This window comes from Podarcis pityusensis (genome assembly GCF_964106645.2).
Source record: "Podarcis pityusensis genome assembly, chromosome: 7".
NCBI classification, from domain to species: domain Eukaryota; kingdom Metazoa; phylum Chordata; class Lepidosauria; order Squamata; family Lacertidae; genus Podarcis; species Podarcis pityusensis.
Genome location: NC_138031.1, coordinates 9,291,071 through 9,579,428, shown reverse-complemented (window position 1 = coordinate 9,579,428; position 288,358 = coordinate 9,291,071). Strand labels below are relative to the sequence as shown.

At 44.8% G+C, this 288,358-nt stretch overlaps 1 protein-coding gene and 1 long non-coding RNA gene across 6 annotated transcripts; both read left to right on the top strand.

Annotated features, from left to right (window-relative positions):
• The first annotated feature begins 30,758 nt into the window (after positions 1-30,758).
• LOC308480949 lies at positions 30,759-58,608 on the top strand. 4 transcript variants are annotated; one of them, XR_013988345.1, is made up of 7 exons: positions 30,759-30,839; positions 32,911-33,929; positions 38,481-38,749; positions 40,885-41,000; positions 42,295-42,527; positions 53,952-53,978; positions 58,158-58,608. It is a non-coding gene; the product is annotated as an uncharacterized lncRNA (long non-coding RNA). The 4 variants fall into 4 exon arrangements; XR_013988343.1 differs by lacking the exon at positions 40,885-41,000; XR_013988344.1 differs by lacking the exon at positions 53,952-53,978.
• A 109,049-nt stretch (positions 58,609-167,657) lies between these two features.
• On the top strand, positions 167,658-287,291 carry KHDRBS3 (KH RNA binding domain containing, signal transduction associated 3). 2 transcript variants are annotated; one of them, XM_081012755.1, is made up of 11 exons: positions 167,658-168,197; positions 215,224-215,345; positions 225,467-225,583; positions 231,214-231,360; positions 234,399-234,538; positions 251,236-251,428; positions 254,360-254,442; positions 273,772-273,830; positions 280,732-280,881; positions 282,420-282,479; positions 287,055-287,291. In XM_081012755.1, exons 1-9 carry the CDS (start codon positions 168,110-168,112, stop codon positions 280,821-280,823), a joined length of 1,041 nt encoding a protein of 346 aa, XP_080868881.1. In that variant the 5' UTR covers positions 167,658-168,109; the 3' UTR covers positions 280,824-280,881; positions 282,420-282,479; positions 287,055-287,291. The 2 variants fall into 2 exon arrangements, with proteins under 2 accessions (XP_080868881.1, XP_080868882.1); XM_081012756.1 differs by having other exon boundaries at positions 280,732-281,973.
• Positions 287,292-288,358: the final 1,067 nt, after the last annotated feature.

The following is a 288,358-nucleotide window of genomic DNA, read 5'->3' as shown; positions in this document are numbered from 1 at the left end:
CCCCTAAATGTGAATAGGTGTGAACTTTCTCTGTGGTTTATTACTGTAGATTATCTTCTGAGGCCCTTCTTTGTGTGCCTCTTCCCTCAGAGGTCTGGTGGGTGGCAACATGAGAACGGGCCTTCTCTGCAGTGGCTCCCCGTTTGTGGAATGCTCTCCCCAGGTAGGTTCGCCTGGCACCTTCCTTATATGCTTTTAGGCACCAGGCAAAAATGTTCCTCATTAACCAGGCCTTTGGCTGAGAGACATCAAATACCCTTCCAAAATGTGCTGGGGACGGGGACGGGGGTTATTGGGTTATGCTGGTCTTTATTTTTATTATGTATTTTGTTTTTCTATATTGTGATTTTATGTTGTAACTGCCTTGAGACCTGCGGGTATAGGGCGGTATACAAATTTAATTTTTAATAATAATAATAATAATAATAATAATAATAATAATAATAATATAATAGGTTGGCTTGCTGGAGCATACAGCATACAATTCATACAGGGTGGTAGTCAGGGTAGGATGGCTGGGTTCCACTGGGACCCCAAAGGGGTGGAAATATTCCATAGAATGCACTGCCCATTTCAGGGAGCAGCTGGCAGCGTTGAGCAACCTCTCTTTCAAGGAATTGACTGCTGCTGTTCATTTCTCATTGAGGAACTCCTTGGAAGTTTCCAAGAACTCAGAGGGTCCTTTAGAACACAACTGAACAGCCACTCACACAGAGACTGGAGTTCTGTTTTGGGTTGTTGTTTTTGTCGAGAACTGTCTTGATTTCTGCTTCTACTCTTTGTGCAATCTGGCCATACGGTGCTGAGAATTTTCTTTCTTTCTGAAATCTTTTCAATTTCTCTTTGGTAAATGGAGAACAAGAGTCATTCCCTCTCTTCCAGAAGTGTTTTTGACTCTGACAAGCATGTCCAAATACCACTCTAATGGAGGCGATGCAGGAGTCAGAACTTAGGCAGTAATTGGCATTGCTTGCCTGACTTGCTTGGGGAGGGGGGGCAAGAAAACAGCACAGTATTAATCTTGGCACTTTCCACTGGAGGTGGAGGTGGGAAGGGGAAAAAAAGAAAGAGTTTACTGGAAGGAAGAAGACAAGTCCAAAACACAAATCCAAAACTGCACATCGGGTTGAGGTGATGCGTGGCTTTTGATTGTTGTTTGTGACAACATTTGTCCTGACAGGAGCTCTGGGGCTGAATCTGTAACCCTGTATTCTGTGCACCTGCTGAGTCAAGTGGAGATTCAGCCAACTGAGCTATCATGGAACATAGGAAGCATTCTTAGCTCAGTCTTGTTGGCAAAATGCCCTGGGGTTCCCTGCAAGCCCCCAAAACTCTGAGCGTCCTCTGGTACGCGCAGTTCTGGAAAAGGCATTTTCCCTCTTCTCCAGTGCACTCAGTGACATATACCAGCTGGTATATGCACACTAATCTTCTGGCAGTACACGGCAAGAAGAGAGAGACATCGTATATCTAATCTACTACAGTCATACCTTGGGTTACAGACGCTTCAGGTTGCGCGTTTTCGGGTTGCACACCACTCCAAACCTGGAAGTACCAGAACGGGTTACTTCCAGGTTTCGGCACTCATGCATGCGCAGAAGTGTTAAATCACTCTTTGTGCATGTGCAGAAGCGCCGACTCGTTACCCACGCATACACAGATGTGGTGCTGTGGGTTGTGAACGTGCCTACTGCACGGATCACATTCACAACCCAAGCGTCCACTGTATTTATTTACACACTATGTATAGACAAAGGCATAATGGTGTCTGTTCTCTCCAGCTCCAAGAGAACAAACAGAAATAAATAAAAGCGAAAGTACAGTGTAATAGTACCTACAGCAGAAGAGATAAGACATTCTTCCTTTCCCAGACTTGTCCCAGACAGGCATGTGATTTACAACAATCTCATCTGCAGCATCGGAGGAGTGAAATTACTAACAAGTCGAGACTTCCGGGTTGGCGCCACCGGCAATGGCGGAATTCCTCTGATCGGGAGGAATTTGCCTCGTGGAAATTCGGGTCTGGCAGCCACGGCGAAGGTGGGGACCCACTAAAAATCACAGGAGGTTGAAGCCTGTGAACGTGGGATTTGGCGGGCACCTTTTGCGCCTCCCCTACTCACGGGGAAACCCGGTTTCGGAGATCCGGAGCGATGTGGGGTGAGCGGCGCGGTGCTTTGGATCAACTGCTTCTTCCACGAAGCGAAGCCGCATAGCTGTTGCCGGAGAGACTTTTTCCTGTGGACAATTTGATCTTAAAGCAACTACCCGTGAGTAGAGTGAAGAATTGGATTTTTAAACGTTTTAATTTGGCACCGAAACGGGGAGGTTCAAAACAGGAAGTCCACCTCCCCTTTTTGTAAATAAGACTGAGGCAAAGAGGCTGCAAGCTAAAGTCTTGGAAAGCCCATTGTAAAGGACTAAATTCTCATCAGTAAAAAATATTAAACCCCCCTTGGAAGCAGGAGAAGAGAGGGGGAGGCTTTGGATTGTATATTCCTGCAGGAGTGAGTGAGGAAGTTAAAATACCACCATTCCGAATCTGGAAACGGGCTGCCAGCAAAACCCACGTGCCTTGGAAGGTTCATTGACAGTGAATAGAACGTTCGGTGACAGCTAGCATAAGAGAGATACATTGTTTTCACTGTCTTCGTCTGCACTTAAAAAGGAGTAAAGTAATGGAAAATTGAAACAATCTTACTGAACTTTATTAAAAAAGGAGGAAAGTAACTGAAAATTGAAACTAATTTTGGATTATTGAAACTGTGTTTAAAAGAGGACATACTGATAGATACAAATACAACTCACTTTCCCCTAGTGGAAGCTTTTGAAATTGGTTACTTGATAGGAGCTGGGCTGGGGGATTTTCCAGCTGCAAGATAAGAAAGTGTGAGACTTTGGAATTGACCTTGAATCTTTTAAGTGTTATGGCAAACGGAAAGGAAAAAACAGACGGGATGTCGACAGAGGAGGCCTTAGTGGCTGCATTATTGAAAATAAACGATTCGCTGGAACAACTCCACAAGAAAATAGATGCGAGAAATGTGAAATTGGATGTTCATGACGAACATAAGTTGACATTCATTATGATTGAATTTAAAGAAGAACGGATGAATTTGAGGACCAGAGCCCTATCTGAATTGGAAAAGGAAAGCTTGACAGAGTTTCAGGAGGCGATACTAACATTGGTTGAGAAAGAGAGGTATTTGGGGGTTGATATGACTGCCAAAAATGTGAATCTGCTTAAGGATAACTGTGAAGGATGTTGGATTGAAGAGAAGGGAGATATGGACAAATCAGAAGTTGTTACTGTTGGGCCGAGTTATTGTGGTGGGGATGAGTGTTAGGATATTTCCGTTCCACCTTAAAAGGGAGCAGGCTATGAGTCACAGAGTCTGCGTATTTCCTGTTCACAGGATGTTTATGTTTTCTGTTGCTTTCGTTTTCTCTCTGTGTCGCAGACACTAAAAGCAGGCAGTCATGTTTTTCTGTGTTCTGATCAACGCTGAATAAACTTGTAAATAATGCTCTCCTGAGTGCAACTTTTGGCTGTGCTTTATCTGCTGATAGTGTGCATGAGCTCTGGAATGTGGCAAGATATTTTCTAGAAACTCATGTCGCTGCGTGCCTACGGGAGGTCGATGGATTGTCCGGCAGACGGCTTGGGGGCCTTGATGGACTTTATCTCCCTGGCAGTATCCCAACAACAGATTATGGGCCCAGATTCACAGCACTTACAGGAGAGTAAGACTGCGACAGACTGCTGAAAGGTATGTGGAGGAAAAGCGAAAGTAAGGCTTTTCTGTTTGCCGTGGCAAGGGCCTTTGATGTCCGTCAGGACTAATGGATCTGGAAGCCGCGCCAAAGGCTTCGTGATTAATGAGCTGCCGAGATAAGAACTTTTTAAAGGCTCAAGACTCAAGTAAAAAGCTGGAATGGAGTTTTTCCAGGCTTCTGAGGCTGCTGAGTGCCCAAAGTTAAATCGGCACAACCACCAGACCTGGGCAAAATGGTGTGAGAGTTTGCTGCATCAGTTTGGAGTGTGGCATACTGTGTGTGAGGCCCCTCCAGTTCCTCTGACAGATAGATGGAAAGCCGAAAATTCGAAGGCGATAGACATAATAGTCTTGTCTGTCTCTCTGGAGGAAATTAAAACGCTTGCTGGAAACTCCACTGCACGTAAGATGTGGCATGCTTTGAAGATAGCCCATCTGCCAGTCATCCCAGCCCAGAGTTTGACTGCATCGGAGGTCCTGGCTGTTTCCCAGAATGCGAGTGAATGCAGGGATGCCGAGGGCACCGGTTGCAAGCTGCAGGGGGAGCTGACTGTCACGTCATCCCAGGCAGCATTCCAGCCTCCAGGGGGAGCCAAGGAGTCGGCAGCTGAGAGCTCTGTTTCTCATGGGAGCCAAGGTCATCGCCTTTGCAGAGGCCAGAAGGGCAAAGGTAAACAGAGGCAGACGCCTGCAGATGGCCAGAAGCAGAGGGAGGGTGAAGAGCCCACGCCAGAGAAAAACAAGGCATTGTTTGCTGGCACAGCTTCACCAAAGGCTAAAGGCAAGTCTAATGGCCAGGAGCAGGGGGGCAAGCTGCAAAAGCCCACGCCAGTGGAAAACAAGGTTTTGTTTGCTGGCACAGCTTCACCAAAGGCTAAAGGCAAGTCTGATGGCCAGGAGCAGGGGGGCAAGCTGCAAAAGCCCAAGCTGGTGGAAAACAAGGTTTTGCTTGCTGCAAAGGCTGCTCCAAAGGCCAAGGCCAGGTTTGTTATTGATTCAGGCTGTACCCGCCATGTGTCGAAAGACCACCATCTATTTATCTCCTTCAAACCTCAAGAAGGTGAGATCCACCTGGCTGATGGAAAGATGTTGCGAATCGCAGGAGAAGGGACTGTGAAACTGGGAAGTCTGCACACGACCATCAAAGATGTACTGTATGTTCCAGGCGCTGCAGACAATTTGCTCAGTGTCCCACAGCTGACTGGGCGTGGTTTTGAGATTTCCTTCAAGAGGAGTGTCTGTGTCATCAGAAAAGGCAAAGAGGACATTTTGCATGCAAACTTTATGGATGGCTTGTTCTGTATAACTTATGATGACATTGGTGCTGTTGTGTCTAATGTTGATTCTTGTTGTGTTGCACAAACTAACAAAGTTCTTCATGCAGGATGCATTCACGATGCACACCGGAGGTTTTGCCACCTCTCTTGGAAGGCACTGGCCAAGATGCCAGAGATGGTTGAGGGTTTGAACATCAAACCCTGTAAGTTTCACATGAAATGTGTATCTTGTGCAGAGAACAAGGTGAAGGTTGCTCCAAAAGGCAAGGAGTCTAGCAGGCAGGCTTCCAAACCCTACCAGCTAGTGCACGCAGACCTGGTTGGTCCACTTGCGCCCTCTTTGGGTGGAGCAAGGTACTTCATGGTTCTAATTGATTCTTTTTCCAGGTACATTCATGTGTTTATGCTCGAGCAGAAATCGCAAGCGTTTCCGAAGTTCAAGGCATTCTGTGCTTGGTTGGAGAATGTTCACGGTAAACGTATTGGCTGTCTCTTTACTGATCGGGGCGGGGAGTTCACTTCTCAGCAGTTTGAAGCTTTCCTGACTGAGAAGGGAATCCAGCATGACTTGTCAACGCCTAGATCGCCATGGATGAATGGGCTTGCGGAGCGAGCAAATCAAACATTGCTGCAAGGAATGAAAACATTGTTGCATGATGCCAATCTCCCTGATAAGTATTGGGGGGAGGCTCTGTCGAATTTTGTTTACACTTTTAATCGCAGATTGTCATCACCTATTGGTTGTACCCCCTATGAGAAGATGTTTGGTAAGAAACCCAACATCAAACACATGAGAATCTTTGGTTCTGACATGTGGGTACACACCCCACAGAGCAACAAGCTTGGGAAGCGTGGGGCACATGGTTTGTTCATGGGGTACAAAAAAGGTGCATACAGGGTGTGGATGACCAACTCTAAGTCCATTAAGTTCACAAAGAGTGTTGAGTACAATCCTAAGTGGGGGGGAAATGTGGGAATTTTCCAGAGTTACCCAGAGGAGGATGAAGGTGATGTCAAAGAAGCAGCTAAAGCTGAGGAAGCTGCTGAGGAGGAGGAGGATGATGATGATCAGAGTTCGGATTCCAGTTCAGTGGGTGGCGCTGCTGCTGGTGTCAGTGACAGTGATGACACAGCAGACTACAAGAGCGCAAAGGCCTCAGTCAGACCATCTGATGCGTCTGACAATGAACTGGAACAACCACTGTTCACCATTGGTCACTTTTCTCCTAAGAAGGAGGAGATGAGTCCAGAAGACTTGCGTCTAGTACGCAGATCTGAGAGAGCGACCAAGGGCAGACCTCCAAAGAGATTTGCTGATGAGTTTGCTAAGACAGCAACTGCTGTTCTTAGTAGCTCAGAGAAGGTGTGGGAACCTTCAAGCTTCAAAGAGGTTCAGGAGTTAACCTCTAGAGATGCTGAGCCTTGGCTTAATGCCAAGAAGGCTGAAGTTGATTCCTTGAATAGGAACCAAACTTGGGAGTTGGTACCGGTAGTCCCAGGGATGAGACTGGTTGGCAGCAAATGGGTCTTCAAGGCCAAGACAGACCAGAATAGCAAGGTTGTCAGACACAAAGCCAGATTGGTTGCCAGAGGTTTTTCACAGGTACCAGGACAGGATTACCACGAGACTTACTCACCCACCGTCAAATATGAGAGCATTCGGCTGATGCTCAAGATAGCTGCGGAGGAGAAACTGCATGTTTCCCATCATGACATTAATACAGCTTTTTTGTACAGGATTTTGGAAGAGGAGCTGTTTATGCTTCCACCTGACGGAATGCAGATACAGAAGGGAATGGTCTGTAAACTGCGGAAATCCTTATATGGTCTCAAGCAGAGTGCCAGGTGTTGGAACACAAAGCTCACTGAGACATTGCTTTCTCTAGGTTTTCACCAGGGCAAGGCTGATCCATGTGTGTTTGTCAAGGAGGAGGGGCAAAACAAACTGTATTGTTTATGTTTTGTTGATGATCTTCTGATGTTTTGGAAGAATCAGGCTTTGTACCAAAGCACCCTAGCTCAACTGAAGGAGCACTTTGACATGAAGGATCTTGGTGAGGTATCCAACTATCTTTCTCTGCAGGTGGAGAGGGACCAAGCAGGTAATTTTCTGGTACACCAAACACAGAAAATTGCTGATGTATTAACCAGGTTGAATTTGGTTGATGCAAACCCAGCAGACACACCGATGGTGACAGGTTACCAGGTAGACAGTACTGCTGAAGCGTTTTCTGACACTACGCTGTACAGATGCATTCTAGGCAAGTTGAATTTCATTGCTAGATGCTCAAGACCTGACATAGCTGTAAGCACTAACCTGCTTAGCAGACATGCTAACAATCCTACTGTTCAGAATTGGAAAGCTCTGAAGCGCATAGCTCGCTATCTGAAAGGGACTATGCACTACAGGCTGAGGTTCACCAGTCAGAAGACTGGAGGTCTTGAAATCTTTGCAGATGCAAGTTTTGGAAGTGATACCACGGATGGTACAAGCACTTCTGGAGTATGCTACATGTACAACCACTGCCTGTTTGACTGGTTGTGCAAAAAGCAGACGACAGTGAGCCTAAGTTCCTGTGAAGCAGAACTCAATGCTCTGTCATTTTCACTCATGGATTGTGAATGGTTGATGCAACTGTTTAAGGACATCAGAGTTTCTGTGAAATGTCCTGTACAAGTGTATCAAGACAATAGATCGTGTTTGGCTTTGCTGAACTCAGAGAGTTGCAAGCAAAGGACCAAGTACTTGCAGATTAAGCTACATCGTGCAAGAGAGTGTATTCAGAAAGGACTCATTCAGGTGTCCTACATGCCAGGAAATGAAATTCCTGCTGATCTGTTGTCTAAGGTTGTTAACAGAGAACAACTTAAGGTTTATGTACAAAGGTTGCAATTGGGTTGAACCACAGGTACTACAGGTTACACGGAAAGGGGGAGGATGTTAGGATATTTCCGTTCCACCTTAAAAGGGAGCAGGCTATGAGTCACAGAGTCTGCGTATTTCCTGTTCACAGGATGTTTATGTTTTCTGTTGCTTTCGTTTTCTCTCTGTGTCGCAGACACTAAAAGCAGGCAGTCATGTTTTTCTGTGTTCTGATCAACGCTGAATAAACTTGTAAATAATGCTCTCCTGAGTGCAACTTTTGGCTGTGCTTTATCTGCTGATAGTGTGCATGAGCTCTGGAATGTGGCAAGATATTTTCTAGAAACTCATGTCGCTGCGTGCCTACGGGAGGTCGATGGATTGTCCGGCAGACGGCTTGGGGGCCTTGATGGACTTTATCTCCCTGGCTGCTGTGTTGTTGGGGATGTTGCTTTTGTTTCAAACACTGCAAGCTTTGGATGGGATGGAGGGTTTCAGGAGGTGGCAGAGGGATGCTCCTAGAGTTGTTTGGCAAGGCAGGAAGCCTCGAGTAAAACTTAAGATATTGATGGATGCCAAAGAAGGAGGAGGACCTGCCCTGCCAGACCTTTAAATTTTGCTGTGAACCATCTGCTTTTTGCTGGTTGAGAGAATGGTTGCTTTTTGAAAACATTGAAGCGTTGGACAATGGCAGATGAAATTGATGGACTATATGGAATTGGCAGAAATGACTGGCAAGATCCAAGACCAGGGTGAAGAGTCGGTGGAAGAAGATTGGAAAAAATTTAATGACCATTTATAGAGATATTGTAAAATTAAGGAATGTTAGAAAAATGTTGGAATGAAATTATATGGCTTTAGCAGAAATGTCATAAGGAATTAGGTATAAATAGATTAATAGAAAATTAAAGGAAAAGTACAGCAAGAATGTGTTAAGATAATTATAGAACAGAAAACAGAGTAAGATGGAAAGGAATTGCTGAAAGAAATAATAGAAGTGGAATACAAAAAGGGAGGTGGGAGGAGGTCGCTGGAAATAAGTGACTGAAATATAAGATATTGAAAATGTTTGAGGTGATTTTAAACTGTTTTTGCTTGTTTTTATTTGGTTTTTTTCAGTCCATGTAGCGTTTTTGTATTGTATTTGCATTGTTTTTTCCTTTTTCCTTTTTCCTTTTTTTGTTTGTGTTGGAAATGTTAAAAAAGTAATAAATATCTTTTTTTTTAAAAAAAGAAATTGCTAACAAGTCTATGCCAGGGAGAGGGACGCGGGTGGCGCTGTGGGTTAAACCACAGAGGCTAGGACTTGCTGATCAGAAGGTTGGCGGTTCGAATCCCCACGACGGGGTGAGCTCCCATTGCTTGGTCCCTGCTCCTGCCAACCTAGCAGTTCGAAAGCACGTCAAAGTGCAAGTAGATGAATAGGTACCGCTCCAGCGGGAAGGTAAACGGCGTTTCCGTGCGCTGCTCTGTTTCGCCATGCTGGCCACATGACCCGGAAGCTGTATGCCGGCTCCCTCGGCCAATAAAGCGAGATGAGCGCCACAACCCCAGAGTCGGCCATGACTGGACCTAATGGTCAGGGGTCCCTTTACCTTTACTTTACTATGCCAGGGAATGGGGAATCTCCAGCCCATGACCATCATTAGGGACTCCTAATTTGGCCCATGACATTGTTTTCCCCCAGACCAAGCCCCACTTCCCCACACCTTACATTGTCTCTGGCATCCAGTACGTGGCAGATAAATACATGGCTGCAAAGAGGAGATTGAAGGGTGTCTCTGATTGTTTAGTAGGGCTTCCTCTCAGTGCCAAACAGCTGATTGGTGCTGAAAGGGAGCCTCACTGGGATTGGTTACAATGGGGAGCTTCCCATCAGAAACTCCCTAGTGCAGCCTAATGAGGCTTCAGTGCTGATCAGCTGATAGGCACTGAGACCATTTACTTTGCAGCCCACTTCCAAGAGGTTTGAATATGAGCAGCTTGCAAATTGACACAGACCCTCCAAGTGTCTCTATTTTCCAGGGGCAGTCCCAGATTTACAGAAGCCATCCCTGTTTCTGCTTTGATCCCAGAATGTCCTGCTTTTCCTTAGGATGTCCCTATTTTCATGGGATAAATTTTGGAGGGTATGGAGTTATGTGACCCACCGAGTCATCTGTATGGGGAAGGTTTTTTTCACCATGTTTAATGTTTTATTATGTGACTGATGCGACCCAGTCAGATGGGTGGGGTATTAATAGTAAAATGATGGTGATGGAATAGGATGTCCCTATTTCCGTTGGAGAAATGTTGGAGGGTATGGGGTGGTTCTTAGTACCCATTTCTTAAGAGTGGTTTAAGAGTTGAAAGCTCTTCTCAGGGAACTCTGTGTTATGATCTCTGGCAGGCAAGCAAGTCCCTGATAAGAAGTAATGACTCTCCAGCAGTATTATGTACGTTTACAGTGGTACCTCAAGTTAAGAACTTAATTCGTTCTGGAGGTCCGTTCTTAAACTGAAACTGTTCTTAACCTGAGGTACCACTTTAGCTAATGGGGCCTCCCGCTGCCACCGTTCCACCGTTGCACAATTTCTGTTCCCATCCTGAAGCAAAGTTCTTAATCCGAGGTACTAGAAGAGTTTGGATGTGACATCCCGCTTTATCACTACCCAAAGGAGTCTCAAAGCGGCTAACATTCTCCTTTCCCTTCCTCCCCCACAACAAACACTCTGTGAGGTGAATGGGGCTGAGAGACTTCAGAGAAGTGTGACTGGCCCAAGGTCACCCAGCAGCTGCATGTGGAGGAGCGGAAACGCGAACCCGGTTCCCCAGATTACGAATCTATTGCTCTTAACCACTACACCACTGGGTTAGCGGAGTCTGTAACCTGAAGAGTCTGTAACCTGAAGTGTCTGTAACCCGAGGTACCACTGTATTTACAAAAAGATAGATTCAGAGCACGGCTTCTCACCTGCTCGCATTTACGGTAGTTGGTCAGTCTGAATTTTTGCCTCTCCCACAACAGGAAGGATGCCAAACTCCCGCCTTTCACCTCTTGCCCTTCCGCTGCCATTTGATCTTATCCAGACGCCTAGAACGGGGACTGAGAAGATGGCCTGCCTCCTCCCCACTTCTACTCGACACAGACTCATACCTCTGCTTATCTGATGATTGCCTAGCAATGCTCTGGCTATCCTCCAACTCTTCCTCTTCTTGAGAGCTAACAGGGTCTTCCCCAGAAAGGGGGGGGGGTCGAACTGCCCTTTCTCACTCTGTCAGCCAGCTCTCATCTGCAGAGTCAGCCCCTTGTTCACTTCGTTCGATTTCTGAGTCTAACTCTTCCCCTGCACTCTGTGGGGCCACATTCCTGACACTCTGGGAACTGGGAACTCTGTGAGGGGGATGAGAGGGGTCTCCTAGCACCTCTTAGCACCATTAGCAAATTACACTTTCCAGGATTCTTTGGAGGAAGCTATTACTGTTCAAAGTGGTATGATATGGCTTTATATGTGTAGTGCACCTGGGGCCTTATTTCATCACTCTTCCTTACCTTTTCTCGCTTCAGGTGGAATCTCTGAGTTCTGTGCAACGGTTTTCCCAGAAGCCGCCGCTATTGACTCTGCTCAAGGACACAACCTTCAGACATTGGGCTTGTCTACGTGTGGATAAAATGCCGCAAGAGCACTGGCTGTGTATCCAACTAAAATAAACAGAAATTAGGGATGCTGAAACCCTTATTAAGTCCCTGTAATGCTCCTGGGCTCTCAAGCCAGAAGAAGGCAAACAGTATTGAGGGGCTGGGGAAGATGCAGTCATCTGTGAGGCTGATGCTGGCAACAGTGGGTAAAAAGAGGGAAACCTGGGCCAAAAGAGAAAAGTGGAGGGAAGAGAAATCCAGCTAATTCAGCAGCCACATCTGTGTGATCTCCTGACTGCCATTTGGCTTCGTGCAAAAGAGGCAGGAGCCAGCTGCGTCTAGAAAGCAGAGTGTGGAGAGGAAATGACAGGTACTATGTGCTTCCCATCCTCCATCCCATAAAGAGTTTGGAGCTGATCCCAGAGGGACTGCCCACAGATACTGCTTTAGGCAATATGAAAGGACCAATCATTTCTCCTGGGTCTTGCAGTGCTGCTCATCACTGTTGTCAGTATGTAGTGGTCTAGGTGTTGGACTCAGGCTTTGGAGTTGCTGTTGTTTAGGCATTTAGTCGTGCCCGACTCTTCGTGACCCTGTGGACCAGAGCACGCCAGGCACTCCTGTCTTCCACTGCCTCCTGCAGTTTGGTCAAACTCATGCTGGTAGCTTTGAGAACACTGTCCAACCATCTCGTCTTCTGTAGTCCCCTTCTCCTTGTACCCTCCATCTTTCCCAACATCAGGGTCTTTTCCAGGGAGTCTTCTCTTCTCACGAGGTGGCCAAAGTATTGGAGCCTCAGCTTCAGGATCTGTCCTTCAGGGAGCACTCAGGGCTGATTTCCTTCAGAATGGATAGGTTTGATCTTCTTGCAGTCCATGGGACTCTCAAGAGTCTCCTCCAGCACCATAATTCAAAAGCATCAATTCTTCGGTGATCAGCCTTCTTTATGGTCCCGCTCTCACTTCCATACATCACTACTGGGAAAACCATAGCTTTAACTATACGGACCTTTGTTGGCAAGGTGATGTCTCTTTGGAGACCAGGGCTCAAATCTCCACTCATTGAGCGACCTGGGACCAGTTATTGTTTCTCATCCTATGTGGTGGATTTCTACAATAAACACACCATTGTGATGTTGGAGAGAACGTCACTTCGTCACTTAGTCAGAACAAAAATAGCCACTTGGGATATTACTACTACTACTACTATTACCCCGCCCATCTGGCTGGGTTTCCCCAGCCACTTTTGGGAGCTCACAAAAGTGGAGTCCACAGGTTTATGAGTTATGAGTTATGCCTTAGCTTCACACATATGTAGAAATTAAGTCATGTTCTCAGAGGAAAGGCAAGATTAGACTTGGCTGCCTAATTCTGCCAGAACAGGGAGAACAGGGTACCTACTCTCTATCAGACTAGCTTAAGGCTGAGATTTTCCTGCACAGACATTCTTAATACAGTCTGAGTAAGCAGATTCTCCTAATATTATCCTTTCACAGTTTCTCATTTACACTTCTTACATATTTTCTCATGTAGGCTATCAAAGCATATGCAGGTGTTCCTCCTACGTAAGAAGAAGAAGAAGAGTTTGGATTTGATATCCCACTTTATCACTACCTGAAGGAATCTCAAAGCGGCTAACATTCTCCTTTCCCTTCCTCCCCCACAATAAACACTCTGTGAGGTGAGTGGGGCTGAGAGACTTCAGAGAAGTGTGACTAGCCCAAGGTCACCCAGCAGCTGCATGTGGAGGAGCGGGGAAGCGAACCCGGTTCACCAGATTACCGTTCTTAACCACTACACCAAACAGGCTCTTAAATGAGGGTCACTTTCCACACACACCCCACGCCCTCTCTGCTACTCTCTCTTCAATCCATACCAAAAAATACTGTATCCAGAAATATCCACAACCTGAACTGTGGCAGGAGGCTGGTGGATGTGCAGGAAAGTGGCAGCAGCTGCTGTGCTGCCCCACGAGTCAGCTGTTAGGCAGGGAGGCTGAGCAGCCTAAACAAAACTCCTCTGTGCCTCAAGTCTCTTCTCTGCTTTCAATGCTGTCCTTTTCAGGCTTCGGAGAGGGCCTCCTTGCAAACCACAAGGACTCTACTGGAGCCACACATATACGCGACTGTGCGCAAGTCAATCACACGTAAGCAGGGGGACGCCTGTACTATAATTTCCACACCCTCTTCACAAGGTTGATGTGAGGATACCACAACTGCCTTGAGATGGAGCCTGGTGCATGGAGATCCCACAGGTGCCAATCCAAACTTTGAGGTAGAATTGTTGGCCAGAGACACAGGCTGAGTCATTGCCCAGATAAGGCACATCTCTGGCTGTTAGCCTTTGTGTGTGTGTGTGTTTAAATGGGGCACTTTAATTGCATCCCCACAATTAACATCCAATTTAATTCTCTTCTACCTCCCTCCAGTCCAAAATGTCTGAGGTATTTTCAGCCAAAATTGGGTGAGAGCAGAAGATGGAATAAATCTGAAGGTGTTTTTTTCTTCCCTAAGGTGGAAAATCTGAATGATTTCGAGGAAAACCAAAGAATGGCAAGCCAGCTCAGAAAATGCCTCTGGGGATTGTGTGTTTACATGCCTCTTTAGGTTGTCACTGGATTTCTCTCATGTGCAAATTGCAAAGCTTATTTGGTGGTTCCTCCTCGGCCAAAATGTCTGAGGAATTTTGATGTGAGCAAAGTAAGAAGTTCAATGAGACTAGAAGAAATTTCTCAGAGGGGGCTTCACTCCTATACATCTGGATTCCCAAGCCCTGAGAGATGTTAATTCAGAACAACAAACCCCATTGAGGCAGCCTATGAACTGAAGGGTACCATCCAGCCAAAGAGAAATATTTTCCATTCTCTTTGATTTCAGTGAGATTTACAAAGGGCCTCGTTGGATCAGACCTAAGGCTTATTGACTCCAGCATCCTCTTTCCCACAGTGGCCAATTAGATACTTAGGGCAACTGTTAAAGCAGAACATGAGGGAAATAACTTAGGTCCGGCATACCTTAAGGACAATCTTAACCTGTACACCTCAAATCGATCACTAGGATCAACAAGGGGAGTAATATTAGTGGTTCCCTATGGGTGAGAAGCACAGCTCATGTCAATGAAAAGTTGTCTCTTTGGTGGGGCCAACTCTATGGAACTTCCTCCCTCAACAAGTTAGACAGGCACATCCCTCCTGAGTCTCAGATGCCTGGCCAAAAATTTTGTTTAGGAGACCTTTGTACCCTGAATGCTTCTTCTGTGTTTTTTCCTTGTTTTCGTTTTTCTTTTTCTTTTGAGACTTTTAAATTCTTGAGGTTTAAAATTTTGTACACTACACTGATGTAAGTTGCTTTGAGACCTACATGGTGAAAACCTGTGTGTGTGTGTGTGTGAATAAATAGATCTCTCATTCTGTTGTTCAGAGGGATGCAGAGTTTAAAACACCATCTCTTGCAACATTTACGTGGAAACTTTGGGACTAGGCTGTGTAGCCTTATTTCAATATACCCAGGCTGTGTATTCAATATACCCAGACTGGATTTTCCCCTTTCCCCTCTTCATTAAAATAATCACACAACAGACTGTAGATTAAGCATAAAAATAGTGTTTACTTACATAAAGTATTGCACTTGATTCCAGCAGTAACAGTAACAAAAACAAGGCAGGAAAATTCTACTTCCAGATTACAAAATACATAGGTAGGGATAAAATAGGGTCTCCAATGTTAAGTTCAGCCAGCATTGCTATTGGAAGTAAAGAAACATAGGGCCAAATATTACATACTATTTTATATTTCTTTCTTTTTTGGAATAATTTTTATTGGTTCTACAAAATAAATCCCCCCACCCTGTTTTATTTATGCTTTGTTGTAAACACCAGCAAAAATCAAAGAAAACCATACATCTACAAAATAAATCTCACAATTGACACAATTAAATTTTAAAATAAAACAAGATTCTTCCAAATCTTAGAACTTCCCTCCTCCCTTCTGTGGGTCCTTTAAATATCTTAATCATCCAAATTGTAGTCCTTCAATATCCAAAGTCTTTGTAACATTGCAAGATTTGTTCAAAGCCTGCCCAAGAGTTCAAGTGATTACACTGTTCTTTTAAATACAGTCTATATTTGCCCGCAAGAGACGTGGGTGGCGCTGTGGTCTAAACCACAGAGCCAAGGGCTTGCCAATCAGAAGGTTGGCAGTTCAAATCCCCACGATGGGGGTGAGCTCCCATTGCTCGGTCCCAGCTCCTGCCAACCTAGCAGTTTGAAAGCACGTCAAAGTGCAAGTAGATAAATAGGTACCACTCCGGTGGGAAGGTAAACGGTGTTTTCGTGTGCTGCTCTGGTTCGCCAGAAGCGGCTTAGTCATGCTGGCCACATGACCCGGAAGCTGTCTGCAGACAAACACCCGCTCCCTTGCCTATAGAACAAGAGGAGCGCGCAACCCCATGACTGGACCTAACGGTCAGGGGTACCTTTACCTTTACCTTATATTTGCCCCATTCTCTATTGAAGTTTTTTTTTGGGGGGGAAACATATTACTTTATCTTTATCTGCTTGGTGGCAGAGTCTTCAAGAGGGAAATAGTTGGGTGGCAAATGTATAATATTTGATACATACTTTCCTTGCATTCTTGGCTCATAAAGGAAGGCAGAATTCCTTGCAATGGACTAGATGCTGGCTCTGTAACAGGAAAATAAAATTAAAGTTGAAAGCAATTTGAAAGCAACAGCACCACACAATGATTTTTTTAAAGGTGTTAGCGAAGACGATGAGAGAACAATCAGAATTGGGCTTAATTGTCTTCTGCCAACCTGTTGCTGAAGCTGCCTCAGCACAATTTGGCTGGATGATCTTTGTGCAGCCTGTGGAACAGCAAGGTAGCTTGCCAAAGCGCTCTCGAGCAAAGCGGGTCTGGGGTCATTTGTATATCTTCCCAATTATAGAAGGGATGTTAAACCCAGATAATGCACGAAATAAAGTTAAGGGTGTGTGTGTGTGGATTTTGCCGGAATCATAATTAGGTGCAAAGACATTACATGGGGTTAATGGCTTAGAGTTATATTTAGCTTGCAGGGTAATAAATTGACCATCCTTATCTGGATCTCTCCCTCTCTCTTTTAAAAAGCTTAATTGGAAATTTTCTTCTCCAGCAATTAAGACTGAAACCTTTCACTGTCCCCCTGAGCTAAGTGCTTAAAACTGAGACTACACAAGACAGCACATTTTGTGATAGTGTGCTGATACCCAACAGCAACAAAAAAAAAAACCCCTAAAAGGTAAAGGACCCTTGACAGTTAAGTCCAGTCACAGACAACTCTGGGATTGCGGCGCTCATCTCGCTTTATTGGCTGAGGGAGCCAACATTTGTCCGCAGACAGTTTTTCCGGATCACGTGGCCATCATGACTGAGCCACTTCTGGGGAAGCCAGAGCAGCGCACAGAAATGCCATTTACCTTCCCGCCGGAGTGATACCTATTTATCTACTTGCACTGGTGTGCTTTCGAACTGCTAGGTTGGCAGGAGCAACGGGAGCTCACCCCGTCGTGGGGATTCGAACCGCCAACCTTCTGATCTGCAAGCCCAAGAGGCTCACTGGCTTAGATAATGCCAGAATTTCTGTGCATTAGTGTAGGCAACAACCTGGGGCTGTATCCTGATGGCAGAACACTTGCTTTCCACAGAAAAGGTCTCACATGCTGCCCTCGACATTCAGTGTTGCCAGACGGAAGAAAGAGGCAGGTAGTGGAAGGCTGTACTGCCAGGAAACCTTGAGTAAAAAGAGGCAGCCTCGGTTTTGCATCTGGGGAATGGGAATTAGAATAAGAGCACACCAGAAGAACCCAGCTGGAGCAGACCAAAGGCCCATCATCAGTTCCCGCATCCTGTTCCCACAATGGCCTACCTCATGCCAACAGGAAAACCACAATTAGAACCTGAACACAATGGCTTGTCTCACTTGAGGTGTAGTCAGAGTGCCACATAGGTCTGGGTCAATACAACTGAGATTAAGACTTACTTATTATTATTATTATTATTATTATTATTGACTTAAGAAAATTATACAGACAGCAAAACAAAGAAGCCTAAATTAACATTGCCTTCTACCGATAATAATAACTATTACAATAATGAAAATACTATGAAATTAAGAAAGAGAACCAGACCTTATTCCAGTACGCAACAACAGCTGCTAGAATTTTAATCGCCCAAAATTGGAAATCAAACAATATCCCAACAGTAAGAGATTGGCAAAGTAAATTATTTGAATATTCAGAATTGGCAAAATTAACACAAAAAATTAGAGACCAGAAAGAAACAAAGTTTATTAAAGAATGAAATAAATTCATAACCTATATTGAAGTAGATTTTAAAAATCCAAAGATCACAGTAGGCTTAATATAACCCTTCGACATACAAAAGTTTTAAAGAAAAACTGTGGGGAAAAATGTATTACATAACCCAAAACTGAGGTGGAGGGAAGTCAATAATTTACATGTTTGTCTTTGTTTTTTTTTTCTTATAATTAAGTTATGTTGTTCTTATTATTGTTTTTTTTTGTGAAGAATTTATTTTCTGTACATATGTATGTATATGTGTGTATGAAAATTAATAAAGAGAAATTTAAAAAAATATGAAAATACTAAAAATACATTTACTTCCCCTTTTGAACTTCTATTCTGGTTACAATTTCTTAATATTCTATAAGAATCTATTATATCCTTTGCTGTCCCATATATTATTTTATATTATTATAAAATAATATTATATATTATTTTATTTCCCAAAATCAACCTAATCCTCCCCATTGCTTCCCTTCACCTGTGTGAGATCTTCCCATCATAATATTTTTTCTAGTTGCTTTAATAAAATAGAATAACATGAAAATTATAATTACTTCTTTTGTCCTTACACGCTTAACAATTGCATATTAAGAGTACTGTTTTAAACCATATTTCTTCATGTATTCCCCCTATGCATTCCCATTCTGTATAGAATTTTTGATTGGAGCAGCCCCGATTGATACAGTCATTTTTGCCATTAAGACTTACTTGAGGTAATAATATTTAGAACGTACTGGACCCCATTACGTTTGTTTAAAAAAGGGCTATCTAAGGTACCTAACTGTTGGAGATGCAATAGGGATAATGCTTCTCTAAAACATACGTTTTTTTCATTGTCCTATATTGAAAGATTTTTGGCAGAAGATAACAGAAACCATCAACAGAACTGTACGGAACACGCTTACATTTACAGAGCAAAGTATCCTCCTGAATTATATACCCAGCATGTGGAACCTTACGAAAGGACCATACGAGTGGACTCTCCATGCCCTTACTGTTGCAAAAAGACTGATAGTGATGAACTGGAAAAATAAAAATGCGGTTCCCTTCTATGACTGGATTGAAGACTTATACAAACTCACAACATATGAACAACTTGCATATAAACACAGACTTGCCATGGACAAATTCAATGATATTTGGAATCCATTCCTACAAATACTGTAATAGGTTAAGATACATATTTGTGAAGTATATATATAGTTTTGGGTTCCCCCCACTCCACCCTGTATTTTCCCTTCTATGCAAGTTCTGTTTCTCTTTCTCTTTTTCTTTCTTTTATTTGTGTCTTACAATGTTCGTATGTGATAGACAAGGCAATGATATGTACAATTTTGCAACATGCAGAGAATAATATGTATAAACAAATCAGAGAGGGGAGCTGAGGGAAGTCTCTGGAGGGTGGGGGAGGGAGGGGGAAATGTAATTGGTTATATTGATTTATAAATTGATTTGTTAAAAGTGATTAATAAAACATTTTTTTTAAAAAGGATAAATTATATTGTAAAATATATAGTTTTGGGTTCCCCCCTTTCCCCGTTATTTTCCCTTCTACGCGAGTTCTGTTTCTCTTTCTTTTTTTCTTTCTTTTATTTGTGTCTCACAATGTTTAGTGCACATATAATTATGTACTTTTTGAACTTTCAATAAAGATTTTGTAAAAATAATAATAATATTTTTTAGTATAAAAAAGACTTACCTGTGGATAGAGGGAAGTTTCAGTATTTGTGCACTGTTTTTTTTTTTATTTTGGATAACCAGGTGCTGATTTTCTCCACCCTTCTTTTATATGCTGCCTCTCCTTTTAGACTCTGCAATTTATTATGTATCACTTATTTTAAGAATTGTATTTATACAATCATTCTGACCTTTCTATTGTAAAGGTATAATGTTGTGTATTGACATTTGTGGTGTGTGCTGTAATCTGCCCTGTGGTCTTTTGACAGAGGACGGTATATACAGCACATTTAAATACGAATGCTAATAATATGAACGTTTCCTATGGCAGTTGGTTTGGGCTCAGGACCCCCAAATCACCTCATAAAAATCATAGAATCGTACAGTTGGAAAGGACCACTTGGGTCATCTAGTCCAACCCCCTGCCTTGCAGGAATCTTTTGCCCAGTGTGGGGCTCAAACCCACAACCCTGAGATTAAGAGTCTCATGCTATATTGACTGAGCTATCCCACAGGCATCTGATATGATCATATGAGCCTACCCTTAGATCTTCTGCCAAGGCCCAGGGGCAAATGAAGGTGTCGTGACACCCAGGGTGGGGCGTCGCTACATAGGGCGCATGTGCAGTGTCGCTACGTACGACGCATGCGCTGTACGTAGCGACGCTGCACATGCGCTGTACATAGCGGTTTGCTGGCGGCGCCGCTCCAGCGCCGTACAGACGGTGCCGGGATCCTCTGCTCGTGGCTGCAGCCGCGAACGGAGGATCCTCTGTTTGCAGCTGTAGTGGCAACAGAGGGATCCCACCGCAGTCCATACGACGCTTGAGTGGCGCCGGCGACAAACCGCTATGTATAGCATTGTTACGTACAGCGCATGCATGTGACGCTGCACATGCACTGTACATAGCAGTTTGCAACCAGCGCCAGGATCCTCTACTTGCAGTTGCAGCCACAAACGGAGGATCCTCCACATCTTGCCTTCTTGTCACCCTCCCAGATGTGGAACCCGGTGCGCACCGCCCCCACCCCACCCCCGTTGCGATGCCACTGCTAAGGCCCTTTTCCAGACCCTCAGAGGGTTGTAACAAGGGAGAGAGCCTTTTCAATTGGGGTTCTCCATCTATGGAATGCTCTCCCCAGTGAGACCCACCTGGCACCTTCACTGACATCTTTCAGTAGCAGGGAAACAGTTACATTTTCTTCTATACTTTTGATAGATTTGTATGGTGGTGTTTGGTTACTAGCGTGTGGCCAAAGCTTCTTGTGATGTTATGGGGAAGTCTCTATCTCTACCTCTGTAGTTACATCCCCGCCAACATTTCTCCATTAAAAATAGGGACGCCCCATTCCATAATGATAATTTTACTATTTATACCCCACATATCATACTGGGTTGACCCAGCCACTCTGGGCAGCTTCTAACATATATAAAAACTTTTTTAAAAAACACAAAAAAAACACTTCCCTATACAGGATTGCTTTCAGATGTCTCAGGGATCAGATAACTCCATACCCTCCAACATTTCTCCAATGAAAACAGGGACGTCCTAAGGAAAAGTGGGACAATTCGGACTCAAATCAGAAACCGGGACAGCATCTTTAAATCAGGGACACCCCTGGAAAATAGAGACACTTGGAGGGTTTATAGCTATAGCTATATAGCCAAATAAATGGTAGATGTTTCTATGGATTCTTTTAATGGTATAACGTATTTATGTTTTTAAATGTGTTGTGATTTGCTTGGAGACCTTTCGGTAGCAAGGAACTATCACAAGTCGAATAAATCGTCATCATCACCATCATCTTATTTGAGAGGTGATGCTTTTGAAAAGAAAATGATAAACCTTCTTGCACTTTGCAGGCACTGCTGCTTGAGAGGCAGTAGAGTGCAGTGGTTAGAGTGTTAGACATAAGTGGGAGAGACATGGTTTCTAATTGCTCTTCAGCTGTCAATTTAACAGAGTGCCCTGTTCTCGTCTCTCAGCAGGGTTGCCATGAGGATTAAGTAAAATAAACCCAATGTATACCATCTTGAGCAACACGGCAGAAAGGTGGGAAATAAATTAAATGTGATATGATGGAGACATAATTATATGTGATGCTCACACTTATTTTCCCTTACTTAAAATATTTCTAGCCTGCTTCTCAGTATGAAAGCATATACACTTCCAGAGCAGCTAACAGCAAAATTGAAATAGCCAATTAAAATGTAAAATAAAGAACAAAAACCAGGAAGCAGGTTTTAAAAAAATATTTTTTAAAGGAAACTGGTCATAAAAGAATGAACAGCCATAGATGGATAGTCAGAACTAGTGAGCACAGCACTGAAATCATCCATTAAAAACTCATGAGTATCAAATCGTCTTCAGCTAATAGTCTAAAAATGAGTGCCCCCGAGAAGGATCTGCTGCAATGGTGATTCATCTGAGGCAGGCATAGGCAAGCTTGGCCCTCCAGATGTTTTGAGACTACGATTCCCATCCTCCCTGACCACTGGTCCTGTTAGCTAGGGATGATGGGAGTTGTAGTCCCAAAACAACTGGAGGGCCAAGTTTGCCTATGCCTGATCTGGGGCTTTCCAGATGTTGCTCAGTTAAAACTCTCATCAACCTGAGCTGGTATGGTCAATGAATGGTCAGGAATGAAGCAAGTTGCAGCCAAACAACATTGGGAGGCCCATAGGTTAATCACTTCCAATCTGTTGCAGTTAGGGTGCCACCACTGAGAAGGCCAAGCTTTGGTCAACACCATCCTAGCTTCTGAAGTTGAGAGGGGGCAATCTCAAGGCACTCCGCCCCCTCCTTGTCGGGATCTCTGCTCAGGCAAGCTAATAAAGCTCATCTTCCGGAATCGCCTCCCAATGTGATTAACTACCTGAGCCTTTGATGAGGCCTCAGGCACATTCCCACCCACCAGAGAATCAAAGCATCATGCGGAAGTGATGAGATTTATGGCTACATGGCTAAAAGGTTTTATTTCTCGCTACGCAGACAGCAAAGAAAAATACATCCTCTCTCTATGAAAACAGAGAGCAACTAAAACAAAGGAACAAAGGAACAGGAAACCACTAATGTCACATCCGTCTCTTGTCTCCCTTGAGACTTCCAACAGCTGGATTGTCTCTGAAATGTAAACAGAGTCCTGTGACTCCAAGCAGCTGCACAGTGGCAAAACAGAAACTAACACTCCTCACCTACACTGTTAACACACCCAGTACCCATCGGCTAGAATAAAGGATGCAAAGATAGGTATCTCCAGGGATTGGCACAGTGCCACTCAGTGGGGCATGGTCCTCAGCAGATACCTGGTGATGCTGACGGTTTTTTCTGGTCCAGCAGGTTTGTGCGTAGGGCTTCCATACACAAAAGTGGGACAAGAGGAATACAATCCTGCTACACAGGCATTAAAAAAGCAACCTCTCATCACTCCAACTTTTATTCTATTGGAATAAATATATATATCTCAGTCTTCAGCTTTGGAGTCTTAAAGAACTTTTCTTAAAACTGCAAGTTTCTTTTTCCCACAAGGAAGAAAGAACCCCCTGCCACAAACCACAAACACTCCGAGGCCCCCTCTGGACCGTTTTTGAGCTGGAAATTTTATTTATTAATTTCCATCTACACTCTCCCACCCCCCTCCCCAAATCAACCTCACCCTCCATCAGCCATCAAAATGCTTTTTAGACATGACAGGTCTACTTCTCTCTCCCCCAAGCCTATCAATCTCCATTTTAGACAATGTTACTTGGGGGGGAAAGAAAAAAAGATTTATGCTTCCTCTCCAGCGATATTTCAAAGGGGAATTACTAAATCATAACCGCTCTTGTCTCCCTGCGTACTGACAGGCTTGCGGCTTCTCAGTTAAATCAAGTAAATGGGTTTCTTCTACTTTTAAAATTTTATTTCTTAGATTAAAGGGACTGCTTTGAATCTTCCTTAGTTTAATGTGGGGCAGAAGGCCCACTTTGCTGAACCATTGATTTGACCAAGAGTCGCATGACACATTAGGAACTGGGGAAATTAAAATTGGATTTCTTGGCTCCCCTCTCTTGAGCTGAGCTGTTTTGGTGTCAGGAGGATTGTTAATATTTCACTTGTAATGCGACTTTCATGCTGTTAGTATTACGGGAGAGGGGGAGAGATCTAGGAATGGGGTTCATCCTGAATTAGGGTTGGTGACGGTGTTGATGGTGGGGACAGATCAGTGATTAATATCAAGCCACAGTTTAAATCATACTTCATTCAGCACATGTTGATCTCTCTCTCTCTCTCTCTCTCTCTCTCTCTCTCTCTCTCTCTCTCTCTGGGTAACTGGAACATTTATTTATAGAATGAAAAATTCTCCCCCAATGGCCAACCCTCCGTCATTCTCTTATGTCCGGAATACCAATGCAAGCACTAAACGAGTGTTTCCTATTTGTTTGACACTCCTACGTAACCATCAGACTAACTTCTCCTTGGCTGCACTTGAACGCTTGAAGGTGCCTTTTGCAGAGTCAAACCCAGGGGCCAGTACCAGTGGTTGGCATCGGCGGGCACTTGCCAAGGTCTGCATCCCAACAGGCCCCCCACAGTTGGTTGCTGATGGAGTTTGATTACGTGGGTGTCCTTCCTGTTTGCTGTTGCTGTCTTTTCACCTGACTTTATCTGGACAAATGAGTGGAGTAGAGAAGGATCAGTAACCTGAACATACCTCATCTCCTTTCTCTGGGAGGTGCTGTTGTTTGGGATTAGATAGAGGGGGGGGGGATCATGGTGTTTACTCAGATGTTTAAAACCCAAAGCAGCTTGGGTCCCAGTACATTTCCGAGCACAATTCAAAGTGTTGGTGCTGACCTTTAAAGCCCTAAACGGCCTTGGTCCAGTATACCTGAAGGAGTGTCTCTACTCCCATCGTTCTACCCAGGCACTGAGGTCCAGCTCCGAGGGCCTTCTGGCCGTTCCCTCACTGCGAGAAGTGAGGTTACAGGGAACTTCTCGGTAGTGGCACCCTCCCTGTGGAACGCCCTCCCATCAGATGTCAAGCAAATAAACAACTATCTGACTTTTAGAAGACATCTGAAGGCAGCCCTGTTTAGGGAAGTTTTTAATGTTTGATGGACTTATCGTGTTTTTAATATTCTATTTGGAGTGGTTGGGGAAACCCAGGCAGATGGGTGGGGTATTATTAATAATAATGATGATGATGATGATGACCCAATTATTATTATTATGACCCAAAATGTCTGCAAGAACACCTCCTCCCATATCAACTGTGCTTTGAAATCAGCAGATGAGGCCCTCCTGGTGGTCTTTATGCAATATGAGGTACATCGCAAACTGGAAATGTGAAGGTCTGAACAGGTCTGAGTTCAGGAAAATGAGAAGCTGAGAGACACTGAACTTGACCAGTGCTCCTATTCTTGGTCTCAGTAATGCCAGTGGCCCAATGTATTGTGAAGGGCAGGCCATTGATTTGGCCTTTATACCACATCAAGAAATGAGTGGTTTAGAAGTGGCTGTGCCATGGTCAGACAAACTGAGTGAGGTTTGGACTAATGATTGCCCCCCCCCCCAAATTCAGGGGTAGTAGAGGATCCATTAAGGTGGTCTGCCCCAGCAGACTTACCGAGTCCAGTTCATTCCTGAATAGTCTGGGGAAATTTCTGGACAAAATGACTAGTGACCCTTTGGAAGCCCTAGTGAAAAGATACCTTCTATGTCAGTGGTAACCAAACTTGGTCTTCAAGCTGTTTTGGGACTACAATTCCCATCAGCCCTGGCCACTGGTCCTATTAGCTAGGGATGATGGGAGTTGTAGTCCAAAAACAGCTGGAGGGCCAAGTTTGGCCACCACTGTTTTATGGCGTGGCTCTGGAGTCAGCTTTGCCTGCTGAACAGCAGGCAGAAGGTAGAGGAGGCGGAAGGACTCCACCTTCAGCTGATCAGCCTTCACAGAGGAGAAGGCACTGAGGAGAACCAGCTGGCTTCAGCCTGTCACGGCTAAAATGGCCGCTATTTCTTTAATGCGAATAAAGCTGGGTCAGCATGACTCAGCGGTCTGCAGCAGGTTGTATATATAAAGTGAGAAATGTTAGTTTGTGCTGAGGCTGGTGTTTGGGTTGGTTGGTGCTGGTGTGTATAGTTATTCAGTCGTGTTTTGCACAAAGACTTTTAAGAATAAAACTCTGCAAGGATATTCTCGTGGACTCTTTTTGTGCCGACAAGGGTCCGAGGACCAGGCTGAGGAGACAAAGGGAGGTCAGAACCCTTTCCTTCTTTTTTTTTGCTTTTTACAAACACTGACAGGTTATGGGCCCAGTGTTTCTGAGCATGTACAGAGTGCAAAATGACTGACAGCATCTCAGCAGGGAGCTGGTGAGTCCTGGTGGTGCCTGGAGCCAGTGGCTGTGCGTTGGAGCAGTTGGTGGCAAGCTGTAACTGTCTGCAGGGACGCTGGAGCGGCTAGGATCTGAGGATCAGGAAAGCACTCAGCGTCGGCTACTGGAACAGTTTGAACTGCTGGAGGACCACAGTAGGCGACTCACATAGCGGCTACACCAGTTGCAGAGCCAGGCAGGACCTGAGGGTCAACAGAGGCAGCAGCTAGAAGCCGGTGAGTGCCAGCCAGGACCATCCAGTTGGACTCTAAAGAGAGAGTCCGGAGAGATTGCTGGAGACCCCACAGAAGGGGCTCAGCAAGCACCAGCAGAGATGGCAGATTTCCAGTCTTCCCAAGTTGTAAATATTGGGGGAGGCATCCCTTTTGAACTTCTCTCAGAAAGCAACTGGCTGAGTTGGTGAATTAAAATGCAGCAGTTGTTAAGGAGAGATGGACTATGGGACTGTATTGAAACTGAGGTTTTGAGACGGGACTCTGCTGAGAAAAAACGGCTGGATGAAAGGGCCTGTGCCCAAATTATGCTGTGTTTGAGCAACTCTCAGTTATTGCATGTAGCAAATGCCAGCACAGCGTTTGAGTGCTGGAATTTATTAAGGGCAATGCATGTCAGAGAAACTGCTGGAACTATAATTTCTCTGACCAGAAGGCTGTTCAGGACTGTTATGAAAGAAGGTGAGAGTTTGGCAACTCATCTTCAAACGCTGAAATCTCTGTTTCTTCAACTACAGCAGAGAGGTAAGCGTTATGATGAAACTGACCAAACATACATTATCCTTTCAAGTTTGCCTGAAAGCTGGTTGCCTGTGATTAACAGCATGGAGAGTATGCGTCCCTGAGATCTGACCCTTGAGTATGTGGTTGGAAGATTGACCAAAGAAGCAGAAAGAAGGTCAGATAGACAGGCTGAACTCCAAGAACGGAGGAGTTACAGCCGAGGGGGCCAGCAGCAGAATCTGCCAATGGAGCAACGCCAAGGCTTGGACTTGGCCATGGCGGTGAGGAGATGCTATAGATGCAACCAACCCGGGCATCTCCAACGTCAATGCAGGGCAAGACTTCCAGGAGACGACGTGGAGCAGAGACAGCAATCGATGCAGAAACGTAAGCAGAAGGGGTTTTCTTCAGAGAAGAAGAACACGCATTCTGCTCATTTTGTGTCTGCATTTTCTCGGGAGGAGAGGAAGATACCTCGTGGAACATGGTTGCTGGACTCTGGCAGCAGCAGGATTATCTGCAATAGTAGGGAGGACTTTAAGACCCTGGGGAAGCCAGCTGATGGAAAAGACTCAATCTATCTTGCTGATGGTCGTAGAAGCAAGATTGATGGCCAGGGAACATGTTTCCTGCAGTGCTTGAACGCTACTCTACCAGAGACTCTGTTTGTTAGCAGTTTGGACTATTGTTTACTGTCTGTAAGCTGTTTGATTAATGCAGGGTATAGTGTTAAGTTCACGCAGGATGGCTGTCTGATAAAGAATGGAACTCAGGTATGTGGCCATGCAAAGTTGGAAAATGGGTTATATGTAATGCAGGACAAGCCTGTTAAAGCAGCCCAGGTGGTTCAGGATAATTTGCCAGTTCATAAGGCGTGTGTACATGAATTGCACAGAAAACTGGGTCACACCAATTTCCGTGTGCTTTCAGAGATGCAAAAGGTGTGCAAGAACCTAAAAGTAAATAGCTGTAACTGTTTCCTAGATTGCAATGTATGTAAAATGGCCAAATCTAAGAGGAAGCCTATGGCTTCTAAAAGTGACAGAGTATCTAAAGAGGTTTTAGAACTTGTCCATTGTGATGTGATAGGTCCTTTTCCACAGAAGACTGAAGGGGGCGCCAGATATGCTTTTCTGGTAATAGATGATAAATCACGTTTCAGTTGGTTGTTTTTGTTAAAGCAGAAATCTGAGTGTTTCCCCACATTCAGAGAATGGGTTGCCCAAGCTGAAAAGCTCTTCGCTCACCCTGTTGTGCAGTTGCAAACAGATAGGGGCGGAGAATTTCTGAACAAACAATTTGGGACATGGTTGCAACATAAGGGGATCACTCATCGCTTGACTAACCCTTATAGCCCTGCTGAAAATGGTCTGTGTGAAAGACATGGGGCTGTAATACAGTCAGTAAAGGACTGCCTGCTAGTGGATGCAGGATTGGGTCACAACCATAGGCTGTGGGGCGAGGCTCTTCTTACAGCGAACTTTTTGATTAATAGAACCTGGTCTAGCTCTATAAAAGATATTCCTTATCGTTTTTTGTTTGGAAAAGAACCAGAGTGGACAATGCTCCATAATTGGGGTGCTTGGGCACATGTAAATATCCCGCTCAGCGCCAGAAAGGGGGCACTAGAGGGCAGAAACTGCGGTTTGTGGGATATCAGTCCTATGGCAAAGGGTGGTGTTTCAATTTACGCCCAGGACGCGTGGTTCTGTCACGAAGTGCAGACTTTGCTGACCAGGACAGATGGACTGTGATCCATGCCAACCCTGATTGCCTACTGCCCCTGCAAGTAAGAGAAGAGGCTTCTTCTCAGCCATTGGCAACACAGGAGCAGGATGAGGAAGAGGCACAGATTTCCCCAAAAGATGTGGCAATAGATAATACTTCTTCTCTAGAGGAAGAGGAAGAAGAGCCAGAAATAAGGGGGGAAGAAGAAGTAGTTGTGCCTAGGCGCTCCCAGCGTTCAAACAAGGGTGTACCTCCTCAACGTTTGACTCTAGGAGGAGTAAGAGTATGCAGTGTGAGTTGTGTGGAACCACAAAGTTATAATGAAGTCTTAGACTTACCCCCTGGGGAATGTGCTTTGTGGGAACAAGCTATGAAAGAAGAAATGGACTCTTTTAAACGTAACAAAGTGTTTGAGGTCATAATGCCGCCACCTGGTGGCAGAGTGGTGTCATGCAAGTGGGTTTACAAAAGGAAAACCCTTGCATCTGGGAAACCACGTTTTCGAGCCAGATTAGTAGCCAGAGGGTTCACTCAAATTAAAGGGGAGAGTTATGATGAAGTGTTTTCTCCCACTGTAAAGAGTGAGACTTTTCGTTTAATGCTTTCCATTGCTGCTGTAAGACAACTAGCAGTGCACCATTTTGATGTTGATGCTGCATATCTGCATGCAAATTTAGACCATGAAGTGTTAATGAGACAACCTCCTGGGTTTGAAGAGGGGAATGGTGCAGTCTGGCGTTTGAGAAAGGCTGTTTACGGTCTCAAACAAAGTGGAAGGTGTTGGAACCAGTGTTTAAATGAAGCCCTTGTAAAACTTGGTTTTAAAAGGAGTGTGGCTGATCCATGCCTGTACACAAAGGGGACAGGCAACAAATATCTAATGCTCTTAGTCTTTGTTGATGATTTGCTTGTGGCAGGGAGTTCCACAGATGAGATCCAGAAGCTCACAAGCCAACTGGAAAAGAGGTTTAAGCTTAAAGCCTTGGGGCCTGTAAGCAATTACTTGGGAGTAGAAGTAAGGCAGGAAGCTGGTGGAAGCTTCCTATTGAGCCAGAAAGAGAAAATTATTCATTTGATAGAGCAGTTTGGCATGGAAAACTGCAAGCCAGTTCAGACTCCCATGACACCAGATTTCCCAAAGACAGTGTGTGATGATGAATTTGATCAGCCTGAGTTGTATCACTCAAAAATAGGATCACTGTTGTATTTAAGCCAGTGGTCAAGGCCAGACATTGCATGTGCTACAAATGTTCTGAGCCAACGTGTATCTAAACCCAGTACTGCCGATTGGTGTGCTTTGAAAAGGCTTATCAGATATCTAAAGGGGACATTAAATGTATGTTTGAAGATATGTAGTACACAAGACGAAAAACTAGAAGTATTTGTTGATGCGGACTGGGGAAGCTGTGTAGCTACCAGAAAATCTACAAGTGGAATGGTTATGATGTTTGCCAATTTCATAATTGGATGGAGGTCAAAGAAACAAGGATTTGTTGCGACCTCATCCTGTGAGGCAGAATATGGGAGCCTGTCACTAGCATGCAATGAAATCTTGTGGTTTATACAGATACTAAAAGATCTAGATTGTAAAGTAGATTTGCCTATCCAAGTGTATGAAGATAGCAAATCGTGCATTGCATTAGCGGGCTCGGAAATAATGAAATCCGCATCAAAACATATTGCTATCCGTCATGCGAATGTTAGAGATTGTGTACAGAATGGGGTAATCAAACTGGAGTATTGTCAATCACAAGATAATATTGCTGATTTGTTTACCAAGCCTTTGCCAGCAACATGCCATAATGAATTGATGACAAAACTGGGTTTATGTATATAATCTATGTATGTATTGTTTCTGTTGGGGTTTTTCACATTTAAGAAACAGAAGGGGTGTCACGGCTAAAATGGCCGCTGTTTCTTTAATGCAAATAAAGCTGGGTCAGCATGACTCAGCGGCCTGCAGCAGGTTGTATATATAAAGTGAGAAATGTTAGTTAGTGCTGAGGCTGGTGTTTGGGTTGGTTGGTGCTGGTGTGTATAGTTATTCAGTCGTGTTTTGCACAAAGACTTTTAAGAATAAAACTCTGCAAGGATATTCTCGTGGACTCTTTTTGTGCCGACAAGGGTCCGAGGACCAGGCTGAGGAGACAAAGGGAGGTCAGAACCCTTTCCTTCTTTTTTTTGCTTTTTACAAACACTGACACAGCCTTCTTAAACAGAGCTCTCAGCAGCAGTTAGATGCTGGAAACAATCTGTGTCGTTTCAGACCCTTGGTGTTTCCTGTGTTCCATCTGAACCCTTGGCTCTGTGACCATCTAGAATCCCTGACCTTTGGACTGTATATGGATTCTGTTCTCTGGTAAGAGTTCATTGGAGATCCCTAGCCCCTGCTTGCTTGGCAACGAGACTCAGAGCTACAACACCATGAAACACGCCCATGGAAAGGAGGAGGCAATTTTGGTAATCCAGCCTTCCACAAGCAGCCCTTTGTACCTTCCAGAAATGTTCTCTAGAGCAGTGATGGCTAAACGTGGCCCTCCAGCTGTTTTGGGACTACAACTCCCATCATTCCTATCTAACAGGACCAGAGGTCAGGGATGATGGGAACTGTAGTCCCAAAACAGCTGGAGAGCCAGGTTTGGCCATCACTGCTCTAGAGGGTTGAGGAAGCATCTGGAGTAGTGTGGGAGGTGGTTTGGGGTAGGGGACATTGATCAAAATCTCTACCCCCATTCAAAGAAGGGCAAGTCCGGATCCAACCTGCTAACTGTCCCCCATTCTCCCCAATGTAAACACTACTTTGGGTTTTGCAACACGTTCTGATAGAGGGAATTGTTTTTGCTGAATGTGGATGGTGATCTTGTCTTAATACATCTTTTATTTTTTATAAACACTGCAATACACGCACGTAAACACACGCAATCTACCTGACATTTTGGGGAAAGGTTGGAGGGGAGCAACATTCCAGCATCCTTAACTTGGTGCTCAGCTGACAGAGAGCTGATATTTAAAAATTAATTGAGCTGAATATATTCCCTCTGTTTGTTTCAATAAGAGAGCATTTTTCAGCTTGTGATGATAATCACTTCCCTTATGTTTAGCTCTCTTTGTTGACTGAGATTTTGGAGTGGGGCGTGTGTTGTGGGGGGGATTTAATATGCTGAGATTTAAGACATTCAAAACTTCACTAAAGGTGGCCATTAGGATAAAGTCTATTATATTCCCTGCAATGAATTCCATTCTGATAAGGGCACCGCATGCAGCCTTCATGAAAAAGCTGTGTAAAATGAGTGTTGGGACTAGATAACATAGTTTAAACAAATCCTGATTGCTTTAGAAAACTGGCCAGCCAGAAAGGTTGTAATAGGGGTTTTTTCTCTCCCCCCTAACTAAGGGGTGTCTGAAGTTGATGATGGGTACTGAGATTTCATTTTATTATGTGCCAGCCAGCCAGACTTCTTGGGTGGGATTCTGCAAACTTCGTCTGATACAGTGGAACCTTGGTTCTCGAACATAATCCATTCCAGAAGTCTGTTCGATTCCTGAAACGGTTCGAAAACCAAGGCACAGCTTCCAATTGGCTGCAGGAGCTTTCTGCACTCAAGCGGAAGCCACTTCTGAAAAACGTTAGAAAACCAGAACACTTATTTCCGGGTTTTCGGCATTCGGGAGCCAATTTGTTCGACAACTAAGCCATTCAAGAATCAAGGTTCCACTGTACATATTTCTGGTAGCCTCCTTGGGTCAAGCCATTGATTCATCTAGCCCAGGCCTCTCCACTTTGATTGACTCTTCCTCCTCACCAGCTATACAAAATATTATTGATAGGAGAAGGGACGTAGCTCAGGGACAGAGCATCTGTTTTGAGTGCAGAAGGTTCCAGGTTCAATCTCTGGTTTCTCCAGGTTGGGCTGTGAAAGGCCGCTGGTCTGAAATCCTGCTTCCTGTCTGTGTACCATAGTTAGCACCCATCTGTCTTGAGAGACAGTGAAGCATGCCTCCAGGAGTGAAGTCAAACTGCTTTATTAGCAGCACTGAAGTGACCTCCTGATGGTGCAAGCCTACGAATGTGCATCGAGGTCCTGGACTGCCTAGATGACAAGACCCCACCTCTCAGCCTCACTGATGTTGTCCAAAGGAAAGGAAAGCAATAGCTTTGGCACCAGCTTAGCTGCAGGAGTTGCTGGAAGGAGAGGAGGCAACTGTGGTGTAGTGTAGTGAGCCAGTGTGGTGTAGTGGATAAGACTCGTAATCTGGTGAACAGGGTTCGCGTCTCTGCTCCTCCACCTGCAGCTGCTGGGTGACCTTGGGCTAGTCACACTTCTTTGGAGTCTCTCAGCCTCACTCACCTCACAGAGTGCTTGTTGTGGGGGAGGAAGGGAAAGGAGATTGTTAGCTGCTTTGAGACTCCTTTGGGTAGTGATAAAGCAGGATATCAAATCCAAACTACTACTCCTCCTCCTCCTCCTCCTCCTCCTCCTCCTTCTTCTTCTTCTTCTTCTTCTTCTTCTTCTTCTTCTTCTTCTACCAGAGCCTGTCTTCACATGCAGGGGAAGAGTCTCTAACTCACGGAGGGTTTGAGACCCATCAGCTACCCTCACCTAGACTACTATACGCCTACTACTGATGCAGGTTAAAGACAACTTCTCTGAACCACCAATGCTGTGCTATAGACAATATTGAACTTGAGTCTGATCTGAGATAAGAAGAAGAAGAAGAATTTGGATTTGATATCCTGCTTTATCACTACCCGAAGGAGTCTCAAAGCGGCTAACATTCTCCTTTCCCTTCCTCCCCGACAACAAACACTCTGAGAGGTGAGTGGGGCTGAGAGACTTCAGAGAAGTGTGACTAGCCCAAGGTCACCCAGCAGCTGCATGTGGAGGAGCGGGGAAGCGAACCCGGTTCCCCAGATTACGAGTCTACTGCACCACACTGGAAAGCAGCTTTGAGCTGGGGGAGGCATCAACTTTTGGCTTTGCACAGGGTACCATATTACCAAGGTCTGCCACTGCTCACAGGATCATCATGGGGATTAAATGAGGGGGGGGGGGAACCACCTTGAACTCCTTGGAGAAAAAGGTGCCACATAATAAATGCAACAAGTATGTGTACAGCAAAACACATAAATGGCCCTTGTGATACGTCCAAAGGAATCCATGCAGATATGCAGCCCCAGTGCAGCATTTTACCCATGCATCCTGTTAAACTTAAGTAATTTCCCCCCTCCCCCCCAAAAACCCCCACACAATTCTGCTTCGGAATTGCATCAGGAGTTGAGGAGGAGCAAGAGAACAGATTCAGGTGACATCTTCCCAAGCCCACCAACTTAGTGCATTATCATTCATGCTCCTTATGCATTTCGTTTTTAATTTCCGATGGCCTAATGAACGAGGAGGCAATCATTCCATCCGACTAATCACAAAGCATGCATACGACTCTGCTCAAAGAACCTGGTGAGTCCGCTAAGCCGAGCCACACAAAGAAGTGTGCTGTGCAAAGAACTGCATGAGTAATATGTCTTGAGGGGCCGGCACAGTTAACTGCACAGTAAGTAAGGTCAAATTATGTGTGAAGCAAAGACATTTAGCATAAAAACAATATTAATAATTCAGCGGGCGAGCAGGAGTGTGGAATGATAAGATACAGAGATGGAATAATGCAGCCAGCAAACAAGGGGGACGCGAGGAGCTGGGGCGAGGGCACAGGGCAGAAATGCCAGTTGAGACCCCTCTGATCACGGGGCCACGCGGCACTGGGCTTGCAACAGCCTGCAATGTCGCCGTTCCATTCAGCTAACGGTTATCTCTGGCTAAGGGAATCAGGAGTCCAAACTTGATCTCATCTGCCGAAAATGCAGAACAGAACTCTGTGGGTAGTCTCTCCGTTGGACACTAGCTTCAAAAGCAGGGCTTTTAGACAGCCCCCTCCGAATCATGATTGTAATAATAATGGAATAAACATTTTGCTTTTGGTGTGCTTGTTTGTGGCTGTTTCGATCCAGTCCAGCGACCTTTCGTTCTCCTGCTTCTGCTTCTTCTTCGCACTGTAAGAGCCAGGGTGTCTAGCAGGTGTCCCGGCTCCTAAGGCTGGAGGTGTCTTTTGCCCCCTCCATGATGACGGCATGGAGGCGGCCAAGCGCACAGCCAAGCATGCCACAGTTCAGTGGTTGGTTCCTCCTGAGAACAAGAGAGGAAGCCAAAATGGGGTGGGCTCTGTGCTTGGCCGCCTCCCAACAATGCGATGTCACACACGCATGACGTCACGCATGCACCATGTGCAATGGGCCTCCTCAATCTTGGACACAAGACAGAACTGTTAGAATTCCTGCTCCATGATTGCAGTCATGGGGTTTTTGTCTATCATATGATGGTGTATGTTTTGACTCCACAGAGTGGGAAGTGACGGAGACAGGATGTTTGCGTTACTGTGTTCCATGAAGTGTGACTATTGTCCTTTGTTCTTTTTCTCTTTGCTGTCTGATGCTAGAGAGAGAGGGAGCCATGTTGCGGTGCTGCGTGTGTGTTTATATGTAAATAAAGTAGATTAGCCAAAATGCTTAGTTGCTGAGGTCTGTTACGCAAGCTGCAAAGACTCTGCGGATCCCTAAGTGTGCTGGTGTCTGTTGGCATCAGTCGCTGTGATGTTCGGGCTGAAGAAAGCTTTTGAAGCTCCCGAACGATCGACCAGGAGGGAGGGAACATGCCAGTCGGGCATGTATCTCTGCCAGGGTCCTACTCGAGAGTAGGACGAGCTCCTCTGGTCCACAACCTCCCGGGGGAGTCTGTTCCACTCTCAAACAGCTCTTACTGTCAGAAAGTTCTTCCAGATGTTTCGTTGGAATCTCCTTTCTTGTAACTCTGATCCATTGATTCAATTCCTACCCTCCAGATCAGGAGAATAGACTCCCTCAAGAGGTCATGGACTCCCCTTCCTTGAAAGTTTCCAAGCAGAGGTTGGGTGGCCATCTGTCATGGATACTTTAGTTGAGATTCCTTCATCACCAGGGGTTGGACTTGATGACCCTTGGAGTCCCTTCCAACTCTACAATTCTATGATTCTGTGACTCATGGCAGAGAATCCCATGCTGTGGTTCCTGTCTGTGGCAGCACTATGTAAGTTTTCCAGAAGGAAGAAGTAAACTCTGCTGTGGGGGAGAGCAGGAGGGCAAACTTTTGCGGCTCTTGACGTTGCCTTTGGTTCATGGCTGTCAGGTGTGTGTGCAGGAGCCAGGCCCTGTGACCAATAGGACTCTGCAGGACTGGGGCCTTCCTAAGTTTGTTCTGGAGAGGCAAGGCACGGCCACACAGGTGAGGCCGATTGGTAACTCACAGCACCTGGTGGCAAGAGCCGGGAAGGGATATAAGGTCAGCATTTTCCCTTCGGCTCTTTGCCACAGCAACATGTTCCCTGCCTTGCTGCTTTTGACTCCTTGCTTCTTGATCCTCAGACCCCTGACTTCGTGACTCCTTGCTTCTTGGTCCTCGGACCCCTGACTTCGTGACTCCCTGCTTCTTGATCCTCAAACCCCTGACTTCATGACTCCTTGCTTCTTGATCCTCGGACCCCTGACTTCATGACTCCTTGCTTCTTGATCCTCAGACCCTTGACTTCATGACCCCTTGCTTCTTGATCCTCGGATCCCTGACTTTGTGACTCCCTGCATCTTGATCCTTGGATCCCTGACTTCGTGATTCCTTGCTTCTTGATCCTTGGACCCTTGACTTTGTGATTCCTTGCTTCTTGATCCTTGGACCCTTGACTTTGTGATTCCTTGCTTCTTGATCCTTGGACCCTTGACTTTGTGACTCCTTGCTTCTTGATCCTTGGACCCTTGACTTCGTGACCCCTTGCTTCGTGACCCTCAGACCCCATACTTCGTGACTCCTTGCTTCCTGACCCTCAGACTTTTGGCTTTCTGACTCCTGGCTTCTGGACTCCCGTTACTGCTCCCACCCTGCCATTTTGCCCCTGGTCCCGACGTCCCCAGCCAGGACTTCGATCACCCATGAACTGGACCATGACAATGGCTGTGCTGCAATGACCCCCCCCCCTTGACAATGAGCATAGCTTGTGGTATGGGCTCAACTGCACTTGGAACAAAGTGTGGAGGTTGCTGTGCCAGTTTTTTCTGGGCCAAAATATTGGAGGGATTTTGAGAGAACCAAAAAACAGACACAATAACAACAGAAATCAATACCCGCTTTTCAGCTGGACTTGCAAAAGGTCTGAAGGGAGTTCCGCAATCTGTAGTTGTGTACTCTATGGGGCAATTTATGCTCATGTTTTCCTGCATGAAGGGCCTTCTGTGCTAGACTTGTTTGCTTTCCGCCCACATTTCTGCAAGTTAAGGGCAACTCAACTGCAGCCTCTTTCCATTCAACACCAGCTTCTCCTTCTAACACAGGGCAATCAAATTCACAATATTTGAATCATATCCAGTATCTATTGATATTGGAAAATAGCCTTGTGGCACTGAGTGTGGGTGGACCAAAGTCTACCAATAGGCTTAATATGCGCTGTTTCAAAGAGGCCTGGCCCCATCTGTTACTATTCTTATATTACAATTATGATGATTGTGAGGAGGCAGTTGAGGCAGTTGCTCCTGGCCTCTGTGTTGTCCTGTTTTTGCCCTGGCCAGATTGAATACGTGCAAGCCACACGTGGAATACAGTGCTGGGTGTGGGCTTAGGGATGCAGGCCATGGACTGGCTGTGCCAGGACAATGCAGATGGAAGGTTAAGGACCCAAGAAGGGGCCACGAGTGGGGGAAGTTTGCTATCAATGATTTTGGGGGGCAGGCTTCCTCAGCTTGTTCTCTTGCCTCATCCATCCCCATGATGGGAGCTGCAAGCTCGACCCTTCTCTCTGCCCCCCCCCCTTGCTATCCAGGCTTTCCTGGCTTGGCAGAGTCACTCCCTGACATGTCTGCCTTCACACTGTCAGATACTGGGAGTAGCTCTCTTCCCAGAAGGAGACACCTCCCTTGTCACACTGGTCTAGGAGGAGTCTACTGACAAGGGGGCACAGGGTATTTTGATGACAACAATGCCATCTTCATGCTGCAAGAAGCTTACATGCATGAGGAACATGCATCCCATAATAGACATTTGTCCAGAAGCACCCTAAGAAGTTCAGCCAAAAGCTTCATGGAAAATGTGGGTTTTGTGGTGGGATATGGATTTTGAGTGATGTTCTAGGGTGGACCATGCATAAGAAAGGAAGAGTGGATAATGGGTGGAGTCATTCAAGTGATCAGGAGAACTTTGGGTGGCCGAGAATGGTAGAGCAGAAGAAGTGAAGGCCACAGGAATATATGCTCAGGATAGTAGGCCAGAGATGTTCTAACACAGGCGTAGTGAATTTTTGGCTTTCCAGATGTCATTGGACTGCAACTCCCATCAACCCAGCAAGCGTGGCCAATGGCCAGGGGTGATGGGAGTTGTAGTTCAGCAACAACTAGAAGGCCAGGTGCTCTTCATACCTGATCTCGAGTATTTGGAAGAGGCAACTGTTTCTTCACCTAACTCTTTGTATATTGCTGTAGGCTGTGTACATCTGGTTTAGCAAGTGAGCTAATCACTGCTTCTTCAAAGCTGCTGTTAAGGGGATTATCTAAATTATCAGAGTTTTTTAGCAAGCAGGTTTGTGAGGGCAGCAGGAACGATAATGGGATTAGCGGTCACCTTAGCAGTGCCCTATAAACATGTTAGCTTCCTTGATGAGCATGGAAGAAAATGACATTCAAGAATATGTGTTCAGATGTTTCCCTGTGCATCTGTTGATGGTGATTAAAACACAGCAGAGGGATTTTTTCCACTATGCCACTCATTTTATTTTATTTTTAAAAAACCCCAAGTCAGGGTGTATGAACACACACCTCGTATTATATACAGTTCCTGCCCACCCATAAGGCGGGGTGAAGCAGCTGCCTCAGGCAGCAGCCCCACCCCATCCACTGCCAGATAAGGGAGATGTCAGTTGTGGCAGAGCAGGACAGGTTCCCCATCCCATAATAATGCTGAAGACATTCCCACTGGAGCTTATTCTTTGTAGGGATGCTTATGATCACAGCTACAGTCTTGCAACCCCTTTTCCTAGCTGTCATGGGCCAGGAGTCAGCTTCACCGGCTGAACAGCTGCCTGAAGGGGGAGAAGGCAGAAGGACTCCACCTGCAGATGATCAGCCTTCAGGGACAGAAGAAGGCACTGATGAGAACCAGCTGGCTCTGGCTTCTTAAACAGAGTCAGCAGTCAGATGCTGGAAAAAATGCCTGCGGTTCCCGGTCCTATCTTGCTGCTCTCCATCTGGCCCTTTTGCTCTGTGATCATCTGGATTTTCTGCCTTCGGATGTGGAGCCTGCTCTCAGGTAAGTGTTCCTTGGCAATTCTTAGCCCCTGTTTGTTCGGCAACAGGACTCTGACAGGGCTGTGGCACTAGTCCAGAGAAATGTGTTGAGATGCTGCTGTTACATTCTCAGTTTGCATTAGCAGTATAGTCATACCTCGGGTTGCAGATGCTTCAGGTTGCATTTTTTCAGGTTACGGATGCACAGAAACCAGGAAGTACTGGAGCAAATTACTTCCGGGTTTTGGTGGTCACACATGTGCAGAAGCGCCAAATCACAACCCACGCGTGCGCAGATGTGGTGCTGTGGGTTGCGAACATGCCTCCTGCACGGATCACATTCACAACCTGAGTGTCCACTGTATATGTCAGAAGAGTCACAGCAAACAACAAAGGTATATTTGAAATTTGAAGAGAAGGGGGTAGTTGTAAACATGCCCTCCTAGTTTAAAAGCACCGTATCCCATTTTGAATTTGGTTCAAACTCCTTGGAAGTTAGGGACCAATTCAGAATATTACCAGGACTCCCTGAGGCTAACATCCCTCCTTCCGTCCTTTCCTACACGCATCTACCTGCAAGAGGGGAAGAGGAAGATTCTTGACAAGTCTTCAGTGTTACTCTGTTACATTAACACAGCGGTGTCCTGGGTACCTGGGGAAATGTAGCATCGGTTTATCTCACATGGGCATCCTGATCAAATTTGCAGATGACACCAAACTGGGAGGGGTGGCTAACACCCCAGAGGACAGAATCACACTTCAAAACGACCTTGACAGATTAGAGAACTGGGCCAAAACAAACAAGATGAATTTTAACAGGGAGAAATGTAAAGTATTGCACTTGGGCAAAAAAAAATGAGAGGCACAAATACAAGATGGGTGACACCTGGCTTGAGAGCAGTACATGTGAAAAGGATCTAGGAGTCTTGGTTGACCACAAACTTGACATGAGCCAACAGTGTGACGCGGCAGCTAAAAAAGCCAATGCAATTCTGGGCCGCATCAATAGGAGTATAGCATCTAGATCAAGGGAAGTAATAGTGCCACTGTATTCTGCTCTGGTCAGACCTCACCTGGAGTACTGTGTCCAGTTCTGGGCACCGCAGTTCAAGAAGGACACTGACAAACTGGAACGGGTCCAGAGGAGGGCAAACAAAATGGTCAAAGGCCTGGAAACGATGCCTTATGAGGAACGGCTAAGGGAGCTGGGCATGTTTAGCTTGGAGAAGAGGAGGTTAAGGGGTGATATGATAGCCATGTTCAAATATATAAAAGGATGTCACATAGAGGAGGGAGAAAGGTTGTTTTCTGCTGCTCCAGAGAAGCGGACACGGAGCAATGGATCCAAACTACAAGAAAGAAGATTCCACCTAAACATTAGGAAGAACTTCCTGACAGTAAGAGCTGTTCGACAGTGGAATTTGCTGCCAAGGAGTGTGGTGGAGTCTCCTTCTTTGGAGGTCTTTAAGCAGAGGCTTGACAGCCATATGTCGGGAGTGTTCTGATGGTGTTTCCTGCTTGGCAGGGGGTTGGACTCGATGGCCCTTGTGGTCTCTTCCAACTCTATGATTCTATGAATAAAGGTAGAGATGGGAATCTCCAGCCCATGGACTAAATCCAGGCCGAACGACTTCTCATTTTGGCCGCTCCAGTACCCTCTACAGGCTGATTTCCCAAGAATCCTGGCCAACAACAGATCCCTCAAGTGTCCTGATTTAATCGAGACATCCCAAATTTATAGAAGCTGCCCTGGCTCCTGAACTCAATCCAGGATGCCAGGCCATGCTGCGTCTACTGACTTGGCGAGGGCCGGGGTGATCTTCCCAGGGCCGCTCTAGGGCTTGCAGCGTCTCGAGACACAACGTCTCATGAGCAGGAGGCTGAAGATGAGGAGGGGAAGAGCAGGTGGTCGAGGAAGGGTTCAGCGGCAGGGAGAGGGCAAGTGACAGAGCTGAGGGATCATGGGGAGGACCCCGGTAGAAAACAATATACTGCTTTGTAGCATTCTGGGACACAACAGAGGTCCCATTGCAAGTCCTTCCCATTGTACAAGATGCATGTCCATTGCAACCTCAATATGAGTTCTCATTTCAGGGTGATGTGGTGTTTGTGCTTGGTTTTTATGGCACTCCTACAATATCATGTGGTCTATGACAGGAATGAGCTTCATAATGGCCTCAGAATAAAAATGATGGTTTTCCTTTGGTGTGGGGATGAATAATTTTACCTAATCCCATTCTGAAGTGCAGGAAGAAGTTCACCCACCACTACAGGTATTTGGAAGACAAGTCAAACATATTCTTGCATGATTAATAACCTGAGATTTCCAAGATTTCCCCACTTGACCTTCACCCGTCTGTTCATATTTAATGCTAAGATATCAGATGTTTCCCAATTAACCTTCTAACCAGAGACTTTGCTAAATATGCTAGATAACAAGAGTGGTTCTTGCAAAGATCTTGGAACTCATTCAGTCTGTCGTCATTGCACAACAATACTATAAATGCTCTAGCTATGTCATCCATTTAGTCAAATTGTTGTTGATTTTGAACCCCCAGATGATGAAAACCGTCTCTTTCACCCAAAAGTTTCAATATGCCCTCCTTAACACTTGATAATCCAAAAGCAGCTTGCAACGAGATATTCTCCAATGAGATGACTCCTATACCATTAAAGGTAAAGGTACCCCTGACAGTTAGGTCCAGTTGCGGACGACTCTGGGGTTGCGTGCTGATCTCTCTCTATAGGCCGAAGGAGCCGGTGTTTGTCCGCAGACAGCTCATGTGGCCAGCATGACTAAGCTGCTTCTGGCGAAACCAGAGCAGCGCATGGAAACACTGTTTACCTTCCCGCCGGAGCGGTACCTATTTATCTACTTGCACTTGATGTGCTTTCAAACTGGTAGGTGGGCAGAAGCTGGGACCGAGCAACGGGAGCTCACCCCATTGCAGGGATTCGAACCGCCGACTTTCTGATCGTCAAGCCCTAGGCTGTGTGGTTTAAGCCACAGTGCCACCCGTGTCCCTTATTTCTTTATTATTTCTCCTTATTTAGTGCAATGCTATGCATGTCTTGGGGGACACGCGTGGTGCTGTGGGTTAAACCACAGAGCCTAGGTCTTGCTGATCAGAAGGTCGGCGGTTCGAATCCCCACGACGGGGTGAGCTCCCGTTGCTCAGTCCCTGCTCCTGCCAACCTAGCAGTTTGAAAGCACGTCAAAGTGCAAGTAGATAAATAGGTACCACTCCGGCAGGAAGGTAAACGGCGTTTCCGTGTGCTGCTCTGGTTCGCCAGAAGCGGCTTAGTCATGCTGGCCACATGACCCGGAAGCTGTATGCCGGCTCCCTCGGCCAATAAAGCGAGATGAGCGCCGCAACCCCAAAGTCGGCGACGACTGGACCTAATGGTCAGGGGTCTATTTACCTTTACCTTTATGCTTGTCTATTCAGAACCACAAGTTCAATTGGTCTTACTCCCGAGGAAGCAGATATAGAAATGCAGCTTTATTCTCTGGTGCTCATCACTGGTCTTACCTCCTATATTCCTGGGTTTATTTTTGAGCAACAGTTGCATCTGCCCAAAACAACAAAGCAGCTCGAAAGAAGGTGACAACCTTTCATATGCAATTGAATGAAATCCGCAGTCATCCAACTGGAGAAAACCAGCAGCCGGCAGTGACAAGCATTCATTGTGTCTGCCTTTCAAACAATCAAGAGGACAATAAGGGTTGAGCAATCAGTCAATCAAGAAGACAATTGGAGAAAACCAGTGTCTGGAAATCTCAACATGCGTATTGAAAGGTGGGTTTTGTGTGTGAAAGTATGGAGGGGTGAGAAATGCAAATGTTGGATCCAAAACCAAATATTTGAGTGGGCAACTCTTAACCAAATTCTGCAGTGAAGAGACAGTTTGTCCCTGCCCCAACTTCTCTGAATAGCAAGAAGTTTCAGAGGTGACCTATTTGAAGAGAGCAGTGATTTATAGTGGATTTTAGATACCTATTTATAAAAGTAAAGTCAGGCTGCTGAGTGCCAATCCATTTGGAAAAAAGGATTCCCTGGAAACAAGGTAGAATTTTCCTGTATGCTTGATGGACTCCTAGATATTTAGAAATTCAACCTTTGGAAATTATGGATGGTATTTTAACTGCTTTGGTTCAGCTGTATTTTTGCATTGTTTTATCTTGTTAGCTGTCAAGGGTTTATATCTATGAATGGCAGCTTAGAAACGTCTTAGAGGTGGCTAGATAGTGGGGGCACACCTGGAATAGAGACCAGGGAAGGACATCATCTCTCTGTGTATCCATTGTCTCATCTGCCTTGGTACCAAATTCTGCTAAGGAAGAGCAATTCTTCATTGTTCTTTCCCATTTGCATTTAGGGCATTTAGGGGCAGGTTTGAATATATTTTGGGGGTTTCAGCATGATGCGAGACGGTAGCAATTTAGAGAGAGAATCTCTTACGTATGTTGGTTTCCAGGCTGTGGAGTGTCAAATTAATCCTGACTTGGGGAGAATACGGTGACAGGAATTCCCCCCTTGACGTTCTGCTTTGTCTCCAGTCAGCCTAGTAAATAGTTTCCAGCGGATGCATTTGCATGGAAGTGGTTGGGTCTGATAAATCAGGCAGGCTGGAGTCAGATTTGCTTCCCGGCTTCCCTCCCCTTCCCTCCCTCCTTGTGTTTCTATTTCCCTCCATCCAGTACATTAATATTGATTACTTGGAAGTAATTCCATCTCTGAGTGTGAAGGGTTACACCTCATTGGCTCCAACAAACCTTTAATCTCTGTTAAGATAGTGTATGGTAAATTGTGTGTGTAGACATCATAGAGATTTGGCAATGTGCCATTTGTGGGCATCCTTGTAAGAACATGAAAAGAAAACTTTCTGAATCAGGCCAAAGGCTCATCTAGTCCAGTATCCTGTTCTCACAGTGACCAACTAGATGCTTATTTTTATTTTATTATTACATTTTATTAAGAGAATTTCATTTATAAAAAGAGTAAGGGGGGAATGAAAGAAAAAGAAAGTGAGAAAGAAAAGTAAAAGTACTGTTACATTACCATGCATTAATATAAAGGTAAAGGTAAAGGGACCCCTGACCATTAGGTCCAGTCGTGACCGACTCTGGGGTTGCACACTCATCTCACTCTATAGGCCGAGGGAGCTGGTGTTTGTCCGCAGACAGCTTCTGGGTCATGTGGCCAGCATGACTAAGCCGCTTCTGGCGAACCAGAGCAGCACACAGATACGCCGTTTACCTTCCTGCCGGAGCAGTCCCTATTTATCTACTTGCACTTTGATGTGCTTTCGAACTGCTAGGTTGGCAGGAATGCATTAATATACAGATGTGTATATTATTCTAATGGGACGCGGGTGGCGCTGTGGGTTAAACCACAGAGCCTAGGACTTGCTGATCAGAAGGTCGGCGGTTTGAATCCCCGTGACGGGGTGAGCTACCGTTGCTCGGTCCCTGCTCCTGCCAACCTAGCAGTTCGAGAGCACGTCAAAGTGCAAGTAGATAAATAGGTACCGTTCCAGCGGGAAGGTAAACGGCGTTTCCATGCGCTGCTCTGGTTTGCCAGAAGCGGCTTAGTCATGCTGGCCACATGACCCGGAAGCTGTACGCCGGCTCCCTTGGCCAATAAAGCGAGATGAGCGCCGCAACCCCAGAGTCGGTCACGACTGGACCTAATGGTCAGGGGTCCCTTTACCTTTATATTATTCCAATACACATATAATTGTCAATAACCTAATGTATTCTGTGTAAACTCATTCCAAATACCACTGTGTTTATCCAAAGAAAGTTTGCGTCTATAAGCTGGCAACGTATGGACAGACAATGTTGTCATGTCACCAAGCCATTGATTAAGGCGAATCGTATCTCTATTTTTCCAATTCATCAGTATCAGTTTCTTGGCCACCTTTAGAGCACATAAAATTTATTTTTGTTGTCCTATTGTCAGTATCCATACAATGGGTATGCAGTTCAAGAACATATTCACCTCTGAAAATCTCTTTCCCTCCCCCCTGCCAGGGGGGTTTGCCAGGACCCATTGTAAGAAACTTGTATTTTAGTGTTGTGGCACCTACACTTCAGAAACCCCTGCCTACTGACATCAGGCAAGTTCCCTCACTTTATTCTTTTGATACCTGCTATTAAAAAAAATTCCTTTTAGACAAACCTACCCAGATACCTAGAATCCTGGTGCATATTCAGTTTATTGCTGCTTTTCATTTTTTAAAAATGTCTTCATACTTTTTCCTAATTTTGCTTTACTCTTTTTGTAAACCACTTTGAGGTTTTTCACACTCAAGCAGTATATAGTTTCAATGAAATAAATACATTGCTTAATTTTAAAAGGCTGGTGATACCTGCTATATAATGTAAATGCCTGCACAATTGATAAAGGGCAATAACCTCATAAGACAGATTTATTTAAAACCTCACCAGGCACAGCTTTATTGGAAACAAAACATCCATTTCCCAAAACCCTTTCGGTGTTGGAAGTGGGCAGCCAGGTCGAACCTCTCCATTATGTGGGAGGGATGGTAGTTTTAAAGTGGAATTTAAGAAATGGGAATTCACTCTGTTCCTTTATATTCCAGCTTCCTTGTATCTTTTTAAAGGCAGAATCCCTTCTGAATCATGTCACTAAGGTGAAGCCTCTTACATCAGCCATGATGGACAGTACAATTTTCCCCACAACTCCCCCCAAGTGATATTTTGATTCCGGTTGTTAAAAAAAGAGAGAGATTGCTTTGAAAATATGGGAATGGTTAAGCAGGCCTTTGAAAAAAATGTTGCTGAAGGTCAGGTCTTTCAGTAGGGAAGCAGCTGTGAGAGAAAAGCAAGGGAGTCACCGGGCAATTTTAGCCTCTTTAGGTATTGTAAAGGTAAAGGGACCCCTGACAATTAGGTCCATTTGTGGCCGACTCTGGGGTTGCAGTGCTCATCTCGCTTTACTGGCCGAGGGAGCCGGCGTCATGTGGCCAGCATGACTAAGCTGCTTCTGGCAAACCAGAGCAGCGCATGGAAACGCCGTTTACCTTCCCACTGGAGCGATACCTATTTATCTACTTGCACTTTGACGTGCTTTTGAACTGCTAGGATGGCAGGAGCAGGGAATGAGCAACAGGAGCTCACCCTGTCGCGCGGATTCAAACCGCCAACCTTCTGATTGGCAAGTCCTAGGCTCTGTGGTTTAACCCACAGCGCCACCCGCGTCCCTTTAGGTATTGTAGGAAACAGCTGAAAACCTGACCGGAACAGATTTGAATGTCATTATGTTAGGTCTTCTGGCCATTTGCAGTTTTCTTTAAAAGAAATGGTGTAAAGGGACCTGAGAGAAATCCAGATCCCTTTGTGTGTGTGTGTGTGTGTGTGTGTGTGTGTTTGTATTTGTATGCCACCTTTCTATAATTCAAACCATGCCCAAGGCAGCTTACAGCATGAAAAAATACAAACATAACAAAAGTAGTTACGAACAATAAATAAAACGCCAAAAGTACACAACCAAATTAAACAATTTCCACATAAGATCTGCATTAAAGATAAAAAGCTTAATATTAATAACGGCAACAGCCTCTGCCTGAACCCAACAATGCCCTCTAAACAATTCCCCAACCCAAGGTCTGTTCAGCAGTCTCAGCTTTTGTAGCTGGAGACAGTCCGGGCCAGGTGGAAAAACGCCTGCGAGGCAGAGAGCAGATCTCACAGCCAAGATGGTCTCTGGCCTCTTCAGCGGCCTCAGCTGTTGGATGGAGTCAGTCAGGGCTCCACCCTCCCAGGCCAGGTAGAAAAAGGCCTGGAAAGCAGGGAGCAGGCCTTCCATGACTCACAAACAAGATGGTTTCCACAGATTAAAATTTGGGCTCAGCAGAACCCTATTTCTCCTCTCCCTTACTCAGTCCATATGTTCAGCACCTGCATCTGGTAAATGGGAGGGATATGGATCATGGGAACTGGAGTCCTGGAGAGTGACAGATTCATCACCCCTGCTGTTCTCCATCCATCCATGCTTGTATATTGGACCCATGCAAGAAATTGCTGAAGCAGACCATGCATAATGATGCGAGCAAGCCATTCATTACCTGCTGGCCAATAGCGCGTTCAGCAGAGTCGAATAAGTGTTGGTAGCATATAAGGAAGGCCTGGCAATTAATCTCTATTTAACATTAACATATGCTCATTGACCCTGATACTGATTAAATTAAACATGCTTCTTCCGGCACCTACTTTCCAAATGAAATATTCAGTATCCCAGCCTTGCTACATCTTATTTATTTAAATAGCTGATTAATTAAGTGGTTTTTCCTAAAGATGAAAGAATGGGGGTGGGGTGATGGATAATAATCATGGTGAAACCCGTTGTGTAGGATGAAGGCAACTTTTTAAAATTATTTTTTTGCATAGACTGTAAAATCAAAGTTGAAATTAAATCTGGATCTGTAGGCTGCTGCACACACATGCGTGTGAAGACACACACACACACACACACACACACACACACACACACAACTCTCAGAAACCGACAAGGGCATGATTAATAACTCTGACCTTTTAATGCAACAGGGCTTATTCGTCTAGTCTTTCTGCAGTTCCCTCCTGTCGGGAAAGGAGCTATAGCTCAATGGTAGAGCTCCTGCTCTTTCATGCAGAAGGTCCCAAGTTCAGGTCCTGGAATCTCCAGCTGAAAGGCTAAGCTGGAAAACGGCCATTGCCTAAGATCTTGGCTGCCAGCTGGGGCAGCGAATACTGCCTGGTGCTCCTTGGAACTGGCAGGGTGGAAAATGGGAAGCCCAAGAGCAGGTCAACCAGCGCCATTGATAAGTGGTGCCAACTAAGTCTAGTCTCTGTCCCATCTTCCACCCAGTTCTACAAGGGTGATAGTGAGACTGAGGAGGAAGCTGACTGAGGTTGATGGGGCAGTGCCATGTTTGCCCCAATAGATCAGCCTTTTGTTTTTATCTCATATTTTTATGCTGTGAAAATTATATGTGTATTAGAATAATATACACATCTGTATATCAATGCATGGTCATGTAACAGTATTTTTTTTCTTTTCTTTCTCACTTTCTTCTTCTTCTTTCATTCCCCCTTACTCTTTTTATAAATGAAATTCTCTTAATAAAATGTAATAATAAAATAAAAATAAGCATCTAGCTGGTCACTGTGAGAACAGGATACTGGACTAGATGAGCCATTGGCCTGATTTAGGAAGTTTTTTTCCCCATGTTCTTACAAGGATGCCCACAAATGGCACATTGCCAAATCCCTATGATGTCTACACACACACTTAATTAATTATGGATGAAGGGCAGTACAGTGGTACCTCAGGTTAAGTACTTAATTCATTCAGGAGGTCCGTTCTTAACCTGAAACTGTTCTTAACCTGAAGCACCACTTTAGCTAATGGGGCCTCCTGCTGCTGCCGCGCCGCCAGAGCACAATTTCTGTTCTTACCCTGAAACAAAGTTCTTAACCTGAAGCACTATTTCTGGGTTAGCGGAGTCTGTAACCTGAAGCGTATGTAACCCGAGGTACCACTGTATACAAATTTAACAAATAATAGCTCAGTTGGTTATGATGTGATGCTGCTAACACGAAGGTCTCAGGTGCCCATGAGGGATAGCTGCATATTCCTGCACTGCAGAGAGGTTGGACTCTAGTCTCTAGATGATCCTCGGGGTCCCTTCGAACTCCATGAATCTATGGTAAAAGTAACCTGACTTCTCTGTGGGATGATAGGCCATTCAAGCCATGCAAGGAGGTCAGAGGAGCTGTCCAGCACTGTCAGCAGCCAGGAAGCCTCATACAGAGTAGGAGAGAAATTTTCCTGAAGGTACAGTAACTAGACTACCAGCAGGCTTATGAAGACTGTCACACCAGTAGCTCCCCAACAAAAACTGAATGCTCATCTGGACATCCTCCACTTCCTGGTTTATTAGAGGAACCCTGATCCTTCATATGACCGTGCTTCCTCTAATTATTAGGATTCTGATATAGGATGCTTTGTGCTGCCAGGCAAGGGGTGCACTGGTGGGACTGAGTATTGGCTCAGGCCGATTGCCACCTCCTCCTTCAATATCTAGTGGTGGTTTTGGAGCTCCAGAACAGAGAGATTATGTATCCAGCTGGGTACATAAGTTCTCCTGGTTCTCTGGCTGAAGTGATGTCCTGGAGTACCCCATCTCCTCCTGGATCTGTTTGGTGCTGGGGCCCATAGTGGAGTCCTATTCATAAGGAAATGAGAGCTGGACCATAAAGAAGGCTGATCACCGAAGAATTGATGGTTTTGAATTATGGTGCTGGGGGAGACTCTTGAGAGTCCCATGGACTGCAAGAAGATCAAACCTATCCATTCTGAAGGAAATCAGCCCTGAGTGCTCACTGGAAGGACAGATCCTGAAGCTGAGGCTCCAATACTTTGGCCACTTCATGAGAAGAGAATATTCCCTGGAAAAGACCCTGATGTTGGGAAAGATGGAGGGCACAAGGAGAAGGGGACGACAGAGGACAAGATGGTTGGATAGTGTTCTCGAAGCTACCAGCATGAGTTTGACCAAACTGCAGTAGGCAGTGGAAGACAGGGGTGCCTGGCGTGCTCTGGTCCATGGGGTCACGAAGAGTCGGACACGACTAAACGACTAAACAACAGCAAATTCATAAGGAGGTCTTGCCCAGTTCCAACTCAAGGTCCTGACAACTCCCAGCAGTAGGCTGGTTGCCACACTGCAAAAGGAATAATCAAGATGTGTCTATTAATCTGGGCAGATGAAAGGAACATGGTAAGATTCTTGGGGGGGGGGGGGATGAATGGGAAGACAGCTGAGGGTTAGGGTCACATTGCAACATTTGCTCCTGCAAGTCATCAGGAGACTCATAATTTAATGATGTGTTGACTTGCATTGCAAAGAAACCAGTAATTGGAGCACTAATTAAGGAAGAAAGTGGGATGAGGTACAAAAGGTTTTCACTGACCAATGCTGGGGGGAAATGAAGCTGCTACAGTTAGATGTTTATGCATCCATTGTGCAGACTTAGTTGACCATGGGGCTGAGGGACAGGGTGGATATGGCGTTTGTGCATTTGCAATGCTACTCTTTTGGGTTTTGCAAACTGGATATATTAGACGTGTACAGAGAACTGGATGATAAGGCTATATTCTATTTCAAGTGTCAGAGAAAGTATGTCTCTGAATTCCCATTTCTGGGAATCACAGGTGGGAAAGTGCTGTTCCCCTCAGATAGGCTTGCTAGACTAGATGAGCCTTTGGCCCAATCTAGCAGGGCTCTTTCTTATGAAGTCATGGGAGAAGAACTAACACAGTGAAAATAAGAGTTGGTGGATATGTAGCTTTTGGGCGGGAAAATCGGCATTTTCAAGTCTGGTTTTAAAATTCTTTCTGCATATCTAGCTTGGGCTTAATTGTGTGAGAATCTAAATCCAGTGATTGATGGGGTCCTAAGGTGATTTAGGTTTTTATTTCCTTCCTTCATTTCTAATTACTAGTTTGGATGCAATCCAAACCAAGTGAGTGATGAGATAAATAATCCCATTTATTCTGAAAACATGAAATAGCTTTCATTACACCGTGTGTGTTTCTTTTGCTTTTGTTTGATATTGCAGGTATTGTTAACTCTTGTTCTGGTACTGTACTCATAATTAAAGCAACAATGGGCATTTCCATTAAAAAAACAAAAACCTACAGAATTGTGGAAACAGAAAATTATGTCTTGCTGGGCTGAAATTCTGTGCTCGCTGCATCAGTACGAGAACAAATATTTCCCTGAAGTTGAATGCAGATTACTTTAGAAAAACAAAAAGCATCTGCATCCAGATATTAAAAACAGATTTCTGCAGATGTATCTCCAGTTACAAGCAAGAAGGAACCTGCTGTGTGTTGGGCAAAGCAGTGGCGTAGCGTGGGGGGTGCAGGGGGGGGCCGGCCACACTGGGCGCAACATCTGGGGGGGGCGCTCGCACTCGCAGCTCTCTGCCCCTACCTGGCTCACTCACTCTCTCTCACTGCAGTGCTGGCTGTGCGAATCCGATCCGAGCCGCTGGGTCGCCGCCCACTGTGGAGGGGGTGGGTGCCAGGCGTGCGGTGCGGAGAGAGAGCGAGGGACTATCTAGGGGAGGGACAGTGCAGCGGCCGCCCAGCGCAGCGCTGAGCGCGGGAGAGAACCACACCAGACCAGACCAGTCAGCAGCAAGAAGAAGCTGGCAGCGGCAGGCAGGTTAGGGGTTAGGGGGCGCAAATTACTTGCCTTGCCCCGGGTGCTGACAACCCACGCTACGCCGCTGGGGCAAAGGACTGTATATAGTTATTTGGCAGGGCCTGAATTGCTCCAACGAGATGCGCCGAATTTCTTAATCGAAACATATGGTGCAGCCACATTTACAGAGTACAGTTAAACCAAAGGCTGTCACTCAGTTGGAATATGGTTGGGAAAGGGCAAACTAAAATGATCCAGGGAGCCTCAGGTTGACCCACCCTGGGGATTTTTTGAATGGTTTTTCACCCTGGCTGGCTGTCCTTCCTGCCTAATGTCCAACCCCCTGACAGCCACAGTTTGTGCTAGCACATCGGAGACCCTCTGATTATGTCCACTTTGTTTTGGCCCTCAGATAAATCCAGTGAACAGCCTTAAAATATATATTCGTTAATGCTTCCATTCTCTCTGTCACCTACTATTCTCAAACTAATAAGAGCGATTTCATTACATATTCGAGGAGGAGGGTGAGGGAAGGGAAGAAAGAAGGAGGAAGCCAAGCTTTTGTGTGAAGTTAATAATTCCCACTGATTAATCAAAGGTAATTACATTATGAGAAGTTATGTCTTTGCGTATCCCGAACCATAAAATGAAATTCTCATTAAAATTATATTACATTCATTACCTGTGTATACCCAGATTCCCCGAGATATACATTATATAAGAATCTCCACTCCAATATTGTTCAGAAAAACTCATTACTATGATTCAAGACAAGATCTTGTTTGGAGGAACCACGGAGATTAGTGTAGGTGAAGCCCCCTCGTTGTTCTCCTTTGAATATAATTTCGCAAAGGCCACAAAGTTCCTTCATCTACAAGTCAACGCTTTACAGATTTCTGTCCAGGATTTTTTCCCCTCAGAAGACTGTTATACTTTCACTCACCGAGGAACAGAAGAAGCTGTCCATGCAGAGCCGTTCTTCTTCACCTATGTATTGTATTGCTTTTATACAGCACACCTCTATAGGCGCAACGTTTCAGGAGCCGAGCAAAAACTAAATGGTACATATTTCAGTTTAGGGAGAATGTCCAAAAATGTGTGTGTGTAGGTGTTTCTGTTATTCTTCCGGAGGAGGGTTTAATTCTTTTACGAATTTGTGACATTTGAGTGTGTGGTGTTGATATCCACAGGTAAATATTGGCAATCCCAGTTGAGTTTGTGAATGCCTGGAAACCAGCAAAACCTCCTACTTTTTGAATGCTGCGCTGGCAAATGCTGATAGTTATGAGTAGGTGCAATGCTTTTTTTCCTAGGAGGATGCAGGTGTACGCATACCGCTAAACATTTTGTGAATCTTTGTACTTTTGTCCATTTACTGTATTTATTTTCCCTGATTTGAACTATAAAAACGTGATTTTCTTGAGCCAAAATGAAAATAACATTTGACCCATAACATTTATTTCAAGAAAAAAAGCACTGAGTAGGTGACATGCTCAGCTGTGTCCATCTCATTGAGTTGTCTCCTTAGACTTGTGTTCTTGGTCCCATGGACGGTGTCCACTAATTGAGGAGGCCGTTTTTGCTGATTCCCTGAAAATTGGTTCTTGGAGGTCCCCTAAGCTTTTGGAACTGACTCCTGGGGAGCACTGAGGAGGGAGAGGGAGCTAGCCGGTATCACTACCTCTCCCATTAGTGGGTGCGTCATATCGAAGCAACAGCACTAGGAGGACCATTTTGGCAAATTCACAGAAACATGGGGTTATCAAAAGCTGCCTTATGCAAAATCAAACCCATCGTCCACCTATCAGTGTTGTCAACACTGATAGGTGGCAGCTCTTTGAAGTTGTTGCTGTAAAGAGCAGAGAGTAACTACACACACACACACACACACACACACACACGTATACGTATGTGTGCCCTGAACAGAACTGTGTAGGTAGGTCCCCTTTAAAATGTAAATGGCACCCCTAAAAAAAAATAATAGCTTGACATTAAGGAAAGATAGATCTCGCAAGATATTAATGGTTACAATGAAGTTCTAGAAATATCACGCTTGCTAAAGCCATTATGTTTTTGTCAGAAATTAGCAAAAGAACATTCTGATCTGACATTCTCCTTTTATGCCCCAATCTCTTTGCTGCTAGACACTTGTAACTTTATAGATGATAGCTTATAATTATCCGGTGTGTACCTGTTGGTTTCTTTAAAATATAATTGCCAGGTTAGCACTTTACATTCTCCTTTCTCACTGGATCATTTCACTAATAAAGTCTCAAAGTGTTTTTTTGTGGAGAAGATTGCAAGCACCAGGCTCCTCGTTATTATCTGGATGCCATCTTCCGCAAATACATCTACAGGGGCAGATAAAATTGTTGGGGCGATGTGGGGGGTGGCAAATCTGCTTCCTAGAATGCCAGTTAGCTCTTCAGACTTCAAATAATCTCCCTGGGATTTTGTTGTTGTTGTTCTGTTATTGTTTTTCTTAAATTGTATGGGGAATTCAAATTTCCTTTGCAACTGCTTTATTCTCTGGGAAGAAAGGAGAAATCAGTTTTGAGATGACGTAGCTGAAAGACAGCGAGCAAATGAATGTATGGAATAGATGAGTGTAGCTTAAGAAATCCCAAGAGGACCCACTAATTATACTTCACACAGAATTGTTAAGATTATTGTCCTCCACCATCTCAGCTAGAGAAGCATGCCACAAAATGATTGACGGAGGAGAACCCATTTCTCTGCACCGCAGAGACACAAACAGGCTCCAGAGTTGCTGCTCGATTGCAGAATTTATAGTAGTACCACTCATGCAACACGTTGGCGACTACTATACACACAATAATTACCAAAATAATTATATATTCTTTATCAATCTTCTGAGAAAAATACAAAACCTTGTGCAAAGCCACAGAAACTTGCGAACTACCCAGCCTAAGATGAACTTATGATGTCTGGTTTCAATAGATTTTTCAAATGCTGAACTCAGTCTTTTGTTATCTTTTTAGGTAAGTTCATGAAGATACCAACAAAAGGTAAGTTCGGTGTTGTTCACAATACTGAGGGATGCCAGTGAAGTTGTAAAGGTAAAGGTAAAGGGAACCCTGACCATTAGGTCCAGTCATGGCCGACTCTGGGGTTGCAGCACTCATCTCGCTTTACTGGCCATGGGAGCCGGCGTACAGCTTCCGGGTCATGTGGCTAGCATGACTAAGCTGCTTCTGGCGAACCTGAGCAGTGCACGGAAACGCCATTTCCCTTCCCGCCGGAGTGGTACCTATTTATCTACTTGCACTTTGACGTGCTTTCGAACTGCTAGGTGGGCAGGAGCAGGGACCGAGCAACGGTAGCTTACCCCATCGTCGGGATTCGAACCGCCGACCACCTGATCAGCAAGTCCTAGGCTCTGTGGTTTAACCCACAGCGCCACCCGCGTCCCACTAATGACTATACTTAGGCCCATTACCAAGATGCTGGTCTGGCTACTTTAAGAATTGAATCCTCCATAAGATTTTAACCCTTACTGGATCCAAGGGATTAGAAGGGATTCGGGCATCATAAAACCCAGCCCAGCCCAGCCCCCAAACTCACAACAATATTAAAAGTGAAATATCAGAAATTTATAAGTTTTAACAAAAAAATAATCTGTATGAAACACTGCCCCTCAAAAGACAGTATTGCACCCCTCTGAGGTTCTGCGCCCTGGGTAGTGATAATAAAATGTTACTCATGCTTATAAAAAGTTGCTTCCCTGTTGGCAGCCAGAGCTGGGCCTCTGCAGCAGAAGTTCTTTGAGGTGTTTCCTGGCAGAATGAGACTGAGACAAAGCCTCTGGGAATGTTGTGTTTGTTGTTTGGGCTGAACTTGTACAACCAATAAAGAGAGGTTTCCAGTCTCCTCGGTTGTTAATCTCAGAGCCTGGCACAAACAGCCAGCATTTTTACTGTGCACAAATTCTCTTTCTTCTTTAAAGTCATGTTCGACTTGCTTGAGGTTACTTTTTACGTGCCCCTGGAGTGTGTGGCGGGAGAGGCCTAATGAGTGAGAAGCAATGTGAAACCTTTTTTATTGCTGTGTGTGAAGGCTTACAGACTGACGTGCTGTGGCAGGGGATATGGGACCTGTGGCCCCGCAGACGTTGATGGGTTTCTATTCCCATCAGCTCCAGCTCCCAGCATGGCCAGTGGTCAAGGCTGATGGGAGCCATAGTCTGACAACATCTGATGGGCCTCAGGTCTCCCCACTCCTGTGCTTCAGGAAACATGATCCTGGTGGTGTTTACCTCTGAAATCTCAAATGCCACAAATCTACTGATGGAACTCCAGGTTGGGCTGTGTTACTCACAGATTCTACTTAGACAGCATTAGAAGTCATGTGGCTGCCAATTAAGTGCATGGTCAGGTGACCCAGGGAACCAATAAAGTCCACGGCTATCTGATGCATGGATGAAAACTAGCAAAGATTGGGGAAGGGCCTGACCACAGTGCAGAGGTACCAGCTTGCAAGGGAGATTGTGGGGAGGGGTGCTCCGACCAGGTCGGAGCCATCACTGAAAAGGCCCTGGCCCTGGTGGAGGATAGTCTGACTTCCTTAGGGGCTGGGACCTCTAAACGATGGTTATTCATGGACCTCAAGGTCCTCTGTGAGACAACCAAGAGAATATGTAGCTGTCCCAAAAAGGGATTGAACCTGCAGCCTTGGTGTTATCAGCACCATGCTCTAACCAACTGAGCTATCCAGTATGGCTCCTCTCTGGCACTTGGCCTCTTCCTTCTCCTGCTGCTGTCACCACTGGCCAGGGGCCACTTCCCTTGTCTTTTCCTTACACGGCAGCAGGAGGAGGAGGAGCTGTTGGCCACTGAAGCCATGCTGCTCTCAACTCCATGCTTGCCCTTCTCTGCCCCCTGATTTTATTTTGCTTTTTGCCAATTAATTTTCATTGCTTTTCAAAAACGTTAACCAATTTAACATCACATTAATTCAAACTGAATGCAAATTTAAAAATGACTTCCACCCCGCCATCTTGATGTTTCGATTTCCACCCTTATTAGCTGCTCAATATTACATACCTTTTCAAATGACATTTCAAAAACTTAAAATATTTTAGCATTTTATCTTTGATTTGTTTGATTTTCTTCATCTTCATTTCCCATCAGCTGCTCATTTTCGATTCCTTCTAGACTTAACTATAACATATTACCTAATGTCCCTGTTTTGAACATTGGTGGGGCCTGCCCCCTCCCTCCCAAAAGAGCTGGGCCCCAAGGATTTGGTCCTTATTCCTCAGTGAACAAGCTTATGATTTGCACCCAGAACTTCCTTGTTACCTGCTATCTTAGATCATTTTAATGGGAGATGCCACAGGTGAAACCTATGGCCTTCTGCATGCAGAACATGCACCCAGCCACAGAATCATGCCTTCTCCTAAACTAGCAGACCACTTGGGTCCTAGGGTTTTTAACCAACACTGACAGGGTTTCCAGCTGGCAACTAAAATATTTCCCTCCTCCCATTAGCTTCAAATGTGCTGCTGAATCATGAGATGGGAGCCCTGTAGTTTGCATGGGGAAGAGGTCATAGCTTAGTGGTAGAGCATCTTCTTTGTGTACAGAAGGTCCCAGGTTCAACCCCCACCATGTCCTCGTAGGGCTGGGGAAGATTCCCTGCCTGAAACCCTGGAGAGCAAGATAGATGCACCAATGGCTTGACTTGGTAGAAGACAGCTTCCTATGTCCCTGTGTTCCAGTTGACTTTAAAAGGAACTTAGATTGCTAGAGGATATATGTATCACTAGCTCTTAGTCACAATGACTAAATGATTCAGATTCAGAGGCAGTATTGACACTGAATGGTTGGCTATTGGGGAGAAGTAGAGCGTGCTATGCCACTATGTCTCATTTGAGAGGTTCTCAGATGTTTCTGAGAACATTTGGCCATTGTGGTAAGCGATACAGTGGTGTCTTGGTTCTCAAACTTAATATGTTCCAGAAGTCCGTTCGACTCCCAAAACCATTTGAAAACCAAGGTGCGGCTTCCGATTGGCTGCAGGAGCCTCCTGCACTCAAGCGGAAGCCATGTCAGACATTCGGCTTCCAAAAAAACATTCGGAAACCAGAACACTTACTTCTGGGTTTTGGGTGTTCGGGAGCCAATTTGTTTGTCAACTAAGCCGTTTGAGAACCAAGGTATGACTGTATGTTGGACAAGATGGCTCTCTGGTCTGATCCAGAAGGTTCTTCTCAAGTATTCTTGTACCTTCCTGATGGCTGCACATAGGACTGCCATGGGTGACTAACAGGTATGCAGAGACATCCTGCATGATTTTATCTAAGTTCCCTTTACTCTCACAGGTCATGAAAAGGCTGCCTGTGTCTGACCTTGCAGGTTTGGGGCAGAATCAGTGCAAAGGCAATTTTAGCTGAGAGGTATTCAGCTTCAACATATGCATTTCTGATGTTTGTTTATTTAAAATTTATAGACCATTGCTCTGCTCTATCAAAGCTTCCAATGCACTTCACAGTTCAAACAAAAAACAAATGTGGTATTAAAATCAGTCCTACAATCAAAGCCATGAATACTAAAGCGTTTGGAATTAGATGAACTTCTGAGAGCCAGTGTGGTGTAGTGGTTAAGAGCGGTAGTCTCCTAATCTGGGGAACCGGGTTCGGGTCTCCGCTCCTCCACATGCAGCTGCTGGGTGACCTTGGGCCAGTCACACTTCTTTGAAGTCTCTCAGCCCCACTCACCTCACAGAGTGTTTGTTGTGGGGGAGGAAGGGAAAGGAGAATGTTAGCCGCTTTGAGACTCCTTAAAGGGAGTGAAAGGCGGGATATCAAATCCAAACTCTTCTTCTTCTTCTTCTTCTTATTGTTCTGTTCTCCTAAACGAGTTATTGTTGCATATTGTGTAATGCTACATTTTAATAAGCGCTTGATGGTTCAAGTGTTTATATGAACCTGTAACTTAATTTATTGAGGGGGGTTGTAAATTGACTTAAGGAAAGGCAGGATATCAGCACAGAAAAGTAAAGTAGCAGTCATCACTTGAAGTTATAGTCATCACCTGATAAATATTCTGGTTGAACATATCCTTGTTTTGGACTGAACAACCTGTTTGTTGCAAATTCAGCCATTTGGCCAGCATTTGTATCAACAAAAGCAAAAATGCTGGTATGACTAGCTGGGCCTAATACTGAGTTTTTCCTCTTCCACTTAGGAAACTTCTGCTTGGAGGACCTAACTAAGCCAAGTGGTTTAGGATCCAGGGATCATGTCAGACGGTGCTTGCAAAGAGCAAGGGGAGTACTCACAGGTGATCTTGAAAAGTTTGGTCATCCATTTTTGCTAGAATGTGTTTAAAAATAGGAATGGCCTGATGGATCGATCTGACATCACTGCCTCATCCATCAATTGTTTGTTGACTTAGAAGGAAAGGCAGCAGCGACTGTCATTTATCATTGGAGAGGATCTTTGGCCATAATGAAGGTCAAGGAATAGGAAAATGTGTTTATATGGATCCTATAAATGGGTTTTGAATTGTTAAGTCCTTGGACTTTGCTTGGAACTCAGAGTAATGCATTTGCCCTTTGCAGCCTTTGACTTATTTTCCCATCAGTCCTGTCTAGCTCCCTTCATTGTCTCACAGCTATTTGCTTATTAATTAAAATATTTTTTTAACCACCTGATATCATTCGAGCTTAGGGTAGAATGCAACAGTAAACAGAAAATGTCTTCGAACACCCACAACCATAAAACAGGAGCATCTCGTCCAGTTTCCTGTTCTCACAGTGGCCAGCCAGATGGAAGCTTCTTCCATTCAAACCTTGTCTGAGGAAGCTGCTCTTCCTGAGCTCTGGCCTATTCCTGTATCCTTGGCTATTCCTCAGTCTTGACTTTGTCATCTTCACTTATGATTTGATGCATGCCTAGGACCCTCGTACCTACGGGACCGCCTCTCCCGGTATGCCCCGCGTAGGACCTTAAGGTCCATAAATAGCAAAACCCTAGAGGTCCCGGGCCCTAAGGAAGTCAGATTAGCCTCAGCCAGAACCAGGGCCTTTTCAACACTGGCTCCGGCCTGGTGGAATGCTCTGCCTCATAAGACCAGGGCCCTGCAGGATCTGATTTCTTTCCGCAGGGCCTGTAAGACAGAGTTGTTCCGCCTGGCCTTTGGCTTGGAGCCAATTTGATTCCCTCCCCTCTTTCTTTTTTCTTTTCCTTTCTCCTCCTGCGATGAGGCTACATTTTAATATTTTAATGTTTCAATATTTTAATGTTGTATTTTAATTTTGTTTTTAAGTTGTAATCATTCAACTTATTTTTATTATTGCTTGTTAGCCGCCCTGAGCCCAGCCTTGGCTGGGGAGGGCGGGGTATAAATAAATATTATTATTATTATTATTCTGACTTCTCGCTCGACTCAGACCACAGAGCCTGGCAGGTGCTCATCTAGCAACCCCTCAGCACAATTGCTGAATTCTCCTACCCTTACCTATACTCCTAGACACACAGTAGACAAAGGATAAGAACTTTCCCCCAGCTGAGGGCCATATTCCCTCCTTGACAGCCTTCTGGAAACCAGATACCAGGGATGAGTGCGGCCAAAAGCAAAGCATGAGTAGAACCAGGAATGTGACTCTTATCTTGTACAGTAGGCAACATTCCAGGCATGTGAAATATACTCGGAGTCGAGAGTGGATTTCATGCTCTTTATTCAGCTCATAGTGGTGATGAGGAATGGAAGTTCCCCCAGAATGTCTGCTTTATATACATTATTTACACAATGGGCCCCACGTGATTGGCTAATTCCGGGATTCTTCTGTAGGCCAATCAGGTTGCGGATTCACTTCCACCTGGAGCTGGATTGGGTGGCCCCTGTGGACCAATCAGATGGCTGCATTCTGGATCCTATTGTTCTAGGACCAATCAGATGGCTGCATTCTGGATCCTATTGTTCTAGGACCAATCAGACTGCTGCATTCTGAATCCTATTGTTCTAGGACCAATCAGACTGCTGCATTCTGAATCCTATTGTTCTAGGACCAATCAGACTGCTGCATTTTGGATCCTCTTCAACCCAGTACATAACACCATGCAAATGTCAAAGCTTTCTATGAACACACAGCTATCTTTCCACCCTCTGTCCGGGCAAGCAAGAAGCATTAGTAAGGTTTAAGAACACATTCCAGTCTGGCACAAACACTGAAGATGGTGTGGAGCAAGGACAATGAGGGGCGTGGTCTGGAGAGGAGGTGTGGCCCAGGAGAGTCCCAAGGGCCAGGAAGAGAGGTCTGGAGGGCCGCATGAGCCCCTAGACTGGCGTTTCTCCACCCCTGCTGAATACAGAGTAGAAACAGATGTCCTACGGCCTCGCTAACATTTTGGGAGAGGGTAACATCCTGTCCCAGAGTCTTCTCTTATAGGAACTCTACACCACAGTCACAGCACCTCTCCCCAATTTTGAGACATGGAAAACACAGCAAAGCAGAGGCTCATGTGCAGTAACTGGGAAGCTGTAGATTTAGCGGACGGGTCACATTTTTAACCTCCAAAATAATGTCTTGCAGCACTAGGGAGAATAAGGATCTTGATACATCCCGATTAATGGGTGATAAATGATTTAGAATCCACTGAAAATGTAGCTGCAGGCGATCTTGAAGTCTCTAGAGAGGATTATCCAGCAAAGATATTTCATTTATCACTTCCCCCTCCCATTCCATACAGGACTGAGAATGAATTCTTTTTATAAAGTAAAGCAGCCAAGTTGTTAACTGGGATCTGCTGGGCTGAGCATCAGTGAGCATCTCTGGTCAGTCCTTAAAGATTTCCATTAGCTCCCAGTTTGTTTCCCAGTGAAATTCAAAGAATCTGGGGTCAGGGTATCTGAAGGAGTATCTTGTGGACTTTCCAGTCCACTGAAATTGTCACCAGAAGTCTAATTCTGGGTGCACGCACCTTCCTTGGTAAGATGGGAAGGGGTCATCAGAGACATAGTCTTTTCTGCATCTCAAATGTGGAGCATACATTATTTACTTACTAGATTTAGATCCTGCTTTTCAACCAGATCCCTCAAAATGGCCAAGAACATTTTAAAAACACAACAGATACACCAAGAACCACATGTTCACAAATGTTCCTTCCCATAGGGCAGATTATGTCCACTGGCCTGTGATGGCAAGGAGGGCAGTCTGCTAAACATATTTACTCAGGAGTAAGCCCCATTAAACCCAATGGGTATTTCTGCCAAGTTGACATGCATAGGAATGCACTCTTCGCTTTTGCCAGAACTTCTCCATGATATACTTCAGTCTGATTAGTTTAACTGGGTTTAATTGTTTATTTTGACTGCTTTCTGGAACTGCTGGTTAAACCACTTTGAACTACCTATGGTGGAAAGACAGGGCAGAAAGGTTTTATATTCCATTGACTGTTGGTTAGAGCATGGTGCTGAGAACACCAAAGTCACAGGTTCAATCCCCATACAGGACAGGTGTGTATTCCTGCATTAAAGGACTAGATGATCCTCAGGGTCTCTTCCTGCTCTGCAGTTCTATGATTCTATAGGGTACCACTGCCCATGATGAAGGATGTTGCTTTCTTTTTCTTTTTCTGTATCTGTATCTGTTTGTTTTGTTTTGTTTTGTTTTAAAAAAACAACAACATCAGAAGCTTCCTCTCCACACTGAGAGTCAGTATGATGTAGTGGTTAAGAGTGGTAGACTCGTAATCTGGTGAACTGGGTTCGTGTCTCCACTCCTCCACATGCAGCTGCTGGGTGACCTTGGGCCAGTCACACTTCTCTGAAGTCTCTCAGCCCCACTCACCTCACAGAGTGTTTGTTGTGGGAGAGGAAGGGAAAGGAGAATGTTAGCTGCTTTGTGACTCCTTAAAGGTAAAGGGACCCCTGACCATTAGGTCCAGTCGCAAGCGACTCTGGGGTTGCGGCGCTCATCTCGCTTTACTGGCCGAGGGAGCCGGCGTACAGCTTCCAGGTCATGTGGCCAGCATGACCAAGCCGCTTCTGGTGAAACAGTGCACGGAAACACCATTTACCTTCCCGCCGGAGCAGTACCTATTTATCTTCTTGCACTTTGACGTGCTTTCGAATTGCTAGGTGAGCAGGAGCTGGGACCGAGCAATGGGAGCTCACCCCGTCGCGGGGATTCGAACCGCCGACCTTCTGATCAGCAAGTTCTAGGCTCTGTGGTTTAACCCACAGCACCACCTGGGTCACTTGCGACTCTTTAGGGTAGTGATAAAGTGGGATATCAAATCCAAAGTCATCGTCATCTTCTTCTTCTTATCTCAGATCAGACTCGGGTTCAATGTTGTCTATAGCATAGCATTGGTGGTTCGGAGAAGTTGTCTTTAGCTAGCATCAGTAGTAGGTGTATAGCAGTCTAGGAAACAAACCTGGGGTGCTCTGGATGTTGAATGATATTTCCTATAATCTCTGGCCACTGTCTACGCTCACTGGGGATGGTGGGAGTTGAATCCAGCTACTTCTGGAGGGCCTCCAGTTTTCCAGTCATGGCCTAAAACACTAGCAACATCTCCCCAGGAAGATCTTACCCTGTCCTGCCTGGTTATTCCAAGGTTTGAACCTGGAACCATCACCATATGAACCATGTGCTTCACCACTAAGTTATGCCCAGGATGCTTTTAATGCCATTTTTGTGATTTCCGTGTTGATGAAAATTTCTGCGTTGCCAGAGTGTCAGAAAGAAACACTAAAACCTTTTGTGATGCAATTGTCTTTTGAATACAGTCTTTATGAAAAATTCACAAGGAGTTTATGTTTTGTATGTTTAGTGATGAATCTTGTTTGCAGATCAAGGAAGATTTTAGGGGGTTGGTAGGCAGACAAGATCTTTCTAAAGTGACTATGGATTTGTCTTGTCTGTTCATGTACTGCAATATATATATTTTTTAAAGAAGCCCCATTCCCCCGCCCATTTTTTATTCAGGTTCTCGTTTATGATGAAATATTATTTCGTTTTTAATTTCCTAAATATAATATCACACACACGCACACAATTCTAATCTCTAATGTCATACACAGGAGTATTGGGGGGGGGGGGAAACAAATGTTATGAGCAAAATGAATGCTTTCTTGAGGATTGCCTGTAATATATTATTTAGCTTGATATCTCCCACGATGGCAGAGGGAATATCACGGTACGCTTAATTCCTGAAGACAATTTATACATTAAAAATAAATTGCGAAAACTCCAGTGGCTTCCAGCATGTTGACACATTTTAAATTAAGGATAGTAATGGGAATGACTGCTACCTCTTTAAATGAGAAAAGAGCAATCATTAGCAAGGACTCATTTCGATAGTGCAAGGGGAAGAAACGTCTTTCTAAAAAGTATCCCCTGCAAAAAAATTTTTAAAAATCACCTGTCAAATTACACCACTGCTCTTTTGTCTTTGTAGTGTGGAGTCTTGATGCTGACAACAAATCTCTCAGTTCTTTCTCCTTTTGCTAAAAAATAAATAAAAATGCTATGTCTTCTTTTGACACATAATCAGCACGCCTGCTTCCACATCTTCATAGTTTGATCAGTGGTGATAATAACTGATATAATAACATATCAAAAGCGTACCTGGGCAAGAACAGTGGGCTGCCCAGCTGATAACCCCATCTGTGCCAAAATTATTTGGGAGGAAGTCGTTAAAGTGGTATCATTGCACTTCAGTCGTATGATGTGAAATTTGGCCAAAGAAAAGCTGCACAGGAAAGATCAGGATAACGGAAGGGGGGGGATTGGGGACAAGTAAGCCACTTCCCTCCACCCCCATCTCCACTACCCCTCGGCTGAATTTGACCTGGAGAAATATGCCTTGCAAATCACTCAAAGAGGACAGTGGCCCCACTCCCCCTGGAGTGCTGTGAATTAGACAAGATGAGGACCACGCAGTAGCTGTCACCATCAGCATACCCTGAGGCCTTGTATGCAAACAGAGTTCAGCCAGAGCTCTGCTGGGAGAGACGCAGGTGAGACTCGTCGCTCAATTATTCCTTTTTCCTGGCTTGGAGGCAATAGAGGCAGAGAAAGGTAAGGATGCTTTGCAACAGGAACGGATAACCTTTTCCCTGCCTGTGAGCCTCATTGCCCTCCACGGAGCCCTCTGAGGGCCAGACACCTGCAGCGCACAATGAAGAGTGAGATGAAACCTCTCAGCCGGGTACAGCACGGCAACAGGGAAGGAAATCTCCCCTCTTTACTCATCTGATAAGCAAGGAAGGGGCCATATGCATCCCAATTTGGGCAGATGAGGAATGAGTCCATTGAAAAGGCAACAGCTGGATTTTGTAATTGCCACAAACATCAACACCTCACCCATTTCTATTGCACATGGGCTGTTGGCAAAGTTTATTTGTCTCAGGTGCAAATAATGGTTGGGAGTCCAGAAGTGGTCTACTGACTAGAGCAGGGATCCCCAAACTTTGCCCTCCAGATGTTATGGGACTACAACTCCCATCATCCCTAGCTAACAGGACCAGTGGGCAGGGATGATGAGAATTGTAGTCCCTAAACATCTGGAGGGCCGAGTTTGGGGATGCCTGGACTAGAGGTTCTCCACCTCTCCTTTTCAATCTAACCTCCCTTCCTCCAGGCTTTTTGAAAACTTTCCTTGAAAAAAAAAAGTTTCTGCTAAGGTAAAGACCTTGCCTCACGGCCACCAGCTTCCTCCTCTGCTCCTCAAACCAGCAGGTCTGCTGTACAATGTTTAGCCTTGATGAAGAGGTGCTCGTGGAGATGGTAGCTGTGGTGAGTTGCTTGAGGTGGAAGAAGAGGACAGCTAGGGTTCAGTCAGGATCAGGATTCTTAAAAACAAGGGCAGTCAGAGGCAGGTCTTTCAGGACCCTGGACAGAGCTAGATCAGGCAACCTGTTCCAAAAAAAGAGCCCATTCTCAACTGAACACAGGAAGCTGCCTCATGCCACCTCAGACAGTTAGTCCAACTAGCTTGGTGTTGTAAATATTAACTGGCAGCAGCTCTGTGGAGTTTCAGGCAGGGAGTTTTTCCCAGCCAGGAGATGCTGGGAACTGAATCTGAGAATATCTGCACATTTCTACAGCTGAACAACTTTCCTTCCCCTCAAATACTGTCACTGGTATCCATCTCTCTCAAGAGGAAATGGAATGTGTCTCTGTGGGTGAAGTCAAACCGCAATGTTGGAAGCACCGAAGTGACTTCACCTGGGCAGTGTGTATGGAAGTCGTGGGCTGCCCAGATGAAAATACCCCCTCTCGGCCTCACTGATGTGGTCCAAAGGAAAGCAGAACAATACGTTTGGCACCAGCTTGGCTACTGGAGTTGCAGGAAGGAGCCGTCCAAGGCACCATCCAACCATCTTGGATTTGTGTAGGCCGCTTCCTCCTCACCCTTTTATTCTCCTGCAAGGCAGCAGAGGTTTAGGATCAAAGTTTCCTTTTCCGATCCTAATTGCTAAAAACTGGAAAAAAGAAACTGTGCCAACAAAAAAGGAATGGTAAGACAAACTGTTAGAGTACATCGAACTGGCTAGAATAACAGAGGCAATTAGAGATCACACTAGACAAGAGTTTCAAAAAGCATGGGGAAAATACAGAGAACATTTCACAAAACAGTGCTCTAAAATACATACCTGGACTTGTTTCGATTAATGTCTGCAGAAGACTTTGTGGATATTTAAGTTATAATTAGAAAAATCTTAATAATTATTCACAAAGGAAACAGAAGTAAATAAGGAGGCCAGGTAAAGGAAGTCTTTTATTTGGTTGTTTGTATTGTTCTATGTTATGCTCATTGTATGTTATGTTCACATTTAATGAGGGTGGATTTCTGTATTGGGGGGATGGGGGGTTTATGTTATGTTGTAAATAAAATTTCCAATAAAAATTCAAACAAACAAAGTTTCCTTTCCCTAGATGAGCTACCTTCCCAGGTGGATGAGCCCCATCTGCCTCTCTCTTCCCTCTACAGTGGGCAAAGGCAACCTTGGCCCTCCACATGTTTTGGGACTACAGCTCCCATCATCCCTGACCACTGGGAGCTGTAGTCCCAAAACATCTGGAGGGCCGAGGTTGCCTATTCCTACTCTACAGCATGAGCAGAAACCACCTTCTTGACTGTGGGGCCCCCTATTGGTCTTGTCCATTCATTCTGCCGGAGCCTGTCTCCATATGCAGGGTATGTCCCTAACTCAGAGGGTTTGAGTCCCATTGGCTACCCTCAGCTGGTTTCCCAGGGTCTGGTTGCTGTCACATGTTGACTGCTTCTAGGACCCACAGGTGAGAGCTGAGTGGAGGGTGGGGGCTAAAGGTGCACAAATGGCCCCAGATGGAGCACGGGATGCCCCCACCATACCTAATACCCCATACCCTCCATATATATATATATATATATATATATATATATATATATATATATGAAAAGCCTTTCATTCATAAGACAAATGTGACAACCCCTACACTACAAAAACGTTGTTGTTGTTTAGTCATTTAGTCGTGTCTGACTCTTTGTGACCCCATGGACCAGAGCATGCCAGGCACTCCTATCTTCCACTGCCTCCCACAGTTTGGTCAAACTCATACTGGTAGCTTTGAGAACACTGTCCAGCCATCTCATCCTCTGTCATCCCCTTCTCCTTGTGCCCTCCATCTTTCCCAACATCAGGGTCTTTTCCAGGGAGTCTTCTCTTCTCATGAGGTGGCCAAAGTACTGGAGTCTCAGCTTCATGATCTGTCCTTCTAGTGAGCACTCAGGGCTGATTTCCTTCAGAATGAAAAGCCTTTCATTCATAAGACAAGTATGACAACCCCTCCACTACAAAAACTAGGGAGACCAATAAATCCCAGCACCACCTTCGTTGTCGTAACTGCAGTGCAGTTTTCCCTGCCTTGCATTTCCACAGCTTTGGCCCGGATCCTAGCATGACTGAGGCCATGCGAACTCACAGCCTCCCCTCCCCTCACCTGTGTTCAAGTAATTCAAGGCCTAGAGTCAGAAAACAATAAAATCTCAGGCAGCTGAGTCAGAGCTTTTGCTGTCACACTGAAATCCCCACATCCCTGATGCAAAGTGGAGGCAGAGGAAAGTGTTTCTCAGCAGTATTTGGAAACTTTCAGGGGGTCTCCCCCCCTTCTGGGTCCTGAAAATGCATTTAAGTAATCAGGTTTCTATGTGGGAAAATCCGTTGGGGCTTTTATTTGTCAAATTGCATGTACAATATATATCCCAGTGGACTCCAAGCTTGAATTCCCTCAGGAGTTAGCTTTCAAGTTATTAAGCGGGGAAATCTTGCGCTTTCTGTGTAGCTCTGTGTAATTCAATCTGGGTCTTCGTACGACCTTTTTTCTTTTTCTTTTTACACAAGCACCCCAGGTCACTTAGCTTAGCTTTGTCCGGAGACATTTCTTTGTGGGGTCATTTTCTAAAACTAATTCTGGCCCTTTGCTACATGGAGAGAAAGTTGATCCATCATTTCTCCCTCCTTCCTTTCCCCCTCATCTCCTTCTGTCGCTAAGCTCACGGAAAACATTGTCCCGTGGAATATATTATTCACGAATTACCTGCAGCTCCCTTAAGTTAACAGCGCCGACGCTGCATGCTGCCTCCGTGATTGTCGGACAGGCAGAAAGACCCGAAAATCCCAATACCCATCATCTTTTTAGTTCATCACCATCACCCTTCATCAACTGCTGTGCCACATATCACAATTCTTCCTTCCACCCCAGAGTGCAGGGCTGGTTTTGCTTCATCTTGATCGCACATTGATTTAGGACTAGCAAGAAATAATACTTAACACACTGGGTTGCTGAGTGAGTCATAACTGCACCTGATTGACTGAATAACTTTTGGGTGGACACCTGCAGGGCTTCTCTCTGCAAGGAAATGGAATCCTTCCTCACATCCCAGGTATTTTCAAGCTGCCAGAACAACCATTGTATATTTTATTCTTCTCTTCCTCTCTAGCAATGTTAAAATGAGAGTTGTGCTGAAATTTTTGTTTCAGAATTCTGAGCTTCCAAATGGATAGAATTGGGGATGGCTCCAGGTATTTTGCAGGAGGTAGGGGACTCGAGAAAGAGGCTTTCATTAAAAGGAGTTGGGGAGATAATTGCTCAGTTTGCATTTTAATGAAGATTTACGGTTCCTGAACTACAACGTACAAACCGAAACATAGCTATCCTTCGAAGTCTGTAGTGTGGTTCTCCAACCTGAAATGCAGATATGACCTCGCCCCCCAAAAAGGAAGTAAAGGTAAGGGTAAAGGGACCCCTATGGACGACTCTGGGGTTGCGGTGCTCATCTCACTCTATTGGCTGAGGGAGCCGGCGTACAGCTTCCGGGTCATGTGGCCAGCATGACTAAGCCGCTTCTGGCGAACCAAAGCAGCACACCAATATGCTGTTTACCTTCCCGCTGGAGTGGTACCTATTTATCTACTTGCACTGTGTGCTTTCAAACTGCTAGGTTGGCAGGAGCCAGGGAACGAGGAACAGGAGCTCACCCCATTGCGGAGATTCGAACCACTGACCTTTTGATTGGCAAGCCCTAGGCTCTGTGGTTTAACCCACAGTGCCACCTGCATCCTTAAAGTACTTCGGGGTAAAGAGTGCCATTGATTCCTATGGTGTATAAATTAAAAATTAAAAATAAATACATAATTTACAGTGTGCATATTAGTAAAAATATCACCTGGCGTGCATAATGCTGAGGGGGAAATGCTTGAGGAAATGTGTATATTAGGCAAAGGTTGAGGCACAATTAGGAGAGATATGCACACTGGTGCATGTGAATTCGCATTTGGAGTTGCTTTAAAATAATAATAATCACAAACTGGTGTAGTAATGAGGTGGACTGAGTTTCAGTCTGGAAAATGAGAAACTGATAACAGTTTCTCAAAATAAGCTGTGTGGATATTTGGAATTTGCTAAAATGACAGCGGTAATCAGGCAACAATCAAACAAAAACTTTAAAAAGAGTGGAGAAGTGGGAAAGAATATATGATCAAACATTTTTCCCAAATCAAACCCTTGATATGCATTGACTAAATTTCACAAAGTAAAAATTCAGATAGATAAGTTATTTATTGTGTGTAAATGAGATAACGCGGGTGGTGCTGTGGGTTAAACCACAGAGCCTAGGACTTGCCAATGAGAAGGTCGGCAGTTCGAATCCCTGCGACGGGGTGAGCTCCCGTTGCTCGGTCCCTGCTCCTGCCAACCTAGCAGTTCGAAAGCACGTCAAAGTGCATGTAGATAAATAGGTACCACTCCGGCAGGAAGGTAAACAGTGTTTCTGTGCACTGCTCTGGTTCGCCAGAAGAGGCTTGGTCATGCTGGCCACATGACCCGGAAGCTGTACGCCGGCTCCCTTGGCCAATAAAGCGAGATGAGCACCGCAACCCCAGAGTCGGTCACGACTGGACCTAATGGTCAGGGGTCCCTTTACCTTTAAATGAGATAACAAAGGTAATCAACACAATTGAAAGAAAATAGAAAAGAAGTAGCTGTAATGGGCTGGTGGGAAGTCATGGGCGAAGAAATGCGGATATTTATTATTTAGATTAGTTTTACACTTAACATAAGTTGAAGTATATATGCAATTGTGTAACAACAGAAAATCAAATAAAAAGCATAATGGGGGAGGAACTGCTTTGATCGCTGGAACTGGCAGTTCGATGGGTGCCTCGTTATACCCGCATTACGTTGGTAAGAACTCAATTGTTTAGTGTGGCAGCCCCGACACTTTGGAACTCCCCACCAATTGATATCAGGCAGGCGCCTTCATGGGCAATTTGAGCTCATTCCCAGCATCCTATGAATTGTTGGAATTGGCTTGCCAGATCAGGTCAAAGAAACGCCACCCAATCCGTCATCTGGCACATCTATACTTGTGGCCAGCCATATGCTCCTGGGAATGTCACTGGCAAGCCATGTCACGGGTAACTGATTGCTCCCTGAGCATGGCAGCCCAGGGTTCTGCTGTTGTGAACGCCACATCGCTCTTTCATGCTGCGATAGTCTCTTCTGTTCCCTAGGCTTGCAGCCGTTTGGCTTTTGGCACTACACTCTGAAAGAGCTGTTTGGCAGCTCCTTGTCTGAGTTGCTTTGCAGTCCACCAGAATCACCCGCCTACTTAAAGGGCGCTGGCAATCTGTTTGGGCCTGGTTCTGGGGAAGGCGTGTGAAGGGCATTTGCCAAGAGAGCTGCAGAGAACAATCTGAGTCTGTAGTAACTGGGCTGCAAGCGAAACAAAATAATAATAAAAAATTCCTTCCAGTAGCACCTTAGAGACCAACTCAGTTTGTTATTGGTATGAGCTTTCGTGTGCAGACCAACATGGCTACCTACCTGTAACTGGGCTGCAAGCGTTGCTGAGAGGATGGCCACGTTTTGGGGTGCTGAGATTTCTCTAGAAGCGGTGCAGCTTGCAGTGCGCTTACTTCTGCTGCCCTAAGATCCCATGTACACATTCATTTACAAACACGCCATCTAATAACATGCCTATCCTCCAAGGAGTTTTAGGTGGCATTCCCGGCTCTCTTCCTCACCAATTTACCTTTACAACAACCCTATGAGGTAGATTAGGCTGAGAGGCAGTGAGTGACCCAGAATCACCCAATGGACTCCATGGCGAAGTGGAGATTTGAACCGTGGTCTCCCAGAGTAGGGACGCGGGTGACGCCGTGGTCTAAACCACAGAGCCTAGCACTTGCCGATCAGAAGGTTGGCAGTTCGAATCCCCACGACAGGGTGAGCTCCCGTTGCTCGGTCCCTGCTCCTGCCAACCTAGCAGTTCGAAAGCACGTCAAAAGTGCAAGTAGATAAATAGGTACCGCTCCGGCGGGAAGATAAACTGTGTTTCCGTGTGCTGCTCTGGTTCTCCAGAAGCGGCTTAGTCATGTTGGCCACATGACCCAGAAGCTGTACGCCGGTTCCCTCGGCCAGTAAAGCGAGATGAGCGCCGCAACTCCAGAGTCAGCCACAACTGGACCTAATGGTCAGGGGTCCCTTTACCTTTACCTCCCAGACTTTAGTCCATCCCGCTAACCTCCAAGCTACATCACCCCCTCCAACATTTCTCCAATGAAATAGGGATGTCCTATTCAACAACAACAACAACTTTTATTATTTATACCCCACCCATCTTACTGGGTTGCCCCAGCCACTCTGGGAAGCTTCCAGCATATATATATAAACATAATAAAACATTAAACATTTTTTTAAAAAACTTCCCTATGCAGGGCTGCCTCAGATGTCTTCTAAAGGTTGTATCATTACTTATCTCCTTGGCTCGTGGGTCGCATAACTCCCTACCCTCCACCCTTTCTCTGATGAAAATAGGGACTTCCTATTTATAATAAGGACATTCCAGGATCAAATCATAACCCAGAATGGCTTCTGCAAATCCGGGACTGTCCCTGGAAAATAGGGACACTTGGAGGATCTGCTACATTGGCTTCAAAGAACACACACACATATTACTGATCCATTTTACCTATTACTTGGTAAGAAAGCCCACTGGGGACCCCTTCACAGGTGCCATTTTTCCTGGAGCCTCAAACTTGGCTCTGAAGTTGGCAGTCATCGTGCTGCTTCTAAACATGTTTCCGAAGCAGAAGATCTTTGTGGCCTTGCTATGAGAGAAAACAGGAATGTTGGAGTAGGTTACAGGCAAACTCTCTTCCGTCACCCTTCTAAGATTCCTGAATGAAAAATGTGAATGGCGAGGATTTGAACAAGGAATCTAGGATGATAATTGGAAATGGCTGCTAAGGAGAGCTCTGAGCACATCACCAGACTGCAGCTTAAATTGGTTTCACTCTTGTTTCTGCCTCTGAAGGACCTTGAGAGTTATTGTTCTGGGCTGCGGAGAAATCTGGGGGAAAGTTATTATCATACCGCAAACCCCAGGATAAATTGGGGGAGTGGGCAGAGACGACAGTTAAAGTGCTATGCTGGGTGTAAGTTGGGCTGGAGGGACTTGAGCTTCCTTACTTGTGGGGAATTGGAGTTGGCAGAATACTTTCCTCCTGGCTGTGAGGCGTGTCTGACTCTGTCCCAGGAGGAAATAGAGAAACATCCCCTCACACAACCAGGAAGCAGATAGGCTAGCCTATTCACAGCATATTCCAAGGTGGGGAACTTTGGGCCTATGAATGTAGCCCCCTAGACATCTCTGTGTGGCCCTCAGCACTCTCTCCCTGCCATGCCCCCACCTCAGGTCATGCCCCTCCCTGACCATATCCTGACACTTCCCCAGAGAGCTTTTGACTGACTGGAATGTGGAGCGTCTCCACCCCCATCGCTCAGTCTGGACACTGAGGTCCTCCTCCAAGGGTCTTCTGGTGGTTCCCTCACTGCGAGAAGTGAAGTTACAGTGAACCAGTCCAAGGGCCTTCTTGGGAGTAGCACCCTCTCTATGGAACGCCCTCCCTTCAGATGAGATAAAGGAGATAAAGAAGGACCCAACTTTTAGAAGACACCTGAAGGCAGCCCTGTATTGGGAGGTTTTTTAATGCTTGATGTTTTTATTATGTTTTTAGATATGCTGTAAGCCACCCAGAGTGGCTGGGGAAACCCAGCCAGATGTGAGGGGTATAAATTATTATTATTATTATTATTATTATTATTATTATTATTATTCTGCGATAAAGTCTCTTGCTGGCCTGAATAAGAGTCAATGTTGTTCAGTGGCTAGAGCGAACCTAGGTGAAGAGCCTGCCTCAGGATACAGGATCCACAGGGGCAGCAAATTTGGCCTCCAAGGAAAGCATCACATGCCGCTGCTTCTGCTATGGTGACAACGGCTGTGGCACACACCTTGGAGGCTGGATCTGCTGCTTCCTCAGTATCCCTCCCCCAACACTGCTTCTACAGTGGCCTGTTGTTGAATAGGATGATTTGCTGGTCTCCTTCCTAGGGAGTACATGGTGGGGCCCGTCCTCTGGGTTCTCCTGGTCCCTGCACCTACATGACATGACTCAGAGCAGGGGCATCGCAAGGGGGATGTGGTCTGCCCTGGGTGTCATGCCTGGGGGGTGACAAAATCCCCCCGGGCGGATTGGTGTGGCGGCACTCGCATCCCCAGTGGGTGGATTTTCACGATTGTCACCGTGAAAATCCACCAGTTGATCGCACAAATACCCTCTGTGATCAGCCTGGCACCCCCTGGTGGGCGGCATATCTGTTTCGTGGCCAACCCTCCATAAAAAGGTCAACTTTGGGTGGGCCATGTTCCTAAAAATTGCAATGGGGGGGCAAAAAAAAAAATTGTACCGGGTACCACCTAACCTTGCTACGCCTCTGACTCCTTTCCTCCCTGCACAATGGCCTTTGATTCCCACTTCAACCATCAGGTAAGGTTGATTTGATTCCCCACTTTGTTTCTTTGCTCACTCCTTCTCATAGCTGTCAACTTTCAGATTTGAAAATAAGGGATCAGCAGCCTCACCTGTCCTGGGGACAGTCTATGGGATATCTAACAATCCGGGACAGCAGCGGGAAACAGCGGGAAATGGCGCTGGAATAAGGGAATTTCCCGCAAAAAAAGGGAAGGTTGACAGCTATGCCCCTTCTTCCCTGGCAGGGAGGGAGAGCACCATTTTGTGCCAAAATGTATTGGGACGGCCCTGCCTGGGACCTTCTGCTGCCTTGCCACTCAGCTATGGGTTTTGTTTGAATGCCCCCGCAGTGAAAAATGGAGAGCATCTGCTTCCGAAGGAGAAGCCATGTAGCCACAATTGCCATGGGTAGCTTTAAAAATATGGAAATGGATGCAATACACAGTATGTTCCATGGAAGTTGCTACTTCACATCAACTTGGATATACATTGCCAGCAAAGAAGAAGTGGGGTGGCGGTGGAGAGGGGGGGGGAGAAGAGAAACTAGTGGAAATGTCAGCCATGACCCAAATAAGCTGTGTTTTGCTGAGATGAAAATGAAATATGAATGCAAAGTGGGACCTCCATGTTCATAGCCCTGAGCTCTGCAGAGCCACAAATGGAGGTCGTCACTTTGAATTTCCAAATCAAAGTTGCTCCTTAAAGAGAGCAAAGGAATAATAGGAGCTGAAAAAGTTGCTTCTCTCTTTATGGGGCCTCTCTGCGAGTGAAATGCTTGGGAACGAGGCAGTAAACACCGTACAGCAAAGTTTGAGAGGGAAAGTGGGTGATGAGACGGAAAACATTTCAGAGTCTGCATAGTGTGCGTGTGGGTGGGTGCGGGGAGAGCGACTTTCCTTTCCAATTCCCTTCCTCTGTGTCTGGTGTCTGCTCATTCTAGGAATTAGAACACATCCCAGAGGAAGAAGGAGACTGTACACAACCAGGGATATGGCATGCCCTTTTTGGACCATGCATTATGATTCAGTACAGCGGTACCTCGGGTTACAGATGCTTCAGGTTACAGACACTTCTGATTACAGACTCCGCTAACCCAGAAATAGTACCTCGGCTTAAGAACTTTGCTTCAGGATGAGAACACAAATCGTGCGGCGGTGGCACGGCAGCAGCGGGAGGCCCCATTAGCTAAAGTGGTATCTCAGGTTAAGAACAGTTTCAGGTTAAGAACGGACCTCCAGAACGAATTAAGTTCTTAACCCGAGGTACCACTGTATCTGGGATTGGGGAGTTTAGAAGAGCCTAGCTGTCAGAGAAGTAATGATAGAGGCCGCGCCTCCCCAGCCTGACCCTCCCAGAGAAGAAGACAGTTCAGAATTGCAACAGGGGTTTGAGGGAGGTCACAGCTCAGAGGAAGATGAGGGAAGAAGCTGAGAAATAATGGGAGAGGAGGAGTAGGCAGTATTGGTGTCTTGCAACTTTGACCTGTTGCAGGACCTTAGCCAGACCTTAGCAGATCATACGCAGAGTTCCAGAAAGCAATCAGTTGCAGGCAGGATGGATGAAGCAGGAACCAGAACGCTGTTACTAGTAACCTGGTTACTTAGAGGTGTTTATTATTTACAGCAGGCTCTACAAGTTACTATATACATGAACAGAAACACGGATCTTAACTAGCTCTCTCTTAACAAACTCCAAACGACTCTCAGACTCCACACTATCCAAAAAACACATTCCAGTCAGTAGGTCATAAATCATTATGCCTGTGTGAGACTTCAACCAATGATAAAGCTGTTTCCAGGCTCCCATATCTCTAGGCAGGTAACTCCTCTCTGCTCAGTCATCCTTGGCTGTCAGCCAATTCTTAATTGACTCTGTGTGAAGCTGCACAGAATTGCACGTAATAAAAAATCCCAACAGGCAGGGCCGGAGCAGCTGGCTGACACGTTATCACTAGAAAGCATTCCTGACCCACCATCTCCCAGAACCCGGCGAGCCTTAAAAGTAGGAGAGCAAAGAGCTCAGAAGCAAAGGGCCCTCAGTGCCTCCCATAGAAGGGATGATGAAAGGAGGAAGTGGGAGAGAAGGGGGATGGAATATTTACTCGGGACAATGCCATTATCCCAAGAGGCTGCCTTCCCAAGCTTCTCTCTGTGAATATTGAATAAAAGCAGATGGTAAGGACTTTTGCTTGCCTTATCCGTTCCTGGCAACCTGCCGCGGGGGTTGGTTCACCTGCCACCTGCCACCAGCTAACGATGAATGGGTTCCACCAATTCTGCGTCACTTCTTTTCTGTCATTCTGAAATCACTTGGATCCCAACCTGCCCACCCATGTGAAGGCCGCAACACAAGCAGAATATATTAGTGAAATAGCTATCTCTGGGCATAGTTTTGAAGGAACTGGCACTCAGAGGCATGCGGCTTCTGATACAGGGAGTAGTGCATAGCCACTGTGACTGGCAACCATTGATGGCCACAACCTTCATTGATCTCCTTCGTTGGCCACCAGCACATTATTGTGGCCATGAGTTCCATAAATTAACTTTTTTACTGCATGGCGATATGCTTTTTTTGTCATCTTCTAGCATTCGGGTTAATCCCAGACACCCCCAGTTTCTATCCCCTCCCATCCATAACTTGACACATCTCTATCATGTCCACCTTTGCTTGTTTTAGCTACCCCACAGGATAGGAAACCCCACACATTGTATATTTTCCTCTTAGGGGAATTGCTCCAGCACTCCAATTATTTGGGCTGCCTTTTTCTAAACCCTTTCCACCTTTACAAGATTCTCCCCCACATTATTCTAAATGTGATCACACTGTTAATTTGTGTAAAGGAATTCCAATATTGGCAGTGCTACTTTTGAACACTCTCCTAATGGTCCTTAACATAGAACTGCCAACTCCCTAACCCGTTTTCTGCAACCAAAGCATTCTAGGTCACATTTTTCACTGAACTATCCAGAGAACCCCAAGATTTCTTTCGTAGTAAGTCATCATCACTAGTTGAGACCCCTCCACCCCAACCAGCGTATATATGGTTAGGAATTTTTGCCCATCCATCATATCACACTTACTTAAACTTGATTTGCCCATTCACCCAGTTGCTCACTGCAGAGACTTGAGATGGTTTTACATTTTATTTCCCCCCACCTTCCTGCAGAAACTCAGTTGCAATCTTGGAGACTGGCTTTCTTAACGGAACTGGTCTGCAGAGGGCACTTGTACTCCTGCTGTAAGAAAAAATACCAAAACATTAAAATACTAGGAGTTGGCATTCCTTAATTGCTGAGACAAGGGGGTTTAATTTTCATTTTTTTAATCATCCATCAATTGCACTTTTGCAAGTCTCTGCTTTTCAAGTCCAGCAAGTTTTTGATTTTGTTTTCTGGAAGGGGTTCGAAGCTATAGCTACACAAGGCATATGTTCTAGATATACAGCTCTGGAAGAAACACAGATTTTGATGTGCATTGGTCCCAGTATGGCAGGTATTCCCGGTAAAGCATGAATCACCATGACTGGGGGAGGAATCTGGCAAAGGTGCATCCTATAAGCAGTGATGGGTCAGGAAAAACAACACTGCTTCTGTCCCCAGACTCCATGTGTTCCATAGAGATCACATGTGTTCATTTACACACGTGTGTAGCCTCCTTTTGTGAGCTGGTACTCTGTGCGATACAAGGTACCACATTGTGTCTAAGTTGGCTGGGCCCTGACTGACTCCAGCTACGAAAACTGCTGTTCATGCTGAAGGGGACAGAGACCAAATGACCTGTGAGCCCTGTGAGATCATCAGGGGGTTTGGGCTGGGTGTTCATCAGTATGTGGATTATACCCAGCTCTAACTCTCTTTTAAATCAGAACCAGTGAAGGTGGTGAAGGTCCTGTGTGAGTGTTTGGAGGCTGTTGGAGGATGGATGGTGGCTAACAGATTGAGGTTGAATCCTGACAAGACAGAAGCACTGTTTTGGGGGGACAGGAGGCGGGCAGGTGTGGAGGACTCCCTGGTCCTGAATGGGGTAACTATGGCCCTGAAGAACCAGGTGCACAGCCTGGGAGTCATTTTGGACTCACAGCTGTCCATGGAAGCACAGGTCAATTCTGTGTCTAGGGCAGCTGTCTACCAGCTCCATCTGGTATGCAGGCTGAGACCCTACCTGCCCGCAGACTGTCTTGCCAGAGTGGTGCATGCTCTGGTTATCTCCTGCTTGGACTACTGCAACATGCTCTACGTGGGGCTACTTTTGAAGGTGACCCAGAAACTGCAACTAACCAGAATGTGGCAGGTAGACTGGTGACTGGGAGCAGCTGCTGAGACCATATAACACCAATCCTGAGCGATCTGCATTGGCTCCCAGTACGTTTCTGAGCACAATTTAAAGTGTTGGTGCTGACCTTTAAAGACTTAAGTAGACCTGAAGGAGCGTCTCCACCCCCATCGTTCAGCCCAGACACTGAGGTCCAGCTCCGAGGGTCTTCTGGCGGTTCCCTCACTGCAAGAAGCCAAGTTACAGGGAACCAGGCAGAGGGCCTTCTTGGCAGTGGTGCCTGCCCAGTGGAACGCCCTCCCACCAGATGTCAAGGAAATAAACAACTATCTGACTTTTAGAAAACATCTGAAGGCAGCCCTGTTTAGGGAACTTTTTAATGTTTGATAATTTATTGTGTTTTTAATATTCTGTTGGGAGTCACCCAGAGTGGCTGGGGTATAAGTAATATATGATGATGATGATGATGATGATGATGATGAACCTGCTCCTCGGACTATCAGGCTCTTCAGGAGCTTCTGTTGAATTTTGAAGATGCTGAATTTTTCCTGTTATTGCACTGCGTTTTTTAGACAGTTCTTAGTTCTTTCCTGATGTTTACATGGGGGGCATCAGAAGCACACATGTGTGGAAAGTGGGCAGGGGGGAACCATGATGTTGTCTGATGACATTCATTGTTGTGTCACATCACTTCCACTGGAGTGACTGTAACTTAGTGAGACATGCCGGTAAATTGGTCAAAAACTCTTCAGTTCCACAATACAGCAGGTACTGTAGGCATTATCATCCAATATTCACCAAATCTGAAGACTTGAGGGACTCTGAAATAATCTATTGAGCTGGTACATACTTCGGGGCAATACATCCAGACACCTGACTCCTGAACATGCTGGCTGGGACTGACAAGAGTTGGAGCATCTAGAGCAGGCACCCCAAAACTCAGCCCTCCAGCTGTTTTGGGACTACAATTCCCATCATCCCTGACCACCGGTCCTATTAGCTAGAGATGATGGGAGTTGTAGTCCCAAAACACCTGGAGGGCCGACTTTGGCGATGCCTGATCTAGAGGGCCACAGGGTTAAACTGAAGGATGAGTTGCGGTCAAATCATAAAATTTACCGAAGAACTGAGATATACAGAGGGGGGGGAAAGATAGGTCTCAGGATTTGGTCTGACAAGGTGCTTATGGTTTGGTGAGGCGGGGGGAGGTGAGAAGGAGCAAAGGGAATATCTGCTGCTACAAGACATCCTTATCTCTCTGCTCCCTCTGGACTGGAGTCATGCCATTGGGGACATTTCTTTCCTTTGGCCTTTGATTTCTGCTGCTGTCATATTTTCCCCTGCTGTGCTTTGACGGCATACCGCTGCTGGCACAGCTGATCTCATGCTGAGATGAGATTCCTTACAGTTGGTAGCAGGTAGCTCTGTGAAGGCTGACTTACCCCTGGAGGGGAGCAAGGTGAGGGTTTGTTTTTTTCTCTCTTCTTCTTCTTCTCCTCCTCTCCTATCCCTTTAGAACCGTCTAACTTGGGAGTGCTGCTCTTGACCGCATCAAAACCTTTGATTTCTTTAAATTAATAGCAGACGAGACACGCCAAGCTTCAAAGCCTGGCCCTGATGTTATCTATATATTTAAATGGAGAAGCCAGGTTTTTCAGAGGATGGGATGTTAAGGCACTTCAGGAAGCTCACATAACCAGGGCTGCACACCTTCTGAAAGGCTATGGCAAAATTGCAGTACAACAACCATGTATTGTGACCTGTGTGATGCTTTGAGTCACCAGACTCGGTGTCAAGATTAGGCATCATTGAGCACCTACATGCGGGAGATGCACTGAGGATTAAATTTGCACATTAAAATTTAAACCTTGTATCCCACCTGTGTGGGAGAAATACAAATAGTAAACGGGCTGTGTAGCCTTTTTAAAAGAATAAAACACTTTACATTTTACAGCTCGCTAAAGCTTAGGAATAAAGAAGTACATCATTTTATCCCCTTTATTTGTGGTCTGCTGACCTCCCCCTCTTCCCTCCCGTTGCAGAGAATGAACCACACATTTTTAATAAGTTAAACAAAAAAGGTTTACTTACAATTTCATGCAGGCAGCAAATATAATACAGCTAAGAAAAATTCCCAGGTACAAAATGAAAAAAAGTTGACTTCAACATGCCTGATCAGTTTGAAAGCATGGTGGAAGGTTTTGCCTTGCCTAACCTGGATTTTTCTCTGCAATTGCCACCTATCTGAAAGGGTTGTCCCAGACACCCTTGGCAGCTCCCAACAGAATATTAAAACCACAATAAAACATCAAATATTAAAAAGATCCCGATGCAGGACTGCCTTCAGATGTCTTCTCAAAGTCCTTTAGTTGTTTGTTTCCTTGACATCTGATGAGAAGCCGTTCCACAGGGAGGGCACCACTGCCAAGAAGGCCCTCTGCCTGGTTCACAGTGAGGGAACTGCCAGAAGGCCTTTGGTGCTGGACCTCAGTGTCTGAGCTGAACAATGGGGATGGAGTCGTTCCTTTAGGTATACAGGACCAAGGCCGTTTGGGGCTTTAAAGGTCAGCACCAATGCTTTGAATTGTGCTCTGAAACATACTGGGAGCCAATGTAGGTCTTTCAGGACCGGTGCTATGTGGTCTTGGCGGCCGCTCGCAGTCACCAGTCTAGCTGCCACATTCTGGATTTGTTGTAGTTTCCAAGTCAACTTCTAAGGTAGTCCCATGTTGCAGTAATCCAAGCGAAAAATAACCAGAGCATGTACCACTCTGGTATTGCTTCTTGTATTGTGTTATTGCTTCTTGCTTGCGTGGATGGGAGGACAGAGAGGGGAGTTTGAGTTGGTGTAGAAAATCAGCCTACTGTACAAAGATCCCCTTCATGGATCACTGCCTTGCCATGGCAAAGGGGCTTGAATAACTCAGAGAAGCTATGAGCTATGCCTTGCAGGGCCACCCAAGATGGGCAGGTCATAGTGGAGAGTTTTGACCAAACGTGATCCACCTGGAGCAGGAACCGGCAAGCCACTCCAGTATCCCTGCCAAGAAAACTCCATGGACAAATGCTCACTGGAAGGACAGTGAGGCTGAGGCTCCAATACTTTGGCCACCTCATGAGAAGAGAAGACTCCCTGGAAAAGACCCTGATGTTGGGAAAGGTTGAGGGCACAAGGAGAAGGGGATGACAGAGGACGAGATGGTTGGACAGTGTTCTCGAAGCTACCAGCATGAGTTTGACCAAACTGCAGGAGGCAGTGGAAGACAGGAGTGCCTGGCGTGCTCTGGTCCATGAGGTCACGAAGAGTCGGACACGACTAAACGACTAAACAACAACAACAACAACAAAGATAGAAACAATGCATTCATTGCTCCACCCACTTTTCCTTCTGGCTCCACCCACCACTGGCTTTTGATCCCAGGAAAGTTGCCCAAAGGCATTCCCTGGGCTGGAAAAATGCCCCCGTTGGGCATCTTCAAATGGAATCTGTAATTTAAGACATGTGATGATCAGCATGGAGGAATTTCATCTCTAGTAGAGAACTACTGAAGTTATTTGTTTGTTTGTTTGTTTTCTCCCTTGCTAGTCCTTGGGAATTATCAATAAGTCTCTCTTTGGGGTTAATGGGACATTGGTGTGTGCTTTTGCCCATTCCTGTTGCCAGGAAACCAGGCCATTAAAGACTCAGGAGGAGTTTGGGTGATGAACTGAATAGGGAAGGCACGTCTCAATGTGAAGCCTTGCTTATTTACAGGTACGGCTTCCTGTGCTTTAAATCATATTGACATGCAGGTAACATTTTTTTAAAAAAAACTATTTCTATAAATTAGCCCTGATATGACACCTGCCGACTTCTGCCCCCATTCTGAGCCAAGGCAACAGAACAAAAATACGAGTTAAAATATTAGCCTATCTGCAGACAGCCAAACAGATCAAGGATTTCTGGATTAAAAGGGAGGGAATGCATTTAAATTGGGCAGAATCTCTGATCTTGGCTCCAGCAGGTCCTGATAATAATAATAATAATAATAAATAATAATAATAATAATAATAATAATAATAATAATAATAATAATAATTTATTTGTACCCCACCCATCTGGCTGGGTTTCCCCAGCCGCTCTGGGCGGCTTCCAACAAAGATTAAAAATACATTAAAATGTCACACATTAAAAACTTCTCTTCTTTCCCAGAACAAAGGTGGCAACCCTAGCTTCACAGCAGAATGGGGGATTTAAACTCTGGTCTCCCAGTCTTACGTCTAACCACTACACCACACTGATTCTAGACGCCTGTCATCCTGCCCTCACCATCATTCCCACTCCTCCATCATTCCCACTCCTTCCCCCCACTACACCAGGGTGGTGTAGTGGTTAAGAGCGGTAGTCTCGTAATCTGGGGAACCGGGTTCGCTTCCCCGCTCCTCCACGTGCAGCTGCTGGGTGACCTTGCGCCAGTCACACTTCTCTGAAGTCTTTCAGCCCCACTCACCTCACAGAGTGTTTGTTGTGGGGGAGGAAGGGAAAGGAGAATGTTAGCTGCTTTGAGACTCCTTAAAGGAAGTGAAAGGCGGGATATCAAATCCAAACTCTTCTTCTTCTTCTTCTTCCTCCCCCCTTCCAAAATTTGCCTCATCCCTTGTCCCTCAGAGGTGTGTTTTTCTGGTTCCTTTAAAAGCTGCAATACCACACAAGTATCACCTTGGGGGGGGGGGGACTTAAATATTGAGAGCCAGTTTAACCTGCAGCCTTTACACACGAAGCCATGAATCAGACTTGACTCTTTTTTTTTCTTTTTCCTATGGACCACTAAAATAAACAGACCTTCTGTCTCCAACACAAGATGTCTTCTTTTCAACCCAGCCATGGGTTTGGAAATACGAGACAAAAGTGGAGTGTGCAGAAAGGAAAAGGTGCTGGAATGAATTGCTATGGGCCTGCAAGATCTTCTTTGTATTCATATTTTCACATGATTCGGTCCTTTTGTAAAGTGCCTGAAAGGCTTGACGCCTCATTGCCTCTGCTGAATTCAGGAAGACTCTCTATGCAGACAATAGATTATTGTATGTGTGTGTGTGTGTGTTAAACCAACACGGAAAGAGACAATTACCTTCCAGGTAAATCTAAACAGACAAAATGTGCCTTTCTAGGACAATGGGCACAATAAGTTCCATTAAACTTTAAGGGCAGGGGAAGTTAGAAATATGTTAGGAACTGCATAAAATAGTCTCAGCTGTTTCCCCAACACATCGCTTGTTTGTTGCTTGGTTTTTCATTCTACTGAGATGTATTAATTTTCAACATTGAGGCTGCAATCCTACACCCAGTTTCCTCTGTGTAAACCCCCTTGGACTTTCAGAGACCCTCCAAGTGTCCCTATTTTCCAGGGACATTCTTAATTTAGAGACGGCACCCTGGTTTCTCATCTGATCCCATAACGTCCCGCTTTTCCTTAGGATGTCCCTATTTCCACTGGAGAAATGTTGGCGTGTATGGAGTTATCCAACTCCCGAGCCATTTGAAGGCAATCCTATATAGGGAAGTATTTTACATGTGCAATGTTTTATTATGTTTTTATATATGTTGGAAGCTACCCAGAGTGGTTGGGGCAACCCAATGAGATGTGTGGGGTATAAATAGTAAAATTATCATTATGGAATGGGACGTCCCTATTTCCATTGGAGAAATGTTGGAGGGTATGCTTTCAAAAAGTATATAAGGGAGGCAGGGAACCTGTGGCCAGGCAGAAGTTGTTGGACTCCAACTCCCATCAGCCTCAGCCAGCATGGCTGGTGGCCAGGGATGATGGGAGTTGTAGTCCTGCAACACCCAAACATTAGGTTCAATCCCTGGTATCTCCAGGTAGGGCCAGGAGCATCCCTTATAATAAACCCCCAAGGCAGTAGGCAAGACTACTAATGTAGTCTTGTGAAGTTTGATAGCCTTTCTTCTTCTCCTTGTCCTTGTCCTTCTCCTCCTTCTCCTTCTTCATATGTCACCTATCTGATTGGGTTGCCCCAGCCACGATGGGCGGCCTCCAACAAATTAAACACATTAAGCACAGTAAAACATGAACCATTGAAAACTTCTCTATACTTGGTATCAGGCAGCTTCCTACATTCCATCTCTGAATCTTCATCCCATTTCAAATGTATATTATTATTGTATGTAGTAGGCTTGGTTACGTAACGGACCTCTCTCTATCTCTGGCAAGCCCACCCACAAGGCTAGGTGAGATTACTGCCTCGGGCTGCAGGAACAGCAGATCTGGCCTCCAGGGAATGTATCACCAGCTGCTGCTGTGGTGGTCGCAACAGCTGCAGTGTCCTTCTTAGAGGCTAGATCTTCCACCTCCTTGTCAGCCGTCTGTCATGCTGCTGCTACAGTGGCCTCTCAGAATAGAAGGTGCTGCTGTTCCCCTCCCACCCCTAGGGGGGGAAAGGTGGGGCTGCCCCCTGGGGTCTCCTGAGCTCTGCACCCAAGAGGCATGATTCAGAATGGGCCCTTTTCTTTTACATAACGGTTGTTGATTTCTACTTTAACCACTGGTTTAGGATGATTTGATTCCCCGCTTGGTTCCTGATGTAGATCTTCACTTGCCTCTTCTTCCTTCTAACTCTTCTTCTTTGGTGGGGGAGGGCATTTTTGTCAACATGCAGAGGGCCGGGAGGCCAGCTGGCTAGCCCCGGCTGGGCCGTCTCCTGCCAGCTATCCCGCTAGAAGACCCATCGGCTTCTGCTCCGATGTAAATCAGCAACCCAGACTTCAAAGCCAGGGCATAATATCAGCAGATTGCACAGAGAATAGGCGTGAGGGTTGTGGAAGCATACTACAACTACAGATTTATTAATCATAAATCAGGACAAAGAAACATGTCGTCTCTCTCTGTCATCATCTCAGAGAGAACGGGAAAAGCAAAAGCCATACACAATGGAAGTTCCCAGCAAGCTGTGCTGGAATGTAAACAGACATGTGACACGCAACAGTTCCACACATCTGCTCCTTAAGGTGGAATGGAAATCTCAACAATTTTGTGGTTCCCCTCAGTTGCCCAAATGGCTTGAGCCAGCCCTTCTCCGTCTCAGTCAGTCTGTCTGTCTCCCCCAATGCCATTCTAAATCACCGTTGCATATTTCACAAGCTACTGGCTTTATTGCACAACAACTTCTGCATCTCACGGCACACACTAACAAATCTGCAGCGGGGGAAAAATCACAGGTTATTTGACGGGGGTGGAATGCTTATCTGCAAAAGCAAATATCAGAAGCAGTGTGTGTGTGTGTGTGTGTGTGTGTGTGTGTGGAACTGGCAGATAATCCCGACACCCCTAATTATTAGCAACCGCTGACATGCAGATCGTCGAGCGCCGTCTCCTTCCAGACAATGCAAAGCAGAATGTGTGGAAAAATTTACCTACAGATACGAGACAAAGTAAATGAGCTCCTGCAGATGGAGAAGACTCTTGCAAGTCTATATTTGTACTTGTCTACCAAGACAGGGCAGATAAAGTAGCTTTTTACTAGATCAACAAATACCATAACAGACATTAAAGGTCAAAATGGATAAATATCAAGCTCCACGTATCCCATCCTTAGCTGAAGGCAACCGGAGAGGATGGTGCTATTTTTTTCTATGACAACCCGTATTTTGACGTGCCGTGGCTGCTGTCTCACAAGGAGACTGCAGGAATCCTGTATATCGAAGCCTTATCCCCCAAACTATTAATAAGGCAGCACAAGGAGGATCCCATCAGTGTTTTTCAACCATTCTTCATTCTTTTATTCCTGAGGCCGACTGAATTAAGCTTCTATTGATTTCCCCGTTAGATACAATCTGATCCATTTTTACCGCATTGACCGGGGAATGAAATCGCATGAGGGGACGCATGATGTTTGGAGGCATTTCTAACAAATGGATTGGGCTTGTAGATTTTGTTTATTTAAATTTTATGAGCATTGATTTGACAATTCCTATTTCTGAAAGGAGGTTGCTTTTATGACTCGAAGCAAGAGTGGACAGCACACAGGTGATTTCCTTGTGGTCTGATAGTGACAATATGCCATTGTTTCCATAGTCACCATGGCGTACCTTTCATAGAGGAAGTAAACCTGTGTCTGAGCTTCCCCAATTCAGACTGCAGGAAGGGCTCACATGACATGACTGGATGCTCATGCTCAGTGCTTTTTTTCTCCCTAAAAAAATGTTTAGGGGTACTCTCATTTTGACTCAAGAAAATCACCATGTGATAGTTCAAATCGGGGGAAATAAATACAGTAAATGGACACAAGTATAAAGAACATGCATTACCTCAGATGCCGTCCTTTCAAAAACCATGAATTTACCAACACCGCAGCATTCGAATAATCTCAGTGGTAATTTCAGGAAGGATGTAAAATCTAAGAATGGATTAAAGATTATTAAATTATAATAAAACTTATCTTATGGCAGTGAACAAATAATGAGAATTTGAAGAAAGGAATAGGCGGGAAGTCTGGTCGACAGAAAAAGACCATCTTTATTTTAAGGTTTAGAGATTACTAGTTGATGTATCATTTTTTTTCTTTGTTGTCTTGTGGTGATGGATAATTGTTTTCTTTTTCTGTATGGTGTGTTAAAGTGAATGATAATAATAATAATAAATTATTATTATTTTTAACCAACACCACACATCCACATTCCACACTGCTTCACACATTAAACGCTCGCTACCACCTGAGACTCAGGAAACATTCTGACAGGAAATGATGAAGCCATTGGGGGTAGCAATGGAACTGACGATTCATCGTGTGCTAGAGAAGAAACTAAAAAATCTAAAAATTTTAGTTTCTTCTTCTGTTAGATTCAGAAAATGTTTAGGGGTATGTGTACCCCTGCGTACCCCCAGAAAAAAGCACTGCTCATGCTTATAATAATCCCTTCACAGAGAATCCTAGCATCATTGCAAAGGGCTCTAGTCTCATTTTCCTTGACGTAATAGTTTTCTAGGTGTGGGGATTTTTGTTTTCAAAGGAGCAGTCAATCATGTGAGGCATTTACCTGTAGAATTAAACAGAACCCAAAACTCACATGAGAGCCACCTATTGCTATGAAGATGGGTGAGGCATGAGGGGTTCCCTAAGTTATTTGTGGTATATGCCATGAATGTCACTGACACCCTGAGTAAGACTCTTGTGCTACTTTAACAGCCCTGCAGAGAATCCCAGGAATTGCATTTTCTCTCTCTCCCCCCCCAGAGCGCTTAGTGTTGTTTTTTTGTTTTGATTTGATTTATTACCGTTCTATGCCACTTTTCATTGAAATGCATCCCAAAGCGACTTAAAAACAAAAAAATCAATAACAAAATAAACCCGATGGAACATAGTAGAACATCACAAATACAGCATAAAACATATAGAACAATTAACAAATCATCAGTGAAACAATTACGATCCGCAAAGCACTGTTAACAAAGCAACAACTGAAAAATAAGCAAAAGTCATATTATATGATTAACAAATCAATACAGGATTTTAACCCATAAAACAATATTAACAACATTAACAAAATAGCAACCCAAAAATTAACCATGCCCTGTTAAGTTCATACACACACTCTCTGCACCCCCATGACTCATAATCTTTTATTTCATTCAGTTCATTAAAATACGCATCCATCTAAATGCCTGTGGCAGCAACTCCTGTCTGAAGGTTTCCTGGGCAGCACAGGCGAAACCAACCATCCCCTGCATAAGCAAGTAAACAATAACTGAGGCAGAAGCTGCAACTGTACTCCCCTCCTTACAGTAGCACATCCTAAGTGCCTCTCTCCATCCATATCCATGCGCAGGCATTCAAACTAACAATATCCTTAACATGTCTGTGTAGGAATGTTAAGAACAGTAGGAAAGGATATATTAAATAAGTATTATCCTTCCTTTCACTCACGCTAGCAGAGCAAATTCCCCTCAATATAGCTGAAAGCTAGTTTGCAGATTCATTTGAATCTCTTAGTTAAGGTTATTTCCTGATGTCCCCTTTAATCTCCCTTAAAAGAATAAAGACACAAGAGTCTTTCTGTGTAAAGTAACAAAAAGTTTACTCACCTTTCAGTTCACGATTTGATCCCTGAAAGGCAAGCTTTTCTTAGTAGTTACACAATAAATTGTGAGTTCATCTCATATGGAGATTGAACCAGGAGTGTCTTACCCATAGAGGCCAGTGGCGTGGGGCGCCAGGGCGCCAAGTTCTGGAGGGGGCCAGGGAAGAGGAGAAGGCTGGACGCAGCGCCTCCTGGTGTCAGCTCGCCACCCTCGCCCGCCTCCGCCATGCTGCGCTGAAGCAGCACTGCACCTGGAGCCTCCATCTACCATGGCTACCATAGCACAAAGTGGCCAGCTGAGCCAGGAGGCGCCGCTTCCAGCCTCCGCCTCTTCCCCACCGGAGGAGCCACCCTCCAGCTGCTGCCCACCTTCTCCAGCCCCGCTGGCAGTGCTGTCCTCCCTAAAAAAAACCTCTGGGAAACGGGGGGGGGGCGCCAGAGAATGCTTTGCACCACGGTGCCGTATATGCTTAAGATGGCCCTGGGTTGAACTCGTGCTGCTGGCTGAGAGCCAGCAGACAGCAAAATTACATTTAGACAACAAAATGGCTTCAGGAGAGAGCATGGCAGCAAGAGATCAGCAAGGTAAATGAAGCAAGAAATCAAGACTGAGAAAATGGTTGTGTGACTCGGTTCTTTTATGGAGTCAGCCAGAGCCACGCCCATCTCCCAGGTCACATGCAGGGGGAGGATGCTCCAGACCAGTGGGAAAGGAAGTTACACTGATTGGATGTCTCCCTGGCTGTGTCCACTCTAGGGAAACAAAGAATGTTGCATTTGACTGCACCAGTGGATTACATCCCACAGGCTGATCCCCAGCCAACAATTTGCTGTGAAACAAATGCCTTCCTCTTTCCTCAGAGAATTCTTCTAGAAATCTGGGGGAAGGGGCTGAAACCTAAGGCGTGTATGTGTGTGTGTGTGTGTGTGTGTGTTTAAAAAACATTCTGTAACGTTTTTCCAAATGATTAAATAAAGACTGTGATAGACCAGAGAACAGGTAACAGAATAAATGGACCATCCAGCATCCAACAGAGGTTATTTAATTGTACAGTTTACAGATAGGAGGGGACTGAAATGTGTTGGATTCCAGCAATTTGCTCCCTGCCATCATAGGGGGCGATACTTGAGGTTTGCCCTGGGAAGAGGATTACAGTGGTACCTCGGGTTACATATGCTTCAGCTTACAGACTCTGCTAACCCAGAAATAGTACCTCGGGTTAAGAACTTTGCTTCAGGATGAGAACAGAAATTGTGCTCCAGCGGTGCGGCAGCAGCGGGAGGCCCCATTAGCTAAAGTGGTGCTTCAGGTTAAGAACAGTTTCAGGTTAAGAATGGACGAACAAATTAAGTACTTAACCCGAGGTACCACTGTACTAGAGTCGCTTGCAAGCTGACTCTGTGCTGTGCATCCTGCCTTGAAAACCACATTGTTGTTTCTGAGGCCTTACTAAACTTTTAAATATGGATGAGCACAGTTCATTCATACGTGTCTGCGAAGGAAATCAAAACTGTGTTTCAGCCTCGCAGTCGCCAGGACCCAAAGGTCAGTGACGTTGCGCCTCTTCGCTGGGATGCTCAATCTCCCTGGCTTTTGCCATCTCTGTTCTCGCTTTGTTTAATAAAGCGAGTTTTAAGTGACTCCCTGCCCCCCACACTCTTCTTATAGCCAGATGACCTTTCTTGGCTCCTAAAATTTTGATATCGCATATTTATTATGGGAAGCAATAACTCACAACGCTGTTGTTCGCTGATACATTCCTTTGGCACACCCAGATGCCTCTTAGACTATGGAGGCTAAACTCATCAAATGCAAACACAAGGGCCATTTCATCCAACTGCGGCAGAATCAAGCAGAGGAAAGGTGATTTCCCCCACAATGAAAACTAGGGATAGGTAACCGGTGACCCCAGGGGGCTTGATTTCTCTCCCCACTCCTCACAGTGTCTTCCCATCTAGCCTTCAAAACCAAACCCAGCTTTCTTGTGCACCTTAGGCTGCATTCACACAACTGTTCATTCCATCTTCCTGACGTTCCTCTAGCTGTTAATTTCGACAGTATATTTGAGCTTTCCCAAGGCATAAAATGCTTTTGAATTATGGTGCTGGAGGAGACTCTTGAGAGTCCCATGGACTGCAAGAAGATCAAACCTCTCCATTCTGAAGGAAATCAGCCCTGAGTGCTCACTGGAAGGACAGAGCGTGAAGCTGAGGCTCCAATACTTTGGCCACCTCATGAGGAGAGAAGACTCCCTGGAAAAGACCCTGGTGTTGGGAAAGATGGAGGGCACAAGGAGAAGGGGACGACAGAGGACAAGATGGTTGGATAGTGTTCTCGAAGCTACCAGCATGAGTTTGAGCAAACTGCGGGAGGCAGTGGAAGACAGGAGTGCCTGGCGTGCTCTGGTCCATGGGGTCACGAAGAGTCGGACACGACTAAATGACTAAACAACAACAAATTCATAAGGAGGTCTTGCCCAGTTCCAACTCAAGGTCCTGACAACTCCCAGCAGTAGGCTGGTTGCCACACTGCAAAAGGAATAATCAAGATGTGTCTATTAATCTGGGCAGATGAAAGGAACATGGTAAGATTCTGGGGGGGGGGGGGGATGAATGGGAAGACAGCTGAGGGTTAGGGTCACATTGCAACATTTGCTCCAGCAAGTCATCAGGAGACTCATGAGATGGTTGGACAGTGTTCTCAAAGCTACCAGCATGAGTTTGACCAAACTGCGGCAGGCAGTGGAAGACAGGAGTGCCTGGCGTGCTCTGGTCCATGGGGTCACGAAGAGTCGGACACGACTAAACGACAACAAAGGCATAAAAGCAAGGACCAGCAGATCTCATATTCAGGGACTACGTACATCCAGTTTGTGTTGAACATTTGCAAGCTGAAATCCTACTGCCCTAGTATGTCCATTCAGTTTATACCAACACAGCCTTTGTATAGTTCTATAGTCCTCCCCTTATGTTCTTCATCCGCTCTCTCTCTCTCATTTGTCTGGGTCACGCAGAGGAATTAGCAGCTGACATGCACAGGGACGGATTTGCTACACATCCTCTCTTGCTATTCATATGGAGAGGGAAGTGAATTGGAAAGCTCTTTGCCTGCTTGGAAACATCTTTTATTTCATTTCCTCTCCCCTGGACTGCCCACATTAGGCTGTTTGGAAACTCACTTGTTCACAAACACACTTAGGGGGGGAAATCCTATGGCAAGATCCACCAGGATGAGCAGTTTAAGCCGGTGTTACATTCCCAGCCCCACCTTAGCTGAAGACATGCCAGCACAACTTGTACATCCCAGCTCAGTCTGGGCTGAGCAGAGACTGGTGTAAATCTCCCAAAGTGGGTATTCTGGGGGCAGGCGCAGGCAAGCAGGACTTAAGCTGGATCCAATCTCTGGTAGTTGCATCAGAGGTGCGTTTGGGCAGAAGGACCCGTTCCCCCCCCCCATTGGGTGCCGAGCCAAGGTGTGTGGGGGTGCATCACAGGGTGCTGCAGATACAATGTAGTGCATGCACAGAACAGAAGGCAAGAGGCAGGGGGTACAAATTTTTGGCCTTGCACAGGGCGCCACTGAAATTGAAAGGATCAAAGTCCGCCCCTGATTGTATGGCCAGGAGAAAATGGTAGTGTGAGTCAAACTGTATTTTAAAGGCTTGTTTTCCCACTGACAGACTAAGGATGGCTTGGCAAGCAGTGTCCTGGCTCCAACACACTCTCCAACATCTCTCTGACGAAAATAGGGATGTCCTGTCCCATAATAATGCTGGCTGGCAATAGCGTATTTATTTATTTTGCACTGGTTGCAAAATTTGCCTTGGCTGCAAGTAAGTTGAGTGCTAGGCACCAAGACAAGAATGATAAGGGGGAGTGTGAGATGTGGAGTGCTTAAGTTATACAGGTGTGATTTTTGCATTTTTGTATGTTTGCTTTGCTGCTGTTGTTCAGTTTTAAAACAATTATTTGTATTTTATGCATTGTGACCAGTTGTGATGGCTTATAGCTTTTCGCAATAAAGATTTCATTGATTCATTCATCATCATCATAATTTTATTTTTTTATAATCCACCCAACATAGGTGACTTCCAACATATATAAAAACAAAATAAAACATTAAACATTAAAAAAAACCCTTCCCTATACAGGGCTGCCTTCAGATGTCTTCTAAAGGTTGTATTGTTACTTATCTCCTTGGCTCAGGGGTCGCATAACTCCAACCCTCCGATGAAAATAGGGACATCGTATCATACCCTCCAACATTTATCTGATTAAAATAGGAACGTCCTAAGGAAAAGCGGGACATTTCGGGATCAAATCAATCAATCAATCAATCTTTATTACGGTCCAGAGACCCAACAAATCATTACAAAGCAATGCACAATTCAGACAGCCTACCTTCAGGTTTGGGATGTGGGTGGCGCTGTGGGTTAAACCACTGAGCCTAGGGCTTGCCGATCAGAAGGTCGGTGGTTCGAATCCCCACGATGGGGTGAGCTCCTGTTGCTCAGTCCCTGCTTCTGCCAACCTAGCAGTTCAAAAGCACACCAGTGCAAGTAGATAAATAGGTACCGCTCTGGCGGGAAGGTAAATGGCGTTTCCATGCGCTGCTCTGGTTCACCAGAAGTGGCTTAGTCATGCTGGCCCCATGTACGCCAGCTCCCTTGGCCAATAAGGCGAGATGAGCGGCACAACCCCAAAGTCAGTAACTACTGGTCAGGGATCCCTTTACCTTTACCTTTACCTTTACCTGCAGGTTAAGCAAGCATTTTGTGGATCAAATCAGAAACTGGGATGGCTTCTGTAAATCCTAGACTGTCCCTGGAAAATAGGGGCACTTGAAGGATTTGCTTTGATTTTGCATAACTTTACGCTGGCTTAATTTATGCCAGCTTGCTTCACACCAGCTTTTTGAGTATAGGATTGCTCCCATTTTTGTTTATTTTCTAAGTGACTATATAGCAAATCGGGGGGAGAACTAACCTGTAGCTTTTGACGTGATGTGTTAGGTTTGTGTGTGCGGAGAGCCTCAGCATTTACGCAAGGGAAACAAGCCATCTAATTGTGAAGGCTCTGCCATTGCCTGTCAAATGACCTAAAAAAGCAAGAGAATTGTTCGGAGGCCGACATAAATGTCCTTCTGGCCAAAACTATTCTGCATCTGCCGTCAATAAAAGATTCAGGAGCAGTGAAGGACTTTAAAGCTGGGGAAAGCAAAGCCCAGACTGATCCGTAATGGAATTCGATTCACTGCCACAGAAGGACCATTACTAGTGTCTTATTGTAGCATTGATGGCTTTGGGGTAACCACCATGTGTGCACAGCCCCAGAGGAGAGCAAGTTTTTCCTCCTTGATGAAAAGGACATTCCAGCTAAGGAGTGAAAGGACAGCAAGGGAACGCCATAGCAAGTGGTTCTTTTTATTGCCAGCAGATCAATATGTCATAGTCCGTGGCATTTCTAAAAACAGAGAGCAGGAAAACACCGAGGCAGCAACAAGGAACAGAGGAAGCTGCCTTATCTACTGAGTCTGAGCATCGGTCCATCTATCTCAGTATTGTCTACACTGACTGACAGCAGTTCTCCGGGGTTTCAGGCAAACAGGAGATTGTGGAGAATGAACCAGCTGGGTGGCTCAGCTGGTTAGACCATGGTGCTGATCATGCCAAGGTTGCAGAATCGATCCCTGCATGAGACAGCTGCATATTCCTGCATTGCAGCAGATGATGCTCAGGGTCCTACAAGTCTATGATTCTGTAATTCTAACCTATGGAGTGCAAAGCAGATGCTTTATCACTGAGCTTTGCAACAGAACCATTGAAATAGGAGAGACTTGTAGTTATTTTACTGAGACACAGTTCTCTTCCCCACCCCACCCCACCCCTCCTTGTGTGTGGGTGGCGCTGTGGTCTAAACCACTGAGCCTCTTGGGCTTGCCGATCAGAAGGTTGGCAGTTTGAATCTGTGTGATGGGGTGAGCTCCCGTTGCTCTGTCCCAGCTCCTGCCAACCTAGTCGTTCAAAAGCATACCCGCGTGAGTAGATAAATAGGTACCACTGCGGCGGGAAGGTAAACGACGTTTCCTTGTGCTCTGGTTTTCACAGTGTTCCATTGCGCCAGAAGCAGTTTAGTCATACTGGCCACATGACCCGGAAAGCTATCTGTGGACAAACGCCGGCTCCCTCGGCCTGAAAGTGAGATGAGTGCCACCACCCCATAGTCGCCTTTGACTGGACTTATCCGCCCAGGGGTCCTTTACCTTTTACCTTTTGTTTGTGCATGCAATTGCCAAAAATCGAAAAGGAGTCCAAATAAGGTTTCTCATCACACGTGTTGGACTAGAATTACTGGCCATCATGTTTTTTCCAAACCCCCAATTGATGCTTTTCATGGCAAAACCAGAAGAGAGGTATTTGCAGCAGAGAACCATCAATCAGCTGGAGGGTTACTTGACCCTTCCCTCACTTGTTACCTTAGTCATGCAACTCCCTCCACCCCAACAATCTTTTTTCACTAGGTCAGAGGTGGGGAAAGTACACTGCTCACAGCTAGACTATGACACTCGCTCACACAGGAGGCAGTGACACTCACCAGTGGCAGACCTTGGAGTCTCAAATTTCAGCGGCCCCACACTGCTTCTTGCCTTCCATTCTACATCTCTGTTGGTCACCCTCCCCTAAATCTGCCTCTGCAGCCACTCACTTTCATGGCTTTAAAAGAGGATCGGACCAATTCCTGGAAGATAAGGCCATCAATGGCTGCCAGGCATGATGGCTATGCGTTGCATTCATGGCAGGAAACAGCAATACTTCTGAATACCAGTTGCCAGAAGCTGCAAGAGGGCAGAGGGTTCTTGTGCTCAGGTCCTGTGTACAGGTTGATCAGAGACATCTGTTTGGCCACCGTGAGAATGGGATGCTGATGTTAGAATTCCTGCTCCATGATTGCAGTCATGGGATTTTTGTCTTTCACATGACAGTATATGCTTTGACTCCACAGAGTGGGATGTGATGGAAACAGGATGTTTGTTTTACTGTGTTCCGTGAAGTGGGACTATTGTCCTCCCCCCCCCCCTTTGCTGTCTGATGGTAGAGAGAGAGAGAGCCATGTTGCAGTGCTCCGTGTGTGTTTATATGTAAAGAAAGTAGATGAGCCAACATGCTGAGTTGCTGAGGTCTGTCATGCGCAAGCTGCAAAGACTCTGCGGATCCCTAAGTGTGCCGGTGTCGGTTGGCATCGGTTGCTATGATGTTCAGGCTCAAGGAAGCTTTTGAAGCTCCCGAACGAAAGACCAGGAGGGAGAGAACACGCCAGTTGGGCTTGTGTCTCTGCCAGGGTCCTACTCGAGTGTAGGCCGAACTCCTGACAGCTGAGAACTAGATAAGCCATTGCCTTGACCTCACAGCCTCTTCCTATGTGCTTTTTAATGCCCACCTCCCACACTGCTGTAGAGGAAACCTTCACAGAATGTTATTCCAGAGGATGAGCAGCAAGGAGAGAGAAACCCGTTTGCTATGTTGGTACATCCACTTCAGATTGGAATGGATTGATTGCTCTGATCACTCATTACATTGACAGAGATGTGATCAATACATTCCCCCACCCCACCCCCCACAAGCCGCTCCCGAAATCCATTCCCTATAGTATGTCTGATGTGAGCTTTCCTTGCCGTTTGACGCTTGCAAAGTGTTTTGCTGCAAGTGATCAGATTAGACCTGAAATGTTTACTATTTGCAAGCTAATTTCAGTTCCCTCGCAGAGCATACGCCGGGGGTAAGCTTGATTAAAATAGACAATTGACTTTTTGATTTATGCTGTACTTTGAGGGGCAACGTAACGGCCCCCGACGGATAATTAGATGAAGCGTGCAGAGCTCGGCGTGCAGGAGGGAAGGAGTCCTCCTGGCCAGTCTGCCACCTAGCATTATGGAGCTGAGCAGAGTATGAAGGGAACTGTCACCAAGCAAGGCTTTGAAGTCAAAAGGCACAGAGGTAACATGCCCAGTCTCCGGGTGCTGGAATATGACCTTGAGACATCTCCTGTAAATGCCAAGCAATCTGGCTATATCCACCAACTTATATGGCTTGCTATATTCTCTGCATTGTAAAATGCAGCTCTTGAAATATTGCTCCTGGACTGCAATGCCTCTATTAAAAGAAAGAAAAAAATCCATCAGCAAGGGGGATTTTACACACTTTACACACACACACACACACACACACCCCAATAATTTTCAAGCCTTATGCACAGGGCTGAGTGCGTTCAGCAGTATCAGAGCACTTCAATGCCATATTTCCATGCCAAAAGTTTTGCTAAGGAGACCCATTACATAAATTAAGTATATCTTTTATGATGGCTCCAATTTATAAGGTGCATAGCACTTTTAATATGCAACACGCAGGTGACAAATTGGAAGGCTTGGTATATTGTATCCTTTATTGCGTTCACCTTCCTAATATCCTTGTTATGTCGGACACTATTTCCATTCTATACATGGGAAACTGAGGCAGGCAAAGTGCGTGTGACATGGCCAAGCCAACACTGTCCTTCAGGGCAGAGGTGCAATCTGAACATGCATCTCCCAGATCAACATCCAGGTGTTTAGCTTCTGGATGACACATTTATGCCTTTTTATTGCCTCTGGCAATAGGACTTCGAAACAAAACCCAACCATATTGGAAGATACAAACCATGGAGATTTCAGTATTAAATCATGGTTACAAGGTTGGGTGATGGACATGATCAGAGATGCCTTTGAAAAAAAGATGATGCTTCAACGTCCCTCTTTCATAATACAGTGGTACCTCGGGTTAAGAATTTAATTCGTTCTGGAGGTCCATTCTTAACTTGAAACTGTTCTTAACCTGAGGTGCCATTTTAACTAATGGGGCCTTCCACTGCCGCCACACAATTTTTGTTCTATCCTGAAGCAAAGTTCTTAACCCAAGGTACTATTTCTGGGTTAGCAGAGTCTTTAACCTGAAGCATCTGTAACCTGAGGTACCACTGTACTAGAACCTGGGGTGATCCAGTGAATCTGAATATTGAAAGATTCAGGAGATACACAAGGAAGTTCTTCATGCAGCACATAGTGTGGAGTTCTCTCTCAAAAGTGATGGCTACCAACCTCAATGGCTTTAAAAGAGGATTGGACAAACTTATGGAGCATAAGGCTATCAATTGCTTCTAGACGCAATGGCTGTGTTCTACCTCCAGTGTTGAAGCACTATGCTTCTGAATAACAGCTTGCAGACTTCCGATATGCACCAGGTTGGCCAAGGCCGTCTTTACCTGAGGTGCAAGGGGTGCGGGGCACCTGGGCGCTGAATTCTGGGGGATGCTGAAACCGCCTAAGCTCTTAACGATCTACCTATTATGAAACAATAAATAATTTTGATCAAGCTGACATTCAAAGCAGGCCGCCACTGCTGCCTCCACCCTGGTGGCTTTCTCGTCCCCGGAGTCCCACCCTGCATGGAGAGGCGCCGTGGCTGCTGTGTCCCTCTTCTTCTCCTTCCTCATCCTGGGGAGTTTTTAAAAGTGCCTGGATGTGAAGCCTTTGCAGAACTCAGGCGCCCCGGTTCTTGAGGGGCGATGGCAGCAAGACTCGGAAGAGCAGGCCACCGCCACCGCCGCCATGACCTTGCCTGCAACTGCGGAGAAGTATATCTTGGGTGTAGATGTGGACAGCACTAAATTTGGGGGTGCTGGGTGGCTCTTTGCACCCCGGCGGCACATAAGCTAAAGACAGCCCTGAGGTTGTCCGTTATGAGAACAGGGTTCTGGGTTACTTTGACCTTTGACCTTCATCCAGCAGACTCTTCTGAACTTCAACAGCAATTAGCCATAACTGCTACAAATGGAATAGCCATATTGTATTCTCTTCTGATAAATTAACGCAAGGGCAAACTCACAGCCTGTCCGCAGTAATACATATATTGGTAGCACATTATTTGATTACCGTAATGCATTCTAATCAATGCACTGCATAAAGTGCAACCCCAGAAACATCAGTAGTTAGCAACAACAACAACAACAACAACAACAACAACAACAACAGCAACAACACTATACTGCTTCACCTTTTCCATTTTTGAGGTGAGTTTACCTCCCACAGACCTATAGTTCCCGGCAACTGTAATAAACTACAGTTCCCAATATAATTTGGGAATTATAGCAACAGAACTACCTAAACTGTATAGAAACTTATTCATGTACACTACTACAGTGGCAATAATGTTACTCGCCCCAAAATGCAAAGAAGCAGAAGTCCCAGCAAAGGAAGAATGGATACGAAGACTTATGGAATATGCAGAAATGGCGAAACTTACTGGAAAAATAAAAAATCAAGATAACAAACTTTTTATAAAAGAATGGAAATGGTTTATTGCATATTTACAGATAAATTGTAAACAGATAAGAACATTGGGAGGATTATTGTAATAACCTGCAGTTTTACAAGAGTATAGATTTAAAGTAGATGAATAAATGAGCAAATTAAGTTAATTTGGATATGCAGAAGATAGTAAAAATAATTTTAAGGAACTGCAAAAGAGGGGGAAGGAAGTTGAGTTTTGAAATGCTCAAATGATTGTAAAATTTGTGAAATGTATAAACCTGAAAAGCATAAATATTTTTTTAAAAAACAAGCAAAATTATTTTGTGGAAGTCAGGTGCTTTAAATGGATTGTGTTTATGCAGCCTTAGCTTCAGTGGATGACTCTGGGTTCTGGTGGTGACTATTGTCTGACTCTCAGCCTTATTGGAAACATAAAATTCTGAGTTTTCTGCTTTCAGTATATGGTGCTAATCATTTTGGAATGGCTCCTAATAGAGCCTGCAGATACTACACATCTGATAGCACAAGTCATTCTCTCTATTTGCAAAGGGGCTGTCATAGAACATTTTGCTAGCTGATAGCAATGACTCCCTGGCCACATTCTCCTTGAAAAATGCCACTGTTGCCTTCAACACTTTGGGGATGTAAAAGTCCATGGGATTTCCAATGGGCTATCCCTGGGTTCTTCGGTTTACTGCCTCCATTATTATCCATTTGTCTGGCCTCCTCCTTCCTTTTCTCCTTTCATAATAATCAACAGCAGCCGGTTTCTTGATAGAGATGGGAGATCCGTATTGGCAGCTGCAACAATTGGATCACAAAACAGTTTGATTAGTGCATAATGAGAGTCGCCGGTAACTGATAAACAGCTCATTATTGTGTATGAAGGATGGTGCTATCTGGGAGTTTGCATCTTTTTACTCCCTCTTTCTTTTTTCTGCATGCCCCCCCCCCCCCGGAATTTCATACACGAAGCAGTCATAGCATTTGACTAAGAAGAAATGTGTTGACAACTTATTAAGACTCTGCAAGTTTCTCCTTCCCCTTTCCTTATGTCATTACAAATTAAGGTGGGGCGGGTTGCAACAGTTAGAGAGGTACAAATAACCCAAGGGAAAACATTGGCGATCCTTTCATGGAAAGCGAAAAAAATCTTGTTAAGACTGATAACATTTACTGGGGAAGGAGGTCAAGGCCTCTTTTGCAGCAAGATGTCAAAGCACCTAGGCCGGTGTTTCCCATTTGGTGGTCTGCAGATGGTTCCCACAGGGTGTCCGAAGCACCATTCACATAACAAAAACTACCATAGAGATATGGTAGGGTGACCATGGTTTGGCTTTTGAAAAACAGGGGGTCCGCCATACTTGGCTAATTGGGAATCCCTGACCTAGGCTGTATCACTTCAGGCAATAAGTCAGAGATTCACAAGTCTGGATTCTCAGTACAAAACGAGTCCCTGCAGATAAGAATATTATGATGATGATGATGAAGGGTGCAACCTGGGGAGAGGATTCCAGAGCCCAGATAAAGGCACCAGGAGAGCACCATCCAGTCCCCACCCCTCGCCTACAGTCACGATCAGAGAAAGAGGTGGGAACTTATATCCACAAAAACTGGCCTGTATAGCAAAACCAAACATCCTAACTCTTTGACCCGATGCTCCTTTGTGATTTGGGTAAGACGCTCAACTTCCCTGGCTCAAGGTAGAGGGCTGCCAGATACCACCTGCTTAACGTAGCTCCTGGCACCATTTCCACAGTGTCTTTAAGCTCTCCTGGCTTTTAACCAGCTCACTGGGATAACAGCAGGTGCAATCGCCTGATGCCATGAATCTGCAGTAGAGCCAGGTTGAAAATTCAAGTATCCCTGGCTCTCGTTGCTGCGTTTTGATTCCAGATGTCTGTCTGGGGTGGCCCCAGGAGCTCTATTTTCTCTTAATCAGAATCTAGCAACCGTCCTGGCTTAGGGGGAGAAAAAACACACAGAACCATATATATCCACCATTTGGATTCAATTTGGGAGAAACTCCCAAATACTAAGTGCCTCTCCAGACATAATGAGCCACTAGAGGCTGAAAAATTGGAGCGGAGATTTAGCACACGCAGAAGTTTTGTGGGAGAGTTTTGAGCCATTAGGCCTCTCTCGCAGACCGGCTCATATCAAGATCAGGGGGACGTTTAGTGGCTGTGTAGTGTATTCTGATCCCTGCCTCGTTAGAAAGAGAAAGGCAAAAAATACTGAATAGACTGGGAGTGGAGGGGAAGGCAGGATTTCTGTACTTTTCATGGAGGAAAGGGCTACCAGCCATGGTATCTAGGTTCTGCCTCCACAGCTTCTGAATGCTTCTAAATTCCAGCTGCTGGAAACCACAGGAGGGAAGAGTGTTCAAATCCTACTTGAGGGTTTCCCAATGGCATCTGGTTGGCTGCTGTGAGAACAGGATGCTGGACAAGATAGCGAATTGGCCTGATCCAGTGGGTTCTTCTTACGCTGTTGTGCTGAGTGAACCCACTTCCTCCCGTGTGAACCTTCCTACCTATTAAGTCAGAGGTCACAGACATGGCACTATGCCCACCAGAACTGTCCATGGCTTCTTGGTCTTGGTATAAATCCCCTTAACAATCCACAATGCACGAGAAACTTTTGCTCTTCCTGATCAGATCCTGACACAACATCCCCTACATTGAACACACACACCCTTAACCATGTCCACGTTTCACTGGATGCCAGGATTGGGTGCCCACCTTCACCTTCTGTTCTGAACAGAGGACAGGTGCAAAGAGCTGTTGCATGATGTAGTTGCCTTTCCTCCCTCTGAAAGGGGTGTCCGCTGGCCCCAGAAGACCGATGGTCCCTATTTTGACATCATTATTGGAGACTGTTTTCTAGGAGTCCTAACCATTTCCATGTTAAACTGAGCAGATGCAGTTGCTAAGAAAGGCCAATATAATCTTAGGCTACCTTAACAGAAGCATAACATCTAAATCGCAAGAAGTAATAGTTCTGCTGTATTGTGAGTAAACTAAACGACTAAATGACTAAACGACTAAACAACAACAACATTGTGAGTTTTTGTTGTTGTTTAGTCGTTTAGTTGTGTCCAGCTCTTCATGCCCCCATGGACCAGAGCACACCAGGCACTCCTGTCTTCCACTGCTTCCCGCAGTTTGGTCAAACTCCTGCTGGTAGCTTCGAGAACACTGTCCAACCGTCTTGTCCTCTGTTGTCCCCTTCTTCTTCTGCCCTCCATCTTTCCCATCAGGGTCTTTTCTAGGGAGTCTTTTCTTCTCATGAGGTGGCCAAAGTCTTGGAGCCTCAGCTTCAGGATCTGTCCTTCCAGTGAGCACTCAGGGCTGATTTCCTTCAGAATGGATATGTTTGATCTTCTTGCAGTCCATGGTACTCTCAAGAGTCTCCTCCAGCACCATAATTCAAAAGCATCAATTCTTTGGTGATCAGCCTTCTTTATGGTCCAGCTCTCGCTTCCATACATCACTACTGGGAAAACCATAGCTTTGACTATACAGACCTTTGTTGGCAAGGTGATGTCTCTGCTTTTTGCTTGTGAGTTTTAGAACACTGATGTTCCAAGGTTCTAAAGCACAATCCATAACTACAGAAAGCTCTTTGCTTCAGACTTTCACCTCCCAAGAACTGGAAGGTGAGAGTAATGGCATCAGAAGGGCTGGAGCTAGCACACTGATACTCACTGTCCACCTTGCATTTGAATCGAAGAGGGCTTTATTCTTTTCATCTGGTCACCCACTACATTTGAGCCAAGTTGTATAACTGGTGGAAAACCTGCAACCTGTGGGCCTAATCAGGCCTGCCAGTCCTCATTCAGCCCATGAGGCCATTTTCGCCAAGCCATATCCACCACCCCTGCCCCCCGATATATACAGTTGATTATCAATGCCTTCAAAGCAAGTTTTCAGCTGAGCCACATCTTTACCTGCCCTACACTTTATGGCGTTTAGAACAAGTGATGTGGCTTGGCCAAACTGCCCATCAACCTGCTCATTGACACTGGGGCATCGCAGCCAATGATCCCAAAGGAAAGGGGCTTGGCACACAGTGCCTGTCAGCTGATCAGAGGGGTTTGCATAGGGCACTTCACCTGCCCACACAATTTGACGTAAAACTGTGCAAGGTAGTGTCACATTCTGGTCTGATTCCAGTGCCTACAGGGAAAGCAGCAAGGCTGCAGGACCACGGACAGCTCCAAATGAGCAACTTGCTCTGACAAAGCTTGGGTGTGGACTGAGGTCTTTTATGCGTCTGTCTCTAGATCACCTCCTTCAGGCTCCATCCACTTGATAGAACCTCAAAGCCTTAAAATGCCAGCCCTCTGGCCTGAAGATGGGCGCTCCTCCTGTATTCCATAGCCTCCCTCCTGGTGCGCTGCTGGACTGATGATGTGTTATTCATCTGGTTATTCAGGTACAGGAAAGAGTGTTCATGGCAGTCCAGGCTCTATCCCCATAGGCCCATGGCGTTATGGGAGGTTCTTGTGGTAGCTCTTCTCCAACTGACTCAGGTGCAATGGTCACCCTATCTTCTGCAGTCAGCTCCGAAACCTGATCCAGACATGACCCCCATCTGGTACCCCAGCAGTTCCTGGCTCTATGTCCAGATCACAGCTAGCTCAAGGTCATGAGGAGGGGGGGGGTAAGGTTCAGGGCCACAATCCCAATCTAGTTCCCTACCCATATTTTAAGTGAAGGGGAATAAGGTGGAAATATTACTTCTCGCCAACTTTTATCTCCTCAGAGCAATTTTGCAGAGAAAACTTTTTTTAAAAAAATGTCTTTCTGCAAAGTCTTACATAACAATCAACTGATTATATGAATAACCATATTTTTCAGACACTTTCATGCAATTATGAATAAATCAATTAATGAGCTCAGCTGTGCATCCACATTTACATGTCGATCACTTACCTGATTGTGTCAAATTCTTAGCTGGAGAAGATTTAATAATGGGAATCATCAGAAATTTTGACAAAGGGTCGGGCCTGTTGGTTTTTATATATTAGTAATGTGTTCTATTAGATTTGCCCCAGCTTTTCACCAAGGAGGGTCCTTTATTTTACCCTAGCAAAGGGTGAGATGTGGCAACTGTCTCAGGGTAATCCAGTGGAGGTGTCGGGCAGCACCCCAGTCAACTTGCTGTACCAACCTCAGAAGAGGTAGAAGATCATGGGTTGGCAAACTAAGGCCCAGGGACCAGATTTGGCCCAATCACCTTCTAAATCTGGCCCATGGACAGCCCAGGGATCAGCGTGTTTTTACATGAGTAGAATGTGTCATTTTATTTAAAAGGCATCTCTGGGTTATTTGTGGGGCATACGAATTCGTTCATTCCCACCCAAAAAATATAGTCCAGCCCCCCACAAGGTCTGAGGGACAGTGGACTGGCTCCCTGCTGAAAAAGTTTGCTGACCCCTGTAGAAGTTCCAAGGAATGACCCAAAAGAGGACCAGATAGAGGAGGCTCTGGCAGTGCCTATATAGAGACTCATCCGAACCTTTGCTGGGCTAATAGTTCCCTTCTGAGCTCACTAGCCTCCAAGTTCTTCCTGGTTCAATTTGCCCTTCAGTCTCCACACCAGATGCTGATCACAGACCAGGAGGTCAGAGAATGACTGAATGAGCAGAGGTGCTCCTATTTTGCAATGGCCCTGCTCCTGGGCTCATTACAGTTTGCTCAATTAAAGTGGAATAATGTACTCTGTTGTTCAGGAGCAACAAGGCCATCTTTTTAAAAAATAAACATTTTGCTGTTAGGAAAGCGGTGGAGGAAATGCACTGAAGTGTGGACAAATGATTAATGAGAAGACATCTAAGCCATAGCTGTCAACTTTTCCCTTTTCTTGTGAGGAATCCTATTCGGAATAAGGGAATTTCCCTTTAAAAATGGGAAAAGTTGACAGCGATGATCTAAGCACCATGCAAGCAAATCAGGATGCGTGTTGATTGTCATACAACCTGCCTGCAAGCAAAACAAAGACCAGACATAGTCTAACCTCTGCAGAAACTCTGTGCAAAGAAATTTGGATGAATGCTCAATAAGTAGGTTTTCTGAAAGAGATCATGAGAGATCATGAGATCATGAGAGAGAGAGAGAGAGAGAGAGTGCACTGTACTGTTGTACAGTTCCTACTACACTGTTTTGTAAATAAAATATGATGATAATGTCTGGCGCAAACCATTTCTGGACTAAATCAGACATTATTTCAGATGAGATTTGGATCAGGGCTATGGATGCATGATTTTTTTTTGGGGGGGGGGTTAAACCTTGTTCCACTGCCAGTCCAAGTTACTCCACACCCCTGCCCTGCAATGAATTTAGCAAAAAAGAGAGAAGATAATTCACACACTTCTAACATCTCCTCTGGTTTGGCCCCTATATAAACAAGGATGTGCCCTTTTTGCCGAATGAGACAAATTGCTCAGATGTTTGGGCTACATTTGAAAAGCAATTGTTTAATTTTGGATTTATTTCATGGGGTGTTTGTTCTCTCTCTTTCTCTTCTGGCTGAGAGTGCCATTGCAGCCTGGCTGTTCCAAAGGACGCTGAGGATTTGACAACAAGTACATTTAAATGTCAATTCATTACTGCATGCAAATAGTTGAGGCTTGTGATCCACTTCCCTAAATTAATCTGAATTGGTTAAATGCAATCCAGTGGCCATATGACAGTTTACTGATTGCAAATTGATAATTACAAAACCAGGAGATCGACTGTGTGCCTGGTGTGTCCATTCCTGGGGAAAAGCAAAAGGGGAAGAGGCTTTACCATTTCTTTAATGAACTGCTAACGTGCCCTTGCAAGGGATGCTTTGGTAATACAGGGGAATCTGTGTGTTTAATCTTGTAGACAAATTATATGAGCTGCTGCTGCAACAGGGATCTGAATGGAGCACAATGCCCATTACTCTAGAATGCTGAACTGGCCTAATTCTCAGTCATACCATATACTGTATTTTTCGCTCCATAAGATGCACCTGACTTTAAGATGCACCTAGTTTTTATAGGAGAAAAGGGGGGAAACCCTGTTTTGGGGGGGATCAGCTCAAAGTTGTGCAGCTTCTTTTGCAAAGGGGAAAAGCCCCATTTTTTGAGGATCAGCTCACAGTTGTGCAGCTTCTTCCGCAAAGGGGAAAAGCCCCCTTTTTTGAGGATCTGCTCAAAGTTGTTGAGCTTACTTTGCAAAGGGAAAAAAATCATGTTTTTATGGGGTTCAACTCACAGTTCTGAAGCTTCTTTAGGAAAGGGAGCCATTTCTACAGTTTCCAGACAGATAATCAGATCAGCCAGTCACATGTCACTGGGGAAACAAACAGCCTCCGTCTGCAGAACGTTCAACAATGGAGGCCTGGGCAAGGGGGCCAGAAAGGGAGCCAGCGATATAAGACGCTCCATAAGACACACAGACATTTCCCCTTACTTTTTAGGAGGAAAAGTGTGTCTTATGGAGCGAAAAATACAGTATATAGCTCAGCATTGTCAACACCAGTCCACCTGAACCTGGTGCCTTCCAGTTGTTGTGGACTATAAATCCCATCTTCCCTAACCAGTGGTTGTGCTGCCTGAGGCTGATGGGAGCTGCAATCCAAAACTTCTGGAGGATATCAGATTGGGGGAAGATGCTTTAAGGTTTCCAACCTTACCGTCAGGGACTGCCTGGATGAAGGGGAGTGATGGGAGGCACCCATCAGAGAACCCCCAAGGGAAACCCCAGAGGAGGAAGGCTCAGAGCCAGGGGATTGGTGGTGGGACACTGAAGCGTCAGAAGGAGAAGACTGGGAGGAGGTGCCAGGAAGCCGAAAGGCAAGCAGGGTTTAGAGAGCAGGAAGCACTTGTGACAGGGAGCAGTTCAGATTCTGAGGCTGAAGCAGAGGAGGGGCGTGAAGAGGCTGCTGAAGAATCCAGGGAGAGCCCCTCACCCCACTGGTCTCCAACGACACACAGGATTGTGAGAAGAGCAGGACAGAAGCCAGAAATGCACAGACGCAGTATGCTTGGGAAATATCTGGGAGAGGAGGAGCCTTAGAGAGGGTAGAAGGCAGAAATCTTCAGTCCTGGCAACTGCCCCATAAGGCCAAGTGTTGTTGAGACCACTAGGCTGAGCTGTATGGTTGCTTCCTTTTCCTTAACTTCACTGACAAGGGAGATCTGCTTCTTTTATTGCCAACCTGCAGCTGACTCCAGCCCTGACATTTACCTGCAGATGTTGGAATCGGAACTTGAAACTTTTGTGTGCAAAGCAGATGCTCTACCTTCGAGCTATAATCGTTCCCCTTAGCATCTCCAGCTTTGAATCATCTATACTGATCAGCAGTGGACTTCCAATGTTTTAGACATTGGTCTTCGCCAGACCTACCTGGAGATTATGTCGATTGAACCTGAGACCTTTTGCAAGCATAGCAAATGCTCCACTGCTGAGACTTTCTGCTGCTTCCTTAGACTCTCCTCAAGTCCCCTTCAACCGACATGGAGGGATACATTCTTCAGCTTTCCTTCTGAAGATTCGGAGGGCTCAAAACCCTTGTCCTCACTCTCAACCCACTTCATTTTCTTGTCCTCTGCTCACTTCACTGTCCCCCCTGATAAAAATCCAGCCTCAGCCTGAAGTCATGATGTGCCTTAAAAATCAAGACATTGGAACGTGCACCTTTGCCGTAGATGATGTGCTCCTCATCGCATCTCCAGACATTGCAGGGGGTCGGGGGCTGACAGGATGGATATCAAATCAAATTGCTTCTCTTAAGTTTCGTCCTTGGCTTCATCCTCCCCAAGTGCAAAGGTAGCAAGTGCTGGAAGAGCAAATATCAGAGAGAAAGCTTGAAGGGAGCCTTTATTTATGGGGATTAAACTGCCATCACATCATTCTCTCTCGCTCCCTCTCTCTCTCTCTCTTTTGCAGCCTGTACTTTAAAGAGCAAGATGTCCTATTTTGGTAATCCCCTTAATTTTGAGCAACACACGCACATTATCTCTCCCCCCACCGCCCTTTCTCGTCGCCTTAACAAATTATGCCTCTCTGTCCTACTAGAAAGGCCAAACACCACACAACAACCGCTGTTCACAATCCCCATTTAAATGGAAATTTTAAAAAAACTTTATATATATATATATATAAATATATTGTTTCTTTTCTTTGAACAGGTACCAGAATGATAATTTCAAATGAACCTAGGAATACACGATCGACATGAACAAAGCCCTTGCATCTTCAGTCGGAAAGAATATATAGAAGGCTTTTACACAAAACCATACTCAAAGGAGAAATTTAAAGGGAGCAAAGGCACCGGAACAAGCTTTGTTTCCCTGTGTTTCCTGCTGAGACATGTCATGCACTTTTGTACTCTTAATTATAATAATAGCTTTCTACTGATTTGGCTTCCTTCCACTGCAAAGTTTAAATCAGGGATGGGGAACCTGGCAATCTCCTGGTGTTGTTGGACTCCAGTTCCCATGAGTCTCTTTCAGCATGGCCAGTGGTCATCGCTGATGGGAATTGGAGTCCAACAACATCTAGAGCAGGGGTGAGGAACACTTTCATCGCCAGCAAGTGTGGGGAACCTTTCATAAAGATCAAGCGGGCTTTCTCCCAGGAAGACATTTGTCTGACAATTTGAGGAATATAATTGATATTCTGGAAAAACTAGAAGTGAATATAAATACTAAAGCCGTTTTGATATTTGTGGATGCGGAGAAAGCTTTTGACAATATTTCTTGGAATTTTATGAAGAAGAATCTACAGGGCATGGGGGTAGGCCAAGGCTTTGAGAATGGTATAAGTGCAATTTATTCAGAACAAAAGGCTAAATTAATCGTAAATAATGTGGTGACGGAAGAATTTAAAATTGAAAAAGGGACACGACAAGGTTGCCCAATTTCCCCACTCCTTTTTATTTCGGTCCTGGAGGTTTTGCTGAACATGATTAGAAGGGACCAGTTGGTTAAAGGTATACAGGTCGGAGCTAAACAGTACAAATTGAGAGCATTTGCAGATGATTTAGTATTGACGTTACAGGAGCCAGAATCTAGTACTAAAAGGGTTTTAGAACTGATTCAAGAATTTGGTCAAGTTGCAGGATTTAAATTGAACAAGTTAAAAACTAAGGTTTTAGAGAAAAATCTAACACCAATGGAGAGAGAGAGGTTTCAGAATGTGACAGGTTTAACAGTAGTTAAGAAAGTTAAATACCTGGGGATTAACATGACAGCAAAAAATGGGAATTTATTTAAAGATAATTATGAAAAATGTTGGGCTGAAGTGAAAAAAGATTTAGAAATTTGGTCAAATTTGAAGCTTTCACTGCTGGGCCGTATTGCTGCGATAAAAATGAATGTATTGCCTAGAATGTTGTTTTTGTTTCAAACTTTGCAAATTGTGGACAAAATGGATTGTTTCCAGAGGTGGCAGAAAGATATTTTTAGATTTGTCTGGCAGGGCAAGAAGCCCAGAATAAAATTTAAAATACTAACGGATGCAAAGGAAAGAGGTGGATTTGCCCTGCCAGACCTTAAACTTTATTATGAATCAGCAGCTTTTTGCTGGCTGAAAGAATGGCTGCTTCTTGAAAATACTGATATTTTGGATCTAGAAGGCTTTAACAATGTATTTGGATGGCATGCATATCTGTGGTATGATAAGGTCAAAGCACATAAAGCATTTAAAAATCACATTGTCAGGAAAGCATTGTTTAATGTTTGGATAAGATATAAGGATTTATTAGAAAACAAAACTCCAAGATGGTTGTCACCAATGGAAGCGAAAGCCTTGAAAAAACTCAATATGGAGGTCAAATGGCCAAAATATTGGGAAATTTTAGAACAAGATGGAGATAGACTGAAATTGCAGAGTTTTGAAAAATTAAAATACAAAGTGCGAGGCTGGCTCCATTATTTTCAGATAATGGAGGCATTTAATTCGGACAAGAAAATTGGCTTCCAGGTGGAAAAATCAAAATTAGAAACTGAATTGTTAGAACCCAAAACTAAGAATTTGTCAAAGATGTATAACTTGCTGTTGAAATGGAACACTCAGGATGAAACGGTGAAATCTGCTATGATTAAATGGGCACAAGACGTTGGACACAACATTATGTTCGCTGACTGGGAGCAGTTATGGACCACAGGTATGAAATTTACGGCATGTAATGCCCTAAGAGAGAATATTATGAAAATGATATATAGGTGGTACATAACCCCAGTCAAGCTTGCAAAAATCTATCATTTGCCCGATAATAAATGTTGAAAATGTAAAGAAACTGAAGGTACATTTTTTCACCTTTGGTGGACGTGCCCAAAGATTAAGGCTTTCTGGGAAATGATATATAATGAATTAAAAAAGGTATTTAAATATACCTTCCTGAAGAAACCAGAGGCCTTTCTCCTGGGCATAGTCGGCCAAACGGTGTTAAAAAAGGATAGAACTTTCTTTATGTACGCAACAACAGCAGCAAGAATACTCATTGCAAAGTATTGGAAGACACAAGAGCTTCCCACACTGGAGGAATGGCAGATGAAACTGATGGACTATATGGAACTGGTGGAAATGACTGGCAGAATCCGTGACCAGGGAGAAGAGTCGGTGGAAGAAGATTGGAAGAAATTCAAAGATTATCTGCAGAAACATTGCAAAATTAAAGAACGTTAGAGTGATGTTGGATTGAAATTAAGTGGCTTCTAGCTATACAGGCTTTAAAGTTATATATAGATCAAGATTAAGGATTAGGATTAAAAAAGTTAAAAGAAATGGAAAATTGGCTTTTAAGAGGTAAAAATTTAATGTTATATTATATTAAGATTAAGGATTGGGATTAAAAAAGAGGGAAAGAAATTGCTGGACAAACAAATTGAACTGGAATACAAAAGAGGGAGGTATGAGGAGGTCCAGAAAATAAGTAAATTTAAAAGTGGTAATGAAAAGGTGGTATTGTTTTTAACTGTTTTCTTTTTTGTCTCTTGTTTTTTTGTTTTTTGTATTATGTATTGTGTATTTTTGAATTCTGTATTTTTCTTTTTTTCTTTTTAATTCTTTTTTACTGATGTGTTCTTTTTATTGGAAACTCTAATAAATATCATTTAAAAAAAAAAAAGAAATTAAAAGACGCCTGCTTCTTTGGAGAAAAGCAATGAGAAACCTAGACACCATCTTAAAAACCAGAGACATCACCTTGCCAACAAAGGTCTGTATAGTAAAAGCTATGGTTTTCCCAGTAGTGATGTATGGAAGTGAGAGCTGGACTATAAAGAAGGCTGATCGCTGAAGAATTGATGCTTTTGAATTATGGTGCTGGAGGAGACTCTTGAGAGTCCCATGGACTACAAGAAGATCAAACATATCCATTCTGAAGGAAATCAGCCCTGAGTGCTCACTGGAAGGACAGATCCTGAAGCTGAGGCTCCAATACTTTGGCCACCTCATGAGAAGACAAGACTCCCTGGAAAAGACCCTGATGCTGGGAAAGATGGAGGGCACAAGGAGAAGGGGACGACAGAGGACAAGATGGTTGGATAGTGTTCTCGAAGCTACCAGCAGGAGTTTGACCAAACTGCAGGAGGCAGTGGAAGACAGGAGTGCCTGGCATGCTCTGGTCCGTGGGGTCACGAAGAGTCGGACACGACTAAACGACTAAACAACAACCACAAATAATAACTCGTTCTTAATTTCCCATAAATTCCCATAAATCAGAGCTGATTCATCAAAGAGAAAGAAGCTCAAGAATCTTTCTTCTCTCACGTGTACAACAGGACCAGGCCTATCCTATATTTGCACACCTCTCGGCCCTCTCCTTGCCCTCTTTCTATGCAAGGGGAAATCCAAGCCATGCTTCCAAACACCAGTGTAGCAGCTTTACAAGGACATCATTCACCCAGGGCTGGCCCATGATATTTTGCTGCCCATGGAGGACAGAGGAGATGATATCCCCATCTCCCCACTTGACATATAAAAGCTGGATGAAGTGGTGGCTGAATGTGACTCCAGCACTGATGGTGGGATAGGGTCCTCCACTACATCTGAAACACACTCCAGGTCAGGCTGTGTGGCAAGCACAGCTCTGTCCTCCAAGGGGAGCAACAGCCAAGGAGACGGGTCCAGCTGATGAAGGGGCATGGGTGTCTCCCTGTACTGCAGTGATGAGTTTTCCTCCCCCTGGTCTCCTGCCTCCCAGGAGAGGCATGAAAAGGGCAGACAAGAAGTTAGCTTCATTCAGGCGCAGTCTCTGATTGCTTGAGAAAAGCCCTGGAGAGTAAAGGACTTAGGCAGCTGTGGGGAGACGGTAACCTTCAGTCTGAGCAGCTGTTTCAAGACCTGCTGGAGTTGAGTTCCTGTGCTCATTAGGCCTGACACTCCTATGCAGTTCCTGTTTTTGCTAATAAAGAGTTAACTCCACTTGCTCAGTGAGATTTACTGTTGGTTTGCTCTGGTCACCCCATCTGTCAGTGACATGTGACCTCCTAGGAGATTGCCCACAAGGGAATGAAGCTTTGGGGCTGAAAAAAAGGGATGCCCCGCTCCTGCTTTATACAATGCATAAACAAACTTGTACAATTTATTGGCATGTGGAAGCATGGAAGGGGGGGAAAGAGAGGAATCATGGGAGTCTCTGTTATGCATGCTTCAAAACCTGGCCCCGTTAAATGCCGTGCTCTCCGTTTAATTTATTTTAAGTAAATTTTGCTTAGACAAGTGGATTCGCTCTGCCCTGAGACTTGCATTAGTTCATCAGCGGTAGAAAATAGTGCTGAGAATTTAATCTGGATCTATTGACTGTAAGGGAATTTACAACGCTGCCGGCTTTGTGCACTTGTTATGGAGGCCCAAGCCATCAATCATCTTTTGGCGCTCTTGCCAACAAGGTGAAGTGCCCAGATGTCTTATTTTAGCAACTTCATTGTGCTTTTTCTGAACAAAAGAGCAGCCTTCTTCTGTCTTCTTGTTACAAAAGGTGCCCTCTTCGATTGCAGTGATGGAAACTGGTGGAAGCACCAGGGCCTCTCTCCCCAAGCTCCTTCAGTTCTGATGTCCAATTCCCAAGAGAACTGGGCATATCATTTTCTTGACTGCAAGCTGGTGATTAAGGAGAGACAGAGCTCTGTCAATGAATCTTGTTAACGGCTTTGTGAATGGAGCGCAACCATTCATCAGCTCCTAATACCTTGTGGGCTGGCAAGTGAGGTGGGGGGAACAGGAGTGAGAAAGACACCTCCCTCCCTCCCTCCCTCCTCCACACTGCTGTCCCCCTCTCTGTTTTGTGATTCCATTCATTGTCATTCTTGCAAATGTCATTCATGCCATTAGGTGTTCATTTAAAGAAAAATCACATTTGTTTCACATTATTCATTTGCTTTGTTTCATTGCTCACAATGAGGATTTGGAATAACCCAGCCTGCCCAAGCCCAGAACCTCAATTGCTACACCCACACCCTGGCATTTGCAACTAATACATTTATGACTAGATAGATAGATAGATAGATAGACAGATGATGATAGATAGAGAAATGGTAGGTAGACAGATGATAGATAGATGATAAATAGATAGATAGATAGATAGATAGATAGATGGATAGATCTCAGTCTAAAAGCAAGATGAGCGCTACAACCCCATAGTAGCCTTAGACTGGACTTAACCGTCCTTTACCTTTTTACCTTGGTGGATAGAGAGATAGATAGAGAGATATATAGATTATGATATAGATGATAGATAGATAGATAGATAGATAGATAGATAGATAGATAGAGAGATAGATGATAGATGATAGATAGATAGATAGATGATAGATAGATAGATGATAGCTAGCTAGATAGATAGATATAGATAGATAGATATAGATAGATAGATATATCAATAGATGATAGATAGATAATAGATAGATAGATAGATAGATAGATAGATAGATAGATATAGATGATAGATAGATATAGATAGATAGATAGATAGATGATAGATAGATAGATGATAGATAGATAGATAGATAGATAGATAGATAGATGATAGTCATGGTGTTCACCTTCTGGTGCCGAATATATCGGTCTTTATGCCTCTGTGCTTTTATGTTTGTACATACTTTATGGGCTAATAGCCGTAAATAAATAAATAAATAAATAAAAATAAAGATAGATGATAGATGATAGATGATAGATGATAGATGATAGATGATAGATGATAGATAGATAGATAGATAGATAGATGATAGATAGATATAGATAGATGATCGATAGATAGATGATAGATAGATAGATAAGGAATCATGAGTGCTAGAAACTTGCAGATTTTTCTTTTTAAGAGGGATTTGGGGAATCTAGAATTCCAGGCAAATATTCATATGTGGGAAATCTCTGAAGGACACCTGTCCCTTTTCATAGTTTGCTGATACCCACAAACATGGACTTCTTTATTAACCTAGGGAGTTTAGATATTTTCCCCTTTTCTCAAGCAGAGAGAAAAGAGAGAAAGAACAAACTGTCCCACTGAGATCCCAGAGACTCATCTGCTGAGTGTGCATATTCTTGCACATCAGTGGGCCTGTGCAAGGGCTGCGATTTTCAGTCGCCTCCACTAAACCTTTACTTTGCCTGTTGACACCCGCCCCCCCCTTCCATTTTCCTTATCCCATGCCTTTCTTGAAAGAAAGAAAGAAAGATCAGACAGGGAGATGGGGACCTTATCATGCATCAAACACAGGTGATGCCTGTTCTTTTTATTTTCACCTGGCATCTTCCTTTGTTACGATTGCAAGGCTCTGTTTTCCCTAGCAACATCTCAAGAGCTTTGTTTTATTTGAGCACAGGGGATGCACCATCTCCTGGCTCAATCACTTGTGGCAGAGTGGCTGATCAAACCAAGTGTTCTAAAACTGTGTTGCTTTAATATGGTTCATTGCATCCAGGTTATAATTTGGAACAAAAAAATTAGAGAGATGGAGGAAGAATGTCCTGGTTCCCCTCCTGATTCCTGCAACAGAATTCAGGATATCGAAGATCTAGGGTTGCTACTTTGTTTTCAAGAAAGGTTTATAGACCTTATGTCATTTGCTTGAAAATGCTTGAATGGCGACTGGGAAAAATTTAGAAGGAGGGAATCAATAGTTGCCGTGTGGGATTTCACATTCCTAAGCCTCTCCCTGCTTCACTCTCACCCACCCTGACAAGCAAAATAAATTATGTAAAATAAGTAAATATTGGCAGTGGTGCTCAATTTGCATAATGTATTCTGGCCACAGATGTTTATCTTTATGGTGACACAGAATTTCCATTGTCTTTTGGTTTATCGACCTATTTGTTAGCACAGAAAACTCACCGCCCTGACATGAGTGGCAGATTCACAGCCTAAATGTGTTTCTTAGGGCTGTGCCAAATGTTCCCCAGATTTCTATTTCTGGGTTGAAAACAGTGATTTTGGGTGGAGTAAAAATGTGTCCTCTTTTTTCTTTTAATACTAAGGTTGTCTGATAGAAATGTTTAGATAAATAAAATGAACACCTACATCTCTCCCTGCAAGTTGGTGTCTTATACCTGGTCAGACTGAGGCTGCAGACACACTATATAGTGCATCCAAGTTTCCAAAGAACTCTGGGAAATGCAGTTTGTTAACGGTGCTGGGAACTATTGCTCTTTGAGAGGTAAATGACAGTTTCTGTGATTCTTTTGGAAGTAGAGAGAAGCCAAAGAATGGCCATGGGTCAGGGATAATGGGAAGTTTTCTTTTGTGTGTGAAAAGGAAAATGAATGCATTTGAGACATTTGGGTCCAAAGATTGGGGGGAAAATGCTTAACAGAGAGTAGAACAGTTGGATGTCATCCTAGAGTGAATGATTTGAATAATTTATTTCATATAACTGACAGACGGAAAATTGGAAGTCTTTATTTTTCTTTCTTCTTTCCTCCTTTCCTTTTTTTATATTCTTTCCTTCTTTTGTAATATTATTTATCCTTTTTAGATATATACATTTCACTGATTTTACAATCATTTTGACATTTCAAAACATGACTTCCTTCCCCCTCTTTCTGCAGTTCCTTAAATTTATCTTTAATATCTTCTGCATATCCAAATTAACTAAACTTGCCCATTTATTTATCTTCTTTATATATATAATCTTATGTAGCTGCAGGTCATTACCATAATCCTGCCAATGGTTTTATCTGTTTACAATTTATCTGTAAATATTCAATAAACCATTTCCATTCTTTTATTAAAAGTTTGTTATCTTGATTTCTTATTTTTCCTGTAAGTTTCGCCATTTCTGCATATTCCATAAGTTTTCATATCCATTCTTCCTTTGCTGGGACTTCTGCTTCTTTCCATTTGGGGACAAGTAACATTCTTGCCGCTTTAGCTGCATGCATGAATAAATTTCTGTACAATTTAGGTAGTTATATCCCTAGAATTTCCAGAAGAAAGATTCTGGGCTTTTCTTTTCTTTTTCTTTTTCTTTACAAACATTATTTTAAATAGCCTTTTCATTTCATTATATGTCATTTCCCTGTAAGCTTTAACCTTACCACAAGACCACCACATATGATAAAAAGAACCTTCTTTCTCTTTACATTTCCAACTCTTCTTTGATTTAGTTTTATACATTTTTGCCAGTTTACTTGATGTTAGATTCCATCAATATATCATTTTCATATAAACCATTATATCATTTTCTCTTAAACCATAGCATGCTGTAAATTTCATCTCCCTATTCCACAATCATTCCCTGCTTCCATATCTTATTTTTTCCTTCTTTTTATCTTCTTTCTCTTCTTTCGCTTTCCTTTGGTGTCCTCTGCTCTGGGCCGTTATTGGGGTCCAAGGACAAACACATGGAGATTGGGATGGTTGGTGAAGGACCGTGTGAGAGACAGGAAAGGGAAGATCCCACAGGGCAAGAGACTGGGAAAAGAAAGTGATGTCCCTGGTGAGGGCTGGGAGGGTCCACCATTTTCTGTGTAAGACAAGGATTAAGACAGGGGTACACGGGTGGCGCTGTGGGTCAAACCACAGAGCCTAGGACGTGCCAATCAGAAGGTCGGCAGTTGGAATCCCCGTGACGGGGTGAGCTCCCGTTGCTCGGTCCCTGCTCCTGCCAACCTAGCAGTTCAAAAGCACATCAAAGTGCAAGTAGATAAATAGGTGCCGCTCTGGCGGGAAGGTAAACGGCGTTTCCATGCACTGCTCTGATTCGCCAGAAGTGGCTCAGTCATGCTGGCCACATGACCCGGAAGCTGTATGCTGGCTCCCTTGGCCAATAAAGCGAGATGAGCGCCGCAACCCCAGAGCTGGTCACGACTGGACCCTTTACCTTTACCTTTACCTTTACCTTTACCTAGTCAACCTTCTGAGTAGTGGCACCCGCCCTGTGAAATGCCTTCCCACCAGATGTCAGAGAAAAACAACTACCAGACTTTTAGAAGACATCTGAAGGCAGCCCTGTTTAAGGAAGCTTTTAACGTTTGACAGACTATTGTATTTTAATATTTTGTTGGAAGCCTCCCAGAGTGGCTATGGAAACCCAGCCAGATGGGTGGAGTATAAATTATTATTATTATTAATCATAATAACAATACCTACCACCCACTAATGCATCTTTCTTGGTAGTAAAATTTCCTTACCTACTGTCAGGAGCTCGTCCTACACTTGAGTAGGACCCTTGCAGACACACATGCCTGACTGGCATGTTCTCTCCCTCTTGGCTGATCGTTCGGAAGCGTCAAAAGCTTTCTTCTGCCCAAACATCACAGCGACTGATGGCAACAGACATCAGCACACTTAGGGATCCACAGAGTGTTTTCAGCTTGCGTAACAGAACCCAGCAACTCAGCATTTTGGCTAATCTACTTTATTTACATATAAAAACACATGGAGAACTGCAACATGGCTCCCTCTCTCTCTAGCATCAGACAGCAAAGAGAAAAGAACAAAGGACAATAGTCCCACTTCACAGAACACAAACATCCTATCTCTGTCACTTCCCACACTGTGGAGTCAAAACATACACCATCATTTGATAGACAACAATCCCATGACTGCAATCACGGAGCAGGAATTCTAACACCGCCCACCAGTGCTCAATGGAAGGAGGATTCAGCTTGTGCTGTAGAACCCCCCTACTCCCCACCTAGAATCCTGAAACACCCACTAGTGAGCGGTAGGGACCAGGTTGACAACCCCTGGGTTAAGATCTACCTTCTAGAGAGAGTCAGTGTGGTGTAGTGGTTAAGAGCGATAGACTCGTAATCTGGTGAACAAGGTTTGCGGGGCTGGGTGCAGCTGCTGGGTGACCTTGGGCTAGTCACACTTCTTTGAAGTCTCTCAGCCCCACTCACCTCTCAGAGTGTTTGTTGTGGGAGAGGAAGAGAAAGGAGAATGTTAGCTGCTTTGAGACTACTTCGGGTAGTGATAAAGCGGGATATCAAATCCAAACTCCTCCTCCTCCTCCTCCTCCTCCTCCTCCTCTTCTTCTTCTTCTTCTTCTTGTGAGGGCTCTGTGTTTTCTTTACTCTTTCTCTCTCTGTTTTTGTTTCTATTTAGATTAGTTTCTTTTATCTTGTTGTATTATGAAAAGGTTTTAATAAAATCTATTTTTTTAAAGGAGGAGGAGGAGGAGGAGGAGGGGAGCAATAGTCCAGTCACATCAGGAAGGCTACACATTGCCCATTCGTGACTTAATCATAAGCATGGTAATTTGTGACTCCTCACTGCATTCTGCAAAGCAGGAAATGTAGCCAATTTGGGAATGCGGAAAAATATAAACAACTTCAAACTCATTTTTTTATATAAAAAAACCCTAGCAATAACCCCCCCTGCTGATAGCACAGCCTCCCATTTTCCCCTAGATAATCTGTATTTAATTCTGCACTTCACCTCTTTCCTGACCTTTGGATATATTCCTCATGACTACCAATCAAAACACTCCATAAATTAGAAATTCTCTTAGATCTTGCTGGAGCCTTAATCATTTTACATTTCCAAAATATTCAGCCGAGGCTCTTGCGGTTAGCTGATTTACCAAAATCACATGAAGATAATGTTTGCATACTTAAAGTGGAGAAATCAGCAGAAATGACAAGCTGAATTATCCCGTTTTTCCCCCTTGCAGTTGAAAATACATGAATATTTCATTTGAAAAGATGCACCTCATCACACACCCCTTTCCCCCCACTTGCAAAGTTTAAGAAAAGCTGAGCTAATTATGCTGTATATTCTACAGTTAAGAAGTAACTGTGACTGAGTTTAAGAAAGAGTTGATATTCAGAAGCTGTAAGGAGTGAGATAATGAGAAATATGATAATGATAATTAAAGCCTCAACGCACAGCTTTCCTACTTTGGAGCAATCACATTGTTTTTAATAGCATTACTTTAGTGAAGCAGGAGGGGAGCATATTCTCGAAGACCACTTGGTTCTTTAGACAGTGATTCAGGGAGGCAGAAGAGAAATTTGCGGTGGCTGAATCCCATTCCATTCATCCAGAATCTGTAGTAAACTGAGGGGAATTGTGTGTTGGCCAAATGTTCACAAAATGGAGCAACACAGGTGTAGCCAGGTATTTTAAGTGAGTTTTGTGGATACTTGAAACTCAGAATGGAAGGCTCGTCAGACCCAAAAACGACCTATCCTGGAGAAATTTTGAGGAAGAGATGTCCAACTGCATACCCTCCAAGTGTCCCTATTTTCTAGGGACAGTGCCGGACTTACAAAAGCCATCCTGACTTCTGGTTAGACCCCAGAATGTCCCTATTTTGCCCCCCAACCCTGCAGCCACTGAGCTCAGGGAGGAGGAGAGGCTACCACTTCTGCTGAGCGGAAGAGGCAGTGGCAGCTGCAAGGGAGCAGCCTATTGCCTCTCCATGTCCTCTCCATGGCCGCCGCCACTGGCCTCTTCCCTTGGGCAGCTCATAGCAGCTGCTGGACAGCAGGCAAGGAGGAAGAGAGGCTGCCACCACCCAGTGGGGGAGTACTGTCAAAAGTGGGTGCAGGAGCCAGGCCCTGTGACCAGTAGGGCTTCGCAGGACTGGGGCCTTCCTAAATTTATTCTGGAGAGGCAAGGTGCGGCCGCACAGGTGAGGCCGATTGGTAACTCACAGCACCTGGTGCCTAGAGCCAGAAGGGATATAAGGTCAGCATTTCCCTTCGGTTCTTTGCCACGGCAACATGTTTCCTGCCTTGTTGTGTTTGGCTTCTTGCTTCCTGATCCTTGGGCCTTTGACTCCTTGCTTCTCGGCCCTTGGCTTTGTAACTCCTTGCTTCTTTGCCCTTGGACCCTTGAATACTGACTCCTTTCTTCTTGACCCTCAGACCCTTGACTTCCTGACTCGTTTCTTCTTGACCCTTGGACCCTTGACTTCCTGACTCCTTTCTTCTTGACCCTTGGACCCTTGACTTTGTGACTCCTTGTTTCCTGACCCTTGGACCCTTGACTTCGTGACTCCCTGCTTCCTGACCCTCGGACTCGTGGCTTCTGGATTCTCGTTCCTGCTCCCAGCCCTCCATCTTGCCCCCGGTCCCGACGTCCTCAGCCGGGACTTTCATCGCCCATAGACCAAACCGTGACAGGGAGCTTCATGCTCCGGCACCAGGGGGCAGAGAGGAGGCAGGGGCGGGGCTGGCCCATGTCCTGGGGGCATGGTGCCCAGCGTGGGCGGGGAGGCAGCCACGATGGCACCCCACCGGGATTGTGCTGCCGGGGCAGTGCACTCCCCCCACACTGCTCTTCCTCCACCAGTGCCACCATCAAGGCACAGACTCATGTGAGGCACCAGCTCTGAGGGGCAGGCAGAGGGCAGGGCTGCCCTGGGCAGGAAGAGAAGTGGGGCCAAATTCAAGGAGCCTTGAATTTAAAGAAGAAATGCTCTGTACATCTGCATCCAATCTTGCCCCTTTTCTAAAATTTATTTATTGGTGTGTGTCTTTTTCTTTTTGTAAACCTACTGAAGAATAACATAAAATAAAACCGGGATTAAGGGTTTTTTTTCAGGACGGTGGAGGGTGTGTGTGCTGTGTCCCGTTAGTGTCATTGTGGTGGCACTCTCACTTTTTCTGATAGGAAATGCTCTGCAGGACGGGGACAAAGATGGGAGGTCAAGGAGGGTCAGCTGAGCAAGTGAGAAATGCCCCTATTTTCACCTGAGGAGTGTTGGAAGGTATGCAACTGAGAGCTATAGATAAAAACTTGGGGGGAGTGTTGTTGATTGTTCTTGTTTTTATTTTGATTATGTATTTTGTGTTTTTACGTTGTGGTAGATTACTGAGGACTGCCTGGCATGCTCTGGTCCATGGAGTCACGAAGAGTCGGACACGACTAAACAACAACAAGATTACTGTAATGTGTTATATGCAGGGCTTCCCTTGAAGATGAACCAGAAGATTCCATTAGTTCAGAATTGAATTGCTAGGCTGCTTAATCCAGATCAGGAACAGGTAATCAGATGCTGTTGAAAAACAGCTGCCATCATCCCCAGCCATTGCCATTCTGGCTGAGGCTGATGGGAGTTGGCATTCAACAACAGCCCTCTGCTCATATGCAATTTCCAGCACCTGAATTAGGTTTCATTTTCAGGTCAGAAAGGAGAGATGCAGGTTTTTCACCTGCTCCTATAAAAACCCTACAAACTTTTTGCTAAGTTTGGAAACTTGTTCTTCCAGGTCCTCACAACTTTTGGGCTTTCTTCACTTGCTACCTGACCATTGGGCACAGGTGCTGCCTGAAAGAACCGATACTGAGGTCTCTCACAATGCCACAAAGTCTTCTAAGGTTAAAGGAACCTGTGTCACAAGCTGTGTGGGGCCGGAAACCTTCTTATCCCTTTCTTACAACTTCATGCTCACTGTGACGATATTTGATGCTAAAACTGTTCTGCTGGCACAAAACGTACATTTGAAGATTGAGCGGCTGCCATTTGTCAAGGTCTCTGTTTCATTGCAAAGTTATGGGAAGGTGACCTGCTTTAGGTCTTATCTCCACATTTGTGCTTGCTTAGAGGAGATGTGCTCTTTCTAGTGCTGTGCTGGAAAATTCTCCTGCATTTCCTCCATGACCAACATTGCCATTCTCCATCTATATATCTCTTTATTACAGTCAATGGCCGGTATTCAAAGAGAAACTGTGTCCAAATATCTGAAATAGTACCAAACAGAAGAAAATAGAGAACCGAAACAATAAAATTACTAGTTCTCTGTGTCATGCTACAGAACACCAGGCCTACAAAGCAAAATTAAGTTTGCTGAAATCAGTGGCCGGTGAGTTTTAAATGCAGCAGCAGACTAGCCACCCTTGAGAAGGTGGTGCGTTATGATCTGAAAGGAGTGAAAAAGCATAAAATGCATATAGTCATCGTGGGAATTTTTGTAGAAAGCATTTAGTAATAAATATGTATATCATGATAAAAGGAACAGTATATAATCATGTAAGTTATTGATTCAAACTCCTCAGATTCGCAAGGTCATTGATGTTGATAAGAGGAGGTCTATTTTTGGGAACCTCCACTGATGGAAGAACATTTAAATGCACTGGAGTAAAGGCTATACAGTGGTACCTCAGGTTAAGAACTTAATTTGTTCTGGAGGACTGTTCTTAACCTGAGGTACCACTTTAGCTAATGGGGCCTCCCGCTGCTGCACAATTTCTGTTCTCATCCTGAAGCAAAGTTCTTAACCCGAGTTACTATTTCTGGGTTAGCAGAGTCTGTAATCTGAAGCGTCTGTAACCTGAGATACCACTGTACAGTGGACGCTTGGGTTGTGAACGTGATCCGTGCAGGATGCACGTTCACAACCCACAGCATTCGCAACCCGCAGTGGCGCATCTACACATGCGCGGGTTACGATTCAGTGCTTCTGTGCATGCGCAAAGTGCAATTTAGTGCTTCTGCGCATGCGCGGCCCCCAAAACCCAGAAGTAACCCATTCCGGTACTTTCGGGTTTCGGCTGGTCCATAACCCAAAATACGCAAGCTGAAGCAGCTGTAACCTGAGGTATGACTGTACAATGTTTCTGAATAGAAAGCACAAATTAATCAATTAATGTATGTGATGGTTGTGCTCTGCCTCCACTGTTGGAGGTACCAGTACCAGTTGATGGAAACCACAGGAAGGGAGAGAGCTCTTGTGCTCAAATCCTGCCTACAGGTTCCCCATGGCAGTTGGTTAGAGCATGGTGCTGATAATGCCTTCCGACTACAATTCTATGATCTATGTGATCTAATTGACCACTGTGATGGGCCTATACGTTATCCAAGATGGGCCATTGGCCTGATCCAACAGGCATGTTCTTATGTTCTTGTGTTCTTAATGGGGAAAGGTAGCTGCAAAAAGCAGCAATGCCATATTGTTCCTGCTGATGTGTTTTCACCCCAATGACCTCACAGCTACCTTTCCCCACTTTCTATACCTCTCAGGAGGAGGAGGAGGAGGAGGAGGAAGAAGAAGAAGAAGAAGAAGAAGAAGAAGTAGTAGTTTGGACTTGATATCCCACCTTTCACTCCCAATAATAATAATAATAATAATAATAATAATAATTTATTATTTATACCCCGCCCATCTGGCTGGGCTTCCCCAGCCACTCTGGGCGGCTTCCAAAAGAATATTAAAATACTATAATACATCAAACATTAAAAGCTTCCCGAAACAGAGCTGCCTTCAGATGTCTTCTAAAAGCCTGGTAGTTGTTGTTCTCTTTGACATCTGGTGGGAGGGTGTTCCACAGGGAAGGCGCCACTACCGAGAAGGCCCTCTGCCTGGTTCCCTGTAACTTGGCTTCTCGCAGTGAGGGAACCGCCAGAAGGCCCTCGGTGCTGGACCTCAGTGTCCGGGTAGAACGATGGGGGTGGAGACGCTCCTTCAGATATACTGGACCAAGGCCGTTTAGGGCTTTAAAGGTCAGCACCAACACTTTGAATTGTGCTCGGAAACGTACTGGGAGCCAATGTAGGTCTTTCAAGACCGGTGTTATGTGGTCTCTGCGGCCGCTCCCAGTCACCAGTCTAGCTGCCACGTTCTGGATTAGTTGTAGTTGTAGTTTCCGGGTCACCTTCAAAGGTAGCCCCACGTTTGAGACTCCTTAAAGAGTCTCAAAGTGGCTAACAATCTCCTTTCCCTTCCTCCCCCACAACAAACACTCTGTGAGGTGAGTGAGGCTGAGAGACTTCAGAGAAGTGTGACTGGCTCAAGGTCACCCAGCAGCTGCATGTGGAGGAGCAGGGAATCGAAAGCTGTTCACCAGATTACGAGTCCACCGCTCTTAACCACTACACCACGCTGGCTCTGCAATGCAACCAACCAGAGGTTAGATGAGCAGAGATTGCCCACCACTCCATGCATTCCTGCTGTGAACTATGGGGCACCGTAACGTTTAACCTCGAACAAATTGCATCATAAACATTTCTTACACAAAAACACTCCGGAAGATGTGCTCTATCACGGATGCTTTAGCTGAGATGGCTGCATTGCAGGGGGTTGGAGTAGATGACCCGTGATTCCATGTATGTGAAATGTTCCCCTGAAACCGGAGCCCAGGAAATTCCTCTGCCTCTTTGAAACATGCCTTCATTGCTTTCCCCCCTCACTCTTCTATGCATACAACTCAATATCTCTTGATATAATTAAGACAGAAGAATGAATCACAGACAATCTGGAAGAGCATGTCTCGCACTTCAGGTCGATGCATAATGCTTTGAAATTTATCCAATTTATTCTCTCTCAGAAAATTAAGTCTCCATCGCACCTTTGCTCGTGGCAAATGTTCAGGAGCCGACTCCCCAGATCCAAATAACATGTCTGATATTGAGGAACGTAAATGTGATGGAGATGAATGAGGATAACAGAGACAATGGCATATTGTACTAGGCAGCTTCAGTGGAGATATCAGTATTTATATTCCTAACAAAACATGAACATGAATTTGACTGCTTTAATATAAAAAATGGTCAAGCCACGAGTTTAAATAATGATTTGAAAACAACTTGGAGACAATTCAGCTGCAATTATGCCCTTTAGAGTAGGGATATGGGAGAAATTGAGTTTGTGAAAATCCGATTAGCACTTCTCAAAGGAATACGTGGACCAAAATGCAGCCATCCTTTGGAATTCACACTTCCCTGGGTTGTCTGGGGCAAAATATATGTATATTATGGGAAACTAAGCATGAAAAACCTCGCATTAGTGAAAATAGCATGCAAAATGCATTGAATTAGGGAAAATTGCTTTAAAATGTGTCCATTATGCAGAATCACATACACAAATGTGTTTGTTAGGAGAAATGAGATGCTGATGAATTTTCATAATGAATTGTAAAAAACAAAAACAAAAAAACAAACTGATGCAGAGATGTGGTGAACTGCGAATTTAGGACTGGGAAAATGAGGCAGTGTAATTGACAGATCCTTCCTTTCAAGTAGCATTTGTTTTCAATGAGCAAAATTTAAGCATGTGCACGCTTGGCTTTCCTCCCCCTGCACATATCCCTATATCTGTTGCGGTTTGCCCCAACCACCCAGAGCAGATTTGGGGATGGTGTGGGACATGGCTGCCCTGCTGTTATCTTTTCATTCAGCAGCCTAACAGCCCTCGGATAGAAGCTGTTCTTTACCCTGTTGGTGCCACTAATCATGCTTCTGTATCTTCTGCCTGAGGGCAGGAGATCAAGAAAGTGCCGGCCAGGGTGTGAATCATCCCTGAGAATTTTCCTCACTCTCCTGAGGCAATGTTCTTCCGCAATGTCATCCAGCAGATTCACGGGACAGCCCATAATATCTGGTGCTGTATTCACCACCCTCTGTAGGCACTTCCTATCAGCTGATGTCAAACCAGCGTACCACACCGTGATGCAGTAGGAAAGGACATTTTCTATTGTGGACCGGTAGAAGGAGATCATCAAATGTTGATTGACACCGTTCTTTCGCGATACTCTGAGGAGATGGAGTTAACACATTAGAACCATCCATGTGAATTAGATTGTATTAAGTTTTTTCTTTGTTTCACAGTTGGCAAATCTCTGCCCACCACTCCCTGAAATGTGCTGAGCCTCCTTTTTCTCTCCTTCCACTATCCATGAAAACCCACCGCTCTGTTATATTTACAACCCATCTAAAGGGGTTACTCAAGATGGGGACAGGGTGAAGCATTTGATGTGGAGCTGATAGTTCCCGCAAGCCATCTTAGTCATCATTTGTGAGCTTTATAAACAGCATCACCTTTGCAGCTATTCCTTAATTTATGTTTTGGCTGCCACTAATTGGTGTCTCACTGGGGGATTTTTCTAAACCAGCTGGGTGACCATATGGAGAGGGCCATTTTTATTTTTATTTTTATTTTTATTTTTAAAAAATTACAAGCCCTGTTGTTTATATACATGGAAAACTAAGTACCTAGGGAAATAAAACATTTCTCGCTATATTTTGCAAGGGGAGTCAAAACAGATGAAGGGAAGGAAGGATTTTGGCAGATTTCATAGATGGCATTTTCACTACATAGCCCTCCGTCTTGCTGCTTATGTGAACATGGGATCATTGTGCAGGACAGGGAAACAGAGTAGTGGAACTGGTGATATAAACTGTGATTGGTTGGTTGATTGGTTGATTGATTGATAGCATTTTTGCTCCTCTCTTCAGCCAAAAAGGTTCTCAGAGAGGCTTAGGTAGTTTAACAGGGAATACAAGTCCTGCCCTCAGGCTTACAATTTAAAAGATATGGCAGTGAAGGAAAAAGGAATGAGGAGGGAAAAGGAGAGGAGAGGAGAGAAAGCAAGCTCAGGCTTTTAATATTATGGTTCTGAATACTGACCAGCTGGGATGGAATTAGTTCAGGTAGAATGATGGAATGGCCACCTCTAGGCGATAGCCAAAGCAGTTAATCTCTCTGCAGAGGCAATGAAATAGCCCTGCTTTGCTTTCATCCCTCCACTCTGCAGCTTGGTGGAATGGCTACCACTATCCCATAGCAAGCCCTGTTATTTTTGTTCGTCATTTCTTTGCCAAGAAGACCGTTTTAACAAGGATGGGAAGGAAGGAGGGGGAGGGGGAATGGCAATGAGATCCATACGACCCATGTGTGGGTTAATTAACAAAAGAATTTGCTGAACGCCTAGATTCAAATCATAGAGTTAAACAGCAGTATACTGTTGGAATATGGGTTATTGTTATACCCCTTTTCATATCCCATTTTTAATCTCCTTACAGCTCTTGCCCTTCTCTGCACCCCTCTGGCAATGAGCAGACCACACACGGTTAAGTAAGTTTAAAACACTTTACTTACAGAATCCAAAGGTCTGATTCATATGTCGTTCCACGCAGCAGCACAGAGAACAGAGGCAGAAGACTATTGGGTGCAAAATATGGTAAGATAGTTTCAAGCATGCAGTCTGAACTTGGAGCAAGTTCAGACACATCTTTCCTGGTCGATTGCATGGCATGAAGAGAGTGGGAGAAAAGAATAGAAGATGCTTCACTTCCTCCCTTGCCGGAGCAGAGGGGGTGTAACCTAACAGAGTCTAGGAACACAGCTCTGTAATGTGTGTGTGTTAATGTAGGAGAGGGGGGTGCAATCCCATGTATAGCGGGCCAAGAATACTTCCTAAGAACACCAGAACTCCGAGTTGGAAGGGGGAAGGGGGGGGATCATAAAACCAATCAGCAAAACAGCAGGAAGGAAAGCTTTGCCAAGCTCCCTCACCAATTACTCTTCTGCCCGTGAAGTGCCAGAAGTTGGTGTGGAATAACTCAAGCCTTAATACTATTGCTTTGTCTGAGTTTCACATCCTGGTTTGGCAGGCTGAAAGGGCGGAAGGAGGGCAAAAATGCCGAGAGAGGCAAATGTGGACAGAGATGGCCCTACCAATAGGCAGAGTGAAGAAGCTGGTGCTTGGAAGGGATGGCAGCAGTGGCAGACCCCTGACTGGACCCTTCTTCTGGAAGGCTGGCCAATTTTTGTCATGTGGCCTGTCCCACACCTCTATAATTCCCCTCAGGTGTGATGGGGGACATGGTCTCTTTGCTAGTCCAGTTGTTTTCTGAATGTGGAATGTGAAGTGAAGGACATGAGGCAGGAGTTGATAATGCAGGTGAGCTTCGCACAGGTGAGCTGCAAGCAAGCTGCCAGCCAGCTCTGTGGAGGCTCCTTTTATTGACACAATATGCAAACCCAGGCAGATACATTTTGGACTGTGACCTTTACACATCTTCCAGTCCCAAGATCGTGGGGTGGTACAAAGCTATTTTGGCACCTGTTTCCACTGCGTCATTTTCCCCTTGCAGTGTATGACGAAGGAGACAAAGGTCTCAGAGACAAAGGTTACAGACAGGACACTGCAGACTACTGAGACTGCAAAAGGTTAGACAGAGGGCAAGATGTTCAGACAGCTGTGGCTTTATCTATGAGGGGGAATCATAGAATCATAGAATCAAAGAGTTGGAAGAGACCACAAGGGCCATCGAGTCCAACCCCCTGCCAAGCAGGAAACACCATCAGAGCACTCCTGACATATGGGGAGTGTGCCCCGCACCCCAAGATCACGCGTGCAGGCAGCTGAGGCTGCCTGCGGGTGGGAAGTGTGCTCTGCACCCAGCGATCATCCCTACAGAATGTTGGGCAGGGGAAAATCATCTTGTCTTCTACTCAAACAGCAACACACATTGCTCTAACAGCCATGACTTCACCCCCAAGGAATCTTGGGAACTAATTTGTCAAGGGCGCTGAGAATCATTAGGAGAACCCTATTTCCCTCACAGAGCCCCAGAGTTCATGGGAAGTGGGATTGACTGTCAAAACACTCCAGAGGCGCCATTTTGTGTCCATGATTTGGGGGGATGTCAGTGTGTGTCATGTGTGTTTGGCATTGTGTGCTCAGAGTGCATCCGACGTGTGAGACTTCATGTGCCCAGCACGTATCCCATGCCTGTGACATCATGAGCCTGGTGCGCATGATGTCACATCGGTGGGAGGAGGCCAAGCACAGCCCCCATCTTGGTGCGGCTTCCTCTCTCCAGTGTGGTGTAGTGGTTAACAGTGGTAGACTCGTAATCTGGTGAACCGGGTTCGCTTCCCCGCTCCTCCACATGCAGCTGCTGGGTGACCTTGGGCTAGTCACACTTCTTTGAAGTCTCTCAGCCCCACTCACCTCACAGAGTGTTTGTTGTGGGGAAGGAAGGGAAAGGAGAATGTTAGCCGCTTTGAGACTCCTTAGGGTGGTGATAAAGTGGGATATCAAATCCAAACAACTACTACTACTACTACTACTACTACTACTCTTCCTCTTCTTCTTCTTCTTCTTCTTCTTGCGCTCAGGAGGTGCCAGCTACTGAATCATGCCATGCTCAGCCCCCTCTGCCCCCTCAACATTCAGGGGCCCAGTTCCCTGCCAGCAAATATTGAGGGGGCCAAAGGCCCCTCCACCCCTAGGAGTTGGCGTCCCTGAACCACTCTGATAAGTGTAGCTCTCTGAACCCTTAACAAACTATTCTTTTGGAGAAGCCAGGACTCATAAAATGGTATAACACTTCATAAGTGTAAGATGCAAATGTGTCATATGGGTCTGACTGTAGGGGCCGGCTCTTGTCACAGAAAATGCTGCAAAGGACCCATAACAAAGAGGGAAGCATTTTTTTCTGGAGTGGACTTTTAAGAGTCTGCCAGATGTTTTCTAAGACATTAATCCATGCTGGTTTGCGGATTTGTCTCCCCACTTCCTTATGGTAGGGCCACGGTGAATCAATGCAAGTTCCTTAGTTTGTCTGTAAGGGGGAAGGGACGGTCTCTTGTAAATATCAAACAATACTCTTATTTGCTTGATTTGTTTGATCAGGCTTTGCTCCCTATTAAAATATGGTAATGGGTCTGAAATCTGAGAGATATTGTATAACGATTATGAATGCTATTTATTCATTAACACTCTAAACTGGGTTTGTGGGATTTTAAGGGCGAGTGGATTTGTTGGTGTGCTGGAATATTTGATGAGGAGTGTTGTGAAGGGAGTTCAGGAGGCTCCTGATTTATTTCGGAATGGGGAGATGAGCTGAGCAGTGATCCCTGGAGGCTGACCACTAAGGAAAAGCAACAGTCCAACAGAGAGCAAAAGGGAAGCCGGGAGACTTGTGTCTGGTTCTGAGCACCACGTTTTAAGAAAGGCGTTGGCAAATGGGAGCACAACTGGAGGAAGGCAATGAGAATGGTGAGGAATCTGGAAACTGAGCCTGTAGGAGGCCATTGAAAGAGCTAGGTGTGTTTAACCTGGGAAAGCACAGCTAAAGTAGGGGGGACATGACAGCTGTCCTCAAATTGCATCTTCATGTTAGACACTCTCACCCATAGGAGGCAGTGATGGCCACCAACATGGATGGATCATAGAACTGTAGAACTGGGAGGAATCCCAGTGGTCCTCTAGTCTAATCCCCTGCAACGCAGGAATTTCAACTAGATCATACATGGTAAGTGGTGTGATGGCCTGGGACTCGGGCTCAGACTTGGAACCAGAGGAGTCTCAGTCTGCACCGGATCCTTTGCCTCAGGCATCATCTGAACCAAGTCTGGGGCCTGATCCTGAAGAGTCCCAGTCTGCACAGGTTCCCCTGCAACAAAACCAGCTGGGCCGAGTCAGGGTCCTGAGCCTGCCCTGGCTCCAGATGTGGGGATTACCTTGCTGCCTTCAGCTGGGCCATCACTTACAGCTGCTCCACTACCGGTTGGGTCGGGGAGGCTGAGGCGGCCCCTGGGTCTAGTAACCACTGACGTCTCCCGAGCTGCAGAGACTAAGGTCTGAGAGAAGGAGAGACCTGAGTACTCACGGAAGGAGTGCTCGCCTTCAAGCAAAACAGGGAGGTGAGTCGCTGGGGGATCAGGACCGGCCGTTACCCCGACAAAGATAAAGGGCTGTCGGACCCCGCCCCAGGTTGCGGGAGCAAAATTACTGTATGCCAGATCCTGCCTGAGATCCTGTACCTGTCCTTGCCTGGTTTCCTGCCTCATGTCCTGTCTTGATCCTGTCGGACTGACTCCTAGCGGAACCTTCGGATTCTGGACCGGACCTGGACCACTGTTCTCGGGTTACCCCCGGGCCCAGCACAGGTGGCCTTCCAACCTCTGCTTAAAAACCTCAAAGTAAAGAGTCTGTTCTACTGTTGAACAGCTCATGTACTGTCAGAAAGAAATTCCTGGAGGATAAAGCTATGAGTGGCTACTAGTCATGATGGCTCTGATCTGCTTCCACAGTCATGCAATAATGAATACCAGCTGCTGCAAATCATGGCAGAAGAGAGTGCTTGGGTTTGTTTGTTTATTTATTTATTTATTTTGTAGGGGCTCTGGGGGGCTCAAGAAGCAGATACTCTGAGTCAGAGGATGGTGACCATGCTGTGTCTTCTTTGGGGGGAAAGCATGAAGCTATTTCTTGGCAGTGTTGTCCATTGCACATGTCAAGATCCCTGGACCATGACACCTCCCGTATCTAGACTCTCAGGCTTTGCAAATTTCAGGATGACTCCTTAACGCAAAGCTCTTCCAAGAAGCATCTGCCACCTTTAAGTTTCAAACTGGTGAGCCTCTTGGCATAAGGGAATAAGGTGAACACATTTGAGAAAGACGTTACGCCAAACAATAACCCCACTGCCCCATATTCCCCATAGTGAAGCTAACCTATCAGAAATCCCAGTAATTAGGTGACAATTAGAACCCAACACTGTCCAGAATTTCTGCATAGTTCAAAGCCTCCCATTTATTGTACTTTTGAAGTACTTTGATCTTGAGAGATCTTCATCACTTATAAATGAACCAGTCATTAATGGCTTTTTATGCATCTCCAGAGAGCTATCACCATTCTCATTAATCACAGAGACTAAACAACTCCTTTTCCAAAGCCATATATTATCTAACACTTGTTCTTTGCTACCTTGGCCTTCGGGGTCTTATATATTCCAAATGAATGAATTTAAGATAACATTTTTTTTTAAATAAAAAGTCTTCTGGAGGGTTGCATACCTTATTGTTCCCCTTTAACTCAAAATTGATCAAATATAGCCTGCAGAATGAGGAAAGGAAGGGACAGCTGCAGGTTTGGATTAATCACGATGCTGAAGCTAGGGTTGCCATATTTTGAAGAGCAAAAAAGAGGACACATTTGCTGACTTCTACTTTTAACTGTGGATCACTATGACGACTCTGCCCATGAAAAAGAGGACATGTCCTGGAAAAAGAGGACATATGGCAAGCTGGACTAAATGAAGAGGGGAGATGCTGGTTCCTCTCCAGTTCCTATAGAAACTCTGCTAATCTAAATCTAAGGTCTATCCCCCAACATGCTGACATGTCACCCACATAAGTCACTGATAAGATGTTTTATCTAAGAAAGGTCAAAAAATGGTCTGTTCCCTACCAATAAGAAGCTCCCAACCATTGGCTGGGGTGTTAGGTCATAGAAACATTAGAAGAATTAGAAGATATTCTATCTTCTGAGGTAGATGGTTGAATGTGGACATCCTCATGCCTTGTACGTAAAGAGGATGCCTGTTCAACAAATGAGAAGCCATTCTCTCTTCTGAAAACTAAGGTACGTAGAAAGGTCCAAAGGCTGGGTCTTCACAAGCACATTTCCGTTACAGCAGGGACAGTGAACCAGTGACCTCCATATGTTGTTGGACTCCAAAACCCATCAACCCCACCAGCCTGGTCAGTGGTCAGGAGTGATTGGAGCTGTAGTTCAGCAGCATTTGGAGGACCACAGCTCTCCCATCCCTCTGTTACAAATGTGGTCCAACACCAGTGTAGCATCAGTAATGAGATTTTCGCTGAGGTTGCTGCATTGCCGGGGGTTGGACTATATGACCCATGGGTCCCTTCCAACTCCATGATTCTATGATCACTAAGCTGGAGAATCTCCAGGCTCCACTGGATCAAGAAGACTTCATTTGCACTCTGATCCTTAATGGGCAGCTGTAATTTTAGTCTAAGATGGTGCTGTTAACTGGAAGGGGAATATGAGACGGCAGCATCTTCTTGCTATCTGTTTCCAAATCTTTTAAACACTGGGCTACTCCTCCTTCATATCTGTGTTCCTTGATCCAGAACACCCAGGCACTAGTTCCTTAAGTGACTTGGGGCACAGGACCATGACACAATTTTTCATAAAAACTGAATATGTTCATTGATGCAAGTACAGGCCAACTTTCAGAGGGAAAGTCACCCTGTAAGCAAAGGTCCTGTGCTAAGTCTTATGCAGAGTAGACCCAATGAAGTTGATGGGCATGACTAATTTATGTGTATTCATTTCAATGGCCCACTCTGAATAAGAATCCTGCTTGTGAGTTTCCAACAGGCATCTGGTCAGCCACTGTGAGAACATTATGCTGAACTTAAGGGGTCACTGGTCTTGTGCTGGTCCCAAGGGGTTACAGTGCAGCGAGGTCCGAGTCCAGTCCGAGGTCGAGGGTGCGGTATTGAGGCTGTCCGTCAAAGCTGAAGTGGGGTCCAAGACAGGGAGTTGGGTGACGTCAGGAACTCTGGCAGAAGAGCAGGACAGGGTGCAGGCAGGAACAGGCTACCAAAAATGTTGCTCCCGCAACCTGGGACTGGGCTGGCTGGCTTTTATCTGCCCCAAGGCATAGGGCAGCCCTGGTCCACAGGTGACTCGCCTCTCCTGGCCTGGAGGAGAGCACTCCTCCTGCGAGAACTTAGTTCCTTCCACCTCTCTGCCCTGAGCCTCTGCAGCTCAGGAGAGGCTGGAGGGTTACCGGACCCAGAGGCAACCTCAGCTCCCCCTGACGGGGCTGAGAGCAGGCAATGGGTCCTCCATCACCTCAGGAGCCAGAGCAGACTCAGCTGGTGCCTGCACCTGAGGATCCAGCACAGGTGAGGACCCTTCAGGCTCATGCCCCAGCCCCAGCTCAGCTGGTTCTGGAGGCGGGGAATCCTGTGCAGGCTGGGATTCCTCAGGTTCAGCCTCCAAGTCCGAATCCCAGGCCATCACAGGCCTGATCTTATGCTGTTATGACTTAGCTGAGTATAACACAAAGTATTGTGTGTGTGTTTTTGAAAAATCTGAAGTGTTGGGGGGGGGTTAGGTCAAAGGGAAAGGAGACCCCAAAACTTCCCCGGAGAAGCCCCTTAGAGAAGTGAGGCTGCAGTGAGATTTTTTCCATCTTTGTTTACTTCTTTTGCACCACTCCCCAGAGATAGTCCCCTTCCGTCCTCCTGATCAGAATGGCTTTACAAAGGACTCCACTCCATCGCCAACTTTGGCAGAAGCCTTGGAAGCACACCTCCCTCTCACCATTCCTTTATTACTTTTACAGCCTTTCCCTACTATCACGGCACTTTTATGACGAAAGGAGCGATTGCCTCACTCTTGATCAAGTCCAAGAGCAACCCTCGGGGATGCATATAACTTTTCACAATATTCTTAACAGCGGTTTCTCACGTATTCCTTGGGCGAGCAGCACTTGCTAGCAACTCCCCCAGTGCCGTTTTATGGAAGGAAATGTGCATTCCGGTTTGGGTAAGGGAAAACAAAGAGACAGACACACACAGAGAGAAAGAGAGAGATCCCTTCTTCATAGCACCTCCCACGCAGCACCACGCACAAATCCTTTCACCCATCTGCCCCCACATGTCTTAACTCTCTGCATTTTGTTTTAGAGACATTTCCCTCCCCCGCCCCCAATGCCCAGGTTCCATCCTGAACCAAGTAACAAGCTTAAAGCGATACCTTCATTTCCTTCTAGGAATTGTCAGCATGCATTATTGCCTAGAATGCAGTGCTTAATCATGTCTTCTGCACTCCTCTAAGTGTTGTGTGTGTGTGTGAGAGAGAGAGAGAGAGAGAGAGAGAGAGAGAGAAAGTATTCAGTTCATCCTTGATTTCTGCTCCAGTGGAGGTGTGATGCTCCATTTAGGGAGAGTGAGATGAAGCGTTGGTCTTGACCAAAGGAAGAGGATTTCGTTAAACGTTGCAAATATTCGAAAAAGGATGAAAATGGGAAATTTTCGGTCTTGAACTGAGGAATACCTGGCAGAGATTCACAATGGACACCTCTACCCAGCCCTTGGCTTACCAGGCAGAGGGACTTCTCGGTAGTGGCGCCCGTCCTGTGGAACACCCTCCCACCAGATGTCAAAGAGAACAACTACTACTAAACTTTTAGAAGACATCTGAAGGCATATTGCCGCTCAAGGTGAAGCAGGAACAGCTGCCCTGCTGGTGCGTGAGGGGCTGGACTAAGGAGGAATGGTGGGAGCCGCCCCCTCCCTTTTTCTGAACCTTCCCAAGGGCAGGAGGACAGCATTGATTTAGAACAGTGGTTGCAGAGGGGGATAGTCCAGAGGGGGAAAGCTGGGAAACACTGGGTGAGGAACAGCTAAAAGAGGAAACACCAGGAGAGAGATAGCTGGGAGATTCAGTCTCCTTGGACAGCATTCCTGACACACACACCCCTTTGCCCAAGACTAGACAGACTTGGAGAGTGATGGAACAGAAAGTGCAATGGCAACAAGCTCAGATTACATGACATAGGAGTGGCATAGATTAATGGGGATGGAGGGGGTAGACCTTTACTGGGAGCAACGCCATTTCTAGAAGATATATGCATTCCTTTGTCTCTCGCTGTGATTATTAAAGAAACAAACTGGTAAGAACGCTCCTTTCGCTTGATCTGCCTATCCACTGCCACCGGGGGAGGGATCTGATTCCCCGACGCCTGACATGGTGCCACTGCTGCCAGCATTCCCACTGGCACCATACCTGCTGCCTCCAACAGCTGCACTGCCCACTCTGCAGCTGCCGTGCACCCTGCCACATCCACCGCTGGAGCAGGGCTGATATCAGGCAAAGGTGCACCGATTTTGGGTGAGATCTTGCCCCAAATTGCATGAGGTATCACACGCACTGCAAGATCTCATGGCGAATGGATGCAATCTCGCCCAAAACCAGTGCTGTTTGTGGTGGTGCTTGTACGCCACTGGTAGAGGTGGCAGGGCAGGCAGGGCACACACAAAGCACTGCCTCAGGGACTTCTGCCACCTGAGGCTGTGACCTCACGCTGCCTAATGGCTGGGCTGGTTCCAGACACCAGGGACAAATAGCCAGCAAAGATCCCTTGCACCAATAGGCTGCAACAGATTATCTGATAATCCCTGACCCGTATGAAAGCTTCTGGATTAGGCTAGTTTAGGAAGCCACCTTGCCGACAAAGGTCCATATAGTTAAAGCTATGGTTTTCCCAGTAGTGATGTATGCAAGTGACAACTGGAGCATAAAGAAGGCTGATCGCCGAAGAATTGATGCTTTTGAATTCCAGCCTTACTGGGAGAGGCCAGGGATTGACCCTGAGAACAGAAGAATATAACACTTTTTGCATGTGATGCAGATGTTCTGCTGTTGAGCCCTGGCCATTTCCACATAGCTTATTGCCCTGATCAATAAGAAGACAGGTTTTTTGCTGATCACAAATTGCTTTTGTCCTCCGGGGGGGAAGGATTAGGAAAAAGGAGGCCTGATTTAACCCCGGCACTTGGTTGCTACTTCTCTGCATTTGGTATCTCAACCATGCTAGCTGTATCTATATCCAGGAACCACGGAGGTGGGCATTGTGTATAGGTGTGCCTTTGTGTTACTTCACACACCTGTACTGATGGGCAAACTGTACATTGTCAGGGGAAGCAACTGGTCACTGAATAGTTATTATTACCCTGACCCATGGAAATCTGCCCCTTGAAGTTTGCCTTAAGAAACAGCCAATTTGATCATTACTTCAAGTCAAGTTGCTGTGGTCTTACTTGAACCTTCTGTTTTGTGTGACCTAGAACAACTATCCCTTATGAATCCACTCTTGCAAGCCGGCTAATGCAAATGCACTGATTCTTTGTCTGCATAATGTATGCCATATGTATCATTTGGATCTCCTTGGTGCAGAAACGAGAACTTCGTTTTTGTTTTTGAATGGAATAGATGAGTCTCCAGCATTGAGAGGAGGCCCTGCTGTTTCGGGGGCCACAAAGCACGGCCGTTCCCTTTGGCTCTGCTTCATTAGCCCATCTGCATTTCAGCCCTGCGGCAGATAACATTCTCCTTTCTACTGTGCTGAAAAAAGAACAGTCAACTGGGAATACAAGGCTGAGCTCTAAGTATAGATTTGGGTTCCCCTGCCCGGATCTTAATGGAGCAAGGAGTTAGTGGCAGACAATCTTCGCGCTCTTACCTGCTGAATCATCAGAACTCTCACACTTTGGTAATTGAGGAAAACATATAAATACTGCATAGAGATCTCCTTGGGCTGTGTTCGTAAAACAGTTATGTTCTGTTAAAGTGCTTTTCTTGTACAGGTTAATCTCTCAAAACAAAAGCTGGGAAATAACAGCAACAAAACCAAGCTGTATTTCTGCTACACGATAAACCCTCTCTTTGCTTGTCTGCAAATAAATGATTCCCAGAGGCTCTCCTATTCAGAAGCGGAGAGAACCTTTTTTTAAAAAAAGGGAACTGAAACCATAAAATTGGAACAAGAAATTACTCTCAAGCCCCATATCCCCTCCCTTTCAACCTACCAGCGGGCACCTATCACCCTCACAGACCTTCCAAGTGTCTCTATTTTCCAGGGACAGTCCTGGATTTATGGAAGCCATCCCAGTTTCTGATTTGATCCCAGAGTGTCCCGCTTTTCCATGTTGTGTTGTTTAGTCGTTTAGTTGTGTCCGACTCTTCGTGACCCCATGGACCAGAGCATGCCAGGCACTCCTGTCTTCCACTGCCTCCCGCAGTTTGGTCAAACTCATGCTGGTAGCTTTGAAAACACTGTCCAACCATCTCGTCGTTTGTCATCCCCTTCTCCTTGTACCCTCCATCTTTCCCAACATCAGGGTCTTTTCCAGGGAGTCTTCTCTTCTCATGAAGTGGCCAAAGTCTTGGAGCCTCAGCTTCAGGATCTGTCCTTCCAGTGAGGCACTCAGGGCTGATTTCCTTCAGAATGGATAGGTTTGATCTTCTTGCAGTCCATGGGACGCTCAAGAGTCTCCTCTAGCACCATAATTCAAAAGCATCAATTCTTCGGAGATCTCTTTTCCATAGGATGTCCCTATTTTCATCAGAGAAATGTTGGGGGGTATGGAGTTATGCAACTCCCAGGCAAAGGAGATAAGTAACTATACAACCTTTAGGAGACATCTGAAGGCAGCCCTGTATAGTTTTATCATGTTTTAAAATATGTTAGAAGCTGCCCAGAGTGGCTGTGGCAACCCAGTCAGATGGGTGGGGTATAAATAGTGTTACGGAAATGTTGGGGGGGGGATCTTTAAAGTTTTTACATGTTACAAATGTTATGCCTGAATGTATCCTTTCGACTTGACAGCTCAGGGAAGATACCTGGCTTTATAAATTCGTAGAAAATCCATACTTTTAACCGACTCTCCTCATTCCAACTCCATTTTAACCCTTAAAGAAAGGTGGATTTGGGCTCCACCTCCCTCCATGAACCAAGAAGCAGGAAGTCACTGTAGGCAGCAGGAACAGGGTATCCCGCCATAATTCCCCAAGCATGAGAGCACATACATGGCACCCCACACGGGAGTGACCAAGGGGGCAACAATAGGCATCTGCAGAGGCTGTTTAGCAAGTCAGGTGTTCTGAAAGCCCATCTCCAGACAAGTCTTCTTGAGGGTAATGATATGTAAAGAGTTTTATTGTTCTTTCGGTGATAGGTACTTAAGAGGTATTGGGAAAGGTGTCTGATAAACTGACCTAATGTTGAACTTGTGTAACCCTTGTATAGTAAAAGTAAAGGGACCCCTGACCATTAGGTCCAGTCGCGGACAACTCTGGGGTTGCAGCGCTCATCTCACTTTACAGGCCAAGGGAGCCGGCGTACAGCTTCTGGGTCATGTGGCCAGCATGACTAAGCCACTTCTGGTGAACCAGAGCAGCACACCGAAACGCCGTTTACCTTCCCACTGGAGCGGTACCTATTTATCTACTTGCACTTTGACGTGCTTTCGAACTGCTAGGTTGGCAGGAGCAGGGAACGAGCAATGGGAGCAAGGACTGTCGCGGGGATTTGAACCACCGACCTTCTAATCAGCAAGCCCTAGGCCCTGTGGTTTAACCCACAGCGCCACCTACGTCCCTTGTATACCCCTCCCCATTTGTGACATGCTAGTGATGTAGTGATTATGTATCAATGATGCTGCTTGAAGTGTATTCTGGGGGAAAGAGGGAAGTTTTAAAAGAGGATGTCACCCTATGCTCGGGGTTCTTACTTCAGGGAGCCAATGTGTTGTAGTGGTTAAGAGTGGTAGACTCGTAATCTGGCGAACCGGGTTCGCTTCCCCGCTCCTCCACATGCAACTGCTGGGTGACCTTGGGCTAGTCACACTTCTCTGAAGTCTCTCAGCCTCACTCACCTCACAGAGTGTTTGTTGTGGGGGAGGAAGGGAAAGGAGAATGTTAGCCGCTTTGAGACTCCTTTGGGTAGTGATAAAGCAGGATATCAAATCCAAACTCTTCTTCTTCTTCCTGTGGGGACGTGTTGCACAACAATAAATATCATGGTCTACTTTCTTGGCTGGAACTTCCTTCTTTTACTGACCGCACGGACCCGCTGGGGACTTGCACCCTGATGAGCTGGCCTGTTGAGTAGTCTCTCACCCTGGAATTTCCCCCCTTAACAATAGTAAAACTATTATTGTGGAATAGGACGTCCCTAGTTTCATCGAAGAAATGTTGGAGGGTATGCTCTATGCCTTGCCTTTATCCTCTGTCAGGCTGAGCAGCTCTGGGTGCTGCACATGCTCTCGCCACACTCTAACTTCCAGTCTGACTGGCTCACCTTCCAATTGGACCTTGGCACGCCAGAGACAATGCCTTCCTTCCCTTTCCTCACAATTACGCCCCTTCGTTGATTTTGTCTCTGTCCAAACATGTTTGTGAAATGCAGTGAAAACCTGCAACGCTTTGGTGAACATAGACAACTGCAGGCAGAGACCAGGGACAATGGCTCTTGTTTCTTCCCAACTTCACCTCTCCTGGGGGAGGGGAGCTGACTATTGTCTGTCTCCAGTCTTTGGTGAATGAGGCATTTTCCTGCCTAGCAGTCGCCTGGCTTTCTGAAATGATTCAGGATCTTTGATGGGATGAAAGGCACTCTATAAATCCCAGTTTATTACTATTAAGCGGGGCTCCGAATGAGCATTGCCCCTGCCTTGGAGGCGACTCCCATCTGCGGGCTGCTTATTTGTCTATAAATCATAGAAACCTACATTTCTGGGGTGTTGTGTTGTTTTTTTCTAGCTTTGTATATGAAATAGGAAGCTTCTGTGACATTCTCTGAATCACCAACAGCTTCCCCACAGTTTCTCAAAGGAAAGTTACCAATATATTCATTTCCTACTGTGAAAATACTTGCAGTCCTGAGCACTAGGAGGAGGGGGGATGGATGGCTTTGAACATACTTTCGCTTTCTTTGTTTTTGTTTTTGCCAAGTTATTCTATAATATCCTCCAGGCATTCTTTTAACAAAAATAAATGCACGCTATTTTCCTCCCATTTTGCAGTGAGCGTCCCTGACGCCGGGGCCTCCTTTGCAGCTATACTTTTGCTGAGAAGATCTGGAAGTGTGAATTTTCTTTTATTAGTTCGTTCAGCGGTGTTGCGGTCTTCAGCTAACATATTAATAACTGCAATAACTTCTGTGTAATTATCTTATAAATATGAGGCAACCCCATTTGTATTGATGGCACCGGGATTGGGATGGCAGGGAGACACGCAGGCTTGCATCGAATGCAGTACTAAGCCAATCCTTCTGTTAGCGTGAGGTTTTATACTTCTGCATTGGGACTCCCCCAAATCTCCTCCCCTGTGCACCCCCTAAATTTGTTCTGGGGTTTCCCCCAACCCTCTAGAGCAGGCATGTGGTTCCCACAGGTGGAAGAGAGTGGAGAAATTTCATTGCACTACTGCCATATTTTTTTTGTATAGCTATGTTGGTGTAAGAATACTGGCAATGATTGCTGGTATTCAGAAGTCTGGCAAACTCCTCTTCTAAAAGATATTTTCCACAAGTTGAAAGTAGCATCATGGATCCTTTAGTTTAGAATCATGCATTACAGGGGGTTGGACTAGATGGAAGGGGTCTCTTCCAACTCTACGATTCTATGATTATAAGACACCAATTTTTTCACAATATGGCATGACTTTATTTTATTTACAAGTGAAGAAGCCCATGGCCATAGGTTCCCTCCTGTTTATGTCAAGGTGTGGATTATGTGAAAGTACATGTAGGCACACATAGGCTCTTTATATATAAATTGGATTAATGTTAATTGGGGAGAAAGGGAAACATTCTTTCATTATTAGTTTTTTTCATTTAGGGACTCCTCGAGGAAATGCCTACTTCCATGGAAAACAGTGTAACTCTTTTGTCTTTTCCTGCTGGATCTTACGTCACGTATTATTTTGGTGCAGGCCTTTTTCATTATTTCATTCCATTTGCATGTAATTTATTCCACCTTTTGTCATAATTTACAAATTCTAATAATAACGAATAGAGGCAATGCTGGTCAGTTTTCTTCACCGGAACCGCTTTCATGAGCAAATCTTTTTCCTTCCTAAAAAATGATGCTCTGTTGTGTGTGTGTGTGTCTTAATTGATGTGGGAATGATAAGCGAAAGCCCCCACTAGGAGTCAGTGTTGTGTCACTGTCTAAAGCAGGCTGCCCTCCCTTCTCCTTCAGCGTGAGTTATCCAGAAGGCAGATGAGAGGAGCAGAGGGGTGCAGCGCGCAGGTCAGCTCCCAAATAAACACATCAAAGCGCCAAAAAACATACCGCATCCTGATCTTTAGAGGCCGGTTTATCTGACTCTCACTTGAACTGTACTGAAAAGCATTTCCACTGAAGCGGTGAGCTACGCCGCCGCAATTGACCCACGTCTAAGGTGGGCTCTGCTCACCATTCTTCCCCTTCATTTCCTTTTCTTCCAGTGCTGCATTTCCCCTTCATCGGCCTTGGATCCTAATCAGATGCAGTCCTTGGTCTAATGAAAGCAGAGGTTGCACCTAACAAGCTGCAAGCCTTATCTGCTTTTGGGAAGAGTCCCTCTGTAAGGTGCCTGGGGAGAAGGAGGGTCTCTCGGCAGAACAGGCTTCTCCAACTTAGTGCCCTCCAGAGGTTTTAGATTACAACTCGTGTCAGCCCCCAAACCAGCATAACATGCTGGTTAAGAACTTATGGAAGCCGCCCAGAGTGGCTGGGGAGGCCCAGCCAGATGGGCGGGGTATATATAATAAATTATTATTATTATTATTATTATTATTATTATTATTAAGAAGAGCACTACTGGATCAGGCCAAAGTCCCATCCAGTCCAGCATTGGTTTCTTAAAAAGGTAAAGGGACCCCTGACCATTAGGTCCAGTCGTGGCTGACTCTGGGGTTGCGGCACTCATCTCGCTTTATTGGACGAGGGAGCCGGCGTACTGCTTCCGGGTCATGTGGCCAGTATGACTAAGCCGCTTCTGGCGAACCAGAACAGCGCACGGAAACGCTGTTTACCTTCCCGTCGGAGCGGTACCTATTTATCTACTTGCACTTTGACGTGCTTTCGAACTGCTAGGTTGGCAGGAGCAGGGACCGAGCAATGGGAGCTCATCCCGTCGTGGGGATTCAAACCACCGACCTTCTGATTGGCAAGCCCTAGGTTCTGTGGTTTAACCCACAGCACCACCCGCGTCCCTCCATTGGTTTCTTAACAGTGGCCAAATAGATGCTCATTGGAAGCCAAACTGAGTATAACAGTAATCTTTCCATCCACCTGTGATTCCCTGCTACTGGCAGTCTGACATAGAGCATACTCATCATGCTATCAGCCACTGAAAGCCTTAACCTCCATGAATTTGTCTCTTCCTCTTTTAAAGCCATCCAGAGTTGGCCACTGTCACTACCTCTTATGGGAGCCAACTACTTCTACTGCCATTGTTGTTGTTGTTTTCGTTGTCAGCTTTCTTCACACATTCTAGCTTGTCAATATCCTTCTTAAACTGTGGATCCCAAAACTGGACACAGTATCCCACGTGTGGTAAGGCAGAATAGAGCAGCACTATTACTTCCCTTGATCCGGACAATATACCTCTCTTGATGCAGCCTAGAACCGCATTTAATTTTTTGTTTGTTTGTTTGTTTGTTTGAGTGTTTTGCTGCTGCAGCAGCATCGCACACTGTTCACGCATGTTAAGCTTGTGTTCTGCATCCTTTTCACATGTGCTGATGTCAAGCCAGGTTTCTTAAAAAGGTAAAGGGACCCCTGACCATTAGGTCCAGTCGTGGCTGACTCTGGGGTTGTGGCACTCATCTCGGATATGCATCCGATATTTATGCACCTGATTAATATTCTTCCCTAAGTGTAGAAGCTTACATTTGTCCCTATTGAAATTCATTTTTGTTGGTTTTGGAACAAAACAACAAACACATTCATTATTCATGGCATTTTGGGGGGAGGGGGCCGGGCGATAAATGAAAATTGAACCAAAGGGACATCATTTGGTTTGATTTCTCATTCTTTCCAGGAGACATGCATCTCGCTACTTTTCCAGAGAGTCAGCGGAGACATTCATCTGCCAGCAATCAATCATAGTGAAACTGAGTAATGTGCGTTCCTGTAGGGGCTGAGTGGAAACAGGCAGTGGCAAGATGTTTGGGGCCCTGATTAGTTCTGAGGATAGACTCCTTGGTATATGGCTTTGCTATAGATCACAGAGAAATAATGATTTAAAAAAAGTGAGAGAAAGAATCATCTTACTGTCCAGAAAACAAAACAATAGTTCCTCTGTAATAATGATGTTCAGGGGATGCCCAGCCAGTGATACCCCAAATTGGATACCCCAAGATAGGAAGGTGTATTCAGGAAAGATCAGCAGCATGCCTTGTTAAAGTCTCACTTACTGCCTGCATTATATTTGCGGTCCTTTGCTTCCTCATGACATCCTGTCTGTCACTGCGATCTCTTTTGCTTCCCAGGTGATGGAGGTTTGGGGGATGCAGCAAAAGATTTCAGGGAGGTCACTGTTAGTTGCTCCTTGCATGGCTCAGGTGCATATCTTGTACAGTGGTACCTCGGGTTAAGAACAGCTCAGGTTACCTGTTGTGACAGGATACCTGCTGCAGGTTACTCACTCTTGCAAAGGTAATTTTCAAAAGATACAAATTTAATTTCCAGAGCAGCTACACCTGAATGACAGTGGTACCTTGGGTTAAGTACTTAATTTGTTCTGGAGGTCCGTTCTTAACCTGAAACTGTTCTTAACCTGAGATACCATTTTAGCTAATGTTGCCTCCCGCTGCCGCTGTGCCGCCGCCGTGTGATTTCTGTTCTCATCCTGAAGCAAAGTTCTTAACCCGAGGTACTATTTCAGGGTTAGCAGAGCCTGTAACCTGAAGCGTATGTAACCTGAAGTATATGCAACCCGAGGTACCACTGTATCTACCAAGAGCTGTGGGTTCAGTACAGTGGTACCCTGGTTGTCGAATTTAATCTGTTCCGGGAGTCCGTTCGACTCCCAGAACCATTCGAAAACCAAGCTGCGGCTTCCGATTGGCTGCAGGAGCTCTGAAAAATGTTCGCAAACTGGAACACTCACTTCTGGTTTTGCAGCATTTGAGAATCAAGGTACCACTGTATTGTGAATCCAGTTCTGTGGGGCTCCCTCCCAGCTGAGATCAGGCATGGCTCCCCTGCCTCTTGAATGTTCAGCGACTATAAGTCATTGAGATGAAATAAGCAGATGTATTTCAGGACCATATCCTTCTTAGGGATAGGTGCTATGTAGAGTATGGGAATATGCACAGAAATTGCTCTGCTCACCAGGTACCCCTGCTCTCCTCTGGGTCTGGGTTCCCAGATTAGGGCTGCCAGATTTTGAAAAGCAAAAAAGAGGACACTATGACAACTCTCATTTTAAATACCCCTACTACATGTAGAGTGACGCGGGTGGCGCTGTGGGTTAAACCACAGAGCCTAGGACTTGCCAATCAGAAGGACGGCAGTTCGAATCCCCACGACTGGGTGAGCTCCCGTTGCTCGGTCCCTGCTCCTGCCAACCTAGCAGTTCAAAAGCACATCAAAGTGCAAGTAGATAAATAGGTACTGCTCCGGCGGGAAGGTAAATGGCGTTTCTGTGCGCTGCTCTGGTTCACCAGAAGTGGCTTAGTCATGCTGGCCACATGACCCGGAAGCTGTACGCCGGCTCCCTCGGCCAATAAAGTGAGATGAGCGCCGCAACCCCAGAGTCGGCCATGACTGGACCTAATGGTCAGGGGTCCCTTTACCTTTACCTTTACATGTAGGCTATAGAAGCTGTGATATATTGCTGAGTTGGGTTGGAGAAGAGAAGAGGAAGGCAAGTCTTCAACCACCAGTTATGTCTCTGTCTCATCCAGAAAGTATAGCCAGAGACATTTTGGCAAATCTAAAAAATCCACCCGGACAAAAATTCTATCCCTGAAAAAGAGGACGTGTCCTGGAAAAAGAGGACACATGGCAACCCTACATGTGTAAGAATTCAGTCTCAGTCCTGCGAGACCAGGGTTCAAAACCGTCACTCAACGGTGAAACACACTGGGTGACCTTGGGCCAATCTCTCTCTTTCTCAGCCCAACCAACCTCACAGGGTTGTTGTGGTGATCAATGAAGAGGGGTTGAGGGAGAAAGGTGGGATATAAAAGTGATTTTTTTAAAATTAAAAAGAAAACAAGATAGTCCTGTGCTCCAGCCTTTGCCGCGGTATCTCACTCGATCTGTCATCCACAACTCCTTGATGTTCAAATTCATTGTTTACCCGGCATGTTGGTGTAATCCTGTGCAAACACCATTTGTGTTTGTCTAATTTTCTGTTTATCTGCCTGCCTTGGACGCCCGCCGAGCCCTTCAGATGAGCGGCGATGTACGGCACTTGCTTCCATTCCCAGAAAGTTAACTTTATACCGTATCCTCATTAATTCAACACAAAAAGGGTCTGCGAAAACAAACAAAGGTCTTAATCCTGTTTGCAATTCTGCCATGTTCCTCTGGCTCGGGGGGGCGGGGAGAAGCAACAACATTTTCAAGTATTTCCATTTATTCTTTTAACAAACTAATGGTGTGGCAAATCACCTGGAGCACAGGAGTCTGGCTCAATACTACCTACACTAACTGGAAATATCTCTCCGGGGTTTTAGGCAGGAGTCTAGCCCCAGCCTTACTTGCACCTGGTCTGATTTCGAAGAAGCAACTCCCTATGGCTGTGTCCACACATTACCAGTATACCTGAAGGAGCGTCTCCACCCCCATCGTTCTGCCCGGACACTGAGGTCCAGCTCTGAGGGCCTTCTGGCGGTTTCCTCGCTACGAGAAGCCAAGTTACAGGGAACCAGGCAGAGGGCCTTCTCGGTAGTGGCACATGCCCTGTGGAACGCCCTCCCACCAGATGTCAAAGGGAAAAACAACTACCAGACTATTAGAAGACATCTGAAGGCAGCCCTGTTTAGGGAAGCTTTTAATGTTTAATAGGTTATTGTATTTTAATATTCTGTTGGAAGTCGCCCAGAGTGGCTGGGGAAACCCAGCCAGATGGGCAGGGTATAAATAATAAATTATTACTATTATTATTATTATTATTATTATTATACCACTTACTCTGATTCCAATGGGCTCCCGCTGCTGGCATTTGAATCTCAGGCCCTCCAACAAAACAAAGGGGGGGAAATGGGATGGGCCTTTCCTTGCTAGCAGCCAGAATTGATTTAGCCCAGGGATGTCCAACTCCCAAGAGACTGCAATCTACTCCCGAAAAAAATGGGGGGGGGATCCAAAGTTGTTTAGCTTTTTTTAGGGGGCTGGGCCAAATTTGTAGAGCTTTTTTTTAGGGGGGCAGTACTTATTCTGCCATAAGTCGCTAAAAAATAATAAGTAAGAACTCCACCACTCTTGCCTCTGTTGCAGCGCTTAGGCGGGCATTCGGCCCTAAAAACGCTCCCGCTCCGTGCTCCTCTTCCCTCGCACCGTCACTGGAAAGGAGAGAATGAGCACTAGGAACGCTGCCCAATCGCATGGGTAGACCAGCACGGCTGGGGATCCACGAAGCCTTGTGCTGGAGTTAACTTGCCTCAGCCTGCCAGCAGGGGCTTCCAAAATGCCCGCGTAACAGGGTGCTGGCGGCCGAGTGCCGGCCAACTCTTGCCAGGTCAGGACAGCATGTGCATGTATACACTTTTTCCCCTGCGGAGGAAAATGAGCACGCGATCTACCACTATCACTTGGGGATCGACCTGTCGATCACGGTTGACCAGTTGGACATCCCTGATCTAGCCTATCTAAGATGCCTTTCGGGGAACATACTCTTACTAAGCTCTGTTGGTTAGAGCAAGTAAGGACAGGGGGCTGGGCACAAAAGTGCCAAGTTAAGTTTAGGGCTTGTTGTTGTTGTTGTTTAGTTGTTTAGTCGTGTCTGACTCTTCGTGACCCCATGGACAAGAGCACGCCAGGCTCTCCTGTCTTCCACTGCCTCCCGCAGTTTGGTCAAACTCATGCTGGTAGCTTCAAGAACACTGTCCAACCATCTCGTCCTCTGTTGTCCCCTTCTCCTTGTGCCCTCAACCTTTCCCAACATCTGGGGCTTTTGCAGGGAGTCTTCTCTTCTCATGAGGTGGCCAAAGTATTGGTGCCTCTGTTTCAGGATCTGTCCTTCCAGTGAGCACTCAGGGCTGATTTCCTTCAGAATGGAGAGGTTTGACCTTCTTGCAGTCCATGGGACTCTCAAGAGTCTCCTCCAGCACCAGCATCAATTCTTCGGTGATCAGCCTTCTTTATGGTCCCACTCTCACTTCCATACATCACTACTGGGAAAACCATAGCTTTAACTATACGGACCTTTGTTGGCAGGTGATGTCTCTGCTTTTTAAGACTAGTTCTCTTTCAAATGGAGAACTACTTAGCCCTTAGCCCATGTGACCTTAGAAACTGGATTTTTGATGAGGATGCCAACCAAGACAGAGCCTCCCCTTACTCTACTTGGTACCCCCAAATTAAGACCGATCACTCAAGGCCCCGTTACCTTCAGACTCTGGCCTTCCCACAACTACGCAGGGCCTTTGTAGAAATAAGATTCCAACAGATGCCCTCAGCATATTTGGAGGGGAGATATTGGGGAATTCCCCATACGGATTGCAAATGTATATATGATGCAATCAGGTAAAGGACATCACACACTATCTGCTGATTTGCCCCCTGTATACAACACCCAGAAGAAAATTTATATCGCCAATTCTTAATTGGCTTCCAGGTCGATCTGCACAGGAAGTGACAGTTGAACTCCTAGCAGATAAACATCCAAACATTACACACCAAGTAGCCAAATTTGCACTGGCAGTCAAGAAGCTCTGTTCCAGCTATGTGAATGCGCTCCAATCTTAAATTTTAATGTTGTAAATCTCTTTTAGATGAAAGTTTTCCTTTTATTCTCTGTCGTCCATTGTAAAGGCATTTGGCTGTATACAATAAAATTGACTGAATGGATTAATGAGACCCAGACTAAAAACACATAAAGCATTTTCATAAATAAAAACAAAACGGTTTCATATGTAAAAAGCAATCGAAACAATTCTGTCTATATAAAACAATTCAAATCCACTGCATTTACAGACTGGATACTTGTCCGGTTTGCTACTATTTTAGGTACTTTTTCAGAAAGAGAATTTCTGTGCTGGCTCTTATTTGGGAGACCAGGAGAGGAAATTTGGTTTCTGGCCATGTCTCCCATAATGCAGTGCACTGAGCTATGACACGACAGGCTCTTAATTAAAAAGAAAGTAACAATGTTCACCTTGCCATTCAGCTGATTCTCCTTCCCCCAGAAAGCCTGTAATTCTTATGTTAACTTTTCCCACAGTGCCTTGGCTGGGCCTTGACATTTATCGGGAATAAAGACTATTATTGTGCAACAATATTGCAAAAGTCGACCTTAAATAAGAAATTGGACGTCTACCTCCTGCCTCTTTCAGGCTGAAACCAGTTTAATTAGGTGATGCCAGTTGTCACTTGTACTGTGGACTTATTGATGTTTAGTTTTAATGCCATATTATTCTCAGAGGTTTATGAATTCCAGCTGGGGGGAGGGAGGAGCTGCTGGCAGAAACTTTTTCATATTACAAAGCCAATGCCTAATGGAACAGGGTTTTCTTTTCCCTCTCTCAGTAAAGTTACTTTAATCTTATATGAGAGTTTTTTTAAAAACCCCAGCTTCTCTCTGTTTGTCCTGCATTCTCCCATGAAGTCCTGTCTCAATGAGAGTTAGTGCTCTAGATTGTCTTTTCAAATGCCTCACGAAACTTTCTCCTTCAATTTCTTGGTTTTACCTATTTCTTTTCTCTACTACTTTTTTTAATTACTTATAGAATCATAGCACTGTAGAGTTGAAAGGGTCATCTTGTTCAACCCCCTGTAATGACTTAGAGTCTTACACACTTAAAAGACGGCAGGCAGGGTTGTATGACTTTATCTTTCTTTTATTTATTACATTTTTATTCGACATTCCCTAAGGAGTTGGACACAATGTGCAGGAAGATAGTTAGCTGCCCTATACCCAGTCAGACTAAGGCTGTATACACATTACCATTTATTCCACCTCCAGGGCACAAGGTCGGCGGTACAAATCCCTGCGAAAGAGTGAGCTCTCATTGCTCTGTCCCAGCTTCTGCCAACCTAGCAGTTTGAAAGCTTGCCAGTGCAGGTAGATAAATAGGTGGTGGGAAGGTAAACAGCGTTTCCATGTGCTCTGGTTTCCATCACGGTGTTCCGTTGTGCCAGAAGCAGTTTAGTCCTGCTGGCCACATGACCCAGAAAGCTGTCTGTGGACAAACACCGGCTCCCTCGGCCTGAAAGCTAGATGAGCGCTACAACCCCATAGTCGCCTTTGACTGGACTTAACCATCCAGAGGTCTTTTACCTTTTACCCATGGCATTGGTAATGCACCAACACCCAGAAGTCAGTATGTTAGCTACACCTTGGATAAACAAGGCCAGTGTTCTGACCTGGTATCATGGACTGGTTGGATGCAGAGGAATGCTGGGAAGAACCAGCTGAGGAATCACCAAAGGAAGAAGAAGAAAAGAAGAGTTTGAATTTGATATCCCGCCTTTCACTTCCTTTAAGGAGTCTCAAAGCAGCTAACATTCTCCTTTCCCTCCCTCTCCCACAACAAACACTCTGTGAGTTGAGTGGGGCTGAGAGACTTCAGAGAAGTGTGACTAGCCCAAGGTCACCCAGCAGCTGCATGTGGAGGAGCGAGGAAGCGAATCCGGTTCACCAAATTACGAGTCTACAGCTCTTAACCACTACAACACACTGGCTCTCAGCCAAGCAAGTGGTGGTGGGACATTGATGAGTGGTCAGATGAAGAAGACTGAGAAAAGGAGGTGTTCGAAGATGAATGGGTAACATGCAGTGCTGTTTTTCTAGAAAAAGAGGTGCCAAAAGTCACTATGAACACCTCCTTTGTTCTCTTATAATGGGAGGTGCCAGAACTGAGTTCTGGCAAGTTTCAGCTGGTAACAGGGCTTAGTGAGCTGGGAGAATCAGTGGCAGAAAGAAGTCCAGAATTAGAGGCAGAAGCTGAAGCAGGCAAGTGGGAGGGAGGCCAAGAGGCAGAGATGAAGCAGGCTGGTGAAGAGTCAAGGGGGTCTCCCCCTCCTGCTGTGACAAGCTCCTCTCCCCTCTTGTCTCCCAGAACCAAAAGAGGGATGAAACAGGTGGAGCAGCAGCAGCAGGCAGCATTCAGACACAGTCTCTGATTGTTTGGAGAAAGCCCTGGAGAGGAGTGAACATAGACAGCTGTGGAGAGGCGGGGACTTTCAGTGTCAGCAGCTGATTCATGGGGCAAAACCTGCCGCTGACACTTATTAGGCCTGACACTCAGACAAGTCTGTGAAGACTGTGTTTTTGCTAATAGTTGTTTCCAACTTGGAATGGTGTGATTTACTGCCGGCTCACTCTTTGAGACCTGGTGTGAAGCATCTCCCGACGCATCTAATAAAATATTGCACTACCATCTGAACCACAGTGTAAGCAGTCTGTGTGAACAGGAGCCTTGCTCTGCCTCAGACCCAATCTCACCCTAGATATGATGCTTCCTACACTTACCTGTCTGGCTATAATCCTGCAGATGCCACTTGCGAGATCCAATAATCCATCTCTGACATTTTTATCCTGACTTCTCTTTTAAGCAGAGAGGCTATTTTTATCTTGTCTGATCCATAGTAACACTCACCTGCCCACATGAGTGATAAGGATTAGCTAGTGTTTGTAAAGTGCTCTGAACATGCAAAGAACTGTAGAAGTACTTAAATGTTTGGTGTTTTCATTTTGTTTTGTTTTGTTTTTTTGTTTTGGTTTTTTAAAAAACAGAATCTAAGCGCATTGTTCAACACATTTGCTTCTTTGGCACTCGCCTGCTCTAGTCAAATAATGACACATTTGTTAACATTACAAGTTGTAAAAGTCATTTATTTATAGTACACCCTGATCCCCAAGCCACTGCGGGTAGAGGAAAGTTAAATCTGCATGACTTGTTTCAAAGAATGTCTGCAAAGAATTCTGTTTGCAAGGTGAAATCCTCACGAAGGAAAAATCACATTGGGACAGATGTTTTAATGGATCTGGGCTCAATGCTCACTGAAACGTGTTTGGAAGTGCTGGTGTATGCAGAAGAAGGGAAGGGGGGGGAAATCCCAGCGTCTCCAGGACTAGTCCATTAATGTGCTTCAAAAATGGAATGGAACAACAATTAAAAAAAAATGTCATCTCTACAGAAAAATATCCACATCTACTCTATTGTTGGATGCTACTCAAACAGAGAAGAATGCCAATCCCATTAGGAAAGGAGCTGAGTACTAATATTTGGATAAACTTTCTAGCTGTGTATAAATATTGGAATGCTTTCAGTTCCAAAGAGCTACCAAGTTGTAAGACTTGAGCTTAATTTATATCAGGTTGCAACACTTGTCCCCCACCAAGCCAAACACAGTCCACCAGGGGATCAATAAACCTCCTATCATGATTTTGTTGTTTGCCTGGAAATGCAAAAAAAGCAGAGGTTATCAGGCAGCTTGTATGGCAGCTGTGGGCCAGCTTTGGCCTGGTGGTCATAAGAAGAGCTCTGCTGAATGAAGCCAAAGGCTACTCTAGTCCCACATCTTGTTCCCACAGTGGCTGACCTATGGGAATGCTACAAGCAGCAACTGAGCGCAACAGCACTCAGGATTCCCATGGTGAAACACACATTGTGTGCAGGCCAGAGGCATATTTTGTTCTCAGAAGAGGCACTATGGAGGCAGACTTCCTATTCATTTCTGGGCTCATTTCAAAGTGATGGATTTGATCAATAAAGCACAGCATGGCTTGGGATCTCAGTACCTAACGGAACACCTCCTACTGCATCTCCCTACCCATACCAAAAGGGATGCGGGTGGCGCTGTGGTCTAAACCAATGAGCCTTGGGCTTGCCGATCAGAAGGTCAGTGGTTCGGATCCCCACGACAGGGTGAGCTCCCGTTGCTTGGTCTCCTATCAGTTCAAAAGCACATCAAATTGCAAGTAACTAAATAGGTATCGCTCTGGCGGGAAGGTAAATGGCATTTCCATGCGCTTTTCTGGTTTGCCAGAAGCAGCTTAGTCATGCTGGCCACATGACCTGGAAGCTTCCACGGCCAATAAAGCGAGATGAGCGCTGCAACCCGAGTTGGCCACGACTGGACCTAAAGGTCAGGGGTACCTTTACCTTTACCAAGACCAAACAGGTCATCTATGGAAGTCCTTCTCTGTGTGCCCCTTCAATCTGATGGGTGGCCATTAAAAAGAGAGCCTTTTCAGTGGTGGTTCATCTAGCTATGAAATGCTTTCCCTAAGAAATCTTGCCCGGTGTCTACATTGTTGCCCACCTGCTCCCCGGCTAAGAATTAACAGAGAGCTCAGTCAATACAGCTTGAGACTTAATCTCAGGGCCAAGGGTTTGAGCCCCACATTGGGCAAAAGATTCTTGCATTGCAGGGGATTGGACAAGATGACCCTCATGGTCCCTTCCAACTCTACAGTTTTATCCTTCCAAGGGTGTGTTCTTTTATCCCTGTGGAATGGCTAGTAGGTTTAGCTCAGGGGTCGGCAAGGCTTACTGGCCATGGGCTGGATCACTCCCACAGAGATCCTCCATGGGCCGGACCAGTGCAGCACAATGCCAGAAATCGCATCTGCGCATGTCTGCAGTGCCGGAAATCACTTCTGTGCATGCCCAGATGCCTGCGCAGGCACAATTTCCGGTGTCTGGGCAGGTGCAATTTCCAGCATCTGGGCATGAGTAGAAGCGATTTCCAAAGACATGGAATAGAGTCCCCGTGCCGCGCTGTGCCGGGACTCACCAAGTGGGCAGCTCAGTTTTGTTAACGGAAAAATCTGAGGGCTCCCTTGGACAAAAAGTAAAGACACCAACCAGAGTAAATTGAAGCAAATCAGCAGCCTGTAGGCTTGGTCTTTATTGAAGAAAGACTGTCGCGACAGGGTGCTCCCCTCACTTGCAGGTGAGAGGAAAGACCCAGAAAGATGGTGTGTCAGACCTTATAAAAACTTTTGAAATTCCCATCCTCCAGGTCAAGCCCACCCCCAGAAATATCATGCATACATTACAGAAAGGAGGGGTTGAGGGAGGAGTTGTGGTGGTAACCTGAGTGTCCTGGAGTGTCTTCCAGGAGACAAAGGGGAGTTTGCAGTTTCCTGCCCCCAGAGGGAAGATCTGATTATTGTCCTTTGTTCCAGTCTGTGCTGAATCCACTATCATATGCAAGTTCTTTGTCATTTTGATTGTCTTCTGTCTGGGATTATCAAGGCTGACATAGCAACTGGGCAGGGCTCCTGTGGATGTGCTGGTATGCTGAAGGGATTATGGCTGACCAGAACCAAGCCACCCCCCTTTGATAGTCCTTGTCACATGGAGTAAAATAAAATGGAACAGTGCAAATCCGATGTATGGTTGATTTTCTATGAATTTGTAACAGAAATGGGGCATATGTAGTGTGTGAGTGTGAGTGTGTGTGAAGTTTGTGCAAACAGAATGATTGGGGTGGGGGGTTCCTGCTACAGTTTGGGGGTGGCTCATGGGCTAGTTAAGCAACCCTCATGGGCCACTTCCAGCCCATGGGCCTTAGGATGCTGACCTCTAGTTTAGCTCCTATATTTTCTGGTTGTTATTTAACTTCTGTGATTTGTATTTTATTTTATTGGGTTGGGGTTTTTTCCGCCTTTGGGTTTTATGCTTGTTTGGATTTTTAAGATTCATTGACTAGTCTTCAGCTAACTTCTACTCAAAGTAGAACTCACTGGAATGAATGGACCTAACTTTTTAATAGTCATAGTCACTGATTTCAGCGGATCCGCTAATTAGAGTAAAACTTAGTTGAATACCACCCATTGCCCCATTTTTATTGTATGATTGCTATTTTGAAAACTGATTTTTGCACTATGGCAGAAGCCTGAGGGCACATTCGTCAGAAGGAGTGGGAGAGCCCCCAAACACCAGCTCAAAAACCCTCCCCTGTAAGACCATTAAATTCTGCAGTCTAAAACTACCTAACTGCACCATATTCTCCCCCTGTTCCAGCACATCTGAGGTGTCCACATGCTGCTCAGCTTTCATTTGTAGCTATAAAATTATGTTTGTGCTATTTGCGTAATACAAAACAGCTAAATAAATAGAGCCAGAATGGTATTTTTCAGCATTTGCTGGCAATTGTTTCATAATCCACAGCGGAAATTGTTCCTTCTAATACAGTGCATTAGAAAAGTGAATTGAATGACTATAAAATTATGATTCCCTCTCCATCTCAAAGGGAGGTTTCTCAAGTAATAGGAGCAGAAAACTAACATTAAAATGGCATAATGGGACGTGTCATTTATAGAGTCCTTATTGGCTTTACAGTATTGTCGGCATCAGAGTGCATTAGTGTGACACGTTCAAATTGCAGAGGAAGAAAAGCATTGGAGGGGGTTGGGGAGGAAGAATGTTAAGTGTTGCATTTTATCATGTGAACAGAACATTTATGGTAAAGCCCCAGACACCAGCTCTGGTAATGAATGCAGAAAGGGAGATGCAGAAAAACTTGCAGCCAGGGACCCATTCTTTTCCTTGGGATTGTTATGCTAATTTTGCAGACTTGCAGCAACAGCAAAGTTGAGATTTAGGAGGAATGCATCAATTACTAACTACTGATGCTATAAAGATATCCTTAGCTCCTTCAGCTAATTTAAAAGGCTCATTTATATCCTATTTTTCAAGCGCTGCACTTCTGCCAACATTACGTGAAAGGTAAACTGTTCAAAAGTCAATACAGCGGATGGCTTTTTTTGCTGGGAAGCCTCAAGCCTGAGAGTGATTTCTTTGGAAAGTTTCATGTTCTAATTTGTTACTAATGCTAAGGAAAAGTGACTAATGGTTTATCAATAGGGCTAAGGATTTGAGGTATTAACTTCTTTCCCTTACAGTTGCTGCAGGAAATGTCCACTTGGTTGGCGTTCATGAGGCAGAGGGCTTGGAGAGAGTCAATCATTTATGTGATTCTTGGTCTGTATGTTTTATCAATCTAGCTTTCCAGACTACCTTGTCCCAGAGATCCAGAGAATGGAACAGAATTATGATAATCACTGTCATCGGCAACTGCCTTAAAATATAACTGTAGGGATGCAATCCTTTCAACGCTTTATTTGGACCAAACTCCAGTAAATTGAGTGGGACTTAAAGAGAAAGCCAGTTTGGCGTAGTGGTTAGAGCAGCCTTTCGTGACCTTGAGTCCTCAGGTGTTGTTGGACTACAACTCCCATCATCCTTAGCTCCTCACTCAGCCATGCAGTTCACTGGGTGAAACCTTGGGCTACCTCAAGGAGTTCCCGTGGTCATTAAATTACTGGGAGAACCAAGTGTAGCACCTTGGGCTCCTTGTAGGAAAATGTGGGACATAAATGCAAACAAACAGACAAACAAATGTACAAGATGGAGCTGTTAAAGCAGTGAAGGCACACATAACTCATGCTTCACATACAGAAAAGCCCTGCTGCAATTTTATTTTTGAGTTACAGTATTTAATACATTTATGTACCACCTTTATCTTCCAAGGAGTTCAAGGTGGCATACAGGGTTCTCTTCCTCTCCATTTCATCCTCACAGCAGCCCTGCAAGGTAAGTTAGGCTAAGAGATGGTGACTGGCCCAGTGGCGATTCCAACCCTGGTCTCCCAGGGCATAGTCCCAACACTCTAACCATTACTCCAGTTCATGTTACGATTAGCCTTGTGGATAGCTTAGTTGGTAGAGCATGAGACTCTTAATCTCAGGGTCATGGGTCTGAGCCCCACAATGGGCAAAAGATTCCTGTATTGCAGGGGGTTGGACTAGATGACCCTCGTGGTCCTTTCCAACTCTACGCTTCTATGGTTCTTATTCTATGAGTCTCTTCTATACTGCTTCACTGAACCATCCAGTGTTAGGAATAATAATAATAATAATAATAATAATAATAAATTATTTATACCCTGCCCTCCAGGCCAGAGCTGGGCTCAGGGCAGCTAACACCAGTAAAATTACAATAAAAACATAATAGGGGGGAGAACAATTTAAAATACAGGTTAAAAATACAATTTAAAACGCAGCCTCATTTTAATAATAGCCCATAGATCAAAACCATAAGGGGAGAGAAACATAAGGGTCAGACTGAGTCCAAACCAAAGGCCAGGCGGAACAGCTCTGTCTTGCAGGCTCTGTGGAAAGTTGTCAAGTCCCGCAGGGCCCTAGTCTCTTGTGACAGAGCGTTCCACCAAGTCAGGGCCAGTACTGAAAAGGCCCTGGCTCTAGTTGAGACCAATCTGACCACCTTGCGACTTGGGACCTCCAAAATGTTGTTATTTGTGGACCTCAAGGTCCTCCGCGGGGCATACCAGGAGAGGTCCCGTAGGTATGTGAGGTGTGAGGCTTCATTTAGCAAATAAACCTTGCTCTCTGTGATCCTGCCATCGCTGTCTGCCAAACTGGTGCCATCTCCAGTTAAAAGAAAGGACCAGCTATGAGGTTCTGAGAAAGACCACAACCTGAGAGCAGCTGCCAGTCAGGGTACAGAATACTCACCAGGTGGGCAAATTGTCTGACTGGCTGTAAAACAGCTGTACAGTTTTGTACCTCCAGATGTGTTGGACTACAACAACCATCAGCCATTGCACTTCAGTAATACATAATAATAATAATAATAATAATAATAATAATAATAATAATAGCAATAACAATAAAGCCATTCTTTTTGCAATAAATAAAGCATGTTAAATTGAGCTCCTTTCCCCTTCAAAGGCTCTGATATTAGGGAGAGCACATGGCCAAGGATTTTAAAACAGGAAGGAAGCTCTCCCTAGCCTCACCATCTCTTGGCACCATCATTTCCACCAGCATTGGAGGACCTCGGGTGCAAGAGTGGTTTCTGGGTGGAGATAGGTGGTCATTAGCCCAACAGTTCTGGCAAGTGCAGGGGTGAATGGTTCTCAGGACAGAATCTGTCTGTCCACTTAAGGAAGGTTAAGGTGTGGGAGAGTGTGCAGAAAGACCTATCTTGCCCTCTTTGTCAGGTGACAGCCCTCAGCTCTGCTGTTCCCACTTGGCCCCGGATGCCAGCACCTGCAGAGGCTTGGATTCCTGCTGCTTATATTCCGTGATCTGACAGCGCTTTTACTCAGTCTGATCCCATGGTGAGATTTCACAGGCAAGAAGTGGTTTTATTTTCGACGGTGCAGGTAAGACCTGGGAAATGAATATTGCAAGCCCTGAATCCCACGACTCTAAATTTAAAACTTAAATCAGGTCAGGGCTACACAAAGAAGTATCTTATCTCCGCTGCTTGCTTTTCATATGAGGACCTGGCTTTTCTTTCTTCTGGTTCCCTTCTGAGCATTAAAGTGCACGTTCCCTTGCTTTGACCTTCCTTGCCTTTTCATCTTCACCTTCACTTTCCGAATTCCAGAACTACTTCTAGACTTCTTCTTTTTGCAGCACTCCAGCTCTGTGCCCCCTCAGTCTATCTCCTCACTTTGCATGCGGCCAGCCAAGCCGTAAGCAGTAGTTGGAGGCTGCAGCGGCAGCAGGAGATGGCAGAGGAGTCAGGCAGGTGCAGAGGTGACCATAGGAGCAGGTAGGCATGGAGGCAGAGGCGGGTGGGGATGGCATTTTCTGTTTTGCCTGCAGTGGTGAAATGCCCCGTGCCGGCCTTGATTAGGAGACTCCTACTCCCTCCCTAAAATTTCCAGAGTTCCCTGTGAAGAGGGAATCGATTGTTAAATCCCCCTGGAAATTGTAGCTCTGGGAGGGGAATAGCGGGGACTCCTAAAAACTCTTCACAAACTACAGCTCCCAGAATTCTTTGGGGGAACCCATAACTGTTTAAAGTTCTACCATAGTGCTTTAAGTCAAGTGTGATCTAGGGATGTGGGTAGCGCTGTGGTCTAAACCACCAAGCCTCTTGGGCTTGCCAATCATAAGGTCGGCAGTTCAAATCCTGCTGCTCTTCTGTCCCAGCTTCTGCCAACCTAACAGCTCAAAAGCATACTAGTGCGAGTAGATAAATAGGTACCGCTGTGGCGGGAAGTCGTTTTCATGCACTCTGGCACTTGTCACGGTGTTCTGTGTGCCAGAAGTGGTATTTTTCATGCTGGCCACATGACCCGGGAAAGCTGCAGACAAATGCTGGCTCCCTCGGTCTGATGAGCACTGCACCCCATAGTTGAATTTGACTGGACTTAACCAGTCCAGGGATCCTTTACTTTTACCTTTAAGTGTGTGTGGCCATTGTCAGCCTTTCTCTGCTCATGGTCTTTCCAGCTTGCTTGCATTATGAATTCAGACTCCCTTGGACTCCTGATTTTTGTAATAAGTCCTGCTCCTGGAAACTCCTCCCCCCTTTTTTTTTGCAATTCTGCTTCCTAAATCCGGATGAGGGTTCTTCCCATGCTGTTGGGATTCTTCTGAGAATCACACTTGGATGCTAGCAGCCTTCAAAGGATTCCCCCCCCCCAAAGTCATAAATAATGTAGAGAAGCCTTTGAGGCTGCCTGTACCCAGTAAAATTGATTGGCAATAAGTACAAAACAGGTAAAAGGAAGCACACAGTGAATACTTAATATGTGGGATTTGTTACAAGGTGGTGTGGTGACAAGCAGCAATCTTCTTTTAAAAATGGGTTAGACAAATTCGTGTTCAGGATAGGTTTGTCAGCAACCGCTAACCATGATAGTTAATTGGAACCTCCAGGAAGAAGAAGAAGAGTTTGGATTTGATATCCCGCCTTTCACTCCCTTTAAGGAGTCTCAAAGCGGCTAACATTCTCCTTTCCCTTCCTCCCCCACAACAAACACTCTGTGAGGTGAGTGGGGCTGAGAGACTTCAAAGAAGCGTGACTGGCCCAAGGTCACCCAGCAGCTGCACGTGGAGGAGCGGAGACGCGAACCCGGTTTCCCAGATTACGAGACTACCACTCTTAACCACTACACCACACTGGCTCTCACTGGCTCTCAGGAGACCATATCTCTGAGGGTCAAACTCCATGTGGCATTTATGTCCTGACTGCTGCTCAGACCATGACAACAGAGGCTTCATTCATGCAGGAAAAGGCTATCAATGGCTCCTAGTCATGGTGACTATGTTCTGCCTTCATGGTAATGCTTCTTTGTGCTAGAAACCCGTCCTGCTGGCGGGTTTCCCAGAAGTGTTTGGGCAGCCCACTGTGAGACCAGGATGCTGGTGGGCCATTGGCCTGATCCAGCACACTCTTAGAATCATTGAACTGTAGATTTGGAAGGGACCCTGAGGATCATCCAGTCCAACCCCCTGCAATGCAGGAATATGCAGCTATCCCATAGGGGGAATTGAACCTGCAACTTTGGCAATATCCTCAGCACCACGCTCCAACCAACTGAGCTGTCTTCTTATGTTCCAGTTTACACACTGGCCCAAGAGGTGTGGATCAATCCATTTCACGCTGGAATTCACAGATACCCAATTCCTTAAGCATCTCTTGTTATAACTCAAAACCAGGAGTTTTTAAATTATGCCAAGAAAACGCAATGGGAAGCTTGGTGCTGGGGCACTGGTGGAATGCCTTCTCCAGCAGCCTTTCCAGCAAAGGGGCAGGTTGAGAGTGTTAGGAAGCCCAGGTGCCACCTTTGGTAAAGTGCTTGCCCTGGAGTCCAGGGCAGGAATGTCGGGATCTTAGGCATGAGCAGGGGGAGGAAATGTGGCTATACAGTACTCCCTGTCTGATCCTTTCAAATCTCTTTCATAGGCCATACCCCTCTTCAACTGCACTCTCTCTCCCTAGGTCACACCTCTCACCATCTCTGCTTTGTCCTCTCCTGAAGTGCCCTTGTCCGGCTGGAATGTGTCCTTTGAAACTGATAATGTTTCTTGCTTGCCTGGATGCAGAATAGAGGGGGATGAGTGAGTGTTTGTAGAAATAAGCCAACTGTGTTCAGGCAAAATCAGCATTTGCTACTGTATTGCCTCTGGCCCTGCCCAACACTGACATGTGCCCCCTCCCCCCCAAAGTTACCCAGAAGGGGATATAGCCCTTAGGCCAGTGGTGGCCAAACTTGGCCCTCCAGCTGTTTTTGGACTACAACTCTCACCATCCCTAGCTAACAGGACCAGTTGTCAGGGATGATGGGAATTGTAGTCCCAAAACAGCTGGAGAGCCAAGTTTGGCCATCACTGACTTAGGCTGAGAAAGGCTCCCCAACGTTGCTAGGACCTAGAATTTATGCCTTCATTTATGGCCACCATCAGTCAGTAGGGCAGGAGACTCTTCATCTCAGGGTTGTGGGTTCAAGCCGCACATTGGGCAAAAGATTCCTTATTGCAGGGGGTGGGACTAGATGACCCTCAGGCTCCCTTCCAACTGTACAATTCTATGATTCTATGTGCTGGCGGGCACTGAAGGGAGCTGTAGTCCAAAACATATGGAGGGTAGCTGGTTAGGGAAGGCTAGCTGGTCATCTCCGTGTTCACTATAACCTACGTCTGCACGGCTTTTCACGAACTACAAAAAGCTACTGCAAAAGGACGAGAACAGCTGATCCTGCAGCTTCAAATACTTTGCAACAGAAGGCATTATTATTCCAAAGATTGCTGCATATAACATATCTGTGCCCGTGTATTGTTGATAAACCCTCAGATAAATGTTAAAACACATGCTTTTCATAAGCTTTCTTCCCGCTTATGGATTACTTTTGGTGTTTATCCTTTGCAGCAGACCACTTAATCTTACCGGAGTACTTTACAATTTAGGCCCTCAGCCTGACCTATTTAAACAACGTTGGATACTGTCAGGAAAGCTGCATGTTTCTCGCAGGCAGACAGGTATTTATAACTGCTCAGCAGCAGACAGTGATAGCTATAGCATCATCTGCGCCACAGAAACACCATCAATGTCTTTTATAGCAAGAAATGATGAAGAAGTCTGAAAGCGGCTGAGGAACTAAGATGTGATCAGTTAAATGTTCCAATGTATTGCTATATTAATCTAACATCATACTGTACTCTGAACACAAATGTGAGCTGCAAATGCAGGATAACAATCTACCTAGGAGTTGCAACAAATGGAAACTCAGAAGGGGAAGGGGGAGCCAGCAAGCAAGCCCATTTCTTCAGTGTGTAAGTGGAGGGGGAACGCAGGAACTAGGTTAGCGTGTGTAGACACTTGATTACGACTCCTGAGTAAGCTCCATTGAGTTCTGTGGTCCTTATTCCTAGCATAGGGCAGATAAATGTAAATAAAAGGATAGAAGGCTACTTCATATGATCTATTTATTGAACATTTATTCTGATTTGCTTAGTTAAACCTTACACAGAAGTCAGTTGCATCTGGTCATTACTGAGCATTGGTTCTGATTTGTTTACAGGGAGGTTATATGAGCATTCATCCTGTCGTCATCTCAATTTCCTTGTTGGGTGTTTGTACATCTTCCTGTTAGTTATTCCTTCCACACTTTTCAATGCATTCCCCTATCACTTTCCAAACTGCAAACAGGCTGTTTCTTCTTTAAAATCAATTTGTTGCTAGGGTGACAGAGGGCTTTGATCCACATTAATTGTGCAAACCTAAATCTCCTGCCTGATATGAATGCCTTCTTTGAACATGCTGACAGTCTGGAGATGCCCTGATTCTCTCGCTGAAGGTTTGTTCTGTGTGGGCCCAACGTGCACTTCAAAAGGAAGGTGTTTTAAGATTGGAGTGTAAGACTCATCTAAATTCAGAAATTTTGGCACCATGCTTCTTAGCAGTTCCAAACAGATTTGGCACTGTGGGAGTAGAGCTCTGTCAGTCAGTCAGTTCTGAATTCTGCTGCCCTCACTTTCTGAAGCACGAGAGTTGAGGAACATGCCAGGAACAGCATGCAATGCTCTATCCTCCAGTCCCAGCATGTGCGTCAGGAAAGGTGGAGTAATTGAATGATCAAGTCTTAACTCCATCCTCCGCTTCTGTACTTAATGCACAGTAAGGACAGGAATAACCTTTGTGTGCAAGTTTTATCTTTACTAGAAAGGTGGATGCATGGATTTAAAGGAAAAGTCACCACCTGCCTTTGTGTTGAAGAGGATATGCACATTCTGAGGATTCCTTCCTGTGTTAATAGCAATATTCTGTTTTTAAACACTCAGAACTTTGATTTTCCATTTCTCAGGGTAGATTAATTGAGTTGCATGCACTGTGCACACTTGAGACTAAAGCTCAGTTTGTTCAACAAGGACATTACAGATGGCATTGCTGTTATTATACAAGGCGTGTTTGTTCTTGTGCCCTTGGCTGAAGATTATTTCCGTCTTGTACTGCTATTTTTGATATTTTTTTTTTGGTGTGGTGTGGCACCCCAAAAGATGGCTAACTTGCAGAGAACCGAGTGTGCTAAAGTATATGTGTTAATTATTTTTGTTAGGTATGATTCAGGGATTAAAAATATATGTATTTGCCATCTGTTCCTACCACTGCATGATTTATTTTATTTTAAAAGGCATAGATACTCTGTTTTTCTATAGAGAACACTCAAAACAGTTAACTAGTTCGAACAATCAGTCACATAGCACACAACATTATTTAAAATAATCAAAAAATAAACATGGTTCAGTCCTAACACTGAAAACAGATTGTGAGGCGGGCCTGGCTCAGATTGGATCCAACCGTGTTATAGCAACTTACTTTGGGACAGTCAATGGGAGAGAGAGGAGAAAGGGACCTGTTGCTACATTTTATGGAGCATACAGGGAAGCCACTGGTGAGCAGGATTTCAGCAGAAGTCTATAGGACATCTCAGCTTTTCCACAACCATTTTTGGTATGTGCTTCATGGGTATATAAATGTGTTTTCACTTTGGTGGTGCTGGCTGATTGAGCCCAGAGTTCCAGAAATTTGCTTAACACTTGGTTTACGCAGTAACCCTTGACCTGATGTTTGCAAAGGTCTTAATGAGACTTTGTTAGACTTAGCTTTGTGTCAGGGAACTGCCATCAGTACTGGAGGGGGAGCGCAAAAGCCAGAGGGATTCCAGAGAGCGTCCAGGGATCGGGAGGAGCAGCCCATCTTCTGGGGAAGAGAATCAGCGTAGCACCAGTGGAGAAGGGGGGCAGGTGGGGGAAGTGGCGAGGCGGTCCCATGACTCCTTGCCTGGGACGAACGGGGAGAGTAGGGGTCCTCCGTTGCCCACGCCCTCCCTGCGCAGAAGGCTTTCGCGCAGAGAGGGTAGGCAGAGACTAGGCGTCAAAGAACTTCTTTGCTGGAAGAAGTTTAAGAAACGCCCACTCACGGATACTGCCAGCGATTGAGTCAGCCACGGGTGAGTGGCTGTCCGGACAGAAGAGGTTCACTTTGGCAGCCCAGCCAGGTGTTTGCAGCCAGCCAGGGAGATAGGCACCTGCTTACGCACGAGCAACCCCTAGAACCATTACAGCAATCCGTGAGTCCCTGACGTTGCTTGTGCGCAGCCCGGGGGAGGCAGCACGATGAGCCAGACAGGAGCAGCCGGAGAGACAGAGCAAGAAGCCATGGTGCGAGGTCTGGTCGAGAGGAATCGAGACCTGGAGGCACATGTCGCTACCCTGTCAGCGCGGCTGGAGGAGAGGCGGGCTCAGGATGCACAGGTCAGAGCCACCCCGATAGGGAGGAAGGTCCCCGGGCTGGTAAATAAGTTTGGAGGAAAGCCCCAAGACTACAATGCTTTCCGAACGGAAATTCAATACGCTTTGGAATTGCAGAAAAATGACTTTGCTGATGACGGGGAGAGGGTGGCGTACATTATTGGACATCTGCAGGATGGGGCACACGAATGGATCAGGCCCTTGATGGCAACGGGGAATGATGCATTAAAAGATCTTTAAAAATTCTACCAGGCAATGGACGCAATGTTCTCCAGCGAGGTGGAGCAAAGTGTGACACGGAGGGAGCTGCTGGGGTGCAAGCAGGGGAGCCTGTCCGTCAGAGGCTACTGGTCGCGTTTTGCGATGTTAGTGCACAAGCTCGGGTGGAACCTGGGCTCTGAACCAGTACAAATGCTGTTTGAAGCAGGTTTGGATCCCGAAGTGAAAGATGAGTTGTCCAGAGCGCCCCGCCCGCGGTCGATGGATGAGCTCACAAAGACTGAGCTTGCGATTGGTGTACGCCAGGAAGCGCGGGCTCAGGAAAAGCGGGAGATAAGGGGGAGCGTTTCCATGGCAACCGCATTCCTGAGATGCCGAGGGAGCCTTCCCAGGTGGCAGAGCCAATGGAAATTGATGGAGCGCGCGTGAAGTTTCAAACGCTAATGAAGGCTGGAAAAAGGAGGGGAAGGAGTGGAAAACTACCAAGAAGTGTTTCCTCTGTCAGCGGCCAGGACATTTTGCAAGGGTCTGTCCCCAACAAAAGGCCTGGCAAGGCATGATGGGGACAGCAGGCCACGACAAGAAGGGGGAGGAGGGGCCGGTGCAGGGAAACGAGAAAGCCTGACTGCCGACCAGCAGGGGCAGCAGCCAGGCCAGCGACCAATAGAAGTGCCCTGGCCTGACCCTCCCAAGGCAGCTATAGCCATTGAAGTGGTGCTAGAACTCCCAAATGGGCACCCAGTCAAGGTGAATGGGCTGCTGGATTCTGGCAGCTTGTGTAATTTCTTCAGTAGAGACTTCGCTCTGGAGCACCAGCTCCACCTGTTGCCACTAGATTTCCCCTTGCAGGTGACCACCATTGATGGCAGGGAACTACTGGGAGGGGAAGTGACACACCAGACACCGCCAATGCGGACGAGTGTTTCCAGGCACACGGAAACCGTGGCCTTTCATGTGGCCACACTGGCAGGACCCCCAATAATACTAGGAATGAGCTGGCTGGCACTACATGACCCAGTGGTGTCATGGCATCAGCGGTCGCTCACCTTTGGGTCAGCTCACTGTTTAGAACACTGCCTGGGAGGAAAGGAACCAAGAATGACTGTGGCCAGGGTGGCTGGGGCGGCCCTGGAGGGAAAGGGGCGGCTGCCACCGCAATATGCAGATTTGAAGGAGGTCTTCAGCGAGAGAGAGGCGGATAGACTGCCCCCCCACAGACCATATGACTGCCAAATCAACCTGCTTCCGGGGGCCCAGTTACCGGTGGGTAAGCTGTACGCCATGTCCGACCGGGAGATGGAGGAGTTGAGGCAGTTTATTGACAAGAACTTGAAAAGGGGCTTCATAAGGGAATCGAAGGTGGTGGTGGGGAGTCCAGTGTTCTTTGTGGACAAAAAATCAACGAATCAGCCCAGACTTGTGGTGGACTACCGCCGTTTGAATTTGGTGTCAGAACCCGTGACTTTCCCAATGCCCAGAATCGATGATATTCTGACACGTGTGAGGCAGGGAAAGATTTTTACCAAGCTGGACCTAAGGAGGGCATACAATCTTATTAGAATACGGGAGGGAGACGAATGGAAAACGACCATGTTCACCCTAGCAACCCCTAGAACCATTACACTTTGCAAAACATTTTTCAGTGATCTATTGATTGTTCTAGTTTTGGTAAAGAAATTATAGGAGGCTGGTTTTTCTATGTGAAAGCATACCAACAGACCCTTTAAAACTTTTTTTTCCTCCTAGAAGCGTACTTGCATTTTACCTCATGAACTAGTATTTTCTTTCAGACTATCAAGTACAGTAGCTGTGTTTACTTTGCAAACACACTTGGAAGTCAGAATTATCATAAACAATGCATTTTTTTTCTTGCTCTATTGTTAAATCACCCAGAGCACATATATACAATGTGGTGGCTCTGTTTTTGGTTGATAACCATTCACCCAAGTATTTTAACATGCATGAGCATGGTAACAATAATTTAAATATATACATACAGGGAGCAATGGAAACATTTGTGAGCAGTGACTTCTGCACATCCAGCACATTGCGCTCGTGGAAGTTTCCAGTGCCTTTTCCTTGAGTATTTTTCTCCAGCATTAATGCTGTTCCATACTGTGTAGATATGTCACACAAATTGTTAATTTGTGCAAATCAGGTAAAACTTATAGTGCTTGTATCTGCTCTTACTGACCACTTTATTTAACGTTGTTGACAACTTGCATTGCTGTTCCAGAAATGTTACTTACAAAGACGTTTGTTTTTAGTTCTCTCTCTCTCTTTGGAACAGAGGAAACAGTGATTCATTGATAGAACTCACAAAGGCCAAGGAGAAAGTTATCCAAGGTCTTAAGTAAAAATAGTGCCATAATCTATCAAGTGCCAGATGGGTTTGGTGGAAGCAATGGAGAGCAAAGTCCATTTTGGCCACCTCAGAGTGTTCAATTTCATTGTAAACTTATGTACCTGATAATAGCAGCCTCTTGTTTCTTAATTGCAATTGTATCTCTCCTTTCCCCAAATGAACCCACTGTGGCCTGTATGGGTAACGTTATCTTAAGTTATCTTATTTCCAGCGGCTTCCTTTTGCTGCTCATAAGCAGGACAAACTACTCCTTAGGATCACTTAATTAACAGATGTGTTCTAAAAAAGAAAAGAAGATTTTCCACTTTTGGAGAGTTGATCAAGATGAGAAGTGAGAAACGAGGGAGAGAACATGAAGCCTGGTCTTTTCCTTGGACACCATTTTCCTAATTCAAGTTGCCTCTGAAGTGGCCAATGACCTGGTTCACACATAACATTAAACCCAGTCAGATGAGTAGCATATAAACAATAATTTTTTATAGTTTTATTATCATAGGAATCTCATATGGAGAAGGGATGATGCAACTGACAGAAAAAAATTGGTGTCTCCTTTACTTTTCCAGGTCAGCTGGCTTTTAGAACTAACTTTCCCTTTTTCCTCTTCCCTTCCAATCCATCTTCCTTTCGTGTCATTTCTTCTTCTTCCAAGCTGACTGTCTTTTCTGTGTTACTGCTCTAAAGCTTTTTTTTTTTTAATCTAAATAAATTTGAGGCAGGGCACTTATTTGGCTTTACCATGAGGTCTAATGCAATTTTAACCCTTTTCATATGTGTAGCTGATTAAAAACAACAGGTGTCCAGCAAGACTTTGGTTTTGTTGCTTAAATTGGCTTGCATTCATTCTTTTGATTTAGATTTTAATCATTCTTCTCTGGGTTTTACTTTTATATAGCATTGCATGGCACTAACTAGCGCGATTTATACTGTTTCAATTTATTGCACTTATGGCTTCATTATTGTGATATATATATATATATATATGTGTGTGTGTGTGTGTGTGTGTGTGTGTGTATATATATATATATACATATATATATATAGAATTAGGAAGTGTTTATTGTTGTCCTGAGGTGCTCCGAGCTCAGCTTGGATGTTGGAAAAGTGGCATACAAGTATTAAAATAGAATGTATGTCCATATGCATTAATGTAGCGGCATTTTATTATAGTCTTGATAAGCTTTATTTTGTATCTTTGCTTCAGGGATGCTTTTCCATAATAAGGAAGGGAGGCGCTCTGAAAACATTCCTGTTTAGAAAAAGCTTAGAAAGCTGAGGTTATTTTAACCCGTTTTCGTGATTTTTGTTTCAAAACATGACTGCGGACCTTCCCCTCAGTTTTACTGTTTTATTTTTCTGTAAACCGCTTTGAGGTTGCTTAAAAAAATAACAATGAAGCGGCGTATAAACTTTGTGAAGTAAATAAATGAGGGAGCGAGCGAGGCGTTTGATGCGCCCTGAAGCGGCTTCGAACGGCTCCACCCACTGTCAATTGGCGCGAGCGCGCCGCTTCAATTGGCGCCTCGCGCGCTATACGCCCGCCCCCTCGCTTCTCTCCGCCCAATCGCCGCAGCGGGAAACGCTTGCACCCGAGCTCCCTTCCCGCCCTTTTTCCGTTGACTTTGGCGCGCGAGTCTCAAACACCAGCGAGGAGCAGGAGGAGACGCCCCGCTGTCCTCCAGCCGAACGCAGCGGGTTGGGGTGAGGGGGGAATCAACCAATCGGAGAGCGAGTTACGGTTTTTTTTCGCAGACAAGCGCGTCTCCTACCCAGTAGGCAACAAAGGTGGGCGGGCTCGAAAAGCTCCTCCTCTGCCTTGTTCCGAGTTGCCTGAGAAGGGAGGGCAGGGGGGCGTGGCTTCCTGACAGCCGGGGGCGTGGCGTGCGCGGCTATTTAAAGAGGACTGCGCCGGCGTTCGAACGCTCAGTCGCGGCTCGTAGCCGGTGCGGGCGGCTGCGTCTGGGAGAGGAAGCGGCGCTGCTGCGCTGCTGGTTTGGATAAGCAGGATTTTGGTGGGGAAAGCAGAGGCACGCGTGGCTTTTCCTGGATGCGCCCGGCTTGGAGGGCGTAACAAGTGTCGCTTCCTCCGCGATTCCCCTCCTTTTTCGTATTTTTGCTGCTTTCCTCTTACCTTGCTCCTTAATATATATATTTTTAATTTTGTTTCCGTTTTTCTCCATTCCGAGGCTGCATTGCAAGCGAGGATTTATTTGCTGCGCGGCTGCCGCTGCACCGCTGTTCCTGCGCGCGTGTTTTTCCTCTTTTCCTCTCCTTCCCGCTTTTCCTCCCTCTCCTCTTTTTGTTTTCTTCTGCCTGCGTGTTAGGCGAGCCCGGGTCCCCCCACCTTCCCTCGGGCAGGCGGGCGGGCCATGGAGGAGAAGTACCTGCCGGAGCTGATGGCGGAGAAGGACTCCCTGGATCCGTCCTTCACCCACGCGCTGAGACTGGTTAACCAAGGTGCGGACATAGAAAGCCTGCAACTTGCATTGAGGAGGGAATGGGCGTTTTGCAAAACAAAACGGGGTGGGGGTGTCTTGATTTTTGGGGTGCGGGGAAAAACAAAATGCAAGCTTATTTTCTGGACGGAGCAACGCAAATCGGGTGCAATGTCCGCTCGGAAGTAATTAAATGAGTCGTACGGAAGTAGGATTGCACCGCCCTAAACCATTTGTTTTTGTTCTTGTGTTGCATTACTCTGCGCGAATAATGAGAAAGGTAGACAATAGGCGCTTGGTAAGAAAAATAGGGGGCGGTGCCAGGGCACGGCTGCCCACCCTGGAAAGGTGCTGGTTTTGTGTTTGGGGTGTCGTTCCTTGCAAGTGCAGGAGATCCCTTTAAACTGGCTGCCCGCAGACTTTGGAAGCAACTCCGAAGCGTGAACTAGGTAGGGGCTTCTGGGTAAGTCTGCATTGGATGGGTAGCTCATGAGCTGCAAAGGCAATTGCATCTTTCAGAGTGTGTGTTTGTGTGTGTGAGCTTGCATTTCTCCAGCGATAACGTGGCACCCCGGGGTGCTCAAAAGTGCTTTTTGTTGGGTGTCCTCTCGGTAATCCTAGCAGCATCTCTGCAAGGTAGCTCTGTGTTGCTTATCCCTATATTGCAAGGGGGGGGGGGGAGAGAATGGTTGCAACTGTGGCTATGCACCCAATGAGTTCCAACTAGAATTGAAATTTGCAATCATGGTCTTGCTGCACCTTGCTTTCAGCTGTGCTCTTCCTGCTTGTACAGTTAAGCAGCATAGGATATTGGCTGTTAGTCCTTTGCATCCAGTGGCAGCATGCCTTTAAACACCAGCTGCTGATGGCAACAAGGGGGTGTAGCCTTCCTTGTAAGCTTCCTGTAGGCACCTGGATCGCCACTGCTGGAGGTGAAAGTGGTCCTGGGCTTCCATCTGAGCCTTCTGGTATGTTTTGGCAAGGCTGCCTTTGTTACATTTTGAGATGGATGCAGGAAGCGTGCTAGAACGGCTTGGGATTTTGTAAAAAGAAAAGCTGCTTGAGTGACTGGCTCTCCCAGTGTGAAACAAAAGCGGAGATGGTGTGTTTGGGTTTTGAGTGATAGGCAGCCTCATTCAGGTGCAAGGAGTTTGTATTGTCTGGGACTGGAGGGCTTCTTTAAAAGTATGGGAAATGAGGGCCACGTCGTGAGGGTCCTTACGGGACAGCAGCACACCCTCCTGTTGACAAGTGCCTTTTAGCAGAAGGAGCTGGAGGTTCTTGGATGCGTCTGGGAGTTCTCAGACAAAAGTTCCCTCTGTGGAAACTTCATTTACAGGCTTTGACCAGATGCATCTTAACAGACAACTGTTCATAACAGGCATTTTAGAAATGTGCTACATGAGGGGTGATCATCTTTCTGGTACTGATTTTGGGGAAGCAGCCCTTGGTAAAGAACTGGATGATTATTGCTGAAATTTTGTGTTTCTGGGGCTGACATTATGTATTTACAGGGTTTGGGGCAGGGAATGGATTTTGGAATTGAGGATGAACGAGCGCTCTGTAGGAACAAAAGATTTGTAGGATTCTTCAGGGGGCAAGGCAAGCAAGCTTATGTTCTAGAAAGTCCTTTAGGGGGTGGACAGCAGTGGATAAAAACTGGTTTTCCCGATCCACACTAGAGGAAATGGGGTTGAGCTCTGGGGAGTTGAATGAACATGTGATGCAATAGATCTTTTTGGGGGAGCGACATAACCTTTTTCTTCACCCAAAGCTCTAGTGGTTAATTGCTAAAGGAGGGAGTACAGTGCCATGATGTTTGGGAGAGGTCATTAGAGTTGTGTTCTAGAAACTGGTGTGCATGGAAACGCAATAAGCATGCAGCAGGTGATGATACCTTGCCCCCCCCCCCGAAACTAGGGACTGTGTGAGTTATTCACTCACTTGAATAGGCTGAGAGATCAGTGATCCACACACCTTCCCTCTTTGCTAGCCTGAGCAGGTGCTTTCATCTTTCCTGCCTTTGATCTCGCATCTGCTTAGGAGAAGTTGTCATGGTGGGAATCAAGTGGCATGCTCCAGAGCTTGGTCCCCCCCCCCCCCATTGGTACTGGCCAATTCCCTGGGGCGAAGGAAGCCACTGTGTGCCTGTGACCCTCAAGTGTGTCTCACCCTCAGTGGACCCGGTCCCAGGGGGATGTTCCTGCTGCCTCGGGAATTTTTCCCTCTCTGAATTGTCCAATTTCTTTGGAGTGGAACCAAACTCCCCAACCCTATTTTTCCATAGCATCTCTGAATATGAGGTGCTTTGGCAAACTATGCAGCTGTGAAGTTGGTATCTTTTTCTATAGTCTGTGTCACCTTCACATTAAAAGGGAATCTGACATCTTCTGGTCAGTAGCTTTTTTTTCATTTTGGTGGAGAGGGCATCTAAATATCACATATTACCGACGTACTTGAACTGCACAACTAAATAGCTCTTTTGACATTTTGCTCTTTCAAGGCATCTTGTATATATACCAAGAAAGGTGTGTCTTGACATTAGAAAGGTTTTTTTTGGGGGGGGTGGACATGGAATTGCTTCCGTTTACTAAGTATTGGTTCTCTTCCCCCCCCCCCCCCGGCTTAAAAAATAGCAATTTTCAGTTGGATGATTTCTTCCTGACCTTGATGTTTTCATGTTGCTGTTGGGCTGTGTGTGCATGGGAGAAGCATGATGGATGTCTTGATCACCAGCAAAGTGGCCTTCATTAGCTAGGAAGCTGAGAATAACAGATGGGACTTGCAATAAACAATAGGTTGCCAGGACCTGCCAAAGTTTGAAGTGATGCTTTCCTATTGACATCGTGCTCATATTAAAACTAATCCCGCAAATCTGGCAAGCGGTGCTTGTTTCTGAGCTTCTAGTTTTAAGACAAGGGAAAGGGCTGTAGCTCAGTGGTAGAATATTTGCTGTGCAGGCAGAAGGTCCCAAGTTTCAATCCCATTCATCTATAGATAGAGACTCTGGTCTGAAATCCCCAAGAGCTGCCACCAGTGTAGATACTGAGTTAAATGGCCCCATGGATCTGACTTGGTATAGGGCAGCTTCTTTCTATATTCCTAAAAGGGTGCTTTATAACAGTTGGAAGGGCGGGGTATAAATAATAAAATTATTATGTAATAAGGCTGAAAAAGGGCTGTTGAGCATTCCAGACAAACCTTGGGGCCCCATGAGTCCAATGGGGATTGCTTGCTAGCATCTTTAGGATGGTTGCAACCTGTAGGACAGGTTTGCATCTCTGAAAGTCAAATGATGGACAATGGCAATATGTTCTGATGGCTCACACAACTTGGGATTTGCATATTTTTCTGACGCCTCTCAGTAGGAACTGTCAGAAGAGAGGTGCTGCTTCATTGTGTGTGATCTGTCTGGGACAGACATGCTTGTGACAGACAACCAGTTAATTTAAGGTCCATAATGATGTGTGGCTAATACCTGGGCATAGCTTGGAAAAGTGGGAAATAGGTCTAGCAGCTGCTGTGATAGCATCTTGAGAGGTGTCAAACCACTGAATAGTCATTGCTGGGGAGCAGTGGTTGCTAATGTTGTTTGCTGTTGTGCCCTGCTTGTGGGCTTTCCTGAAGCGTTTAGCTAGCCGGTGTTGTGGAAACGGGATGCTGGATTACATATTCTGGGTTGTATCCTGTGCTTGTCTTACTCCAACTAGGCCCACTGATGAACTTAAGGCCATTGATTTCCAGTGCATCTATTCCAAGTAAAACTTGCTTGGATATTACGCTTCATTTTCAATTGGCATTGTTTTGACTTCTTTGTGATTGCTACCCTGTGCTCCTTGGGGATTGAGGGAACAGCTGTAGCTCACTGGTAGAGCATCTGCTTCACATGCAGGTGATCTCAGGTTCAATCCCCAGCGTCTCCAGGTAGGGCTGGGAAAGACTTCTGGTCTGAGATCCTGGAGTCTGAAGAGACAATTGTCAGTCAATGTAGATAATATTGAGCTTAGATGGTCCAATGGTCTCACCTGGTATAAGGCAGTTTCCTGTGTCCCTATGAAGGGTAAGATATATGTTTAATTAATAATAAACAATAAATCTTTCACATTATCTAGTGGGGCTTCTGTGTTAGACTGATGCCAAAATCTGCTCAGTTATGTGGCAGTTTATTCTGATGCAAGCTATTAAAACTGCACAAAGCATGGTGTATTTGCGTCACAGAAGACGTCATATCATTCCCTTATGCACAGTGCTAGAACCCCTACTCTTCATTGATAACATTTGCCATTTAATTTGAACAGTTGGGGAGTTGAAAAAAGGAAGTACCTATGTACCCCCCCCAACTAATTCAGGTGTAGCTGCTCTGGAAATTAAATCTGCATCTTTTGAAAATTACCTTTGCAGGAGTGAGTAACTTGCAGCAGGTATCATGTCACAACAGGTAACCTGAGCTGTAGCTTAGTACTGTACATTTTTACTGCTTTCAGTATGACTTGGGCACCAATGAAAACTGCCGTTTTGGTTCTGCTGGAATCTAACCTTAAAGCAACATTGGTTGAAAATAAGGTGTATTTTTAACACTGTTAACCTCTTCTCTACACCTTAGAATTTGAGGTTACCCAGTAAAGTTCACTACATGTAGCTTCAGGATGGATAGAAGCCAGGACCCTATACAACACACACTTTAATTTGCGGTACTGCTTTTTTAAAAGCAAATGGTGGACTAGGAAGATAACTTAGCAAATCAAGTTTTATCAGGTTACTTGTGAATACTAGGTTAACCTCTGGCTATTTTTGTCAAGTGAACCAAAATGGAATGAAGAGTGTGTGTTTCTTGAATGCAGACTACCTCAACTCTCAGTTTGCACATTGGCTGCATGACATGCCAGTAGAACTTAAAAAGTACCGTATTTTTTGTCCTATAGGGCGCACCGGCCCATAGGACGCACCTCGTTTATGGGGGGGGCGGGAAATGAATTAAAAAAAAATATTCCCCCACCCACCCCCAGCCGCGGCTGCAGCCCCAAGCCTTGCGCACACCCGCCCGAAGCACAGGGAACCCTCCGGAGAGCTCCCTGTGCTTTGGGCGGCAGCTTGCCGCCTCAAGCCTTGCGCACCTGGCGGGAGGTCCCGCTGGGCGCGCAAGGCTTGCGGACACCCGCCCAAAGCAGGGGGCGCCCTCCAGAGGGCTCCCCGTGCTTCGGGCGGCAGGCTGCTGCCCGCAAGCCTTGTGAGCCCGCGGGAACTTCCGCCGGGCTTTCAAGGCTTGCGGATAGCTTCCTGAAGCCTGGAGAGCTAGAGGCATCGGTGCGCACCGACCCCTCTCACTCTCCAGGCTTCAGCGAAAGCCTGCATTCGCCCCATAGGACGCACACACATTTCCCCTTCATTTTTGGAGGGGAAAAAGTGCGTCCTATGGGGCGAAAAATACGGTAGGTTGATTTAGGTGTAGGAGCAATAGGAAATTGAGAATGGAAAAGAGAGATTTAGAGCTGGCAATAACTGGTTACCTTTATCTTTTGGGGGATTAATACAAATCTGAAAAGGTCTTAAAAAAAAATGTTGGACAGAATTTCCACATCCAAGTTGCTGAGCCAGAGCCGCATGTACTTGGATCTCTATTAATAATATCAGAATGACACTTCTAATGCTCTCATCGAGGCATGCAGAGAGTGGAGAGCTCTGTTTGTGCATCTGTCTAGTATTCTGCAAGAGCAGTTTTGCAGTGATGAATCACTGAAGATTTTCACCTACTATGTACCGAGCAAAGCACTGTAGCCGCAAATGTACTGTCTCAATTAAAAGGCAGGCTTATGTAACCTTTATAACTGCCTGCCTGCAAGCTGACCCAGAGTACATGTTTCAGATTTAAGAGTGTGAAGCAGCTACTGGGTGAAAAGAAATGACAAGCAAACTCCTTGCATGGTATTCCCCCCCTCTCTTTTTGCACAGAAGAGGATGAGCTCTTCCTAAAGAACATCATAGCAGTAACATAAAATGCTTGTTTACATTTACAAGCTGTTGGAATAATTGTTGTATTGTTTTGTTGAGGCCTTCACTCCACTGAAGTGTCTCGGTCTTGGAGTGGCAATTGGCTTTGTAGCTCCAGGTTTTTGCCAGTATACCCAAGTGGCAGTCACAACTAGACGTGCATTTTATTTATCCTAGAAATTATATCCAATTTTTACATTCAGTAGAAGTCACTCAAAGCTGCTTGCAAAGTAAACAGACTGGCAACAACAACAAAAGATAACTTGTTTTTAATGATGTGATTGTTAACAGGACCAGTGTGGTGCAGTGGTTAAGAGCGGTAGACTTGTAATCTGGTGAACCGGGTTCGCTTCCCCGCTCCTCCACATGCAGCTGCTGGGTGACCTTGGGCCAGTCACACTTCTCTGAAGTCTCTCAGCCTCACTCACCTCAGAGTGTTTGTTGCGGGGGAGGAAGGGAAAGGAGAATGTTAGCCACTTTGAGACTCCTTCAGGTAGTGATAAAGCGGGATATCAAATCCAAACTCCTCCTCCTCCTCCTCTTCTTCTTCTTCTTCTTCTTCTTCTTCTACAAAGCAATCCAGGACCAAAAATAGTACCATTAAAACAAATAGCCAGAACTAACAATAGACTAAATTAGGTCACGTAGTAAACAGGATCAAAGGCTTGTTTAAGACCAAAATGCCTTCAAAACACTGGTGGCATGCGAAGACTGAGATGGCATAGCTTTTTGGGGCAAGGAGTTTCACATTGGGTGCTGCCACAGTTAAAGCCCCAGGATAGATTTAAGGGTGTGGGGAAGTGTAAATCATTGCGCTGGTTACTTAACACTGTATGCGATACAAGCCAGGAGCAGGTGCAACTGGCACACCAGCCAAGACTGGGCATAAGTTCTCCTGGCCAGATGTGACACCTGGCCATCTGATGACAAGACTGGGCTCAGAATTTCTCTCTAGCTACGACGCTGATCTTTCAAGGGTTGTGCAACCCTTTCTGGAACAGACCGACTTCCTGTCCCTGCACCAGTAGGTGAAATGACCAAGAACACCTTTGCCTTGTTTAGATAAGAGTTTCGGGACGTTAAACCCTCATTCAGCCTAACACTGACTCAGCTTCAGAACTTCCCTGGAATGAGATGACAAGAAGATGCAGAGCTGTGTTTCCTCAGCATGGGGATAAGATTGAACTGGTTCCTGAGCAGTAGTTTCTGAGACACGCCTGCAGGGAAGGACAGCCCAAGCCCCTTCCAATGTGAAGCAGACTGGAGCAACAGGAACATGCTCTGCTCTCTTTCTCCCTGAAAAAAAATAGTCAACTTAGGGCAGCCAAAGCTCCCTACTCCCAAAGCAGGCCTGTAATAATCTGACTGAAGTTCAGAATCTGTTTTGTGTAGGACTTCTTGGAGATGGGTTGCTGCTGTGTACCCGAGCACACCAGCCAAAATAAGAAAGATAAGAAGAAAGGGAAATTACAACATCCTCTCTCAAAATTAAGTCTGCACAACTTACTCCACACACACAAAAGTGAGCCCTCCCAGCTGTCACCTAGAAGCTCACCTGTATTTCCCCAGCCTCCCACCCTAGGAGCTCCTCCCACCTGTTTGTATAGTGAGAGTGCTGCTGTTGTGACCAACCTTAGATCAGGATGTGACCTCGACTCACCGGGGATGTGGATCCTGACTCGCTGGTTGAAGCCATTTGCTCCACAAAATGGGTGAGCAGAACTCTGGATTATAGGAATTATGTTTTTTTTTTAGAACCATTGGCCAGAGCTGGGGCAGATATTTGCTCAGGTGCAGTCAGATGCAAAATGGTAGCTGAGAGGGTGAACGTTGTATCACGATGGGCATCATGAGTCATTGAGTGGAACCTGTGTATTCAAGTACAAATCGCATCTTGATCAAGATCTCCAGGACCTTTATTTGGAGTAGGGGAAAGTAGTTGTCTTGATGCTGGCTTTTAAGTAATCGGGAGTCATCATTTACAGTGACCCTACGGTTAAGATTCCAGTCTACTTCCTGTCCACCTTTGCGCTACATGGGCTCCTCTTGAAGTCTGCTGTGGGAAGCTGCTTGACTTTAGCTGGTGTGAGTTCCATGCTTGGGCACAACTTTTTAAGGTGCCAAGTTTGAAAACTTAAAATAGCTTGGGCACTGCGTATTTTAGGAAGTGCCATTTCCCTTGCACATTTCCTGTTGTCGTCTAGGGTGGCCTTGTTGTATTTGCTTTCTCAAGGACTGGCCCCAAGATAAATAAAACCTTAGGTGAAAATGCCACCTCCTCCCTCACTCAGCGGTCAGTTTTGTAGTGTTGTGTGCCTTTTCAAGTTTGAAAGAAAGAAACAAAGAAAAACCTGTTAAGCTGTTAGGTTTTACAATGTCCATTAAAGGTGCCCAGAGCTACTTCTCACCTTCACCATAGCTCACCGCAGACAGTACTCTCAAATTCTGAGCTTTACTTTGGTGCCCAGGGCAAGTTTCTAGCCCTGGCCTTCACTGTTGGAGGATAGACGGTTAATGACAAAACAGGTTCTTTCTTGGTTCTTATTTGGAACAGGTTCTTATTTGGAACAGACTCCATGCAAAAGCAGGCTAAGCTCCCCCTCTCCCCTAAAAAATGACAATTGAAGATAGTATTCCAAAGTTCTGGCGTAGCAGCAACCCTGCTGATGATATTCTAACTTATGCCTCTTCTAAAGTTGCATTGGTAGTGGACTAATTGGTCTATTTCTTTAAAGTCCATTCCATCTCATTTGTACATTGGCTTGCATTTTTTTTATTAAAAAAACAAACCCACACAAGCTTTTCCATTTAAATATGTGCCTGGTTTTCTCTCAAGAAAGACATTTCTAGATAGTGTTGTTAATGGTGTGTTTTTGTGTGTGTGGTAACTTCTGCGAAGTACAAAAGCTAATAGATTCTGAATAGTGATTTGTGAGTTAAACTGGGAGGTTCAGATCAGGCCCGTTCATAGCGTAATTGCCAGGTGCTACATTCCTCAAGCACAGGGGTCAGCAAACTTCTTCAGCAGGGGGGGACGGTCCACTGTCCCTCAGACCTTGTGGGGGGCCGGACTATTTTTTTGGGGGGGGGGGGAACGAACGATTTTCGCATGAAGAGGCCTGAAGATGGTTCACTTTACCTGTCCCCATTGCCGTCCCAATAGCCACAGTTGGGCTTCAGTCAGCCAGCCAGGTGCCATGGTGGGGTAGGAGACTGCGTTGGCCGGCGAAGACAAAAGCAGCAGCCCCGGCGGAGGAGCCATGGATGGAGGTAGGGGAAGCGGGGTGTCGCTGGAACTTTTACTTCCTGAGAGGCACCACGGAGAAGACAGAGCTGCCTGCCAACCTGCGGCTGTGGCCACTGCAACAACTCATCTGAATGCTGTGGGAGGAATGAAGGAGGCAGGCAGTGCTGAAGAAAGTGTGCGAGGAAGCGGTGCGGAGAAGGAAGGAAGGGCGGACTGAGGGAGAGGGAGGAGGAGCAAGAGGAAAACGCAGCAGCAGCTGCGGAAGTCCGTTATTAACCTGAAACCGTTCTTAACCCGAGGTACCACTTTAGCTAATGGGGCCTCCTGCTGCTGCCGTGCGATTTCTGTTCTCATCCTGGGGCAAAGTTCTTAACCCGAGGTACTTCTTCCGGGTTAGTGGAGTCTGTAACCCGAAGTGTTTGTAACCCGAGGTACTACTGTACTTTGTGTAGTCTTCCATGTGTCTTCCAAGGTGAGCTTTGTAGCTTTGTATTTACTGTTAGTAAATAACATGTTTAATGATTTATTATGTAGAATTCAAAGAACAGAAGGTTGGATGAAATATTGATTCATTGCAATAGCCAACTTCGGAATGCATTGGTTTGAGGGGTTAAAAGGAAAATTGGGCAGTTTATCCGATGAGGAATATTGGATTAGTTGGGCGGGTGTGCTGTGAATAAACTAGATTCTCCTCTCCCCCTGATGAACTCTGTACAATCTAAATGGTTGCATGCATGTAATTATGTCAGTAGGCAATATTGCTTGAGTAGTTTCTGGGACCAGCACAAATGCCTATTCATATGCAGGACAGGCTTTTAGAAGCCTGATCTGCCAAAAAGTATACTAGAAAACCCTGTCTCTTCTGTGTTGTATTTAGAAGGTCACTTCTGATAATTCACTGGCTTCTCAACTGCAGTGAGACAAACAGAATTAAAAGATTCACAGAGTTACATAGTTCAAGTGCATGCACAAGATTTAGGATTCCACATTCCTGTCTCTTGAGAGAGGCTGCTTTTTGATGCTTAAAGGATCTGAAACATTCCCTGCTTTGGGTATAAAGTCAGCCTATTTCAGCCACAATAGGGCATCTGGGTGCTATTGATTTCTTCTTGAATTAAGCATTTCATTAAACTGCTCCCATTGAAATCAGTGGCACTTAAGAAAACCCAGCAACACCTAACTCTGGTGTAGTTGTGTTCCATGTTCACCTCCAGGAGGTGTGAACTATGGTCTTTGTCTGGTCTACACATCACATCAGACAATAGTTTGAAACTGTTTTCAGAACCAAGAAAATGCTTACTTCTCATGGTTTCTTAAGAGCAGGGAATTTGTGCCTCTCCAGGTGGTGATGGACTGCAGTTTCCATTGGCCCCCACCAGTGTGGCTGAAGGTCAAGCATGACAGGAGATCCACAGTTTTTCCACCTCTGGTTTTAAGTTAAACAAGTCTAGGTTTGGGCGATAAAACAAGCCAGATTCTACCTTGTTTCACCTTGTTGGCAATACCTGGCAAGGAGCAGAGCAGGAACTTTTGAGCCATGTGTACCAGTATGTCACTTGTTCACATTAAGCCATGATTTGTTTTAAACTGTAGTTTAACTTGGCCTTTGTTTAAAAAGTGGATTGAACAGAAATTCATGCATGCATGCAAAAGATTTTCTGAAGTATTGTTAAACACTTGAAACCTGCTGCTGTTAACTTTTTGTTGAACAGTATGGGTCCAGCAGGAGATAATGAGAAGAGAATAATACACTTTTAAGTTGGATACCTTGCTTTTCCTTAAAGAGAGGAAAAAAGAAACCCTTTCAAAAGGAAAAAAAACCCCACCTAGCATAGAAATCACAAAAGGTGCAAGCACTGGAGTCTTCAGTTTTGGCACGCAGTTGCTTTTAAGTTGCAGAAATCAGGGGATTAATTAAAAGCAAGTATTGTCACGGTGCTGAAAAGAATGCCTGCCTAGCAATCTGGAAAGTTAACTGCCAAGAACTTGGTGCAAGTTCAGTTTGAAATGGCTGATTTAATTCAATTTAAAATACTAAGAAGTTCTCACTAAAATTAGTCTCTGCTTCATTGTTCTAACCCTGTGCACCTAATCCTTGATAGTAACTTAGACTTCCCTCTACATAAATCATGCAACAGCTCTGTGGTACCGGCACACCGTGTCCGGTTACTTTGAATAAGCTGTTTGAACTGCTCTAACTCTATTCCTAATGGTAGAAGTCATTCAAGGCAGCTAGGATGTGTTTTTAAGCATGCATGCTTGCTTACTTCCAGTTTGTGATTTTGGCAAAGGGGTTTGAAGAATTGCACTTCTTGCTTTCTGCCTACATGGCTACGGAAGATATGTGAAGAGTGATTCTATCATATGTTCTAAGGAAATTCATGTAGGACATCCGAAGATATTTGCCGAATACTTGGCTGTTTTGTTGGTTTTAGATCGTGCTTCTGGTTTTAATTACATGTTTGTTGTACTCTTCTTTAGAGATTTAAACAAAAATTAAGCAGTTTATAAATTGTTTGTGAGTAATAAGGCTGGGAGAAGGAATGGCATTATCCACTGGAGGTGTGGAGGAAATTCAAGTGGTGGTAAACGTCAGGCAAAGCTGATTGGGAAACCTGATGACAAGCAGGTGATGTGTGATTAGAGCTTCTGTCCAGGGAAATAGAAACTAGAGGCAACAAGGACAGAAGGGAAGGAACAAGCACAAATGAAGGTTACTAGTTCTTCTTTCATTGCCTGCAAAAAGTACACGCTTGTGCAAGCAGTCATTTCATGCTATTTGTGTGCTCATTTGTGGCATAAATGCCCTGCTCTCCTGAGGAGCCCAGATAATCTCCCATCCACGAGGCTTCTGAGGTTATATAGGAATAGAACTGTGCCTTTTGACCTTTATTTGTTAGTGTACATAATCCTGCTGTAGCCCTTTTTGTGACGTCTTTGACATTTTGAAATATTCAAGTATTTCGGATGTGCCTAAATTGGCCATTGCCTGTAAACTGAAATATTTTGCAGTCCTCTCCCAAGTTCACTGGGTCTGTTCATTTAAAACATCGTTTTGATTTGCTGGTAGAAGGTGATTTTTCAAATCACAAGCTTCCTTCTGAGTAAGCCTACTTAGTGTTTCCCTGAGCAAGAGTTGTTTTATCAGTACATATTGACTGGAGCTAAATATTATATTTCTGAAAAAAAGAATAAAAAGTGTCTGGTCATTCAGCCCATGTACCTTTTTTGTATTAGAGTTACATTTGCTTAGACAAGTGGCTCTTGAAAACTAATTAAAATACAGCCACAAATTTGTAATTTAAGTGCCTGAAATATGTCCAGAACTTTCAAGCAGCAAAGTCAGTTTTTCCTAGAAAGCAAAATGCCCACATTGTCTTGTTGATATGTCAGATATTCATCATGGTCTGCAGTAATTGTGTATCGTGCTTGAATATTTCAACTTGGTTACTGCCTGTGAATTTTTATTTAAAGGAGCGTAGAATGTAATTAATTGTACTAAAGAATTGTGGTGGCAGTATAAAAACTAACTCTTTTGTATTCACTTCACACTTGATTTTAAAACCATTAACACTTAAAAAGTGGCATCTTCAAAATGATTAACCTTGTAAAAATCATTCTTATCCATCATGGCCTTGCACGTGTTTGTGGAATTGCATAACTGTGTTTTTCTGAATTCCTTCCACAATGAACTGGAAGTTTATCAGCTGGCATAGGCTGACTCTAGAGCAGCTTGCGCTGAGGAGAAGGTTGCCAGAGAAGAAAAGTTGTTTTCCTGAAATTCAATCCTCAAATCTGGAATCCATGCGCATTTCAGAAGTTAGGAAGGAGGCTTCAGTGGGTAGCCTGTTCATTCGGTAAATAGTTCAGAGTTCAGACTGCGCAACATTTTTGGGAAAGCTGGGGAGGAGGGCAGTTGGAACTGGAGGCTTCACACAGTTGGTTATGATGGGTCATATTTATCTGAATCAAGCTTTTGGCACAGAATATTTCCCAGAGACAAGTTGTTTATCCAGCATTGGCTTGAAGGCTTTTCAGATGAGAATTCCACCCCATAAGTACATTAAAAAAAGAGTAAAGTCAGAATCTTCACTTCCCGAAGTAATGATCTACTAGCCTAGCAAATCTATCCACTTCAAGATATGAAGACAATTATGTCTGCTCAGGCAAGCATCTTTGGAAATTTAGCCAAGCAAAGTCAGTAAGCTTGCTCATTGGAAGTCTCTGGGCAGTGACTTCCAGTGTACCCCTTCAGCAAATGACTGTTTAGGTGGCTTACACACAGCTAGAGAAAAGGGAGAGGCTGGTAGTGTATTAAATACTACTATCTGCTGATGCAATGGAGTCATTGAAGGCTTCTACAGTGCCTAAAGAAGCTTTCACCATCCTAGTGCCCTCCGGATGCTTGGGATTACAATTCCCATAGACCAAGCCACCGCAGTTGTGTTTAGTTCCTCTAGTTTAAACTAACTCTGAACCCGCAGGCTTGCTATCCTATTTCAAGAGATATTAGTTAAATATTAGGAGAACTCTTGTAACTTCAGCATTGGGGCAAGCCGCTACAGGAGAACGTAGTACTGTACCTGAACAATGTTTTTGAACATTCTGGTGGTGGTGGTTAGAATTCATTCAGTAGTGCACTTGGGGGGGGGGTAAGTATAGCAGGAATACAGTCGTACCTCAGGTTAAGTACTTAATTTGTTCCGGAGGTCCATTCTTAACCTGAAACTGTTCTTAACCTGAAGAACCACCTTAGCTAATGGGGCCTCCTGCTGCTGCCGTGGCGCCGGAGCACGATTTCTGTTCTCATCCTGAAGCAAAGTACTTAACCCAAGGTACTATTTCTCGGTTAGTGGAATCTGTAACCTGAATCGTATGTAACCTGAAGCGTATGTAACCCGAGGTACCACTGTAGAGACAAAATAGGGCTGCAGAACAACAAGCAACACCTGAAAAATAGAGCACCAGAAATAATTCTACACCACCTTAGCCCAGCAAGGGAAGGTCATTGGAAAGGAAATGTGGGCCACTCCATCCTTTGAAAGGCTCCTTGATCTTTGATGCCTGGCGCACCGCTCTTGGGGCTTGGGGATACACAGCAACATTTTGTTGGACAACTGTATTCACTGGACAACTTCATAGATACATCAGAACCCCTCAACTTTCTATCCATGTAGAGCATTTCTCTAAAGTGGAGTCCTGTCCCTGTTTTATGGATGGAATCATGCCTTTGAGTCCATGCAGGTATTTTCCAGAAAAGTAACTAGTATGTGCAGATAGCAAACACTTCAGATTCGTTTGGTAAGCTTAACTCCGCGTACTAAAAATCCTAGGTTTTTCTCTCTCGTGAACAAGCTTTTAATCTTAATCCTGTGAGTCATCTAAGCTTGCCTTCATAGGAGTCCCTGAATACCTGTCCACATTCATTTAAGAATTAATCTAGCTGTCTTGAAATGGAATAACGTTGGCAAGAGACTGTCCCATTAAGAGCTTTATGTAAGGGTGGATAAAGTGTATTAGAAAAGTCATACGAATAGACCTGGTTTCCAGATCTCTCTAGAAGTAAATACAGATACAGTGGTACCTCTAGATACAAATGGGATCTGTTCCGGAGCCCTGTTCTCATCTAGAGGTAAACGTATCTAGTGACGGCACATCTGCGCACACGTGTGTCGCTTTTCGCCGCTTCTGCGCATGCACATGACGTCATTTTGAGTGTCTGCACATGCGCAAGCGGCGAAACCCGGAAGTAACGTGCTCCGTTACCTTCGGGTTGCTGCGGAGCGCAACTCGAACGCGCTCAACCCGAAGCGTATTTAACCCGAGGTATGACTGTACTTGTTTCCTCCCCTGTAGGCTGCAAAAATGAACGACAGGTGAAGGTAAACACCAAAACCACGCCTCTAGTAAAGGTGCTCCTTTATACTGGTGCACCTGTACAACATAGCTCTGGGTTTTTTTCTTTTTCCAAATATCCTTCAAAGAGCTTTTCTACATGGATTTGTCTGCCTAGATACCAGCATGGCTGACATAGCACTTTTGTGCAGTGCTGAAGATTTGGGGTTACTCTCAGACTGGTGACAGTTCCATGCATTCACACATGGATCTATTGCTCTTTACCTTTTTATTTTTTAACCTATCGTTGCATAGAGAGAGGGGGTGCTGGTGTTGGTCCCTCCTCAATAGGCCATACTTAACTAACTGGTGACAAGAGGCTCTATGTGGGGCTACCTTTGAAGGTGACCCGGAAACTACAACTAATCAAGAACATGGCAGCTGGACTGGTGACTGGGAGTGGTTGCTGGGACCATATAACACCGATCCTTAAAGACCTACATTGGCTCCCAGTATGTTTCCGAGCACAGTTCAGAATGTTAGTTCTGATTGTTTAAAACCCTAAAGGGCCTCAGCCCTGTATGCCTAAAGGAGTGTCTCCACCTCCATTGTCCAGTTCCAAGGGCCTTCTGGCAGTTTCCTCACTGTGAGACGTGAAGCTACAGGAAACCAGGCTGAGGACATTCTCGGCAGTGGCACTTTCCCTGTGGAACGCCCTCCCATCAGATGTCAAGCAGATGAGTTACTATATAGCCCAGGCATAGGCAAACGTTGGTCCTCCAGATGTTTTGGGACTACAACTCCCATCATCCCTGACCACTGGTCCTGTTAGCTAGGGGTGATGGGAATTGTAGTCCCAGGCATCTGGAGGGCCGGAGCTTGCCTGTGCCTGATTAGAAGACATCTGAAGGCAGCCCTGTATGGGGAAGCTTTTTAAGGAATACTGTTTTATGTTTTTATATGTGTTGGAAGCAAATAACAGTTTGTGTCACCAGTGTTTAAACCAGTGCTAACTGATTGCGGGAGGTCTTTCAAATATTTAGGCGTTTAATTTATAAAAATGTTTTTGAGGTTCTTAATTGTTGTGAAATATTCAAAAATGTTTAAAGTTTATTACATTTTATTGCTAATGTGTTTGCTGCCTTGTGCTTCTTTGGGTGAAAGTTTAATACAAATTAATTATTGAGAGGGAAGGATCGCATGGAGCATTTGAACCTATAAGGAGCATGGGGCTGTTGGCCTGAAGAGAGAGGCTTAATATTCCTATTTTGCGTGGTGGCGATGGGGAGGGCAGGAGAAAAGGCTTGCTGGGAAGAATTGTGTCCATCTCTATTCCTTACCTGTGGCTATTGGTCTTTGCCACCTACTCAACACTGGAAGCAAAGTCTCCCCTGCAGCTGAGGGGATTACGGTACATCTCAGATTAATGAATGAGTGGTGTGTGGCATCATAGCTTTAGTTCTTGTTGCATTCACATAGACTTTTTGAATGCCTGGAGTACAGAAATGCTGAAGTGTGAAATGCGCTGCTTTAAGGCTTGAGGAGCAGGATGCTGACATAGAAATGTTCCTCAGGAAGCTGGTGCATATGGCTGAAAACTCACAGGATCTACTTCAAGTCTCCGTGCTCTAATGCACGAAGCCGCAGCTCGTGAACAGCCTAGGCAGGCAGAGTCTCAGTTGAAGTGCATGCCTTCTTGATCATGTAATGAGTGATTCTAAAATTAAAGCATTCCAATGCTCTTGAAAAGGAAGTTCTTCTAGTCAGTTTTGCAATCTCTGGCAGCGAGGCAAAACCCACACTGGGACAACAGTGATCTTGCACTGTTTGCTTCCATTCGACTCTCATCCCACCTCCCGGTTTGGTTGTTTCTATTGCTGCTAGGAGTAGCCCATCAGTGACCAGTTTGCAGCATTAGGAATACATTTCCAGAACATAAAGCACCGCTGCCACCAGACCAGAGCATGGCTGTCACAAAACTGGACTTTAATTCTGTCTATTTCTCCTGTTAGCTGTTTTGAATAGAGGCAAACGGGATCTGTCAGTTTCTTGGCTTTGGATTTTTCCGAACTAGAGTTTGCCTGATTTCTCCACCAATTTTTATAAAAGTGTACACAACATTTCCCCTTTGTATGTGTATACACTATTGTGCACAGTTGCGCCTAATTGGTTTTTGTACATTTTCAATAATTTTCAGAGGTTAGAAATACTTTTGAAGTCTTCTAAAAAGCAAGAGCAACCTGCTTAAATTGTAAACCTAATGGAAAGCACAAGATCAGTACAATGCTTATTTAACAGTAGCCAGATCATTGTTCCTTAAGTAGGTCTGTCCTGACCGGCTTGGTCTCCTGCTTTTTCAAAAAGAGTAATTTTCAATTTTACATCTCAAAACAAACATTTTACATCCTGTTATGTATCCTGTGCCTTACCCCCTCCTTCCATGGTTCATTCCACTTATCCTTCATTCCTGCGATTTTACTATAATCATTTTAATCAGTTTCCCGCTCTTACATCACTTAAACATCAATTACACTGTTGTATTTATCTTAGTGCTGCCAGAGTTAGCAGCTGTGTACAATTATTTTCCATATACTTAATAAACATTCCCCACTCTTCTTTGAATATATGTTGTTCTTGCTCTCTTATTCTATGTGTTAAACCTGCAGTTTCTGCATATTCTAACATCTTTAGTTGCCAGTCCTTTTTGCCTGGGACCTCCCTCACTTTCCATTTTTTGGGCTAACAAAACTCAAGCTGCTGTTGTTGCATACTTAAATGAGTTTTCCTGCCACCTAGGAATTTATGTCTGGGTTATTTCCAATAAGGACTATGGTCTTTTTGGAAAGTCATTTTAAATATTTTTTTCCCCAGCTCATTATAGATCATTTTCCAATATTTTACGTTTTTACACTTCCACCACAAATGAAAAAAGGTCCCCTCTGTTTCTTTACATTTCCAACACATATCTGACTCTACTTTATACATCTTAGCCAACCTACTCGGAGTTAAATACAATCTGTGAATCATTTCCATATAATTCTCTTTCAATGAGTAACATGAGGTAAATTTCAAATCCTTCTTCCAAAGTTTCTCCCAGAGGTTTAAATCTATATTGTGTACTATATCTATTGCCCAGTGTGTCGTTGAAGCTTTGACTAGCTCGTCTTCTGTTTCCCATTCTAATAAGAAGTTATACGTTTTAGACAATAGTTTATCCTTATTCTGTAATCATTCTCTTTCAAATTGTGAGCTTTGGTCCAAAAATCCGTTTTTAAAATCTGATTTAAACATGTCATGTAACTGGTGGTACTTTAACCAATCTGTAACAAGGCTCCTTAAGCCTTCCATTGGTTTTAATGTGGATTCACTCCCTGTAAAATCCAACAAGTCCCTATAAGTTTGGTCTCCTGCTTCTATTCGTCATCTTCGTCATCTCTCCAGTTCAGAATTTCAAGCAAATCCCTCCCCTCTCCCATCTGTTTGGCTCTCTCATTCAGCTAATTAGCTGCGTTTTCTGCAGCTAATTCTTGGACTTAAAAATGTAATGCTGCGTTAAAGCAACAGGAGTAACTTATACAGAAGAACAGTATCCCAGTAAAGCTTTTGTGTGTTGCTGTAAAAAAGGCGCTACAGTGTATCCCAGACAGTCAACTCACGTAGTTTTGCCTCAAACTACATTTCCTCTGTTCAAATAAGGAAAAATACGTGGGGCAAGCATGTTGGACACCTTCCGACCTGACGGGCTCATCTTCCAGCATCATAACTTTTATATGCCTGTTGTCTTTGTCCATGGAGTTTTCTTGGCAGGGATACTGGAGTGGCTTGCCGGTTCCTGCTCCAGGTGGAACACGTTTGGTCAAAACTCTCCACTATGACCTGTGCATCTTGGGTGGCCCTGCACGGTATAGTTCATAGCTTCTCTGAGTTATTCAAGCCCCTTCGCCACGGCAAGGCAGTGACCCATGAAGGATACTTTGGGCACCTCATGAGAAGAGAAGACTCTCTGGAAAAGACCCTGATGTTGGGAAAGATGGAGGGCACGAGGAGAAGGGGACGACAGAGGATGAGATGGTTGGACAGTGTTCTTGAAGCATGAGTTTGACCAAACTGCGAGATGCAGTGGAAGACAGGAGTGCCTGGCGTGCTCTGGTCCATGGGGTCACGAAGAGTCAGACACGACTAAACAACAACATGTAGGGCAATGCATTCATGGTGCATGGAAGCTCCTATGCTTGATAAGTTTCCCATATCCAGCTAAGTGTGGTTTTTCATTTAAATAGTTTAAAGCTTTTGTTTCTTGTCTATAGCTTCACTTTTGATGAGGGGTGGAATCATAGAATAGAATCATAGAGTTGGAAGAGACCACAAGGGCCATTGAGTCCATAGAGTCATAGAATCATAGAGTTGGAAGAGACCACAAGGGCCATCGAGTCCAACCCCCTGCCAAGCAGGAAACACCATCAGAGCACTCCTGACATATGGTTGTCAAGCCTCTGCTTAAAGACCTCCAAAGAAGGAGACTCCACCACACTCCTTGGCAGCAGATTCCACTGTCGAACAGCTCTTACTGTCAGGAAGTTCTTCCTAATGTTTAGGTGGAATCTTCTTTCTTGTAGTTTGGATCCATTGCTCCGTGTCCGCTTCTCTGGAGCAGCAGAAAACAACCTTTCTCCCTCCTCTATGTGACATCCTTTTATATATTTGAACATGGCTATCATATCACCCCTTAACCTCCTCTTCTCCAGGCTAAACATGCCCAGCTCCCTTAGCCGTTCCTCATAAGGCATCGTTTCCAGGCCTTTGACCATTTTGGTTGCCCTCCTCTGGGCACGTTCCAGTTTGTCAGTGTCCTTCTTGAACTGTGGTGCCCAGAACTGGACACAGTATTCCAGGGGAGGTCTGACCAGAGCAGAATACAGTGGCACTATTACTTGAGAGAGAGAAAGAGAGAAACCACTTATTTTGAACTTATCACTCACATTGTGATAAATCTTTATGCCTGAGTGGGGTCATTGATGGCACTGGCAGGGCAGAATGGGATGGTCCCATACTTCTCTGGTGTGGGTTGTCAGAACTATTTTGCAGTAGTGCTTCAGTGTGCGCATTGCTCCCCCATTATTTTCAAGCGCAATGCAGGTAAAATCCTGCCCTTAAATAAAGCGCCCCGTGCTTTGGGTCACCTATAGCTTAACAGCTTTGCTTATTTACAGGCTGAATCTTGGCAAAGACGACTTGGGGGATCCAGGCATCCCCAACCTTCGGCCCTCCAGATAATTTGGACTACCTTTCCCATCATCCCTGACCACTGGTCCTGCTAGCTAGGGATCATGGGAGTTGTAGGCCAAAACATCTGGAGGGCCGCAGGTTGGGGATGCCTGAATTAGACAATAATGCAAATTCATATGTTCCCTTTTGATATCGGACTAAATGCTGCCTCTACCTCACTTAACCTTAGCCCACAGAAATATGCTAGAGCGGCTTAACAGGCATTGCAGATCTTTACAAATGTGGGTGCCTTATCTCAGTGAAATATGTATCTGGACTTATCTTCATGCTTTATCAGTTGAAAGGCTGAAACAAGGTTTTCTTTACAGAGGATGTAACACATTATTTCCCTCTCTTAGACCACTTTTGAAACCGCTGCCTCTTGTGAGCCGGACTTCTAAATGGTTCCTGCCTCCGCTGGCTGGCAGGAGGCCCAAGCTGTTCCTCTGTCAAATTAGTCTGAATTTAAGCCTACACTGAAACTGCAAGGATGGGCATCAACAGAAAATAACACTCAGCAACCCTTTGTTTTCTTGTATTCTATACAGTCATATCTCATGTTACATTTGCTTCAGGTTGCGCGTTTTCAGGTTGCGTCCCGCGGCGACCCGGAAGTACTGGAAAGGGTTACTTCCGGGTTTTGCCGCTCACGCATGCACAGACGTGCAAAATGAAATCACATGCATGCGCAGAAGCGGCTAATCGCGATGCGCAGATACGGAGATGCAGGTTGCATTCTTTTCAGGTTGCGAATGGGCCTCCGGAACGGATCCCGTTCGCAACCAGAGGTACCACTGTAGTTGATTTTTGGAATTCTCTCTGGCCTCACTGTGACCTTACTTCCATGAGTAGTAGGCAGAATCTTTGAGTTGGAAGGGACCCTGAGGCTCATCTAGTCCAACCTCCTGCAATGCAGGAATATGCAGCTGTCCTATACGGGGATCAAACCTGCAACCTTGGTGTTATCAGTCCCATGCTCTAACCAACCGAGCTATCCAGTAGCTCGGTAGTGCCCCTGCCTTCCCCAGTGGCCTCCTTGATACTTGAAGGAACTCCTATTCAAACCCATGGGATCTTCATCTGCCTTCACTGATGCTGGGAGTCTTAAAAAGAGAGAGGAGATGAAGGCTGACCGCATTGAGTTGTAATGTATGTCGTGCTGCAGAGCATAATAAAGTGTAACTGGGGGATTTTGTTTCAGTTTTATTGAAAACTAATTAGCCATTTGAGCTGTGGGAAGGTTTAATGCATCAGGTTTCAGTAATAAAATTTTACCTTGCCTCAGTCAGGGCAGCTATCCTATGATGGAAATGTTTTTTTTTTTTAAAAAAAAATGTAATTGAAATATGCCAGGATAGTGAATGTAATCTAGAGTGTGGGGGCATGTGGCGTGTGGGGGAATTAAGAGAGTGGACCAGATGGCCCCTTCAGAAAAATAGATTAGAGAATAGATGCTCCTGGCTGTCAACTAAGTTTGCCAATTGCCTGTGATCATGAGAAATACTAAAAGTATAGCTTGCCATTTGAAAATAATGAAGGGGGTTAGAAGTAGAAGAGAATAAATGACAGAAATTTTCTGCCCTTGTACTTTATGAAGAAACTCAAGGTGGTTAGGTGTTGTCCTTAAGACTTAAAGTTGTATTAAAATGAAGCAAATAGTCTATAAAATTGCTTTTCGAGAGAGATGGAGAAAAAGACACTTCATTTTTGCAAGCAGCAGGCAACAGGAATATGAGAGACCCGAGGATACAGCTTTAAATGTACAGTAATGGAGAATCCTTTTTTACAGATGCCACTTATGTTAATAGCTTGTATAGCAAACATTCAACATTAGTGCCTTTGGGGAGTCTTTATTTGCTGTAATTATGGAGTGATTTTTAAAAAGACCATGGCTGCTGGCCAAAACGACTTTCATCAATCTGTAACCTTGCAAAGGAAGTCGGGGGTAAGGTTGCTCTCAAGCAAAGTGCATTGTGTCTGTGTGCTGCTTAAGCGCAGCAAAGAAGCATAGGGGAATGGTACAGATCTTTCCTACAAAATCTCTGTGCGTCCTACTCAGTTAAGTGTATTTTAATATTTTCATGTAGACATTGGACCACATGAGTTGCAATGGTGGGACAGGAACATCTGGCTGGAGCTTTGCCCATTGAATGGCATGCAAGCACATAGTTATTGCTGTGTACGCACGTGTGGTCACACACAACACTGCTGAATGTAGTGGAGCAGAATGTGTGTGTGGTGACGGGTGGTTTGTCAGTATCACAAGCTGAGTCTAGCTGTCTGCAGGTGCTTTGCTGTCTTTGAACCCTCCTGTTTGGGGGCAAACTGTACGGGGTAGTCAATATGTATGCTCTAGGTAAGCCTTTACCAACCTGGTGACCCCCAGATGCTGTTGGACTAAAACATGGGTAGGCAAACTAAGGCCCGGAGGCCGGATCCAGCCCAATCGCCTTCTAAATCCGGCCCATGGACGGTCCGGGAATCAGCATGTTTTTACATGAGTAGAATGTGTGCTTTTATTTAAAATGCATCTCTGGGTTATTTGTGGAGCATAGGAATTTGTTCATTTCTCCCCAAAAAATATAGTCCGGCCCCCCACAAGGTCTGAGGGACAGTGGACTAGTCCCCTGCTGAAAAAGTTTGCTGACCCCTGGACTTAAACATCATTCTTAACAATTGGCCTTTGTGGTTGGGACTTAACAGGAGTTGTAGTTCAAAACATCTAGAGAGGAGCAGCTTGGGGAAGGCTGGCAATCAGGCAACTTGGAGGAACCTTGCAAACACAATACAACCTACATGCCCAGCTGACTCTTGCAAGTTCAGCGCATATGTTCACTCTTTAATAGGAAAGGGAGGAATCTGTGCTCTCTCTCCCTCCCTCCAGCAGACCTACTTGTATAGTCACTTTGGTGAAGATGCAGAGGTTTGCATCCAAATTACAGCTAGTGTATATAAATGCTGCAAATTAAATTGACTATCCACGTTATAAATATAAGCTTGATCTTAATCATGCTGACTTGGAAGCCCGTTTCACCTATTTTAATACACCTGCTTTCCAGTCACCTTAGTTGACTGGAAATGAGCAATTGCCAGTAATGAGACTGTTCGACCATTCCAGTTAATTGAACTAGTTTCAGAGTAATAGGACCTACTCTCAATGCTTAGCGATAGCTCAAACCTCCAGGTTTGTTTCATTTTTTAAAAACTCGCCACTCGGCCAGTTCATTGTTTGGAAGGGCATGTGACTGAGCAAGACAATGCATTTTGCATGAGTCAGCAACAGCTCCCAGGCCCTTAGACCTCATGCAGTTTGGTTACTGTACCTCCCAACTGTGAGCACGTAGAATTTGTGCAGTGCACGTCACACCTGTTTCTTTCGGCGGGCTTCTGCTACATGCAATGTCGTTTCCGTTCCAAAATAACCTCAGCCAGTTTCCTACCGTAGAACCCTGCAATTGGTTAGTACGAGGAGTTTCCAAACCTGTATGCGTGCGTACACACTAAGATGATAACATTGAATCAAGCACGTTCTGAAGGAAATAAGCAAATAAAGTGGTACCTCAGGTTACATACGCTTCAGGTTACAGACTCTGCTAACCCAGAAATAGTGCTTCAGGTTAAGAACTTTGCTTCAGGATGAGAACAGAAATCGTGCTCCGGCGGCGCAGCAGCAGCAGGAGGCCCCATTAGCTAAAGTGGTGCTTCAGGTTAAGAACAGTTTTAGGTTAAGTACGGACCTCCGGAATGAATTAAGTACTTAACCCGAGGTACCACTGTATATGCAACAGTGTTTGAGACAGCTTGGTTTGGTTAACTCATACACTGCTTCAGAGACATGCAGTTTGAAGCAAGAATCTTTCTGAGAAGATAAATTGGCTCCTCCTTCCCAGATAGGTCAGTTTTGGAATAGATTCACATGCACTTTTTCCTCTCTTTGAACTAATTATTTGCTGGTTATGGAAGTATTATAATTCAAAATATGACAATTTGTGGCAATAGAAAAAGGGTACCCATTTCCTTTCCCCCTTTTAAAAGGAAAACATTTGCATGCCTGAAGAGAAGATAGATGTGCAAATGCTTCAGGCATGCTGACCTGATACAGTCCTACACTGAAATCAGCAGTGTTTGCTTCTGTGTAAAACATGGATAGGATTTGGCTTTCGGTCACCTTAACAGTATTAGATCAACCATTCATGTTCCTTACTCTGCCAATGCACTTTTTCTTAGTCCTTTTCAGATAGGATGGCACTAGAGTACAGCAGTTAGAAAGAAAGCTGATTCTTTTGGGCAAATGAGCACACCACCCCCTTTTATTTAATTCCGTTCATATAAATGACCTTTAGCAATGCATAGCTGCATAGAAAGCAGGGAGGCGTTTTATAAGCAAGGAAACAAAAGAGGATCAACACTTGTAACTTACTATAGACACAAAAGAGACAGCTGCAGGGATTGGTAAGCTCCCACATGTTTTGGCACTGTCCTTTTCACTGAAAAACAACCCCTATTACTCCTTCATGAAAATAGCTCAACAATTCAATGTTTGTACTGTGTTCAAAGTTATTTCAGTGTGCAGTTTTAGAAGGAACTTTTAAAAAAAAGGAGTAATACGAATGTTTTTGCTTCATAAAGATACTAATTGAAACTCATTGAGAATTTACCAATTATTGCAGCTGTCCTATGTGTGTACTTAATAGCTGTCAACTTTTCCCTTTTCTTGCGAGGAATCCTATTCGGAATAAGGGAATTTCCCTTTAAAAAAGGGAAACGTTGACAGCTATGGTGTACTTGTGTGTGTACGCACGTGCACAGTTATTTAAAAAACAATTTAAGGCAAATAACCAAAGGACCTTGAAGATGGGCCTTAAACTGCAGCTAGCACAGGCTTCTTCTGTTAGAGTGCTGGGTGCATTTTGGTGCAAAAACATAGGTTTTTGATGGGCTTGTCTTTCCATGTTGTCAGCTAACCTGGACTCTCAGATTCGCAGAGCCAGCCCTTCTCATCCCACTGGTGAATGTTGCTATCCGGGAGGCTGCAAGGCAGAATGCAATCACTAAGAGGACCCTACCTCTGGAATTTCCCCCTCCCTGCCCAGGAAAATATTGATGGCTACACCTTTGATGATCTGCTGCTGCCGCTACTGCCTGGTTAAAGCATATCTGTTCCCAGGCTTCCTCAAACTCGGCCCTCCAGATGTTTTTGGCCTACAACTCCCATGATCCCTAGCTAGCAGGACCAGTGGTCAGGGATGGTGGGAAGTGTAGTCTCAAAACATCTGGAGGGCTGAGTTTGAGGCCCTGTCTCAGGCCAAGTCTGTTCTGCTGTCCTGTTAACAGCTGCCTGCAGATCTTTGTTGTGTTGAGTTTTAATACTCCTGGTTTTATTGTATTTGATTGGAAGCTGTTTTGGGGACCACACTGTGGTGAAAAAGCATTCTGAGCACTTCATAAATCGGTAAAATACACTTTGCTGAATTACTTTCATTAGTGCAATTTTTATTAGAATCTCCCCAACTTCACTCCTCCTAGATTTATGGTTTATCACTAGCTTTGAGAACGTGGATATAGGGTTCACTTTATGGTATTTGAAGCAGCAAGGTAACTTGAAGTGTGGGCCCATGGGTAAAATGCACATAATGACTCATGAAGCATCTCACATCTATGCATGCCTATGTACATGCTCACTCTAAGAAACCAGGCCTTTGGTTGATTTGGTTAACACCCTCTGCCCTTTTAAAATGTGGGTTTTTTGGGTATGTGTGTGTTATTGGGTTGTTTTTATTTTGATTATGGATTTTGTGACCATGAGACCTGTGGGTGGTATATGAATTCAAATAATAATAATAAGAAGAAAGCCATAAGTGAACTCACATTTATTAGAAGGGGCTATCTTCAACCCAAGGGTCACAGGTTGCACTCTGCCTAATTTCTTGCAGGTGACAAGAGTCATGAAGTGAGGAGGAAATGGAGGGAGGTGATCAAAATTGATGTAGACATGGGAGGGGGGGAGGGGCATCTGCAAGTGATCAGTTCATGTATCGGGGGGGAAACAAATGGGGGTGTGGTGGCCACATCCACCACTGACTTCATCCTCACCCATTAAAATCATGCAGCTACCAATAGGTTTTGTAGAACCATAGGCTTGTACAGTTGGAAGGGACCACAAGGGTCATCTAGTCAATCCCTTGCAATGCAGGAATCTTTTGCCCAACGAGGGGCTCAAACCCATGACTTTGATATTAAGAGTTTCATGCTCTACTGACTGAGCTATCCCAGCACTCCACCTCTGAAGGAATTAGACTGCCCAGAGTGGCTGGGTCAACCCAGTCAGATGGGTAACTAGTAATAATAAATTAACAGAATCTCTACTCCACCATTGGATGGTTTTCTTTTCTGCCTGCCCTGAGACTTCCGGGTATAGGTAAAGGTAAAGAGACCCCTGATCATTAGGTTCAGTCGTGACTGACTCTGGGGTTGCGGTGCTCATCTCGCTTTATTGGCCAAGGGAGCCGGCGTACAGCTTCCGGGTCATGTGGCCAGCATGACTAAGCCGCTTCTGGCAAACCAGAGCAGCGCACGGAAACACCGTTTACCTTCCTGCCGGAGTGGTACCTATTTATCTACTTGCACGTTGACGTGCTTTCGAACTGCTAGGTTGGCAGGAGCAGGGACCGAGCAACGGGAGCTCACCCCGTTGCAGGGATTCAAACCGCCGACCTTCTGATCGGCAAGTCCTAGGCTCTGTGGTTTAACCCACAGCGCCATAGAGCGGTATATAAATTCAGTAAATAATAATAATACCCCTTTCCCGCAGGCGATTTCCCCAGGGAATACCACTCTGCTTGTTTCCTTTGCTGCAGGTTCACGTACCTTTTCTGAAGGGAGTAAAGTGACTTAGGGAGGTAAATTTTTTGCTAATAGCTTGTGGCAGTGTGTCTGACCTCCTCCTGCTGTTTCAATCCACTTTGGAACTCATAAGGTCTGTAATAAGGTTGTGTTGTTTCTAAAAAAGGGAGGGAGAGACCTCCTCCTGCTCACATCTAGCTTGACCCTCAGAAACAAACTACATTTCACTGCCTTTTCCAGCGTCTCTTCGTGTTAGGGCTTCGCTTCCTCGTCTCGATTACTAGCAAATCAAGGCACCACTTCAAAACATCATGGAGTGTACGATTTCTGCCATCCTTTTGGTCTCAGTTAAAGGGTTGGCAAGCAACAAATAGGGACCCATTTCTTTAAGGCTCACATGCACTTGGAGTCGCTCCTGTCCAAATATAGTTGATTGCAGATGCGGAACTCCCTGAAGGACCATAGACCAGTGATAGGTCAACGTGTCTCAAGCAATATAACAAGGTAGAAACAAGCTGCCTCTTGCTCTAGGTTTGAAAGTGGGAAACAGATACCTATCTCCTTTGCTCAGAAGACAGCTACTTATATGGCTATAAAAAGAACATACATGATAGGCTGAAATTCTGTGTCACCTGGGACTTAATTCATTGTCAGGCTCTTTGCTCCCAGCTGCAGCTAAACTCGATAATCTTTACTGTATGATATTGCAGTTGATGTTCTTTAACGCCTCAAAGTGCAGAAAAGGTTAATTTTATCCGTATATCAACATGAGTTTTAACACTTTTTTGCAATTCATTTAATTGAGTTTGACCTCTTGCTCATGTGTGTTCTTAGTTTGCTGATGGTGTTGAGTCCAGCGTATTCTGCTGTTGTTTTATGTTTGTCCTTCCTACTGGGGGTGACAGAAGCCTTCCTCAGGTGACCTCTTTATTAACACTGAAAACTACAGCATAAGAGCACACAAGCTGTGTAAGTTAATGAGGGCAATTGGTTTGTAAAGAGCAAACCACATATGTTGAGAAGGCCACACTTACCTTTAAAAGGGCAGAAGACTTTCTTGACCTTCTGTGCACCATGTTGATTACCCCTGTGTTGTGCAATACTTCTCAAAGAAGGGAAGAGCTCTTTACTGGATGTTTTGCTTTTTCTTGCAATCACCAGGTGCACCGAAAGAGATGCTTGGACTGCAGTCCTGTACATTTCCCTTTGAGCACATTTAAAAAAAATTCAGTTGTGCTTACTTTTGAGTAAGCATTTGCAGGATTGTGTTATCAGTCACTCAAGCAGATTGGTAGCAACTCTCTTTTGCCCTTTATAATTCTTTTCTGTCACTCTCAGGAGTGAATTTCCTTTGCCCCCAGAGTTGGAAACAGGAATTCAATTTTCAGCTCTGCGACTGCAAAACAACCTCTTCTCCCCCTCATGTGATCAGATGAGCATGCATTTCTGAGCAGTGAAAAAGGAGAGGGAAAATAAAAGAGAAGAATGAGTACCAAAAAGCAAAAGATCTTGTGCTGTGCCCATTGATCTAATCCAGGGATCAGCAAACTTTTCCAGCAGGGGGCCGGTCCACTGTCCCTCAGACCTTGTGGGGGGCCAGACTATATTTTGGAGAGAGAAAAATGAACGAACTCCTATGCCCCACAAATAACCCAGAGATGCATTTTAAATAAAAGGACACATATAAAAACACACTGATTCCCAGACCGTCTGCGGGCCAGATTTAGAAGGCAATTGGGCCGGATCCGGCCCCTGGGCCTTAGTTTGCCTACCCATGATCTAATCCAACAGGGATCTTAATATAAGATCTTAATTTCCTTATGCAGATCTCCCTGTCTGGATTAGGACCCAGTAAGTCTGATGTGTATTTGGTTACAGATGTTTATCAGCACAAATAACCATTTTTCCAGTAATGACACAAGAGCAAAAGTTACTCAGAAATGTTTTTCCTCCCCCTGGTCACCAGCTCCACCCCATAGTAACACAAATATATTATTTTTTTATTGGCACCCAACCTTGAAATCTGGGTTTAAAAGATGAATGTTTTCAGGAATGTTAAGTGTGTTGTTGGAGTTTAGCATTTGGTGCCCTATCTTGGGCGAGTCAAGGATTGTTAATGGTGCCAGAAAAATAATAATATTTCAAGGCCAGAAGAATCTACGTTCATTTATTTTACCCAACAAGCTAGACTCATCAGTGCATTTAGGTGCTCAAGGTAACATATAAAAGTACTGACAAATTAAATGCTAAAACAGAGAGGAAACACAAGATACAAAAGACCAAACAAGGTTGCTGATGGTTTGCATCACCTTGGGGCTTAAGTGCCTTCAAGTATCTCTGAGAAGATGTGGGGTAGGGGGCTGAGTTCTGACTCTTGTGGTCTCCTCAGGGGCTGCTGTTTTGAGCTCCCTCATCTGCTCCTCTCAATGTGTTAGGTGCCTTGCAGATTTATTCTGACTATATTTGGGAAGCTCTGGCCATCTGACTTCACCCTGAGCCCCTCTCATTCATCACCACGAGAAGGACAATGAGCCATGCCTACAATTCAGAGTCCCCTCCACACCGCTGCCAGCCATGCCCACATCCCTGGTTAGAAAGAAATAGTGAAAACCAAAGGCTTTTCTCTCGCATCCAGCAATATCTGAATGCCCTCTTGTGCCTCCTCTAGACGACATCCACGCAATTGTACTTCTGTCCCATAGTGAGATAACGCCAGGAGGATAAACAAGACATTGAATCTTCACACAAAGGAAATGGTTTTTATAATGAGTGCAGGCTGAACAGAACTAATCTCTTTTTTGGATCATTACTTCACCTAATCGCGAAGCCTTCTTTTTAATTCCAATCCTTGCAGGGTTCTAATTGGTGACCTCTGGAGTCTGATAATTGTAGAAGATAGCTGGTCTCACACAGTATACCTAAATGGTCTGTGCAATTAAAAGTGAGAAATGTAGCTTAACCCTTATCCTGATCTTGCTAGGAGGAGTTGACTTGGGCCGAAGCATTAATCATCTGTATGCTGTCCTTGGCGACCAGATCATTACGATCGAAAGAGATGGAGCGCTTCCCTTCAGTAACAGCTTGGACTTGAAAACGTTGAGGATATTTCAAGCTTTTGAACTATTGCTGGTACGCCGGGGAACATAACGAGAGCACAACAATAATTTCCCACTTTCATGGTGCAATGACAGCCTGATCTCAAGAGAACTGTGATCACACCTGTTTGGGACACGCGTGTGGCCCTGCACATCTGAAACATTTCCATCTTGAGGAAATATACCGTTCCAGAATATGAATGGAAGTGGGTGGGATTCTCTAGTGCCAGTGAACTCTGTGGTCTGGCTCTGTTCTGCTAGAGGACAGGTTGCTGTGGGTCTGCTGGAGCTGGCTCATAAAATAGCACATCTACTGAGTACAACATAGGTGAATCTTTTGTATCTCCTGCCTTTGTGGTTTCCTATAGACATTTGATTGACCACTATGAAAACAATGTTGGCTTAGATAGACCTTTGGTCAGTTCCACCACAGCTATTCTTTATGCCTTCTCTTGGTTTCTCTGGAGAGCCCTGGGCTTCAAAGCTCATTGTCTAACTTCCTAAGGTTATTCTTATTAAGAAAGCTCCTGAGTACCCATTCTAATGGAGTGCCTTGCCTCTTGTGGTCTCTTAAACCATCCCTTCTCAATGTTGTGTGCCTAGATGTTGTCAAGTCTGCCTTAAGCTCTGTAAGCATGAACTGCTAAAAATAATATCCCTTCAGTCTGTCACACAATATTGCTACTGGCCACCCCAATCTCCGCTGACCGCCCGGCACAATATTCCAAGCCATTTGGCACCCAGTTAGGGCCTGTGTTCCTTTGGGGAAAATGAGGCACGGCGGAGTCTGCAGGGTCTTTGAAATATGATTTATTTACACCAAATGTTTTAAGTAGAGAGAAATTTCACAGCATTCGCATCTCAGGAGGACCCCGTCCTTCACAGCAGCCCAGCACTGGGTTCCCAGACATCTCCATACCTCTCTCAGCTTCAGCCAGCCTGCCAAGATGGTTCTGGCTTTCACAGCAGCTGATTGAGCTCTCTCTCTCTCCCCCCTCTAAATTCCAAAAGGACACATTTTTCCTGTGTGACAATTTGGCAGCCTCCTCCCCTCACCGGTGGAGCCCCCTGCCTGGTTGATGGTTTCCATTGATGGGTTAATGACTTGCTTCTAGCACCTTTTCTTTCTTACAAAAGTACTTTACTTTCTTATAAAAGTAATTGTATTTCTTACAAGTTTGAGGCCCTGACCTGGAAAAGAAGCTTAGCCTGTATTTTTTTTACTGGCCTGGCATTTCAATACTCCAAATATTATCTAAATTCCACCATTTATTAATTTCAAACATTCTCTAGCTCTAGCAGTTAAGGTGCCCTTTCAACCCCCAAACTCGGTTACCCCAAATCTGTAGCAATATATTTGGTCAGCTCTCCACAGGGGAGATTTTTTTCACAATTTTATTTAGCTTCCGTTGAAGTAAGCCTGTGGGCACCATCAAAATGCACCTTTTCTTTTTTGTGTTTTTGAAAATATTCATTAAGTACAGTATTCAAATATCTGAAATGGTGGCATTTCTTTTTTTAGTTAAAAGGGTTTAGTGTGTCAAGCCTACTCCAACCATGGCACCTGCTGTGTTTGTAAAAGGCAGCTAAGTAGAAAGCTGTTCCTTTTATTACCGTTTCTTCTGTAATGGTCCATCTTTTACTATTATAATTACGGAAAGAATCAATTACATTTCTCATAGCTATTTTTCATATCTCGGGAAATGAGTTCTTTGTGTTGAGCGTGGGAGGCAGGAGACTTCGGAATGGATTCTCTCTGGAACTTGGGCCTTGTTTGGGCATTTAAATCCCCCACAAATAAGGGAGATGATGACCAAGGGCAGTAGCTCTGCTCTCTCCATCCCTTAAGAGGTTTGCATTCCCAAGGCTCAGAGGTTTTCCTGCATTCGGTGTTGGTTGGCATCTGTCTGTCTCGGGAGACAGTGGAAGAGTGTCTTCAGGGGGGAGGTCAAACCACTGGAGAGTTACAGTGCTTGGTCAATGCTGTGAATACACAACGTGGCGCCGCGGATATCTGCAAGGGATTGGCACACAGCATGGTTGATGTTGCCGGCGTTCATGGCATGTTTGCCAGCGATCATGGTGTGTTGGTCCCTTACCTTTCCCACCCCGACCTGGCCACAGTGATCCATGCGACGGTCACCTCCAGGCTTGACTACTGTAATTCGCTCTACGCGGGGCTGCCCTTGAAGCTGTCCCAGAAACTCCAGCAGGTGCAGAATGCTGCAGCGAGGCTCCTCACGGGGTCTCTGCCATGGGAGCATATTCACCCAGTGCTTTTCAAGCTGCACTGGCTCCCGGTGGAGTACAGGGTCAGATTTAAGGTGCTGCTTTTGACCTTTAAAGCCCTTCACGGCCTAGGACCCTCGTACCTACGGGACCGCCTCTCCCAGTATGCCCCACAGAGAGCCTCAAGGTCCATAAATAGCAACACCCTAGTGGTCCCGGGCCCTAAGGAAGTCAGATTAGCCTCAACCAGAGCCAGGGCCTTTTCAACACTGGCTCCGGCCTGGTGGAACGCTCTGCCTCATGAGACCAGGGCCCTGCAGGATCTGATTTCTTTCCGCAGGGCCTGTAAGACAGAGTTGTTCCGCCTGGCCTTCGGCTTGGAGTCAATTTGATTCCCTCCCCCTCTTTCCTTTTCCCTTTTTCTTTTCTCCTTTCTCCTCCTGTGATGAGGCTGCATTTTAATGTTTCAATGTTTTAATTGTTGTATTTTAATCTTGTTTTTAAGTTGTATTCATTCAGTTTGTTTTTATTATTGCTTGTTTGCTGCCCTGAGCCCGGCCTTGGCTGGGGAGGGCAGGGTATAAATAAAATTTATTATTATTACTATTATTATCTCTTGTTCTGTCAATATTTTGTTCTGAGCAGTTGTTTTGGCTACTGGCATGTGGTCCTTGTCAGCTGAGCAAAGGTTGGGCCTACTTAAAACAATTGAATCATTGAGAATAAACTGGAAATGGAGTGTAGGGTCTATGTTTGGGTGTGTGCTTGCATAGTCCAGGGGATGTCTTTATTTAGGAAATCCAAAGAATAATGCACAACACTATCTCAGTTCATATTTTACCGGCCCCTGCCCTAGACCAGGCATAGGCAAACTCGGCCATCCAGATGTTTTGGGACTACAACTCCCATCATCCCTAGCTAACAGGACCAGTGGTCAGGGATGATGGGAATTTTAGTCCCCTCCCCAAACAGCTAGAGGGCCGAGTTTGCCAGTGCCTGCCCTAGACCATTTCCAGATGCAGAAACACAAGCTCTGTCCACGTCACCTTTTCTTTTAAAAAGTACATATTTATCTGCACAGATAAGTAACCTTTGAGGTGAAACTTAAGTAATTATTGGACTGCATCAAAATGCTGATTCAAAACATCCATTGCTTGTAGTTGGGTTCTGCTGAGTTTGTAGCAGCAGTGCAGGGCAAACTGCGCTGATCTAGCTAATTTACAGGACCTAAATTCTCTCGCTGCCTTGATTTTAGAGGGGGCGGGGAGCTAATGTCTAGCCTTGATTTTTGCATGTCAAAATAACTAACAAAGATGGAACAGAAACAGACGGGAGCAGGGAAAACATAGTTATGGGGGAATAGAAGAGTGTCTGCATGTGTATAGCAAGCCGTTCTGTTTTTCTGATACTTTTTATCTTGCTGTGTTCTTGAACTGTTTATTCCTGGTATGTCTGCCTTGGGGGAAAAGAAAAAAAACTCTTCTACTAGGAGAAACTTGAGGAATTCACATTCTGTTAAAAGAATCGAATTTCGCCTTTATTTCCTAATGACACTTGTCATTGGAATATTATATTCCTCTTATTCGGTTTTGTATATAAATACAAAAAAGTAGAGTATATCAACAGGAGGCAAAAAGACTGGTTGTGGTTTGATGATCAAAGCTTATGCTCAGAAATGAACGAGCCCCTTTTGCCCCCATTGTGTGAAGCCTGATTAAAACAGGAAATCCTCAACCATTGTTTCTGACTTCCTCTGAACTGGAAAGCTGGCTAGGAGCTTCCGAATAAGTCAGGATGTTAAACCACAGCCTGAAGTTTGTTTACAAAAGTCGCTTTTTCCAAAGCAGATAACTAATTTGTCGGTTCAGATGAGTTGGGAAGCTACGACTAATTAGTGACTGGCTGCTTTAATTGTAGTCCACACAGAGGGAAGTTACAGAAGCAGTTTTGTTGAATTGGGTTAATACCAAGAGAAATCCTCCATGCCATGTATTATTTTTGGTTGGATTTTTTAGTTGTATCTGTTTGTATGGGTGTAGTTTTATTTTGTTTTTTGGGGTGGGCATCCACACACAATATCCTACATGCATCTTGCACAATAATGATGAAAAGACAGCAAAAGCTTCAGTGTAATCTGTATTGTATTCAGTGGGACTGCTCCTGAATAAGGAGTCTTCAGCAGTGCTAGAAATTTATGAAATCATGAGAAATATGGATATGATACGATAATCTTTATTGTCATTGTCCCATACAGAACAACGAAATTGAAAATCTACATCAGACATTCAAAAACCAACAAGCCTGCTATCCCAGCCTGGTTAGCCCCTAAAAACTCTGATACACCATTTTTAAATACAATATACTCCCATAGAGACTACCTTACACTGCGTTCAAAACCAAAATCGCATTTGAATAGAAACTGTTTCTCAGGCGGCTAGTCCTAGTCTTTATAACCCTGTAACTTCTTCCAGAAGGTAGAAGCTGAAAGAGATCATTTCCGGGGTGTGCGCTATCCTGCGCTATCTCTGCAGCTTTCTTGTGGCACCTGGAAGCATAGATTTGATCCAAGGTGGGAAGAGTGCACCCAATTATTCTCTCCGCAGTCTTTACAACCCTGGACAACATTGCTTTTCCTCTGACCGTGCAGCTTCCCTCCTTGCAAATAACACTGGAACATCTTGCAGAAGTGTTGACTGCATTTTTGTTAGTGCACACAGGGAGTAAGGATGCCCCCAGAAGCTGGGTCTACCCCCACCCCAATGTTGCACGCTCTGGTTTGAGTACCAGCTTCTGCAGTGAGGAAGCCTTATTTCATGTACAGCTGTATGCATGAAAGCTTTTCTGATGTAGACATTTGCACTGTGTGCATGGATGTTTGGGGATACTAAGCACCTTCCCACTCAGTGTGGGAGCAATACTTTGGAAGGGGGCAAAAGACTGCCCCATGAAATGGAGCAGTAGAGTCAGGCAGTCAAAACGTACTCCTTCACATGGTGCAGGTTTTGCTTCCATATGTCATAATGAGGGCTGCTGAGTTGAAAATTTTGCAAAGGGGTGTAGACAAAAGGCTAGAGAAGTCTATTGCATTGGCTGCGATAGCTGATCATCCATGCTTGTGTGCCTCTAGATGCCTGTTGCTGGGTGTGGGTGTAAAATAAGAGTGATCCCTTTGCCCTGATTGTGAGCTTTCAGAGGCATATTTCCGGCCACTGTTGGAAATGGAATGGTAGACAAGATGGGTCCTTGTCCAGCAGAGCTGCAATGTATGTTTCTGTGTCTTGATTTAACTGTCAGATAGTATTCGTCCTTTGTGGAATTCTATGTCTTGAACAAAGGGACGCGGGTGGCGCTGTGGGTTAAACCACAGAGCCTAGGACTTGCCGATCAGAAGGTTGACGGTTCGAATCCCTGCAACGGGGTGAGCTCCCGTTGCTCGGTCCCAGCTCCTGCCAACCTAGCAGTTCAAGAACATGTCAAAGTGCAAGTAGATAAATAGGTACCACTCCAGCGGGAAGGTAAACGGTGTTTCCGTGCGCTGCTCTGGTTTGCCAGAAGCGGCTTAGTCATGCTGGCCACATGACCCAGAAGCTGTATGCCGGCTCCCTCGGCCAATAAAGTGAGATGAGCGCCACAACCCCAGAGTCGGCCATGACTGGACCTAATGGTCAGGGGTCACTTTACCTTTACCTATGTCTTGAACAGCTCGAATCATTTGAAATACATTGACAGTACTTTGAAAAAGAAATGTGTGTTACAAAACCTGCTCGTAATTGGTAGAATTCTTGATTTAAATCAAATACATCTGATATTAGTAATGCCTAAGATGTAGAAATTGGGCAATAAACTTCGGCTGTCTTACAAAATACTTGCAGATATGGGCATATATTCTTCTGAGTCCATGATTACTTCAGGCCTTGCTTACTCCAGTATCCATCGCAAAGAGTTTTTAGATTTGTTCAGTTTATTAATGGCCTTTAGCAGAATTCTGCAGTAGCTGCCAATGTGCTCCTTAAACCTGTACAGTTTGGAACTTGGATTCCGAAGAGAACAGTTTATCCTGCTCCAGATCTGCTGAAGAGGATTTTTTTTTTTTTTTTTTTTGGCTGTGGTGCCTTTAGTTGATACCTCCTGCACAGCAAAGTGGGTGAGAGTCTTTTTGGAAAGCAGCACATAACTTTGAAAATCTTCCTCCTCTGAGAATGGCTGACACCTACTCTTATTTGAATATTTTGCACCAGTTGAATACCTAGTTATTCATCCAGGCCTTGGCTGGAGTTTAGTGGCAAGGTTGAGATATATATAAATTATTAGCTGGTTGTACTTTATCCGCTTCGTTTTCATAAATATTTCATAAATATTTGTGTCATGTAATCTGCTTTGGAGTTGTGTAAATGCAAAGAAGAGAGGTGAAGGAATCTTTCTTTGTCTTTTTTGAAAATGTTCAGTTACCTACTGAAGGACAAGAAATTTGACCTGGTAAAGAAGCAGGTCAGATGTGCTTAGCAGAGACTTGAAGGTTGTGTACCATTTTTTGGGGGAAGGAAGAGAGTCCTATCAATGACTTGAGCTTTCTGGAGGAAGAACAGGTTATAAAATAAAAGATTTCTTGAAGTTAGTGGAATCCTGTTGAGGGGAAATGGTGCTGAATGTGGAAGGAAGCATAACCGAAAGGGTAGGGAAATAAATGTCTCTCTGAATTGTGGAACAGATGAAAGCGGGACATGCTGATAGCCATAAAACGAAGAGAATGTAGCTAGAAGCTGTTATATAAACTAGCAAGGAGGACTTTAGATACCTAAATTTGGTGGGCTCTTCAGAGGTTAGAGAGAAGAAAGAAATGAAAGTGATGGCTTTAGGTGTATATCAGACATCTAAAGAGCAGGCACAATGAAGCAGCAAGGAGAACCAGTAATGCCAAATCAGTTTGCTATTGCATCTACAAAAGGGAGTATATAACTCGGAACAGGTCACAAATATAGACACAGCTTGTTCGTTACATACATGATATTTCTTCCACCATCCTACTCCAGCGTTCATGGCTACCATGCCCAGATTCTTATCATCTCATTGACTTACCTTTGACACACATTAAATCCTATACAGTGGTACCTTGGGTTACATACGCTTCAGGTTACATACGCTTCAGGTTACAGACTCCGCTAACCCAGAAATATTACCTCAGGTTAAGAACTTTGCTTTAGGATGAGAACAGAAATTGTGTTCTGGCGGCGCGGCGGCAGCAGGAGGCCCCATTAGCTAAAGTGGTGCTTCAGGTTAAGAACAGTTTCAGGTTAAGAACAGACCTCCGGAACAAATTAAGTTTTTAACCCGAGGTACCACTGTATCAAGTAAGTTGTGTCGTTGTGAGTTTTCTGCCCATGGTTGTCATGTAAGTTACAGCCACTTCATACTTGCATGTGAACGGATTTGGCTTGGATATCCACTTTCCACAGTTGCATGCAGGAATTTAACAGTGTAAATATGTCCTTAGCTGGAGTGTCCGAGAGTTGCAAATCCATCTGTTCTGATTTTGTTAATTTTTGCTAGTCCCACATTTGACTTGCAGAATATTGATTTATTCATGAAAGCAGGCATGGGAAGGATCCACTCTTTCTGCAGATATAGTAGCCAGAATTCCTAGAAATGGGGAGCAAAAAAAAACCTGCTTTTGAAACTGATAATGGCATGAGCCATGGGAGATGCATTTAAATATAGTTTTTGTTCCTTTTTAAATCATCCACTGAATTAGTACAAAGCCTGTTGTGTGGGCCCTAAGCAGTGATTTGAATCCTGCCTGGTTACTGGCCCTGAATTACCTTTTTAGCAGGCAGTTCTATAAACAGCATCTTACTGGAATTGGATTCCTGCTGTCTTCCTATGGTGCGTAGATCTTGTTTGGAACTACAAGCGTAGCTCGTTTTATTGTGCTTTGCTTTTTGAACTTCACAGACATTGCTCCTTACAAGGACACAGGGGCAGCAGCAGGCAGCCCAGCCACTTCTAGGAAAAAGAAGTTCGCTTCCTCCGCTGTTCGAAATTAGCCATGCGCCAGGCGCATTTTGCACCTGGCTATTGACCACTTGCGACCGATTGAAGATGTCCGGGTTCCAGGATGGCGACTGACATCTCCCCCATCTGGAGATGCATGCCTGAGGATCATTGGATCTGGACTGTTTTCACACACAAATACCATATCCTGTAGAATTCAGTCAGTTATATTTTATCTGCACAATCAGAATGAATATCTTGAACCAAAATGCTTTTTCTGAGCAGTAGCAGGAGTCATTAAGAAAAAGTGATATGCCAATAAGTGTGTGTGTATATACCCCCCCCCCGTATTTTTCGCTCCATAAGACGCATCTAGTTTTTAGAGGAAAACAAGAAAAAAAATATTCTGAACGAAACAGTGGATGTATGATTTTTGTGGTTCATGCTGTGACCAAAGACATGTGATCTGATGGTGAATTTGGGGTGACCCAATGGAAAAATCCTGAGGATCCATGTGGATCCATGCTTTGTAAACACGTTTTTGTGCCATTGTGGACCCACTCAACAGTAGGTGCGTGATTTTTTTTGGTGCAGGCTATAGCGATGGACATGCTATGTGATCTGATGGTGAATTTGGGGTGACCCAATGGGCAATTCAGCTCCAGGGACCACGCATTCGCTCCATAAGACACACAGACATTTCCCCTTACTTTTTACGAGGAAAAAAGTGTGTCTTATGGAGCAAAAAATACGGTATATGTGGACTGTCCCTGGATCAAGTGACTTTTCTTCTTTAAGTTCTCAAAAGTTCTTAACCGAGCTCAAGGTTGTCATCTAAACTAGCCAGATGTTTAACTGGGAATCAATCACCGTCAGCCCATCACTTGAAAAGTAAGACTTTAGAGCCGTCTTGCCCCCAAATGGCAACTGGACACTCGGTTTTGGCAACTGTAACCTTGGTTTAAGGAGCCATTTGTTGTCTTGTTTATGTTTCTGAGTTTCTAACACGGACCGCCACCCCTTTTCTGGCCATAGGGGTAGACCTGGCAAGGGCTGGAGCTGGGGTTTTGCTGGGGCTGGTTTAATAGACTATAGTATAGTGTGAACATAACTTTTATATGGGAAACCAAAAAAAAAGTGATTGGCTTTATTGCGGCAGTCTGGAACCGAACTTACAGTATCTCCAAGGTATGCCTGTAGTTGTATGCAGAAACCAGCCCATTACGATTGCAGTCCATCACATGTTAAACTTTAAGATCAAGCTGTAGAGCTTACTGTTGTGATTTAAAGCACCATTATGAACCCCATTAAAGATTTATTTTGTGATAATAACCTTGATAATGTACTAGCGAAAATGAATGTCTTAAGCAAAGCTTAAGCTACTCCTTGGGACAGCTTCATTTTCAAACAGAGAGACATCTCATAACTCTCTGCTTGGATTTGTCATGCTAAAATAAAAATTAAATAAATAAAACCCCACTGGCAGAGCCCTGAGAAGAGTCTTTGAATGCTGTCAGAACGAAAGGGTGTTAAATATTTGTTTATATTACATTTCTGTCCCAGCTTTCCTCCCAAAGGAACCCAGGGTGACAAACATATAAGTGGTAGAATGAATAATAATAATAAAAAATTAATAATAATAATAATAATAATAATAATAATAATAATAATAATATTTATACCCCGCCCTTCCCGGTTCACAAAACCGGGCTCAGGGCGGTTAACAACAAATTTAAAACACTTAGTTGTAGAAGCATACTTGAAACTTGAAATACTTGAAACGTCTAAAAAGATGTAAAACAACCGCATTAACCTCACAGCTAATCATTTCAAGATTCTTGGAAGAGTATCTTTCAGCCATCAAATGCCGGGGTCAGCAGGAATGTTTTCAAAGTCCTCCTGAAAGTTAGTGATGAAGACTGACATACCTCACCAGGGAGGGGACTTCCACAAGTAGGGGGCTGCCACTGAGAAGGCTCTGTTGTGGGTTGGCGTCACCCAGGAAGACCCAACCACTGGCACCACCAGTTAGAATATTTTGAATGTGGAGCTCATTTTTGCGGAAATTGTATTTGATAAAGCAGAAGGACTCCTGGTTTTGCAGAAGTGTCTACTTGATCCAAGCGTTTCCTGTTTGGCCTTGGCTACTGATGGAAGTCTATAGAGCAGGAAGTACGTGCGGCAGGAAAAAACAGCAGCACATCACTTTAATAAGGCCCTAAATTCTTTTGCACGCAACTTTAATAGAAGTAACATAGCTGACAATAATAGTCCTCTCAGAGGAAGATTTAATTCTGTCTCGGAGATTAAAGTGAAACAAGTCTACTTTTCCATTATCTAATGCACTCAATTATATTATGGTCTGCCATGTGGGTTCAGTGGGAAGCAATCCTTGCTTAGCCTACTCTGCTCTGAACAAAATCCAGTAATTCCTCCACTGACATGAATTTCTGGACTACTATAAACATTTGGGTCCATGGTTTGGGAACACGGGATTTTAATCCTTAGCATTATCAGAAACCTTAATCACATGTTCATCTATTATATTTGAGCTAGGAGACGCACAAAGCCTACTAGTAGTACAGAATGTAATCTAGGGATTAAGGGAAGGCAAATCCTCCTGCTCATTCGACCTTGAAAATCTGATTGGATTTCCTCATTGCTCTGGCTTGGCTATCCACTATTAATTTAGCATGCTATATAGTGGAAACAATCCTGAAGTGAGTTTTGGGGCTACTTTGATAGCACCTGGGTTTCATGCTTCCTCAAAACAGCAGTGGAAATAAGGAGAATGGACAAGGTCACCTTTGACATTTATTTTGTGGTAGTGAGAAACTGGTCAAAATGACAGTAGGCAGCTTGCAACTTCTGGTTCTACATGGGGCTCTTCTTAGACTTCATTGTATCATAGATGACCCTTGAATCCCTTCCAACTTTAATATTCTATGATTCTATGCTAGTTTGTCCTCATTTGATAATAAATAAAAGTAAATACTAATATTAATAATTTGTTGTTGTTTAGTTGTTTAGTCGTGTCCGACTCTTTGTGACCCCATGGACCAGAGCACGCCAGGCACTCCTGTCTTCCACTGCCCCCCGCAGTTTGGTCAAACTCATGCTGGTAGCTTCGAGAACACTGTCCAACCATCTCGTCTTCTGTCGTCCCCTTCTCCTTGTGCCCTCCATCTTTCCCAACATCAGGGTCTTTTCCAAGGAGTCTTCTCTTCTCATGAGGTGGCCAAATATTGGAGCCTCAGCTTCAGGATCTGTCCTTCCAGTGAGCACTCAGGGCTGATTTCCTTCAGAATGGATAGGTTTGATCTTCTTGCAGTCCATGGGACTCTCAAGAGTCTCCTCCAGCACCAGAATTCAAAAGCATCAATTCTTTGGCGATCAGCCTTCTTTATGGTCCAGCTCTCACTTCCATACATCACTACTGGGAAAACCATAGCTTTTACTATACGGACCTTTGTTGGCAAGGTGATGTCTCTACCTTTTAATAATAAATAATATTAATTACAAGAGTTTCCATATTTTTCCGTGTATAAGATGTCCCCATGTATAAGACAGCCCCTATGTCTTTTAACCCAAAATTAAGAAAATGCACTATGCACTATCCGTGTATAAGACGACACCTTATTTTAAACTTCAAAAAATTAGGAAAAAAATAATAGTCTTATGCTCAGAAAAATATGGTAATCTTGATAGCCCTCCATGGCTGCGTAGTAGAATACTGCTGAGTAAAATGGGAATGGCAAATTTTCTGTGAATCTGCCCCCCCCCCCCCGTGCTTCATATATCCATGGAAAGTTTTCCATTTTTAAAGGTTCACGCCGTAAAATTCTTTAGCCATAATCAATGAATGCTAATGCAATTGAACCAGTGGGCAAATGCCAATACAGTGTTAGGTAAGCTTGGTAGTTTTTTTAAAAAAATTACATTCGTTTGTCCAGGTTATCATCCCTAGGAAATATAGAAGAGAATGCATACACATTTTACTAATTTGTAAGCAGAGCCCGAGGAGCACAGAACAAAACAACAGATGCGCAGAATGATCCAAATCGAAGTCTTGATCCACAGAACTGGCTGTGCAGCTCGCATAACAACCCAGACTAAAATACTTGCTTCATATAAAACTTGCATGTGGAACCCAAACTTAAAACTAAGCAAATTCATTTTTGTTTCACTCTAGCAAATATAAAGAGTTGTGCATCATATCCTTTCTCAAGCTGATAGAAATGGGGATGTTTGCATAAGTTGTGTTGCGTTTTAAGTGTTTTGATATACTTAGAAGGAGTCGCCATAGTGCCTAAGCCAGGCATAGGCAAACTCGGTCCTCCAGATGTTTTGGGACTACAGCTCCCATCATCCCTAGCTAACAGGACCAGTGGTCGGGGATGATGGGAGTTGTAGTCCCAAAAACATCTGGAGGGCCAAGGTTGCCTATGCCTGGCTAAGCGCTGGGCAGGAGCTATGCATGTGTGGCATTGTAGTCAAAACAGGTTCAGGCTATTCTGAAGGCATATCTGCCATTTGATTTGGACCAAGTCTACCTAGGCTAGCCTTCCCCAACCTGATGCCTTCCAGATATTTTGGCTCCTGTTGACCATGCTGGCTGGAATAGTAGCCCAAAATGTCTGGAAAGGGCATTGGGTTGGGAAAGACTGACCTAAGCTCATCCAGTCATAACTTACCGTATTTTTTGCTCTATAAGACTCACTTTTTCCCTCCTAAAAAGTAAGGGGAAATGTGTGTGCGTCTTATGGAGCGAATGCAGGCTGCGCAGCTATTCCAGAAGCCAGAACAGCAAGAGGGATCGCTGCTTTCGCTGCGCAGCGATCCCTCTTGCTGTTCTGGCTTCTGGGATTCAGAATATTCTTTTTCTTGTTTTCCTCCTCCAAAAACTAGGTGCGTCTTATGGTCTGGTGTGTCTTATGGAGCGAAAAATACGGTAGGCTGTGTACCCATCACACCTTGGAAGTACATTCTTCCACTCAAAGAATTCTGGGCCCTGTAGGTTACCCTCCTTCACAGAGAATAAAATGGTAGAATTTGTGGAGTTGGAGAATCGGGAATCATCCCGAAAAAAAATATCAAAAGGACTGGAGCAAATTTATTAATTATCTGAAAGAAAATTGTACCCATTTAAAAACGTTTGTAGCATTAACGTGAAATGTTTTGCAATGTGAAATTAAGATGTTGATTTATAAACAAGAGTGTGATATTTTAAGGTGATTATAGGATAAAGAAATGATTACGGGAATGCGGAAAATATGTTATAAACTATAGGGATGTCAGAAAGAGAGATAGAAGGAAGTCTAAGCTCATTGTGAGCAAATATTATAAGTTGTGAATATGTGTACTGAATTAAATGAAACATGGAAAATTCAAGAAAAATTATGGGGGAAAAAAACATAGTTTGTGGGGGGCCGGACTATATTTTGAAGGAAAAAAAGAACGAATTTCTATGCCCCACAAATAACCCAGAGATGCATTTTAAATAAAAGGACACATTCTACTCATGTTAAAACACGCTGATTCCCGGACTGTCTGCAGGCCAGATTTAGAAGGCGATTGGGCCGGATCCAGCCCCCGGGCCTTAGTTTGCCTACCCATGAAAGTGACCCTCTTAAGAATATGCAGGGGGTGAGCAGGGGAAGGACTAGACCATGTGAAAAATGAACATAATATTTTAGCTGCAGTTCATTCATTTTCAGCTTTGCATTCTTGTTATTAGAAAAGCGTGCCTAGACATCCCGTTGTTGCGCCCATAACCTAGATTTAAGAGACCATTGAACTCCTAGCTTTCATATCTCAGTTTCTAACACTGTGGAGTTAGTTTCCGGCAGCCCTTTTACTACAGTACCCAGAATTCTTTGAGGGGGGAAATGTGCTTTGAATGTGCTTTAAAGGAATAGTTTGTATGCAGCCTTAGTCTAACCTAACCTAGTGAACAGGTTCTATAGCAGCTGTTCATAGTAGCTCCCAGTATTGTTAGTTCCATATACGGTAGTATTTTTTACTGCAGTTTAACACAATTCTGTCTTTAGTATCTGTAGGGCTATCTCAACTTTAGGATTGCTCTTCTTCCAAGGAAATGCCAGCTCCCCCAGTTTTCCATCATATTCTTGGAAAAAAGTTTTGTGCTGCTTTTTTTGGGGGGGGGGAATGCTGATCTGATACGATTTGTTTTTTTTTTAATAAAGTTTAATTGCATACCTGCAGTTGTTTCACCCTTAACGTATTTAGGAACTGGTTTCAGCTTAAGAATTCTTGAGGGGAGAAATACCGTATTTTCACTGTGCAGCGATCCCTCTTGCTGTTCTGGCTTCTGAGATTCAGAATATTTTTTCCCTTGTGTTCCTCCTCCAAAAACTAGCTGCGTCTTGTTGTCTGGTGCGTCTTATAGAGCGAAAAATACGGTAGCTTGATAATGAAGCAAAACAGCAGATGTTTGCACTTTTGCTTATTACATGGCTTTTGTGTGTGTGCGTGTGTGTTTATTTCGGTCCTGTTTCCAAAATAATGTTTTCTGGCAAATACAGTTACGTTGGCAGTTGCAGAGGTTGGCAGTCCTAACTTCATTTTAGAAGAGCAGCCTTGCCTGCAAGTTTGACAGTGGGGTTCCAAACCGAAGTTAAATTCCTAACTAAAATAAAGTAGCCAATAAAAACTTTGTGGCCATTTACTCTGCCTCGTCTGTTTTGAGGGGAAATTTTGAATATGTGTGTTGCTGTCAGCTGTGTACTTCATTGCCCTGAGGCAGGTTAGCAGTGTCTAACCCCCAGTTTGCAATATGGGGATAATAACACCCATCTGTCTTAACAGAGCAGTTGCAGGGATTACTGCATGTGTCGCACTTTGATCACGACTATGTGCCTTATGAATGCTAAGTGCTGTCAGCGTGAATGTGCCTCCATAGGTACAGAATGGGTTTATTTTAAGGCTGCCCTCTTCACATGGGATATTTTACGTTCTAGATAAGATACCAAAGCCTCAACAGAGGCCTTTTTGAGTTTAATGAAGAGTTTGGGAGAAAGCGGAACAAATGATGGCTAAATATACTTTTCCGTGATAATGAATATTCATTGTATCAGCGTCATTAATGAGGTACTTAGGAATACTGTGTTCAGGTTTAGCCCTTGTTAAATGGCGAAAAAAACTATTTGAGAATAATTGAAGAGTTGTGTAGGATTAATTCCTTCCTTTCTCAAATCCGCCTGCTTCTAATTTGGAACTGCAAAGTTCTGAACGTGCTGACAACTTTCCTTGCCTCTTTTAGGGTGTATAAAGTCCTAAATGTCTTTAGGCAGCAGCTGATTAAGGCCCAGGAATAGAACACTTTCCTCTTAGGAGGATGAAGAGTATATAGAAGGAAGTAGTTTTACACAGAGTGCATTAAACCTAAAAGAAAGGAACCGTCTCAGAATTTCTTTGTTGGACTTAATCCAAAGGTTCCCTTCCCATGACAGAAGGCTGCTTCCAGATCCGGCCCAGCGCTTTGTAGGAAGTAACAACAACACATAACCTAAGCCAGGGGTCAGCAACCTTTTTCAGCTGTGGACTGGTCCACCGTCCCTCCGACCTTGTGGGCGGCAGGACTATATTTTTTGGGTGGAAAATGAACGAATTCCTATGCCCCACAAATAACCCAGAGATGCAGTTTAAATAAAAGGGCACATTCTACTCATGTAAAAACACGCTGATTCCCGCACCGTCCGCGGGCCGGATTGAGAAGGCGATTGGGCCGCATCCGGCCCCCGGGCCTTAGGTTGCCTACCCCTGACCTAAGCGGACAACCCCTTCCAAGAGCCCAGTGAGATCCTGACATTTTTTTAGGAGCCATGGGATGTTGAGGGTCATTTGGAAAAGAACAGATATTGGGGAATGGGGAGCTGGAGATTGGAAGGCCCTGATTTTGAGCCCTTTACAGCATATAGTATTCTTGGACCCCTAGCAGGAACAATGCATTGCAACGCTTCATTGTAGGTTCCGCTTGGTAGCTGCTAGATTAGATGACTTCTTAAAAAGGAAAGACAGAGGATTCATTCGCCTCCCTGACTATTAAATTGTGCGAGTTTGATCAGCAGTGAAGAAACTAACCAGATAAAGGCATATTTCCGCCTCCCTTTTTTATATAACCTCAAATCTTTGGCCCATGTGATTTCCAAGTGTACCTGGAACCATGAGGACAGACAGCCATAAATTGCAGTGGAATCTGGGATTCAACAGCTGTACTTTGCTCTCCATTGCTTAAATCAAGACAATGTATGTAAGCAGAAGGAGCATAGCAAAATGCAGTGGTGCATCCATGCAGATTACATCCACGGCACCCCCTGTTAAAGCGACCAAGTATTAAATGATTTCTGAAGGTGCTTCTGTCAGCCACAGAACAGAGTGCTTGACTTGATAGACAAACAGACCAGATTCCTGTGCTGCGTACTGTGAGATTTTTCAAAATTGCCCTGAAGAAAAACTTTTACGTAAATCAGAAGACAAGTTCAAAGCAATTAGGGGGAAATTAACTCTAAAAACAAATTGTGTTCTCTCTGTTGCAGAAATTGAAAAATTCCAAAAAGGGGAAGAAGGCAAGGAAGAAGAAAAGTACATTGATGTAGTGATTAACAAAAACATGAAATTGGGACAGAAAGTATTAATTCCAGTAAAACAGTTTCCCAAGGTAAGTTCAGTGTCATTAAACACCACCTGTTTTGCTTCTGATCACTTTGGATGTTACGGGCAGTTTGCTTTCTTTCTTTCTTTCTTTAAAGCAGCAGCATCCAAGTGGACCCACAAGAAGAAGAAAAATCCACCACAGGGCGTATTCTTTATTTGGCCAAAAACTTGTGCAAACGTTCAACTTTTGCAGAACTGTTGTGGGGGGTGTGTGTGTGAGAGAGAAAACAGCAAGAAAGAGAAAACACGCTTTGCTGATAGTGAAACCCTCCCTGTCTGCATCTTATTTAATAAGATGGTGTGAGAAAGGAAGCAGGGTTAGGCGCAGCTCAAGTGTCAGGTTGCACCGATGCCTCCTGGGACGCACAAAACTACAATGGCTGCACCTGGATCTTTGCAAATACAAAAGCTGGCCATTAGACAGGTAGGTCTGTCCTCGTCCGAAACGCACAGGTTCATTTCCAGGCCCCTCAGAACTGTGGGAGAAATCCTCAAGTTCTGTAGGCACAAGGAAAAGGCGAACCTGATTTTGGGTGTGTAAAAACTTGCAACATTAAGATCCAACTCAATACGTTATTATGGGAGTTCTGTAATCTAAACCCAAGAGTGATGAACCTCCTTATGTTGAGGCCCACTCCTCTTTCTCTCTCCCGTTCCCTACTGGGAAGGGGCAGGTCTGAACTGATTGCTTACAAAGAGCTCTTTCAACCCCACCCAGTTCCTTTTTGGCTTTTTTGCCACCCCCCTCCCCCCCCCCCCAAATTTCTCCACTCTTAGACATTAGGCAAAGGGCTGGATGGAATCACTTTGGTAGAGTACCGTATTTTCCGCCGTATAAGACGACTGGGCGTATAAGACGACCCCCCCAACTTTTCCAGTTAAAATATAGAGTTTGGGATATACTCGCCGTATAAGTCTACCCCTCTTCCAATGCACACCAAATAAAAATTAAAAAACCAGTGTCCAGTCCGGCTCGGAAATCCGCTCTACTTCCCAGTGGCTGGGGGCTTCTTGGGCCAATTTTGAAGCTTATTTCTGCTTCATCTAGAGAGCTTGGTGTCCTCTGATTTAATTTGCTGTTGTTTTATCCTTTGGTGGGGAGTTGTTGCAGGAGCTGCTGCTGTAGCTGGCGTATAAGACGACCCCCGACTTTTGAGAAGATTTTCCTGGGTTAAAAAGTAGTCTTTTACCCCAGAAAATACAGTAAACTTGTAAGGCCACATGCAATCTTTTGCTACTACCTCATTAAAAATATTGTTATTATTATTACTATTTAAATTTCTATACCACCCTTTATCCAAGGATCACTGGGCAGTTTACAATAAAAATAAAATTAAGGTGAAATTATAACATGTATATCTTGATACAACAAAATTAGGCTATTTTGCCTTATACAACCTGATAGGTCACTTTTTATTTTACAGGGGTATTTTGTTGTATCGAGCTGGGTACTGATTCCTTTGTAACGAATAAATTTTTGCATGAATATTAGTTTTTTTTAAAAAAAAAAAAAACCAGCCTTTTGGACCCTTTTTGCCGACAGTGACTCTGCTTCAGAAATGAGTTTCTGTGCCAGGCTGTTTGCAAGCTCACTTCTGTTGACGAGTGAACACTGCAGATGAATTATGCAGTTGGAATTATTATGAGAGCAGTCCTATAGCAAGGTCAGCAAGGAAAGGACCAGCGGGTTAGCATCCAGCAGACTTAAGAGTTGTTAGATCAGAGAGTGGTTTGTACCTAAACCAGCCTTGGAAATTCTCTTTCCCCATCAATAAATGAAACTCATTCATCCCATTTGTAGCCTACCTTTCCTCCCCGGAGCTCTAGGTGGCATACATAATTCTCCTTCTCCCCATTTTATCCTCCTAACAACCTTGTGAGGTTGAGAGTGAGGGGCTGGCCCAAGGGCACCCAGTGAGCTTCATGCCTGAGTAGCTATTTGAACCCTGGTCTCCCATGTTCTCGTCCAACGCTCTAACCAATGCACCACACTGATTCTTCTGCATGGCAGTAGAGTTTCCTGATTTGGTTGTTCTTGCCTCGTGATTGAGGATATGAGTTGAAGGCCTGTCCCTTGGCTCTTCTTGGTTCAGGCAACAGATCTCTCAAGAGAATCTCTTGTAATGAGGAAACAACCTCTCAATTTGCTGAAGATTTATTCGGGAGCAATTCTCCTGCTAATTAAGGGGCTCCCTCAATTTCCTTCAGTGAGTCATGTCATTCCTCGTGTCTTGCATTTTTAGTCTCTTTTGATGATGCTGGAATAGATGGATGGTTTTCACAGTACAGGAAAGCAAAGAACTGGGGTGTCCCAAGGATCTGTAGCACATTTTTATAATAGCAATATGGGACATACATTAAATATTGAGACTGGAGACTATTTACTTATTCATTAACGAACTGGAGTCAGTACTAAGCAGCTAGGCAGCCCCAGTAACCGAAACATCTCTGCTGAAAAGTTACATCCTTTTTAACTATTTGGGTTTTCTGCAGAGTAACCTAGCATTTATAGTTTGGTGAGGGCCCATAGAATATTCTTCTGGGGATGCTTAGCCAACATCACAGAACTTCAGTTCCCAGAGTTCACATTAAGCCAGTTTTAAGTCTTTGGCAGCCTTCTCCAACTTGGTTCTTCCAGATGTTTTGGGCTCCACTTCTTTCAGCCTCGAGCCAGCATTACCAAATGATAAGAGAGTATGGGAGTTGAAAGTTCAAAACATTTACAGGTGGTGAAGCTTGGTCTATGGTACAGATACACCCTAAGAGTTGTTAGGTCTTTAGACATGTTGTAATTGAGCCACTGCAGAAGCTTATTTCAGGTTTCCTTTGTGCCAGTTATTTCTTAGGAATATTGCTGACACCTGAAGAGATGAGTACACAAGATGACTGTTGTTCTTTGTTTTAGTGTTGTGTGTTTTATGGCTCTCCATCATTCTTTGAAGAAGAGTTCCAGCTTATGTAGCATCTGATGCATCCCAGTAATAAGTATCAAGTGAGCAACATGAACAGGATATCTCTATTGATATCAAAGGGAATGCAAGTTCAACAACTGCAATTAATTATGCATTGAAATCTATATTTTAGATTGTAAACACTATTCACAGGGCTGTGGTTATGTGGGAAGACTGCAAAGAACAGCATCATTATTGCTGTGTATCTTCAAAAATGAAAAAGAAAAAGTCTTGGCTTTCCAAATTGCTTGCATCAGTAACAGAGCTGAAGTTTAATATTTCCTAATTGATATTTTGGGTCTGTATGAATGTTCTGCCTTCAGATTTATATCTTAAAGTAGCTACTTGACATTGTGATATAGATTTCTTGCATGGTTTACTGTAAATGAATAATTCCTCATTTAGGAATGCATTGAAGATTTATTTATATTGCTTTCCCTTAATAGCATACCTGGCTGTATATTTCAGACGGCTCTATTACTGCAAAAGAAGCCTTGTAATCATTAAATCATGACAGGGTTTGAAATATATTGACCACTGTTCCATTAAACTAAAAAGCAGATCTTTATGTAAGTTAACTATGGAGCACCATTTTAAGCTATGATTGTTTTCTAATAAAATGAGGGAATTGTCGACAAGGCAATACTGATGTCTGGAGGGTTCCTCCCCCCCCCCCCCCGGGCTATGGTGCTTTTACTAATTGTTTGAGGCTACATCTACCAAAAATAAAAACCAACAACAGCTTCCCTCGCCAAATTGTCATTACTTCCCTCAAAGAATCCTGGGCATGAAGCTTGCTAATCTTGAAGTTTTGTTGGCTCCCCTGTAATTCCTAAAATTCCGTGGAGAAGTCATGATAGTTAAGAGCCTGTGCAAATAGAGTAGACTGTGGGATTGGGCCATTCCCTCCCCTAACTGCTCCTTGCTCACTTACTGGGTGTGTTCTCACACCATGGCAGGCTGTGGTTAATGGTTTATCATGATCATTCAGATCATTCCCTCATCACTCCCCCTGAAGGATCAGGTGCGCAGCCTGGGAGTCATTTTGGACTCACAGCTGTCCAGGGAGGCGCAGATCAATTCTGTGTCCAGGGCAGCTGTCTACCAGCTCCATCTGGTATGCAGGCTGAGACCCTACCTACCCACAGACTGGCTCACCAGAGTGGTGCATGCTTTGGTTATCTCCCGCTTGGACTACTGCAGTGCGTTCTCTGTGGGGCTACCTTTGAAACTAACTAACTAATCCAGAATGCGACAGCTAGACTGATGACTGGGTCTGGTCGCCGGGACCATATAACACCAGTTATAAAAGATCTTCACTGGCTCCCAGTATGTTTCTGAGCACAATTCAAAGTGTTGGTGCTGACCTTTAAAGCCCTAAACAGCCTTGGTCCAGTGTACCTGAAGGAGCGTCTCCACCCCAAACGCTCAGCCCGGACACTGAGGTCCTCCTCCAGGGGTCTTCTCCTGGTTCTTTCACTGCAAGAAGCAAAGTTACAGGGAACTAGTAGTGGCGCCCACCCTGTGGAACACCCTCCCGTCAGATGTCAAGGAGATAAAAGAACTACACAACTTTTAGAAGACACCTGAAGGCGCCCCTGTATCAGGGAGTTTCTAATGCTTCATGTTTTACTATGTTTTTATATATGCGGTAAGCTGCCCAGAGTGGCTGGGGAAACCCAGCCAAATGGGTGAGGTATAATAATAATAATTATTTGTTAGCTCCTTATGAGAAGCGAACAGGAGCAAGCAAACCACAACCCTTGGCTTGAAGTTGGATTCAAACCAGGGATCATGGTTTGTTTTGCTCCAAAAACACTTGGTCTTGGCTAAACAAAGGATTTTCTTTTTTCCTGCCCGCTAGCAGGGAAGAAGAATGTGGGAGTGATGCAGGACCAATTTGCAGCCCTAATTCCTACTCCCGTTTACCCTGTGTCAGTAGGGCATCTGGTGTTAATGTCAAAACTTCTTTAAAAAGAAGCAGCTAGCATTGAGTGACCCTGTAGTTTCATTGGCCAAGGATTAATGTTGGACACATTAAGTACTGATGAAACAGGAAGAAGGGAAACTTGTGAGTGATCAGGAAGGAGTTAGGGGAAGGAGCCCATGATCCTGCAACTTATTCATGACCACTTAATGGCTATGCTAGAATTACATCTGCGTCAGCCTCTCATGAGCTTAAAACTAGTTTAGGTTTATATTATAAAAGCGGCTGAAAGTAAATTCCGCAGGTCATTTTTGACACAGTAAAAGTCTTTACCTCTTTACTATCCTGGTGAGCCTTTCTTACAGCTTGTTCCTACATGGTGACAATCGATTCCCCATGTCATGAAATCTCAAAAGAGGGATTCTTACGCAGCCTAGATAGCTCAGTTGGATGTGCTTCTTTACATAACAGTGGGTGCTAGTTCAATGTGTTGATGGATAATACTCAGTCTGAGTTCCTCAAGAAGCTTGGATACAAAGTGACTTCCTATCGATCTTCCATAATGTTTACTGATTAAAAGAGCTTAAAGGTCCTTCTGGATTCAGCTGAAGATCCACAAAGTCTAGTGTTCCGTTTCCTGAATTGGACATTGCCCCTCGGAATCTGGGTGTTCATTCAGCTGTCTCAGCTAATGGCCATCGAAGATCTCCCTCTTGTCACCTGTGAATTTTGTCCCATTCTTCTTGAAACGTGGCATTATCCTGTGGAAGGGTCAACAATCCATAGGGTGAATAAAATACCGTATTTTTCGCTCTATAAGACGCACCAGACCATAAGACGCACCTAGTTTTTGGAGGAGGAAAACAAGAAAAAAAAATATTCTGAATCTCAGAAACCAGAACAGCAAGAGGGATCGCTGAGCAGTGAAAGCAGCAATCCCTCTTGTTGTTCTGGCTTCTGGGATAGCTGCGCAGCCTGCATTCGCTCTATAAGACGCACACACATTTCCTCTTACTTTTTAGGAGGGAAAAAGTGAGTCTTATAGAGCAAAAAATACGGTACTTTCCTTTTGTCTGTTCTGAAGAGACATCTGATCAACTTCATTCAAATTTCAAGTATTATATAAGAAGGGGATTCCCTGGCATCAACTCTCTTCAAGCAATTGTTATTTTTATACCTTAATTATGCCAACCCAACAGTCATATCTTCTAACCTAAAAAGCTTCAAACGTTTTATCCTTTATAGGGAAGGTTCTCTAGCCCTTTGTTTTTGTTGCTCTTTTCTATATATCTTCTGGTGCTGTCATCCTCCCTTGGAGATTTATTCATTTAAAAGATTTCTTACCCAGCCTTCACTGTAAGGTTCCAAGGCAGGTGACAGCAACAGCGAAAACCATTGCAATAATTAAACCCACCCTGAATGGAACAGGACAATAAGAGAGGGGGTGGCCAGAGTTATATATTGTATTCCAAATGCAGTCACACTGTAGATATGAAATCTGTAGAAATAAAAACCTGTTTCATTACATCTTTCACTGCTGGAACGCTGTTGGAGTCGACACTTTCATTGCTCTCTCTACTGTGCCTCAAAGATCTTCTTAGGTAGTCACAGCCAGTTTAGATAACATCATTACGTCTATAAAGTTCAATTCCCCCCACCCCACTATGCATCATTTTACACTTGTTGAACCTCATTTCTTCTCTTCTTGCACCTTCACCCACTTTGAAGACACACTTCTGGAGTCTTGCAGGCTGCCTTAGATTTCATGATTTATTTGCTGGCATCAGAAAATTTGGCTATTCTGCCACTCGCCCTTGACTTCACATTGTTTATATCATTGGCCCCAGTACAGAATCTTGGGGGGATTCCTTTGATTACCACTGTGAGAACTGTTTGTCCTTCCCTCTTTCCCTTAACCAGTTACAAACCTACGAGGCCAGGAACTGGTTGAAGAACAGGAGCAAGAGAATAGGCACAAACAGCTTTTCTTCTTCTTTTTTAATAGTCTGCTTAAAATGGAAACTAGGGTGTGGGTGGAGAGGCTGCAGAGAATATCCTAGACCTGCACACAGAAAAGAGTTCTTCCATATGCATAGAGTCTTAACAGGAATGCATGTTTCTCAACAGAAATGCACAGATGCATTTCTCGCCATAACGATTACTGATAACCAGACTTATATTGACACAGTTTCAAGTAAACTTTTCTGTTAAGAGGTATTGTGTCGCTCAGGTGACATCTTGCAAATCTTTTCCCCTCACTTACTGCCTGTTGGTATGTTGTGATAGGTCATGAGAATACTGTTTTGGCATCGATTTCACACCACTCTTTCTCGGTTTACACTCCATTCTGTTTCAGTTTACCTTTGTTGAATGTTCCCTCTATTCATTAGCTGCTGATATTCATATGGGCATGGACATCTGAACCAGGGCTTGCACCAAAGGAACTGATGTTCGTTAATTGTCTTGTTTTTCCTCCAACTCTAACATTCCCTTTCTGGTTCTTTACTAGCTGAAGCCCCATAATGGTGCATGTGAAGTTAAGATTAATTAATTATTGGCCTTATCAAGCATCACTTTAACTTTCAGAACATTGAGCCACATTTCCGATTTTATTGCCCATGCACTCATTTCGGAGAGATCCTTTATGAGATCTTCACGGTCCCTTTTTGTTTTTTACCCCCTTGAATAAAGTGACTCATCAGCACTGGTCCCAGTACAAGTCTCTTGCGGGAGCACTACCTGTTAATGATCCATTCTCAGAACTCTCCATTTAGTAGTGATTCTTGTTCTTTAACCAGTTACCAATACATAAAAGGATCCGTCCCCTTCTTTCATTATAATTTTGAGTGACTGACTTTCTGAACTACTTCTTTCAAAGTCCCAAGTATATAGTGTCTACCAGGTCACCGCTATTCAAATGCTTTTTGATACTCTGAAAAGCAAAACAGCAAAACAACCCATCCTTCCAAAAACAACTCTTAAAATGTTGGTGAGATGGCATTGACCTTTGCGGAAACTATGCAAATTCCTATTCATCAAGACTTGTTTTTCTATATGTTGGAGACTCCTTTTTTCTTCAATACATTTTGAGCCTGTTTCAGACTGTTTACTCCCAGATGGGTATATATTTTCACTGTCTTGTCTTGAAGGAGGGTTTAAAATATTCTCAGTTTGGAGGGGAAAGTCATCCAGTGTGAAGATCATGTCCTTCTGTTACCTTATTTGGATTGAGAGAGGAGGTAAGGTGGGCAGATACCACACCAGCTCAACCACCCTGTGTCAGAGGCTTATGCACTGCAAGTGCAATGCAGTATAAACTGGTTGATACTTGTCTTGGCAGTGATGACCTCCCATTTTAATAATGTTCTTTCCACGGTAATTTGGTTACCAGTTAATGTTGCTACCAACCATTGCCTGTGTCTGCAGTTAAGGGACATTTCCCCTTAATTTTGCATGCCTAAATTGGCCTGATGTGTTAAGAGAGCAGAGCTCTGTCGGTGCTAGCCTTTTTGAGCCCGCTTCCTCTAGGAAGCCTCCAGGGATTAAGTGTATAGTATCTGCAGAGATCTCTTTACTGACTTCTGTTATCCACAGAGGCTTTTCCTCTTCCAATCTACTCAGATATTGAAAGGAGTTGAACTCAATCAGTCACTCTTAAAGGCTTGGTGTACAAAACGGCAGAGTAGCTTCATTGCAAGATATCTCCTAATCTTTTAAACCTGATGGAGCTCTTCCAGCAGCTGCTTGGATGTGGGGAACAATTTGAAGAGGCTAGTGCTAATCCTGTATCAGTTGTTAAGAAGTTTCAGGGCTGGATTTCTTGCCAGTGACAAAGGAGTGAGGGACTAACACAAAAGTTACCCTGGTCCCCTTAGTGGTCAAGTTATGTGCTAACCTTTAACAAGCTTAAGGGAAGGACAAGATTAAGTAGTTGGAAGCAGGGAGGGCTGTGGTTAAGATTGCTTCCTTATAGTGATGGCACCAACCTCCAAAGTTTCATGCTTTTGTGTTTTGAGCATGCACACATGTACCCAGCCTGAGTTGGGCATTTTTGAATTGCGCCTAGCACTGCTGCAGTTCACAGTGAGCATGTGTGCATCGATTTAGTGGGGAAATGTCATGTGGCAGAATGGGTTGGAACGAGTGCCGCAGCTTCCATTCAATTCCAATCTCCTTAAACTTAGCACACTAGTTCGAGGGTAATTGAGGCTGTTTGGGGCTGCTGTAAACACACGTACTTCAGCCCCAATGTGAACTCTTAAAAACTGTTCTGCAAGCTTCCCTTGGAAGGAGGAAGAGCCTTCTGTGAAAGGTATTTCTTGGTTCACGCTGTGGTGCCCACAGCCCATTCCTCCCACAGCTCCTTCCTGTCCCTAGAGAAGCTTCACAAACGTGCTTAATTTTTTTGGGTGTTGTTTTTGTTTCTTAATTTTAAAAGGTGAGAACAGAAATGCACATGTTGCTTTTGCCAAACAAATGCAGACGCACTTGATAGCCGCATTGTTGGTTTCACACTTAAAGAATGAGTGTAGGAGCAAGGCTGACTGCTGAGCCAGTTTTAAGTTTACTGCTTCGTACCGTTTGCCAAAGTTCAAAGCTGGAAGGAAGCTGGGTTCACACAGCTGGAGAAGAACATAATGGTTTGGAACCTTAACCACAAGTAGAAGGGAACTCATGGACCTTTCCCACAACAGCTGGAGGCACCTTGCGAAAGCAAATCCCACCTGTAAGCTGCATCAGCAGCCCTGCACGTTCCAGCTCACCAGTTATCATGATCCCAATTCTCATGATCCCAAGACTATGTCTGTCCAACTTCCATAGGAATCCACGAAGCAAAGGGGTGTCAATTGACTAATGCTGTCTGGATTGGGGGCTGTGGTCTTGTATGGATGCTGCTGCTTTTACGTTCCTGCATTTTTCTTCTTCTTGCCTGTGTCAACTGTACTCTTACGCAGTCTTCTCCTCTCCCAAAACTTTTTAACACAGTTACTGCTCAGCGTGGAATAACCACAGAAATGATGGTAGCTTTGTTTTCTGTGTCTTGTTCCCCCCCTCCCCTTTTCTCTTTTTCCAGTGGCTCTAAAATTTACAACCCAATACCCTTCTTTATTTTGCAGAAACAGCCAAATGCTGTTTTCAGCAACATTTTTCATACCTGGCATGAATCTTAAGTCACTCTTACAGCTCCTCAGCACTGTGGGTAGTTTTTTATTGCCTTTTTTTGTTGTTGCTTGTTTTGTCTTTCAGTTCAACTTTGTGGGGAAACTTTTGGGCCCACGTGGCAATTCTCTGAAGCGCTTGCAAGAAGAGACATTGACAAAAATGTCAATATTGGGAAAAGGATCCATGAGGGACAAGGCAAAGGTAAAATTGCTAGCTGAAGATCATTAGTGTGCACTGTACTGCTGTGTGTGCCTTTCCTCACTGTTTCTAGTATAGTCTGGGGAGATTCAAAGCAAACACAAATCAAGGTGTATATTATAACCCCTTCTCTTGAGTTCTGCCTACATGCTGGTCCTCCGTCTATGGTATATATTCCTCACTTCTGAGGAAATCTCCTGTGGCAATACCTTCTTTATGGATTCAGGCAGCTGTATCGCTGGAGTATAATGGCAGGCTCATGGTGGTCTCTGAAACCAGCAGCCGCCCTCTTTACCTGATCACATCTAGCAAGGAAGTGGGTGATGTGATGTCACTGTGCTGAATGCTTTCCTGTCTACTCCACTTCAAGGTCTGCCACTTGTAAAGGGTGGAGACAGTTGCGTTGCAGCGATGCCTCATCACACACGTTGTATTAGCGAGCTTTACCAAGGGAGTGAGTGGGGTTGGAAGAGAGGAAATGTAAGGCTGTTATTTTCAGAATGAGGCACGTTACTCCTTCCTGTATCCAGGAGTGAGGAGGCCAGTAAGTTTATTCCGTGGAGTATTGGGGAGAAGAGTTGGAGGGTCCACGGAGGCCATTCTAGTCCAGCCCCCCTGCACAGTTCAAGAAATCCAGAGCTAGAGCTTGTAGCAAAATACAGATGTCCAGCGGATGTGAAAACACCACTACTATTCCGTAGCAGAAAGTGTTAGTAGGAGAAAGGGCTATAGCTTAATAGTAGAGCAACATTTCTATATGCATGTGGTCCCAGGTTCAGTCCCCAGCATCTACAAAGTAGAAGTGGGACTGTCCTCTGTCTAAAACCTTGGGGAGCTGATAGCTGGATGGATCAGTGGTCTGACTCTGTATAAGGCAGCTTCCTATGTTCCTATATCACACACTCTGTTCATTAGGAACCTATCAATCTCATTCTCACCCACCAACTACCATTTTGTACCATAAAATGGGCATTCTTGATTTCTTGTGATTGTCCTAAGACGCTCGCAGGTGTGTTGAAAGCATTTACACCCCACCCTTCAGCCAAAAGGGATCTTAAGAGTGGCTTATCAGGCTTACAGTCTACAACCAGGAGTGAAATTATGCACCATCTATACAAGTTTGCTTAATTTGAATAATTGTTCAATGCCTTCTGAGATCTGCCTTGTTAGTGTCCATACTATGTGCTTGGATTCTGCACTGATTCAAATTGTAGAGGCTCTATGCTCGCAGAAGTATATATCAGAAGTGCAGTGGTACCTCGGGTTAAGAACTTAATTCATTCTGGAGGTCCTTTCTTAACCTGAATCTGTTCTTAACCTGAGGTACCACTTCAGCTAATGGGGCCTCCCGCTGCCACCGCATGATTTCTGTTCTCATCCTGAAGCAAAGTTCTTGACCTGAGGTACTACTTCCGGGTTAGCGGAGTCTGTAACCTGAAGCGTCTGTAACCCGAGGTACCACTATATAGTGAATTGCCATTATGATTATTAGAGTGTGAGAGTGTCTTAAGCTCTCGATCGTGTTAAGTCCTACTACTCATTTGCTTCTCATGGAAGAGCTCCCTGTTGGATTGGTTGAAAATCCCGAGTACAGCAATGCTTGGAAAGTTCTCTCTTGTATCTATTACTGGTTTGCCACAATTATAGAACCGGATGTCTAAATCCCACTTCATTGGCTGGACATTTCAAATACAATGCTTTTCAGCTATTTTTATGCTTATCCTTCATATGAATAAGCCAAGTGTCTTTGCAACAAACAAACAAAATCATTCTTTTTTCAATTTACTTGGCCTATGCACATTACCAAGACTTTATTATCTTTTTAATGTGCAGTTTTGTTTTGAATTCTGAGTGCTGCTTTCAGATAATATTGGGACATGCAGGATCGTTCACTGGACTTATCTTTTCCCACTGCTTTGTTTAGTCTTAAATTATTCAGGAGATCGGAGCTTGTACAGCTTCCCAAGGGAGATTATTAGAGTCTAACAGATCTCACCGTTAAGAAGGATTTTGTGATAGCTGCCTTAGATTTCTCAATTTAAAATTTCTTCTTGCTGGCCTTACCCCTTCTGCCTCCGGACGTCCTTAAATTACTCATAAGCAAAGAATTATCTTCATCTTTCAAAAGCTTACGTCATTATATGCGAGCAAGACAACCTGCTGCTAAAACTGTTGAATACAAATATTGAGCCTGAAGAATTTCCAACTTTATTCTATAAACAGGAGTGGGGAGCAGCCCAAAAAATGGGTAATATTGAGGGAGGCTTTCATTTATATATGTTTTGCTGTTCCTTTTATTACCAGCTTTGACAAGTTTCAGACAGCTAATTATGGCGTGTTAATTCCCCCTGCTCTGAATTTGCTAATCAACTAATCAGATTGCTTTGCTTTTCCATCCAATTTAGGCAGCCTGAATGCTCTAAATTTTACAACAAAAAGATTAGTGGCAATAAGCTGGTGCTGATTGTCATTTCTAAGTAACTCATAATTACGACACACCGAGAGCAAACACAAGAGCTTTTTAAAAGTCAGTCAGTCAAAACTTCTATTTGTGGACCTATTCAAAGTGAGAGATGCCAGCTCAAGAGTATTTTTAACGCTTGCTAAATAGAACAAGTGATACTGTTATGATACCTTAACATGGCACAGACAAACATGCCATTTCTTTGTAAGTTGGAGAGCCACAGCGCATAATGAAATATGCTCTGCTTAGTATGTCTGGAGTTGTACATGGTTTTATGCATGGAGCTGCCAGCCTTGACCCTACTCTGGAACAGTGTTCAAGACCCCTTTCCCACTTCTCTCAGTTTTATTTCTTAAAATCTACATCCATTTTTGTTAGTGTTGAAAGGAAAAATCTACAGGCAGTATGTTACGCCGTTCCCAGTAAAGAAATAAACGCTATTGTTGCTTTACCTTGTTCTGAGCCAGTGTTTCCCAAACTTTGGTCTCCAGCTGCTTTTGGACTACAATTCCCATCATCCCTGACCCCTGGTCTTGCTAGCTAGGGATGATGAGAGTTGTAGTCCCAAAACAGCTGGAGACCCAAATTTGGGAAATGCTGTTCTGACGGATGGGTGCAACAAGATAAGACACTTGATTGTAAAAAGATGGACCAGCCCATCTAACTGCAGTTATCTGATGGTGATTTCTAGGTCCACAGGAGCATTTTCCCCCTGGTTCTGAGGTTGCTTATTTTGCCTCCCTTCCCTTCCTGCATAAAAGTGTGGAACAGACAGGGACATAGGACCCTAACAGACTTAATCTTGCCGCCGCCACCCTTTCAGTTCTCCATGGTTCACCTTTTGCTTAACCAGTATGGATTCTGAGGCTCAGGGGCATCTACAAAGCATCTGTGCATCTCTGTTGCCAAGCAACAGAGGCAAGAAAGATGAAGCAGAGCGGAAGTAAGGTACTTGGCAAAATGGAAACTGGAAGAAAAAAGTTGGAGCAGAATGAAAGCTGCTGGGTGGGGAGTCGTCGGCAGCCCAGGAGAAAAATAGGAAAAAGAGTTCCCCAGAGCTGCCAGCTTCTGGTTTTAAAAGCTCCATTCCTTGTGGATCAAGCAGAGGGCAGAACCTGGTGGATCAGCAGGTGGAGTCTGGCAGGTTAGCAGCAGAGCCAAGATACAAGCTGACAGGTCATGGGTGAAGCGTGTTGCAATCTTGTCTTGGGTGGTAAAGCCTGTATTTCATTCTAGTTGAACTGCCAGAAGAGTAAGACGCTTGGCTGGTTGGCAACTTTATTGGGCAGCAGGGCAGAAGAGAAATTTAACTTCCATTTCTGGTTTCAAGAAAAACAGAATTACTGGTGTTAAAAGTAGAGTATATATATATAAAAAGTATAGATTGGGTTGAGTTATTTAAAACTTTCCCTTACAGTGCTAAATTGTTGTTGTTGTTTAGTCGTTTAGTCGTGTCCGACTCTTTGTGACCCCATGGACCAAAGCACGCCAGGCACTTCTGTCTTCCACTGCCTCCCGCAGTTTGGTCAAACAACCTGTGGGTCCCCAGATGTTGAACTACAACTCCCATCACCCCTAGCTAGCAAGGCCAGAGCTCAAGGATGATGGAAGTTGTAGTCCAACAACATCTGGGGACCCACAGGTTGAGAACCGCTGGTCTAAACCCTAATCCTTGGTTGCTTCTGGAGTGTATTGATTCCATTTGTTCTGCTTGTTTTGTTTTATGTACCTTTGTTATATGTACCTTTCAGGGCTGGGATGGCTAATAAGCTATATCCCTCCAGATGGAGGTGAACTACATCTTCCATCACCTCTGATTATTTGCCATGCTGGCTGGGACTGGTGGGAGTTGGAAGGCCAGCAGCATCTTGAGGGCCACAACTTATCCATCATTGATTTAGACTAGAGGAAGCCTTCATAAGGCAGCTTGCATTGATATGGGGGAAAACAAACAATACAGCTTTAGAAAAATCCAGTAACTCACATATGCACATAATTTAAGTTGGCTTTCGCTAACCCCTTGCTCCTTCAGAAGCTTGCGCTACAACTGCCATCAGCTGTAGCCAGCGCAACCGTGCTGACTGGCATTGCAGTCCAGAACATTGGGAGGGTACCAGGTTGGCAAGGCTGAAGTTAGTCTAATGTTGTTGTTGTTTTTTCTCATTGAGCTGGATTGTAAGCAGTTAAGATAGTTCCCAAACAAGGGAATCCTTATGCTGATCCATTGTCCTTGCATTTAATCAAAGCCTTGCACCTTGTCAAATAGTTATTTTCCAAGAAAACTGCTTGGAGGTAGGGAAACCCACAGTTGATGTAATAGATACAGTAGCTCAATGTATACTCATTAATGATTTTCATTGGCCAGCTTGAGCAAATAAATGCAGGATTCCGCTTGTTTGGGGCCTGTTGTTTTGCTTTAGAGATCAAGGAGGTTGCTCGATATTTATTTTCTAATGTCTGCTGCATGTTGGTCGAAAGTCATTGTAGACTCACCACATTGGACTTGATCTGAAAGATTAGCTGAAGCTCCTTGCTTCACATATTGTGGATTAGAGTGTCTTGACTGTGGTTCCTACTAGATGTACATATTTAGGGTAAGACATGTATGTTTGGTTGCATCAGTCATGCAGATGCATGCACTGCAATGTATAATGTGTGACCGTGTACGGTGATAGACAGACTTCAAACAGTCAATGCAGAACTTATTAGAAGAGTCATACAACAATTAATACGGTAGATAAACTGTAGTGCTGAAACGCCTCTTCTGATAGTTGTTGTGTTAGGACAAAATGGAATTTCCACACTTGCTAGTCTTGTTAAGAACAAAATAAACTGCCTTATACTAAGTCAGACCCCTGGACCATGTAGCTTAGTATAGTCTGTACTGACAAGAGGTCTCAAATGTTTTAGAAAATAGTTTTTCACATGTGCCTTTCCCTTTGTCTTGAATAAAACAGATCATTAACAGGCCCAGGAACAATCCTTTGATTAAACCATAAGGTGCCAATCCGTACTGTAAATTTATTTCCAGCCTCGTTTCGGTTGTACGTTTACAATAAATAAAAAATGAACTGTCTTGAAAATGGAAACCATTAATGAAAGGTTTGCTCTCTTTTTGCTTTCTTTCCCCCATACGATGAGTTTATATGTAACTTTTCTGTATTCCCAGGAAGAAGAGTTGAGAAAAAGCGGAGAAGCAAAATACTTCCACCTAAACGATGACCTGCATGTGTTAATTGAAGTGTTTGCCCCACCCGCAGAAGCATATGCCAGAATGGGGCATGCGCTGGAAGAAATCAAGAAGTTCCTCATCCCCGTTAGTACATATTGGAACCTCTTTTATGTCAATATTTACTGCACATGAAGAATCACCTTAGCTTTCATGAATTTTTCCTCCCCAACCCACCCCATAAAATTTTCTGGTTGGAATGTAAATTTCAATTTGAAGCACTCCCTTGGCCAAAACTTTGGTGAACATCTTGGACGTCGTATTTCCGCTAGACACTCCTGGTAGAGATGTGATTTCCTTCCATTGCAATAGCATAACAATGTTTTCCCCACCAAACCCACAAAGCCCTAAGCTGTCACCAGGAAGAATTCAGGCATGTGTGTTGTGCACCATCTGCTCATGGCTAGAAACATATTAGAGCTGTTCTGCCACCATGGAAGACAAAGAGCAGAAGATACTGCCCTGTGCGGAATCAAAAGCATCCCTTGAAATTTCTGCACGTTCTACTGTTTTATTTTCAGTAGACAATGTGCCTCATCCCACTGCAGTTTTTGGGGACTTAGCATCCACGTGTCACGGTGCTCCATCTATGTCCCTGTCTGTTCAGTGATGGAACATACTAGTGGGGATTCCGTGGATTTTGGTTAATAATGTCTACCCACATTGGGTGGAATTTCCTGCTCATAAAAAGCTTGCACCAGGACTTTAGCATCAATGCGTCGCTTCCAGATAAGAAATTTATCTGCTACTTAGTAGCGTTTCCTGCCAGGCTTACAGTCTTGTTGGAGCTACCCACTTCATTGGAATAGGATTTATGTTTCACTAGAGTTTGTCTTTCTGATTTTGAAATGATTGATAGGTTAACCAGTTTTTCATTAGGAAATTCCTGTAAGCTGCCTTGATGATGATAAATAATTTTATTATTTACACCCCACCCATCTGGCTGGGTTTCCCCAGCCACTCTGGGCTGTTCTCAACAAAATACTAAAATCACATGAAAATGGTGGTTTGGGAAAGCAGACTAGAACTTTTTTAATGAACCTGAGCAAACCTGCTACCAAACATGGACTAGCTGTAGCCTCTACTGAAAGAAAATTCACAGAAATTTTGCTCATTGGGTATTTGTTATGTGGCATCCTTAAGAGCTTTGTTCCCCTTTAAAATTCATACTCCTAGGTACTATTGGGCAACGCTTATTAATAGCCAACATGTGTGCATCAGTATTTTTTGGCAAGCAATAGCTGTGCTTCAGTACTTGGTGTTGTATTAATGCAATTAGTGTGTTGTTGTGGTTTGTGTTTGTGATATATGAGTGTCTAGTTCAAGCCATTTTAACACCTGGTGAACATAGCTAAGAGCTTATGATGGGGTTGGCACAGTTGTAATTGCTCCCCCAACGCATTCAATGAATACTGTATTGAAGGTGTTTTTTAAATTATTATTAGACTAGGATGCACTGATGAAGTTGTTCATAGGAGATTTGTGTTAGGTCACGAACCCATCACCAGAATTTCTGGTAATTATCTGTGTAGAGCCTTCAGTTGCAGTTCAGATATTCTGTTTGGTAGCAAGTAAAGAGGAGGTTCGCACAGACCTGCGTTTGCTCATTTTTTATTAAAAATGCACAGTAAACAATGTGTATGCAGCCGTACATAGGAAACTAGGGAGATTATTTTAGATCTCTGTATTGTCTTCTCTCTCAGCTTCACCCAATAGTCTTTGAAGACATTTGTTTTAAGAAGAAGGGAGAAAAATCCAGTCTGTTCCAGTTGTTTGGTTAATGAACTGTTTAAAACCCTAAATTCTGCCAGGATTACTAGCATTTTGAATAAATCTCTTCAGTGGGAAAGGAAACCCACACAGAGCAAGGTTTGGAGTAAGATGAAAGGAGCTATATTGGACTCTGTCATCCCTGTTACTCCTTCACACAGCGCTATCTAACTCAATTATAGAATCCCCTGGAATAGAAATTGAACTCTGAAGTACTAACATTAGCTCGCTTATCTTTTTTTGTGCGTCCTGGGCAAGGAAGAGTGTGTCCTCTTTGAACATGGAGGAGTGCTCATTGCTTTGAAGTCCTCCATACGGTTGAGAGGAATCCTGTGAACTATGAAATAACTTTGTTTTGGATTTTGCAATACTCTTTGAAAAGGGAACTCTGTGGAGAGTAGGGAAGTTTACTGCCAGAATCTTATTTATGACTTAAAGCTCCCGGCTGGGAATCTTTTGAGTATTGGGTATTTTTAAGTCAAACCACTCTCAAACTGACAGTTCAAAGGCTGGATATAAGTAAGGAATTCAGGCAGGTTATCCATCTAGAAATAGTAATAATAATAACAATAATAATAATAATAATAATAATAATAATAATAATAATAATAAAAACCTTATGCTAAACACAACTACTACCATATTATATTTTCTTTTGGGTAGATTTGTGCTACAGTTTGGGACTTCTTTTAACTTGGTCTGCATATGTGCATGTTTAATTTGTAAATCCGTTGATGCATAGACATTATGTCAAACCCATAGATTCATGAGGGTTCCAGATTCTGTTGACATAACTGTGCTTTTCTTCATACAAGGGTTTTCTTTTCTTAGGGGGTGTTTGTGTGTAGGGGTATTGAAATTAACAATTCCATCAATGGCAATCGGCGATGACAAGTAATTGGAGAAGCCATTGATAGAAGCAGTAGACTTCTGCAAAAAAGGAGAAACCTGTCTCTGTCATGCCTTGCCTATGAATTCTCAAAGGCATATGGAAAATACCATGTTGTGCTGGATAGACTTTGATTTGATTCATCAATACATTTCTTATGTTCCTGACACTTGCCTCAGCTCCCTGACCAAGATTCAAGAGAAGAAAGTGTGTCTCAATCTTGGCATCAGTTTAATAAGGCCAGAGATAAAATAATTTAAGTGACTTCTTGCATCCTACGAGGAATGTATTTCAAACTTTCCCATTAAATCAGCTCAGTAAAAGTAAGTCTGTGCCAATCCTGTGCCCCTGTCTTTAAGACTGTGTATGGAAAATTTGTAGCAGGAACAAATATAAAATGTCTTAGGTATGTGGTATAAGTATCTGCAGACATGACTGAATACCATATTTTTTCTTTCCTGTCTAGGACTACAATGATGAAATCAGACAGGCACAATTACAGGAATTAACTTATTTGAATGGTGGCTCAGAAAACACAGACGTTCCAGTAGTTCGCGGAAAGCCTCCTTTGCGGGCACGGGGAGTGCCAGCTCCAGCATTGGCAAGGTAGCGGGTTGCACTTTTTTGCTTCTGCAGAAATGTTTAAGCAGCTCCGTTTTTCAAGTCTCCTCAAGCCACACTTCCGGGCATATTTATATTCTTGCTGATGGGGAACAGTGGCTGTGTGACCTTGTCTTTAATGCATTGCCACTTGGTGAGTTTGGGGTAGATGCAGGCTTGAACCCAGGTGTGATGGGACGATGAGCTGCTTGTGTGTAAAATCCTAGTCCCTCAGAGTTTGGTCAAGTTTGCAAACCTCTGTCTGTAACGGAGCCCCTTAAACATGGCTCCGTCAGTCGCTGGCAGATTCCGACAGTGGTTGCTTTCGGAATCGCTTCCAACATAAAAGCTCCTTAACGGAAACACGTCTTCTGGACTCTCTGCGTGACAGTTTCCGGCGAGGAGTGGGTGTCCCTACAGGAGGTCCTGAAACCTCCCCACTGTTTTCGCTGGAAGTGTCTCTGAGCCATCCCTCCAGCTCCCTTTCCCTCAGCCCAGCTCCTCTCCCCCTACTGGTTCCCTCTTCAGCTGCTGAGTCTCTCCCAACCTGTGTGAGCCCTTTCACTTCCCTTCCTTCCGATGGCAGTTCCCTGACATCCACCTCCCCTCCAGGGCCCCCTTCATCCCCTCTCGCCCCCTCCTCTACGGGCGGTGAGGAGGCAAAACCCCGGAATGAACTTCCTTCATCTTCCGATGTCCCGAACACTTCTCTCCACCTGTTGCGGTTCCTGGTCTCGAAGTACTCCTCCTCCTCAGAGTCCATCTCCCCTTCCCCTTCCGATTCCGAGAATCCTTCCAACTCCTCCTCCTCATCGGTGGTCCCAAAGTATTCCCTCCGGAACCTCTCCACAGGCTGAGGTTTCCTTGGGAACCTTTGATGGAACGTTTCTATCAATACCTCGTCATTGATATCTTCTGCCATTACCCAAGTGTTTTCTGACTCCGGTTCTCCTTCCCACGCTACCAAATACTCCACCTGATCCCCCTTCCATCTGGCGTCGAGGATTTCTGCCACATGGCTGCTGCATTCCCTTTCTTCTATGACCGGTCCCCGAGTGGCCATCCCTTCTCGTCCCCCCTCATACGGTGACAGTAACGACCTGTGAAATACTGGGTGCAGTTTCATGTGGTTGGGTAACCGGAGCCTGAAAGCCACTGGGTTGACCTGTTGAATGACCTCAAAGGGACCCAATCTCCTGGGTCTTAATTTCTTACAACCTCCTTTGAACGGCAACCCTTGGGTTGACAGCCACACCCTATCTCCCACCCTTATGGTTTCACCTTCCCTTCGGTTCTTGTCTGCCTGCCTCTTGTATTCTTCCTTCGCCCTTTCTAAGTTGAGTTGGAGCTGACGATGGATTGCTTCCATTTCTTCTACAAAATGCTCGGCTGCCGGGACACCCCATCTCTCCCCTTCTCCCCCTGGGAAAGCCCTGGGATGACACCCATAATTAGCCAAGAAGGGGCTCATCCCTGTGGACACATTCTCGGCATTGTTGTAGGCAAATTCCGCCAGCGCCAACTTTTCTACCCAGTCATTCTCTCTGTCATTGACATAACACCTCAGGTATTGCTGGAGGACCCCGTTTGCTCTTTCCGCCTGCCCGTTGGTTTCAGGGTGCCGGGCAGTCGAAAAGTTGACCTCCACCTGCAGTAAGCTCATGAGCTTCCTCCAGAACCTGGAAGTAAATTGTTTTCCTCGGTCTGAGACCACCCTCAATGGCACCCCGTGCAACCTAAAAATGTGTTCTACAAATAACTTCGCTGTCTCTTCCGCCGTGACTGCATGCGAGCAGGCTACAAAGTGGCACATCTTTGTTAGTAGGTCTACCACCACCATGATGGCTGTTTTCCCCTTGGACTTCGGCAGATCAGTCATAAAATCTATCGACACTGCCTCCCAAGGTCGTTCTGGGGTTGGTAAGGGTTCTAATAGCCCCGCCGGTGCCCGCCTCTCCCCTTTGGCTCGCTGGCATTGCTCACACCCTCTTACATACTCCCGTACATCTTCCCTCACCTTAGGCCACCAAAATTCCCTGGTGACCAACCACATGGTTTTGTGTTGTCCAAAATGCCCCGCCGTGGGGCTGTCGTGCAACTGCTTGAGTACCCTCCCCCTTAAGTCTCCTTCAGGGATATACAGTGCCCCTTTGTAATACAAAGCTCCATTTCTTTCCTCGAAACCCCCTGGTTCCTCTCCCTCACCCCTAAGACCTCTGAGCTTATTCTGGGCGTATTCATCATTCTCTGTTTCCTCTACCAGTTCTCTTTGTCCCACCAATGCCGCCCCACACACCCAGCGGTCCTCTGGAATGACATGTCTCTCTTCGGGTGCTCCCTCCCCCTCCCAATATTCAGGTTTGCGTGAGAGAGCGTCCGCCCTAATGTTCTCTGGGCCTGGCACGTAACAAATCTCAAAGTTAAATTTGGAGAACTCCTGGGCCCATCTCACTTGCCGTTGGTTGAGCACTCGTGCCGTCCTCCAATACTCTAGGTTCTTGTGGTCAGTGCACACTTGCACCTTATGTTGTGCGCCAATTAGCAGGTGCCTCCATCTCCGGAACGCCTCATGAATGGCTAGTAGTTCTCGGTCATACACCGTGTAGTTCCTCTCGGATTTGTTCAGCTTTCGCGAAAAAAAGGCACACGGTCTCCACTCTGACTCCTCCTTCCCTGGCTGCAGAAGCACCGCCCCAATAGCTCTGTCTGATGCGTCAGTTTCCACTCTCATCGGTTTTTGTAAATCCACATGCAGGAGTTGTTGTTCCGAGGCGAAGGCCCTTTTTAGTTCCTCAAATGCTCGCTCCGCCTCCTCAGTCCAAACGAACTTCTTCTTACTGCTGAGACAGTCCGTAATGGGCGCCGTCAGGTGGGCAAAGTTTCGGATGAACTTACGATAGAAGTTCCCAAATCCTAGGAACCTCTGCACATCCTTCCTTGTTTTGGGTGTTTTCCATTCCAGCACCGCCTGGACCTTGCCGGGATCCATGGCCAATCCCTTGTCTGACAGGCGATACCCCAGGAATTCCACCTCCTTGGTATGAAACTGACACTTCTCCAGTTTCACCCACAGCTGGTTGGCTTGCAGCCTGCTCAACACTTCTCTGACGTCTCTCACATGCTGCTCCTCATTCTCAGAATACACCAACACGTCGTCTAAGAAGGCCACACAATTCTTGTAAAGCAAAGGCCCCAGGACGTGGTTCATAAACGATTGAAAGCACGCGGAGCCTCCTTGTAGGCCGAAGGGCATAACTAAATATTCAAATGCCCCCAAAGGGGTGAACATGGTGGTTTTCCATTCATCCCCCTTCCTTATTCGTATCAGGTTGTACGCCCCCCTTAGGTCCAGTTTAGTAAAAATCTTTCCCTTCCTGACCCTTGTCAAAATGTCGTCAATCCTGGGCATAGGGAAAGCCACTGGTTCTGACACTGCATTTAAGGCCCTGAAGTCACACACAAGCCTCGGCTTGTTCGTGTTTTTTTTATCCACAAAAAACACTGGGCTGCCCCCCACCGCCCTGGACTCTCTGATGAACCCTCTCTTCAGGTTCTTGTCAATGAACTCTCTTAGCTCCTGCATCTCTCTGTCTGACATGGCGTACAGCTTGCCTACAGGGAGCTGTGCCCCAGGGAGTAAATTGATTTGACAGTCAAAGGGTCTATGCGGGGGTAATTGGTCAGCTTCCCTTTCGCTGAAGACGTCGCGGAGATCTGCGTATTGTCGTGGTACCTTCACGTTCTCCGTTACTTCAGTCCCTGCTAGGGTGGCTTGGGCCCCTGCCAAACCCTTTCCCTCTTTGCAGTGTTCTAAGCAATGTGCTGAACCAAAAGAAACCACTCTCTGATGCCAGCCCACCAGCGGATCATGTAACGCTAGCCAGCTCATCCCCAATATAATGGGAGCTCCTCCCAAGGTGGCCACATTAAACGCTATCAGTTCGGTGTGCCTTGCCACCTTCATTATCATTGGGACGGTCTGCAAGCTGACTTCTCCTCCCAACAGCTCCCTGCCATCGATCGTGGTCACCTGCAGGGGGTTGCTTAAAGGGATCGTCTGTATCTGGTGTTCAGCTGCAAACTCTTTGCTCATGAAATTGCAGGAGCTGCCTGAGTCCAACAGCGCCTTTATCTTTAGAGGGTGTCCGTTTGGCAGCTCTAGCGCCACTTCTATCACTAGGGCGGGTTTAGGAGGTTCTGGCGTGGGCACTTTCACTGCTCTTTGGCCTGGCTGCTGTGCCCCGACGGTGGCAGCCAGGCGTTGGCTTTTACTTGCTTCGGTATTTCTTCCTCTCTTCCCTCCACAGCTCCTACCATCCCTTGCCATTCCTTCCTCTGGGGGCAGACTCTGGCAAAGTGACCTGGCTGTTGGCAGAGATAGCATTTCCGGGCGCCTTTTCCCTCCTTCTTTCCCCCCTCACTGGGCTTTGAAACTGCGCGCGCGCGCGCTGTTCCGATTTCCATCGGCTCTGCCGGCGGGAAAGTTGGCTCTGGAATGTCTGGAATGCGGAACTCCTTCCAACGTTCCCCCTTCCCTTCCCGCCTCTCCAATGCTCTCGCCTCCTGGCGCGCTCCTATGGTCAGCGCTGATTTGGTCAGCTGGTCCATAGACTCCGCCCTGGGCGCCCGGGAAAGTTCGTCTTTCACAGCCGAAGAAAGCCCTTCTTCAAAGAGCATTTGAATGGGTTCCGCCGATAGATCCCACCCCAATTTATGGATCAACATGGTGAACTCAGTCCAGTACTCACGGACAGATCGGCTCCCCTGTTTGCAAGCCATTAACTGTCTGCGGACCACTCCCTGTTCAATATCGCTGGAAAACATCAGATCCATGGCGCGAAAGAACTTCATCGTGTCCTTTAGGACGTCACTATTCGCTGCCATCAGGGGTCTAACCCAGTCTCTCGCCCCCTTTTCAAGATGCCCAATCACGAAAGCCACTCGTGATTCCTCGTCAGGGAATTCATCAAACTGCAGATTGAGGGCATATTGCATCTCTGTCCGAAAGCCATGATAGTCTTTGGGCTCCCCCCCAAACTTCTGCACCAATCCTGGTACCTTTCTGACGAGCTGGGTGTCTTTCCCCTTTTTGTCTGCATCCTGAGCCCTCCTCTCCTCAAGCCTCGCCGTCTGCAGCGCTAGCTGGACCTCCAACACCCGGTACCTTTCTTCCAGGCTTGGACCCGCTCCAGCTCCTGCTTCTCCGGTTCCGGCTGGGTTGCTCATGATGCCTTCTCCTGCACAAGCTGCTCACGAAGACTGTCGGAATGCTGTGATGGGACGATGAGCTGCTTGTGTGTAAAATCCTAGTCCCTCAGAGTTTGGTCAAGTTTGCAAACCTCTGTCTGTAACGGAGCCCCTTAAACATGGCTCCGTCAGTCGCTGGCAGATTCCGACAGTGGTTGCTTTCGGAATCGCTTCCAACATAAAAGCTCCTTAACGGAAACACGTCTTCTGGACTCTCTGCGTGACAGTTTCCGGCGAGGAGTGGGTGTCCCTACAGGAGGTCCTGAAACCTCCCCACTGTTTTCGCTGGAAGTGTCTCTGAGCCATCCCTCCAGCTCCCTTTCCCTCAGCCCAGCTCCTCTCCCCCTACTGGTTCCCTCTTCAGCTGCTGAGTCTCTCCCAACCTGTGTGAGCCCTTTCACTTCCCTTCCTTCCGATGGCAGTTCCCTGACACCAGGTAAACCCATAAGTCATCAGTTTTTGTATTTGTTTAAAGAAACAATTAAAAATTGTCTGGAAAAAAAAAAAGTCAGCGGTAACCAACATGGGGATCTTCCAAAATTCGCATCGTCTAAAAACTCTTGGAAGACACGAGGTCGCCTGCCCCTGCCCTACACGTTTAGCCACACATTTAAGGCTTTTGAAGAACGAAACCAGGTTTGCTGGTTTATATATACTAGAAAAAAGCATGGAATGAATGGGGTCATACCTTCCCTACAAAGTGTTTTCCTCTTTACCAGCACTTTGAGTATGTTAATTTTGGGAGGAAGTGCCAGCTGTGGAGGGTGGAAATGGACAGTTCTCACAATGGAGGAATGCAAGAAGTAGAGTCTTCCAAAGATCTGTATTGGGACCTGTGCTCTTCCTGTTCGGAAATGATTTAGAGAAGGGTTTCCCAAACTTGGGTCTCCAGCTGTTTTTGGACTACAATTCCCATCATCCCTGGCCACTGGTCCAGCAAACGAGGGATGATGGGAGTTGCAGTCCAAAAACAGCTGGAGAGAGACCTGAGTTTGGTAAACTCTGATCTAGAGTTAGAGATGAGCCCTGAGATCCCCATGTTTGCAGATAACCCCAAATTATTCAGGGTGGTGAATACAAAAAGAGAGTGGAAGAGCTCTGAAAGGATTTCTCCAAAGTGGCAAATGAGGATTAAAATTGCAAATGTCATTGGTTTGTGAGTGGTGCAGAGAGGGAAGGAATTACTGATTTCACATATGCATTGATTTTTTATTTTTTATTTTATTGTTGTTCACGTTTTATACCGTATTTTATGCTGGTTTTTTGTAGCATCAATTAAGTGCTTTAAATTTGTTGTTAGCAGCCCTGAGCCCGGTTTTCTGAACTGGGAAGGGCAGGGTATAAATAAAAATTTATTATTATTTATTTTATTATTATGGAAGGGGTCTGGGCTGGTGGTGACTGACTCTCTGAAGGAGATTTGGGATTTGTGGTGGAAATATCAAGCCAGGTGGCAACAGCTGTGAGAAATGCAAACTTCGTGCTAGGAGTCATGAGGAAAGGGGTTGTAAAAGAAGCTACCTGTGTCACAATGCCTGTATACAAATCTGTGGGGCGACTATACTTGGAATCTTGTGTTTCTCCAGTTCTTGTTGCAGCATTCCAAAAAGGGATACTTCAGAGCTGGTAAAACATGCAGAAAAGGGCAGCTGGAATAACCAGAGCAACATCTTTTACAACAAAAGGTTGCAACTAAGTTTGGGGCTCTTTAGTTTAGGGGGAAAGGACACAATACGGGTGTACAGTATTATGCAGGGTGTTCAGAAAATGGAGGTAGAGAAGCCCCCCCAGTGATACTTGGAACAACTTCAGATGGCACACAGATAAACGGTGAAATTCGCTCTCATAAAATATAGCTATGGTCGCCAACTTAGATCCCTTTCAAGCAGGATTGGACAAATTCATTGGGGATCAAGGGATTAGTGGCTACTGGTCCTGATTCTTTATGCTGCCTTCAGGATCAGAGGCATCGTGCTCCTGAATACTGTATTGTTTGCTGGAGCAGCAGTGAGAACATGCTCTCGTTCTGCTTGTGTTCTTGTTGACTCCATAGGAAAGGGACATCTGGTTTGACCACGTAGGAAAGAGAATGCTGGACTTAGGCCTTTCACCTGACCCATTTTTATGCCCATCCATGGATCGTAATCCCGCATGAATTAGGGATGCCTAGACCCATTGATTTCCGTGAGTTTAAGCATGCGTATTTGAAAGTGGCCAATTAGCACAGCACACAATGCCAAAAAAGGCTGCCCAAAGTAACATTCTGTATAGGCAGATTCTTTAAATCAACTCCTTCACAAGCTGAAAAAGCAGGCTGGCTTTTTCGGTCTGACTTCTCCTCCTGGTGTACTGTCAGCATCTTGTCATGGTCTGTGACTGCCCTAGTTTACCATTCAGTATGGCCCATCTGGTGTGGACGTCACTCGTTGGAACATGAGGTTTTAGCTGAAATAATCCCAGTTCCAATCTTAGCTTTGCCACAAACTTTTTAAAATGTCCTTAGGAAACTCAGTGTCTCTTTCCATCTATGACATGAGCGATAATGCTAAGCTACTGATGTAAGTTGCTGCCCAACTCCCATGGGATTCTGAGTCCCCTAAGTCCATGATCGGTCAAGAGAAAAATGGATGGAGACTGGAAAGCAAGAAAGATGTTTATTTTTCTGTTGCAACAGAGTTCCCTCCTCTACTTCCAAGGAGGGAGAGACCCTGAACAAAAGTGTGCAGGAACTTTTAAAGACTTTGGACATTGCCCAACCCCCTTAGCCAAAGACCACCCCAAAGTCATTATACAAGCATCATAGGAGGTGGTCCACAGCAGAAATCCTGTCTGCCAGGATACCCTGATAATGGTCGTTGATTGCATTACTTGGGCATCCTGACCATTCTTTTGTGATGGTTAATACTTTAGTTCCTGAATCCAGCTCACAGGCTCACCCTATCCATACACTAATACGCCTTTAAGACAGGATTTGTAATGGAAAAGTCAATGGGAAGGTTTTCTCCATTCGCCTCCCATTCTGCAGAGGAATATTTGAGGTCATTGGGTGAGTCAAAATGGCTTCAGGATTGCTCTCCTGTACTATTTCAGACACATGGTTTATATATTTAGATATGTGTGCATTTATGAATATTTTTTCTATATTTGACATCTTACAATTCTTATAACACCTACCATACAAGGTTGCTCAATGTGTGTGTGTGTGTGTGTGTGTGTGTGTGTGTGTGTGTGTGTGTGTATGCACTATATCTTGCATTGAAGGCATTTAGGCTTTCTTCATTAAATGGGGTTGTCAAAATTGAGGGTTGTCAAAATTGTTGATGCTGGACTAAACCAGATGATTATTTGCCTGATGTAGCAGGGGGTTTTTTTGCCCCTGTGCTTCTGCAAAAGGAAGAAAATTTGAATTCGGTATGCACAGACGTGTGTATGTGCATGTATGTGTTCAAAATGCCTTACTGGAGAAGGAAAACCAATTTTATTTTAACACCGTCTCTGTTTAAATTGCTAATCAGAAATGGCTCTCTGAAACAAAAGATTGCAGCTTTCCCCGATGCATTTCATCATGCAAAACACATGTCAGTCACCATGCATGTAGCTCCTGGCTGGCTTTGCCTTTATTGGAACTTCTTATGCTGAACTCTCTAGCTTTTCTTACCCCCCCCCCCCCCAGCTTCCCAGCAAGAACCCAGAAACAGACTATAGCCTCACTGTTTATGCAGAGGTTTGCATGATGAAATAAAGTGGGAAGGGCTGCAATTGGGCATTTGAGATTAGAAGCGTTGTCAACACCTGTTGAGAATGCAGGGCTCTCTCTGCACTGTGTGTCTGTTTATATCTACTCCTCGTCTCCGAGATACTTCTCTGCTAACTTGTTTAGAACTCTTGGCAGATGTAATGCTTCTCTCCTAATGATGGCTACGTAATTAAGAGCACCATGAAGCCTCTCCCCGCCCCCTTCCCACAACATGTTCTGCCTGTCTTTCAGTTTCACACTTATTGTTAATTAGCATTACATCACACAAGCAGTTTCTATCTATCTATATCTATAGCTATATTAGTTTTTTTGACATAACATTTGCAACAGTCATACAACATAACTTCTTATCTTATACAATATTTTGACTTCCGTCAACACCTCTGATGATTTTCCTTCTTATCACTTATTCTTCATTTCTTAATTTCTCTATTACTCTTAATTATCATTAACTAATAATTCTCATCATAATCTTTCTTGTAATATTTCAAATAGTCATCCTTACAAAACTTCTTGCAATCCTACTAGCGTCATCTGTTCATTACTATTACTTTTCAAATAGTTCATATATTTACTCCAGTCTTCTAAGAATCTCTGGTCCCACAGGTTTCAAATCCTTCCTGTTAATTTATCTAATTCTGCATAGTCCATCAATTTCGTCCTCCATTCTTCTTACGTCGGTAGTTCTTCTTGCTTCCATCATCACACAAGCAGTTTCGCTAACCATAGTCGGCGTCAAGTCGCGATTTGAAACCATATTCATAACCTTGTGCAGCAGCAACACACTCATTAGCTGTCACTGTAAGACAGGAACCGCTTTGCTGGGTTTGATCAAATGCCCATCTAGTTTAGCATCCTTGTCTGTCAGATGCCTATGAAAAAACCACGAGCAGCCCTCATTCAGTGGTAGAGCATCTGAAAGTCACTGGTCCTATCTCCAGTTAGATAAGGTTGGGAATGTCTCCAGTGTGCTGCAGTAAGTGCAGACAGTACTAAGCCTCATGGACCAATGGTTTGACTCAGTACATTTCTCTGAGCACAATAGCACTTCCTTGCTTGTGATCCCTAGAAACAGGCAGTGAAAGGTATACTGAATCTCTGACAAGATAAGTCTGTCCATTATGGTGCATGATTTTTGTTTGATTTTGTGGTGGGTGGGTGTGCATTCATAGCATGCTCACCTTGAAAAGTGTATTGCCTGTTTGCAAAGGCTTAACAGCTGTTTAATGGGACGGATGGCGCTGTGGGTTAAACCACAGAGCCTAGGACTTGCTGATCAGAAGGTCGGCGGTTCGAATCCCCGTGATTCATTACTCCAGTTACTCGGTCCCTGCTCCTGCCAACCTAGCAGTTTGAAAGCACGTCAAAGTGCAAGTAGATAAATAGGTACCGCTCCGGCGGGAAGGTAAACGGCGTTTCCGTGCACTGCTCTGGTTTGCCAGAAGCGGCTTAGTCATGCTGGCCACATGACCCGAAAGCTGTACACCGGCTCCCTCGGTCAATAAAGCGAGATGAGCGCCGCAACCCCAGAGTCGGTCACGACTGGACCTAATGGTCAGGGGTCCCTTTACCTTTAACAGCTGTTTACGAGGGGAGAGGTATAAGGAGTGTTTTGCAGCACAATTAATACCGTTGCCAAAATGGTAGACAAAACTACATTTTAGGGCCAGGAACAGAGCGAAGGGAGCGGGTATCTTCCATTTGTTAAATTTGAGGAAAACATGGACTTAAAGCATGCCCATCAAAAGTGTTAAAACATACTTCCCTCCCCAACAAACACACACCTTCCCTTAGATAAAATAAATGTTCTCTTAATACTTCAGCTGCCTTTGCAACCTCGGGGAGGGGGGAGTATGTGAGGAAACTTAATTATTTTTCTGGTTCTTTAACAAATTAGAATTTGTAAGATCTTTTAAATTTAGTGTAAGAAATGTGTGGCAGATAATCTTTATTAACAAGTTTCCATTATTGGTTTTAATTGCACTTCAATTTTTGGTACATTTTGAAATTTGGGTTATATGTCCAGGCTTCATTGTTCATGGCTGCATCTATACACTGGTACCTCAGGTTAAGTACTTAATTTGTTCCGGAGGTCTGTTCTTAACCTGAAACTGTTCTTAACCTGAAGCACCACTTTAGCTAATGGGGCCTCCCGCTGTCGCTGCACTGCCGGAGCACAATTTCTGTTCTCATCCTGAAGCAAAGTTCTTAACCCAAGGTAATATTTCTGGGTTAGCGGAGTCTGTAACCTGAAGTGTATGTAACCCGAGGTACCACTATACAGTGGTACCTTGATTATCGAACGTCTTGGCTCCCGAACACTGTATACCGCTGTATATGCTTTCCCAGATAGCGTAGTTATATTGAGGAGAGCTTTGCCGCATTTTAGCAGTAGGGATGTGAATGGAGGTGGACACAATTCTTTAATAGGTCTAAGTTTTATTAGCACAGGAGCTGCGTGGTGGTGGTGGTGGTGGGGAGAAATACCATAAATTCGTAGAGGAATATGTCATATTTGAGGAACCCTTGCTCAACATCTCATCTTGGGTAATAGATCTAAAACCGGGATTTTTCCAGCACTTGCAAGCGTTTTGAGTTTGGCAGAACCCTTCGTTGGGTATGATGAATAGATGTACTTGCTACTTGGACTTCCGTGAGGCAATATGAGCTTCTCATTTTGGAATCATTCAAATATTCTCCGCTTTTATTATTCCCCACTAATGCCCTTAGGGCATAGTTTGAGGATTTGATTGATAGAGAGTGTGGTATTGGGCCACTTGACAGCTGCTTCATAAAATCACCATGCTCCCTTTCATTCTTATAAGGCAGCGGCCCACAAATCCTAGTCCCATCAATCCATTTTAGAGCTCCAGAAACCAGGGAACCTGGGTATTTCTTTATTTTTAATCCCAATGCACATCACTTTATGCTTGCTTGCACTGAATCACGTTACCATTTTGTTCACCCAGTTTGGAGACCATTTTGGAGTTTCTTACAATCCCTTTTTATTCACACCAGCCTGAACAGCAGGCATATAGGAAGCTGCTTGAGGGTCAGACCGTTGTTCCATCTAGTTCAGTATTGTTTATAGTGACTGATAGCAGCTCTCAAGGGTTTCGCACAGGAGGCCTTCCCACCCCTGCGTGGAAATGCTAGAGATTGAATCTGGGTCCCGAATGCGAAGCAGGTAGATTTGCATGTCTTCAGGGGTTCACAGACACCTTTGTTGTTGCTGCTGCTACAGGCTCTGTGACCTCATCCTGTTGTTCAGCTTGGTTCTTGAAAACACAGTCTTGAGAACAAAGGACCGCCCTGAACAGATGGGGCACAGCTTGCCTGGCAACCCTGACAGCAAACTTGGATGCAGGCAAAAGTTCCAAGAGCACCTAGGAAAAACAATACAAGAGCCTTGGGGGACGTCAGATGAGTCACAAACTCAAGAGAGCGTCGACAGCTTTCTCATTGACCCAAGCCACTTCTCAAGGTGCCAACATTCACTTAAAGTTTGTGGGGCCAGAAGCACCCTGCATGCGTACTTGCAGCCTTTGCCAGCCTGGTGACCCTGATCCGGTACCTTGGACCACAACTCACATCAGCTCCAGCCAGCTCTTTTGTCTGGGACTGGTATTACTTGTACTCCAAAAAACCTGGAGGCATGATTAGGCCTCTAGTGCAAGTTGAACACTCTAGCTGCGTCACTGCATGATAAAGGTCACCCAGAAGCATTACAAATGCCTTTATAACGGTACATTGATGTCAAAATATGTTGGTCAAGTGGTTTGTCTGGTTGGATGTCCTTTGAGCCTAAACGAGAGAGAGCGGCAGGAGAGTAAGGTTAGGTGAGGGTCAATGAAGAAGACCCTTTACCCTTGCAGGAAAATAATGGTGGTAGAGAACAACAGCCTGCTTTCTTCCTCAAAGTGGAGCAGGGCCCCATGTGTATGGCCAACTGCTCTCAGCCAGTCAGTTCTGCGCGTTTGGGTAGGCGAACATAAACAAGTAACCTGCCGCTTGCCTCCATTTTGCTGGGCACAAAGCCCCGTGATCACATCCAAAACTATGAAAAGAATGAGTGAGCTTTCGCCTCTCCACTTCAGTCCTGAAGCTGTTGGCGATGAAGTGGAGCTCTCTGCTCTTCCAAAGATCCTCAGAGCGGCAATTGGGCTCCTCTCATTTCACCATTTCAAAGATGTTGGGGAGGTTGTCTGATTTTTCCTCCGTGTCCACACAATACACACATACATACAAACACACGCACACATGCACGTGAATTGTCAAGAGTACCTGCTTGTTTGTCTCTGTTTTGATAGTTATGCAAGCAGCGATCAGTAGTAATAAGTAGAACATAAAATGAATGGTAGGATGCTGTTGTTGGTTTTTTGTAATCCTGATGCATTCACAGGATTGAAAAGATAATATCACAGATGTTAACATCGCAGGATTTTAGTATGTGCAGCTGGAGGCCGGTGCTGTTGCTTAAAGGAAAGCTTGAATGTTCAAGTCAGTGGAACACCAGACGGCACAGGATGTATAGCTCATGTTAAATCTATATAGATATTCCCCCACCCTCAAAATTGTGCGTCTGTGAAAACTTACAATGTGGAGGAGGGGATTACGCCACAGATGCTCTACATCAATGTTCCCCAACCTTGGGCCTCCAGCTGTTTTTGGACTACAACTCCCATCATCCCTCGCTAGCAAGACCAGTGGTCAAGGATGATGGGAATTGTAGTCCAAAAACAGCTGGAGGCCCAAGGTTGGGGAACACTGCTCTACATGTATCACAAAATCCTGACCATGTCACTTCTGGCATCCGAGCCTTCGCCAGGTACACTTCACCTTTCTTTTTGTCACTGTGAGATCTAGGAACTTGTTTTGGTTTGTTTGGGGAGGCGAATTTGCAGAATATAATACAATGATGACAAGACTCCATACTGGCCCTGTAAATCTTTCTGGAATGCATCTAAAACAAAGGAGATCTTGAACAGCTGTAGCATAACTTGCATAAGCATGCACCAGAAACCTTGAACAAAATATAAGATTACAGGTAACTGGAAGTTGGATTTGAACATCAAAGGAAACAATATAAAAATAGAACAGATAATGCTGATGTGCATATTAATTAGGGCAAATTGTTTAGGTTCAGTTCAGTTTGGGGTTGTTGTTTTTTCCTCTGCTGCATTTATTTACAACCAAAAGCAAAAAGCGCAGATTTCCTTTCTGGTTAAAGGTTAAGGAGGGAGAAAATAGGAGGGGAATGAAAGAGGCATCAGCAATTGATCCAATCAGCTGAAGTGGTTGAAACAAATTGGATTGGTTCCCAAAGTTGTCTTCACCTATTAGAGTTAGAGCCATCTAAGAAGCTGAGCAAAGGAATAGAGTGTGCTATAGACCAGCAAACCAGGGCATTTTCACACACAAGGCTCAAATCCTCATGCATGCTATTTTTAACATCTGATTGTTGCTCATGGAGAAGCAGCATTTGTGATACAGTAAAGTAGTCCTCAGGGACGCGGGTGGCGCTGTGGGTTAAACCACCGAGCCTAGGACTTGCCGATCAGAAGGTTGGTGGTTCGAATCCCTGCAACGGGGTGAGCTCCCGTTGCTTGGTCCCTGCTCCTGCCAACCTAGCAGTTTGGAAGCACGTCAAAGTGCAAGTAGATAAATAGGTACCACTCTGGCAGGAAGGTAAACGGCATTTCCGTGTGCTGCTCTGGTACGCCAGAAGCGGCTTAGTCATGCTGGCCACATGACCTGGAAGCGGTACGCCGGCTCCCTCGGCCAATAAAGCGAGATGAGCACCGCAACCCCAGAGTCAGCCATGACTGGACCTAATGGTCAGGGGTCCCTTTACCTTTTACTAAAGTAGTCCTCTGGCCAATGTCATTGTATAGATTAATGCAAGCATAGGGAACTGGATCTCCCTCAGCCCCTCCGTAGGCCAATCCATCTACCTGCAGTTCACCTGATGTCATAATGATGTACAGGGGGTTTAAACCTGTCAAAGTTAAAATAAGGTAACTGCAACTGCTGCTGATCAACTGTTCCAACATTCTCCTACAGAAACACGCTCGATAAGGTGGAAATGCTTAAATCTCAAACTAGAATTAAAATTAACTCTTGGTCATCTGTGCCATTGCGCTCAAGAGAGGGAACCATATGGTTGCAAGTGGCACACACATAAAACATTATTTGAAATCTGCGAAACATCTTGTATTCATATTGATGTACGTTGCATGCTTGAGGGCTGATGAAGCTGGAGGCTTTCAACTCCCCAAAAGGGTTTTGATGATGATTGCTTATTGAGATTAGGGGGACATTTCACGAGCCCATCACTAGCGTATTTGCATACTAATTCCAAGCAGCATCTCATTATAAAGTGGCCGATTTATCTGCTGGACACTTGCGTCTGTTTTACAAATGAGGTTAGCAGTCAAAACAGGAGAAATGGTCATACAGATGAGTACCTCTTGCTGACTTACATAATTGCTGTTGATTATTTATTAAATTTGTATACCGACCTTCATCTGAAGATTGCCGGGAGGTTCACAACATAAAAACACAAAATGCATCATTAAAAAAAACCCCAAAACCAACCAATAACTCTCCCTCCCACAAAACACACTTAATATTATGCTGGTTTGAATTAGAACACATAACAGATACTTGGAAGTGATTGAATATACTCTGTAATGGGAGGAGAGAGAATAAACACTCTGAAGACAAGGAAAGAGCATGAAGGTTGGCTCCCTGCCATTAAATCTATCCGTGTCTTGCTTGTTGAGCAGTTGCACAGGTCACCGCTTGTGTGGCTTCCCTGCTGGAGGAATGTGTGTTTTGTATCTGAATATATGTACTACCCTTTGTTTGCATTTTGAAATCCTAAGTGGGAAGAACCTTTGTGCAGAAAATAATACATAATTGCCCTGTGGGCATGCACATGACACCTAAGTGTGTTTTTGTGGGTGGGTGGGTGGGTGTGCACATTGCAAAAACCAAAAACAATGACTTTGTGACTTCTGTTCCATGCATGACATGGAAAGGGGGAACTCTGCTGCTACAGTAAACCCATAACTTACGTGGATGCAGCTAGTGTGCATTCAGCTTGCATCCAGATTTGCACACATGGCAAAAAATTTAAAAGGAGGCATCGTTCTTGGGAAGATGACTTTGGCAGTCCCACCCGCCATTGAACCCAATGAGTCTTGACTACACGGTTTTGGTTTTAGGTGCAGTCCCCGGAATGTAACCTCCATATAACTTGAGCGCTTACTTTACTTCATAACTGGCTGGTAGGATTTCACAGGGGGAGGAAGCTCCAGAATGTGCCCATCCTAGCTACAGGATGTATCCAAGTCTCTGAAAACAGCGTAAGGAGAACTTCATGATGGATGAGCAATTCTCAGACAGAGGCATCGGCTACCTAAAAGCAGACCTACTTACCCTGGTGGCACCTTCACTTGGTTGCAACATGGGCACAGGCTTGCCTACTTAGCACTGTTCATTTACTTCTCCTTTCAAATAAGTGTTGGATTTACTCGTTTCCTGCTTCAAATTTCATCGCCAGAAAAGCTCTTTAAGCTGGCTCCCAGTTTAGGGGGCTTTGTCTGGTTATGATAGTCACGTAATGTTTTTGTGTTTTATGATAGGGAAGAATTGGAATGTGCCATTTTAATATAAATTACTTTCTTGTTCTTAGAACTCGCGGAGGTGTGCCACCCCCACCTGCAGGCATCCCAAGAGGGGCACCCGCACCCAGAGGAATACCGCCTGGTAGAGGTCCCATCACTCGTGGCCGGGGTCTTCTAACTCCCAGAGCAAGAGGGGTTCCACCATCTGCAGGCTACCGACCCCTTCCTCCTCCTCCAGCACAAGATACCTATGGAGAATACGTAAGTGGAACCCACCTTAAACTGCAGGAAGCTGTCCTGTACTGAAACAGACCAATGGTCCATCTATCTGGTCTCCGGTTTGTTTCCTGGCCCAATTCAAGGTGCTCACATTGAGGTTTAAAGCCCTACATGGCTTGGGCCCCAAATATCCAAAAGACAACCTCTTTCCCTCCAGACCCCCTTGGATGTTACAATCAGCGGAAGGGGTCCTCTTAGTAGTTCCACTTCCCTAAGAAGTTTGTTAGGGGCAACATTTCCATGGGATTATATCGTAGTGATTATATCGTACCTACTCTGCTAGAAGACTCCGGGGAAGCATGATGCTTCAGGGAAGCCCATGGCTGTTCTCCCCAGGGAAATGGTTTTCAGGATATATCCCCATACCATAAATCTAACCTGCCTTAACATACTGTGTCAAGGTGATCGATGAATATATTTGGATGTTTATTAACGATGCTCAAACCAACTGTTTCTCATTAGATCCATTTTTTACAAAGTGCTCCCATGGCACACTCTGCCTCACTGTTAGCAACATCTGTTGGAAAACAAACCTGTTAGGACTGAACATTAAGACTGCATATACCTCACTGTGTTATTAGCCAAATTAAGACTTTCTTAGACGCATAAAGGAAATAACATGACACAAGAGAGCCTTTGCAAAACAATGACACACACAGATCCTGTTACCACCCTCCTTGCTGGGGCCCAGCACAGCTGTTTATTATAGTTATTATTTGGTTTTTGGTTTGGTTCCCCCCCCCCCAAGTGCATGGCATCATTTTTGAATGGGAAACAAGCATAGGCATTGCATTTGGGGCAAATTAAAATGGTGGGCAGTTCCAGGAATGGCTCTCTTAGAAAATGGCACAGCCACCTGCAGTTTACAGAAGTAAATTGACTCATAAGAAAGCATGATTAATTATTATAATAAACATGATTATTTTACAGTAGCTAATTAGGACCCAACGTAGCAAAGCTATATATAAAAAAGGAGACAATAGAAAAAAATGCAGCAGTGGTGTTCTGGTCCTCAGATAGATCTGCTCAGGCCAGTTCAGCTCTCCCGTAGTTGGTGGAAACCTGGTCAGGTGACTTATAGAAACCTGAGCATTTATGCAACAGGAACATGGGTCGTTCTAGGTGTAGTTAATAAGAGAAAGGAGCCGACTACCTCATATTCTGATTGGAGGGCGGGTTTCTTCTGTTTATAGCTCTCCATCAGCTGAGAAACACGGGGTGGGGGGTTGCTATTTATATTTATCACATACAAAGTGGCAAACATTTTCTGAGTGCTGCACAGAGGCCAAATGTACACAGTCAAATAGACATGATGCAAAAGCAACAGGGTGAGGGAAGTAGAAAGCAATCATAGGAATAGTGTTCCATCTAGCAGGGAAGAGGAAAGCCAGTTCCCTGCTCCTCTGACCAACAGATGGGATCACACCGGCCTTCCTCTGGTCATGCTATTCTTCTTGCAGCACTGGGGAAGTAGCCCTTCAAGTGGCCTTAGGTCCCTATGCCTGGTGGCAGAAGCCCAAGTATGCTTCCCTTCACTTCTGCAAGCCCAGGCAGTCATTATGTGCAATTTCCAGGGCTGTTGTCACACATCTTGCAGCATTAAACCTGGGTTTCCTGCTTATCACCATCACACTTTACATTAAGTGTATGTTTAAAAATGGAAGGTGTGAAGTGGCTGTCCCACAGGAGGCTTTCCAAGGAACCTGAAAACCTGTTTTCCCCATAGCTCCGCTAACTCAGCTAAAAACAGAAAGAGATTTCCTATTGAGAGCAGCAGCAGGATAGGAGGGAACCAGTGTGGCACTCCATAAACACAGAATTCCAGCTTCATTAGGTGACCTTTCGTAACACAGTCAAACATTTTCTCTTCAGTTTCTCTAAGGCATCACAGCAACAGAATTATACAGTTCTCCCTTCTTCCAACACACACACACCTAACCAGACATAATTCTCTAGGACTGCAGGTGGTTTTGCATTTCAGAAACCCAATGGCGGGTCTAATTTCTCATCAGATTCATATCTCTGGGATACATTTTTAAAAAATCAAAAATCAAAGTATATCAATTTATATGCAGAACTGGCCAAATAGGAATAAACGTGCTGCACTTGAAACCTCAAACACAGAAAACATTAACAGGAAGATGTCAAATCTAATTAAGGGCAAACTTGAAAGCATCCTTGAGCTCTACTTGATTGCTATTTAAAGGGAGTCTGTGAGTTGCAAGATAACGTGAGAGATGAGTTTCTTACATTCTGTTTTGGTGCTGTGTTCAAGAATACCATTAAGATAAATCACCCTCTTATAGAGATGGTTACTTACTGTTCTTGCAGTAAATCCTCTGATAATCCCCAACCCCAAAGTTTAGCGTAACCACCTCAGTTTGGCCCTTTCCTTTAAAGGATTAAGCAGAACACTTCACTACTCTTGACTGAGATCAGCTACAGTGACTTCAATGTCTCCATTACAAGGTGTTTTCAGGGAGAGCAGTAAGTACGTGTCTTCAGATTACTCACCAGATTAAACAGGACGGTTGCCCATGGTGAGAAAGTTTGTGGTCCACTATCTGTTCAAGAGCCTTCCATTGTTGAGCCAAAGAACTATTTGGCTTGCCCAGACAAGTTCATGTTGTATTTATTTTGGAATGGAAATTCATGTCACCAACTTATCTGTTTACCATGTTGCATGAGGGATTGCTGTTGAAGAAACAGAAGTCCAGAGATTCCTTTGGTACACAGAACCAGTTGTGGACCTACTTGTGCTCAGGGCCTGTTTAACCAAGGTCCAGAACACCTTCAGTAAATTTATATTCCTGGAGATGTCATTTTGACTGGGGAAAAAATAGGTGGTGTTTTGAGTTCTGCAGTAGTTCTTTGAATTGTAATGCCGCCTTTGTCTTGAAATTGTTTTCCCAGGACTATGACGATGGATATGGCACTTCATACGATGAACAGAGCTACGATTCCTATGATAACAGCTATAGTACTTCAGCACAAAGGTAAGGAAGATGGCTTAATTCATTTAGAATGGTTGCATGAGTCACCATATATTTCTGGGAGTAAGTGGTTTTGATTTGTGAACAGTCTTGAAATACCCATCTTTGATAACAGGCAGAAGATTCATCCCTGGTGTAGGAGTGGAACAGCTGTTTAAGCCACTCAAGACTGTCCATTCAGTACTATATCATAGCCTAAAATTGTCTGCTGCCACTGGCAGTGGCTGTTCAGGGTTTCAGGTCTTCCCCTTCGCCAGCTACGGATGGAGGAGAATTTTATTCGGTCCACATTTTAAAGCAAACAGATCCAATTTGCAGTCCCCGCACTTAAACACTGATTGGAATGCAGTTGTTAGCTGGACTACACAGTTCTCATAATTTTATGGTGCAGTTCAAGCCCCCAAAAATGTTTACATTTTAATTGGGGGGATGCATATGAAAGCATTGAAAAAACCTTATTTTTTTAGAAAGATGCACACAATGTGAATATTTGTGGGTTCCCTCGTTCCATGCCAACACATGCAAAACTGAAATGAAGTGGAAATCAGCTAATCTGTCCATCCTTGTCACCTGCTACCTGGACCTATCAGCTGGAGATGTGAAGAACTGAATCTAGGTCCTTTTCCACACAAGAGATGCTGTGATACCTTCATGAGACGAAGTGCTTCCTCTCTAGGTCACATTCTGCCCACCTCTGCACGGTCTTGGTTGTCATTTGTTTTTGACAGGGTTAGGTGTAACACGCAACAGAAGCAAATATTCCATTTCCAACATACCTCTCCCACTGGCTGATATGAGCAGACCATATTGAGGAGCAGATGGCCTCGCGGGGGCTGAGGGTGCGTGGCACTCACTTGACCTCTTTTCGCCCACAGCACTGATGCACACAAGAGGGGCAAGGCAGCAGGGAAGACAGCAAGATGAAAATGCACCATTTGAGCCAATTCAGAGCTCTCACAAGTGCATTTGCCCCATGTCAGGCTTGCCCCTGCCTCACCTCTCTCTCTCTGTTGCGGCATGCCGCAGTGGTGCAGGTGACTGGATGTCAGATGGAAGCCTCCATCCCCGCAACCAGTAGTGACCACACCTTTGGACAGGAGTGTGATAGTAGTAGACATCCTATTACTTAACTAAACTAGCCCGCATGCAGTTTATTTTCAGCAAAAGCGAAAGTTTTATACTATTTTAAAGTGAACTAAATAAATAGATGTGATACCTTATTATATGCAAATGTTCAACCTTGCATGGCTTTTGTGCTAGCGGATAGCTGTTAAATTTGGGGTAGTCTCTGGATTTTCAAGTTAATCGCAAGCTTCCTTGTACAACTCAGCTGAAAGACTCTTTTGTTAAAAATCCATTCATGTATTTTTAGCTATGGAGATCCCACATTGGTTGGATTGGGATGGCTTGCAGTGGCGTAGTGTGGGGGGTGCAGGGGGGGCCGGCCGCACCGGGCGCAACATCTGGGGGTTAGGGTTAGGGGGCGCAAATCCACGGGTTAGGGGGCGCAAATTACTTGCCTTGCCCCGGGTGCTGACAACCCACGCTACGCCACTGATGGCTTGCAAAGTAAGCATCATTTTGGGTTCCTGCAGTCTAGCTATCAGTATGCCTTTTCACTGGCCCTAAGGAAGTAGATTCCCAGCAACATAACTCATGGCAACTGTAGTGGACTTCTGAAGGAATTACTTTTGGCAGCTGATTAGAATGCAAATTGGGCCTGCTGTGATTTGTGCTGGCTGTAGTCGCTCAGCTCCATTGACTAAAGTGAGAAAGATGACGTAACTCTTTAATGTTGAGGGATAACGTTCAGTGGAAATTAGCCGCAACAATTTACACATGTTTAATGAGACAAGCCGGTGCTAAGCCAGTCCAGTGTGCCACAATGAAAGAGGAGAGAACAACAATATTGGTGTAGATTTCGAAGGCTGTACACTACCAGGCACTTGTTTACATTGCTCTCTGGTGATTTGGGACAAGCTGTTTGATTTCCAGACTGTCGAAAGCTATGTTTTCAATACCAGGTTAAGAAAAGCAAAACAGCCAGATGGCTATATGAGAGATTGGCAGTTACGTTTTGTGTGATGGGTTGAGCAAGTCTCATCTTAAACTGTTGTATATAGATGGGTGACTTGGTTTTCTGCAAAATTTAGCTGGCCATTGAACTGAAGAAGTTTAAGCACTCTGTAAACCCTAGCTTCCTCCCCGTGTTGATGCACACATCCCGAATGCCTTTACACTGGCTTTGATCACTTCCCTGTGCTCAATATGTTTATTGGGACACTGTAATACTCCTTGATCCCAGTAATGTTACTCAGATTTAGAGTCACAAGAATTCTGTTCTTTGTTCTTCAATTGGTCTAATAACCATACTAGAGCAATTTAATCACCAAATCCCTCCTAGAACCAAATGGAAAGTCTGGGTCTCTTTGGTTTGTTATATCTATATCTATATCTATATCTATATCTACATATCTATATATCAATATCTATTATATATATATCCCCTGCAAACTGCAATTTAGCACTTTGCAAAGACAAATTGTGCTGAAACGTGGAATCTGTTTAGAAACATTACGTTACACAAAATGAGGCCAGCGGTCTATGCGCCTTGAGGGCTTCCCACGTTTTCCACACAAGTGTTTCCAAAGACTGGTAACGGGGCAAATGCAGACTGCTGCTAATAAATCAATTGCCTATGTCTGCTCACTATTTAATGTTCTCCAGAATACATAAGATTTATCACAGAGGAATTGTGGAATAATGGTAGAGTATGGAAACAAAGTCCACCGGGGAGATGTACTACATCATTTGGATTTAGCACTGCCATCTGCTTAATAGCACTGAGATGACTACCGAGGTACTTATGATCAACCATTCATAGCAGTGACAGATGCTGCAGAGAGTTAACATGGCAGAGAATGAGCTTTGTTACTAAAATTTGGATTATGTGACAAGGTTACAGAAAAAGGGAGGGGAAGGAGTGGCTACGTACCTGCCCATTGTCACTAAAATGCTTCCTTTTCACTGCATTATCACCTGACTGTTGGCTGCCCTCCAGATTCTCAATCTGATCCGATATGAGAAAAGGCTTAACAGATTTTACAAAACTGATTGATATTGAGTTAGTCATTTTGCACAAATGCTTACCGATCTAAAGGAATGTACAGACATGTTGACTTTGAGGTTGATTTGTATTCACACTAGCTGCCTGGGTAAACTCAACATGGTAGGATTGTGCTAACACTGTTGCTTCAGGCCAGGTCAGTTACTGATGGAGCAACATCTAGCTGGCTTTGTAGAGTCTGGGATCTCAGCTCATGATGGCTGCAGGATACTAAGGCAGTTTTGGAACCATTTTAAGGTCTGGTCCAAATGACTAAGTGGCGCTGTCTCCAAAGAACAATTTTGGACCTCATGGTATTGCTAGAATTAATATTTGTGTGTGATTAGTGTAGCTTTAGGGATGGTTGCTGTTCCTTAACTGTAAATGGAAACCTGGCATTTGGCTAGAATGCATATCACCCAAGTGGTGAAAGGGTGCCTACAAGAGGCCAGCACTGTTTTCTCCAGCACACTCTCCCAAGCCAATTTGGCCAAAGGAGACCAACAGATCACACTCCCAGCCAGGGCACAAAATGTTCCCCATCTCCTTTCCTCTCTCCTGTCCAGAGTTTGTCCTGCTCTGGAGTCCAGACGGGCGTTGAGGATTCCTTCAAGGGCGTCCAGGTGACTATGATGCAGAGACAAGGTTGAGCCAGGAGAAAGAGAGAGATGGGGGCAAACTCACAGCATGGAGCTGAGCATCACAAGGCTTCTGCACCTTCCTGTTGTGTGGGAAGGGAACTTCCAGCAAGAGACATATTTACAGTAGGGAAAATTGGGGCCTCGTCACCGCCTCCTCAGATTTGCTGCCCTGAGCAAGTGCCCCATTTGCCCTCCTGTAAATTTGCCTGTAGATGTACCTCTTATAGACACCCACATATATCACAAAATTTGGTCTCAACAGCTTGCTTGGTGCCATACGACCAATGCTCTGGGGATAAAGCCCTTCTCTTAATTATCACCCAGGGCTGTGGGTTTTATTTGTTTGTTTGTGGTAGGAGGCATGTGTACAGAATCGTCTTTTTCTGCAAATGCACCTATAAGCAAATGATGTGATTCTGGAGAAGTTTCGAAGCCACGGTGGCTCATACAGTTGAAGGCTAAATTAAGCACCTGAGACCAATAAAGAATGACGGTAGTCTAAAGCAAAACAAGTGTGTTGCAGAGAAATGATTTCACACATGAAAGCCGTAGTACCTTTCTGAGAGGCTGAGAGCACCAAAGCTGTGGTGTTCCACCCTGCAGTTATCAATCACAGGCTGAATGGCCTCGTGCTGCTGCAGAGGCAACCTGCAACATTCTTCTTGTTTTTGTTTTACTCTGTGTTTAATTAGAAAATTCAACTTTGGAGATACTCATTGGAGGCAGATGTTTAGAAGTGGTAGTGTTGAGATTTAAAAGTTGTACTAAAATTTAATTGCTAGCATTGTGCTTCCAGTGTGCTGAATTATATTTAAGTCGACTGTGCACCTTCAGGGCATACCCAAATACTTACTGCACTAAAGCTGCAATGTTGCATGCAGTTACAAGTCCCAGAGCCTTGGTTGCCTAAGAAGAGAGATGTTGAGACTCAATCCTATCAGAAGAAACTAAGTTCTCTGACCCAAAGGATCTAATCTCCAATCCCAGATCTGTGTGATGATGGAAGGGCCCAGTGGACATTCCTAGATATATTGCTTTCACTCTAGGGCTGAATCCTAGTTCTGTCTTCAATGAGACTCAGGCACATCTTAACTGTGCATAGAACTGTAGCCTTACATGACCCAGTTGTGGTGCTGAACTGAGAAAGAAGGCATGCCATTATACCATGATCTGTGAAATAGCACTGATGAAGTGCACTGGCTGTTTTGTACAATGCAGATAAGCAGGGGCAATAATGTCGTGCAATAATGGGCAATAACGTCATGCAAGCAACAACATCTCACCCCAATTCCTTAAGCCATTAGCCATTTCAGCAGTGACTTTTGAGGGTGTGGGGAGACAATGCAACTGACACTTCTCTTTTCTGTGCCTTGCCATTAATGTGCAAGATAGGTTTGGGACAAAATAGAGTACAGCAAGGAATAGAACTCTTAAGCCGGTTGCAATTCCTGCTCCTCTTGCTTGCTATCACATCCAAAATTATAGTTGATGGCCTCCAACTGAGCAGAATGTACTGTAGAATTGGTTGTAGAGCAAAAAGTACCGGGACTGAAACTTGACACGACACACAGGCATTCTGTAGGCAATCTGGTCATCACAAATCTGTACGCATCACTCCTGATACGCCTGGTGCTTGGAAATAATAACCTTCTAAGATTGTTCCTGAGAGACAATATAAATGATGTGATGACCAAGCACCTGATTCAGTATACTCCTGTATGAACGAGAGAACTTTCTGGATGTAGGTATTTGATTTGGATGTTGCCAGCCAGACGAGTTTGCTGCTGAAAGAGCCATTTCCCTGTGGGCAGTCAGCATAGCAAACAGTTAAGACTACCAAGGCCTGCCATAGTTGGGGTAGCTGTTGGCATGTATAGAAGATTAGGGAATTGATGGTGTTTCTTCTCTGGCTTCGTACTGAGTTTTGGAGCAGGAAACAGCAAAAGGTTTGGTTGCTCCAAGTACCCCTGAAACCAGTATGAGACCTCCAGCCATCTCTGATCTATTCCACACACTCCTTTCTCACCCACTCAACATGAAATGGAAGACTCTTTCCTACCTCCTCTGATTTCCCTCTGTCAGGAATAGCTGATGGCTTAGGTCCTAGCTGTCTATTCAATTAATCATGACACAGTGTCATATGTCATGCGTTGTTCACCCAAGGTTGCATTTTCCTAATTTTGAGACCTGCTAAGGAACAGATTATTGTTATTTTGTCCTGGTAATGTAAAACCACAACATTCAAAGAGGATGTACTTTCTTTTTCCCTTGTATGAATTTAGGTGTTTGCGAGATGGGGCCGTAAAAATTTAGTTGACATGTGTATGCAAACAGGTGTAGATGTGCCTTTGAAAATCTAGTCCTTGGGCCTAGGTTATTGGTTGCCTTTTTCTTTTTACCAGAAAAGTAAGTAATGGAGGTATGAGCTGGCCTCATTGAGCCATCTGCCTTCTCTATCCTTTGAAAATGTTCTGTTCCCAATAAAGCAGTGCTATATTAAAACCAAAATATGCATTTTGACTTCCTCAGCTCCACACGGCAGATGCTGTCCTGTGGATATAAGCTGAATCTGGAAGGCTTGAGTCACAAGAAGTACGCTTGGGCTTCTTCTTTCATGATCACAGGAGGCTCAGGGGAGCAATGCAGGTCTTCACATGTCCTTCCTGGCTAGGCATGTGAGGAAGAAAGACTTGAGATCTAATCTCCTTCCGACACCCAAAAGGCTGATGCTTACAAGACTTACTTTCCTAGAAACATTGTGCATGAGATGCAACAACATTCACACAAAACGGAAGCTTTCCTTTCAATGGTCAAATAAGATTCCAGCCTCTCTGGTAGTGAGGGAGAAGTTTGGGAATTGCAGACTCACTTTCTCTCACCAGAAACTTAGTTTGATGTAGTGGTCTAAATAAGAGCATCTCCTCTGCTGCCGTATCAATAGGTGTCTCTTAGCAAGCCACTGTCCACTCTCTTAGCCTTATTCTCTCTCTCCCTCAATTCAATATACTGTAGGGATAACAAAACTGATACAACATCACACAGTCTTTGTAGAGACCATTGCGACAATGTTTGTGAAGCATTTTGATCATTTAAAAAGCAATATGTAAATACTGTTCGATGTCATATAAGGAAGTATTTCATTAGTAGAATCGTAGAGTTGAAATCGTATAGTTAAAGCCATGGTTTTCCCGGTAGTGATGTATGGAATTGAGAGCTGGACCATAAAGAAGGCTGATCGCCGAAGAATTGATACTTTTGAATTATGGTGTTGGAGGAGACTCTTGAGAGTCCCATGGACTGCAAAAAGATCAAACCGATCCATTCTTAAGGAAATCAGCCCTGAGTGCTCACTGGGAGGACAGATCGTGAAGCTGAGGCTCCAATACTTTGGCCACCTCATGAGAAGAGAAGACTCCCTGGAAAAGACCCTGATGTTGGGAAAGATGGAGGGCACAAGGAGAAGGGGACAACAGAGGACGAGATGGCTGGACAGTGTTCTTGAAGCTACTAACATGAGTCTGACCAAACTGCGGGAGGCAGTGGAAGACAGGAGTGCGTGGCGTGCTTTGGTCCATGGGGTCACGAATAGTCGGACACGACTAAACAACTAAACAACAACAGAGTTGAAGGGGACTATGAGGGTCATCTAGTCCAACCACCTGTAATGCAGGAATCTTTTCGTCTGACATGGTTCTTGAATCCACAACGCTGAAGAGTCTTGTGCTCTACTGACTGAGGCTGGGAAGCCTGTGGCCCCTCCCATACAGCAGAGATTGGTACATTAGGGCAACTGAGGAACTGCCCTACCATTTTCAGGCAGCCCTCACCTTCCCCTTGTAAAATTCAGCAGGGAAGAGGACAAGTGTCATAACTAGAATAAGGTGCCACTGACTCCATCTGCTGTTGTCCTCTTTGCCTTCCACCCTACCAGTCCCAATGAGTACCACCCACCACCACCTCCAGGTTTTACTGGTCTCCAACTCCCATTAAACAAAGCTAGCATGGCCACTTGTTGGGGATGATGGGAGTTGGGAGTCTGACAACATCTCCAGGACCTCAAGTTCCCCACCACTGCAATAGAAAAACCAGCCCTTCTCCGAACAGTAGAACTCGAGCCAGTGGCGTCAAGTTACAAGGAATGAGATTCCAACTGAACATCAGGAAGAACTTTCTCACAGTAAGAGCTGTTCGATAGTGGAATGGACTCCCTCTGGAAGGGATGGACTCTTCTTCTTTGGGGGTTTATAAGCAGAGGTTGGACCTGCTTTGGATGCGTCAGTTGAGATTCCTGCATTGCCAGGTGTTGGACTGGATGACCCTTGGAAGCCCCTTCCAACTCAATGATTCTCACACATTCTAGACTGAAGAAGTGTGTGAGATTCTGCTTTTCAGGAGAGAAGAACTTTCCAGTTGCCAGTGTGGTATAGCAGTTGAAGTGTCTGATTAAGACATGGGAGACAAGAGTTCAAATCCTGACTCAGCCATGAGGCTCATTGGTTGATCTAGGGCTGTCACTGTCTCTCAGCCTAACCTACCTCCCAGGGTCATTGTAGGGATAAAATGGGGAGAGGAAAGAACCATGTACTCTGCCTTTAGCTCCTTGGTGGAAAGGTGGAATAGAAACATAATAGAAATAAACAAAAATTCACTGCCCATCAAGACCTACGGCCTCCCACTCTTCCTGTACCTTGGCACCAATCCGCAGTAATTAATTCAGAATAAAGCAAGCAATTGGAGCAGAATTTTGTCATTTCATTGTGTCGTATTCAAGCCTGACAGGTGTACTGGACAGTATATTCAAGCCCCCTTCCTCACACTTGATATAGACAGAGCATTTTTGGTGTTTAGCTAAAATAAGATTTAGAACGAACAATCCAAAGAATTACCCACGTTGATGAAACAGTATCGCGGAGGGGGCTGAGGCCTGCAGTTCTCAGAGGAAAAAGGGGGGGGGGAGAGTAGAATACTCGGTTGGCGGCTGTCCTAATCGCATTCATGTTCATAGCTTGTGGAAGAACCATGGGGAATTGGGGTTTGGTAGAACTGCCAACACAGAGAAGAATCGAAGATCAAGGTTGATGTTATCTCTGGTGCCAGACAAGAGCATCATTAATACTACACAAGCATAAAAGGCAGCAAGCTGAATTAATGGGAAGATCTCTGTGACTGTTAGGTGGAAGTTGCCATGTTTAAGGGCAGGGGAGACTGAAATATCTCTTCATTTGAACAACTTTGGCTGCCTCGTGCATCACTTTTATTTAGGTGTATACCTAAACTATTATAAGTGCGTATTTGAAAAAAATGCAAAGTTCTAGTGAATACAGACTTGTCTTTGCAGAAGTGCAGTGGGTTGTTGAATATTACTATATCTGATATAAAGTTGCTTCTTTAAAAGTCATATTTTTATTATGACTTAATTTGTACTGGATCGGATTGTTACAAGAACTTTGCTGCATATTTTTGTTGGTTCTTCAGCTTGTTGTAGACCGCCTTGTGTATAGAAAGGCGGTATACAGATTAAACGTAGAATGAGATCAAACGACAAAGCCCTTGGGTTGTGTTAGAAAAATGTGTGTTTTCAAGTTTAGCAGAATTCCATTGGGCAGCCAGTACTTTTCCTGGTTTACATCTCAGTGGCTCTTGATGTAACATGAATAGGCAGTTCTCTTTCTATGTGACTGGATGCTTTGGACTTGAGGCTCTGTTGAGCCAGAACTCAGAATATTTTTACCTTGAGCTTCCCAGTAGTACCACACAAGCTCTCATGTTAAGCACTGCACAGAGGCCTTTGCAAAGGTCAAGCAGATCCACAGTAGCTAAACAGCTAGAGCAGTTGACCCAAGGAGCTGAACTTGGTATAATAGCAAGGCGGTGCTGGGCACTCTTACCAACAGCTGGATTAGCAGCTGTACAGAAGATGCAGGCCGTTTCTGTTAATACGTACAGTGGTGCCTTGCAAGACGAAATTAATCCGTTCCGCGAGTGTCTTCGTCTAGCGGTTTTTTCGTCTTGCGAAGCAACCCTATTAGCGGCTTAACGGATTAGCGCTATTAGCGGTTTAGCAGCTATTAAAGGCTTAGCGGATTAGCTGCTAAAAGGCTATTAAAGGCTTAACGGCTTAGATAAGGGGGGGGGGGAGCGAAAAAAAAATCTCAAGACTCGCAAGACATTTTCGTCTTGCGAAGCAAGCCCATAGGGAAATTCGTCCTGCGAAGCAACTCAAAAACGGAAAACCCTTTCATCTAGCGGGTTTTCCGTCTTGCGAGGCATTCGTCTTCCGGGACACCACTGTAATGTGTTGCATTGTCCTCACTTAGCATATTCTAAAATCACTGCAGCACATCTTGCTTCCCACTCACCCCGGGAAAATTGTTTTCGTTCCTCTTCAGAGGAAGAGTGTTTTAAGTATAGAACTGCAACTCCCGTGCTCCCCAGCTGGCACAACCAGTAGTCAGGGATAAGAATTAGAATTTTATTATTTATACCCTGCCATCTGTGTGGGTTGCCCTAGCCACTCTTTGTGGCTTCCAACATATACAAAAACATTACACATTTAAAAAAGGGCTGCTTTCAGATGTCTTCTAAAGGTTAAGAAGTGACATGTCTTCTTGACACTTGATGTAAGGGCGTTCCATAGGGAGGGCACCACTACTGAGAAGGTGCTCTGCCTGGTTCCCTGTAGCTTCACTTCTCACAGTGAAGGAACTGCCAGAAGGCCCTCGGAGCTGGACCTCAGTGTCCGGGCTGAACGATGAGGGTGGAGACGCTCCTTCAGGTATACAGGGCCAAGACCCTTTAGGGCCTTAAAGGTCAGCACCAACACTTTGAATTGTGCTCAGAAAAGTACTGGGAGCCAATGTAGATCCTTTAGAATCAGTGTTAATATGGTCCTGGCGGCCGCTCCCAGTCACCAGTGTAGAATCATAGAATCATAGAATCATAGAATCATAGAGTTGGAAGAGACCACAAGGGCCATCGAGTCCAACCCCCTGCCAAGCAGGAAACACCATCAGAGCACTCCTGACATATGCTTGTCAAGCCTCTGCTTAAAGACCTCCAAAGAAGGAGACTCCACCACACTCCTTGGCAGCAAATTCCACTGTCGAACAGCTCTTACTGTCAGGAAGTTCTTCCTAATGTTTAGGTGGAATCTTCTTTCTTGTAGTTTGGATCCATTGCTCCGTGTCTGCTTCTCTGGAGCAGCAGAAAACAACCTTTCTCCCTCCTCTATGTGACATCCTTTTATATATTTGAACATGGCTATCATATCACCCCTTAACCTCCTCTTCTCCAGGCTAAACATGCCCAGCTCTCTTAGCCGTTCCTCATAAGGCATCGTTTCCAGGCCTTTGACCATTTTGGTTGCCCTCCTCTGGACCCGTTCCAGTTTGTCAGTGTCCTTCTTGAACTGTGGTGCCCAGAACTGGACACAGTACTCCAGGTGAGGTCTGACCAGAGCAGAATACAGTGGCACTATTACTTCCCTTGATCTAGATGCTATACTCCTATTGATGCAGCCCAGAATTGCATTGGCTTTTTTAGCTGCCGCGTCACACTGTTGGCTCATGTCAAGTTTGTGGTCAACCAAGACTCCTAGATCCTTTTCACATGTACTGCTCTCAACCAGGTGTCACCCATCTTGTATTTGTGCCTCTCATTTTTTTTGCCCAAGTGCAATACTTTACATTTCTCCCTGTTAAAATTCATCTTGTTTGTTTTGGCCCAGTTCTCTAATCTGTCAAGGTCGTTTTGAAGTGTGATCCTGTCCTCTGGGGTGTTAGCCACCCCTCCCAATTTGGTGTCATCTGCAAATTTGATCAGGATGCCCTTGAGTCCATCATCCAAGTCGTTGATAAAGATGTTGAATAAGACCGGGCCCAAGACAGAACCCTGTGGCACCCCACTAGTCACTCTTCTCCAGGATGAAGAGGAACCATTGATGATCACCCTTTGGGTTCGGTCAGTCAGCCAGTTACAAATCCACTGAGTGGTAGCATAGTCAAGACCACATTTTACCAGCTTCTTTACAAGGATATCATGAGGCACCTTGTCAAATGCCTTGCTGAAATCAAGGTAGGCTACATCCACTGCGTTCCCTTCATCTACCAGGCTTGTAATTCTGTCAAAAAACAAGATCAGGTTAGTCTGACATGACTTATTTTTCAGAAATCCATGCTGACTATTGGTGATCACAGCATTCCTTTCTAGGTGCTCACAGACTGTTTGCTTAATGATCTGCTCCAGAATCTTCCCTGGTATTGATGTCAGACTGACCGGGCGGTAATTATTTGGGTCCTTTCTTTTCCCCTTTTTGAAAATAGGGACAACATTTGCTCTCCTCCAGTCTGCCGGAACTTCGCCTGTTCTCCAGGAATTCTCAAAGATGACTGCCAGTGGTTCTGAGATCACATCTGCCAGTTCTTTTAATACTCTTGGATGCAGGTCATCTGGCCCTGGAGACTTGAATACATCTAAACTAGCCAAGTATTCTTGTACTATCTCCTTAGTTATTCTGGGCTGTGTTTCCTTTGCTGAATCATTTGCTCCAAATTCTTCAGGTCGGGCATTGTTTTCTTTATCGGAGAAGACTGAGGCAAAGAAGGCATTGAGGATTTCAGCCCTTTCTGTGTCCCCTGTTTGCATTTCACCATCTTCTCCTCTGAGTGACCCCACTGTTTCTTTGTTCTTCCTTTTGCTACGAACATACCCATAAAAGCCTTTTTTGTTGCTTTTAACCTCTCTAGCAAGCCTGAGTTCATTCTGTGCTTTAGCTTTTCTGACTTTGTGTCTACACGTGCTGGCTATTTGTTTGAATTCCTCTTTGGTGGTTTCCCCCCTTTTCCATTTTTTGTACACATCCTTTTTTAATCTTAACTCAGTTAAAAGTTCTTTAGATAGCCACCCTGGCTTCTTTAGGCACCTTCCATGTTTCCGTGTCATTGGTATTGCCTGACGTTGTGCTTTTACTATCTCCCTCTTAACAAACTCCCAGCCATCATGAACTCTCTTTCCTTTTAGTATTACTGTCCATGGGATCTCACCCAGCACTTCCCTAAGTTTTATGAAGTCGGCTTTCTTAAAGTCAAGAAATTGAATCCTAGTATGCTTGGCTGCTCCTTTCCGCTGTATAGTAAACTTCAGAAGAGCATGATCACTCGCGCCTAATGATCCTTCCACTTCTACCCCACTAACCAGGTCATCAACATTGGTTAGGACCAGATCTAAAATGGCTGTTCCTCTTGTTGCTTCTGCCACTTTCTGGACAATGAAGTTGTCTGCAAGGCCAGTGAGGAATCTGTTTGACCTTATGCTCTTGGCTGAGTTTGACATCCAACAAATATCCGGGTAATTGAAGTCCCCCATTACTACTATCTCCCTTCCTTTTGCATGCTTGGCCATCTGTTCCAGGAAGCCATCATCTATGTCCTCCGTTTGGCTTGGGGATCTATAGTAAACTCCCACAATGAGGTCACTGTTATTCTTCTCTCCCTTAATTTTGACCCAAATGCTCTCACTTTGGCTTTGAGGTTCTAAATCTTGGATCTCTTCACAGGTATACACATCCCTGACATATAACGCCACTCCTCCTCCTTTCTTGTCTGGTCTGTTTCTCTGAAATAGATTGTATCCCTCCATTATTACATTCCAATCGTGGGACTTATCCCACCAGGTTTCAGTGATGCCTATTATGTCATATTTAGTTTGCTGTACCAAGAGCTCAAGCTCATCTTGTTTATTTCCCATGCTTTGTGCATTAGTGTACAGACATTGAAGTCCATTAATCATTCCCCTGTGTCTCTTATTTAAGGATTTTTTCCTCCCACCACTAGGTCTGTGTGCTGTTTGCTCCATTTGGTCTATGACATTTGGATGATGATCATCTTCATCAATTGATAGACTCCTACCTTCAGGAGCACTGTCTCCCTCCCCCACATTAGTCAGTTTAAAGCCCTCCTGATGAGGTTTCTGAGATTTTTGGCAAAAACATTTCTCCCAACCGTTGTGAGGTGCAGCCCATCGCTTGCCAGAAGTCCATCTTCAAGAAACTGCAGTCCGTGATCTAAGAATCCAAACCGTTCCTGTTTACACCATTTGCGAAGCCAGCTGTTCACTTCCACTATTTTCCCCTCTCTCCCTGGGCCACGTCGTTCAACTGGGAGGACAGATGAGATGACAATTTGTGCATTTAATTGCTTCAATTTCCTGCCCAGAGCCTCGTAGTCTCTTTTGATCTTCTGGAGGCTATTGCTTGCAGTGTCATTGGTTCCCACATGAACCAAGAGGATGGGGTATTTGTCAGTGGGTTTTATGATTCCTTGCAGTCGTTCAGTTACATCTTGGATCTTAGCCCCGGGGAGACAGCACACTTCCCGAGACATCTTGTCAGGCCCACACATCACTGCTTCTGTTCCCCTCAGTAGGGAATCCCCTATCACCACTACACGCCTCCTCTTAGGTTTGGTCGGGGTTCTTCCGTGAGCTGCCCGTTCCAAGGTCGCCTGCACATTCCCTGAGGACTGACTTTGCTGCTCGTCTTCATATACCTGATCGACTGTAATGAGGGAGAGATCCTCAAATGGAGTCTGCTCATCGTCTTCCATGCTAGGGGAGAGGACCTCAAAGCGATTGTGTATTTCTAAACAATCAGAGCGAACCCTGGGCCTCCTACTTCTTTGAGTCACATTTCTCCATATATCTGGCTCCTGTGTTGGTGAACTAGCCTCCTTCTCAGGGGAGTCCTCTGTCTCCTCCTTGGTGGAGACGGTGTGCTCTGTTGCTTCCAAGAAGAGCTCCAGCTCTCTAATTCTTTGGAGCGTAGCTACACGTTCCTCCAGTTGCTGGACTTTGTCTTTTAAGAGGGCAATCAACATGCAATTGCTGCAGGTAAAGCTGCCTGCAACCTTTGGCAAGATGGCAAACATTGTGCAGGAACCGCAGGCGACTGCAGCTGTTCCCTCCCCCTCCATCTTGAGAACGTGTCGTTGGGGGTGGCTACAGTGGTCCTCCATCATAAAAAGCGTGAAGACAGGAAAAATAACTCCCCCCACAAAAAACCTAGGTCTCCCCCAACAAACGTTTGTAGCAGCTGCATTCTGGATTAGCTATCGTTTCTGGGTCACCTTCAAAGGTAGCCCCACGTAGAGCGCATTGCAGTAGTCCAAGTGGGAGATAACCACTCTGGCAAGACAGTGTGCAATCAGGTAGGGTCTCAGTTGCATACCAGATGGAGGTGGTAGACAGCCACCCTGGACACAGAATTGACCTGTGTCTCCATGGACAGTTGTGAGTCCAAAATAACTCCCAGGTTGTGCACCTTGTCCTGGACGTTGTGGGATGATGGACGTTGTAATGTGAAACATCAGGGGAGTGCCACACTGGGACAGGTGCCTCTCTTGATGAGTGCAATCTCTAGTTGGAATGTATTTGCCTAATATTGGGTTGGATAGCCATCACAGCCCTTCCATAGTTAAGGCAAGCAATCTGTGCTCCCAGCGCTCATCTTCTCTTATGTATTGTTCATTCAACTGTTCCTGTGGATTGATTGAGGGGAGAACGTTGACTGATCCATGGAGAAAACCGGCCCATTTCAGCCCTGTAGCACTGCACTCTCCTCTAAAGCTTGCCTTCTCCTCCGAGGTGGCTTTGCTTTTTGCGGCAGTGTTTTTATTTTGATTTGTCTGCCACCCTGGGCGATGTGTTGGAAAGGCAGAACGCGAGGAGCACGAACAAATAAAATCTCATCGATTCTGACAGCTTGTTTCCAAAGTGGTTTTTAGCATATTTATTATTTTTATACAGAGGCTTCTGATTAGGATGGACGCATTCTGAATTCCCGTACTTTACCGCTATTTCTGCTCAGGCACTTTCTCCGAGGCTGAAACCCTATACGTTATTTAAATAAACAAATGAGCCCTGGATTGCAAAATTCAACACCAAGCAAGTACACAGCTAGTGGGGTATGTTCAGCTTGGCAGGTTGCAAGTTGTTTAAGCCTGTGCAGTTTTTTAACAAGTGATCGTTCTCCCTCTTTGGCTCATGAATGATTGCGGGACTTGGTTTTTCTTCCCCGCCTAATAGCTTTTCCTCACTGTATAAAACTTGCTCTTATTTCTTGAGGTCCAAGGACAGGAACTTGTCATGGGGTAGAAGGGAACCGGTGAAGGTCCCTTGTTGTCTTAAGCAAGTCTGTGAGCACTTGTATGTGTGACCCAAAAGATTATTGTGACCCAAAGGATTATTGGCACCCAGAAAGAGTGACTGAGAACTAGCTGCACGTCACATTGCACTCTCTTTCCAGTGAATGTTTCCTGGCAGGTTAGCTTGGGATAGATGCATGGTCTTCATGCTTTCAGTAAAACTTGCAGCTTGTCCTCAGGCCAGCACAGTTCCCATTGTGCAAGTGCTACACATTGTGTGACTCTCAAGATTGGCAGCCTACACAACAAGTTTTCCTGAAGCTGCCCACTTCTGTTTTCTGAGGCCGTGCCTCTTAGCATGTGCAGAGTGCCAGCAATGTTAGAAATTAGCCAGGCTCATTTTGGAACTGGCTCCAAATTGCGTGTGGAGATCTCTGGATGCCAGACTGGCAACTGGGGAAAGCAGAATATCCCTTAGAGAAGGATCTGTAATATTTTCCTTGAAGCCTGTATTCATTTTATTCTGGATGTTTATATTTGATGTGCCAGCATTTGAGATTTGTTCTTTAAAATATAAAGCGGCATAGAAACGAAATTAACTACAACAACCATACAAACCTCAATGTAAAAAGAAAAAAAAGTGCCTAGACATTCCATTGTGGCAACCATAACCTAAGTTTAAGGTGCCATTTAGTGATTAGAGTTTATATCTAATCTAATCTAATCTAATTATATCTGAGTTTCTGAGTGCCAGACGTTTTAAGGGACCTAATGTCAGCTTGTGCAGAGTGTGTTTTTTCCCCTTTTTACAGAAGGCTTAAAAAAAAACCCTAAAAACTTTTATAATAATAGACCCATTGAACATCCATTCCCCCCCCCCCCCCCCAGGCCTGGTAGGTGAACTCCTGGCCAGGATGCACCCCTTAAATTTCCCCTGTGGCCAGCTAGGTATATTTCGGTTGTGCCTCACTTGCTCTTGCCACCTTCCGTAAAGTTCCCATATTTAAGAAGTAGCCAGGTTCATTTCAATCTGCCTGCAAAATGGAGGCTTACAGGAGCACAATTCAATTACGTGTTGGGTGGGCTGAGAAGGGTAAATGCAGGCCGCACTCAAGCAAACAGCTCCAGCCACCTCGCGTTATAACTTTCTGATGTGGTTATTGGCGCTGAAGGGTCTGCCTGCTAATAAAGTTTTGAGGATTTCCCCCCGCCCTCCAGATACCTTCAATGTAAATAAGCGAATTTTCCCTTCCCACCAAGGATTATTGGTTTTGCTGTTTACATGCCACGAAAGGCAAGTCGCTTTCGGTTTAACAGGCACTTAGGTTTGTAAAATGAAGCCCAGCCAAAGTAATTCTGACAGGATTGACAGGTAAGGGGACGGGGGCTCAGCTGCTTTCAGGCCTGCAGACGTGATGAGTCGTACAATAAGTAATCGGATACTGTATGGAACGATAGCAAATGTCAGTATAAAATTCTCTTATCAAAATACGAGTGTGCGTTGGGCGGGGGGTTGCTTTCGTGGAATTAAAAAGTGATGCTGCAACCTGCCCTGCTATAAAGATTTTAGGTGGTTCCTTTTGATCTGGCTATGTTTCTGGAAACCTTCTTTGGGTTTCCTCAGTGAGGAGATGGCTTGGAGGAAAGATTGTCCACAATTATCAATCACCCTCCATTTAATGCGCATCCTCTAGAGCATGCATGTCCAACTTGAGATCTACTCCCACTATTAAAAAAAAACTGGCAGTTGAGTTTTTCTTTGCAGGGCGAGAAGGTCCTGTGATCTACCAGTAGATCACAATCTACCTGTTGGATGGCCCGGCTCTCTTATCTCAATTAGCTGGGTGAAGAGACAGAAAAATGTTGCCAGTCAAGGCCAAGTCATAATAGACCAGTTAGCCGCTTGACCCAACAGCATGCAAGAGCCCCTCTGTTTTCTTTCTAATGTGCTTGAAACAACTTGCCTTTGTGAACCAATTTGTCCACTAATTGCAGAATAATTCAGATCAGCAAAGCAGGTATAAAAAGGCCTTTCTCTTTTCCTCATTAAGAGGCCAGAGATGGAGGACTTTTGTGCTGTGACCTCCCATCAATGGCACCACCCTCCCATGGTGGTTTGTCTGGCTGCTTCCCATTATGCGCCAGATGAAAGCCTTTTCATTCTCCCAGGCTTTTAGAGTATTGCAAAACGTAGCTGATCGCTTCTGTTTCATCTGCCGGTGGTTTTTATCGCGTGTTTTATGTTATTATCATGTGTTGATGGATTAAATTTGTGAACTGCTTTGGACCCAATTCTGGTAAAAAAAACAACAAAACACACAAACATATTTCAGCTGACCTGGCTTCGTGTAAAACATCTTGAACCCCTTATGAACATAATACAGTGGTACCTCTGGATGTGAACGGGATCCATTCTGGATCCCCATTTGCATCCAGAGCAGAACTCAACCCGTGTCTGCGTATGCGCGGGTCGCGGTCCGCCGCTTCTGAGCATGTGCGTGACTTCATTTTGAGCGTCTGCGCATGCACGAGCGGTGAAACCCGGAAGTAACGCATTCCATTACTTCCGGGTCGCCGCAGAGCATAACCTGAAAACACTCAACCTGAAGCGACTTTAACCCGAGGTATGATGGTAGAGCTGTTTTACACAGAGCCACATGATCGCTCCACCCAGCCCAGAACTGTCTGTTCAGCTGGGAAATGGATCTCAAAGGGTAAAATATTCCCAAGCCCTGTTCAATGAGACCCCCACTTTGGGCTGGAGCTGTAGGGAATGGAACCTGGGACTTTCTGCTTACAATGCAATGGCCCTTATCCTTGAGCAGTGGCCCAAGTTTGAGCCAAGGAACATCCCAGATTTATTTATTTTTAAAATATGCGGCTAGTAATATAATTCAATAGACCCAGGGCAATGTATATTTTATTTGCATAAATAATTTCTATGCCAGTTTACAATTCTGCTCGGGAGGTGGAGGTTCAGGGAGGGGAAGGATCTAAGCAATTATAAAAAATTGGTGATAGGCAGGAAAAGAGAGGAAAGGAAAGCTCCCAGGTGGGAGCTAGGATGGTCCACCACTCTCTGTGTGAGATAAGGCTTAAGTGTGTTCTGTTTTTATTTACATTAGTTCATTTTTAATTGTATTATGAAAAGCGTTAATAAAATTTTATAGATTTTTTTTTATCAGTCGCTTCTGTGCAGGAATAGCCAGCATGGTGTGTTGCAGATAGCCATTGGTCAGTGGTGATGGGAGTTGTAGTCCATCCACATATGGAGGGCGCCACATAGGTGACCCCTGCCCAGGTAGCAGGTTCGGCATTGGTTTTTGAGTGGGCGGGGGGGGGGGACCCGGCTGCAAAAAGCACATTCTCACAAGCTCTTGTGAGCTGTGTTCCTGCTGTATCACAATTCTTTTATTAACAGCTGGATTGTTTTTCTCTTTCCAAACAGTGGTGGCGATTACTATGATTACGCCCATGGCCTGAGTGACGACACATACGATTCTTACAGTGAGTAACTTTCATGTTCTGGGAGAAGCGAATTTCATGTAAAAAGAGAATGGTTCTCAGGCATTTTGAATTTGCTGCCTTGCATGAAAAAGAAAAATCGGCTCTCACATCTGCACACTACAAGATACCGTCTCCACCGAAGCGGCAGATTTCATTGTGCATGCCATGGAGGAAATGGGTAGAGAAACGTTTTTCTCCATCTTTCATAATACTAGAACCCATCCCAGGATAGGCCAAAGAAGCTGAACATTCAGAATCGCAGTTGCTGGGGAGTATGAGTGAGTGAGGTCTTTTGCCTTCTTGTCCTGTTAGTGCGCTTCTTGTCAACATCTGGCCGGTCAGTGTGAGAACAGAATGCAGGACCAGACAGGCCTGGTCTGATCCAGCAGGGCATTTTTGTGTTCTTGCTGCCTGGAGTTCTCCTGTCTTGCAAATGCTTCTTTCACTTTCCCTTGTTGCCAACTGCCACCACCCAACATGGTAATTTCCCACTCGTGCATGAACACACACACACACACACACACACACATACATACACACACACACACACACGGCAAACAGTCTGGCCTGTGCACAACATCGGCTGGACAAACTTTAGCATAGCCAACAGGTGCCTCCCAATTTAAGGTGCTTTGTTTCGTTTCATGAGTAGCGCTGAGCCAAGTCAGGTATCTCTGAACGTCCCCAACAAAGAGTTTAACGGAGCTCAGCTCACTGGTTTCTCCTTCCATGTTGCTGCTACTATTCACTTCCTTTTGATCTCCCTGGGAGACTGCAAACATGTGCTAATACAAATAATGTTATTAATACGGTAAAGGTAAAGGGACCCCTGACCATTAGGTCCAGTCGTGGCCAACTCTGGGGTTGTGGCGCTCATCTCGCTTTATTGGCCGAGGGAGCCGGCGTACAGCTTCCGGGTCATGTGGCCAGCATGACTAAGCCGCTTCTGGCCAACCAGAGCAGCGCACAGAAACGCCGTTTACCTTCCTGCTGGAGTGGTACCTATTTAGCTACTTGCCCTTTGACGTGCTTTCAAACTGCTAGGTTGGCAGGAGCAGGGACAGAGCAATGGGAGCTCACCCCGTCACGGGAATTTGAACCGCTGACCTTCTGATCAGCAAGTCCTAGGCCTGTGGTTTAACCCACAGTGCCACCCGTGTCCCTAATGTTATTAATACCTACACATAAATCCATACGCTGTATATAATAATGTTTTTAAAGTAGTACAAGCTTTAAAAAAGTGCGCAAGGGAGAGAAGCCTCAAGGACTTTTTTATCATCAGGGTTTCCCAAACCTGGGTCTCCAGCTCTTTTGGGGGCTACAACTCCCATGATTCTTAGGTAGCAGGACCAGTGGTCAAGGGATGATGGGAGTTGTAGTTCAAAAACAGCTGGAGATCCAAGTTGTGGAAACACTGTTCTAAATCCTGATAGAGGGCAAAGCGTAAGGAGAGATGAAAATGTGCAAATTCAGTTCCACATATTTACGCTTCATTTCAGTTGATAGAGGAGGACTTAAGCTAAAGGATACACATAAGAGGAGCCATTTGAGGTAGCGATTAACAAATAGAGAGAGTAGCCAAATTCTCCCAGTTGTGGAATGAATTAGCCATGGGCATAGAATGGGACGCGGGTGGCGCTGTGGGTTAAACCACAGAGCCTAGGACTTGCCGATCAGAAGGTCGGCAGCTCGAATCCCCACGACGGGGTGAGCTCCCATTTCACAGTCCCAGCTCCTGCCAACCTAGCAGTTCAAAAGCACGTCAAAGTGCAAGTAGATAAATAGGTACCGCTCCGGCGGGAAGGTAAATGGCGTTTCTGTGCGCTGCTCTGGTTGGCCAGAAGTGGCTTAGTCATGTTGGCCACATGACCCGGAAGCTGTACGCCGGCTCCCTCGGCCAGTAAAGTGAGATGAGCTCCACAACCCCAGAGTCGGCCATGACTGGACCTAATGGTCAGGGGTCCCTTTACCCTTTACCTTTATAGAACAGGTGTGTCATGATGTCTGAGAGCCTGCCCTCTAGCTTCTGGGTATACCAAGCCGCTGCCTGAGTCTCCTTGGCTTGAGCTGGTGTGTCTGGATGTATGAAAGTGCCCTTGACCTCATTCTTAACTCAAGTTTCTTGCTGAATATTTTTAACGCTTCTCACTTGGCCTGCGGGGTTTCCCCCCACCCCCAATGCTTTAGCTTTGCTTTTCTGCGCCACTTGAATGAATTCGAGGAGGTAGGTCATTAAACAGAGGTTATATAAAAAAAAGGGTGCTTTAGGTAGGCAGAAGGGAAAAAGAGGAGCTGGGGTTCTTGTTGATAAAGAATAATTTCCAGAGCAGAACCCACATGCTACTCGACGGAGATTAATTAAAAACACACACGCACACGCGCCGGAGTGCAGAGGTGACAGGTTTAATTAAAGAAATCTGTGTCGGATTAGACACACAAAGCATGTTAAGAGACACCTTTGCTTTGGGGATAACGTTAAACCTTTGGCTGGAGATCAGAGGGGCTCAGGATCCGACCTGTCATGAGGCTGGGCACCCCTCCCCGTCTTGCCACAAATAACACCCTCACGACTTGCCTGCTGTTAGAGCAGGTGACTCGCAATTTTCCACTCTTAATGGATGTTGCGACACTTTTTCAGGGACAAGTCTGGAAACCGTTTCTGGGGACACCTTTGAAGTATGCTTGATGATGCTTAAAATAAATAATACCCACCACACACCTCCCACCTGAAGCAACCGGGCCCCCCGCTTGGGTTTGTTTGTCATAGTAAATCGTTCTACCACACAGGCTGCCTGCGTGTCACAGGCTTAAATGTCCGCAAGTCACCTTGAGGGGGAGCAGCCGATTACACGATAGTATCAAAAGGGAAAGACTGCTTTAAGCCTCCTCTTTACCCCCCTCGCAACACGCTAAATTGGTCTCCACGGACTTGCATAGCTTTGATCGTTTTCATGCTTCGGCATTAAAATGAGCTGCCTGGCAGCGGGAGGCCCGGCTTCAGCTTGCCTTGTGATGGCGAAACGTTTCAGCAAAGAGGAGTGCGATGGGCTTGATGCAAACACACAAAGCAAGATTTGCCGTCTTTCCTTGCTTCCGAAGTGATATCTAAATGTACGGAACAGGGTGGTCTGGAAGCTCCCATTGGTTCAGAATGTCTGCATTCAGATGTAATAATAATAATAATAATTTTATTATTTAGACCCTGCCCATCAGGCTGGGTTGCCCCAGTGAGTCTTCCAACACATATAAAAACATAATAAAACGCCAAACATTAAAAGCCTCCCGACACAGGGCTGCCTTCAGATGTCTTCTAAAAGTTGTACAGTGGTACCTTGGGTTACATACGCTTCAGGTTACAGACTCCGCTAACCCAGAAATAGTACCTCGGGTTAAGAACTTTGCTTCAGGATGAGAACAGAAATTGTGCGGCGGCAGCGGGAGGCCCCATTAACTAAAGTGGTGCTTCAGGTTAAGACCAGTTTCAGGTTAAGAATGGACCTCCGGAACGAATTAAGTAAGTAACCAGAGGTACCACTGGTATAGCTATTTATCTCCTTGACATCTGATAGGATGGCTTTCCACGGCGTGGGTGCCACTGCTGAGAAGGCCCTCTGCCTGGTTCCATGTAGCTTCACGTCTCACAGTCAGGGAACCACCAGAAGGCCTTTGGAGCTGGACCTCAGTGTCCGGGCTGAACGATGGGGGTGGAGACGTTCCTTTAGACACACAGATCCAAGACCATTTAGGGCTTTAAAGGTCAACACCAACACTTTGAAAACGTACTTGGAAACGTACTGGGAGCCAATGGAGAACTTTTAAGACCGGTGTTAATATGGTCCCAGCGGCCACTCCCAGTCACCAGTCTAGCTCCCGCATTCTGGATTAGTTCTAGTTTCCGAGTCACCTTCAAAGATAGCCCCACAGAGAGTGCATTGCAGTAGTCCAAGCGGAAGATAGTCCAAAGCATGTAATCAAAAGCCTTTAACCAACTTTGCCCAGTCCAGTGTCCTCCAGATCTTTTTGACCATAACTTTCAGCATCCCCTGCCACCATGGCTGGGGCTGATGGAAGATACAGGCCTGGAAGGCGCAAAGTTGAGAAGGTTGCCTTAGCAAGAGTTAAGCATATTCAGTATGGGCACACAGCCCATTTTGCTGCTGCCTTAGCCAAGCAGGAAATCAAACCACAGAATACGTCTGAACCCAGAGCATGGAGAGAAAGTCTGTGTGCATCTTAATGCATAAGGCTAAGCCCAGCCATGCTGCGATTCATTTCCCTTTTTCAATAATGGAGGAGTGAAGAGAGAAAGCTCAGGCTATGTGCATAGGATGTTTTTGTTTAATTATAGCGACTGCCTCTTTGTTAATGCAGTCTTCGTAGCTGCCAGCTTTGATCTGAGGCTGATAGAATGGATCTTGGTACACTCTTTAATCCTCCACCAGTTTCGTTAGTTGCCAGTTCGTCTCCGGGCTCAATTCAAAGTGATGGTTTTGACCTTTAAATGGTCTGGGACCAGAGAATCTCAAGAAACACACACACACACACACACACGCCAAAAACAACCCACCTGAAAGCTACACGCTATCTCTAAGGTTTTTATGTAGCTCCCCAAAAGGTCAAGGGCACATTTAAGACAGGAAAAACACTGGGGGTGTGAAGCAGGCTTAGAATCATAGAGTTGGAAGGGCTCCCGAGGGTCATCTAGTCCAACCCCCTGCAGTGGTGAGGGGCGTGTCCTGAGGAGGGTTTGAAGGCCTGGAAGGCTATATTTCAACCCCTAGACCTGAGCCCTCACCTACTCCTTCACACTGAATGGAACAGGAAATTGCTTTACAAAAATAGTCTCCCCGCTGTGCTTTCTGGAAACTGGTATTCGGAAGCCTACAGGTGAATATTGTGGAAAGGTTCATTTATTTCAGTAATTCAACTTAAAAGGTGAAACTAATATATGAGATAGACTCATGACATGCAAAGCGAGATATGTCAAGCCTTTATTTGTCATAATTGTGATGATTATGGCATACAGCTGATGAAAACCCCAAATTAACAATCTCTGAAAATTAGAATATTGTGGAAAGGTGCAGTAGCCATTCAATCCATAACAGCTGCAATGGGTTCCTGAGCCTTTGATTTTTCGAGTTTCACCTGTACTGGCCTCAGTATAGTCAAGGCCATTGATAGCCTTTTCTTCCATGAGTTTGTCTAATCCTCTTAAATCCCATCCACATTGGTGGCCATCACTGCTGGGTGTGTGTGTGTGAATGTGTGAAGTATTTTCTTACATCTGTCCCTGAATCTCCCAACATTCAACTTCATTGGATGCCTGGAGGTTCTAGTGTTACAAGAGAGGAAGGAAAACATTTCTCTGCCTGCTTCCTCCATGTCATGCACACTTTTGTAAAATTCCATTATTCATCTTTTCTCAAAACTACAAAGTCCCCAACGCTGCAAACTCTTTGGGGGAGTTGATCCACCCCCTCGGATCATTTGGGTTGCCCTTTTCTGAACCCTTCTCCCACTCTGCAAATAACCTTTTTGAGGTGAAGTGACCAGAATGGTACACAGCATTCCCAATGTGAACGCAGCTTGGATTTGTGTGATGTTTGCTGTTTTGCTCAGGGCCGTCTTTAGCAGATGCAGCGCTGGGGTGCAAATATCCGCCCAGCGCCCCCAAATTACCACGGATAGTGTTGGGGTGGCCGTAGCTGCGCACTGCCAGCCATCCGGGGGGGGTGCAACTCTCCCCCATGCCACTGCGGGAGAGCGATCCCCCCAGAGGCTTGGGAGTGAAGTTGCACCCCTCCCAAGCCTCCATGGGAGGAGAGCGCAGCTTCCCTCCCAAGCCTCTGGGAGGATCGCTCTTCTCCCAAGGAGGCTTGGGAGGGAAGCTGCACGCCCGCCAGCCTTATGGTTGGCGGGGCACAGCTGGCGGGTGTGCAGGGAAAGGGGAGGCCGCCGGCAAAGCCGCGCAACTCCCCCACTTGTTGGGGCACCCCTGAGAGGCCAGCTCCCTGGCGCGACGCACCACTAAGCCCTATGGGAAAGACGGCTCTGGTTTTGCTGCCCGCTCGCACCCTTTGCATAGGTCCTTTCGTTTCAAAGAGGCTAAGCAGTTTAGTATCATTAGCAAACATTGCCAGCTCCCTGCTGACCCCTAACTCTAGACCAGGGTTTCCCAAACTTGGGAGTCTCCAGCTGTTTTTGCACTACGATTCCCTCGGTCCAGTATAACTGAAGGAGCGTCTCCACCTCCATCATTCTGCCCGGACACTGAGGTCCAGCACTGAGGGCCTTCTGGCGGTTCCCTCATTGCGAGAAGCCAAGTTACAGGGAACCAGGCAGAGGGCCTTCTCGGTAGTGGCACCCGCCCTGTGGAACGCCCTCCCACCAGATGTCAAAGAGAAAAATAACCACCAAACTTTTAGAAGACATCTGTTTAAGGAAGCTTTTAATGTTTAATAGGTTATTGTATTTTAGTGTTTTGTTGGAAGCCGCCCAGAGTGGCTGGGGAAACTCAGCCAGATGGGCGGGGTATAAATAATAAATTATTATTATCATTATCATTATCATTATTATCCCTGACCACTGGACTTGCTAGCTATGGATGATAGGAATCATAGTGCAAAAGAAGCTGGAGACTCCCAGGTTTGGGAAACCCTAGTCTAGAAGGTTTATGAACAACTTAAAAAGCACAGGTCCCAATGCTGATTTTATTTGGGGGGGCTCTACCGTCCTTCAGGAGATCTGTCTGTTTATTCCTCCTCTCTGCCTGCTCCCCTGTCTAGAGTTGTGCCACTAAGCTATGCCCCTTTGCCACCCTTTTCCTCCCCCCCCCCCCCAAAAATAAGCCGCAGATCTATTTAGTAGAAGCCTGAACCATGTTTACGCTTCCTCATTTCAGGACAGGAAGAATGGACCAGTTCAAGACACAAGGCACCTTCAGCAAGGACAACAAAAGGAGGCTACAGAGAGCAGCCATATGCCAGATACTGATTACACTGTCTGATGTTGTGAAATACCCAATCTCCACCAGTCCTGTATACTGTTCAAAGTAATTTTTTTCTATGAACAATCCCTTTTTATTAAAATCAAAGTGCTTAATCTGAATGGACGGACTGAGCTTAATCTATTTTTTGCTGAATGAAAAGCCTGGACAGGAAGACACGTTGAAACGCGGAACTTTGTTATTTCCAGATTGTATTCGGGCGGGTGGGGGTGGGGGGAGAACCGATAGGTGATCAAAACAAACAAAAAAAAGAGAGAGAGAAAATATAACCTTTGATTAACTAGTGTTAAAAACAGCTAGGTTTATTAAATATGTTAATCCATGATTTTAACCTAAGCGTAACCTTTTATTTTAAAGGTTTTCGACAATTTAGTTCTTCTAGTTTTTATCTTTCAACCATTTTGCTAGTCTTTCTCTTTGCAAACCTACGTAAAAAGGGAGGCAGATCACAGATGCAAATAATGTGGTATTTTGTAACTTGAGTCTTGAAATGTTCTGTAGTGTTAAGCAAAGATTACTCTTGCTTGATACTAAATAAACTTTTGAAAGAAAAATCAGTGTGTGTGAGAGTATGCATTATTTATTTAAAAACCTTCATAAATAGTAGTAAACAGGGAGGGAGTGATTTTTAACAACGATCAATATTAAATTGCTCCTACTAAAACACTGTACAACTATTTGCTTTTTTAATAAAATGGTATAAACCTAAAGGTGCATTTCATTATATTATAGATATATATATATATAGATATATACATATATTTATTCACCTATACACAATATAGACTTAAAGGCTTTTAAAGGAGTTATCCAAATGGTATCGATCTACTGGATTTCCACATTTTTTAAAAAACAAATTATTGGTTTAAAATAGTTAATGCTTTTTCTGAAACAAAAATTTTTAAAAAAACAAAACACCTGTGATTTAGTTTTCATCTTGTTGAGCATTTCTTCACTTAGTGCAACTTCGGAATTTTTGTTTGTTTTTTGAGAATTTTGGTACCTTAATGACCACCTCACTCCGTGCTGGAAGCAATAAACACAAAGCTTTTAAAGACTTTCTGACTTGACTAATTGAGGTCGCTTTCGTCAGAGGCAGAGGATGTGTAACCCTTAAAACGGTCTTCATTTGCAAAGGTAAATAAATCAAATAAGATTTTAATCTCACTTAATTTATCTTAATATAACCAATAAAAGCAGGGAAGGGTACAAATTAGCAAGTTCTATTTTAGATTATAGAAAAGGGAGGCTTTAAGATCACCACCTAAAATTTCATATTAAAAAGCTTAATTTGTTCTAGTCATCTAAAAAGCCTTAGTTCGGTCAGTTTAATTGGAGGAAATTATTCCCTATTAAACAAATGTAAAACCTCATAACTAGTAACTTGTAATCCTAGAATTTATGGACAACTAATGTAACAAAGAACTTAAAACATTACAAATGTGTGTTTTTCCCCCCTAAAGCTTTTTCGTAATTGTTGGTTTGATGTCTTTTAATAATGATAACTATGAACTGCTACCAATTTTAGATTTGAGAATTGTGGGGTGTTTTAGTTAGTAAAAAGAAATCTTTTCTCTTGTCAGGAAACACTGAATGCCAGGGGAAGCCAAGAAGATTAAAAACATGTTTCTGTTGACGCATTGGTAGGTACCTGTGCTTATTTTTAAACTTGATTAATGGTATGCTGGGGGGAAATATCTATTAACTAGTAAACAGCATTCCAATCTGTTTTGCATCTTTATGCACCCTTACAATGAAAATGAAATAAGACTACATACCAAATTCTGTTATTCAGGGCTCGGGTGAGATAGTGCATTGGTATCCTGTTTTCAGATAACATGCCAACCTGTCATTCTTCACCTGAGTCTATTGTAAGCCATGGTTTGGGAAGGAATGGCAAATGAAAATAGCACATGACATATTAGAGCTGGTTTGCAAACCGTAGTTACATTGATTGCTCCGCCTCCAAAATTTGTGCAAGTGGGAACTGAATTTGTGAAATTGTCTGTACAGATGGAACTGTTTTTTATTTGTGTTTACACTTGTTTTATGGTTTGTAGCTGTTTTTTATCTTTCATTGTTCCAATCCACTCTGCGGCCTTTGGGGGAAGGGAGGGTAAGAAAGCCAATGAAGTGTGTGATTTGATGCCTGGCATGGGGCAAGTAATGGCCTGAGTCAGCCAAAATGGAGTTTCCAGGCACCGCCGATCCACTGCTCAGCAGTGACTGCATAGCCCTCTGCAAGGCAGAACCATCAGCTGGTTGTTGGGTCTTGTTGGGTCAATGCACCCTGCAAGATAAGGTAAAGGGACCCCTTACCGTTAAGTCCAGTCGCAGACGAGACTGGGGTTGCGGCGCTCATCTCGCTTTATTGGCTGAGGGAGCCGGTGTACAGCTTCCGGGTCATGTGGCCAGCATGACTAAGCCGCATCTGGCGAACCAGAGCAGCGCACGGAAACGCCGTTTACCTTCCCACCGGAGTGGTACCTATTGATCTACTTGCACTTTGACGTGCTTTTGAACTGCTAGGTTGGCAGGAGCAGGGACCGAGCAACGGGTGCTCACCCCGTCATGGGGATTCGAACCGCCAACCTTCTGATTGACAAGCCCTAGGCTCTGTGGTTTAAGCCGCAGCGCCACCCTGCAAGATAGCACTCTGCAAAAAAGGTACCTTCCAGTGTGTCAAACTTAGCCCCCAACAGGTAGGGGAGATAACAGTCTGGCTCACTGGCCAGACAAATTTGCCCACCCCTGTTTTGGGCAATCCATCTAGCCAAGCACACTTGGTAGAAATGCACTCACCTCATTCCATAAAAATAGGTTGCTGTTAACCAGCTAGCCAGGCCATCTAAGTCCCTGCTTTCACATCTTATCTCTGTGTTTGTGCTGTGCTTTAAAAATTTACGTACCAAGGAAAGCTCAGTTCTGTGGCTTCTATCAATTCTGCTACCTCTTCCTTTTACGTATGCTGTTTCTTCCTTGGGCATCTGCGGGGAAGGAACTATTAATTTATTTATTTCCCGCCCTTCATCCTAGAGTTGGGTTACAACCTTAAAGCGTGCTATTAAAAGAACAGTTCAGAACAAAAAATAATAATAAAAATGGGTCCCGACTTCTTTCTCTGGAAGCTGTAGGTGAAAGGCAGCATTACCATTGACACTTTGGAGAGACAGCTGCAGTGCTAACTGCTGCTAGTGCATTTTGAACAGCCAATATATGTGGTGTTTGCCAAACACCCTGGATTGGTGTTAGTCTAATAGTCAAAGGAGGGACATGGGTGGTGCTGTGGTCTAAACCACTGAGCCTAGGGCTTGCCGATCGGAAGGTTGGCGGTTCGTATCACCGCAACGGGGTGAGCTCCCGTTGCTTGGTCCCTGCTCCTGCCCACCTAGCAGTTCGAAAGCACGTCAAAAGTGCAAGTAGATAATAGGTACAGCTCCAGCGGGAAGGTAAACGGCGTTTTAGTGCGCTGCTCTGGTTTCGCCAGAAGCGGCTTAGTCATGCTAGCCACATGACCTGGAAAAACTGTCTTGAGGACAAACGTCAGCTCCCTGGGCCAGTAAAGTGAGATGAGCGCCGCAACCCCAGAGTCGTCTGCGACTGGACTTAACTGTCAGGGGTCCCTTTACCTTATCTTGCAGGGTGCATTGACCCAACAAGACCCAACAACCAGCTGATGGTTCTGCCTTGCAGAGGGCTATGCAGTCACTGCTGAGCAGTGGATCGGCGGTGCCTGGGGACCTTTACCTTTACCTTTTTTAATAGTCAAAGCAGACTAATCCCCAGGGAGCATGGCTGTGTGGAAACATCCTAAGAAGCTGAGTTGGGAGAGCACGAAACTCTTGATCTCAGAGTTCTGGGTTTGAGCCCCACGTTGGGCAAAATATTCCATCGTTGCAGGGGGTTTGGGCTGGATGACCCTTGTGGTCCCTTCCAAATCTACAATTCTACGATTCTAAGCCAAGGTTCAGATCTCACTTGGGAGACTCTTGTGGGTCCTTTGAATAAGAATGGATTCACCCATGCATGCCTACTTTCCTCATTGCAGTACAGTGGTACTTCGGGTTAAGTACTTAATTCGTTCTGGAGGTCCGTTCTTAACCTGAAACTGTTCTTAACCTGAAGCACCACTTTAGCTAATGGGGCCTCCTGCTGCCGCCGCACCGCCGGAGTACAATTTCTGTTCTCATCCTGAAGCAAAGTTCTTAACCCAAGGTACTATTTCTGGGTTAGCGGAGTCTGTAACCTGAAGCTTATGTAACCTGAAGTGTATGTAACCTGAGGTATCACTGTAGAACATGTGAACTGTCTTTGTGTCTGTTTGAATTGTAGTATCTAATCCGACCCCCTGCAATGCAGGAATCTCAGCTAGATCATACATGACAGATGGCTATCCACCCTCTGCTTAAAAACCTCTAGGAAGGGAGAGTCCTCCTCTTCGGGGAGTCTGTTCCACTGTCGAACAGCTCTTACTGTCAGACAGTTCTTCCTGATGTTGAGTCAGAATCTCCTTTCTTGTAACCAGAAGCCATTGGTCTCCGGAGCCTCTGGAACAGGGGACAACAAGTTTGCTCCTTCTTCCTCGTGACAGCCCTATAGATATTTAAAGAAGAAGCGAAATGATAAGACAACTTGGCATTTGGTGTTTCACCTGGGATGGCTGTTTGTACATGAAAGCCATCACTTGAGGTTGAAGACATGAAATAATGAAAGCATGTGATAACTTGGCCTAAATTCACCCCCATAACCTTAAAAGTGCTGGCAATCACTTGAACCAGACATTGTTCCCCAACCTAAGAAAAGTTTTTTAGTCTTGCAGGGTTTGATCTGTTTCTGAATCCTTAAGTGTGTGGAAGATTTACATATAAGCAAACTTTAAATATAAGCAAACTCTCTTGTGGGGAAAAGTCTAGCATTAAAGAAAGCAGGTTTCTTTTCCTTCTTCCTTGAAAAAGATTTTTTGTGTATTTGTACACCCCAAATAAGATCTTACAGCATCACTTGTGATGGAAAAAGTCCGAAGATCAGACTCGATGTTCAGCAAATCTCCATTTCCTCAAAGCAGGAATACAGCAACTCTCCAAGACTTAAGAGTTTGAAAGGATCATGTGAAAACAATTATTCTGTTTTGGCACAACAGAAAGCCAATCCAGGTTTAAGTTTAATGCTCCAGGACTTTGTTCAGTCAACACATAATCGCTAGAGCACAATAATTGCCTCGCCTGCCCTGATTCAAGTCCAGCATCCTATTTTCTAGTAATGACAAACCTCTAGAAGAACTATGGGCCCTCCAGATGTTGCTAGAGTGAATCTCCCCTCATCCATTGGTGATGCTGGGACTTGGGGCTGATGGGAGCTGGAGTTTAGCAACATCTGGAGATGCTCAGGTTTTTATCCGTCCAGTTACAGGTTCCCAAGCAGGGCCTGATCATTGCAGTCTTTGCCCCCCAAGCCTGGCTCTCATGGGATTGGTAAACCTGTGCCAGGGCTGCACCACTTCCCTCAACCTCAGTAAGGACTGGGTCTTTAATTCCCTGGTGTCTGTGTCTCAGATGCTTCTTGAACATTAAGATTTGCTTTTCCCAAATGTACTCTGACACTTTCTGTGCACAGAGCAGAATGATGTCTCACTGCAAGTAGAAAACCTGTACATCTCAAACCCCGCTGAGCTTTCTTCCTGAGCTGCTAGACCTTTGTTTTTCTTACGTGTCCAGGGAATTAGTTTACACAAGGAGGCAAGGAAAAATGTCACCTTCTACCTGCAACCCAAAGTGAAAGGTTCCCCCCTGCTGCTTCATCCTGTTGCATATGCAGGTCAGGCCTGAGCTGATGGCTGTTAAACACCTCTCTGTAGCATTTGTAGGTTTTGCATTTGCTGATTTATGCCACAGCTGAATGTGTGACAGCTGGAACAGAGATAAGCCTGTGTGTGGGAAATCGCTGCTAGTTTTCATCTCCCAAGCGGGGTGTGAAAAGGGTGTGTTGTTCTCCTCAAAATTTATCTTTAGCCTGCCCTTTGCGATTGGTCATCTCTGCTTCACAGGACACCCACTCACTTGTTTTGTTCTCGGATATAAAAGGTTTCCCCGCATAAATCAGTAACATTTCTAATTGGTGCTTTCCACCACCTGCAACGTGAGCGTCCCCAGAGCGTCCCCAATAATTATTGGTTCCAAGAATATATACATATGTGTGTCTTTTGTTCTGCTGTTTTCCAGGGACTTTGCACGCTCTTACGGACAGATTCGAAACACCCCCCTCACCGACGTGCCTCAGAAACAATAGCCAGCAGCTCTTTGAAACTCCACTTTGACTTCCTTTTTATGCTACCTGCTGCACCCTAGACTTGACAAGATGTATAGTTTTTCAGACCTCAGTTTTAACTCTATAATAATGTTTATTCATTTACCGCTGTAACTTTGTGAAGACATTAATAAAAGATTTTTTCCGTTTCATTGTCCCGCGCAAAGAAATATTGATTCTTTATCAGACGCTTGTAAGTTTTTGCACAGTGTGAGAATAAGCTTGAGGGAGTCTCTTTCAAACTAGCCCATTACTAAAAAGGGCTTATCAGCTGTGTGTGTGTGTTCACGCAGCAGCTGCTGCTAAGACAAGTAAACCGAAGAATGTTGCAGAAACACTTGTCTAAATGTAAACATACATGCCCAGAGCACAAGCTGGCTAAGGGAGAAGGATTTTGGAACGGGAGGGGGAACCACACCTGATTTCCTTACTGTTGGATGAGCAGTCAGGCGACCTAAAATTCTTCTGATTTCCGCATTACGCATGCAAAATGTGCCCGACATATGAGTGCATGCTGCCCTTTGCAAAACATAAGCACATGACAGTTCCTAACTCAAGGTGAGCAGTTTGCGAGAAGTCTCTGCCACACACTAAGCCTGCATAACTGCAATTCACGTGCAATTCATGTGCATAGGCTCTCCCATTCAGCAGCAGACCTTACTCACGCTGTAATGTGCATTACTCTTCCTGCAAGCTCTTCCTTTGCTAAACTCCTCTGCCAATCTTCTTCCTTCTCGTTCCAACCTCTCTCCACATCGGCAAAGTTGCCTAGTTTCACTGTGGCTCCTCCACTGCCCATTCCGCTTTTTATTCTCTGAAGCCACTTCCGATACAGTGGTACCTGGGTAAGAACTTAATTTGTTCTGGAGGTCCGTTCCTAACCTGAAACTGTCCTTAACCTGAAGCACCACTTTAGCTAATGGGGCCTCCTGCTGCCGCCGCGCCGCGCCGCTGGAGTACAATTTCTGTTCTCATCCTGAAGCAAAGTTCTTAACCCGAGGTACTATTTCTGGGTTAGCGGAGTCTGTAACCTGAAGCGTCTGTAACCTGAAGCGTATGTAACTCGAGGTACCTCTGTATTTCTCTTCCCCATAATGCAGACCTTCTTGGCAGGCCCTTTGCTATCTTTGGCACAGCAGACAACATGTCAGCGTTAATTTCTTAAATCTGAAATTGAAAGGGTGAATTGCAACTTCTACACAACATACTATTCATAGTT

Bases quoted from the DNA above. Each gene is read 5' to 3' on its own strand.
- KHDRBS3 (XM_081012755.1), top strand. From the start codon at position 168,110: ATGGAGGAGAAGTACCTGCCGGAGCTGATGGCGGAGAAGGACTCCCTG. The intron at 225,584-231,213 runs GTAAAATTGCTA...CTGTATTCCCAG, and splicing joins CCATGAGGGACAAGGCAAAG to GAAGAAGAGTTGAGAAAAAG. The intron at 273,831-280,731 runs GTGAGTAACTTT...TCCTCATTTCAG, and splicing joins CGACACATACGATTCTTACA to GACAGGAAGAATGGACCAGT.